The sequence below is a fragment of the Odocoileus virginianus genome, unplaced genomic scaffold (assembly GCF_023699985.2).
Source record: "Odocoileus virginianus isolate 20LAN1187 ecotype Illinois unplaced genomic scaffold, Ovbor_1.2 Unplaced_Scaffold_5, whole genome shotgun sequence".
Lineage (NCBI taxonomy): Eukaryota > Metazoa > Chordata > Mammalia > Artiodactyla > Cervidae > Odocoileus > Odocoileus virginianus.
In genome coordinates, this window is record NW_027224267.1 from 1,974,808 (window position 1) to 2,184,972 (window position 210,165).

The following is a 210,165-nucleotide window of genomic DNA, read 5'->3' on the forward strand; positions in this document are numbered from 1 at the left end:
ACGTGTCCCCAGAAGATACAGGCAGGAGCAGGGAGCTGGGTTCTCAACCATCACGAGAACCTGACCCGGCCCCTCCTCTCTGGCCCCGGCTCACCGGCAGGCCAGGGGCCCGGGAGCTGGACAAGGTCATTTCCTGCCGCCAGTCAGAACCCACTCCAACAGTCACCCTCCCCCCAGCCACCACTGCAGCTCAACCCACCCTCTTTCCCCTTGAAAACCTGCGTCCAGCCTCAGAAATACCTGTGGTCACCCCACCTGGCTGCAGGCCGTCGGCCGCCAGGAGGACAGTGAGCGGAGGGCGGAGGAGACGCCAGCCGCTTCGCTCACCCACGCTGACCTCCGAGGAACCGGCTCTATGGCTCCTCGCTCTGGCCTCGCCGGGCGGTTCCCTCCGGTCCGGAACGCACCGGCCCCCACCCCTGCCCCTGCCCCTTCCTGCCTGGCAGCTCCTCCTCACCTCCTGCACCCACAGACCGTCCCTACCACACTCACGCATCTGCCTCATCACCAAGCTGCTTGTCAGCCAGGCCGGCGGGTCTGGAGGCCAGCGCGGTATCGGGGTGCTGACTCACCTCGTTATTCCCGGGCTCAGATGTGGTTACAGAGCGGGCATGCCTCTCTTGGCCCATGGGGCCCCTCACCTCGGCATAGCCCTGTAAACCACGCTCACAACAGATCCTTCCAGTCCCTGCACTCGAGCAGGGTTAAATGGGGGCCCCAGAAAGATACGCTCACATCCTAACCCCCAGAACCTGCCATTATGAGCTTATTTGAGAACAGATGGGATTTGCCTACAGGTGTAATTCAGGTCTTGAGATGAGTTCATCTTGATTTTGGTGGGCCCTTACCCACTCCAGTATTCTTGTCTGGAGAATCCCATGGATGGAGGGGCCTGGTAGGCAACAGTCCACCAGGTCTCAAAGAGTCGGACACAACTGAGCGACTTCACTTTCACTTTAATCCAACAACAGGGGTCCTAACATGAGAAAGGTGGGCCTAGGGGCTTCCCTGGTGGCTCAGATGGTAAAGAATCTCCCCACAATGCAGGAGACCCGGGTTCGATCCCTGGATCAGGAAGATCCCCTGGATAAAGAATGGCTACCCACTCTAGTATTCTTGCCGGAAGAATCCTATGGCAGAGGAGCCTGGCAGGCTGCAGTCTGCTGCTGCTGCTGCTAAGTTGCTTCAGTCGTGTCCGACTCTGTGTGACCCCATAGACGGCAGCCCACCAGGCTCCCCCGTCCCTGGGATTCTCCAGGCAAGAACGCTGGAGTGGGTTGCCATTTCCTTCTCCAGTGCATGAAAGTGAAAGTGAAAGTGAAGTTGCTCAGTCGTGTCCGACTCTTCGCAACCCCATGGACTGCAGCCCACCAGGCTCCTCCATCCATGGGATTTTCCAGGCAAGAGTACTGGAGTGGGGTGCCACTGCCTTCTCCGGGGCTGCAGTCTAGAGGGTCACAAAGAGTGAACACAACTGAACGACTTCACTTCAAAGACACAGAAACACGGAGGAGACCGTGGGAGGGTGGAAGCCCAACCACATGGCTCTGAGAACACCGCCGGGAGCTGCAGGGGGGCCTGGGATGGACCCTCTTCCCAACCTCCAGAGGAGCCGCCTGGGATAAGCTTGGTGTCAAGCTCCTGGCCTCCTGAACCGGGAAGGCACATCTCTGTGGTCTTAAGGCCCTCACTTCGTGGCAACTTGTTCTGCCAGCCCTAGGATGCTGACACGCCCTCTGGGGCCCTGGTGATGGAAGAGGGGCTGCACCCCTCTGCTCTGGCCCAGAGAAATCACAGCAGCCTCCAGCACCCAGCATGCCACGGGTCTCACTTTCCGAAGCTGCTGCTGCTGCTGGTGACAAACATCAGAACCGGAGGCTCAGGAGACCCTCTCTCCAGGAGACCTGAAAATCCATCTCAGAGGGGTACCCACTCTGCCTGGCATGTGACAAGCCCACCTCATCTGCCAATAGCCCTGCTCCAGCCCCCTTGGGGAGAGGGGGGTCATGGGTGGCCACAGGGAGGCCGGCCCCCCCAGCCCCCCCGGCTCCCTCAGCTCCTCCCTGCAGCTCTGGGGGGCCCGCGGGCAGACTGGGGCCTCATGCCAGGACATTTGTCTTGGCGTCTGCAGCCTCCCCTTCTCCTTTAGCCGCTCAGAGCCGCGTGAAGCCACATCTGGAGACCAACACTGTCATCTAGCAAAAGCAAGTGTTCTGCTGGGTCTTTCTCATCAGGAGAAAACACAGCTGAAGCCTCTGGGTTTGGCCAATTTCGAATTCTTTCTCCTTCCTGCCTGTCAGTCTGTCATTAGTCACTGTCTGCGTCTCAGCCCAGCCTGTCATGTAATAAAATACCGCAAACAGATCAAGGGGTTTCAATATCAGAAATGTATTTTCTCACCAGACGTCTGAGATCAAGGTGTCATCGGGGTCAGTTTCTGGTGAGGTTTCTGGTCGGTTTCTCCTTCCACTGTGTCCTCGCAAGGCCAAGAGAGAGTCAGCTCGGGTGTCCATTCCTACAAGGGCACTAACCCCTTGGATCTGGGCCCCAACCTTATGGCCTCATTTCACCTCAATCACCTCCTGAAAGCCTCTGTCTCCAAACACAGTCTCGGGAGGTTGAAAAGGCTTTAAGTTCTTAAAGTGCACCAAGAGAGATCATTGGTAAGCCTCACTTCTCTTGATGAAAATGTCTCATTTCTGGCTGTGGCTTCCCTGGTGGCTCAGATGGCAAAGAATCTGCCTGAAATGCAGGAGACCCAGGTTTGATCCTGGGTTGGAGAAGATCCCCTGGAGAAGGAGCTGGCAACCCACTCCAGTATTCTTGCCTGGAGAATCTCATGGACAGAGGAGCCTGTCAGGCTGCAGTCCATGGGGTCACAAGGAGTTGGACACGAGTGACCAACTGACACTTGACCTTAACTTTTCTGAAAAGAACGAGCACTGGGTTAGGAGTACAGGGCTGCTCCTAGGGAGCAGAGAGATGGTTCAGAAACCAAATACAGTCCCGCTGGGGCAGTGGCTTCAACATGTGACTCTGGGGACACAATTCAGCCCATAGCAGGCATCTTTACCCTCTTGGGTCTTCCCTGGTCACTCAGACAGTAAAGAATCTGCCTGCAACATGGGAGACCAGGGTTCAATCCCTGGGTTGGGAAGATCTCCTGGAGAAGGGAATGTCTGCCCACTCCAGTATTCTTGCCTGGAGAATTCCGTGGACAGAGGAGCCTGGCAGGCTACAGTCCATGGGATCACAAAGAGTCGGACACGACTGAGCGACTAACACTTTCAGTTGTTTTTACAAACCTCTTGGGATCTCATCTGTTCCCACGCACAGCAGTCTCTGTGGATGGGGGACAAAATAGAGGCTCTGAAGGCCCCTCTTCCATGGACGCTCACCCCAATGAGAATCCCAAACCCCCACCTGGCTGGTAACAAAGATTCCCTCCTGGGCCCGGCTAGAGGCAGCCTCCCGGGAGCGCTTTCTTAGGCCTCAACCTCGGCAGGCAAGGACGTGGCCAAATACCATCATCGTTTCTAAGGGCTCAAGGCCACCTCCTGAGCAGGATCTCAGGCCCGCCTTGAAGAGCCTTCCCCGGGGAGCTGAAGGCAGGCCAGAACTGGCTGATCCCACACCAGAGGTGGGCCCATGTCCTGGCTTGCGTGGGAGGGGAGGGCCTGAATCCAGAAGCACTGTCAGCAAACCCAGAAGGCCATCACATGGACCCACTTCTGTCCCACTTGCTATAATTTTCACACACCCCTGACCCCACCTCCCCCTCCCTGTAAGATGCCCAATCACCTCTGCACACGCGCAAGTGAAGGTCGGGACACGCTGGACTCTTTCCACTGCTACAGTTATCATGGCTGAAATATGTCCTTGACACTGTGGCCGGTGGCCGGCTTTGTTATCTCTGACACCAGCCACTCACCCAGTGCCTCCCAGGTGGCGCTAATGGTGAAGAACCCACCTGCCAATGCAGGAGACCATAAGAAACGTGATTTTGATCCCTGGGTTGGGAAGATCCCCTTGAGCAGGGCATGTCCACCCACTCCAGTATTCTTGCTTGGAGAATCCCATGGACAGAGAATCCTGGCAGATTAGGGTCCATAGGGTTGCAAAGAGTCAGGGTGCAAAGTGACTTAGCACGCATGCACACCCACCCAGCACACATGCGGCCTCCGTGGTTAAGCCGAATTCTCATGCAAAACAGGTCAGAACAGGAGGAATCAGCCTTTTAACAACCTTGCGTCCTACTGTGTGCTGGCATTCACAATGAACACACTTGGACTTGAACTGTCTACACCAGGAGCCCAGGGCAGTAGGTACTGTCAGAGGGGACCAGTGGGTGTAGAGAGCCAGGCTGATCACGACTCGGGGGGGTGGAACGCGGTGCGTGGAGGCCCCCACGCACACATACACCACTCCCACCTGCTCGCCGGCCTGTCCCCTGAAGGGCTGACTGAGTTCCAAGGTTCTTCCCTCACCAGGGAAGCCTCACCATAGTCAGGAATCTCGACTGGCTCCAGAAAGGTCCAGAATGCCTACCCAGGCAGCAGGCCACTCCGGAGAGCAGGCGGTGACCGTGGACGTGATGTGAGCCTTTGCAAAGGGGACATGCCATGTCCACCGCCACGCCCCGTGTGAGGCTCCCAGGATCTGGACAACAGCATGGGCCATGAGTGCCCGCTTCCCCAGGAGCCCAGCCGGGGCACACGTGTTAGGAGCTGGGGAGGGGGCGGGTGCATCCCGGCCCAGCATGTCTGGGGCTCTGCCGTGTGCCCTGGGGCCGCTCGCTCAGCCTCTCTGAGCCACTCCACACAGAGGAGCGCCCACCTGCCCTATGGGCCAGTGTGGACACGCGCTGAGTGAGAATCAGCGTACCTGGGCCCCAGGTGGAAACGGTGTTCACGTTTCAAGGGGTGCGGCTTCTTCTCCCGAAGCCAGAGGCCCTGCTGTGGCTCACGCGGAAGGGATGGCCCCAGGGGTGAGGCAAGAGTTGCCGCTCTCTCCTCACAGGCCGAATATATTAACCCACTGAGGCCACTGTCGCTATCGCCACTATTGCGTTATGAGCAGAAACCTGAGCCGGGAAAGGAAGCGCCATGTGCGGAGGTGCAGAGGCATGAGAGACCAGCTTCACCCTAAGCAGCACGGGGCCAGGACCCACCCGAGCAAGGGTGCCCCGGTGAGTGTGGCCTCCAGAGGCCGGTCAGACCAGGGCCTCCCAACCGCAGTGGGGTCAGAACAGACTAGCCAACTCAGATTTGCCTGCAAGCAGACTTGCTCTTATTAAAGTGAGAAGGGCAACCTGGGGTGGGTGAGGCTGATGAGAAAAGAGAAAGCTCTGAGGCTTCAGATGTGAGATGACGGGGCCTGGGCCTGGGCAGGGCTGGGGGATGGGGGAGGATGCCACAGAGTCCAGAGCTTTCCAGGAGCAGAAAACAGTCAGGCGTGCATGCGAGCTAAGTCGCTTCAGTCGTGTCCAACTCTGAGACTCTATGGACTGTGGCCCTGCCAGGCTTCTCTGTCCATGGGATTCTGCAGACAGGAATACTGGAGTGGGCAGCCATGCCCTCCTCCAGGAGATCTTCCCAACCCAGGGATCAAACTCACATCTCTTATGTCTCCTGCATTGGCAGGCAGGTTCTTCACCACTAGCACCACCTGGGAAGCCCAAACAGCAAGGCAGGCATGTGTTAAGGTGGGTGCGGCATGGCAGAGGGGACTGGAAGCACAGGTAGCGTCTTTCATCATCCTTGAACCTGGGGGTACAGCCTTGGCTGGCTAGGGCACTCAGCTCCCAGTGCCAAGGACGCTGGGCGAGGGTGTTGGGAGACAGACTGGGGCTCTCCCGATGCCCGCGTGCGCCCAAGGCCAGCGATCCTTATCTCTGCGCAAGCGAAGGGAGATAATCAATCTCTATTTGGGGCAGGAAAGGCGGACAAGCACCGTTACCGCAGGAGAGAAGACGCGGAGAGACAAGCATGTCTCCCAGGGACAAGCATGATTAATAGCCGGGGTGTTGATTTAAGGGGGGAGATTAGAGGAACGCAGCCCGGATCTCTGCAGGGGTGAGGTGGGCCGGTGCTGAGAGCTGAGGAGGGAGGCGTGGTAGCCTGAGAAATCCCATTTCGGGGCTGATGGGCAGGGGCAAGACCGGGAGGACAGACAACAGATGAACACGCCGTCTGAAGGTAGGAAAACGACTTTCCAAGACGGAGAGGGGATTTCCCCGCCAGGAGTGGGGAATCCGGCCACAAGCAGCAGAGACCCGTGGTCCCCCACTCTGGACATGCAGACCCCGCATGCAGCTATGCTGTGGAAGCCCGGCCCTCAGGGTTCAGAAGTCCAGGAATAGGCAGGACTCAGGTCCTAACAGAGGTGATGGGAGGTTCTCTGACCTGGCCTTCTAAGGGGCCTCTAGCCTCAGGGTCGTCCAGAGACACAGAACCAACAGACTGCGTGTGTGTGCACACACACAAAGGGGCTTGTTTTAAGGAACTGGCTCGTGAGATGGTGAGGGCTGGCAAATCCAAAATCTGCAGGGCAGGCCAGCGAGCTGGACACCCAGGCCAGAGCGGAAGGCCATCTGCTGGCAGAGCCCCCTCTTCCTTGGGGACCTCCGTCTTTTTTCACTAATGCCTTCGCCTGACTGGGCAAGGCCTACCCACACCACAGCCGGTTATCCGCCTTACTGCAAGTCTACTGATTTAAATGCTCTGTTCAGTCACTCAGTCATGTCTGACTCTTTGCAACCCCTTGGACTGCAGCACGCCAGGCCTCCCTGTCCATCACCAATTCCCAGAGCTTGCTCAAAATCATGTCCATTGAGTCAGTGATGCCATCCAACCATCTCATCCTCTGTCATCCCCTTCTCCTCCCACCTTCAATCTTTCCCAGCATCAGGGTCTTTTCCAATGAGTCAGCTCTTCACATCAGGTGGCCAAAGGATTGGAGCTTCAGCTTCAGCATCAGTCCTTCCAATGAATATTCAGGGTTGATTTCCTTTAGGATTGACTGGTTTGATCTCCTTGCAGTCCAAGGGACTCTCAAGAGTCTTCTCCAGCACCACAGTTCGAAAGCATCAATTCTTTCAGCACTCAGCCTTCTTTATGGTCCAACTCTCACATCTGTACATATGATGACTACTGGAAAAACCATAGCTTTGACTATATGGACCTTTGTCAGCAAAGTGATGTCTCTGCTTTTTAATACATTATCTAGGTTTGTCATAGTTTTTCTTCCAAGGAGCAAGTGTCTTTTAATTTCATGCTGCAGTCATCGTCAGCAGTGATTTTGGAACCCAAAAAAATAAAGTTTCTCACTGTTTCCATTCTTTCCCCATCTGTTTGCCATGAAGTGATGGGACCGGATGCCATGATCTTAGTTTTTTGAATGTTTAAGCCAGCTTTTTCACTCTCCTAGATGCCACCATTTAAAAGAATTTTTTCATCATCCCTATTTTTATTAAAACAATACAAAATCTAATAGCACGTAAACATATAGCTTATCTATTACCATTTATGACTGAATACACACACACATTGTTTTCAAATTTTTACTGTAGTAAACAATTTTCATAAACATCTTCTCACCTCTTTACTTCTTTGTCTAAATTCCTTTTCTTCCCTTAATTCCCCAAAGTGAAATTCCTAAAGCAAGTAAGAAGAAAGTGAAAGTCACTCAGTCACATCCAACTCTTTGCAACCCCATGGACTATACAGTCCATGGAATTCTCCAGGCCAGAATACTGGAGTGGGTAGCCTTTCCCTTCTCCAGGGGATCTTCCCAACCCAGGGATCAAACCCAGGTCTCCCACATTGCAGGCGGATTCTTTACCAGCTGAACCACCAGGGAAGCCCCAAACTGTTGAATCCACCCTTTTCAGTGTATGGTTCTGAGTCTTCACATATATTTACAGTCATGTAACCATCATGATCGGGATGAACAACATTTCCATCACCCCGAAAAGCTCCCTTGTGCCCCTGAAGCTGTCCTATCGGGCCAGAGTCCTGAGTACCCCGTGGAATGTGCATGGTACTTAGGACAGAACTCAGGCCCTCAGCCCCATCCTATACCAAGGGGACTGAGTTTAGACAGGGTCAGTGGTAACAGACAACAGGAGAGACGAGAGATGTTCTATTAATGTGACCCTGCTGCATAAACACGAATGAGCTTTTGGGCACAAATCAGTTGGATGTTTTTGTACAGTGGGACAACAGCCTTCCCCACACCCTTGGATTTCGCCAACTTCTAGTCCTGAAGCCCAGAGAGGTTAAGACACTTACTCAGAGTCACATAGCAACTGGGGGGACAGAAGTCCCAAACTCTGCCCGCCCCTCCGAGGCTGCAGACCTCTCGTTGTTCCCTCCATCATCACTTCCTCCCCATCATGAACTCTCCTTGCCGTCTCTCCACCCCAGAGGCCCGGAGCATACAGAGGACAAAGAGGACAGGCCAATGCAAAAATCACATGAGCACTTCATGGTGGCTTTGAAATGTTTTGGTGAAACCCAGGCCTCCAATGGCAGATCTAAATTGCATCACATGAGGTCTGGAGGGTAGTGATCTCATGGAGGCAGAGACAACAGGAGGAGGTGCCAAGCGCGAGGGAGGTCAGAGACTCAGCTGCCTCTGGGCCTCCACCACCAAAGCGCTTACATCCCCAGCAAAAGGGGTACCTGGCTCCCTGACCCAACCCCTGAAGACCCGGTGGGCCTCAGATGAGTAGAGGACGCGTGCCCAGGGCTCCTTTAGGGCTCAGCGCCAGATCATTGGGCCTGTCCTTCCCATTGCCCTGGTCCCGGAAGAGCCCCTAGAGGGTAGGGGCCAAGCCCGTTCAGGCCGTTGAACCCTGCAGTCATTGCTGTAACTGCAGGGCACGTCTGCTATCTACAGAACAGACAGAGACTCACAGACATAGAGAATGGACCTGTGGCTGCCAACAGCAGGAGGATGGCGTGGGAGGCTGAGATTTGCAGGTGCAAACTACCACACACGGAATGGAAAAGCACCAAGGTCCTGCTGATCAGCACAGGGAACCGTGTCCCACATCCTGGGATAAACCGATTGGAAAAGAAAACATAACAATAATCACACCTAACTTGCATGGGTTTTACTTTAGCAAATTAAAGAAGGGAATATATTAGTTCAGTTCAGTCTCTCAGTCGTGTCTGACTCTTTGCGACCCCGTGGACTGCAGCACACCAGGCCTCCCTGTCCATCACCAACTCCCAGAGTTTACTCAAACTCATGTCCATCAAGTTGGTGATGCCATCCAACCATCTCATCCTCTGTCGTTCCCTTCTCCTCCTGCCTTCAATCTTTCCCAGCATCAGGGTCTTTTCCAATGAGTCAGTTCTTTGCATCAGGTGGCCAAAGTATTGGAGTTTCAGCTTCAGCATCAGTCCTTCCAATGAATATTCAGGACTGATCTCCTTTAGGATGGACTGGTTGGATCCCCCTGCAGTCCAGGGGACTCTCAGAGTCTCCTCCAACACCACAGCTCAAAAGCATCAGTTCTTCAGCACTCAGCTTTGACTCCTACCATCTGTGTCCCCCAGTGCCCAGGTCTCAGAAACACTTGTTGACTGACTGACCGGTCACTCCCCCCGCCCCAGTCACCTAGCCATGGCCTCTGACTGGTCATAACACTGCAGTTGATGAGCTAAAGAGTATAGACTCTGGAGCCGGGTTGCCAGGTTCTGGCCCCAGCCCCACCAACTCCTTGCTGTGTGGCTCCAGGTGGCCCCTCAACCTCTCTGTTTCTCTGCTGGAAATGGAAGTGGTTGAGTGTGTGCCCTGTAGAACGGCCAGGGAATGGCACAGAGGATGTGTAAAAGGAGCAAGGTGAGCCCTCAAGAAGTCACTGTTTGTACAACCACTGATGAACATAACTTTCATGCTCTCTGCCCGCCTTCCTCCCAGGAAGGCCTGGGACAGGAAGGTGGGGGGTCCCAGACGGGAGAGCGATGAGGCTGTGATCAGCCACGTCGGAGGGGCTGGTAAATAGGGGTGAGTCCATAGAGGGCTTAGCCAGCCTCTCCAGTCGGCTGTAAATAAAGTGCTGGAGCCCAGGGAGGGGCTGCCTCGGCCAACACGGATGCGGTAGGGTTGTCATCCATCGCCCCACATGCAGCTGCAGGCGGCCCCACCAGGGCCCCCAGGCTGGAGTGTCAGCGGGCATCTGGAGGCTCAGAAACAACCACCCCCACCCCCAGAAGGGACACTGGCCGGGGCAAGGGTCCTGGTCCCATCCGGAGAGTGAGGAGGCTGGGGACGCAGACAGGCCCGGGTCCTGCAGCACCACCCTAGGGCCTCACACATTCGCTGCCCTGACCCTACCTCACTCTTAACCCCACGTACAGCTGAGGAGACCGAGGCACAGAGGAGCTGAGAAACTTGCCCAAGGCCACTTGGCTAATACATTGACTGAGCCAGGATTTGACCCCCGCACCCAAAGCCAGGGCTTTAATGTCCCTCGGGCCATAGGGAGCCACAGAAGGTTACTGAGGGAGAGAGGGACCTGGTCGCTCTGCATGGAGTTGGGTGGAGGATGAGGCTGGAGGGGGAGGTCTGGCCACAATCCCGGCCATGTCTGTGATGGACAGCAGCCCTGGGACAGCAGAGTCCGGGCCCTCCGTGGGGATCAGCAGTGATGGCCCTGAGTGGGGAGTGGGGTGGGGGTTCTGAGAGCCTCGTCTGATTGGCGTTTCCCACTCTTCATCATGAGGTCAGGAACAAGTGGCCCACAAGTCCGCTCCCAGTGCCACCGCCAGGCCCGGCTGCTATCCATTTCCTCCCTCTTAGCTGAGCCCACCTCCCAGGTCCAAGGCCAGGCCTGCAGGCCGCTCCGAAACAGGGTGACATTGACGGTGTGGCTTCTCGGGACACCCCACCCCCAGACGTCCTCACTGTACCTTGGCCGGAGGAGGTCGGCCCCAGTCCTTGCGGTTCTGACTTGTTCAGCTGCGGCTGAATTATCCAGAGAGAGAAGCCGGCTCCCCTCCCAGGGGTGTGGGAGAGCCGGCTGGTGGGCATCACGCCCCCTCTCCCCCGTCGCAGAGCAGCCTCCGTGCCTCCGCCCTGCCTGGCACACACACTTGGCTGGGTCTGCAAAAATAACAAAATATGAAATTCAGATTAATGTTCTGTTTAGTCGGGATCTGAATTTCAAATCAGGATGAGCTGACTCAGATTGACTACAGTCCGTCTCCCTGAGCCCGTCAGCCCGCACCTGGGCCCCGAGCGAGGGGTTCTACCCGGGGAGCCCAGCATATCCGGACGGGTGGGCAGGCGCTGTGTGCCAAAACAGGTAGGTTGACAGGCCCCAGGCTCTGCCTTCAGAGGTCAGCAGGGTCCAGACCCCCAGCCAGGCTTCCACGCCAGCCTTCCCACCGAAAATCAACAATCTCCAGTTGGCGTGGGGTTTTTCCAGCTTCACTGAGGTACGTACAGCTGACAGATCTGTAAGATACTTACAGTGTGTGTCATGGTGATTTGATACATAGATACCCTGTGAAAATATTCCTCCCATCTAGTTAATTAACACATCAGTCACATCACATATTTATCTCTTTTCCTTTTTTTCCCTTTGGTGAGAATATTTAAGTTCTACTGTCTTAGCAAGGGCTTCCCTGGTGGCTCAGATGGCAAAGAATCTGTCTGCGATGCGGGAAACCTGGGTTTGATCCCTGGGTAGAGAAGATCCCCTGGAGAAGGAAATGGCAACCCACTCCAGTATCCTTGCCTGGAGAATCCCATGGACAGAGGAGCCTGGAGGGCTATAGTCCATGGGGTCACAAAAAGCTGGACAGGACTGAGCGACTAACACACACTCTTAGCAAAGTTCAATTATACGTACAATGTATCAACCATAGATATCAACCAATGTACCAAACCAAGACAGCCTATTAAAAAGCAGACACATCACTTTGCCAACAAAGGTCCATCTAGTCAAAGCTATGGTTTTTCCAGTGGTCATGTATGGATGTGAGAGTTGGACTATAAAGAAGGCTGAGTGCCAAAGAACTGATGCTTTTGAACTGTGGTGCTGGAGAAGACTCTTGAGAGACCCTTGGATTGCAAGGAGATCCAGCCAGTCCATCCTAAAGGAGATCAGTCCTGAATATTCACTGGAAGGACTGATGCTGAAGCTGAGTCTCCAATACTTTGGCCACCTGATGCAAGAGCCAACTCATTGGAAAAGCCCCTGATGCTGGGAAAGACTGAGGGCAAAAGGAGAAAGAGGCAGCACAGGACGAGATGGTTGGATGGCATCACCGACTCAACAGACATGAGTTTGAGCAAGCTCTGGGAGACGGTGAAGGACAGGGAAGCCTGGTGTGCTGCAGTCCTGGGGGCACAGAGTCGGACACGACTTAGTGACTGAATGACACGCAGCATCAACCGCAGTCACCATGTTTATGTTAGACCCTCACCTCCTATTCGTCTTACGGCTAAAGTCTGCACCCTTCCCTCGTCCCCTGTTGCTCCTCCCCCACTCCCAGCTGCCCCCGGCAACTACTTTCCTACTCTGTTTCTATGAACTTGACTGTTTAAAAATATTCCACACACACAAAAAAATATTCCACATAGAGGTGACACCATGCAGTCCTTATCTTTCTCTCCCTGACTTATCTCACTTAACATAATACTCTCAAGTTCCACCCATCCTTCTTTCTCGTGGCTGGATGATATTTTGATTGCTTTTTTCCCCATTAATTTTGCTGCACAGACTACCGTCGGTCCACACCAGAGCTAAGAGAAGACGCACCCCCTGGCCCCTTCACACATTCCCCTCTCGCGTGGCCCCTCTGGGCCTGGCACCGACCAGCTGAAAGCCATCCCTGCCCTGGGACACCGAAGACGTCGGGACCCGACGGTGTGCCCCCGTCCTGGAGCCTCCGTCTCCCGCTCGGGTGCTGACCCTCCTGAGCCTCATTTCCCCACCTGGGAAAAGGGGACCACACCTCCTCCTGCAGGGGGCTGGCTGGGCCCGCGTGCACCCCACTCAGCAGCACACAGCAGGATCTTGTTCAGGAGGCCCACATCCCAGGCCCCGTCCCCAGCAGGTGGGGGGTCGGGGCTGGACACCGGAGTGAACACACAGGCCGAACTTCCCGTCCTCATGCAGCTGATGCTCCGGGCTGTAGTTCTCAATGCAGGGGCGTTCGGTCTCCCAGAGGCCACCAGGCCGGGTGGACATGTGTCTGGTTTTCACAAAGCTGGGGGCAGGCCTGCTCCCGGCCTCAACTGGGTGAAGGACACGGCCACTGCTAACACATAGGACAGGCGCCCACAGGGAGTGACCCAGCCCCAAACGTCCAGAGAGCCAAGGCGGAGGAGCACTGCTCTAGCGAGGGACGGTAGAGCAGACGAACGAGGAAAATCGACAATTGCCAGAAGGTGCTGAGAGCTACGGAGTCAGCCCCACGCACGCAAGCAGGCAGACGAGATTCATCTTTCCCAGCACAGCAAGCATGAGGCTTCAAGGGGGGGACATGCTCCTGGGCCTGAGACCCAGAGGCACGCTGCCCACCTGGTGTTAAACCAGGCCACAGACGGTCCACGGCCACTGTGGGTAGACGTGCCAAGTCCCCCAGAGTCCCTGCGACAGCCTTCATGGGCGGCCCCAGGGCCCCAGACGTAACGGGCCAGACCCCTGTCCCCAAGACCCCCAGGCCAGCAGAGGAAACACTCTTGGTGTCTGGCACCCTGGCCACCTGCAGACTGTGTGTTCTTCAGCCGGTGGCCTGACCCGCTCTCCCAGATGTAACATGGGGACCCTGGTGGGACTCTGGGGTCAGATGGGACCTGGTCATATGAGGGGCTCAGTCAGGGTCACTGGTGTTATGGTACAGAGTGGCGGGGGGGGGGCATGGAAGGTTCTGGAACATAGAAAGGAGGGAACGGTGAGTATGCCAGGACACAGAGGAGCTTAAAGAGGCTTCCCTGAGGATGGGGCACCCCCCTGGGATCTCACACCAGGTTAGCAGATCAGGAAGGAAGGTAAGACAAAAGGACTCACGGCATGGGTGTCTCTGGTGTGTACGTGTGTGTTTGTGAAGACAAAGCGGGGGACAGGGTAGGACACAACACTGGGGTTCAGCACCTAAGAGGCAGTGATCGCCACACCTAGGACACTACCTCATCCTCACCTCCTAACTGCCCCGACGGTCTCTTCCCAGCTCAGCAGCCAGAGGTTCCCTTGAAACCTAAAGTCAGACCTTTCCCTCTCATCACAGGCAGTGTACAAGCCAGGTCCTTACCAAACCCCACATCTGCCCCATACAGACCTCATCCCGTGAGCCCCGCTCTCCTGTGCCCCCCACCCCTGCTGCTCCAGCCACACAGGCCTCCTCGCCCGTTCCAGGAACACTAGCGCCTCAGGGCCTTTGCACCTGCTGTGCCCTCAACCAGGAGCTCATTCCCATCAGTACTCCAGGGTTCGCTCCACCCTCCTTCAGGGCTTTGTGCAGGCAGTGATGATGTCACAGAGAACATGACCTTTGAGCTGGGCCTTGAGGGGTGAGTAGGAGTTTGCCAAATGGAGGAGGGGTGACCTCTTCTGGAAGAGGGGTCCTGCATGGACGGAGGGTGCTGTGTGGGAGAGCAGGGCAGACCTGGGTCCAGGGCCCAGCAGGGAGACCTGCAGGAGCTGACCAAGAGGAGAGACCCAAGGAGGAGGAGCCACGTCTCAAATTCTGGAGACTGGGAGCCATCAAGGAGGGGACTCTGAGGGTCAGGCCTCACCCAGAAATGGCTGCTTCGTTCCCCTGCTTTCCTTCACAGGTAAGTTGGCATCATTGTAAGTTATTGCACTGATCCACTCTATAACATTTTCTTTTATTATTGGAGTATAATTACTTCTGAAGTATATATGCAAGCCAAGAAGCAACAGTTAGAACTGGTCTTGGAATAACAAACTGGTTCAAAACTGGAAGAGGAGTCCGTCAAGGCTGTATATTGTCACCCTGCTTATTTAACTTGTATGCAGAGTACATCATGTGAAATACTGGGCTGGATGAAGCAAAACCTGGAATCAAGACTGCTGGGAGAAACAGCAACAATCTCAGATATGCAGATGACACCAATGTAATGGCAGAAAGCAAAGAGGAACTAAGAGCCTCTTGATGAAAGTGAAATTTCAGTTCAGCTCAGTCATGTTCAACACTTTGTGACCCATGGACTATAGCACGCCAGGCTTCCCTGTCCATTACCAACTCCTGGAGCTTGCTCAAACTCATATCCATCAAGTTGGTGATGCCATCCAACCATCTCATCCTCTGTCATCCCCTTCTCCTCCTGCCTTCAATCTTTCCCAGCATCAGGGTCTTTTCAAATGAGTTAGCTCTTCCCATCAGGTAGCCAAAGCATTGGAGTTTCAGTTTCAACATCCGTCCTTCCAATGAACATTCAGGACTGATTTCCTTTAGGATGGGCTGGTTGGATCTCCTTGCAGTCCAAGGGACTGTCAAGAGTCTTCTCCAACACCACAGTTCAAAAGCATCAATTCTTCGGTGCTCAGCTTTCTTTATAGTCCAACTCTCACATCCATACATGACTACTGGAAAAACCATAGCCTTGACTAGAAGACCCTGCCAAGCCTGTTTCCAAAAGGGTGGCACCAATCTGCACTCCCGTCTGCTATAGACAAGCCTCCTGATTGGTTCACCTCCCTGCTAATGACTGGCCTGTGCACAGGCATGTGATGTCCATCTGGCCAATGAGGTTTGAGGAGAGGGCTGCCCAAGGGACGCTGGGAGATTCCCTTAATTCCCAATGACTCACAGGAAGAGACCAGCTCTCCTCTTCCTAGGGATATCCTTGTGTCTGAATGAGATGCTCCAACCACCTTGTGACCATCAGGAGGGCCCATCAGAGCAGAAAGATGGAAAGACCTGGGTCCTAGAGTCCAACACAGAGCCGCTGAACGAACCCCTCTGAGCTGCCCCGCCTTTGGACTTCTGCTTGTTACCAGGAACCGTGAACCTTCCTTGTTGTTTCAATCATTCTGAGCTGAGTTTACTGTTGCTTTTTCAAGTAGCAGCTGCCTTCCCACCTCATTGTCCAGTAAATAGGCGGTGACTCACTCCCCTCTAAAGCAAATTCTTTCTGCTTAAATCAGCCAGAGTGGGTTTTGGTTACTTGCAGCTTAGAACTCTGATGATTCAGAGGAGAGTCTGAATGCAGGTCTGTTTGCCAACGAGCAGCGCATTGAGACAGGGATGAGGGAGCGTGCCTGAGGTGGAGATGGGAGGTGGAGCTCCAAGGGTTAACCACCACCTCTCAGATGGAACCTGGAAGGTCACAGGGCAGGAACACAGCAGGGGGCAGATACTGGAGGGACTTGAACACTCAGCAGAAGAATGTTGACTTTGTTCTTTAAGTCATGTGATTTTGACCGAAAGGGTCATCTACTAGAATTTACGTTTTACGGAATTTACCTGGATGAGGTACTTAGGGGCCTTGGGGAGAGGGTCTGGCATCTTCTGAGCTTCTACCGTGTGGGTGATCAGGTCCCCACACCATCTCAGCAAATCCACACAAATCCCCTCTGAGGGAGAGATTAATCTCTTTTCCAGATGAGAGACTGGGGGTGCAAATCCAGGAAGTGACCAGGCCACACTGGCCAGCTGGTTGGGGCACATGGAAAATCGACAAACACCAGACTTAGGCTTTTTCAATCCCATCCTGCTGCATTCCCACGCATCGGAAGAGGGTTTGCACTCCCGGTCTGATTCTCCAAAAATCATCTGTGCTGCTCCAGGGAGGGTGAAACGTTTATCCCAATCAGCATCATGTTTCTGTCATTCTTAAAAGCCAGTGACCAGGTCAGGAGTTTTACATCTGTCTCGTCTAGCAGCTGCCGAGGCCGATAAGTGATTTTCCATCTTCTCATGCAACACTGATTTAAACAAAGCCTTTGCCAGGTGATGATGCTTGTCTGCGTGTCGTAAAGGAAGCTGAAGACATTTTGGAGCAATGCGGGAGCAGTGAAGGAGAAAGATCCTTCCTTGTCAGGACCTCAGGGCAACCAGGGGGTTGATCTCAGCCCCCAGCCTGGGAGGCAGAGTCCAGAACCTGTGCTGCTTCTGCAGAAGGTACAGAGAGGGGAGTCTGCCAGAAAACCCCAAGCTGAGCTCGCTGCCAGCCTCTTCCCAGCCTGAGCAGGTGCATGGGTCATGGGCACTGTGAGGATTTAGCAGAAACCCAGGGACCGGCAGAGTGGTAAAGAATCCACCTGCCGGTGCGGGAGACTCCATTGCAGGTTTGATCTCTGGGTTGGGAAAATTCCCTGGAGTAGGAATTGGCAACCCACTCCAGTATTCTTGCCTGGAGAACCCCATGGGCAGAGGAGCCTGGAGGGCCACAGTCCACGGGGCCACCGAGAGTCGGACAGGGCTGAACACACACACATGCACGTGCAGGGACAGTTATGAAGAAGCAGCAATTCCAAACACCTGTAGGGGCCGGGCACTCTGGGGACAGATGCTGTCTGACTGTTTGATTCCCCTGACCAGCCCCTAAGGTAAGGGCTGCCCTTGCCATCCCCATTGTACAGGTGGGGAACTGAGGCCCAGGGTCACTGCGGGACTTGCTCACATAGCTGGCAGGACCTGGACCCAAGCCCAGGGCTGTCTGATTCTGAATCCAGTCCACTTACCCGGCCACTCACCATGTGAGCACCGAGTGATCAGGGAGGCTTCATGAAGGAGGAAGCATTTGTGCGGAGCCCTGAAGGGTAAGTAAGAGCCAGAGGTGTTAAGGGCAGAGAAAGGCTTTTCCCAGAAAGGGGAGAAGTGTGAGCTGAGGCGCAGAGGTAAACAGCCAGGAAGACAAAGCTGCAGGTCAACACAGTCCCTTCAACCCTCCACGAACCTCTCCTTTAAACTCATCTCAAGACGGAAAGCTGGGAGAAGCTACATCCCAAAGGAAGATTGGAGACTCAATTTCTCCCTGGAACAAAACTCTCAGGCCAAGATTTTAAAATTCTTTTCCTCTTGGAAAAAACATATCTGGTTTCAAGTCTACGTTTTTGGCAACCTCACTGCCAGAGTCTCTTTCCATTCAGGAGAAACGATGTATCCCCAGCATCCGATGGGGAATGAGGCCTGGGAGGCAGTGAACAGACAGGGTGGGTGCAGAGAAGGAAAAGGCAGAAAGGAGGCCTGTGAGGGGCTCTGATCCCGGGGGGGGGGGGGGTGCTGGGGCACAGCAGAGGGAAGGAAAGGAACACCCACTGAGCACCCACTACACACAAACACCCCTGAGGGTACCGCTGCTCAGGCCTGCCTGGCAGCCTGCTTGACCTGATGACACCCCAAATCCCAGTCTGCCTTCTGGCTGGCCAACATTCAGAAAGCACCTACTGGGTGCATGATGCTCCCCTGTATCAGAGGAAAGAGCTCAACCTCTGTGACTCCTTCCCCATCAGGAGTACAAATGGACGTCCTTGATCAGAAGGAACTCACAGGGCAGTAAGATGAGACATTAATTAATTGAAGACATCCCCAACAGAAGGAGCGCTTGCGTGACCAGGCCCAGCAGCCAGTGAGGGGCAACAAGAGGCCAGCAGGTGGCCTCAGGGGCAAGGTCAGTTCTTCAAAGACTCTGGGCACCTGCTCTTGACGGGGGCTGGGACCACAGGAGATTCAGACGCAGGCAGTGAGAAGCTCACAGTATATACCGAGGCAGCGTGTGTGGAGGGCACCCCTCTGCCTCACCAGCTCTGGTTTGAGGCTGCAGCATGTTAGAGGATGTGGTGCAAACAGAGGCTTTCAACGCACCTGTCTTATGAGACTTGGCCTTCCTGTGCTCTGGAGCTCCGCCATGAGCCTGGTGCCAGGAATGACACCTGGAAGAAACCTGAAGCCAGCCCAAGGCTGGGAACCAAGCCCTGCTGACCCAGAGCCTTGGCCAGACGTGCAGCCATTCTGCAGACCCATGAGTGAGAAAACAAGCACTTCCTGTAATAAGCCACTAATTGGGGGGTAATTTGTTACGCAGCGTTACTGGGGCAATAACTGACTGATACATGATGACACGGTACCATCAATGCTTATTTGGAAGGCTCCTCAGTCCATGGAATTCTCCAGGCAAGAATACTGGAGTGGGTAGCCATGCCTCTTTCTCCAGGGGATCTTCCCGACCCAGGGATCGAACCCAGGTCTCTCGCATTGCAGGCAGATTCTTTACCATCTGAGACACCAGGGGAAGCTCCTTTTGGAAGTACACGCAGGCGAGCTCAAAGGAAGCCCTGAGCAGTTAGAGAAGGCTTCTGGGAGGAGGTGACCTGTGGACTCAGCCTTGAAGGGTAAGTAGGAAAACTGGAAGTCTCTCTCGGCTGAGGGAGTAACCAGAGACAAGGAGCAAAGGTGGGGAAGAAACGGACTCTGTAGGGAAGCTGCACACAGGACGGTGTAGTCAGGGCACGCGGGCCGCGCCCAGCCCGATTACAGCCCGGCTGGACCGCTGCAGAACAGGAAACCCGCACGCTCCCTGGCAACCGTCAGGCCTGAGCTGTGATTGTTCCTTAGGGCCACCCCCGTTCTGCTCCGGGAGACGTTATGTTGCCCACTGTCCCCCACGGCCCTGGCTCAGTGCTCCTTGGAGACGAGTCTGCTGGGCCACGGGTCTCCATGGCCACCTGAGGTGAGCACTGGAGAGAAGGCCATCTTTCGCGGGGCAGACCCCTCCACGGCCTGCCTCTTTCTGATGCCACTTGGGGAGCCCAGGGACAGTCCAAGGGGTTCAACAGCCATGAACCCAGACAGGTCCAGGCTGCTTTAGTTACCTAGTTCCCTCAAAACCTAGACAGTTTCCGGCCCTCTCCACGTGCGCACATCCACAGCCACGCCTGGACTCAAAGCCTGAACATCTGAGCGTGTCCACCCTGTGCTGGGCCCATAGCCCCGGACTCCGCCCAGCCGTGTTTGTCTCGAGGTCATTAGGACACCGAGCTCTGGAGAGAAAGACCACCTTCTGCCGGATTATTACCGGGAGATTCGTTCAAGGGTTCCTGCCAGCAGGAGGAGTTGGGCATCCAGCCCGTTTCCTGCTACGCCTGTGCCCGCCCCACATCAAGCTACCCACCTTCAGTTCGGGGTAGAAAAGCACTGGCCCTTCACCTCTGGAGGCCTGCGCTGGTCAAGGTAGACGGCAGGCACGGCCTGTGTGCACCGTGTCCTCCTCCACCCCTGCTTATAGATGGGCCGGCTCTAGTATCAGCTCACACGTGTCTCGAGGGACCAGCACACGCCCACATTCTGAGCCTTGCCCTCCACCCCCTCACTCTGCGACCCGGAGAGCACAGCACAGCACAGCTGAGGGCCGTCAGATCAAACCTCCTCCGCCGCATCGCATGGGTCTCCAGCCTTCCCACCGTGATGGGTCTGCCTGAACAGCCCCTCATTCCTTCCCCATTCATCCAAGCCCACAGTTTCCATTCTGTTACTCATCGCGTCCACCTCTGGCCACCAAAGTCTCCTCCGGCCAGGATTCCATTCAGCGGCTCCTAACAGCAGCCCTCTTTGCACAGTCAGAACCCCGAGCAGGGCTGGGGCTGCACTGGACACTGACCATCCCCACTGGTGCCCACAGGCCCTGGGGACCCTCCCGGGGAGGACGACGGGCCTTGGAAGGGCACCGGCAGGGGGTCAGGGGCTGTGGACTTTCCAATTTCATCAGAGGGTGAGGTCTCAAAAACTACATCGGGGGGACTGACCCCCTAGACTCCCCTTCAAGGGTGGAGGTGGCCGGCCTTCAATCCCCACCCCGCTCAGGACAGGCCTCTGCACCCGAGGCCACGACCCTGCGGGACAGCCCACCTTCAAGGACGGTCCAGGCTACAGCAGAAGGACCTGACGCTTCTCAGCTCGGAAGGGCCTTCGAGCTCCAGAGCCCTCTGCCGGGCTGGATGGGGCTGCCCGGGGCCTGGGCTCCACTGAACAACTTCTGCTGAATCCTGATTCTCTCCTCTCCCTTTCCTGGGGCTTGCCTCCCAAGGGCACCCCAGATACAGCCTCAGCACATTAGTGCCACCTCGGGTCAGCTTCCTGGGGACCCAGCCTGGGACTCCAAGATGTAGCGCGTGCATCCCCGGAGGGTCCTGGATGCCCTCAGGGACGACGCCGGAGGAACAGCCAAGACCCGACGGCAGACTCCAGAGGAATCATGAGGGCCGCCCCGGGGTCCAGAACGCCGAAGACCCCCCCACAGCGTCCAGGAAGGACGGGTCCTGGAGCCCAGGGTGCAGCCAGGGGAGAGGACGCAGTGGGCGGGTGAGCCCAGCCTTGTCGGCGGAACACTCACGTGTGCACACACACCCGTGGCCGCTGGGGCGGCCCTCCAAACCTGGAGAATCGGGACAATCCCGTCCACATGTGGGAAGGAGACACACAGGCCGGCTGCACAGAGGCAGTGCTGGGCACGGCTTTTTGGTCATCAGGTGTCTGAACAGCCATGCCGTCTGGAGAGATATGCAAACCATCACCCCCACCTACTTGGACCCCAGTCCCTGGGCTGTAGGAGCCCCTTGGCCGCCTGGGGTGCTAGGAGCCTGTGAACGCGGCCATCACATTACAGATGCCCAACCCCCGTCTCTGCGTAGCTGCCGTGTCCTGAATCCCGGAGCCGCTGCCTGGGGATGGGGAGCCCAGCATGCTCAGGCAGGAGCAGGGGTGGCAAAGGCTCGGCCCCTCCAGCTGGGTCAGAAGACGGGCATCAGAGAGGGGCTTCGGGGCCACCGTGGAGGCGAGGGGGCCCTCAAGGGCTCACAGGAGCTGAACTTGGAGGTGGAGGCCGGGAACAGGGGGATGGGGGAGGCTAGTCTCTCCTGAGTTCATCCTGGGATGCTCCATCAGGGACAGCTGGGCCAGAGGAACAGAGCAGAATGCCTCTGGCCAAGAGCCAGGGAGACGTGGGGATGGGAACCATGCCCTGGCCTCTCCACTGTGTTCTTATCTCCATTCCTTGGAACAAGCTGTGTCCCCCACTGTGAGGCTTTGGAAGGCTCTCTCTCCCACCACCCTTTCTTAGACAATAAGCAGGCTGGATAAGCACCAATCCAGGGCTCTGCGGGAAGTTCCAGAACTGGTTCAGGGACCCAGACTCTTTCTGTCTCTAGGATCCTGGGGATACGTTCTCTCCTGATGGTCACAGGATGGCTGCCAGGACACCAGGCATCATGTCACCATTCCAGGCAGGAGGGAAGAGAACAGACTAGGTACAAAAGATGTTCCCGAAGCCCCACCCAGGAATTCTGCTCACATTCTCATGGCCAGCACTGAGTCATATGCCCACCCACATGGCAACCGAGCCTGAGGAGTCTCGTTTTATCCAGACGTGATGCAGCCCCCCAACACAAAACCAGGGTTCTGTCTGATGTAAAGAGAGAAGGGAATATTGGGTAGGGACTCAGCCTCTTCCAACTGTGGAGGGTGGGCGGGACGGTTCGGAATGGAGCCAGGAGTCCAGGGAGGGGGCCGGGCAATGGCCCAGATGACAGCTGGGAAGACTTTGGGGATGCAGCAGGAGGAGCGAACAGTACGCCCCGCAGCAGGGCCATCCCCCGCTGGTCCACGGGAGGAACCAGCTGGAGAGGCCGAGCCTGCGGGCGGGTTCCCCCACAGCCTGTGACCTTGTGAAGCTGGGTGTCTGGGGCCATCCGCACACCCCCGCGCCCTGTCCCTGGCCACCCCGATGCATTCCCCAGCCTGCTTCTCCATCCTCCCACCCCAGGGGGCCTCCTGGCATCTCCCCGGTGTCCTGTCCTGGGTGCCTAGCCCAGGCCCGGCCTAGGCCCAGAGGCAGTGGGGCAGGGGGAGCCTGGGCAGGATGGGCCCAGGGAGGCGGTGTGGGCCTGCAGCTGAGGCTGGATCCGTCCTTTTATAAAGACTCCCAAGTCCACTCCCTCCCCTGTGCGGGCGGCGCGCACACATTAAAGCCACCTCGGACTGGAGAACTGTGGGCGTGGGTGGGTTGGGTGGTTTTCTTAGTATCCTCCCAGGTTTAATCCTTTGGTTCAGTCGCTCAGTTGTGTCCAACTCTTTGCGACCCCACGGACTGCAGCATGCCAGGCCTCCCTGTCCTTCACCAACTCCCGGAGTTTACTCAAACTCATGTCCATCGAGTTGGTGATGCCATCCAACCATCTCATCCTCTGTCGTCCCCTTCTCCTCCCGCCTTTAATCCTTTGGCGTTGGCCAAAACCTCTGCCCCGGAAGCCACCGGCCTGGGAGATGTCCAGCAGCCTTGTGGCAGAAGGCGGCTCTGCCTTCTCCCCTGGCCGGGGTGGGACTGCGGGTGAGCGCCGGCGGAGGGAGCAGAGCCCCGGGCCGGGATGAGCCGGACTTTCTCCCTGCAGTGCCCCCCGCCCCCCGCAGTCAACCCTGATGGGGCATTTGTTTGCCGGAAGCTGCGTCGGTTTCCCTCTGCTGCGTCCCTCCCCTGCAGCCTTACTTGCAGTGCCTCCACCTCCGCCACCTCCACGGCCCCAGCCCTGAAAGGACACACGGTCACATGCAACTTGCACACACATGCCTGTGTACATATACACCACACTTACATACGCACGTGCACACACATGCACAGGTGCACACACCACACACACATGCCTGGATGTATGTGCACACACATTTCACACATGTGTACGTGCACACACGTATGCACAGGTACACACACCATATACGCATGCTCAGGTGTGTGTGTGTATGTACACAATATACACATATGTACGTGCACACACGCAAATGCCAAGGTACACACAACACACGCACACGCGGGTGCGCACACTATACACACATGCGCATGTGCACACACATTGCATTCACATGTGTATACATCACACATATGCATGTGTGCACACGAGCCCATGTACACATGTTCACATGCACGTGTGCATATGTTCACATGTACACACCATTACACGTGTGCATGCTCACCTATTCACATACATCCTCTTCTCCACACACTCCCATGCCCACCCACACCCGCCCTGTCAGGATGGCTCTGGCCCAGTGGCCCTGCTGCGACCATAGCACATGGCTGGTCTCCTCTCCCTCCTCATCACGCAGGGCAGGGCTGGCCCACCGCATGCCTTCTTCCACTGGGCCATCTCCCCCAGGCTCCTTCCATGCAGGCTCCACGGTCCCGGCCCCAGCTCCAGCAGATTCCCCAGGCAATGTCTCTGCTCAAGCCGTCCCAGCACAGCCAAGACCTTCCGCAGCTGGCGGGCCAGCATCTTCTCCCGGCCGCTCAGGAGAAGTCTGGCTGCCTCTGCCTCTGTCAGAAAGTTCTGGCTGTGTTTGGGGGTCCCAGCACCGCCCCCACCTCCCACCCCTAGGGTCCTTCTCGGGTCGGAGTCAGAACTCCACCATCATTCCCTCCCTGCTCAGGGCCCCGGGTTCAGCCTCCCATCCTTCCTCTGTAGGTGCCACAGCCTCTCCGTTTCCGGTCCAGCTGTGTGTCCTAAGGCAGGTCACTTAACCTCTCTGAGTCTCAGTAGCCACACCTTAGGACAGGGATGCTGGACTCTGCGTCAGTCATGCACTCAGCTTGGCCGAATCATTGCATGCTGGCACACAGGGTGCTCTGGCCTGCCTGCTGGGGACTTTTGCCCAGCTTGTGGCAGGGAGGTCACAGCCCCTCTCTGAAAACCCCACTGGGGGTGGAAGCATGGAGGAGTTCCCAAAACTCGGGGACACTGGGCAGACAAATAGGGGTTGATGATCCTGTCTCCCCAACATGGGGGTCATGAGGATCATGCCCATATGGTATTTTTACCTCCAAAGGGAGTTATAGCAAGACTACTTTTCTGAGAGATTAACAGCCACCTCTTTCAAACAAAATCCCTCCGCAGGCTGCAGGCTGAATGCCGGCTAGAAACCTCTTGGTTTTAGCTTAGTCTCCAGAAGGGCTGGTTTCTGGACCTGGGTGTGGATGGAGGCGTGGGCCAGATGGAAGGAAGTGGGTCTGGACAGAAACTCGCTGTCTGCAGAAGGTGCAGATGGGACCCCAAAGCAGGAGACGCCCTGTAAAAACCCCATTCAGCTGCATTACTGCCAAATTCTCATTCCCCTAAACAGCTCCTCCCAGGTGTGTGCGCGCATACACACACACGTATACACACGTGCACATGCACATGTGTGAGCACAGGTGTGCACGTAAGTACACGTGCACTCACACATATCCATGTGTGCACACCACTGTGACATGTGTGTGCACACGGGACATGCACACGTGTCTGCATGTGCATACACATGTGTTCACACACAGACTTCGAGGTGACTTGTGCATGGCCATGTTCCAGCTGGAAGCACTCCGGGTGACCAGGGTGCTCAGGGCATGGGGTGGCATCCTTGCCACAGAGAATCAGGCAGTCTCGTGTTGGCCTCATGCGCTGGGACAGGGCGGGGGCCGTGGTCCCTGTTATCTTGTTCAGGGCACACAGGGCCCACCACACACATGGGGAGGCAGCGAACACCTGCATCTTCCAAAGTCACATGCTATGCACGCGCAGCAGAAGGTCACTCTGGCCCCTCCTCCCCGCCTCGCCCCTCCTCCTGTCCACACACCTCGCAAAGTGGAGGTGACAGCCTGGCTTCCAGCTCCCGACACACAATTCGATGGCGGAGGCCACATGGAGACTGAGAAACCCGGGGAGGGAAGGAAAGGCAGGGAGAACCCAGGAGGTATAAGGCTTACCTGGGGACTGCGGAATCCCCAGCAATGTTCACTGACACAATGATGGGGAAAATTGAGCTGTTGTCCTGGGCAGTAAGTGAAAGATGCAATCCAGCAGGAACCCATCATCCTGCAAATTATTTCTGATGAAATTACCCCAGAAAGGGCGCTTCAAACTTAGTGACCTGCCCCCATCGCCACGCTGAGTTTCACATGGTGGTTAATGCTCAGTGCCCATGTTCAGAGGCCTTCACTTAACACATACTCACTGAAAGCTCTGCTCAGTCCTAGGGCCTGCTCTGGGCACTGGTGCTTCAGCCATGACCAAGACACACAGGACCGACCCCAGCCTCACGGGGCTAAGGTTTTAGAGGGAAACAGTGAAAGGCGTGCCGGGGAGGCTGCTGCTATGTCATCTGTTCTCTTAGCAGCTTGGGGAGAGCAGCCATGGCGCCCAGCCTCTGCCTTTACCGTGGCCCACACACAGTAGGCGTCTTGGGTTGAACAAATGAATAAACAAACGGAAACTAAAATGAGACCTGCAGAACCTATTTGCCAGATAGGAAGAAGGTAACCCAAACACAAATCATCAAGAACACAGTGGCAGCCCAGAAGCAGTTAAGCCCCGTTTTATTCTCCAGCCGAATCTCTCTCTCATGGGCTGCTTTCTCTCTTTGGCAGCGTTGCAGTTTTAGCAAAAAAAAACAAAAAACAAAAAAAACCACAAGAGCTCAGCGCTCAGTCACTTCAGTTCTGTCTGACTCTTGGCGACCCCATGGACGGCCAGCCTCCTCTGTCTGTGAGATAGTCCTGGCAAGGATACAGGAGTGGGTTGCCATTTCCTTCTCCAGGGGATCTCCCCGGCCCAGGAATCGAACCCACATCTCCTGCAGCTCCTGCATTGCAGGTGGGTTCCTTACCACTGAGCCACCAGGGAAGCCCGCCCCCCTGCCGCGCCAAAAAAAAAAAATACAAGGTCTTCAGCAAAATGTGAATTTCAGATTAAGTAACAAATGATTTTTAGTAACGAATATGTCCCATACATTATTTGGGATATACTTATACTAAAAATGATTCACTGTTTATCTGTAATTCACGTTTAACTGGGCACCCTGTGTTTTACCTGGCCACCCTCTCCCCAGGTGAGGGCAGGTGGGCCTGGGTGGGTCAGCAGAGGATGGGCTGGCGGCTGAGAAGGAGATGGATCTCTCAGGACACACCTTGTGTTTTGCACTTGAGCTACTTAACTCTTTAAATAGTTATTCTCATCGTGAGACTCACAGTTAGCATTAGGGGAAGCTGATATTTGGCTGTTCTGAAACCATCCAGAGGTTAATCATAAAGAGACAGAGGGATGCTCAGTGGGATCAGGAGCACCTAAGTCCACACTTCACGCAAGTGCTGGGCCTGATGGGGAGATCCTGCACCCACATGGGGCCACCTGGGTTCCATCTTTCCATCTGGGGCCGACACTCTATTTCTGCTTCCCCAGAGTGACGAAAATATGAACTTGCACAAGAACTTCTGATGTGAGCTGGAGCGTGACTCTCCTCCACACAAAACGCTGCCACCAGTGACAACGTGTCCATACGGTCATGTGTACACAGGCGTTCACAGCAGCACCAGCCCCAGAGGTCAAACGGTGGGAACCACACTCACACACGGGATGAACGGGTGAACCGAACGTGGTCCATCCATATGCTGGAATACTATTCAACCAGGAAAAAGAGCGGCGTGGATGTAGGCTGCAACACGGATGAAACTCCAGGACAAGATGCTCAGCCGGACACGAAAGGCCACACCCCGTGGGATTTCATTCCTGTGAAATGTCCAGAACAGGGAAACCTGCTGAGACAGACAGCAGATGAGAGCTTTTGCTCAGGGCTCAGGCGGGAGGATGGGAGTGATCCTGGCTAAACGGTGTGGGATTTCTTTTCAAGATGATGAAATTGGTCTATAATCGACTGTGGTTGCATAACCATCGAATATATTAAACCTGTTTAATTGTCTGTTTAATGGGTGGATTAAATGGTACGAGAATTATGCCTCAATAAAATTGTTAAATTTTCTTTATTAATTTTTACTGGAGCATAGTTGCGTTACAATGTCATGTTTAAAATTTTTTTCAAAAAGATGCCATGGCCTGTGTGTGCCTGGCTTCCTCCCACCCTCCTCCCACCAGCCAGGCTCTTCCTGCCTTCGTGCCCCCGCCTCTTCCCGGAATTTTCTCCCCCCAGGTTCAGCGCCCTCACCCTGTCCCTGGGGGCTGCCCGTGCTCCCCACCTCACTCCGCATCCTCTAACACACACGGTAGGCAGATGATTGGCTTTGTTTCTTGCTTGCCATCACATTCCCCCCCCCCCGGATCGTAAGCCCCACTCAGGGAAGAGGGGAGGTCTGTGTTGCTCCCAGCTGTATCCCCAGCTCCAGAGACAGGGCCAGGTACCCAGCAAGAACTTAACAACATATTTGGGAAACAGAGAAGATCAGGGTGGGCCGGAGGGAACAGAAGTGAGGATCCTGAGTCCCCCCAAAAGAAACAATGACCGGGAATGTCCTCCAGAAATTAAGTGGAGGGGCTTGTAGATATGATGGTCCCCGGGCTTCCCACCAGCGTCCACGTGCAGGTCAGAAGGGCAGGTTCCACCTCACTCCCCTCTCTGAGCCACGGCACCCCCATCATGGGACCTCCCTCCATCCACTCCCCCAATCACGCTGCCACCACCCCAGGCCAGGCCACCAAGCACCGTCTCTCCGATGAGTAGGTGTTAAAGATGCCAAGGGAAGCCCCCTGACAGTCAGCATCTCTTTCAAAGTCCCAGCATCTGCAGGTGGGCGGCAGGGGAGGATCACAGCGGGGGCTGCCTCCCTGCAGGCAGAGTGGGCATAGAAAACCGCAAGGTGGTTTGATTTCTCCTCACTCCCTCCGTCTTCCAGGTTATAAAGCCTCCTCGCCCACATTGTTTTTATTTAAACCTTACCCTGGGAATTGTGCCTAAGGACCTCCGTGTTAGAAGCGAGCGTGGACATGGAGATGGGACCTGGCGTCTGGCCCTGGGGTCTCGCACGCTCCACCCCCAGGAGGCAGGCGGTCAGCATGAACATGGCTAGCCCAGCCTGTGGGCAACACCCAGGAGAGGACTCGCAAGAGCACCTCTGCTTGGGGGGAAGAGTTGGCATAGGTCTACATCTGCACGCTGAAGGACCAAAGTTAAAATATTGTATCAAAAAACAAGAAAGGTTTTCATACACGAATCCCTGCAGATGATAAACTTTCATGAGGTGCCGGGAAAGGCAGTTATTTTTACTTCAGCCGTCTTCGGAGTGGGCTCGCACATAGGAGATGAAAACCACGTGGGGCCTCTGACGCTCACGGTCGGTTTATCATTTCCACTCTTGTTTGGGCTCCGCCGTCAGAGAGCTCCCTGCGAGGACTCCGTGACTTTCCTGCCAGCCTGCTTCTCCCTCTTGCCTGTGAGGTCTGCTGGACCTGCAAGTCCAAAATCTGTCCTCCTGGCCCATGACTCGCTCAAGCCCAGGCTCGGAAACCAAGCTAGGTCCCAGAAGGCCTCCAACGATTGGCCCCCTGGACCAGGGGTGGGGTGGGGGGCTCTGGGATCTGATCCTGAGGACCACGGAAGCCTGGACTTCGGGGGGTCAGCTTCCCCAGCTGCCCCGAAGAACTGCTAAATAAAGACCCAGAGGAAGGCAGCCCCCCGGGGTGGAGAGAGCAGCAGAGGCAGCCCCCACCCCCAAGGTTGGCAGAGCCGGAGCCAGACAACACCTGGCCTTGCTAATTACACGAGCCATCAACTCCCTCCCTGGAGCCAGAGTGAGCTGGGTTTCTGTCACCTGCAAATGCAGCCAAAAATGTCTCACACTAGCTGCATGGGGCATTTCTTTTTAAAGAACAGCTTGGTGAACTGGGCTCTCTGGGCCTGAATTCTGGCGCTCGATCTCATGACTAACCAGGTGATCTCAGCCCAGGCATTGCATCCTCCCATGACTCAGTTTCTCACCTATAAAATGGAGCTGATATTCAAGGCTGCTTCTCGGCGCCCATGAGGAAGTGATGAAATAACAGATGAGACAGCACGCCAGAAAGTCAAAGTGGTTCAGGGGAACAGTTGGCGTCTCCCACCCAGCGTCACTACCTGCCCATTTCCACCTCCCGCTCCGGACTCCAGCTCCCTGAGAACAGAAGCCTCCCCCTCCTCATCTCTTCGCCCCCGACACCTAGCACCAGGCCTGTCGTTGTTGTTCAGTCACTCAGTCGTGTCCGACTCTTTGCGACCCCATGGACTGCAGCACACCAGGCTTCCCTGTCCTTCACCATCTCCCGGAGCTTGCTCAAACTCATGTCCATTGAGTCGGTGATGCCATCCAACCATCTCATCCTCTGTCGTCCCCTTCTCCTCCTGCCCTCAATCTTTCCCAGCATCAGGATCTTTTCCAATGAGTCAGTTCTTCGCATCAGGTGGCCAAAGTATTGGAGCTTCAGCTTCAGCATCAGTCCTTCCAATGAGGCTCCAGGCCTGGAAGGTGCTAAAAACTGGGTGGGTTTACACCCGAAAGAACCGAAAGCAGGGACTAGAACAAATGTGTGCACATACATGCCCACAGCAGCATTATTGACAAGAGTCAAGAGGTGGAAGCAACTCTCGTGTCCCTGGATGGATGAATGGATCAGCAAAATGTGGTCCAACCACACAGCAGAACAGCATTCAGTCTCACAAAGGAAGGGAGCTCTGACACAGGCTGCAACAGGGATGAACCTTGAGGGCATTCTAATCAGTGAAGGAAGTCACTCACAAAAAGACAAAGCCACTCGTATAAGCACGGTTCCTTTATATAAGTCCTCAGAGCCGTCAAATTCCTGGCGACAGGGAGTAGAATGACGGGCACCAGGGCCTGGCGCTGGAGGAGCTGGGGGTGTTGTTTGATGGGGACAGAGGTTCAGTTCGAGAAGATGGAAAAACTCTGCAGGAGGCTGGCAAAGATGGTTGTGCCACCACGTGAATGCACGTAACGAACGGCACACCTCATGGGTGAGGGGGTTTTAGGTTCTGGACATTTTATCACAATTTTTTAAAACCTGGAAAGCAGGGCTTGAAGCACACTGAATGGAAGGCATTAAGCAACTTCAGCGAACAAAACAGGGGAGCCCAAAGCAACCTGTCTGCCATTAAAATCACTCTTGGAATCGGAACAGGAGTCCTGCTGTGTTTGGCCTTTGCAAATCTGCAAATCGCTAGTTGGGAATCAAGCCTGCTCCATAAACGCATCCGGGTTTTGGAGCCACAGTGGTGGAACTGCTTGCAATGAGGCCATGCCAGGTGAGGGTCATTTAATCCCCGCACAAAAGGCAGAGGCGACGCTCGTCCCCAGCGTAAACTTGGCAAAGCCGAGGCTCGCGGGGCGGGGCGCGTGGTGCGGGGATGCAGGGATGCGGGGCGTGTCTGTAGCACAAACACCGTGCAGCAGAGAGCCCAGCCTCCACACTTTCTGGATGTTTCTGCATCTACCCGGTAAACAATACTAACAGCGGAGAATCTTTGGATTCAGAGAGAAACCGTCCACGTTTTGTTTACCAGCTTGCGCGGGGCTCAGCTTTTTTCAGCGCACATGTTTTAGTTTAGCCATTTTAAAAATACATATTTAAACAAGAAAATTTCATTCACATGGGAAGGTAGAACTCCATGAATCAAACATGTGTAGCGCCTTTGGTTATTTACAGAGACCTTGTAGAGTCCCTGGTTTATTTGGTCTTCAAAACCACCTGGGAGGCAGGATTCGCCCCCTGTCAGAAGTGGGGGAGGGATGGGGGTAAGATCTGTCTCCCTCCCTCTGGACAGGGGTGGCTCCGGCAGAGCCAGGACCAGCTTGGTACGTGCACCTCCCAATCCCAGGAGCCAGACCTTTCCTTGTCTCCTGGCTGCCTCTCTCCTCGACCTCTGACTTCTGTACTCCTTTCACACCTGTGTCATCACCCCACCTTCGGTGCCTACCTTGGGGAGAACTGGAAGGACCCATAAAACCGTAACATAAGGGCGGGCTCATTCAGCCTGGCCTCCTGAGCAAGCCGGGCTAAGTCGCTTCAGTCGTGTCCGACTCTGCCACCCCGTTGACAGGCTCCTCTGTCTATGGGCTTCTCCAGACAAAAATACTGGAGTGGGTTGGCATGCCCTTCTCTGCCCTTCTCCAGGGGATTTTCCCAACCCAAGGATCCAGCCGACAGAGCCCACCAACCGGCCAGAACCCTCCTCTCTCCTGTCTCCTGCACTGGCCGGCAGGTTCTTTGCCACCAGCGCCCCCTGGGAAGCCTCTGAGCACCGAACCGAAAACCAGGGACTTTATAAACGGGGGAAGGATGGGAGGCAGAGGGAGGAGGGATGAAGGGGGGGGCGGGGCGGGAGGAAGATTAGGGGCACAAGGCCAGCCTAGTATTGACCCAGCAGGGGCTTTGCACGTAAATCTCTAATTACTGGCTGCTCAGGCAAAGTAAAGCAGTATCAAATCTCCATCGCAGGAGCGCCGAAAGGAACACACAAGAATCCCCAAGGGCAGCAGCCGGGGCCCAGGCAAGTGACCGGTACACAGGGCCCGGGTCCTGGCTCCGGCAGCACCGTGGGTGGACGAATCCCAGCCTGGCCTGCGGGGGGCCCGTGTGTGGACAATCTGAGCGCGGACGGCGTGCTGGCGGATCGCGAGCTTCCCCGACGACCCCCGGGCCTCCCTGCTCACAGGGCAGACAATCAGAGAGCCCCGGTGGCACACGCGCCCAGCTCTGCGTGTGCATCCGCGAATCACTCCATCCTCCCACTCTCCCCGCCAGCGGGGGCCAGAAGGTAGCAGAAGCGTTGGGGGGCGGGGGGGGGGGGGGGGTAACCTGCCCGGATGGGGGGAACCCAGGCAGCCCCGCTCCGGAGCCCTGCCCCCGGCCCCCGGCACTGACCTGCCTCTCCCTGGTGGGAGGGGTTAGGGAAGCTGCGGGGCTGGGATGGGGCCGGAGGCGGAGCCAAGAGACAAGACACTCCCCCCCACACACACCCTGTAACCCCCAGCGGAGTGCAGGGCAGGGCATGGGGCCGGAGCCAAAACCCATTCCAGCGGCCTGGTGTTTAGGCAGTCAAGCAGGGAAGAGATGACCTCACAGGAAACTGAGGACCAGACCCTGGGTCCCGAAACTGGGACGCAGAGGTGCGTGCGAGCGCGTGCTTAGTCGCTTCAGTCCTGTCTGACTCCTCTTTGAGACCACGGACTGTAGCCTGCCAGGCTCCTCTGTCCGTGGGGCTCTCCAGGCAAGAGCACTGGGTTGCCCTACCTTCCTCCCAGGGGGATCTTCCTGACCCAGGGATGGAACCTGTGTTTCTTCCCTGGCCTGCATGGCAGGCGCATTCTTTACCCCTCGTGCCACCTGGCAAGCCCTTGAAGCAGGGGTAATTGACTGTCAATGCGATAAGAGGCATGGCAGGGTGAGGCAGCTGGTTGCCAAACGGAGATGTGCCTTTTAGAAAGATGCTCTGTACCACATAAAAGGTAGGTTAGAGGAGAGGTGACCCGGTAGCAGCCATCTTAGACTTAGACCACTAGGGCGGTGACTGTGGGGCTGGACAGAACTGGACACACTCAGGTGGACTCTTCTGGAGACTTCCTTCCTGGTGATCATTGAAACTGCATTGCTCAGAGAAGGCGCCACTCTGCCCTGTAACCCATCACCAATAAAGAAGAGATGACCCATTGCTTCACAGCAGCAGGGGAGACAAAGATAGCAAGCGATCCAGGTAAACCTGGAGGAGGAAACGGCACCCCGCCCCAGCATTCTCACTTGGGAAAGCCCATGGGCAGAGGAGCCGGGTGGGCTACAGTCCACGGGGCCGCAGACAGTCAGACATGACTGAGCATCTGAGCAGAGACGCCGGTAAACCAACAGAAGCTGCCGCAAGAGAGGGCACACAGCACTCCAGCGCTTGGTCCTGTGCCCATAAAGGAGAGGGGTCTCCCGTGAACTGAAATTTTTCCCCTCAAAATTCACATGTTGAGGCCCTAACACCTCACCCTCACTCCCTTGCATGAGGTGGTATTTGGAGGTGGGCCTTTGGATGATTAGGTCATGAGGGTGGGGTCCCTGATGGGATTCATGCCCTCCTCAGAGGAGGAGACACACAGGGAGAAGGCAGCCATCCCCAGGTTAGGAAGAGAAATCCCCTAGGAGCCCAATCACGCTGGCCCCCTGGCCTTGGACTGGGGGTATCCAGAGCTGTGAGAAGTAAGCCCGGGCGGTCTGAGCCCCGAGTGTGTGGCATTTTGTTGAGCCAAGACAGGCATGACCACTGCAGCCTGGGATGTCAGCAGAAGGCCTTCTGGTCCAGGATCACCTGCTCATTCTGAGATGCACAGCCCAGGGGACTGTCCCCATCTACAGATGAGGAACTCAGAGCGGGAGAGTGACCAGTGCAAAGTCACACCGTCACTGAGGAGCAGACACACCCCTCTAGAAGATACTTGGCATAGACTGCGAGGCCCAGGCTCAAATCCTGGATCACCCTCTAGCCACGTCACCCCAGGAAACTGACTTAACTGTGAGCCTCAGTTTCACTCATCTGTAAAATAGGGACACTAATATTTACCACAAAGAGTCGTTTTGACATGTGAATGAAGTTACATGTAAGAAATATTGTAAACTGCCAGGTTGCAGGCATCCATGAGTTGTCATGACAGCACTTTACTTCATGAGAAAAGCTACCTTTTTTTTTACTGAGACCCTCTGGAAGAGTTCCCAGCAATCCTTCAAAGCCCCACCCCAACATCCCCCCTCTGGGAGGATTATCATGACTCCTCCATGCAGGATTCCAGGATGCAGACTCCAGGCACAGCTTCCCCACAACATTGCAATGATGTGCCAACATGGCTGGCCCCTCTGGCCCGCACTCACGGACGGCAGGGGCTGGAACCAGCTCTATGCCTGGTTCCCACAAAGGGGCTCAGAAATGTTTGCTGAATTAATGCAAAAAAAAAAAAAAAGAAAATCACATTTACTTAGCTCCTACTTGGCATCAGACCCTTAAGCTGACTTAAACCCAGGAGCCCTCAGGGCAGGTCCCAGTCTCTGGCCAATAATTCTGAATGCAGTAGCCCCTGTCACTTCCAGCAGAAGCTTCAGAACCAGAGCAGGACACCTTGTCCCCTTGTCCTTCCGCAGAATCTCCGGCAGCACCCTGGCTCCCGGGTGGCCAGGGTTCTGGAGCCAAGCGGACAGCTGGATGCCCATGCTCAGAGTCACTGATGCTTGGGCTTGCTTGCAGAAGCCCTGCTCTGTCTCCGGGTGTTTGGCCTGGGTTTCTTCGCAGGCAGATGAAAAGGCTGGGCAACCCATCTCCAGGACCCACAGCTTCCTCGCCCTGGACTAGATAACCTTGCCCTCGAGTGGGGCGGTTCTACACCTTCTCCCAGCGCCCTGTGGGAGTGATCCTGTTTTCCACAGGGTCGTCAGCCCCAAAGAAAGCAACCTCGTGTGCCTCCTTCCCTCCCTCTCTCTTCCCCTGCTGGCCACCATCTCCCAGGTAAACTGCCTGCCCTGCAAAGCTTTATCTTGAGGACCGCTTTTGAGGACCCCAACCTCAGACGAGGGATGAGAAGAACTTCTTGCAGGGCCCCCATATGGCCCACAAGAGGCATGGGATTTGAGCAGGAAATAAGCCTTTGCTCCAAGCCCCTGGGGCTGGAGAGCTGTTTGTTACAGCAGCAAAACTTAGTTGGCCTGGGAACCGTGATCCCCTTTGGAGATGCAGACGAAAGGCTCAGAGAGCCAGTGGCCGAGGAGGCTCGGCTGGCAGAGCTGCCCCACTGTAGGGTGGACGCTCTTAACCACCTACTGGTGCCGGAGGGGGTGTGGGGAGAAGGTGAGTCCCCCAGTCTGCAGGCCCCCCGGCGGCACTGGGAGCGGCCGAGGCTCTCTAGAAGGTGTTCGGTCTCCTCCCCTCGGGGACCGCTTCTGCTCTGGAGCCAGCACACAGACGCCGGCCCAGGGTCTGGAAGAGACACAGTCCCCCCCCAACAGAGAGTATCCCCTTTCTCTGCCACCTGGGGGTCACCCATCAGACTCTGCCCCTGGGACCCCTTGAGATCAGCCTCGGTGCCCCCACTTTGGAGCCTCCTGAGGACGGGGTTCTGTCTTTGGTGGGGCGTTTGGAGGGAGGTTCAGGGTAGATCTCTCCTCAGACCCTCCTCGGTCAGCCGAAGGACCACTGCCAGCTGTTTGTTTTCCAGAGTTTGCAGTTTTCTTGGCAGCTCTGTCCAGGCCTTGAACATTCTCAAGGTGTTTTTTGTTAAGTACTCTTTGAGCTTTAATGAGAGAGGAGACAGAAGCGGGGTGAGACAGAGAGGAGACACCTGAAGCCCCCCTTGGAGCTGATATATCCTTCACAGCCTTGGGGCCTGAGGATGGGTGGAGGGCTGTAGAGATTTTCATAACCATTTGAAAGCCAAGGGCTGGACGAGTCCACCCGTGACCCCTGGGCCTGGCTCAAAGGCTGCATTTTTCAAGGCTCTTTCTCTAGACACCCTGGCCAGAGCACAAATGGTGTATAAAATTTTCCTGGCTGGATTCCCATTGTCTGTTCATTTTCCGGCCTCCCCAGGAACTGAGAGGTTCTTCTTGTAGCCACAGTGCCTGACCAGAGCTGTCAGTCCTGGGCAGGTGGAGAGCTCCCTGTCATGGAAGGCATGCAAGCTAGGGATGCCTCTAATGGCTCCCAGGACCTCTGACACCCAGCTGGATGTTACATCATTTAAGTAATGTCTCACCGGAGACCCCTCTGCCAGAGTCTCAGCTCCAGCATCTGCCAGGGGAACGTGATCAGGCATGGACAGTGGTGGCCTGGGGCCAGTCCCCATCAGGTGTGACCTTGCACATAGGACCAGGTCACCCATCCTCTTTTCTCTGTCTTTACAAGTCACAAGGGCATCTCCTGCCTAGGTAAGGCTACGCATGCCTGGACTTTGCACTACCTCCCAGCCCCTGGCCACCAGGCTGTCCTGACCCGCACATCGAAAGGTGCCAGACAGCACCTGGAGCTTTCAGCATCTCAGAGGTAGGGCCACTCCTGAAAGGGATGAGCTGTGATTGGTCCACACCAGTCCTGGCACCGCATTCCTCTGGCCTGTGATTGGTTAAAGGGTGGGCATATGACCCAGTGGTGACCAATGAGAGGCAAGGGGACTCTGTCAGAGGAGCTTCCCTTCTTGATCTCAAGGTCTTCCTGTCCTCCGCCTTTCTGCCTGGGATGTGGATGTGATGTCCGGAGGCACAGCAGCCTCACTCCTGGCAGTTTCATGCAGCAGCTTGAAATCACACCAGGGGCCTCTCCCCCCATGCACCCTCCTCTTCATAACCTCAAGACCACACCAGCGTACAGATGAGGAAACTGAGGCTCAGAGTGGTTAAGCAACGTGTCCGAGGCCACACAGTCAGGAAGGGACAGAGCCTGTTTCAAGGAAACTAACAAACCAGCCTTCTCTCCCTCTACAGACACCCCAGAGAGGCTAGCTGCAGGGTCCGGGTCAGGGGCCAGTTCCTGGGCTTCTCAGGGGGTGCACACTTCTGGAACATGTGGCTGCATCTTCACCCCAGTACACTGCCTTCAGGGTCAAGACCAGTAAGAGTGAGCACAGGGCTTCCCTGGTGGCTCCGCGGTTCCTGATCTGGGACCGTCCCACACGCCACGGAGCAGCTAAGCCCGTGGACTACAGCTGCTGAGCCAGTGCCCTAGAGCCGGGGAGCCGCAACAAGAGAAACCACTGCAATGGGAAGCCCACGCGCTGTAACTACAGCATAGCCCAGCCCCCACAACCAAAGAAAACACCGGCGCAGTCAGGGGCGGGACACGGCCGGCTGCCTGCTCTGGCCAGCAGCCTTCTTTGGGCTGCGTGCGCCCCATGGAGGTGCTGAACGGTCTCGAGGGAAAAGCAGGGAGGGGAGCTGAAGCCAGGGGCCACCCCGCTCCGCCCCTCTGCACACCTGGTGGCCTAGATGGGATTCTGCCCCTCACTGGTGCAGCCCAGGCTCCGTTACCTGCAGGAACTCCTCCAGGGGGGTCTCTGGGGCAGGGCGAGGGCATGAGTGTTGGAGTCCGATGGACCCAAGTTTTAGCCCACCTCCACCCCTCCCCGGCTAGCGACACCCCCTGCCCCTCATCTGACACTGGCTTCCTCCCCTAAAGACCCTGGGAAAACAGCACCAGCCCACAGGAGGCTGTTGCAGGTTCAGGGAAGAGGCAGGTTTCAGCAGCCAGGGGCTCAGAGCAAGTGCTCTGTACACAGCCGCAGTCACGCTTATTATTATTTTCATTTTTTGGCTGTGCTGGGTCTTTGTCGCTGCATGGAGGTCCTAGAGAGAGGGCCCGATATATACGCCACTTCTCTGACTGTCCCACCCGCAGCACTCCGAAGGCAGGGCAGGGTGTCTTACCACCTCCTCCAACACCGGAATCCACAGCAGAGCCGGCACTGGCCAACACCTGTAGTGTGTTGAATAGGCATCTGCACTGGGATCCACGGGTACCCAGAACTTGTGCATGTGGACAGTTGGGCCTGGAAACCCAAAGAAGACTGGGCAAAAATGCGCATTCCAGGAGCTGTGAGTCAGGCCAGCACATAGGCCATTGCCAGGCCCAAGGCTCCCAGATGGAGCCTTCTGCTCCACACCCCGAACAGCTCCCCAAACGTGGACCGTCCACGGCATCCCACCATTGCCTACAAGACAGAACTCTGCCACACTGTCATTGTTTAGTCACTTGTTTCTGACTCTTTGTGGCCCCACAGACTGTACCCGCCAGGCTCCTGTGTCCATGGGATTCTCCAGGCGAGAATACTGGAGTGGGTTGCCATCTCCTTTTCCAGAAGATTTTCCCAACCCAGGGATCAAACCTGCATCTACTGCACTGGCAGGCGGATTTTTCACCACTGAGCCGCCTGGAAAGCCCACATCAACTACCTTGTATGTTCTTTTTGAAAAATCATAGCCTGCATTGTGACCAAATACAGAATATTTCTTCTCAGAGCTTCAGCGGCTATTCAGCTGCTTTTCTGCGCCTGACGACCAGGTGTTTCATTTCGTCTGCTTTGTTCCTGCCACACGGGCGCCCCTGCTGAGATGGCTCCGTGACCCAGGGGCACGTCCTCTGCCTGGGGTCCTGCAGGGGGGCTCATTCTGAGGGCATATTGTCACATTGTTCACTGAACACCTTCATGAGCTCAGAGATACATATTTTCCAGGCTGCACAAGGCAGCTGGGGTGCCTGCCCCTCCCCGGCTCTCTGAAAACAAACCCCAAGCACCTGAGGTCATCCTTGGGGTCGGCGTCCATCAGCCTGCATGCCTTCCCTGCTGGCAGGAATAGAAATGCCCAGGCAGAAAGGAGTCCATCTTTCCCAGCTAAGGAGTATATTGAGTGTAAGTTGTTACATGGATTTTTTCAAAATATAGCATGTGCGAGACATTTCCAGGAACAAAGAAGAATTGGAGGCAGGTTATTTAAATCATCTCTCTTGGCGCTTTCCTGGTGGATCAGTGGTAGGGAATCCACCCGCTGGTGTAGGAGACACGGGTCCGATCCCTGATTCGGGAGGATCCCACGTGCTGCAGAGCCACTAAGCCCGGGAACCACAGCCAGGGAGCCTGTGCTCTGAGCCCAGGAACCACGGTTGCTGAAGCCCACGTGCCCTGGAGCCCGTCTTCTGCGCCAACAAAAGCCATCACAGTGAGAAACCCGTGCACCGCAGAGTAGCCCGTGCCCTCTGCAACTAGAGAAAAGCCCACGCAGCTGTGAAGACCCAGCACAGCCGAAAAATTAATAAATACAAGTATTTTTTAAATAAGTAAATAAATCGTCTCTCTTGGCTAAACTCTTTGCAGAGGTGGGGAGTGGGAGGTCCACAAGATGTCTGGGGACTGACCTGGGAGCCACGGCTGGATTGAGCTCCGTTGAGCCACATTTATCACCTCGAAGCTAACTGCTTGCTTCAGGACAGGACCAGACACCTGGCAAACAGCCCGGCCCGTGCAGTAAATCAAGGCTGGCGTGGAACTGAAGGCGGGGGCAGCTGGGAGAGAAGGCTGGACTCTGAGAGGGGGTGTCAGCAGCTTGGGAGGAGGCCCCTTGCAGCTCTGTTGTTATCCTGGCATGTGAGGGAATCAGCAGATTGGAGGAGGACCAGGTGAAGTTGAGGAGGAAGGAAGAGAAACTGGAGGGGGCAGTGATGGCGGAAGGATGGGAGGAAAAACAGTTCCTTCTGTTCTGCTCAGCACACAGAGGAGACAAGCTGAGCCCACAGCCTCAGCCAAGATAAGAGCAAAGACCTTCCCCCTCTCACTCCTGGTGTGATCAAGACCTTAACGAAGGAAGGCACAGAGGAGAAACCTAAAACAGCAATGGCAATCCAGGAGTGCTTCCTGGAGGAGGTGACAGCCAGACTGGAACCTGCATCAAAAGATAGCTACCAGCCAGATTGATTCAAAATTGGGAAAGGAGTATGTCAAGGCTGTATACTGTCACGCTGCTTATTTAACTTCTATGCTGAGTACACCAAGTGAAATGCCAGGCTGGACAAATCACAGGCTGGAATCAAGATGGCTGGGAGAAATAGCAACAACCTCAAGATATGCAGCTGATACCACTTTAATGGCAGAAAGCAAAGAGGAACTAATCAGCCTCTGATGAAAAAGCTGGCTTAAAGCTCAGCATTCAAAAAATTAAGATCATGGCATCCAGTCCCATCACTTCATGGCAAATAGAGGGGGAAAAAATGGAAACAGTGACAGATTTTCTTTTCTTAGACTCCAAAATCACTGTGGACAGTAACTGCAGCCACGAAATTAAAAGATACTTGGTCCTTGGAAGGAAAACTATGACAAACCTAGATGGCTTATTGAAAAGCAAAGACGTTACTTTGCTGACAAAGGTCCACATAGTCAAAACTATGGCATTTCTAGTACTCATGTACGGATGTGAGAGCTGGCCCATAAAGAAGGCTGAGAGCCAAAGAATAGACGCTTTTGAATTGTCGTACTGGAGAAGACTCCTGAGAGTCCCTTGGACAGCAAGGAGATCAAACCAGTCAGTCATAAAGGAAATCAACCCTGGATATTCATTGGAAGGACTGATGCTGAAGCTGAAGCTCCAATCCTTTGGCCATCTGATGCGAAGAACTGACTCATTTGAAAAGACCCTGATGCTGGGAAAGATTGAAGGAGGGAGGAGAAGGGGACGACAGAGGATGAGATGGTTGGATGGCATCACCAACTCAATGGACATGAGTCTGAGCAAGCTCCAGGAGATAGTGAAGGACAGGGAAGCCTGGAGTGCTGCAGTCCACGGGGTGGCAAAGAGTCAGACACTCCTTAGCGGCTAAACAACAAAACGACAATCAGGCAGACAAAGGCCGCTTGGGGTCAGAGGTTCAGGAGGAGAGGAAGAGATGCTCCAGGCTGGGACTTTAGAGAACAGAGGGCCTGCAAGATGTCAGTTCAGCATGCTGCTCAGGCCTGGAGGGCAAGGAGTTGAGGCTGGCCATCCTAGGAATGCGAGCTTTAGCCTGGAGCCAGCAGGGAACCACATGTGGGTGACAGAAAGGAACCATGCGATCAGATGTACCCAGGGGCCCAGCCAGTGGTTCCTCACCTATGTTCTCAGCCAGAGATGATGTCAGGGAAATGACTGGGTGGATGGGAAACCAAAATGTTCCCTCTATGGCCGGACGAGTTGATTTTGGAGACTGTGGCTTCTATCTGTGGGCCAGCGGGTCTCCCGACACCGGGCCCAGGCCTCCTTCGTGGGGCCCAGAGAAGTGTGCTCGGACTCTGCTGGCCGACCTCACGTACCAGGACCGCCGCCTGTCAGTGGCTCAGAGCCCAGAAGCAGAAGTCTGAGTTAGTGCTTGCAGTGCCCTGCAAAGACACAGCACCAGGGACAGATTTGTACAAAGGCAGATTTATTAGAGGACTCAGCTCGCGGGGTTGTGGAGGCTGAGAAGACCCACAGTCACACAATTTGCAAGCTGGAGACCCAGGAAAGCCAATCGTGTAATTCAGTCCAAGTGAAAAGGCCTGAGAATCCTCACCCCGCCCCCACCCCATGCCTGTCAATATGACTTTACTTGGAAATGAGGTCTTTGTAGATGTAATCCGTGATGATGGAGAATGGTGTGCCCTAATCCTATTTGACTGGTGCCCCTTGAGAAGAGGAAAATTTGAACACGGTCACAGAGGGAAGAAAAGAAGGTCTGTTGTTTTAAGCCCCGTGTATGAGTTTTCCAAGGCTGCCATAACAGAACACTACAGACTGCTTAGCTTAATCAGTGGAAATCCATAGATTCACAGTTCTGGAGGACAGAGCCCCAAGATCGAGGTGTCACTAGGATGACTCCTTCTGAGCCTGAGGGAGAATCTGTCCTTTGCGTCTCTCCTGGCTTCTGGGGGCTTGCTGGAGATCTTTGGGGCTCCTTGGCTTGAAGAAGCATCACCCCAACCTCTGCCTTCATCTTCACGTGACATCTCCCTATGTGTCCATGTCCAAATGTTCCCCTTTTATAAGAACATCAATCGTATCGGATCAGGGCCCAGCCTTATGAACTCACTTTTTTATTTATTTTCAATTGAAAGATAACTGCTTTACAATGCTGTGTTGGTTTCTGCCACACAACATGAATCAGCCATAGGTACACATATGCCCCCTTCCTCTTGAAACTCCCTCCCACCTCCCACCCCATCCCAGCCCTCTAGGTTGTCACAGAGCACCGGGTTGAGCTCCCTGAGTCATAGAGCAAATTCCCACTGGCTGTCTATTTTACACTTGGTAATGTACGTGTTTCCACGCTACTCTCCTTTCACCCCACCCTCTCCTTCCTCTCCCCCCATGTCGACAAGTCTTTTCTCTATATCTGCATCTCCACAAATGCTGCCCTGCAAATATTTGATGATCTCATTTAACTTGATTAATCTATAAAGACCTTATTTCCAAATAAGGTCATATCCTGAAGCCCTGGGGTTAAGACTTCAACATGTAAATTTTGAGGGAACACAATTTAATCCATGACATCTACTCAGAGTTCCAGAACGGGTTTATTTCTTGTCTTAATTGAAGATTTACAATGGTTGAGTGGGCCATAAAACTTATGTTTTTGTGAGAAGCATTTAAGTTGTTGGTCTTGTATGCTTTTCTACTTAGAAGAAATTGAGATTGACTAAGCCATGGGTCACAGAGAAGTTTCATTCACTTCCCTTCCTCCTGATGCTCTGCCAGGATTTTCCTCAGCATGTGCATGCCCACATCTAGTGAAACTTTTCCAAGCCTATCCTAGGTTTTTTCGTACATTGTCTTTAACTGTGGTAAAATATAGATAACATGGGCTTCCAGGTGGCACCAGTGGTGAAGAGCTCGCACCCCAACGCAGGAGACGTAAGAGATGACACGTCTGCGCAGCGTGGCTTGGCTGTGTCTGTGATTCTTCAGGGAGGTGGGGATGAAGGGGTACCCACCTGGTGACTCGAAACTTGTTTGGGGTGGACTTGAGGATTCCCGCGCAGTTTGCAGTCTGTTAGACCAATGTTAGGACTCGCTCACATCTCCTGAGTTCTGGCTGAATTCAGTTGGGATAAATGCCCAGCAGGAGCACTGTCAGGAGGTGAAAAACGGGCAGTAAACATCACAGGGGAAGTCAGACGGCTATTACATTTGAAAAGTAAGATGACGCCAGGGTTGAGGCTCCCAGAGCCAGGACACAGGCACACACACACACAGACAAGACATACACACAGGCACACACATACACACAGAGGAACACACACACGGATAACACACACAGGCACACACATACACACAGACGTATACACACACACACAAGATACACCAACACGCACACACACACAGAGGTACACACACAGACAAGACACAGAGAGAGAAAAGACACACACACACACTCAGCGGGGGGTGCCTCTGTGTGCTGCCCCCGTGTGAAGTGAGCAACAGAGCCATCCAGACAGGCGTGAGAGAAGCCAGAGGCCCCTCTGCGGCCGGAAGGGCCCGGGAGGGTGGTGATAGAAGCGACCGCAGAGACAGGGAGAGGCCCGCAGGAGCCCACAGAGCCGCTTACACCAGGGGCCCCAGCTGGAGGGTGGAGAAGCCGGCTGAGAGGGGACCAGCTCTCCCTGGGGTCCTGGCCCAGGCGGGCTCCAACTGGCTTTTCTGCCACCTCCAGACACTGGCTCTGTTCCTGTTGACGGGAGAACCTTCGGCTGTGAAAACTCCCCTTGGAGAAAGTGCTCTCCAGCGTGCCACCTGAGGGAAAAGCAATCAAATCCGTGAAGCTGCTTTAACTTGAGTCCCAGCAGGAACAGGGGCTTCCCAGGTGGTGCCAGGGGTAAAGAACATGCCTGCCAATGCAGGAGATGTAAGGACACAGCCGCATCCCTGGGGCGGGAAGATGCCCTGGAAGAGGAAATGGCAACTCAGTCCAGTATCCTCGCGTGGGGAATCCCAAAAAACAGGGGAGCCTGGCGGGCTACAGTCAATGGTATCATAGAAAGTCAGACACGACTGAAGCAACTTAGCATGCATGCACTCACGGACAGGGAAACGGTGTGGTTGCGAAAGGGGCTGTTTCTCCCAGGATATAAAAGGCCTTCCCTCATTCATCCACTCACCTCCAGGGGCTGGCACTTGGCACCAGGGGCAGTCGTGAGCTGCTGAAATCCACAGCAGATAAAACAGACCCGCTCTGCCCTCACAAACTCACGTGCTGGTCAGGAGAGGCCCACGAGAGGCGAGACAAGTAAGCACGACAGACGTGCAGCGGGGTGGACTGGCGGCAGGGAGCAGAGTCTGGAAGCAGCACGCTGGCTGTCTGGGACAGAAGTGGGCTCGAACCCTGGTTCCAGCGTGCATTGGCTGTGGACCTCTCTCGGCTTGTCAGCCACTGGGGTGGGGAGAACAGGCAGAGCCTAGAATTCAGCAGTGCTGAATGAGTGGATGGAAAACCCAGCCTCACACACTCGTGAGAGCACAGCGCTGGCTCACGGGTGTCTCATCAAATTCCTGCGATGTTGAGGAGAGGGGTTTCCCATACCCAGAGAAGATGGAGGGTCACAGAAGACCCCAGATAAAGCTGTTGCTGGTATCCTCTTCAGGACTAGAATGTTAAGCTGGGAAGGGATTATGAGAATGAAGACCTTATTTCTCAGCCTCCCTTGCAGCTAGGCGTGACCACGTGACTCAGGCCAATAGGGTGTGAGCTGATATGGCACCTGGCATCCTGGCCACCTCCTCAGAAGACTCTTGCAGTGTGGTCTTTCCCTTCCCCCACTTCTGCCAGCCTGCTTCTTGGGATGTTACTGTGAGAACCCCGGTGAAGGCAAGAGCCACACCCTGCGAAGGCAGAGCTGTGAGCAGGAAGGAGTTGGGACCCCTGAACACCTGGGGCCACAGAGCCACCCAGACTTTGGCAGATGGGGAATTAAACTTCTCTGGCTTAAGTTACTGTTGCTTTGGATCCTAGTCCAGGAGGGCATAAGGAGGAGGGCAGAGGCAGGTGTGCCCACTGCTTCCATGGGCCCTGCATCCATGTCCATGTTTTCTGACAGTCAGGCCACCAGTGATGGGTAAGGAGGTTCTGAGGCACTCTGGGTTCAGCCACAGCTCCAGAGAGCCCCTCTGCCCTTGTGCCCTGCGCGTGGGAAGTCCAGGCTTTTCACAATAACATGAGTGTTTTTGGCCTTGTGAAACAGGCAAGAGGTACAGCTCACCTCTGCTCATCACAGGGTCCCAGCTGTTACCTCAAGATGCCTATGGCTCCAGCTTTGGATTTGTGATCAATCCAAGGTCAGGGTCAAGGGTTCAAGGGAAGACCAAGAGTGCAGGTGCCCAAGGTCCTAACAGCGACAAGAGAAAAAGGAACTTGGGAGGAGAAGATGTTACTATTCCTATTATCCCACCATTTCACTGACAAAGGGCCATACAGTCAAAGCTATGGTTTTCCCAGTAGTCATGTGTGGATGTGAGAGTCTGGACCATAAAGAAGACTGAGCGCTGAAGAGTTGATGCTTTCAAACTGTGGTATTGTAGAAGACTCTTGAGAGTCCCTTGGACTGCAAGGAGATCAAACAAGTCAATCGTAAAATCCTGAATATTCATTGGAAGGACTGATGCTGAAGCTCCAATACTTTGGCCACCTGATGCAAAGAGCTGACTCATTGGAAAAGACCCTGATGCTGGGAAAGATTGAAGGTGGAGGAGAAGGGGATGACAGAGGATGAGATGGTTGGATGGCATCACTGACTCAACGGACATGAGTTTGAGCAAACTGCAGGAGATGGTGAAGGACAGAGGACCCTGGCATGTATAGCCCATGGGGTTGCAGAGCTGGACACAACTTAGCGACTCAATAACAACAACATCCTACCATTTACATTTTCTAATGGTTCCATAAAGAGCACCCACTATTTTCATAATGAGAAGCTGTCCCTCCTGCTAACCATCATGCTTCACACAGCTCTCACTTTTCTTCTCACTAACGGCTGATTCTGTTGATGCCCAGGAGTATTCCAATTGCAGTGCAGTTCAGTGATGAACAATTTAATCAGCCTCAGATTCAAATCCTCTCCCATGTCCACGGGCTTTGTAAGACACTTCTCTCGGGGCTCAGGAGTTTGCCACCACCCCCTCCTTTCCTGTCCTTCAGGTGTCTCTGCAGGAGGAGGCGACGGTGCCCACCCTGCACCCAAGCCACACCTGGAGACCACTGGTTCCGGGGGGCTGCCGCCGGCCCTCAGATGCTCTTGACTGTCAGTTCACGTGTTTCTTCGTTCCTCATGCAACTGATCTGGCTCTTTTTGCAGAAAGTTATTTCAGCCTGAACATCTGTGGCCCCTTCCGGTGGCATTTTCTCACCAAGAACATACACTTCAGTTTGGAGCCCGTGTGCTCCAGAGGAATGGCAGTGCAACTTGCTGCTGGTTGTCAGACCCCTCTGACAGGAAAATCTCTTAACCAGGGCCCCCGTCTCCCCCAGCTGCAGGGTTTTTTCTTTGGTGGTGGCGGGGGGGGGGCTCTCCTGTAGCACTGAAACAAGTGAACAAAAGTGGGCCAAGAATGAGACACCCCAATAGGAATTGGAACAAGGTGTATGGTTAATCCATTCTGAGTACTGGGAGCCCAGATAAAGTGGAGAGGGTGGACATAATGCCCACCTCCTAGGATGGAGACATGGCTTAGTGAGCCAGGTGGGGTTTCCATTGTGCCGCATCACACAGGGCTGGGCTGGGCTCTGGTCTGGGGGGCCTGCTCAGATGGTCCATGGAGTCCAGCTCCTTGAGACAGCAGATCTGAGGGCCTCGTGTCCTTGCTGGTGGCCAGATGGGGGCTGCTGTCTGCTCTGAGGCCACCTTCTCAGTGGACCCCCCAGCTTCACACCAGCTGCAGAGATCTGAGTCCTTCTCATGCCGTGAAGCATTCTGACTTTGCCTGAAGGAGGAAACTTTCTGCTTTTAAACAGCTCACCAAGATTGAGCCCACCAGATACTCTCTACAAAAGGTCACTGGCTTAGGACTCCAGCTACATCTACAAAGTCCTTTCACAGCAGCACCTAGCGTTTGATTGAAAAACCAGGGGCGGGTAGCTTTAGTCCGTTTTTAGAATTCTGTCCGCTGTACCCATCATACCCATATATTTTTTTGTGTATTTCGGAGTTGGATAAAAGATGAAAATCCATGCCCCTGCTGAGGGATAGTAATAATAAAGAGGATAACGCAGCTTGTGGCAGCAGCCAACACTCTGATGACAGTTCTGGCTTCAACTGTGATGGTTATGTGGGCTGGGATTGGTTGGGAAAAACAGGCAAAAGTTCTGCCTTTTTCCAAGTGTGTGATGAATCTGGCCCATCTCCCAGCCCCGCATCACTGCAGGGTGGGCTGGTCCAGGAGGAGACACCTGCACAAAGCCTGGCACTTGCAGGCGCTCAGCTGTCACAAACACCACACCCATGGCCCACATGCTGTCGTGTCTTCCGCATGACCTTCTCCTGAGGACATTTTTTCACACGTGACTCCATCCTTGTTGCGCTTCCCTGATAGCTCAGTTGGTAAAGAATCTGCCTGCAATGCAGGAGACTCCGGTTCGATTCCTGGGTCAGGAAGATCCACTGGAGAAGGGATAGGCTACCCACTCCAGTATTCTTGGGCTTCCCTTGTGGCTCAGCTAGTAAAGAATCTGCCTGCAATGCGAGAGACCTGGGCTTCACCCCTAGGTTGGGAAGATCCCCTGGAGAAGGGAAAGGCTACCCACTCCAGTATTCTGGCCTGGAGAATTCCAAGGACTGTATAGTCCATGGGGTCGCAAAGAGTCGGACACGACTGAGCGACTTTCACTCCTTTCCATCCTTGTTGAGGGCACCGTGGGCTGTTCAGCTTGCTCTTCCTGCACCCCCTGCATGGGCCACCCACTTGATTTGCTGGAAATGAGTTCCAAGGGCTGACGCAGGAGTCTTCCCATGCTGGCAGCTTCACGTCCACGTGCTGATGACTTGCACTGGGGTGAACTTCCAGACCTCAGCAGGCTGTCAAGGATGCCGTTCCCAATATGGCCACAAAGTGGCAGCACAGACAGGCCTCCACTCAGGAAAGTTGACCGTTCTGGATGTAGATCTAGGGCATGGCCTCTTGGCTGTCCTGGACCAGTGTTCAGTGACAGCAGAAACATCACGACGGCCACAGCCATCCATTGTCTGTTTCAAGACACAGAAGCCATCACTGTTGATAGTCCCCATGCTGTATTGTGAGCTCTTTACAGCAGGCTTCCTATTTGATTCCCTTGAGTCCTAAGAAGAGATAGGAAATGAGGATTTGCACCTCTTTTATTCCTCAAAATAAATGATATAGTCCGAGTTTTATGGGTGAGCGGATCAATGCTGAGAGCAATTAGATGATGCTGCCCAAGGTCACAGCCAATGAGAAACATGTTTTAAATTTTATTAGCGTATAGCTTTTTGTTTTCTGTTGGAGTATAATTGCTTCATAATGCTGTTAGTTCACAAAGTGAATCAGCAGAGTGTACAGATTTACAATGCTGTGTTAGTTTCAGGTAAACAGCAAAGTGATTCAGTTATACATACACATATATTCATTCTTTTTCAGATTGCTTCTCCCATATAGGTGGTAACGGAATATTGAGTAGAGACCCTGTGCTATACGGTAGGTCCTTGCTGGTTCTCTATTTTACATACGGCAGTGTATGTTACTTCCAAGCTCTTCATTTATCCCTTCCCCATGACGTGTATTTAATTTTACTATAGAAAAGTTCACACAGAGAAGAAAATGATCCTAACTCCCACACTATTTATCATCCTGCTACCACCATTATCAACATTTTGCCTCTTGTGTTTCTTCCATCCTCATTTTTTTTTCCAGCCTGCATAATCATAAAGCAAATTCCAAATTCTGTGGCAATTTAAATACTCCCATTGGCATCTCCGAACAATTACAGTATTTTTATCTGAACTCTAGGCTACCTCACTTTAACAAAAATATCAGTAACTCCTGTCATCTAGCAGTTTATATTTTGACTTTCCCCTTTATCTTACAGATGTCTCTTTTCATAGTTGGTTTGTTCAATCATGATTCAAATAAGGTCCACACATTCCATCTTTTATGCGCTCTAATTCTTACTTCCTTTTTTCCTCTAGACCACTAACTAATAAACTGGGTCACTTGCCCAACAGAACGTCTTACATTCTGGATCTGACTTTTTGCCTCCTTCTGCGAGTGGCGCAGGGCCTGACATTCAACGTGATGAATGCTCTTAATGGGAGCAAAGCAGGAGAACATAGGTTTGGTCCTCACAGATGGGACACGCAGGCAGCACTCTGTTGGGGACACCACGGGCTCTGCGACTCTGGCAGAGGGGACAGCAGCTGCGAGACACAAGTACAAACAGCACCTGGGCTCCTTCGTGGCCCGAGACAAGAGGAGCACTGTCATTGCTAAGAGTAAGGAAAACACTTGGATTTTATGAGCTTTGGTTGTGTCCCCAGAAGCTGTCCTCGATGCTGTTTTGGTAGGCTTTGTGTCTTACTCGGAGAAAACTGGGCTTTCCTTGTAGCTCAGTGGGTAAAGAATCTGCCTGCCGTGCCGGAGACCCCGGTTTGATCCCTGGGTAGGGAAGATCCCTTGGAGAAGGAAATGGGAACCCACTCCAGTATCCTTGCCTGGAGAATCTCATGGACACAGGAGCCTGGTGGGCTGCAGTCCATGGGGTCGAAAAGAGTCGGGCACGACTGAGCGACTAACACACTGGAAAAAGGAAGGTGGAAGAACAGTGCAACCATCACCCGTCTCCTCACCCAGCCCCGACGCCTCCGCGCTGGGCCACACACGCTTCCCGGTTTTGGCGTTAATAAAACCCACAGTACCGACGGAGGGCCCCTCCGGCCACCAGTCCACCCTCTTGCGCCGCGAAGTCGCCGGCAGGACGGGCGATGACCGCCTAACGCTGTTTTAACCGACTTTCCTGGAGCCCTGCGGTCGCCCGTACACGAGTTTTCGTCCTTGACCTATTTGCCTTTAGCCTACACTGAGCACCCAGAGTCTGGCTCGGTTCCAGGAGCTCGGGCTGTGAGGGAGCAAAGGACAAAAGCCCTGGCGCCTCGCCACCTCCCAGAGCAAGAAGCGCCCCGAAACACGAGGCACACGTACAGAACGGGGAGGCCTAAGTGGAAACCGCGCTCGAGAGTCTCCTCGCCCGCTCAGTCCGCACTTCCGGCGCCCTCCCCCATGCTCTCTCTCTATTGGTTCTTTCCTTGACCACGCCCCTCCACGGAGGAGTCTGTTTCCTTCACCTTTCACCTCAGCTTCACTTTCTGGGACCTCTCAAGGCCTCAAACCCCGCCCATCGCCCAGACCGGCAATTATTGGTGAACACGGCCTGTCCATCAAAGGAAGAACGGTGGGGCATTGGCTGAGGGGAAGCAATTGGGCGGGATAAGCACGAAAAGGGCCTCGCGCATGCCTGGTGCGCGCGCGCAGTGCCGGCAGCAGTCATGGCGGCTCGGTGCGTGCGGCTGGCGCGGCGCAGCCTCCCGGCTTTCGTGTTGTCTCTCAGGTAAGGGGCGCCGATTGCCAGGCTTAGGAGGGGCGCGGTGCCCCCGCTGGCTCGGACGCGAACCTTGCCCGGATCCGGCCCGGGCGTCGTGGCTGGGCTTCCAGACGCGGGGCGCGGGCTCCGGTGGGCCCTCCGGGGGGGCCTGCCCGGCCACCCCTCTGTCGGTGCTGCCCGCGGGGCGGACGGGACGGCGCCCCGCGCGAGGCGGCGGTGGCGAGCGGCCTCATTCCGCCCGGCCCGAACCTCCTCCACCTCCGCGTGCTGCGGAGTCGGAGCACAGAAGGGCCGCAGCCCCTACCTAACCCGCCGTGGGGAGAGCCGCTGATTTAGAGCAGTGACGCTGCGGCAGAGGTCACGAGGCCCTGCCCTCTCCTTGGCTTTTCTTTTGCCTTTTTTTTTTTTTTTTTAAACCTGCGGTTTCTGCCGTTTCAAAGTCCGGTCTCCTAACTTAGTTTAGCCCGTGCGTAGCGGACTCATCCTGAAGCTGAAACTCCTAATACTTTGGCCACCTGATGCGAAGAACTGACTCATTGGAAAAGACCCTGATGCTGGGAAAGATTGAAGGCGGGAGAAGGGGAGGACAAAGGATGAGATGGTTGGATGGCATCACCGACTCAGTGGACATGAGTTTGAGTAAACTCCTGGAGTTGGTGATGGACAGGGAGGCCTGGCTTGCTGCAGTCCATGGGGTCTTAAAGAGTAGGACATGACTGAGCGACTGATCTGAATTAGCACCTTCCACGTTGGGGGTAGCTTTGGAGAACCAGGCTATCTGTTAAGAGAAGCTGCTCTGGGCCGAACACGGGGTAGAAGCTGCGCGGAGCAGGACCTGGACTTTGCCCTCAAGGAGCTTTATTTAGTGATGGTGAGACTGTAAACGGGTCAGTAAACGGAGACGAGGACAGGGCGCGGGGTTGAAGCTACGATTCTAGCCTGATCCATTGTGTAGACAGCGTGGAAACAAACCTACCTGGGGAGTCATGAGTGAGGAGAGGCTGTTGGCTCAATTTGTGATTCTTGTAACTGGCATTGATTGTCTGGACGTGTGTGCGGGCTCAGTCCCTTCAGTCGGGTCCGACGCTTTGCGGTCATTTGGATTGTAGCCAGTCAAGCTCCTTTGTCCATGGGGATTTTCCAGACAGGAATACTGGAGTGGGTTGCTATGCCCTCCTTCAGGGGATCTTCCTGATCCAGGGATTGAACCGGCTTCTCTTATGTCTCCTGAATTGGCAACTGGGTTATTTATCACCAGCGCCACCTGGGAAATCCAGTTGATTGCCAGGAGTGCGTGCATTTCTGCCTTTTGTGTAAGGAGGCTCAAGTAGGGGAGAGAGTAAATTGAACTGTGTGCAGAGCTCTGGGAGTGACTGAGTTCTGGGAGCCTCCCTGCAAACCCAGACGGGCTGCTGCAGGGGGAGGTCTGCTGAGTGGAGTGGACCCAGAAGGCCGTGACTGTTACACCCAGAGGCCAGGGCGGCTAGAAGCTAAGGCAGGTCACAGCAGCACACTCCGTTTTTAGATGATTAGTTTTTTAACCCCAGAAGTAAAAATAGCAGTATAAAGCTTATTGGTCTTCACCCCCATGTTGTTCAGCTCAGTTGTGTCCAGCTCTTTGCCACTGCGTGCACTGGAGCCTGCCAGGCTTCCTTGCCTTCACTGACTCCCAGAGTTTGCTCACACTCACGTCCATTGAGTTGGTGATGCCATCCAGCCTTCTTTTCGTCTGTCCTCCCCTTCTCCTCCTGCCCTCCATCCTTCCCAACATCGGGGTCTTTTCCAGTGAGTCAACTCTTCACATAAGTATTGATGACAGACTAGTGTATCCTTTTATTCTCCTCAAAATAGGACTTCTGGTTTGTGTTTACAAAACTGGAGTCGTGTTTTGTGTATCTCTCTAAGTTGCGTGTCTTCCTGCACAGTAGCCCCATGGTGCAGCCAAAAGATGGCAGGTTAACACTGCCCTCTGTCTGGTGGCTGCTCAGTGTTCCAGACCACGGAAGCAACAGTTTGTTCAGCCGTGTCCTTCTGAGCAGTCTTCTGTTTCCAGCTTTTCATCCTGGAAAACATCTGTACCTGCTGCCTTAAACACCCTTGTACACATATTCTGTGTGCCCTTAGCTTTCCTGTTCATTGAGGCAGCTTTCTTTAATCTGGGACGGAAATGAATGTGATTTATTTTCAGATTGGTCTGTGGCATACTTTAGAGCGCCACTGGACCTGTTGAACAGATCCGTATTATTCATTAATGGCGCTGTGGCCTTGAGCTTATTACTTAACCTTTTCCACATGGGAATCAGATTGGGTAATATCCCAAGTCACTTCCAGCATTAGTTCTAGAGCTTTTTGTGTTTTCCCCTGTACATACCACCCCATGCTTTCCTGCCTCCACACCTTTGTTACACCCTTCCTGAAGTGGGTCTGTCTTGTCTCCTTGTGGCTTTGTATGTGAACTCTTGCCTGTTCTTCAGAGTCCCTCTGCCCAAATCCTTTCCCAGACTTCCATTTCTCGAAAGCTAGAAATATTTACTCTGAGCCTCCCAAAGCACTTGGTTCCTCTTTTATCACTTTCAAACCCAAGTTACAGTTCTATGTATATAGATACCTTTTTGCATGACCATAAGTACCCTGTGGGCAAGATGTCTGCCCACGAGGCTTTGTAATGGACAGCAGCACTGGACCTCACCTCCAGTAGTAGCTCTTTCTTCAGCATGTGGTGGGGTCTGCATGATCAGGAGTTCTGAGAGTGAGGAGAAGGGGAGATTAGTACTGTAGCCTTGGTGCACTGACGTTTTAGTTTAGGCGTGTATTGCAGAAGACTTACATAAGCAGATAGCTTCCATACATCATATGCAGTTTGCCTTTATTGTATCTAAGACAAATCCTTTCTCCCCCGTGTAGCAAGTAGTTTTAAATTACCTTTGATTTCCAAAGTCGTCCATCTGACTTTAACAAGCAGAAAAATCATGATCTTAATTTCTGTCATGTGGACTTGCCTTCAGGTCTTCTCCTCGGCTGCTGTGCACAGCTGCAAAGCAGAAAAACAATGGCCAGAACCTGGAAGAGGACGCAGGTCAGAATGAACAGAAGACAGATCTTCCCTCCACGGAGAAGACGCTCATAGAAGAGAAGGTCAAGCTGGAAGAGCAGCTGAAGGAGACCATGGTAAGGCTGTGGGCTCTCGTGAGGAATGTGGTCTGTGGAAATCCAGGTCCGTCTTCTGGGGATGTCAAGATGGCCTACTTAACAACAGAGGTGGAAGCCAGACGAATTCCGTCCCGTCGGGTTCTACAGCAAGTTACTGCTGAAGAAGGGCTAGAACTCAAATCCGCTGTGACTCTGGTTGTCGTGAGACTTATCTTCATGTGCTACATAGATTATATTGAATTAAGACTGAAAATGGTCTTTACAAGTGATGAATATTCAGTAGGGCCCTTAAGGCTGGGTCTTTGGGGGGACGAAAGTGGGAGCCAAAGGTAAAGTCACATGATGCTCTCCTCGGGATGTTGGAGTTTTATGAACTAATTAGTAATACAGATTATGACCTCGTGTGGAAAAGCGTTGTTCAGTTGCTCAGTCATGTCCGGCTCCTTGCGACCCCATGGACTGCAGCACTCCAGGCCTCCTTGTCCCTCACCATCTCCTGGAGTCTGCCCAAATTCATGTCCCCCAAGTCGGTGATGCCATCCGGCCATCTCTTCCTCTGTCTTCACCACCACCTCCTGCCTTCAATCCTTCCAGCATCAGGGTCTTTTCCAGTGAGTCAGTTCTTCGCATCAGGTGGTCAAAGTATTGGAGCTTCAGCATCAGTCCTTCCAATGAATATTCAGGTTTGATTTCCTTTAGGATGGACTGGTTTGATCACTCTGCAGTCCAAGGAACTCTCAAGAGTTTTCCAGCACCGCAGGTCGATAGTATCAGTTCTTTGGCATTCAGCCGTTTTTATTGTCCAGCTCTCACATCTCTGTGACTGCTGGAAAAACCATAGCTTTGAATAGACGGACCTTTGTTAGCAAAGTAGTGTCTCTGCTTTTCAATAAGCTGTTTAGATTTGTCGTAGCTTTATTTCCAAGGAGCAAGCATCTTTCAACTTCATGGCTGCAGTCACCATCCACAGTGGAGCACCGTCCATTTTGGAGCACAAGAAAATAGTCTGTCACTGTTTCCATCATATCCCCATCTATTTGCCGTGAAGCACTGTGCTAGGGCTTTGCTAACCCCTTTGTTTGTGTGAATCCTCACAGCAGCCCTGTGAGTCAGCCGTTAATACCCCTGTTTACAGATGAGGAAACTGAGGCCCAGGACTGTTTGGTAAAACTTCCCAAGGTCACCTTGCTGCCCAGGGGCAGGCCCACTGTCTGAGCCTCTGAGACCTTGCTCTTAACCGCAGCACTGGAGCCCCCAGAAAGCTGAAGGCAGTAACCTAGTGCCCAGAGGAAAAAGAGAAATGCCAGGAGATGGATACAATTACAGGAAGAGTTGGTGCAAAATGAGGAAGATACCAGAATTCTGATGATTATTACACAATAAGTGTTCCAACTGAACTGTAGTGGGGCAGTGTTAAAAATACCACAGGTTCATTCCTGAGGTTTTTCCTCTTCTGTGGGGTAGAGGCCAAAGCTGTCTGCTCAGGGTTGTTCTCCTGACCCTCTCCTCGGTATGAGATCCAAGCCAGGTCAGCCCATACCCTGGGTTCTAGGCTTCCCTTGAGCTGGAAATTCTGCAGAGGAATGAATGGTCCTTCCTTGAGAGGAACCATCAGAAGCAGGAGAAACTAGCAGCTTTTCTTGTGCTTTCCCCAGCTGTACACAGTGAGAATGACCGTGGGGGGTTATGAATATGTGATGCCTCGCCATCTTATTCCCCACGTGGTGGGAATAGTGGCACTGGTTAATTTACTTCTGTTTATTATGCAGCAGCTGTTTGTAATCCAGTCTCCAAAGTACTGATCGCTGCTGTTTGTATTTTGACTTGCAGTTTGTTATATCAGATGTGTTTACCTATGAATTTGTTCCAGATATATTTCATGTGAATTTTTCTTCCTTTTTTTTCTTTTTTTTTAAAGGAAAAATATAAGCGAGCTCTAGCAGATACTGAGAACTTGCGGCAGAGGAGCCAAAAATTGGTGGAGGAGGCAAAACTATATGGTAACTTTAATCACTGTATGATATTGATCCTGGGAGATACGGACAAGGAAGGGGGGGGGGGTGTGGTCTCAGACAACGTGATTGATCAGGTGGGGAGGGCGGGTGGCTGCTGGTTGCATTCCCTCCAGTTGTTGAGATGAGTCAGCTGTTGCCTAGCAGGAGCAGAGCTGGCTTGTGACGCACACTCATAGTGGTGAGCGTAATTCCTTCAATAGGAGAGGATCCTTCTCTCTCCCACACAAGGACCTCAGTGTGAGCCTGCAGGCACTCGCAGAGGTGCCCTGTGAGGCTGGGGTCCTCAGCCGGAGCAGCCCTGACGCTGGTCTCACTTAAGACCTCGTCAGTCGCTATCTGCATTGACACCGTTGGATCCTTCTGTCATCATGCTTCCCACCTTACAGTTGAGGTCAGTGAGACTGAAATGATTTGCCACTAAAATGGCCATGGCACCAAGGCCCGTCTCCCTACCCCATATGTGTTGTGCTGATCACACAGAAGACCACCTGAGTACTTAGGGGACACAGCTTTCAGGCTCCCCGTTCTGGATGCAGAACCAACAAGAGGTTAAACCCTCTGCTCAAGGACAGAGCTTGAGTGCTTGCACGTTCAGCACAGAGAACAGCCTCTCTGCACTTTTGTTGAATGTACAGTTGATGTGTAATGTGTTGATTCCTGCTCTACAGCAAGGTGACTCAGTTACACATCTTTTTACTTCCTTTTCCATTATTCCCTGTCACAGGGTATTAACCGTAGTTCCCCATGCTACACAGTGGTGACCTGTGCATTCTGTATATAATAGTTTGCACATGCTCATCTTCTGTAGAAGATGTCACGGGTAATTTGATAGTGTGCATGCTCAGTCACTCAGTCGTGTCCAACTCTGTGACCCCATGGACCGTAGCCCACCAGGCTCCTCTGTCCATGGGAGCATCTTGGAAAGAATACTGGAGTAGGTTGCCATTTCCTCCAGAGAATCTTGCCAACTGATGGATCGCACCCAAGATTCCTCTGTCTCCTGCATTGGCAGGCAGGTTCTTTACCACCAAGCCACCTGGGAAACCCTGTCAATTTGATCGTGACCATATTAGATCTGTAGATTGTTTTGGGCATTGTGGCCATTTTAACAATATTAATTCTTCCAATCCAAGAGCATGGAATATCTTTCCATTTCTTTGAATCATTTTCAATTTCCTTCACTCATGTTTTATAGTTCTCAGCATATAAGTCTTTCACCTCCTTGTCAGGTTTATTCCTAAGTATTTTATTACTTGATGTGATTTTAAAGGATATTGCTCTTTACATTCTCTTTCTGATATTTCATTGTTAGTGTAAAAAAAATTTGGCCAATTTCTGTATATTAATCTTATATCCTGATATCTTGCTGAATTCATTTATTCTAGTAGTTTTTGTGTGGAGTCTCAGGGCTTTCAATATGTATTGTATCATGTCATCTGTATATACTGACAATTTTACCTCTTCTTGTGGCTGAGACTTCCAGTACTATGTTGACTAAAGTGGTAAGAGTGAGCATCCTTGTGAATGGATGTTGGATCATACGGTTTTTCTTCATTTGTTGAGATGATTGTGTGGTTTTTGTCTTTTTTTTGTTGACGTGGTATATCTCATTGATTGATTTGGATATGTTGAACTATCATTATGATCCTGGGATGAATCCATCTTGGTCACGGTGTATGATCTTTTTTATGCGTTGCTAATTTCCATTTGCTAATATTTTGTTGAGAATTTTTGCATCTATATTCATCAAAGATATTGGCCTGTAATTTACTATTTTTTTCAGTAGTGTCTTTTCTTTGATTTTTGTAACAGGGTAATGGTGGCTTCATAGAATGTCTTTGGGAGTGTTCCTTCCTCTTCATTCTTTTCAGAGAGTTTGAGAAGAGTTGGTAGAAGTTCTTTCTATGTTTGATAGAATTCACCTGTGAAGCCATCTGGTCCTGGACTTTCGTTTGTAGGAAATTTCTTTTAATTACAGAATCTATTGCATGTCTAGTTATCAGTTTGTTCAGATTATCTGTATCTTCTTGATTCAGTTTTGGTGGGCTGCATCTTTGTAGGAACTTGTTTGTGTCTTCTAGGTTGTCAGGTTTGTTGGCATATAATTAATTGTTCATAATATTCTCTTAATGATTTTTATTTCTGTGGTATCTGTTGTGATTTCTCTTTCATTTCTTATTTTCTTTATTTGGATCCTCTCCCTTTTCTTGCTGAACCAATTTTTGTTTTTGTTTTTTAATCTCTAGTTTCTCTCTGATCTTTATTTCCTCGCTTCTGTTGACTTCAGGTTTTGTTTGTTCTTATTTTTCTAATTCTTTTAGGTAGTAGGTTGGGTTGTTTTGAGATCTTTCTTGTTTCTTAAAGAACTCCTGTATCACTGTGAACTTCCCTCTAAAAACTGCTTTTGCTGCATCCTGTAGACTTTGTATGGTTGTGTTTCATTGTCATTTGTCCCTAGGTAATTTTTAATTTCATTGTTGACCCATTGATATTTTAGTAGCATGTTGTTTAATTCCATGTAGTTGGGTTTTTTGGTTTTGTTTTTTCCATTTCTTTTTCTGGGGGTTGATATCTAGGTTCATACAGTTGTGGTCAGAAGAGATGCTGGAAATAATTTCTGTTCTGTTAAATTTGTTGAGGCTTGTTTTTGTGCCCCAGCATGTGGTCAGTCCTAGAAAAGGCTCTGGGTGCACTTGAACGTGTATTCTGGTTTTTTTGGATGGAATATCTTGAGCATATCAGTTAAGTCTGACTGTTCTATCATTTTGGATTTCTGTTGCCTTATTGACTTTCTGTCTAGCTCTGTCCATTGATGTGAGTGGGGCAGTAAAGTCCTACTGTTGTATTTCTATAAAGTTTCTCACTTTACATCTGTTAGCATTTGTTTTATGTACTTTGGGTGCTCTTGTGTTGAGTACATATATGTTGAGGAATATAATATCTTCTTGTATTGATTTTTTAATATCATGTAGTGTTTTTCTTTATCTGTGTTTATAGCTTCTGTTTTGATGTCTGTTTTGTCTGATGAATATTGTGACCGACCCCCCCCCCCCCCACTTTCTTATTTCCCTTTGCATGAAATATCTTTTTCTCTGTCCCCTCAACTTCCAACCTGTGTGCGTCCTTTGGTTACAGTAGGTCTCTGGTAGACGGTGTGTTGTAGTTTGATGTGTGTTTGTTTTTTGTATTGTGCTTGTTGTCTTTTTGGCTTTTGTAAATCTGGGCATTGTTGATTTGTGGTTACCCTGTTTTTCAAGTATGTTAACCCCTTCCTATATCTGTTTGCTTTAGACTGGTAGTCATGTAGGCTCAAACATATTCTAGGAAAAACAAGTCAACATTTTTTTTACTCCTTCCCTGTACTTTATGATTTTGATGTTGTCTTTTACATTTTTAGTGTTTACCCTTCAGCTATTCATTGTGGTTGTCATTGATTTCACAGAATTTTTTTTTTTTTTTTTCAATCTCTGTACCGACTTTTAAGTGATTCACTTTACAGTTGGGTTTTCTCTTGCTTATAGCTTCTTCTTTTCTACTTAGAGAAGACTTTTCAATGTTTCTTTTAGCATAGGTTTAGTATTGCTGTATTCAAAGTATAAAAAGTTTTTGCTTGTCTAAGACGTTCTTTGTCTCCTTCTAAATGGTAGTCTTGCTGGGTAGAGTATCAGGTCGCAGACTTTCCCCTTCCAGGACTTTGAATACTTGCCGCTCCCTTCTGGCCGCAGTGTTTCTGTGGAGAAATCGGCTGATATCCGTATGGGAATTCCCTTATAGTAACTCTCTTTTTTTTGCTCTTTAGAATCCTCTCTTTAACTGTTGCCATTTTAATTGATTTTTTTTAATGTGGACCATTTTTAAAGTCTTCATTGAATTTGTTACAGTATTGTTTCTATGTTTTTTCACTTCAAGAGGTGGGATTTTAGCTCCCTGATCAGGGGTTGAACCTGCACCTGCTTCATTGTAAGGTATAGTCTTAACTCGCTGGACCACCAGGAAGGTGCCCAGCCATGATGTATTCAAATACATTTTCATTCCCCCCGCCCCGGTTTTTCTTTTCTACTAGAATCCCTATATGTTGGCAAACTTTAAATTATCCCGCACTTATGTTGCTTTCATATTTTTTCATTTGGCTTTCTGTCTGCTGTTCTGATTGGGTGATTTCCATTATTCTGTCTTCCAGATTTCTTAGTTGTTAGGAGAAGCAGTTACCTACTGTGGTCTTGGAGGGCTTGTGTGTGTGTGTGTGCAGGAGCCTCCCTGTGTAGTAGCCTGAGTGGGTCTACCATTTTTGGAGAAAGACCTGCTTTTATAGTATAGGTGCTGCTGGGTGTCCTGGCCACTGTCCCACTGATGGGGGGGTGTGACTGGTTGAGCAGGGCCTCCCCTCTGTTCCATGGTTGTCACAGCCCTGTCAGGGGAAGGGTCTGCTCCCTCCTGGTCGGAGTGGACACCCCCAGGTCTGTTTCTGAGCTGCAGAGTGAGGTGGGTGGGAGTGAGCGCTCCCCCAGGAGGGGAGCCACTGAACACCCCTCCACTGCAGCTGTCCACCGGGGAGCGTGCTGCGTGCTGCCACCTGTTGTGCGTGCTGCCACCTGTTGTGCATGCTGTCGTGTCCGACTCCGCGGCCCCGTGGACTGACTGCAGCCCACCAGGCTCCTCTGTCCACGGGATTCCCCAGGCAAGAATACTGGAGTGGGTTGCCATGCTCTCCTCCAGGGGATCCTCCTGACCCAGGGATCGAACCTGCGTCTCCTGCCTTGACAGATGGGTTCTTCACTGCTGAGCCACCAGGGAAGCCCTCCTGTTGGCCGGGCTCACAGAGTATGCTGTTGTCACGTTGCCCTCAGCCCCACCTCCACCGTGGGAACGCAGGCAATCAGCCCTGGCGTGCCCCACTGCCGTGTTCCCAAAGCTCCCAATGCAGACCTCCTGGAGCCCAGACCCAGCCTTGCCTTCTTGGGCACACCCACCAGGCGCACAGATTCAGGCCTTAGTAGGCCGGGACCGTCCCAGCCACGAGTAGCAGGCCCCTCGGATGTCCCACAGATGCCGCTGAGCTTGCAGAGCTGGGGGCAGTGGCCTGGGTTTAGAGCTGCGCCTGCGTGGGGGTGATCGGCCGGCGCTGGTGGGCTCCCAGGGCTCCGAGAGGCCGTGCTCCGCAGGAGGCTGCCGGGGCGGGCCCGCCCTCCCTCCCTCCCTCCACGGGCCCTCTGACCAATGCGCCTTCTGCAGACACGCTTTGCTCTAGGTGCCGTCAGCTCCGCTCCTGTTTTCCTTCCTCTCTTTGGTCATCCCCTGCCCTGGCTGCGTGCCTGCTGCTCTCTAAATGTCCACGTTCTTCAAGACCTCCCCTCCTTTCATCACCTCCCCCACTGACTTGCCCTCCGACAGGGCTGAGTGGTGTTCACATACAGGTGAGCTGCCAGTTCAGACGTTTCTTCTCCATTCTAGTCCTGGCTGTCTTTACCTGGATGTCTCAGAGGTATTTTAAACTGAATTCTCCCCTCTGTGCTTTTCTTCCTCGTTTGAGTAAATGATACCGTTGCCCGCACAGGTGTTCAGGTCAGTCATCTGAGACTACGCTCTCCCCCCACGCCCGCTCCTCTCTTACCCCGGGGGTGGGGATGGCTGGCCTGCGCGCACCCGCCTCTGCCGCCTGTTGCACTCTGCCCAGGCCAGCTTCAGCTCCCGCATTGGCTCCACACCCTTGGCAGAGTGGCGTCAGCTCCCCTCCGCCCAGTCCACCACCCCCTGAAGCCGTCAACTCCTCTGGGTTTACATTGTCTTGGTGGACGGGCGCCCTGGGCTCCCAGGATGCGTGGCTCACTGCCGACTCTCAGTCCGCACCGCAGGCTCAAGAAGCCATGTCCCTGCGGTTAATGGTCCTCAGCACTCAGGAGGGCTCCTTCCTGGAAGTATAATTGGTAATTGTGTCTCGCTGTGGCGATCGTGCCCTGCGTGTCTCAGACCAACACTCCACGTGGGCAGATGTTTCCCCAGCAGCTCGAACGAGGGGTTAGTCCTTAATAGATGCTCACGTTTTTATTGGATGGGTAGACTTTTTTATTTCACTTTACAGCAACTGGGTGAAAATACTGTGTAAAAAAAAAGAGAAGCTGTAAACAAGCATTGCCTCCTTCAAAGCGTAGAACCTTTGACACTTGAGAAGACTTGAGCCGGTTGTGCTGGAGACTCGAGGTTACTGCGCTGCGGGGGAGGGGGTGCCTCTCCTCAGCCCCAGCTTCCTGCATTCAGCATCTGAAGGGTTGTCTTGAAACCACAGTTGTTTGCATTTATATAAAATTTTTCTAACTGTTATTTCTTCTGTTAGATTAAGGCTTGGGGTGTGTCCTGCTAACTTTGACCTCATGGTGCCAAGTAATGGCTAATGTTTATCGAGCACTTACAGTGTTCTAGGCGCTGTGATGTGAGTGACTTCCTGTCCTCATAAGCTTGCTGTGTGTCAGGTACTGTTGTCCCTGTTCTATCACCAGAGCAGCTTCAACCCAGAGGGGTTCAGCACGGTCACAGGGCTGTCTGGTGACAGCCGGGGGCGTGGCTGAGGTGGCGGGCTGGCCCCGTCCTGCTGGCCCCGTCTGTGGCAGGGAGGTGCTCGGGAGTCTGTGTGTCCTTTCGGTCTGGAGCAGGACTGGGGGTTTTCAGTCTGGCTCTGCAGGTTTTCAGGTGCCTGTCTTTACACCTCATTGGCTTTTGTCTAAACCTCGGAAAAGTTTTTTTGTTTAATCCAGCCCATTGAAATTCTAGGACCTGGTTTGAAAACAGGTGTGTGACAGAAGGACTCCCCAGGTGGCTCAGTGGTAGGGAATCGACCTGCCACTGCAGGAGACGCTGGTTGAGTCTCTGGGTCGGGAAGATCCCGGGGAGAAGGGAGTGGCAGTCCCCTCCAGGCCTCTTGTCTGGAGACTCCCTCGGACAGAGGCGCCTGGTGGGCTGCAGTCCCTGGGGTCACAAGAGTAGGACACGACTCTGAGCACGCACACGTCACAAAAGGAGGGCTTGTGGTTTTGAGCGGCCCGTGCAGTTGATGGAAAATGCAGTGACGGTCTCCCTTAACCTGGTGCAGGCATCCAGGGCTTCTGCAAGGACTTGCTGGAGGTGGCGGACATCTTGGAGAAGGCCACACAGTGCGTCCCGAAGGAGGAGATTCGAGACGACAACCCCCACCTGAAGAACCTCTACGAGGGGCTCGTGATGACCGAAGTCCAGATCCAGAAGGTGTTCACCAAGCACGGCCTGCTCCGGCTGAACCCCCTGGGCGCCAGGTTCGACCCGTACGAGCACGAGGCGCTGTTCCACACGCCGGTCGAGGGGAAGGAGCCGGGCACGGTGGCGCTGGTTAACAAAGTGGGCTACAAGCTGCACGGGCGCACCCTGAGACCTGCCCTGGTGGGGGTGGTGAAGGAGGCCTAGCGGCCCGCGGGTCCCAGCGCTCTGTCTCACCCGCTGACTCTTCCAGGGCGGGTTTGTCTTTTCTCACCTATGAATACTCTTGACCTTTTCCTAAACCTTGCTGCAAGGCTTTGGTAACCGGCGGCTCCACAGAAAAGGCAGGCACTTGCCCAGCTGCGTTAACAAACTGGAATATGGGAGTCTGTCTGTCCGTTGATTTTTAACACACGTTCCACGTGCTTACGGAACAGGCTGAAGGGACACTACTGGACTCTGGGGTATCACAAAAAACACTGTGTCTGCTCAGACTCTGGCGACGTCAGAGTGTTCCAAGTAAATAAAAGGCCTTCAGGAACCGCGTCTGCTGGCTGGCCGAGCCAGCTGCTGTGCGTCCCACGCGTCTCACTGGCCTGTGCGCTCCCGGCATGCTTGGTTTGACTCAGGCAGTGGAAGGGATTGCTGGGGGAGGTGTGTGCGGCCCTTGGTGACAAACGTGATTTGAGTTCCTTTATCATCAGTAACTACTTGCCTGCCGAAACAGTCACACCTCTGTATTTTGCCCCATTTCGGAAGGTGACGGAATCAGTTACCATTGTCCTGTTTCGTTTGCCTCTGGAAATGTTTAAATCTATACCCAGCTAGTGACCAGTGACCTAAAGGTGTTTCCCCTAGTAAGATGGACTTTCCTAGAGAAACCTGAAGACTGTGTGCTTGGTATATTTTAAATGTTACATTTTATTTAAGAGGATTAAAGCCCTGATGTTATTTTCCTACGTTCTGGAAGCTGTTCTGTGTGCTTTGATGGCGGAGATCCTCACGGAAGGACAGTGTGACGTAGCTCTCCGGGTCTCTGCTCAGACCCTGCAGCTGTGTGCCTGATGCCCAGACGTGTTGGCTCATGTTCCGGAAGGGCGAGTGGCTTCCTCCTGGGCTCCCCCTGGCTGGTGCTGGCGGTCGGTGCTCGGGGCAGGCCTGGGTCTGCCCCCGACCATGAGGACCACGGACGCTCAGGAGCAGCACCATCAGGGACATGTGACCGGCAACCGCTGACCCTGTGACGCTCGCCTTAGGACCCTCCTTCCCTCACGTTACGGGAAAAACTGAATGACTGAGGTTCTGTTAAAAGTACCAGAGAAAAAGTAACCATCCGCTCTCTTTGCTTCTGAGGGGTACCTCAGGGCCTGAAGATCAGCACAGTTACATCTATTTACTGCATAAAGATGGGGGCACTCAAGTTTCAAAGGTATAGGTAATAATCCCATCATTAAAATTGCAAAGAAATTTCCCCTTTTTAAGTTGCTCTAAATTATTTGGTCAAAAGCATAGCCCAGGGATTTCCCTGGTGGTCCAGTGGTTAAGAATCCACCTCCCAATGCAGGGGACTCGGGTTGATCCCTAGTTGGGGAACTGAGATCCCACATGCCACAGGGCAACTAAGCCACAACTAGAGAATCCGTGCTCTGCAAGGAAACATCCGGCGTGCTGCAGCTACAGCCTGAGGCAGCCAAATAAATGTTAAAATACATACATATATATACATATAAAAAGGCCTAGTCCAGAACTAAAGGCGGTAGGGTGCCCTGAGGAAACCACGCCAGGAGTCACACTTGCTTTTACACTGCGGCTGTGGGCACATGGTTTTGCTTCTCTGGATGCATCTGTATGCTGAGTGTGAGTAATTCTCACACTAGTTTCTGTGAGTGTCCCCTCTCATCCCTTCTCAGCTGTTGCTGCTAAAAGGTGCTAAACCCAGAGATGGTCTGGCCTAAATGGGAACTGTTTCCTGTTTCACTCACCCACAGTCACCACTAACAGGGAAATATGAACTGTGTCCATGCTGATGCCGCAGTTAGAGGCCCGTGGGCTGCACTTGAGTTGGGTTCCTGGCTTTTCCCTAACTGTGGCCTGGATTCGTTGCTCCATGTAGGTTACGGAGCTGGCACTGTACACTCACCGTAGACTTCCGCAGCCTGGCTCCACGGAAGCTCTGGGTGTTTCGTTCCTTTCTGGGAAGGAGCGCTGGCCTGAAGGGCTCTTCTGCTGAACAGTCTGGAGGGAGAACAGGCGCGATGACCAAAAGCCACAGTAAGACGTATCAGGCTGGTCCCCATCCTGATTCTGAGGACTGGCTCACACCAGCTACCAGACTGAAAGGCTGTGGGTCCAGGGGCGGGCAGTAAAGAGCAAGCGGCGACACTGTTTGCTTCTCAACCTGTTTAATGTGTAAAAGGGGAAAAGGTGGTAGGCAGAGTTTCGGTCTGAATACATTCTCGGAATGCTGGCCATCCAGAGCATCGTTCTGAACAGCTGATTATCTTCTGACTCGAGAGTTTTCGTTTTGAAAAGACCTAATTCCATGGGATCATGGTGACTCATTTATCATAAGAATTAAATACAGAAATTTAAAGGCTCCGAGCAAACAGCAGGGGCGGGACTAATGCAACAGTAATAGCTGGAGTTGATGGGACAAGAGGCAACCAATCATAAAATTACTTTTCCCTTGTAACAAAGGGTTCACACTTTTAACATAAATTATACATTCATTATGGTGTTTTAAAACAGTCAAGCCTAAATAAATTCTTCATACCGTCGAGAAAAGACACACACACTGAAAACCTGCTTAAGCACAGAACTTCTCATTTGACAGCTCTGGGCCGGGGCCACGCACATTTTACAGGGAGCTTTTGCTTCTCAAGCTTAGTGAAAGTCTGGCAATCATTTTGTATAAAAATAAGACTTAAATTTAAAACCTCACCAAACTAGGAATCTGATGTAGAAAATCAGTCACACTGAAGTGGCTAAAGCCCACAGTTCTCAGACTTCAGCCCGTGTCCCACTGACCTGCGAGGCCCCGCCCCGCGTGTCCGAGGCCTGGGGGGGCCCAAGTCCCTGAAGCACTAGCGGATTCCCCGGGGGGCGCCACGCTGTTGCTCCAGGAACCCTGGCTGAGAACCCCTGGAGGGACGTAGCACCATCTCCGCCTCTGCTCAGCACAGACCGTGTCCACACGCTCATCAGCGGTGGTTACCCTGCGGGTGACAGCACTCAAGAGTGACGCCACTGCCCGCTGCTTTAATGGTCAGAGAGGTCCCGGGTTTGTGGTCAGGTCTCGGGGAGTGCTGCCCTGCCAGCATGCGACGCGGTTTACCCCTATAGCCACGGACGACACGTTTGAGCATCAGGCACTCAGTCGCGCCCGACTCTGCAACTCCGTGGACGGTGGCCCGCCAAGGCTCCACTGTCCGTGGGGGTTCTCCAAGGCAAGAATACTGGAATGGGTTGCCATTCCCTTCTCCAGACCTTCCCGACCCAGGGACTGAACCCAGGTCTCCTGCATTGCAGCTGGTTCTTTACCATCGGAGTCGCCAGGGAAGCCCCCAGTATACTTGGAGTGTGTACTTAATGCTGGACGTTCACCCTAGGGGACAGACAGAAGGACGTGAAAGGAAAAGGCACCAGAATTAAGCCGTCCTTGGAAATGATGAGTTTTTTTTTTTTTTCTTTCCCAAATCCCTTCACTTCAGTGTAACTTCAAGCCCAAGCATTCTGGGAGGTAAACAGTCTGGCAGCTTCGAGGGGTTAGAGGCGGGATGCGCCGCAGGATGACCGGAGCAGCACTGGGGTCTGGCCACTCCCCTGACCCTACAGCAGGGCCTTGGACACGAGCGCCCCGGGCAACTGGAGGACACGCGACTCCTCCGGTTCCCGCAGAAGGCGCCGTGCCTGTCACGGAAGGGCACCCCTGAGAGCCTCTCTGAACCCGGCTGGGCAGAGCCACGCCAGAGTCTGGCTCCAGGCGGCGGCCCCGGGAAGCAGTACCCAGGCCTCCAGGCCACCGGGGTCCCTCTCGCCTAGCCCAGCGCCTGACACCACACAAGACAAGGCACAGGGGCAGTCTCAGAGAAAGAGGCGCTTGCCACTGGGGTGAGAACCCTGGAAGGAGCCAAAACCCAGAACTCCCAACTCTCAGTGAGCTTCACTTAAAATGAGTTCTTCCAAGTAAAACACACGGCCAAGTTCTAAGCGCAGCAAGCAGCACCTCCAGGGGAGGAGGCCCCGCATCCCCCCCAGACACCGTGGTGAGCTCCCTCAAAGTGCCACCACCAGCCGTCGTGAGGAAGCTCAGTTTGGCCAAACCGTTCACCACCAGATTCCTCCAGGCCAGTCCCTAGGGATGCCCGTCCCGCCCTTCCCCAGCGTCTTCTGCCCGGCCCGCACCCTCCGCCTAAAGTGCCACCTGCCCGCCACCGAGGGCAGCCGCGCAGAGCTCAGGTCACGGGGGTGAACCAGCGGCCAGCAGGGAAGGGCTCCCCTCCGCCCATCTCACAGTCCTGTACCACTGGGAAGCAACAAAAAAAGTAAATTTCCCAATCTCATCATCATGTATCCACACTGAACACTCAAAGGCAAATCCTCATCTTAAAGTACTACATTTAGGGATTCAGGTAAAATATACACGGATTTTGTCTTCCCCTTGATCCAACTGTTGCTATTGCTTCTTCAGAAGACAGTAAAAAGAATTGATACCCTAAAAAAAGAACTGGATTTGTTTTTTAAAAAAGAGCAACAATGCGGGGTGGGGGGTGGGACGGAAAAGCGTTTCCTCTCCCCCTCCTGCCCACCCTGTTTCGTTTTGGCTCACAAAGATTTTATTTTTCCCCCTCTTCGCTGTCGGTGTGGCTCTCGCAGCAACCGTCCTCCATCCGTCCGTCCATCCCGGGCACTCCGGGCGGCGGGCTTCAGGAGGCGTCCCTGGATATCCACCCGCTCTCGGTGAGGAAGTTCAGGATCCTCTTCTTGAGGACTTTGTCCAGGTAGCTGGGCAGGCGGCTCTTGGAGGGGATGCCCTGGCGCTTCTGCAGGTGGTCCTTGATGATGATGGTCTTCACGGTCACGTAGCGCGCGGGGCTCAGGTTGAGCGAGCTGCACAGCACCTTCTCGCGGTCCGACAGGAGCTCAAAGCCCGGCAGGTGCTCGATGGCCGCGAACTCGCCGTCCCGGGCCTCCTCCTTGCCGCGCTTGGCGCCCCCCGCCGCCGCGGCCGCCGCGGCCGCCGCCTTGTTCTCCTTGCGCTTCTCGCGCTTGTGCCGGGCCGCCTCGTACTCGGCCGACTCCTCCATCTTGGTGATGCCGTTGCGGCGGTAGCGCTGCAGCTCGCGGATCTTGGCGCGCAGCATCTTCTCCTTGTGCATGTTCTCGAAGAGGTCGTCGAACTCCTTGCACGACATGAACTGGTAGAGCGGCCGCAGCTTCAGCCGCAGCTCCTTCTCTTCCTTGGTGACCTTGCGCCGCGCCGCCCGCTCCTTCTCCTTCTTGTCCTTGCCCAGGAAGGCGGGCACCAGGTTGTAGTCACGCGCGATGTTCTTGCGCCGCTGCCGCTCGCGGAGCTTGCGCACGTACATGTCCACGTGCGCGCGCTTCAGCTCGATCTCCACGTCGTCGTCGTCGTAGTTGACCGAGAGCCCGCTGATGAGGGTCTCGGCGTCCTGGTCGTACTCGATCTCGTAGTCGTCCCGCAGTGGCATGTAGCCCAGCTGCTGCTGCTCGGCCACCGAGATGTCTAGGGGAGGCAAGGGGGTGGTGAGGCTGGGAGAGAGGGGGCCCCCACTGGGGCAGGTGTGGTCGGTCACCCGGTTGGGGATGGTGTCGGGGATGCAGGCCTTCCCCAGGTTTCCGTGGATGTACATGCTTACGTAATGCTCCATCACTTCCTGGGGGGTCCGGGAAGCGCCAACGTGAGCTGCCATGTCCTCCTGCAGAGACAAGCGATCAGAGGGTCAGGCACAGGCTGGGCGCAGGGCTCCCTAGGCACCTCCACCCCGCAGCCTGCGGGCACCGTGATGTCTGTCCCCCACAGCCACTCTGGCTGGGCTGATCCCCTGGATGGAGGGATAACCTTTGGAGAATCCACCCCCGGAGAAAGTCAGGAACCCAGAAAGGCGCCGATCTGCTCGGAGGGCAGAGCTGAAACCCACATCCCAGACCCCACCTTTTCTCCTGGTTCTCTTAAGAGGACAAGCAGAGGTCACCCGGCCTGGGGCCGCCCTGCCTCCAAGCAGTCTGGCTGCGAGGCTGACAGGCCTGGGTGGGCAGCCATAGCCCGGGGGTGGGGTGGGGGGCGGCCCTGCTGGCCCCAGTGACCACTCCACTCCGAACTAGGAGAATAGATGCGGCCCGGGGCCTCCCGACTAGGGAGGGAGGCTGGCTCACTGTGCCACCTGCGTCCCAACGCAAAGCGCCAGGCTCCGTCTCTGACGCCCCGGCCCCGGGCCAGTGTGTCCCTTCCCCAGCTGGCGGTCAGGTGACCCGGGAATCGGGCCACCGCTTCTGTGGGCCGCTGGGGTCCAGCAAGCAGTGGAGACCGGCCCGGGCTGCAGGCAGGGGTCACGCCTCCAGAAGGGACCCGCCCTGCGCGCACAGGGTTATTAATGGGAGGAAATTGTACAAGTCCCTCAATCTTTTCCTTCTGCCAAGAGGCTTCTTCCTTAAAGGGAACCACTAAAGCCACTTGAGAAAGCAGCCGCCTGCAGTGTGCACTCGCTCCCAGCAGCCACTCCGCGCCCCGCCGGCCTCACTCCCCTGGCTCTGCCCAGAGACACTCAGCGCGCGCCCCCCCCTGCCCCCCACGATTGGGATGGTCCCTGCACCCCCACAGGCAGAACGGGAGCCCAGGAAACCAGCCGGTCCCCTGGGGGGCTGACCCTGCCGACCAACCGGGCACAGAGGGGAGGAAGGTGTCAGGAAGCCCCTGGGTCAGTAACACTCTCTCGCAGCTCAGCCCACCCCAGCTGGTTCCAAGGAGCCTCCGGGACACACGTCCTTCCAGCAGGAAAGGCTGTGCTCGCCAGGGAGCCGGGGCCGGGGCGCCACCGGCCTGAGCTGTGCTGCCCGTGCCAGGCGGGCGGCCGGGGGTGTGGGAGCCGCATCTGACCCTCGCCAGGGGCCCCCCCCGCGCGGCGTGGCTCAGCGCGGGGGCCCCAGGCCTCGTCCAGTGCGGCCCTGCGGGAAAGCTCTGCCCTCGGAGAGGCCACTGCCCCCTGGCGCCCCAGCAGCCTGCCCCCGGTGCCCCTCGGGTGCTCGGCGAGGGGGAGACTCAGCCCGAGGGCGCGGCGAGAGGTTGAGCAGAGATCCGGCGTCTGAGCGAAACAAGGTGTCCCTGTGACCTGTCCGGGGGCCTCTCTGTCAGCTCCTGCCATGAGGATGGAGCAGGCAAGGGCTGTGCGGCCATTCTCCGGCAAGGCTGCCGGGCCCTGAGGCCCCGCACGTGAGGAGCCAGGAGGTGCGGGCGGCGCGGCCCGCCTGCGCTGTCAGACACTAAGGGCCCGGGACCGCAGCCCGGTGCCCAGGGCCCGGAGCAAGGTGGCTGGGGGTGCTGGGAGGGAAGCCCTCCGCCGTCTGCCTTCCGAGGACCGGGCGCTTTCCGCTGGACGCAGGTACTGCCGTTCTGAAAATGAAGGGCAGTCCTGAGCATGAGAGAAGCAGGAGGGGGCACCCGGGCCGCTGGGGACCACTGGGGGGCCAGGACGCGGGACCGACCTCGCCAGGGACGCAGCAGCTGGCCCCCACCACAGGCGCCCCGCATACCCGCGCCAGCACTCCAGCGTGCCCCAGAGACAGGAGAGGTGTGCGCCCGGGGCAGCTGCCTCACAGCGGTCCACTCGGGGGTTAGTTTCTGGGCCAACACTGAACTTCCTGCCCCAGGAGATGCAAGCCGCTCATGTTGGGGAAGGGAGGTGGAGGTTCTGTGCACTAGTTTTTATCAGTGAAACTAAAAGGAACCTTTTTAAAGTTAAATTTTGCCTCAATTCTCTGTTTAAAAGGTCTAAGATTTTCATAAAAAATTAGTTCAGTTGCTCAGCCGTGTCCGACTCTGTGACCCCATGCACTGCAGCACGCCAGGCTTCCCTGTCCATCATCTCCTGGAGCTTGCTCAAACTCATGTCCATTGAGTCAGTGATGCCATCCAAACATCTCATCCTCTGTCGTCCCCTTCTTCTGCCTTCAGTCTTTCCCAGCATCAGGGTCTTTCCCAGTGAGTCAGTTCTTCACATCAGGTGGCCAAAATATTGGAGCTTCAGCTTCAGCATCAGTCCTTCCAATGAATATTCAGGACTGATTTCTTTTAGGATTGACTGGCTGGATCTCCTTGTATCAAATATATATATACACACACAAACACACACACACACACACACATACACACACATATATGTATACATATACCTATAAAATACAGCATCCTTAAAAGAGAGGACCTCTGTTCCGGGAGGCAGTCCCCGCCCCCCAGGCAGCACACAGGGCGGTTACTCAGGGCTCACAGGCAGGTTGCCCACCACTCTGCATCTTGCTCCATGAACATCCGCACTCCTGGGGCCTCCACCCCAGTGGAGGCGGACGGCCTGGGATAAGAAGCCAGGCTGTCTCCAGACACACAGGCTGGGTTTCTCCAGCCCTGCCAGGCAAGGGGCTGTATGGCCGTGGGCCCTGCACCGACACCTTGGTGAGCCAGCTCTTCTTCCGTTAACACAAGGGGTTTCTGGCTCCAGAGAGACCTGGGTGGTGGCCATTCATGAAGCCACATCAGTGGGGCTGGTGTCCTGTACCCAGGTCCCCAGGACCCCACACTGCCGACCACCTTAGCCAATGCCTAGGGGGAGGCCGCTACTCGGGGAGGCGCCGGGCAGTGACTGCTGAGAATCGACCCCGGGGACTGCCACGTCAGCTTGGCGCCGGTGAGAAAGGCCTGGGAAAGCCCCAGGAGCCTGACTTCATGGGCTCTGAGACTGCGGGCCGTGACAGAAGGGGACGGCCCAGCTCTGACCCTAAGAGTCCAGGGAGGACACACAGGTTCCAGGAAGCGGTGACGGACACAGCCCGACAAGGACGGTTCATGCCGGCCGCTGGCCTGGCACCCCACTCCTCTCATCTCACGCGTCTCCGGTCCCCATGGGTCAGCGGGTCACACCAGGGGGGACGGTCCCGTCCACGCCCCACAGCGTCCCGTGACGGCAGGGGGTGGGCATGGGCAGTGGGGAGGTCCTGTCCCTTGTGTGTTCGAGGTCCAAGTTTTTTTGCTTCATCCAGATGGGTGGATGGACAGATAGACGGGACTGCTGGGCGGGCAATGAGCAGCTAAGTTTCGGGGAAAGAGACTTGAAGGGAAAGTTCAAGTACGAGTGAAACGAGCAAGGCACACAGCTGTAGCCGAAGGGGCCCTCCCACCGCAGCGCGCGGTAACAGCCCCGGAAGCAGCCCAAAGTCTGGAGGCTTGTTTTCCTATACACGAACTTAAAAGAAAAGACTCCCATCTTCAGAACAAGGTGAGGAGAGTTCGGTATGCTGATTCCTGGAGTCATTTGAAAAAGAAAGAAAACGCATCTCTGAGACGCTGCACTGGGCCCTTGAGGTCACCAAAGGGAAAAGATGTAGGACAGTCCCATGGCGGGCTGGCCAGCTCCCGGGGGCTGCCTCAGGGGCTCTCCCTTCCGGCTGAGGCCGCCCCCACCCTGTGACCCGGCCTCTGCCCACAAATGCCAGCTGCCCTCTCTGCGCAGAGCCTGGGGCCAGGCCTCGGGCCCGGCTCCAGGCCCCAGCCCTTCACTGCTGAGAGACCTGGACGCGTCACTGACTTCTCCGCACCTCCTGGTCGGGATTACGGGGGTGCTGCTACCTACCACCTTCACAGGGCGGTCGGAGATTAAATGAGGTAATGCACGTTCTTGGTCCGGTGCTGGGCACGGCTTGGCCCATGGACGCTGGCTTTATTATTCCTACTATGAAGCTGTTAGTGTCGCTTCCACGGCCTGTGTTCACCAAGGTCACCTCCTCCAGGAAGGCTTCCGTGATGCCCAGAGTGAGGCTCACATCCTGGCTCCATTACTCACTGCCATGAGACGTGTTTTTATCATCTCAGCTCCTGCTTACAATCTGTAATTGCTCCTCTTAAGTGTTTTGTCAGGATAAAACACACCATCATGAACAGCCACAGTTAACGTGTACGGACATTTACGAGTTTCACCTCATCTCATCCTCCGAGCAGCGTCCCCCGCCTCCCAGATCGCGAGGACTACCTCGGGCGCGGCCACCCCCGGGGACACAGGCCAGCTCTCGCCCAGCCCGGCGCAGGGGGCGCAGCCCACCCACAGACAGAGCCGTGCCAGCACGGACGGACCAGCTCGTCGGCGCGCAGCCTCGGTGCCCTCTCTGACCCCCGGGCCGTGTGAGGGGCACCGCAGGACCCACTTCTTGCTGGTGCAGAGCATCCAGTCCCGTCTCTGTGAGAACCAGCGCCTTTACCAGGACGACTCTTTCATGTCACAGAGCACCCTTCCCGTGCGGGTCGGTCGGCGGGGCTGCTCGGGAGCACGTCCTTTCCTGACCAGCCTCGTATCTGCCCGGGGGGTGGAGGCCGGGAGGCTGGCTTCATTCCCGAGGCTCCAGGGCCAGGCCTGGGAGGGGCACGCATGCTACATCCCCCCAGGGAGACATGGCTCCCGCTTTCTCATTCTTTAAAGGAAGAAGCCTCAAGAGGACAGAAGCAACCAGAGGGCCCACTGTGTGGGCAGCTGGGGTAGAGACCCCGGGGGGCAGCCAGGACGCTGCAGGGCCTCGGGGCTGGGGGGGGGGGGGTGGCGCAGAAAGAGCCGCCTGCCGGGCCAGGAGAGCGCGGGGTGCAAGGCCGAGGAGGGGGCGGTGGGCCCGCAGGACCGGGTGGGGTCAGAGCCATGGGCCCAGGAGGGTGTTTCAGGCTGGCTGCCCCCGAGGACCCAACCTGGGCTCTGGACTCAGACCCGGGCCTGCAGCCCCACCGGCCGCCCGCGTGCTCCCCTGTGCATGCACCTCCCCGCGGCTAGGGCTCCGGCCCAGCACACCCACACAGGGCCCTGGATGCGGCTGCTTCCCTCTCCAGCCCAGCCGGTCACCTTTTACAGTGAAGAGAATGCCCGCCGGCCTCTCGAGCGCTGGGAGGACGCCCTGGGCCAGCCACCTGCACCTCCAGACCCTCCCCCTGCCCTCCAGCCCAACCTGCCCCGCTCCACGCTGGCGGGTGAAGGCCAGCTGCCACGATAACCGGTCTCCGGCGCAGCCTTCCAGGCCAGCGGCCACGCCAGGTGCCCTGTGTCCCTGGGCCACCGGGTCTCATTTTTTTTAAAGCTAGAAAGCTCCATAAGCCTCTGCTCTGTCCCAGGGTCCCCGTCTTCTTACCTGAACTCAGGATTCACCCGCTCAGACCTGTGACCGCCCTCAGGGGGACTAGCCTCTCAGGTCAAATCAGGCTACACTTGTGAGACAGCTTTACGAAGCCAGGGGCCCCTGTGCAAAAACCGCATGACGGGTCCTCCAGGAACACACAGGATTACCTCACCATCCAGCAATTCCACCTCCTGGTGTTTACCCGAACTAACAAGGACTCCAGCGCTATCTGGACACCTGTGTTCACCGCAGAAGCATCCCCGAGAGCCAGGGCCCATCCAGAAACCAGATAAACCAAGTGTGATCTGTCCACACCGCGGACTGTTACTCAGCCTTAAACACGAAGGAGATTCTGACACCCACTACAACACTGGCCAAGCCAGGGACGTTATCCTGAGAAACAAGGCAGTCAAAGAGTTCAGAGAGTATGTGAACCCACGTAGGTGAGGTCCCTAGAACAGGCAAACCCGCAGCGACACCAAGGAGAACAGTGGCTAAGAGGGGCTGCGGGAGATGGAAGCGGGGGCTCAGTGTCTAAGGAGGACTGACTCTGTTAGTGAAGACAAGAGGGTTCTGGCCAGTGGTGACGGCTTCCCAGCAGCACTACTGTACTTCATGCCACTGAACTGGACACTCACAAGTAGTTAAGATGGCAAACTTTACATCATGTATCAGTTCGGTCACTCAGTCATGTTCGACTCCTTGCGACCCCGTGGACGGCAGCACACCAGGCCTCCCTGTCCATCACCAACTGCCGGGGCTTGCTCAGACTCAGTTCCATCGAGTCGGTGATGCCATCCAACCATCTCATCCTCTGTCGTCCCCTTCTCCTCTTGCCTTCAATCTTTCCCAGCATCAGGGTCTTTTCCAATGAGTCAGCTCTTCACATCAGGTGGCCAAAGTATTGGAGATTCAGCATCAGTCCTTCCAATGAATATTCAAGGTTGATTTCCTTTAGGATTGACTGGTTTGATCTCCTTGCAGTCCACTGTATGTCTAATGTATACATAAAGTGTATACTATGTATACATAAAGTATATGTATAGATGGATACATGTATCTAATATATACATAAAGTACACACTGGATACATGCATCCATGTAAATATATATTTTATGTATATATAAAATATATAAAAATGTATAAAAATATATACATTTTTTCAAATAGTAAAAGTTTTACAAGTCACATGCCTTACTCTAGCTGCACCGGTGCTTCTTAAAGTAAAGGGTCCCCGGGACAGCAGCAGCATCACCTGGGAACCTGTTGGAACTGCAGACTCTCACACCGCCCCCTGACCTACTGACTTCAGAAGGGTGGGGTGGCAGGGGAGAAGGACAGGATTGTGCTTAAGGAGCCTCCCAGGGTTTTCTCAATCACTCTGAGAGTTTAAGAACCACTTTCTCAGGGACTGGCTTTCCCTGGAGCTCCGGTGACTCCATGCTCCCTCTGCAGGGCTGCGGGTTCAACCCCGAGCCAGGGAACTAGGGCCCACAGAACCAGCCCCCCAAACAACAAAGGCCCCACTCTGCATAACTCTCTGAACTCTAGCTGGCTTCTCCACCCAAGCTCTTCCCTGCCCCTCCTTGATGGCGATTAAGACCCCTGCTCTCAGGAAGCTGACCCGTTTCCCACCAACATACAGAAGGCCTCCGCCTCGCCGAGGAGAAGAAGCGTGCTGAGAACTCACTGCATCAGAGCCCTGGACTCTCTGTAACTGCTGCATCCAGGCCTCACCTGCGGACACTCTGCGTGTAGCATGGGGTCCAGCACAACGTGGGTCCTGAGCGAGTGCCGGACGATGAAAGCACACAGCGCGTCTGCATCACCCAGCCTGCCAGGCCCCACTGTCATCCATGCAAGGAGAGCCCTTCTTCATGACGTCCCGCCTGCCTCCGGTAATCAGCCTGAACGTACGTTCACAGCACAAGGCCTCGCAGAGTCCACAGACTAGTCCACGTCCTTTTTCAACTTGAAATCGAGCTTCAGGGCCAGCGTGAACCCCACCTGCCCCTGGAGTCCTCCTGACCACCGGAGATGGGGGGCCCAGGCCTCCCTGAAACTGGTCGATGCTTCAGCAACCAACCAACGAATGTGCGGCACCGTGGGAAAGTGCAGCCTGGCGTTCACGTCCGTGCTTGCGTCCCCCAGGGTCCGTGTCTGCCAACCTTGAACCTGCACAGCGCCCAGCACGCAACCAGCGGCCCGGGATGAGTCAGCTCAGAACCCACGGTGCTGGGCCGCGGTGGGCCCAGTGAAGTCTGGGCTCTTTCCTGGTCTACCATCACAGGTGTCAGCCGCTCACCCCTGTCCTCTCTGCTGCTCGTCCCAAACCCTCCTGGCCTTGCAGCTGGCACCCCTCAGCCAGGCCCAGACCCTGGGACACGCTGTGAGCAAACGGCCCAGACTTCAGCAGGGTCTGTCCCCACGGAGTCCCCACGACCCCGCGCCCACGTGTACCACCAGAGAAATCACAACGGTCTCACCTGCCTCTGCATCACTGTCCCCACACGCACACCCGCCTGTGAGACCGGTCCCTGTCCCTCGGCCCCGGCCCTCTTATTCACCCCTCACCCAGTCGGGTCTAGACCCGGCCCCAGCCAGGAGCACACAGCCCCCCGGCCACAGCAGGCGCTGCTACCGCAGCAGGAGGTTAAGCCCTGGCTCTGGCCTCACCACGTGGAAGCCGGGGTCTGCACCAGGGCCTTCCACAGGATCGCTGGTCTTCAACCAAGAACCAGCCCACAGCCTGCTGAGAGGAGCACGCAGGCACGCGTGCAAAGCGCCCCACCCAGAGCCCACACCTGCTGACAGCGGCCTGCGTGGGACACGCGGCTCGGGGCTCACGCCTGGAAACAGCCCGCATCTCAGCACTGCAGAGGAACCTCTGAGGAAGCACAGCGAAGCTCAGGGCAAAGGCGCCCCAGAGAGCAGAGGGAGAGATGGGAGAGCCACGCCTCGGCCTGGCCCGTGGACCTCCAAGCGAGACCCCAACGCCTGCTGAGCAGGGAGAAGCCCCCGGCTTTGTCTCTTGGAGCAGCTGAGCCAGCTGCCGGCCCCGAGTCGGAACCTGCCTTTCAGCATGCTCTCCAGATGGTTCGCATGCAAGTTAAAGTAGTACTGCTCTCAGAGCACCCTCCCGGCCTCCCTCAGCATCTACAATGCATCTTTTAGTCCCGGGCTCACTTTTCAAGTATTTTCCGCAGAGCTGCAGGGGAGGCAGTGCTGACAGGACGGCTCGGAGCACAGACTCGGACACCAAACGATTCGGTCCAAAGCCTGCAGCACAGACCTGAGCTGGGAGGCTCTCACAAGGAACCACGCAAGCTCAGCACAGTGCCCGGCACCCAGCGAGCCTCTCGGTCCATGCCAGCTATTTTTAGCAGCAACTGCAGAGAAAAGAGCTGCAAAAATGAAGCAGGGAAGGGAAGTCTCTCTGAAGCACTGATATGGGAGCAGAAAGCCCAGTCACAAACCATGATTGGGGGTGTCGGGGAGTGGGGAGCATTCTCAACAGAACAAATAACAAATGATCAAAAGGATCCCGGGATAGGTAGACGCTGAAAGGCCCTGCAGGCCCTCAAGTTTCATCTCCGGAGAACTGGAAGCCGCTGCAGGCTGATGGGAGGTGACCCGTCCTCAGAGATGGCTCCGATCCTGCTGCCTGGAACGGGCTGCAGGGCCCGGGGACCAAGCAGAAAGGCCAGTCCGGAGGCTCCAGGAGCCGTCAGGCAAGAGATGGACAACAGCCTGCGCTGAGGCTGTGAGAAGAGGCTAGCTTCTGGAAGATTCTGAAGACAGGGCTGCCGCTGAACTGGACCTGGAAGAAGGCCCTGAGGATGGTACTTCATTTGCAGCCCAAGGAGCCGACCAATCAAGGTGTGAGATTTGGGTCAAGGGAAGTGGAGGAGTCCAGGGAATACGCACCGGGACGGCAGGGATGGGTTTGCAACCGGAGGCTGGACCTCAGGACCAGCCCGCCACAACCCTGTAATGCCCACGAAGGCCAGGCTGACACCATTCCTTCCAGACTCCTTCACCGTCACAGGACGCGCGTGGAGCAGAGGCTCCACACGCGTCCATGGACAGCGCTTCAGGACCAAGTGAGGGGGGTCCGGAGGGTGGCCTCCGTGATGCTGGCACTCAGCTGAGAACCGGGAGCAGTGTCTCTAAGGAGCTGGGAGAGGCTCAAGATTCCAGGGCTGCGGAATGGGCACGGGCCCCCGAAGACAGGCTCGCTTGACCGACAGAGAAAAGCTAACCTAAATACAGGCAGGGCAGGTTTGGGGACGCGGGGAGAAGCATGGAACGTCTCCAACGGCAAGCCCAGGAGAAGGGGCCAGCGGTCAGGCCCCAGCATCTGTGGGCTCAACCCTGCTCTGACATTTTAGACAAGGGACAGAGTATGGGATGGTTCTGGTGGCCGGGGAGGATTCTGGAACAATCCACCCGCCCCGCCCTCGCAGATAGCGAGGGACGGCTATGCTGCTGGAGAAGTGGTTCGGGGAGCTGGGGGACCACCACGTGGAAGGGTCTGGAAAGAGGAGGGAGTGGGCTCCCGTCTCTCCCCCCACACTTCTCACAACGCCTGGAGGTGACCACACATCCTTGGTGGTTATGGGCCAAAGCCAGCCAGGCCTTCTCCTAACACGGACGAAAGCCTCCTTTTGCAGAGTGCAAAGAACATTCAGAGACCACCTAGGGAAGAGCCACCACGTGCCTCTCTCTCCAGAGCCCGATGTGGACGAGTGCAGTCCAGCTGTGTTCTCCCTCGGATAAACGTCCCCAAAGAAACCTTCTGAGAGAACGTGAAGTCGTTCACTCGTGCCCGACTCTGCGACCCCGTGGATGGTAGCCCACCGGGCTCCCCTGTCCATGGGGATCCTCCAGGCAAGAATACTGGAGTGGGTTGCCATTTCCCTTCGCCAGGGGATCTTCCCCACCCAGGGGTCAAACCCCGGGGTATCCTGCACTGCTGGGGCACTCTTTACCTACTGGGCCAAATGCAAAAGGTCAGACATGGCCCGGTCCATGCGCTCTGCGTCAGAACCCACTCAGCCCAGGTCACACGAAGCCCGGGGTGTCGCGGGGGCCAAGGGTCAACAAGTGCCTGGCAGGGGCCACAAGGCCACAAAGTGAGTGCCGGCCGCGGCGGTGAGGGTGACCGGGAGGACCAGGAGCGCCTGCCTGCAGGGCAGAAGGCGTGGAGAGGAGCTGCTCTGGCCTTCAGCACACTGTCCTCCAGGCAAAACCCACTCCTTCCTGGGCCGCCCTACTGCTGTCAAGGCTCAGAGCCGCCCGTGTCCCCCCGACTCCTTTCTGGGGAGTCCCCGGCGAGTCGCCGGGCTTCGCCCAAGGGGTGCACTAGGCAGACACCCGCAGAGGTCACCCCAAAAGGCTGGGAAAACGGCCCGGGGGTGGGAGGTGGGGGGCAGTCAGCCCAATTCGCCCCCCCCCCCCGCCCCGCTACTTCCTGCTGTGTGACCTTGGGCGGCTGGCGCACCCTCTCTGTGCTCCTGGCCCTGCCCCGGGAGGCGGGCGGGGGCCCCTACCCCCCGCCCATGGCCACCCCCCGCGGCCTCGCGGCGCCCGCACCCCCGCAGGTGCGCCCGGGGCCCCGCCGCTCACCCAGTTCCCGAAGCCGAACTGCTCGATGGCATCCAGCAGCAGCTGCTCCTCGCGGCTGGTCCAGCCGCCCTCGGCTTCGGGCCCCCAGAGCGTGAAGCGCCCGCCGTCCACCAGCTGGTAGCCGTGGTAGCGGCGGTGGTGGCCGATCTCGGCGCCGGCGGAGAAGCACTCGGGGCACAGCTCAATGTCCTGGCACTCGGTGCAGCGGAAGCGCAGCGGGCTCACCTCGGCCAGGCAGTACACGCAGTACTTCTTGCCGAGCTCCGCCATCTTCCGCCGCCGGGGCCCCGCCGCCCCGCGCTCCAGCGAAACCGCCGCGGCCGCCGCCGCCGCGGCCGCCCCGCCCCAGGCGCCCGCTGCAGCCGGCCTGCCGGGCCGCGCGTCCTGCCTCAGCGCGCAGGCGCCCTCGGGCCGACTCGGCCGCGCACCGCGCAGGCGCCGCCGCGCGGGGGGGTGGGGGTGGGGGAACCCGGCCTGCTGCTCTGCGCCTGCGCGTCCCCCCACCCCCAACCCCAGTGCCGGCCGCCCCGCCCCAGAGGCAGCGACGCTCCGGCAAGCGGGCGGAAAAGGAAGCCGCGGCGGGACGCGCCCCGCCCCCTTTCGGTGCGAGCCTACGCCCTCCGCCAATCAAAGCCGCCCCCCGTCGTCCGTGAGCAGCCTCCCATTGGTCTGCTCTGGCCTGGAGGCGGGGAGAACGGGGCAGGGCCCCAGGCCCTGGAAAGCGGGCGGAAAAGGAAGTACGGCGGGATGCGCCCCGCCCCTTCTAGGTACGAGCCTACGCTCTCCGCCAATCAAAGCCGCCTCCCCGTCGTACGGGCGCGGCCTCCCATTGGTCTGCTCTGGCCGGGAAGGCGGGGAGAAGAAGGGGCGGGGCGAGGGGGCAGAGGTCCAGCCAATCGCCGGGCCCCTCCGCGCGCGCCCCTGGTTGCCCCTGGAAACCGAACAGCCAGCAGCTCCCCGCGGGAGGGTCTACGGCGCTGACCCGAAGGGAGGGAGATGGACGACCACCCTGGGGACCCCGAGACGGAAGATGGAGAGGTGGAGAGTCTGGCCTCGCGTCTGTCCGGGGTCAAGGCCAGCTCCGTCCCCCACTCCCCGGTGGAACCCGCGAAGCCGGAGCCAGAGACGAAGACCGTAGAGGCTTCGGAGGAAGGCGCCGCCGCGCCGAAGCCGGCCAAATCCAAGGAAGGGCTGGCGGTCACCGAAGCTGCTGACGAGGAGGGGCCCGGAGAGCTTGAGAGCCCGGCCGAGGCCCAGGAGGAAGCCGAGCCAGGGGAGCCTCGGGAGGCCGGGCCTGGGGAGCCAGCCGAGCCGGAGCCCGAGGAACCCGAGGAGGACGGGGAGGAGGAGGAGGGCGAAGAGGAGGCGGCGGCGGCGGCGGTGGCGGAGCCCGGGAGGAAGGGAGTCCCGTCGCAGGTCGCTCTGCAGCAGGCCACGGCCGGCAAGGAAGAGGCCGCGGCAGCCCAGGGCACTGCGCGGGAAGACCAGGTAGAGGAGGACGAAGAGAGCGAGGCGAGCGAGGAGGGGTTGGAGTCCCGGGTCCCCCGGAAAGACGAGGACGAGCTGAGAAACCTGGACGAGGGGCTCGCTGTCGAGCCTCACGACTGGAGCGAGGAGGAGCAGAAGCAGCAGGAGCAACAGCTGCGCGCCGAGCTCCTGGAGCAGTACCGCGCCCTGGTGGTGGAGCGCGGCCGCTACCAACGCTACAACAACTACCTGCAGCACAGGATCTTCGAGGCGCTGCGCAAGAAAAAGGGTGTGGAGGCCGCCGCCGAGGCGCCCGGAGGCGACAGGGGCGCGGAGCCCGAGGCCCCCGAGAAAGAGCAGGCCTACCTCCGCCATCTGGCCGTCCTGGAGGACCTGCGGAAGCAGGAGGCCGACGACCTGCGCTGGTATCACCACGAGCTGAACCAGCTGAAGCTGCAGTGCCAAGAGAAGGTCTCCCGGGTGGACAAGGAGTGGCGGCGCTTCCAGGCGCTCAAGAAGCAGGTGGTGATGCAGGCCATGGGCAGCTGCCGGATGAGGGGCGGCCGCCAGGTCGCTCTGCGAGAGGTGGAGCAGATCCAGGCTCTGGAGGATAAGAAGGAGAAGGAGATGAGCGCCGTGAGGCTAGAGAACGTGCAGCTGAAGCAGAGCCTGGTGCATTTTGAAACCAGGATGAGGACCCAGGAGGACCTGACTGAGGGCCTGCTCCTGATAGACTTTGAACAGCTCAAGATCGAGAACCAGACCTTCAATGAAAAGGTCGAGGAGCGGGACGAGGAGCTCCTGAAACTGCGCCACAAGGTGACCAACAACGTGCAGATAATAACTCACGTGAAGGAAAAGTTACACTTTGTGGACATAGAAAACATGTGTAAAAAGGCAGAGCTCATGGAGATTGAGGCTCAGGTGGCCCAGAAGAGGGACATCTTGACCAAGACTAAGCAAGCCCGAGATGGCCTGCGGCTTGACAACATCAGGCTGAATCAGAAGTGTGGGCTTCTAGGCAAGGAATCCCTCCTCCGGGACATGGAAGAGAAGGTGGACAGGACAGAGGTGCTCAACCAGCGCCTGGCGAGCCTGAAGCACCACCACGCCGGGCTTGTTCTGTCCTGCAGAGGCGTGAAGCAGAAGATCAGGGAGGCCAAGGCCTTTCTGCCCTCCTGACTCAACTGATGGGCAACTTCAGTCTCAGCTCACTCCATCCTTCACTAACTGCTGTTCTCTCTTTGTCGCCACTCTCAAAAAGGCCCCTGATGACTAGGATGAAGTTGTGTTTTATATTCTTAATTGATCAGCTTCCAAATTAATGCTGAGCACAGAATTGAGTTAAATATAGAGAAAATAGTAAAACAGGTGCAGGGAAACAAACAGGGATGGCTTAATGTACCCGACTTCTCATAAAAAGCTGTCACAGACCTTTTTCTCTCTGAGCAATTCCATAATTTCAGTGTCCTGACACTGAGGAGAACTGATCCTCCTCTATGTTCAAGAGTGTTCAACAAACGGGCAGAGTGCCCAACAAATTCCTGTGCACCAAGCACATGAGTAAATCCTCTTTGAATGGATTGAACTGTGTGGTCCTGAATCGCTTGTTTCAGTTCAAACCTCACTAATTCCCTTAAAACTGTTTTGCATGTAAACAGCGCTAGCTTCTGGGGTAATCAACACCCAGGAAAAGAGGGATGAGAAACAGGGAGAAGAGCCTTGTCCAATGAAAGGAGGCTCAGTCAGTCTAACTGTGAATGTCTGTTTCTGGCTCAAGGACAGTCTTCAATGCTAGTGACACATTTTCTTGGGCCCACTAAAGAAATGCATTGATCTGTACCAAAAATGAAATTTTGTTTTCCAGTGAAGACAAAATGGTGACTGTATTGTTTGGCAGGTGCAAAATATACAGAGTGGTGTGACTGCTGAGTGTCCACAAGCCTTTCCTTTTCACCAAGATATTTTCAGATCTTAGACCATCACTAAGCACATGATTTTTTACTGTGTCAAATATTAACATGAAGAAACCCCTGACAGGTCTATCCCCTTAACCTGAAATCAGCGATGGCTGTTTTAAGGTCTCTTTGATGCTTTGGGAGTCAGGGGCTTTATTTCTTCATAGTCTTAGCTTGAATTTTGAGATGTGTGCAGATTTGGGATTAAGAGTATTCTTCCACCCCTAAATTTAAGAAGGATCATAAGAAGGGTGATCTCTTCTTCGGTGCTAAATACCTTTAGAAAACCCCACTGTAGGCAGATGGCTCGGTTGTGAGACTATCACGATAACTTTTGTCTTTTGATGACATTTTGTTTTTTAAAGCCAATAAAGACTGATTAAAATTCCCTAACTTCCACAGCAGGAATACTCCTTTACAATACCGTGCTTAGTCAAAGCACATAAATGTAACAGTGAGGAGAGTAAAAAGCGTTGCCTTCCTGCCTCCCTTCTCTTTTTCCTCTACAATTTTTTTTGTCTTCTCTGTATCCTATTCATCAAGACCAAAGTAAAATAGTGACTCCCTGGCAGATAGAACTTGGTTTTTCCTGTGCCTCAGACTGGGAACAGCAGTGGCCCACTCTTTTGTGGCTGGGGAGGCTTCAAAGACAAACTGGCAACAGACTCGGTGCCTAGAGCTTTTATGATGAGTCTTCTGGCCTTTGGTTCACTAGAGAGAGAACAAGTATTTTCAGCGGACTTTGAACCACCGGCAATTACCCAGGTGGATTTCCTCATCAGCCTTCAACCTGGTGACCAGTAGGTCTCTGAGATGTAGGGGTGTGGGGGTGTGGGTGTATTCAGTCATGTTTAAGCTGCAAAGTTACCGATGTCCTCTCCAATTATGTTACCTGTGCTGAAGATGTTCCAGTTGACTAGAAGGTAATAATCTTCTGTTAACTATTTCATAACAAAGTTCCAATAACTCACAAGCTGTTTCAGACAGACCACGTCCGAGGAAGAACGCCAGGAACCCAAAAATCATCATCCCCCTCCCTCAGCGCCTGACAGCTGCCTGCAGGCACAGCGCCACCCCAGCCTGTGACCCCCCCCCACCCCGTGACTGTACCCCCAGGAGACAGAGGCCCCGGAAGGCAGACAGTCGGTTTATCATCCTCCCTGGTGACCAGAACAATGTGCAGGAGAGTCAGGCGCAATAAATTTGTTGGGTTAATAACATTCACGTCTGTCTCATTTGCTGAATATATTTGTTACTTGAATTCCTATTACGTGTCAGGCAACAAGTCCCATGCCGGATTCAAAAATGATGACAGGTAGTAGCGAGGATGTCTCAACGAAGTAGAGCCAGTGAGGACAAGGCAGGCTCGCTGCTTTGGAAGGAGGACCCCGAGACAGCTGTCCATTCCAGCAGATCCGCCCCCTTCCTCGAGGGGACAGTTACAGAGCAGTGCCCCAGTCCGGACTAGAAACCCCTAAAATTAAGATGATTCTTATGAACACCAAAAGGCTATAAAGGTTTTTTGTTTTTTTTTTTTCATCTCTTTGTCAAAAAGTACAGGGCCTGAAAAATGGAAGCACGAGACAATCTAAATGATATGTCCATGAAACTAGCCTCTTGGTTTTCTGCTTTCAACATTTTATCCTAATTTAGAAAATAAAACGCACAACCACTTGCTAATCTTCGGGGAGATGGCCAAGGCCTTTCCTTAAGGGTAGAATCTTTGATTCTCGAATGACCGCACCCATTTTGAATTGTCTATAGCATCTCTTAAATTTCTTGCAAAATAACCTCAGTGCAGACTCCAGTCTCATCCTCTTTCAAATCCTGGCCACACCACCTGCTCCATCAGGCAGGTGGCTCGGCCTCTGTGTGCCTCGGTCTCCTCAGTAGTCACTTCAGAGTTGTGCTGAGGATCAAACATACTTTAAGTAAAGGCTTAATGTAGTGCCTGGCACATATTAACATGTAACATCCAACATACTAAGTATTCTCTAGCTGTCTCGGGGAACCCCACCCAACTCAACAGCATTTGAAAGAGATTTGCCTTTACTGAGACATTTCAAAGCTTTTAGTGTTCTTAGAAGCAACAGTTTCTTTTCGCAACACTGGTTTAACATAGCATTTAATTGAATTATGTAAATACAATAACTACTACCATTGGCATAAAAAACTTGAGAACAATAATCAGTGACTTAGGCTCAACTCATGGAAGTAGCTGTGTACGTGCCAGACAGCAGCCTACCAGGCAAGGGAGATTTAGGGTGAACTAGCCTTTCTCTCTCTTTTTTTTAAATGATCTGAACTGGATGTGGCTGTTGTTACAGAGGGTTTTTTGTTTCTTGTCCGCATCGGTGGCATAAGGGATGCAGGCATTACCTGGATAAAGCCCAAGGCATCGGAAAAGGAAACACTTCTTCACCACTAAATGAAAACCATTTTTAGGTGATAGCACATGTGAAATTTTTTAGTTCCTCAGTGGAAATACATGCTTTTCTTTTTGTGTAAGTTCATCTGCAGTCATAATTTAGATTTTTACCACTAGTCAGGCGTGCATGCTTGCTCAGTCGCTTCAATCGTCTCCAACTCTTTGTGACCCCACAGACTATAGCCTGCCAGGCTCCTCTGTCCACAGGATTCTCCAGGCAAGAATACTGGAGAAGGTTGCCGCTTCCTTCTCCAGAAGATCTTCCTGACCCAGGGATCGAATCTGTGCCTCCTGCATTTCCAGCAGATTCTTTACCCACTGAGCCACCTGGGAAGCGTGTCTTTTATAAAAAGAAAGTTCATCCACCCCCAATACTAGTTTGTTTTAAACTTTGAGATGGTCTTAGGGTGATGAAGCATGCAGATGCTATGGATGAAAGGGACCCCAGGAGACAACTTCTACTGTGTCCCGTCTGAGGACCTGGCCCTAAGGCTTCCCTCTGCCGGCCACACCCCTCCTGTGCTCCTCCTGGTGACCCACAGCTCACCCCAAGGCCCGGCTTGGGGGCACCCGCCTCCCGGCCCTGCTGGAGCAGCACCTCCTTCCCTCTCTTGCCTTCTTGGCAGGCTGCACACTTCAGGGGGTGGCTGTCTTTGAACTGTCAGGCCCCTAGTTTCTCTTGGGAAAACACTCCCCAACTTCCACCCTTGCCACAGTTGGCCGGGGGTCACCCCTCAGGGCCAGCCGTCAGGCACGGCTCTGCCTCCTCAGAGCAGAGGTCAGGAGCCCCAGAGCAACACGTTCTCAGGGTCTGAGTCCCCACACTCTGCCACCACGCGGCTGGAGGCGCGCAAGCAGATCGCTTCTGAGCCACGCCTCCGACACGTCGCGACAGAGCTGCTGCGGAGATAACTGAGGTCATCCTGGAGACTGAGCCCCAGGCCTGGTGCGGGTGGAGCAGTGAGCACACCCCCAGCTGTCAACCCTCGATAAGCCTCCACCAGCCTCAGCCTGCAGAGGGCGGAGACTGCAGAACAGTGGCCCGGAGCCCTGGGGCAAGCCGCCGTGGAGAGGGAGGGCGCTGTTTCTGAGCACTGTGCGGGGCGCAGAGACTTCAGAGCAAACGGCCCAGAAGCCGGGCGCCTGAGAACGGAAGGACGGGCATGCACACCAGCAACGTGAGCGTCCATCTCTCTGCCCGGCTCCGGGACCTGGTGGACCACTTCACGTTCACCGCCACCGCGGTGGGGCAGCACCGCTGGTCTCCGCCCCAGAGACAGGGAGGGACCACGGGTACCCGCGGACACCTAAGGGCACCTGGCAGGCTCGGGGTCAGGGAAAGAGCCTAGTAACTGGCTGATGCCCTGCTGGGATGGGTGGCAGGCGCAGGGGGTGGGGAGTGTGAGCATGTGAGCGGAGCAGGCGCGTGGGCCAGGGGACCAGGGGCTAAAGCTGCAGGCGATCAGGCTCGAGGGGCAGCAAGCCTGGGGCTCCCCTCAGCCTCGAAGGGGGGCAACACTAACCTTCCGATCCCTGAAACAAATCACGGTAACCAAACCACCTCTTTTATTTAACTGAGACTAGTAAGTAAGTGCATTTGAAAATATTCAAATAGCACGATGCTCAAAGTCAAATTTTACCATACTTTGGGGTGAGAACTCTAACTTGAAACCAAACGGCAGTGAACATAAGCAACAATTTTACATGACTTTTATTTAATAAAACCACGTATTTACAATTCAAAAAGCCCTAGTTTGATACACTTTCCTAAATAAAATTAAAGTTTAACTGTACAAGCAATTAAAACATGTTATGTAGCAAGTGTTATCAGGAGTTTTCTATCAGCAAACTATTTAAAATAGTCAAAAACAGAGCAGTTAAAAAGTACCCTTTAAAGTGAACGTTGTTCTAGATGGGATTTCAGTGACTGGTGAGGACACGGCAACCGACTCTGAGGTGCCAGCCGCAGAGGCCCCAACCCTGACATCTCACTTTCTGATCATCAGTGGCACCGGAAGTGGAGAGGGCCGACTTCCCAAGAGGCAGCTGCGTTTCAACTCTGCTTCTGGTTTTCCGAAACCAGAATGGCAAGCAGAGAAGAGCAGCCCTGCGCTGTCCGGCAGCCCTCTGCCCTCTGTGGCAAGTGGCTGAGCGACCCTGGGCTGGGACCTCGACCTTCCCAGACTCCGAGGTGGACACATCAGCCAGCAGAGAGCCTGCGTGGTCCCTGAACAGGTCACGAAAACTTTCTCTAAACTACAGATTTGGAAGTGTTGCAGAATGGCCTGAAATCCTGCTTAAAAACTCAATGCATATACGGTGCTATCCGAAGAAACTTACGTCGAACCATCTGACAGCCGCGTCGAGGGCTGGGGGCACTGATGGCACGTGGAGGCGCACAAACGCATTCGCAGCAACTGCCCGCAGCCCTGGCTGCATCGCTTTCTGTCACCACTTCGGGAACGTCTTTATGTACAGTAAGAAAATATATACATCTTTCATGAACAGAAAGCTCACGTCATGGGATGAGACCACATACTACGTCTGCGAGGAAGGGCGTGAAGGGGCCGGTGGCCCGTTTCCAGGCCTGCCCCGGCCCGGTTACGCTCAGCCCCTCACGGAGTCCGGGAACGGCTGCCCCAGAGCTCGGTGGAGACAGAAGGCCTCCTCCAAGGGGTCAGGCAGGTCGGCGATTCAAGGCCGAGCAGGAGGTGGTGGGGGATGCTCTGCAAGCTCCCCGGGAGGTCAGCCAGGAACATGATGGGGGAAAGGACATGTGGCACAGAGCCAGGGCGGAGGGCACGAGGACCGGCCACCCGCTCGGCAACTTGCTTTGTACCCGAAGTCATCAGCAGGCACGGCAGGTGGAGAAAGACCTATAAAAGTAACGCTGTGGTTAGGCTCCCCCCCCGAGGGCGGATGTATGGCTGAGAAGGGCGGCTGGGCAGCAAGTGGCGTGGCCTCCCGAGCACTCTGGAGACCAGTGCTCCTGGGCGCGCACGTGGGAGCCGTGTCCATGGGGACGGGGCTGTCCTCTGGACTTCTCCGTGCCGACAGTCTTCACGTCTCTGAATTCGCATAACCAAAGCTCTTAAAGCCAAGTTCGCCAAATGAGTCAAAGAAAAGCTGGGACAAAAAGGTGGCGAATTGCAGGGAGGGGGGGAGCCGAGGCTGCCAGCAGGGACGCTGAGAATTCCTGACAAGGTAATTGGGCCGCTGGACACGTGCTGCTCGAGCCCCGCTCCTCACGGCCGGGCCGGCCTGTCAGTGAGTCGACAGTGTGAGGCAGGGTCAAGCGCGGCCCCGCCCCAAGCGTGCTGGCCCGGCCTCCTCCGAAACCAGCGGGTAGGCAGGGGCCGGGCTCCAAGAGACCGGCTGTGCGCTAAAGCCCACCACTACTGCCGCAGGGCCTGTGTGAACCACCGCTGCCGGACAAACGGGGGTGCAGTCTCTGGGGCAGCGAGTCGCCCCCGGAACCTGAGCGCGCGCTGTCGGCTCCGGTGCTGGGATTTTGTCAAGGCAATGTGGTAAAAGGTCAGCCTGAAGGTCAGATCATGAGTGCTCCGGGGAGCCCACCGCAGCAGTCAGCGGCTGTCCTCCGAGAGCCATGTCTTCCTGTCGTGCGTCCTTGGTAGGCGGGCTTTACAAACATGCCCTGCAGCTCTGGATGGATTACCTCGGCCACTGAAACCAGCAGTCCCTTTTCGACTAAAGTATGTAGATATGAGCCAATGACATCTCTGAGGTCTCCCAAATAACATTTCTCATGCACCTTGGCTAATGAAAAATTGTAATGTACTTTCTGGTAGTTGACATAAAAGCATTACAATTTAATTAACTTTTGCTGAAATGAGGGGAGGGAATTTGCCACTGCCCTATTTTTAAACCATGCAGAATACGCAGTGGTTAGCCATGGTCATCATTCCACTGAGCTTCTTAAGGCTTAGCCTTGGTTTAATTCTTTAAAAGTGTTTTTTGTTTGTTGTGTTGTGTTTAAGGCCAACTCCAGCATTAGGGATCAAAGGTGGAAACAGCCCCTGTCCTCTGGAGCTGCCAGGGCATCCGCCTGAGGCCACACAGGTGCCGCGTGGAGCCTGCTTCCCAGCCGAGCGCGAGTCCACCTGCCTTGTCAATGCCGCAGAGACGGGCTTCCTTTCTCCATCTCCCTGCTGTCCTTCTGCAAGGCGGTCAGCACCTGGCAATCACAGGGAGACACCAGTAGCGACGGGCAACACACACGGACACAGGTCCTCACGGCCCCCCGGCGGCCACTCCGGTCCGCCTTCCACACTCCTCCAGACTCACCTTCCTACCACGGATCCTGGGTCACACACTCTCTGGGCTAGGACATTAGCCCAGGGGCTTCCCTCCGGGCACCAGCCGCCAATGTCAAGGCAGGGCTACTGGGCTCTGCCCCTTCCAGTCTGGCTCCAGCCCCCGCGTGCCCCACCAGCGAAGCCAGGCTTCCCGCTCCAGAAGGCTCACGTGCCCTCTGCCCCGTCCCTCTCTCCTCACCAGGGAACGAGCAATCCTTCTAAGGCCCAGGAGATACCAGCTCCCCGCCAGGCCTCCCTGAGTGTCAGTGTCCCCAGGGCGAGCTCCTCCTCACTGCTCTGAGCTCTAAGTTAACACCTTTATTTTTAAAAAACATGGCATTCCACTCTGCTTAACATTCCACATTGCTTAACAACAGCAGGGATAAGACGGGCCCATTTACTGCAGCCACGCAGAGCACTGCTAGGCACCGCCCACAAAGCAGCGTGTAACCTGCACAACATGAAAGGCAGGGCGTGGCAGACACGAGCAACCCGCTAAAAGCCACACCGCTCACATGGATCCACACTTACATGGTCTCACTTCGGAACCAAGGGGATCTCCAGACCACCAGTTCCTGAAGCTCCTTGGGCCCAGCACTGGACCACTTCAGGCAAAGTACAGATCACAGGGGGGTAGAGCAGGAACACCGCCGGAGGGCTTCAAATAAAAGGCACAGAAGGGCTAACGGCAGGTCAGAGTCCCCCTTGTCTTCCTCTGAGCGGGTGAGATGGCCAGCCAAACACAACCGCTTAACTGTTTGGTAAAGCTCAGCAGGATCTTAACCTTAAGCACCTTATTTAAGAAAAACGGGCACAAACCACAATTCCCGTGGGACCTGTAACTAAACAAACTCACTGAGAAGCGCACGGTCAGGCTAACTCCTATTACCGCCCCACGATTAGAGGATGTCCTACTATCTAACAACCTCTGACTTGGTCTTAACCGGTAATTTTCACCTAAAATGCAAGAAGCAGAATGCCAGATCTGGATTCAACCCGTCTGTCTGTGCGTGTCTCTGCGGGTGTGGGGCGGGGGCGGGGGAGGTCAGCAGACCACAGCTGTGCGTGATGAGAAGCCGAGGCAGCACTGGCTGAGTGAAGGGCATGCTCGTCAGGAAGGGCCCTGGCTCTCTGAAGCTACTTCAGAGCATCGCTGCAAGTGGCCGAGTCCCAGGAGACTCCAGAGCACGCCCACGCGAGGCAGGCAGGCACCTGCGCGGTCTGGCGGGGGCCGGGGCCCCACTCAGAGGCCCTGCCCAGCCCCGAGCTCTGCACTCGCCCGCCTCAAACCCCGGACACTAATTCTGAACGCGAGGCCCCATACCTTCGTTCTGTGTTGCCCATTTATTTCTTAATCAGAGGAAGGCTCTTCTTCCCTCTCACCAGATCCCTGATAATTACATAGCCAGTCCTCCTCACACAGGAGCTCAGGTTCCTGGTTTTTTTAACAGCTTACTGAGACATAACTCACAAACCATACATAAAATTCACCCACTTCATGTGTCCAATGGCTTTTAATACACTCACAGATGACGTGCGGCCCTCGGCACAGCCAATTTCGGGACATCTTCATCGGGGCAAGAGTAAGCCCTGCCCTCCGGCTGTCACAGCCCTGCCCCCACTCACCACGTCTGGTCTCTGCAGCTCCCCTTCTGAAACTGCACAGGAATAATGGGGCCACTCAGTGTGTGGTCTTCAGGGTCTGGCTTTCTCACCTAACGTGGTGTTCTGAAGGGGCACCCATACTGTCGATGAGTCAGTACCTCACTCCTTTCTATAAACTGAATGCATTCACTTCAGGAATGTAATTCACAGCACACTAAGCACAGAGCAGCGCTCCCTGCCCCCCGGCCGGCGAGACCAGGGGAGCACGTCACGGCATCACCCCAGGGCCCGCTGGCAGCTGCGCTCTCCCTAAAGACCCAGACAGGAAGGAAGTCCACCAGCCAGAGAGCATCACAGGAGGTGAGACAGGAGCAGCTTGGGGTGGGGGGACGGGGAGAGAGACTGAAGGGCCCAGGATAGAGGGGACCCTATCTGGGTAACAAATAAATAAGCACTGAATTGTTTACTCTAAAAAGGGTGAAGTTTATGGTAAATTATTAAAGCTGTTACAGAAATAAATAGGCCACTCACTAAGATCAGAGAAAGAGAGTCAGATCACCTGGGAAGTAATCTGGCCAAACGTAAAAACTGGGACCCTCCTCGAGGCCCCAGGTCTGTCAATTCACAGGAAAGAGAGAAGGACCACGACGAACACCACCACAGGGACAGAAGGAGCAAAACCCAGACGGTGAGAACTGCCACTGGACCTGACCTCGTCTCTTCAATAAATAAAGGGGGAAGGGAGAAGTGGAAAGGAGAAGTAACCCTATACATTAAAAGAAGGTGTAAATGACTTTTCATCCAATTACAACGTGTAGGCCTTACCTAGATCTTGATTTAGGCAAAAGAGAAAGTTACTGCTGATGTCTGCAAACAGAAATCTGAAAGCTGACTGGATACTTGACAGGCACATGGGGTTGGTTATTCTCTTTTCTTCTATTTTGAATGTACTGTAAATCTTCCACTAATAAAAAAAACCCCATAAATCAGGAACAAGTACTGTATGGCATACTTCGGCAAGGACAAGCCTCCCCCCAGGACCTGACGCTCAGGCAAACTGGGCGACACAGTGCCCAGAGTCGGGGTGTTCGGTTTTCTCTTTTATGTGATAAAGACTAGGAACAGACAACACTGGACCAACGCCACAGGGTCAAACACCTGGAGGGAAGTCCGGAGGGGAGGCGGGGAGCCTGGGAGAGGTGGTCCCAGGAGGACGCGCTCCCGAGCGCTCGGCTGGACAGCCCTGAGAGCAGCTGCCGGAGCCCCAGCAGCTCCAGCAACATGTCCGGGGAAGCCCTCCCCTCCCCCTCCCCCTCCCCCCTCCCCCCTACAACTGCTGAGGACACGCGGCCCCTCTCTGGGCCTCCTCTGTCGGTGAGATGGTGACAGGTCAGCCCCCTTGGCTCTCTGTCTCTGGGATTTAAGAAGGGGGGAAGCTCGCTTTACAGAAGCCTGTCAGGCAGAGGGCCTTGTGCTCCTGGCAAACCAGAGGGTCTGACTCCGATGTCAATGCAGGCGGGTGCTGCCACTGCTGCTTACTCGCCCAGTCGTGTCTGCCTCTCTGCGACCCCGCAGACTGCACCCGCCAGACTCCTCTGTCCATGGGGTTCTCCAGGCAAGAAGACTGGAGCAGCTTGCCCTTTCCTTCTTCAGAGGACGCCCCCCCAGAGGCAGGTTCTCCATCTGAGCCACTGGGCAGCCCCTGGGGGGGGGGGGGGGGCGGCTCTCCTTCTCCAGCTCCTTCCCTCAACGGAGACCCAAGGAGGGAACAACTGCCCAAGACCGCCCGTGGCGGAGCCAGGCCCCAAACCCAGGGCGCCTCCGAGACAGCTGGTTCCTCACGGGGGCTCCACCGAAGCCACTTCCTCAACCAGACAGGGGTAGGGAACAAAAGCCCACTCACCTGAGCCCACTTCTTGTTTCGACTCTGCATCTGAATGCTGGCGATGGAAGCAAAGAACTCCTCGGCGGGCAGGTCCTCGGGCAGCCGCGTGAGGAACTGCGCCACGTGAATGAAGTCCATCCTGGTCAGGACATCCTGGAATAGCCTGAGGAGGCCCAGGGCCGTGCGGAACAGGAACTCCTCCCCGTCGCGGCAGAACACATCCCAGACCCGGCAGGCCAGGTCGAGGGGCAGGGACTTACTGTAGAGAGTAAAGATCCTGGGGGAGAGAGGGGGCGTCAGATCCCAGAGGGACCATGGCGGAGCCCTGGCTCAGGGCCAATTCTCTCCGGTGCACCTGAGTTTAGGCCCTTTCACACTTAATGTCCTGGGGGTGGGGGGGTGGGGGTGGCGGTGAGGTGTGGAGCTCCAAGCCTGCATTCACACTGAAGGTCAATTTAAACATTTTCTAAAACAGCATGATCAGCTTTCGCAAAGAATCTCAAACAACAGAAAGTTTCTGAATTAGACAGCAGGTACTTCTGCATGCAACATGTTTATCTCGAACCTGCTATGTGCTTATTATTACTCTGAGGCAGGCGCTAGACGTTAATAAGGCAGGCAGAGCTTAGTTTGGTGGGAAATAAAAACAGCAAACGGAAATGCAGAACTGAATCGACACGCGCGTACCCGACGTCTGAGGAGCACTGTACACTTCCCTCCCAGCAGGGGTCACAAAAGGAAGAGAGGAACATTTCCCAGGTAAGTCTGACAGCGCACTACAAGAAACTGATCTTAGTTTAAAACCACCAGGTGAAAACAGTAAGCAAAACACAGATATGCATTCCCTTAAAAAACTGACAATCACAATCCAAACCACCACAGTCTTGGGTGACCAGAGCACGTCAACAGGTAGGTGAGTCCAGGCTGACTGTGTGGAGCAGTCCTCCCGCCACCTGGGGCCGCATCCGGGGCGTCTCCTGACCCCACACCCAGAGAGACACGCCCACCCACCTGGGCTCCCCTCCACTCCGAGGCTCTGAGGACGTGCTGTCTGCCCCCACCCTCCCCACGGATGCCGCCCCCAGGCAGGGAGCCCCGCATCTCCACCCTACATTGGACACAGCATCTGGCATCTCCATGCACACCAGTGTCGGCAAGCTCCCAGGCCACTCCAGGATGTCACAGGTGTTAGGGAGCAGGTCTCGCTGCCTTCCCACCAGACAACCCTCACTGCTCCTGAGAAATCACTTTCCCACAGGCTGCAGCATTCCCTTAGTGCCCACGCTGACCCTAACAGACACGCAAGGGCTGAAGGCACCTGAACGCAGGGGCTGCGCTCAGGCTGCAGGCCGCTATGGTCAGGAGGGCCTGTCACCCAGCCTTTAAGGCAGGACTCTCTCCTGCAGCGGGGTCCACACCACGCTGGCAAGTCTGCTCACAAGTTGCAAGGCTCTCTGCCTGAAGAGACCTCCAGGGTGTGAACTCCACCCTCGTCCCTGGACGGGTGCTCTGCCCCAGGAACAGCCTTTCCTCCAGGACCTGGGGGAACGGGCATGCAGTGAAGGCAGAGCATTCAACACACCAAGACCCCATAACACTCAGTACTTTGCTGACAAAGGTCCATCTAGTCAAAGCTATGGCTTTTCCAGTAGTCATGTATGGATGTGAGAGCTGGACCATAAAGAAGGCTGAGTGCCAAAGAATTGATGCTTTTGAACTGTGGTGCTGAAGAAGACTCTTGAGAGTCCCTTGGACTGCAAGGAAATCAAACCAATCAATCCTAAAGGAAATCAAACCTGAATATTCATCAGAGGGACTGATGCTGAAGTTCCAATACTTTGGCCACCTGATGGGAAGAACTGACTCATTGGAAAAGACCCTGATGCTGGGAAAGATTGAAGGCAGGAGGAGAAGGAGATGACAGGATGAGATGGTTGGATGGCATCACCGACTCAATGGACATGAGTTTGAGCAAACTCCGGGAGTTGTGATGGACAGGGAAGCCTGGTGTGCTGTAGTCCATGGGGTTGCAAAGAGTCAGACACGACTGAGCAACAAAACTTCAGGGCCATCCCTTGTCAGTGCTTTAAAACTCAGAGAGTCAAGAAAGGTATAAAAAATTAGATTTCAAGTCAGATGCCAGAACAGGGACAGAGAGGTCTGAGAAAAATCACTGCAGCTCCTGCCACCAATAGTAAAAGAACCAGACCCTGAACATGGGCCCTGGAAGTCCAGAGGGGGCCATGTGCCCTCAGGCAAAGGCAAGGAGGACCCCTTACCTTTAAAGCCGTAACAAACCTTCTGCCTGAGCATCTTACTGTCTCAAAAAAACAGAAAACCACCTCATCACTTGGTCTAGAAAACAGTTTGAGAGAGAGCTAAGAGATCTTTATTTCAAATCCCAACCTGAACACTCTCAACCCTAGAGGACATTTTATTTTTAAAAAATGAAAAGCAAGTGACCTAATCTGCAATACTACTTACCTGCCGATTCGCAGATGAAAATCACACCTTTACATCTTAAAAGCATAGTAGACTTAAGCAAGAAAAAATAAAGCCTGGTAAAATTGAGTGGCTACAGGTAGAGAGAGAGAGAGAAACAACAGAACAAATTTCTCTAACACAATATTCTTCAGTTCAAATTTGTGTGTGGTCTTTGTAAATTGCTTCAGATACATTGTGAAGCTGATGTTTTAACAATCAAGAATGCCACACTCACCTGGCAAGCAGTAGTAGTTCTAGTGCTATTTATTGTTACAATTTTTTAAAATGTATACAAAAAAGATACATTTTAAACACATTAGAAATATTGTCTACTGAAGGAAAAAGGATGGGATAAAAAGAGCAACTACAAACAAACAAGAGAAGACTCATGTGAAATAGTGACTAGTTTTCCATGAACTCAGAAGTACAATCAACCTAATCCTCTTCAACTAGCATTTTTTAATAGATACTTTTTTTTTAACTTTATTTTTTGGCCACATGGCGTGGGAGCTTAGCTCCCCAACCAGGGATCAAACCTGAGCCCTCTGCATTGGGACTGCAAAGCCTTAACCACTGGACCACCAGGGAGGTCCCTCAATTTACATTTTTTTAAAAATTCACAAGAATTCACCAGTCAAGCTGTTAGCAACCATCTGCCTTACTGAGTTGGCAAATAAAGATTATTTGCAGGTAGCATTTGTGGTGCAGAAACTGTTCAAAGTGAAAAAACTCACACTGAACTTAGGATGAACTTAAAATAAATACAGCCAAGCCCAGCCCTCCCCCGCCACCCCTGCAAAGCAACGCCACCCTGAAGGCTTGTGATGCCCACCTGCTCGATCCTGCTGACCATCCCCCATCGCTCCACGAAGAGCTCCTGAGAGCTGAGCCCTGCTGATTCTAAGCCGCACATCAGAAACTGCTTTTAAAGCCTGCTCTATGCTGGTCACTGTTCTTTGTGGTGAGAACACGCAGAATCCAACAGAACAGACAGCTTTTCCTGCTTTAGTGGGTGGAAAGGCTGAATGAAGCGCACAGAACGTCAGATATGGATTCAGATAAAAAGCAGGGTGGGAGGCAGGGACTGCCAGTCTGGGTGTGTGAACAGGATGGTCAGGGTGAACACGTGCCTGAAAAGCGCCACTTCCGCAAAGCCGAGAGGAGGAAGCAGAGGCGGGAGAAGGGGTCAGGGAAGCCCCAGACAGCACAGAGAGCTCTCAGCTCGGAGGCAGAGATAACCCAGCACATCTGCTGACGGGCCCGGAGGCCACTGGGCTTGAAGCCGTAACAGCCAAAGGGAGAACCCATGAGGATGCCTGCGGGGACCGGGGCCCAGCGCACAGGGCCTTACAGGCCGCTGCAGGGCCTGCAGGTTTCCTTCTACGTGAGACGGAAACTAGTGAAGGGGCTGAGCAGCGGAGGGGCCCGGCCACTGTGCTGAGATGCTCTTGCAGGGGAACGCAGGCCTCGCCGGAGCGGCCACTAAACCCTCCAGGCAGCTCGGCACAGGACTGCAGCAGAGGGGGTGGCCAGAGCAGAGGGGGCGCCTGCGGCAGAGGGGGCGGAGGGGTGGCCGGAGCAGAGGGGGCGGCCGGAGCAGAGGGGGTGGCCGGAGCAGAGCGAACATGGATGCGTCTCATGGGAAATGCGACAGAGGGGTCTGCTGTGCCAACTCCACGGGTGAGCTGTGGGCCTTCTGGTTTGGACCTGAGCTCAAGTCACTGGACATCCAGCTGGATACGTCAATCAACCTGAAGTTCAGAAGAGGGCTCTGGGGCTGGCGACACTTTGTATATAGATGGTACCAGATAAAAGAAACATTCTGGAATCAGAGTGAAGAATGTCAAATGCTGCTGAAAACTCAAAACAGGACAGAGACCTGATCACCAAGCTCGTAGTTAATGTGGAAAGCTATAAATTGTGTCATACACGGTGTCATTTACTATCTACAGGTACGGAAATGGAATCATTAAGGCCTTGAGTCTTACTGTATCTTAAATAAAATGTGCCTTTTAAAGAAAAACATGTGAAAGTTTCCCCCTGACAACGTGTCCCCTCACCACAACTCAGCCTAGACGGCCCTCCCAGGAAGGCTGCTTCCTGCCCCTGGGCTGGGCCCGGCCTCTCCTGTCAGCCGCTCACACAGCGCCTTACACGTCTGCCTCACAACAGCCATCGAATGGAGATGGAACCCAAGTCGCTGTCCCTACTCTGGGCCTCGAGACCCAGGAGGCCTTCCAGCAGCCAGCTCCCTGCCCCTGGGCTCCTGCCCGGCGCCAACCTGTGAAGAGTCCAGGGTACCTGCCTGCTGGTCTCTTGCTTCCGAGACGGTGCTCCCCTTCCACCCTCCCCTAGAGCGCGGCGCTCAGATGGCTCCAGGGTCCCCAGACTCCCTGCCTCCCCTCCCACCTCCCCTTTCACTGGAAGACCGTTCCTCACCAGTAGCTGTCAAACGCTTCCCTGTATCTTCAGCCGCACTCAGAGTCAAAACCAGCGTGTGAACAGGACCTGGACACAACGCTCTCCCATTTACTCTCAGAAGAGCGGATGTTTAATCAGGGGCGGGTGGAGACCTGCTCGGCTCCCAGGGGGCCGAGGTGAGCCCGGCGCCGCCCGCAGCCCAGGACCCGCCGCCAGAGCACAGGGATGAGGGGTCTCCTGCGTGCACGCAGCCCCCTTGCCTCGAGGCTTCCCACCTGCTCCCCATGGGGCGCCCTGCACGTCATCCTTCTCCAGGCAGGATGAGCGTGAGGAGGTCCGGCCGGACAGGGAAGGCTCCCCGGTCCCCCAGGACCGCTGGTGCGCTTCCCACGCAGGAAGCAGGAACCCAGGACTTCTCACCCGCCGGACAGGTGTGCTGTGTCATCAAAAGATGACAGCTTCAGGGCTGCCCTGGGGGCGCGGCGGCCAAGGCAGGAGACACAGGTGCGATCCCTGGTATGTGATGACCACGCGTCGAAGTAACTGAGCAGCTAAGCAGCTAAGAGCTAAGTAAAAGAGTGATATTTCTGACAGTTCATCAGAACTACTGAGCCTGGACCGAAGAGCCCGGAAACCACCACAACTGAGCCCAGTAGCCACAACGACTGAAGCCCTTGGGGCCTGGGGCCTGGAGCCTGCAGTCTGAAACGACGCCACCATGAGAAGCCCCACGCCGCAGCCAGGGAGCATCCCCACCCACCGCAACTGGACGAAAGCCCGTGCGGCAAGGAAGACCCAGCACCGGCAACTAAATCAAATTATTTTTAAAATGATGGCTTCAGGTACCAATTCAACTAATTAAAAAAAAAAGGTCTTTCTATATTGCTAAACTAATAAAGTGGCTAAAGGCGCATAAAAGACAACAAAGACAAATTGTGTGTCTCTATTTCCCCCATAATATATGTAAGAGGAACAGAACAATTTCGTTTTTTTTTTCCTTTTTCCTGTCAAGGCTTCACATTTCCAATGGCCATGCCTAGCCTAACTGCTGGCCTGCAAACAGGGAGCAGGCCAGGGCAGGGAGACAGGGAAGCCAGGCCAGGAGGCAGAAGCTGCCTCTCAGAAGTCGATGCTGGGAGAACTGCCACCGCCCTGTGCAGGCCGGGCGCTGTTCAACACGCCTCCTTGCCGCCGCCGCCCCCCCCCCCCCCCCCCGCCCCGGTCAGCCACAGCGACCCCCGAGGAAGCGCCGTTTCCATCTCCACTTCACAGGTGCTGGTGATGTTCACTCACTCGAGTCCGACTCTCTGCGGCCCCATGGACTGCAGCACGCCAGGCTCCCCTGTCCTTCACCAACTTCCGGAGCTTGCTCAAACTCATGTCCATTGAGTCAGTGACGCCATCCAACCATCTCATCTTCTGTTGTCCCCTTCTCCTCCCACCTTCAATCTTTCCCAGCATCAAGGTCTTTTTCAATGAGTTGGCTCTTTGCATCAGGTGGCCAAAGTGTTGGAGCTTCAGCATCAACCCTCCCAATGAATATTCGGGACTGATTTCCTTTAGAATTGACTGCTTGGATCTCCTTGCAGTTCAAGGGACTCTCGAGTCTTTTCCAACACCAAAAGCATCAATTCTTCAGCGCTCGGCCTTCTTTGTGGTCCAACTCTCACATCCATCATGACCACTGGAAAAACCACAGGTGAGGAAATCACAAAAAAAGGAGGATGCAGAAACACAGGTTTTAGCCTGAGGTAAAAGATGAAAAGGATCAAACCAGTCTCCTAAAGGAAATCAATCCTGAATATTCATTGGAAGGACTGATGCTGAAGCTGAAACTCCAATACTTTGGCCACCTGATGTGAAGAGCTGACTTATTGGAAAAGACCCTGATCCTGGGAAAGACTGAAAGCAGGAGGAAAAGGGGATGACAGAGGACAAAATGGTTGAATGGCATCATTGCCTGAATGGATGTGAGCCTGAGCAAACTCGGGATACAGTAAAGGACAGGGGAGCCTGGTGTGCTGCAGTCCATGGGGTCACAGAGTCAGACACGACTTGGTGACTGAACACCACCACGAAGGGAAGAAGTCACCGTGTGGTATCCTCACCGAGAAGACACCACTGGAGACCTGGACCTTCAAGGGCCTGATGCCATCAACGTCCAGCTGTGCCCAGAGCGTTCCTCCCTGACTGGCTCCTACAAAGGAGGCTCCGTCCCCAGCGCTGGCTCGGGAAGTGGCCCTGAACCCCAGCCCAGCCCACCACGGCGCTCCCAGTGCCCTAAAAATTCAGACAAGCAGCGCAGACACTGCTGGGCAACTGCTCAGCCTCCTTAGATTCTATGCGATTAAATAGAACAACATGAAACACCCAACAGAGAACCACATTCATTTAAAAATTGAAGGTACTTATATAAGTCTCCACTCAAACGTAATTAACAAGCCCAACTCTTCCCCCCAACAATCCTGGAAGCAAGCAGAGAGAACCACCTCTGAGCCCCCAGAGCACCCTCCAACTTGAGCCCACAGGTGTTTCCATCTTCGGCGCCAGCCCCAAGCAGGGGCTGCAGACCACAGGTAAGCAATGTGAACCCTGCCTCAGCACCCAGGCTCCGTCATCCGCCAGGTGGGGGTGGGTGGGCCAGTGAGCACAGGCTATGTGGGTCCTTCCGCCTGAAGGTCCCCCACACTCAGGCTCTGAACCTCCTTCCCGCTCTCCACACACACACTGAGGGGACCCCTCCACGGGGTGCCAGATGGGACTCAGACCCCTGGAGCTCAGCAAGACAACCCTGTTCTGGAGGAGTTTTTAGGCAGACCCCAAACAGGAAAGTAGAAGCTATGAGTGAAAGGGATGCTAGATGCCATGGAAACGAAACTCTTCCATCAGTAATTTCACCCCGACCTGCCTTTAAGGTAGAGACTCAGCATGACGACAGGATCTCCAAGTACCACCAAACGTTCAAGAAACATTAATCAGGATACAGAATGTTCTGCTTAATTATCTCATTAATTTGGGGTTATTTATTACAAAACTTACCCACGCCTCCTAATAACTAACGTTTGACAGCGTTGGGAAATATTTTGACAAGTTAACTGACCTTTCTCCAACAAAACACGGACATCTGATGGTCTGGACACTCAAAACTCTGTACGAAGCCAGGCATGGAGGGCGAGACCCTGTGTCTGTGTGAGCAGAGAGGAGACACGAGCACGCAGGCTAAGATCTCTGCCAGGAGGACGGCCTCAGCAAGCGAATCTGAGTCTCCACCATGAAGTCTCTGCAGCGCTGGGCAGACGGCAGCCCCGAACACGGGGGAAGGCGGGCACCCGCGTGAGCCTCGGGCTGGACTCCATGCATCTCAGACCTGAGGAAAGGGCCCCTCGGGATTGGGTGTATCACTGGGTCCAGGACTCCGAGCCCAGCACGGGGCCGGGCACTGGGGTCACTGAGGAGACTGACCACGCTGGGTACTGTGAGGGCAGCAAGAAGCAGGGGTGTTCTCATGAAGGGAAGCCCCAACTGCTGCAGGGAGCGGAGAGAGAGGGGGTTCTGGAAGAGGGGCTCTCAGACTGGGCAAGACGACGTCTTATAAAACTAATACTATAATTCAGGGGGTGGAGAGAGTGCCCCGGGAAGGAAGAAGCAAGTCCTAGACAGCTCCTGGCGGGCAGACAGGTCTCCCGTGAGCACCCACACGGCTCACTCAGGGCACTCAGCAGCCAGACTGCAGGGGCCCACAGCCATGAGGTGGGACAGGGGTGGGGGTGAAGGTGGGGTAGCGACCCGCACCCTCTGCAGACACAGGCGTGCACAGGCGTGTGTGCCCCAGGGAGCACAGTGGCCTGGGAAGGGGCTGGGACACAGAAGCAGCAGAACAAGCAGCGGAGTGACGCCACCTAGACCGCCCGCTGTGGGAGGGGCCTCGCTGGCTCCCTCTGTGCTAAAAGGGCCCTGCTCCAGGCGCTGTGGAGATGCCACAGAGCAGCGCTGTCTCCGAACACCAGCCTCCGGGGCGGGTCCTGAGCGGCGCCCGCCCTTTCCCTGGGCTTCCTGCCCACTCTGCTCCTGCTCTGAGCTTCCAGCTAACGGTGAGCACCGAACCGAGAGCCTGGGCCCTGTGGACGGCGCACAGATGTGCACTGCGTGGTTTTCCTGGGCTTAGATCAAGTTAAATACCTACTAACGACTTCCTGTGCACCCAGCCCTGCGCTGGCACTACAAACACAGATAGGGATCCCCGTGGTCCTTATTCTAGGAAGCAGCCAAGCGCCAGCACCAAGAGAGGCCTCATCCAGGCACCACGAGCATCCACAGGGCCTCAGGCTCCAAGCACATTGCGTCACAAAGGTCTAAGGGGAGGAGTCCTCGGAGCGGTCCTGCACCCAGACACCCAGAGCTCCGCTCCACATTCACCACCCATGAGTCCGACCCTCGCTGCCCACGCTCATCAGCGCATCGACTGCAGCTCTGGGGCCCTCTGCACGGGGTACGCTGCCTTGCTAAGAAATTCCTCAGGCTCAACCCACTCTGAGGGGAAGCACGCAGGCTCTGGAGCTGGCCCTGAGCTCGAACACCAGCGCTGCCGTCCAGGGAGCCAACGACCTCAGGCAGGTCACTCTGCCTCGCCAAGTCTCCATTTCCTCACATGTCAAACAGAGGTCTTAGAATTCGCTCCCAGGGCCTGTTCTAAGGGTTGGATGAATGAGATCCCGTGAGAAGAGCTGGAGCCAACAGACGCAAGCCCCCGTGGCCTGGGCCCCTCTCCCCCGTCAGCCCGGAACGAAGCAGAGACGCTCCCTGCATGACAGCGCTCCTCACGCTGCCCATCGTGACCGTCACTGACCACTGCTCTGAGATGCCATCAGCCTGGAGCAGCACCAGCACAGTAAAGGCTGGTAAGAATTGTTTCTTAAGACTGTTTCTGTCACATACATTATCTTGTATTGCTCCAAACACATGGCCACACACTGCGTCACAATACACGACTGATTTACTTTTGCAAGTCAGGGTAAAAATAAGCTTGAGAGAGACTATTCCAGGACAGTGTCACCATGCCCCAGGGGTCACAGGCCCCAGGTCTGGGAATCTGCAAGGTCAGGGTTCACAGTCAAATCTCACAGCACAGGTGCACAAACAGGCATGCAGCAGGACAGCCTGTCCAAGAGTTGAGTGTTCACAGATAGGAGAAATCATTTGTTGGTTAAACGGAGGTGACCTTTAACCCTGGCCCCAAACACTCCCAGACAGGGCAGCTCAGCCCCCCAGCAGCAGCGGCTTTGTGGCCTCACGTCTAGACTGATCCCCAGTGACACCAGCCGCGACCTCCATACCCTCGTCCCCAGCATGAATTCAGCAGAGTTGGAACAGTCTCGGGGTCAGGACAGAAGCAACGAACGCTAAGCATCCCATAGGCTTGCTCCCATGGAAGCAGACAAATCAGCTTTACTTAAACAGCAGGGCCTCGTTTGGAAGACACTTGGCCTTTAACTTCTAGAGGTGAGCCTTTGCCTCCTGAAACAAGTGAGCACAGAGGAAAGCCAAGCCCACTATGTGTTCCCAGCAGTTGTGGACTCACCACGCACGTCAGTGCAGGAACCCAAACAGCCTCTCAGCCCACAGACCCCTCCTTCTGCAGAGGCACCTTCGCAAGGCTGGTGCCCCCGTACAGGGCCCTCAGAGGCCAGTCGTCTGGGTGGACAGACGAGACTGCAGGCTCAGGGAGGCTCCCCAGCCGTGCTCAGGCCACAGGGACGTAACGGGAGCGGCTGGGGCTCAGGTGGGATTCCAGGACCCGAGACATGGCTCCCAGATCCCTGGGTGCCCTGGCCTCCTCACCTGGCACCTGGTGGGGGACACCCCAGCCTTTCCAGCCTCTCCTCAGGCAACCAATCCACCCTGCACAAAGACCTCCTGGTCTAGGCTCCAGCAGGAGCTCTCTGGAATCTTGTATACGTCCACTTCGATGTCCAACAGTTGCCCTAAAACCAAAGTGTCCAACACCAGCTCCGCTCTCCATCATGCCAAACCCGGCACCCCTCACAGCCACAGGACGCCCCGGGGCCACAGCCTCCGGCCAGCGCCTCCCCCTCCCAGCCTTCCACCCACTTCTGCGGCCTCAGCTCAAGCCCCATTCTTTCCCCTTCACTGTCTCTGCCTCCAGGTTCCCCTGCTGCCCCGGGAACCAGAAACTCACTTCTGGGCGGAACCCGGAGCCATTCTCGCCCCAAGTGGAAGCCGCCAGCCGCTCCCTCTGGCCCCTGGACTCCTGTCTGAGCCCCTCAGCTTGGCATCCACGACCCGACTTGGCCGCTGGAGCTCGCGCCTGCTGCTCTCGGCCCTTTGCGGGAAGCTCCCACATCCCCACTCCACCGGAGCTCGTGCCTGCCATCTGGCCCTTTGCAGGAGGCTCCCACGTCCCCACCCCACCAGCCACAGCCTGCTGATCCCGGAGCACGCACGCTCTTGGCAGGCCTTGGCTCCAGCTCTGGGTCACCCCCAGGGGCCCTGACGCCCCCACAGGCTGCATGGCCCAGGGTCCAGGCGCGGGCGCTCCTCCAGGCGGGAGCTCCGGGCGTAAAGTGCCGAGCCTGCCCCCGATCCCAGCAGAGAGCCTGCACGGGCCGGGGGCTGAGCGACGTCTCGGGGAGGAATGGATAAAGGGCATGTTGAAAACACAGAGGCCCAAGGCACCTTCCTCCCCTGGAGGGAGTTCAAAAGGAGCGGTGAGAGTCACGTGGAATCAAGAGAGGATCAGAGCCTAGCCGATGACCGGCAGCCCAGGCTGCGAACACAGGGCGTCTCGGGCTCAGGACGGAAGGGAGACTATAAAGCAGGAGGTAGGGGCCAGCTGGGCCCCGAAAGAAGCCAGCAGTGAGGAATGAAAGATGGGAGCACAGACATGAGAAAACACTCTCAAAATACACAAAAATGTAGTCTTACCAATCAATTAGGTAGATGTCTGGAGTTAAGTTGTTTTTCTTGAAATGAGCAAATAATTTCGGCAAGTTTTCTTCAAAGAATACCTCAAATGCAGCAAAGTATGTCAACATCTGGGGAGAAAACGTGAAATATACTAATAAATACGTTATCAGCACACGTTTCCAATCTACAGAGAAAGTCAGTACACTTAGCGCCCCTAGAATCCAACAATCATCTTCGTATGTAAACTGCTCACGTATCTTTCCTAAACCCTAAACCAGGCACTGAACAGGTGATTTCTAAACAGCACCATCTCTAACCTCCTGTAATGTCACTGTGACTGACTACACCTTATCCTTTCTTCAACTTGTAGAAAACAGAACTGAAGCCCAGAGTGTTAGAGAAAGCCTCAGTCACTCAGTCAAGTCCGACTCTTTGTGACCCCACGGACTAAAGCCCACCAGGCTCCTCTGTCCGTGGGATTCTCCAGGCAAGAACATTGGAGCGGTTGCCCTTTCCTTCTGCAGAGCAGGTACATAACTTGCCTAACGAGGGCGCCTCGTGTGCATTCAAAGTGTGGCCTCGAACTCGCGCCCTGACCCACAGCAAAGGCTGACTCCTGACGGCTCCTTCTTCTCTAAGAACCAGGAAGGAATGAACCGTCTAAGAACAATCTGAGGAAACACGCGGCCTCTGTGCCGACCCCCAGCCTTTCCAGAGGCAGTCTGATACTGACCCTTGGGCAATGGCGACCGCGGGGCAACCGTGGGCCTCCTCACATGCAGCCGGTGAGCACAGTGTGGGAGAAAACACTGAAGGGACAGGGAGCCGCCCCAGCCCGCGTCTCAGCGCACAGCTCCTCAACTTCCTATGGGGTCTGCAGGAAAACCCAACGCACCAACCAGGGCATGGCGCCGAAACAGCTGCGGGCACCGGCCTCCCCGTGGGCCTCCAGGTGGGGGACCGAGCCGAGCGCCGGCGCTGACACAGAGCGAGGACGTCCGTGCGGGGCACCCCTCCTCTCTCACTCCAAGGGTTTATTTTCAAACACTTGCTGGAAGAATGTATTTTGAAATTCACACATACGGCTATTAACCACCCGTTTTTCAGGGTCAACACAATGCCCCGGTAATCCTCCACATTGTACAGTGCTACTTGCTCCAAGTAACCCCGAGGAGGGAGAAATGGAAACTTCCGGCCGAACAGAAGGACCAGGCCGCTCTTGCTCTGTGAAGACACGGCACCCGGGGCACCACACACCCAAGGGGATACTTACAAGGCCATGGTCCACTCGGAAAAACGCCATCTGACAGGGTTTATTCAAAAGATTAGAAAAAGCAATGAAGGCATCTGCAGTATCTAAGTTCAAGATCAACACGGCCGCTATGAAGGACATGCCCTGAACCTGAGGGGAGGAGAGAGGGTGGGTTAAACCACCAGCAGCCACCATGGTCAGAGCAGCCCCTGCATCTTACTGAAGGAGGAACCTACATGCCCCCGCACTGGAAGGGCCCACGCTGCCCCCGCCCGCTGCCACCCCCTGAAGGCTAGACCCACGGCCTCGAGGAACCTGCCCATCCTGAGGCAGAATCGCTGCCCTGCCACGCTCGCTGCCTGTCTGCACTCCTTCATTCCCAAACCCTCCTCTGCACCTGACCGACTCACTGCCTTCTAGAAGGTACAACGTAGGGGCACCATGGAAACGTACATCTAAGGGAACATGTCACTCTAAAGCCATGCAGGCACATGCCCGCTAAGCCACAGAAATGTCAGCAGCATAGTTTTAAAAAGTTACAGCTAAAAAGCTTTTTTGATTTAATGCTGGGGGGGGGAAATCACATGCAAAAAAATGAAAATCAAACGCAATTAAAATGTGATCACTGGAGAAGGAAATGGCAACCCGCCCCAGTACTCTTGCCTGGGAAATCTCACGGACCTAGAGGACCCTGGAGGGCTAGAGTCCACGGGGTCGCAACAAGAGTCGGACACGACTGAGCGACTAGGCTCGTATGTCAGGCTTTGAAAAAAAAAAACGATCGACGCCACAGAGCAGCCAGGGCAGCTCCATTTCCCTACAAAAAAACTGAGGCAAGTCATTGACCATGAGCCTTTCATAGCCCACAAAAACGGGGGCCCGTGACCCGCCATCTGCAGCTACGGTGAGATGGTGGAGAGCGTGACTTTCTTTCTAGAGGAGAACGTCAGAAAATCTCTGAAAGGTTCACTTACATAACCCACATCCGGTCGGTAACAAGTGTACGCGCCCAAGATGCTGTGCAGTGTGTCGTGGTACGGGCCACCCTACAAGGACCAACACCAGAGACGCGCGTCAGCCAGGCCAGCGCGTGCACCGGGGCCGCCGCCGCCTGGAGTGCGGCGGTGCCCGGGGAGGACTCGCTGCCAAGTGTCACGCGGCTGCTCGGCACATGTCACGGGGCTGGATGAGTCAACCGTCGGCCACAGTGGACGAGCTCCACCTGCAAGCCGCTCTGAAACAAGCTGGCGGGCCGGGTGTGAGCACCACCCTGGAACAACACCCTTAATTCAGCTGCTGCTGGATGACTGTACTGCCCCTTCAAGTTCAAGGTGACCGGGTACCCAGGCTCTTCAGGGCAGGTACGTGCCCATGGTCAGTCCGCCTCTGCCTCCCACCACACCCCCATCCTGATGATTCTTTCTGCCCCCTTGCCCCCCACTGCCTGTCACTGTCTGTGTTTACGACGTTTCAGCACAGCAGGTGCAGGTCGCTAACTCATCTGCTGTTGTTTACTCCACTATCCTTCACTGGTTACCTAGTGTGTTCAAAGCATGATGCTAGAAACACGGGCACGATAGAATCAGACTGGATATTTAGAAGTCATATTAACTATCTGTCGGAAACGATTTAGTTCAGTTCACTTCAGTCGCTCAGTCGTGTCCGACTCTTTGTAACCCCATGGACTGCAGCATGCCAGGCTTCCCTGTCCATCATTAGTTACCCTTATTTTTAACAGCCTGAAAGTATTAACAAAAGACCCGTCCTCCCAATAAAAATCCCCAGTACTTTTCAAACCTGATCACAAATACATGCAATTTGGCATTTTAGACAAAACATATTTAAAGCAACAGATCACCACCACTTACTTGCTGGAAAATGCAGAGACTGGGGAACGTTCTGGAGATGTCCAGTTTAATCAGCTCCAGACTGGCTTCTCTGTCTGCTGCTGAAAAACCAGCATCTGTCAAAAGACCAGGAGTCGTCACACCTCTCAGAGGCAAGTCTGTGCAGTAACCGCAAGGCTTCAAACTCTTAGGAGAATCAAACAAGGAAGGGACGTTCTTCAGGAGCACGTGGGCCTAATTACAACCTGAATCTACAGCAACAACAGTTTGCAGAGTTCTTTAAGAGCAAAAATCTCACAGTACCATCTAAGGCTAGATCATCATCAGATATTTTCTAGGGTCTGAAATCAAGATCTAATTTGATATTACCTTTTATCAACAACTGTCAGTGGAATTAAGGACAAGTAAGGGAATAAACACAAATGAATTCCACACACAGACAACATCAGAAAAATCATTTGATCTAGAACATCGCTGGTATAAACGTAGACTATGTGGGAGTTACCACAGCATAACATTACTGTGTGTTATTGGTAACAAATAACTATGGATAATTTGCTTTATATTTTTAAAATTCCAATACCACATGGTATAAAAAAAGATCAGCAAAAAAGATACTACTTAACCAACAGAAGCAACCACAATCATTTGTGTGTCATGGAAAACTCTGAAAGCATAACCTAGGGAACAGGCAATGTTCCCATCCCTTTGGAAGGCACTCCAACTCTCCTCTATAAACTGGCACGTCAGCCCTCCTGGGGGCCAGACTACTGTCCATCAGTGAACAAGGAAGCCATACATGATGACCAGCCCTCCAGCACGTCTGGACACAGACAACTCTCAGGAACTTGTATCATCTTTCTTATAAAAGCTTTTTTTCTTTAACTCATTTGATCTAAAAAAATTAATAAATAAATAAATCCCCTTTCTGGAATGTCCTGGTGGTCTCCTGGTTAGGACTCGGGCGCTTTAGCCCAGGTTCAAGCCCTGGTCAAGGAACTAAGATCTCATGTGCCATACTACATAGCCAAAAAAAATTTTTTTTTAATCCCTTTTCCCAAGAAGAGTTCAGAAATTTGCACCAACCACTATTTCAGGTAAGGAAGTTCTCTTTGTTATGTAATAAATAATGACGTGCATAATATTTACAACTTATATAGCTGACCAAAAGAGCACGCTGGTGTTGCCGTCACACACACCTTCGGTCTCTGCTTCGGAGCCTCCTGTGCTCAAGGACCGCCACCGCTCCTTTGCTCGGGCGAGGCAGATGTCGAAGAGCTCTGCAAGAAAAGCCTTCGGTAAGTATCACACGCATATGCATGTCCCCCAGCACACCAGAGAATTCACTACCGCCTCGTTCAAATAATTAAAGTTCAGCCACAGACTCCACACTTACTACAGCTACTTCCTCCCTTCTGGCCGGAAGGCACTTCTGTCTTCTACAGACATCACCATATAGAAAGAAATACACAAAATGCCACTATGCCTGGTGTTTATTACACCACCCACCCATAAAGCTATTCTCTTTTGATGTGCTTGATGAGGCTATGGCCTCACTAACTCTGAGCTCCTGGGGGTAAGACTGTAAGGGTCTCTGGTCATATCTGAATCCAGAACAAACAGCACTGGGACTGACACAGATCAGGACCATCAGTGAGCACGTGACTGATGAGCAAGGTGGGTAACAAGCAGAAAGCCCAGTCTGGTTTCAAAGAAAGACCAGACGGACCCACTACCCCCAGCCCAGTCTTCCTGAACTTGTTGCCTGAAAGTGCAGGAAGGGTAAAATCAACACAGGCAGAAGTTTCAAAAATAAATGTTCTCAGCAGCAGCAAAGTAGCAAGACAGTCTCTCATAAGACAACCATCAAATCTCCATATCTGGAACTTATTTGTTCACTCTTCTCTTTGGGTAGTCTGGCACTAGTGAAATAACTTGAGCTCACAAACCTCTCTGCCATGCACAGACCTCTACGCCCCACCCTTCCTCAAAGACTGAACCCAGAGACACCTCCGAGCCTCTGATGGCCCATCCAGCCCCGGGTCCTCCCGGTTCCTCTGCCTCCAACACTGCCCAGCCACTGGCTGCCCTGGATCACGAACAGTCACTGAGACTTCCGCTGCTGCTACCCGGAGAATCCCTACCACTTTCTTCTTTCCTTCAGTACTTCTGGGAAATAAAGCAGAGCACAACTGCCTTCCAGACAGTAAATGATATTTTTAAAAATACAAGTAAATTTTGGCAACACTATTGTGTTGTATTGTAACAAGCTAAATTGTGATTACAACCTTCCTCTAACCTTGTGAAGGAAGGAGCTGACTACGCTCGTCTGCAAGGACAGAACAACTATGAAACGAAACATCACATTAACTTCACATTAACCTGGAAGGCAGCATGCATCTGAGCTCAGCAGCTTATGGGACAAACCTGGGGATGTGCTAAGCGGGAGCCACAGGGTCTGGGGCGCCCCTGCCTGCTCTGCTTCCAGGAGGCGGGCGGAGCTTTGCTCACTTTGGCAGGAGGTGGACGAAACCACCACGTGGCCCCTGACCACTGGGAATCGCTTCCCGGCGAGGGATCTGATAGTTAAAGCACAGAGGCGGGCAGCCCTGGGGTAGCATAGGTCAGAGGGCAGTTTTCACAATACCGCCATGGTTTAACTGGCATGCGTTTGTGGGGACAGAGGGAGTTCAGTGACTCTACCTTCTTCCCAGAGCAGCTTCCAAGTGCAAGGCTGACTCCCCCCAGAGTGAAGGTAACGGTACTACCAGGTTGATGTTCAGCGACTTTCCAACTGCACAGCCACAGAAACAGCAAAACCTTGGGGCTTCCCAAATCGCAGCATGGGCTTCAGGGTTAGCTGACTAACCCGTCACGGTGGCTGACTTCCTCAGTAGGCAAACAAGGTCAACAGTTCCTGCCCCTCAGACTGCTGTCAACATTCCCCAAGACGTAAGAAAGCACCTATCTGATGCCTGGCCTCAAGAGGGGGCTTCAAGCTCATCAGTGTAGTCACGGTGGCTTCAGGACACAGCCAATTTTGAGATTTAGGAGGACCCAATAAGGTGGCAGTCACACTCATTCCTTCGCTCCTTCATTCACCCAGCAAACACCTCCTGAGGGCCTGACTGTGCAGAGAGGTTGTAGAGGGCTTCAGGTGACGGAAGGGACATGAAGGCATGAGGCCCCAGCCTGCTGAGCACCGAGTGAGGCGGGCAGCTGACTCCAGGCAGCTAGTCACACAAGGAAGACACAACTTAAATAAAACTGGCTGATATCAAGATTTGCGTGGACTGTCGAGGCATGTGCCTGATTAATTACGCCATTTAGCCTGATACACTGTGATATAGACTACGGGGGATTTTAATTTAAATGAAATCAGTGCAGCTAATGGTGAGAATGAAAAATTAAATAGAATCCACACACACAGAGAATGCTGCATTGCGCCCAGCGGGCTTAGAGCTGTTGACACGTTTAGAACAGTCCCTGTTCTTGAGACAAATGGTCGTCCATTCTTCAAACACTGACTTCTGGCGAAGCTTTTGTGAAACCATTTCCACAAGTAAATGTTACACATCTTTTCACCTATAGAGGTTAAGTTTTGGGCAGGTATGGGCTAACCAAAAAAAAAAAGAAAAAATGGAAGTCTGAGGAAATGACAAAGAAAAGAACCAGTAACCATCCACCCAACCAGCTGTCACTACTCAAGAGGAAGAACACTGCTGACCGGGGCTGAAATCGCAGCGTAAGATCAATATCTTACAAAAATAAAATTTACAACAACAGTATGAACTCCAGCCACAGAGAAGATACAAACCAATCTATTTTACACTCAGGGGCCTTCAACAGGGTCAAAAACCAGCCACCACCAACTCTACAAGCTGGGCACTAATACAGAGAAGACAAGGAAAGAGTCCTTGGCCTGGGCAGTGTAGACTGCAGACAGAGAGGAAATTTGATATTACTTTTATGAACAGTGGAATTATGAACAAGTAAGAGAGTAAACACAAATGAATTCCAGACACGGAAAACACCAAAAAAAATCATTTTATATAGAACACTGCAAGTCTAAATGTAGAATATGTTTATTCTAGACTGCAGACAGACAGGAGGGGAGGGAAGTAAAGATTCCTGCTTACCGGGCACTTCATTGTGGGCCTGAGCTAATAGGGTGGGTTTCACTCCGGGTCACAGCCTGCAGAGCGCTGGACAGGGAGGGAGTGAAGTAGTGGACAAGCTCGTGGAAGAAAAGCTCGGCCAAACTGTACGAGGGCATGCAGCAGGACAAACAGCCCTGAGAAAGCAGGGTCTAGGAGCTCTCTCGTGGTCAGTGGCTAGGACTCGGGGCTTTCACTACTGTGGACCGGGGTTCAATCCCTGGACTGGGAACTAAGATCCCACAAGCTGCGCAGCATGGCACCTCCAAAAATGAGGGTACAGAGCTCCCCTCCCTCTGGACTGAAGCTACTAGACCCTTAGGGGCCAGGCTGTAGCACAGTGTGCTGTCCCCGCTATGCGGCTCATATATAAGACGCCGGGGCTGGGCGGGATCACAAAAACCCCAAACACAGCACCTCCACAGACAGAAACACCCCCCAAACACCGTTTTCCTGTCCCCATTAAGGCTTGCTTTCCACAGGACTTGAGGAGAGATCCCGGCGTGACTCAGCCCACCAATGCCCCACCCTGTGTGTCAGGGAAGGAGGTGGGCTCAGGAGGGAGGCGGGCGTCGGCTCTGAATCACCACCAGATGACTGAGGCACCCAGGGTGAAACCCCAGTCCCCACTCCACCGCTTCCCAGAGGGCACACTGGCCTCTCAAAGGCCACGGCTTCGTGGCAACGGCTGCCTTTCTTCCTGACCAGACACACGGGATGAGAGACGCCTCAGGACCGAGGGTGGGCTCCCCAGGCTGAGGACGACGCGAGCCACTCACCGTGGGTGATGTTTAACTCGTTGCCAATGGCTAAGCTCCAGACCTTGCCTCTCACGCTGGGAGGGATTCCCTGCCACCACAAATCTCGAACTTTTCTAGAGCACCACCTGGACGAAAACGGAAGCATGAGCTTATGAGTTTGTTCTCAGTGAAGAAACACTTGTCTGCCCATATATATGCTTAACCCCAAGCCAAAGAAGTGTATATCACAGCCCTGGCCTCAGGGGGCTCACAGCTCAGCAATCTGTACAGACCAGGAGGCCAACGGCTGCCTTCCACTGGGCAGTGAACATGCCAGGCACACTGCAGGCACTGCTCACACACAGATGGGCACCAGCAACCAGAGGGGCCCAGAGCCCTGTTCCGAAGCAGAGTCTGCCTGACAGAGCATTCTGAGCAGACGAAGAGCTGGAAGGGCTTTCTGAGCGGAAAGCACAGCAACAAGAGACGACCTGGCCTGCTCCGGGAACCGCACACAGCTGGGCAAGTGTCAGGGTGGGGGGCCAGGAGGCACCGCCGCAGAGCGGCGGGGGGAGGGGGCAGACCCCAGGGCCTCGGGACGGGAGCCGGAGGGCACAGCCGCCCACCTCCGCACTGCTGCATGCGGGCGAAGCGCTCAGGCAACGAGCTGCTGGACTCTAACGGCCGGAGCCCGCGGACTCACACTGCTCCGAGCTGCAGAGAGGGGCTGCATCTGCTGCACACAGTGAACACACACTGCTAACAGACGGGGACAAGCGTGAAGGTGCGGAAGACTCAACATGTGCTTCTCAGCACGGGGTGAGGGGCGGAGGGGAGCATGGGCTGATGGTGCAGGACCCACGGCTGCAGCCCCGTCCCACCCTCACCTGGGAACCCGGAGGAAGCCCCTTCTCCTCTCTCACTCAGCGCCCTCCTCCCTAAGACCAAGATGATGAAACCGCCCCCCATACAGAGGGCCCGAGAGGATGAAGTGGGGAGGCCACAAAGAGGGCCAGCACAGAGCCTGGCACCCGGCGCGGGTCACTGAGCGGTGGTTCTGGCGTGCATGCGCGCCTCTGGATGCCATCATCAGGCGGTGCGGATGGGCTGGACTGGGTCCTGCCACCACACGGGGAGACAGTCCAGGCTTCTGAAGACCTCAACTCTTGTTACTGGGCCCCATTTGGGAAGAAGTGCTTTCAGACCATGTGTAGCCTATTAAAGACACTGCCTAGAAAAACAGGCCCTGGGCACAGCGTGTCATCCCAGTGGAAAGCCTCAACAGTGATCTCCCCCCAACTCCACTCCCAGTGATGAAAGTGAATGACAGCCAGGGTAAGTGCCAGAGCAAGTCCCCAACTTCCTGACCCACGGTTCAGGTTGAAAGGAAGAAAAATAGGAACTAGCATCCAAGCCTCTCCACAGCTCCCGCTGATGGGGCAAAGCCCAAAAGGAGCCACCAGCCTCTGTGAGTGGGCCTGGGACTGCTGCCCATCCACACAGCAGCCCCCAGCCATCCACATACCAGTCCCGGACTGCCGTCTGCACACTGGCCCCCAGCCATCCTGAACACACAGGAGAAAAAGATCCATAGCGCCTCTTCAGACAGAAAGAAGACAGCAGCTGCAGGACTCGAGTGGGTCCTGCCTCCCGGAAGCTGTCATCAGAGCAGCTCCCGCACCCCGGCTCACTCAGAGGACAGAGACACTTGCGCAGATGGCGCAGTGTACCCAGGGGGTCCTCTGTTGGCACCTGGAGCCAGGGCCAGGGCAGAAAAAGCTTCCCCAAGGAAGACTGAGCTTTCAAGAACAAAGCATTAACTGGACAAGGAGATACGGGGCAAGAGCACGTGAGACAGCCAGAAGAGAACAGGCGAAGTCCCTGAGGCTCCCCAAGGGAAGAACTCGTCCAAGCAAAGGAGTGGTGAAAGGCGAGGCCACAGAGAACGGGGCCAGCTCCGTCACGGGAGGCCCACCAGCTGAGCCACGAAACTCCCGCCTCACTCGGGAGTCACAGGAAGCTGCTGCCACGCGAAGTGTGGAAGTGACACAGGACCGTGCCGCAGACAATCCTCTGACTGCTGAGGACAAGACGAGGTGGAAGGGGCGGGAGAGGAGGGCTGCCACAGCGCCCAGGGAGGAACAAGGCTGAACCAAGGCAGGGGAAGGAGACCGTGTGGCTCAAGCTTATCAGGGAACTTCATCAAAGTCTGTGACGCAAGCTACACTTAATACAGCTGCTTCCCATAAATTCTGCCAGGAAACGACATGCCATCCAGGGTGTCTGTGAGGTCAGAGCTTACATTGTTTCCCAGTTGGGCAAAATCTCGTTGTTCCAAGTGAGGACCGCATTTCCAATACTTTCTTCTAGTCTGCATCTTTCCTCCAACTGCTTCTTCCTCCTCTGGGCTTCTTTCAGCTCTAGACATCACAATTAAAAAGAAGAAGAAAACATCTGTTAGCTGATATCCACTGATTCCCAGCTGGGCGACTTTACTCAAAGAGTCAGGCTGCAAAAACCCCAGGAAGACAGCACTGATGTGGAGCAGTGTTTAAGACCTGACCTGGTTCATCACACAGCTTAGAAGTCTAGAAACTTTAGCTGCTATTTATCATTCAGTCAGCTTTTTGTAACACACATATCATATAACATGTATACAGAAAAGTACTCAGACAAGAACATGACAAAACTATCACATAATAGACAAACCCATGAAATCACCACCCCGACCAGGCGGCCGGACAGGAGCAGACACCAGAAGCTCTGTGCTCGTCACCCAGTCCCCTTCCCAGTGGGACCTGCACCCTCACCTCTCACAGCATAAGAGTAACTCTTAGTATGTAGCAGCAACTTAGAGAAATACCACACCTTTTCACTTCTATATACCTTTTTGGGGGGCAAAATACACAAAACATAAAATGTCCCACTTCATCCCCGTTAAGCGTGAAGTTCAGTGGCATGAAGTACATTCACACTGTTATGAAACCATCACGGCCACCTTCCAAACTGGAACTCTGTCTCCATGAAACACCCACTTCCTACGCCACCCCTTCCCACTTCCCAGCCCTTGGCAACCTCCAGTCTAATTTCTGTGTCTGTGAATCTGACTATTCTATTGGGTTGGCCAAAGAAGTTCATTTGGGGTTTTTTGTTGGAACTTTGGCCAATCCAATAGATACCTCATATAGGTGGAATCATACAGAATTTATCCTTTTGTGTCTGGTTTATTTCACTTAGAACACTGTCTTCAAGCTTCATGTTGTAGCATGTATTAGAACTTCATTCCTTTTTAAGGCTGAACGATATTCCATTGCATGGGCAGACCATGTCATTTTATTATATACACTTTTTAAACACCTAAGAATCATAGGGTTTTTAGGTGTCATGAGGCACTTTAACAAATCCCAACACATCTCCTTCTAAGTAAGGGGAGCTGAGCCCACAGAGGGCAGAGAGCCACCTCCCCATCCCTACGAGCTAAGGCTTTGCCCAGCCTTGCGCTTTCATCCTACACAGACTCTTTCCTCACGTAAATTCAAAGTATTACCTTGAATAAAGTTACCAGGAATGAATAGTTAGCAGAAATGTACATTTTTGATGAAAAATTATAAATTTCAAAATATTAAAGGCATTCACCAAAGTTCAGGTTCTAAAGCTTCAGTAACGAGAAAATACCTAGGAAGGCACAAAATCTTGTGCTGCCTTACATAACCAAAGATGTGTGAATTCCATTACCTCGTTTTTTGGCCTGAACCACCATCTCTTCATACTGTTGCCTGTGTTTCTGAGCTTCTTCAGCTGGCTTCGCTGGGAGATTTCTTGATAGGAAAAAAAAAAAAGATTTTTCACCATTTTAAATATTAAAGAGCAACTTGAAGCATCGTTTACTTAAAAAAGGAGAAGCTCAAAGACCAAAACCACCTTTGTTAGATGATAAAGACAAAGCCTAAAAAAATTTTTTTTACAAAAGTAAAATAAAGCTCATTTTTAAAAAACTTGAAATCTGAAGGTTAGCAGAAAGAAGAAAATAGCAATTACCCACAATTCCAACAGAGATAAACACTTAAATCTTTTAGTGTCTTTTTTCATCCCAGGTCTCCAAAGAAACTTTGATTTGACCACATGCACTAATCACTGTCAGCAGTCACTGGTGAAGTATTCTAATGGCATATATTATATATGCATGAATCTACTCCCTGGCCTGTTTTTTAAGCGTGCAAGTCTCATACTAGCTATGTGGTTCATCTGTCTGATATCTATATCTATATACATACACACACACACATAGATTCATACAGCAATTCTAAACATCTAAATGTGGTGGACAACTTCGAATTCTGGTTAAAAAAATAAAAGGCACGTTCTCTTTCTGAAACGTGCTGGGTGAGTTTGCTGGCTCTGGAGAACTGGGAGGGTGGCCACGTCTGGCTGGCACTCCCCGCGCTGAGCTGAATGACGGTCTCTACTGCACGGCACAGCTCACGTCTCAGGGAGCATCACAAGGGCTGAGCTCCAAGGGCGGCAGCTGTTACCCACAGTCCCTAAGTCCCTACCTGCCTCCGAGCCTGCCATGTCAGTTTCTCTTCCCACCTACCCATACATCCACAACGTCCAACGACCAGAAGTTAACATCAGAAGACACATATTGCTTTTTCAGACTTCATCAATTTTAAATGTCAGGGTTGACAGGGACCTTAGAAATTCTAGCTCAGTGTTTTACAATCTCTCTTCAAGAAGAAGAAAAAAAAAGTTGTGGAATCTTTCTGTTCAAAAATAGGGTTCTATGGAAACCTGATGCTTAACTAGTGATAAGCTCTGGCCTGGTACGATGGAGCAATCCCTTTATCTAACTAAGGTCTCCAAACACGATCCGCAGGCCAGTCACCGAAACCGATCTCATCAGTTCCAGGCAAACCAGAGGCTGGAGGGGAGGGAACTCGCTAGGCTCACCCAGCCTGTTTACCACAGCACATCCTGAAGAACCAGCAGGCTAGTGCAGGCACTGTTCTGCCGTTTTCTGGGGTACCTACGAAACACCCTCTTCAGAATATTCGCTCTGCTGTTTCTTACAGTTACAAGCCAGTCTATAATTAATAACAGCTCTGCAAGTATTTAGAATGCTAAATTAAAAAGTCACTTGAACGGAAAATCCGGGTTGAAACTTGTAGGTTAGGGCTTCCCTGGTGGCTCGGTGATAGAGAATCTGCCTGCCAACACAGGAGACTCGGGTTCATCCCCTGATCCGGGGAAGATGGCACATGCCACGGAGCAGCTACCCCTCTGTGCCGCAGCTACTGAGTCTGTGTGCTAGGGCCCAGGGCTGCGACTGGAGAAGGCACTGCAGTGAGAGGCTGGCCTCCCAGACTAGAGAGGAGCCTCTGCTCTCCACATCGAGGGGGAAAAGCCTGAGCAGCAACCAAGACCCAACAGAGCCAAAAATAAAAATTAGTTAGTTAAAAAAACCCACTTCTATGTTACATGGAACTTTTCCCAATCAGTCATACTGTCACACAGGATACACATTAGCACAGGGGACAGATGGAACCTGTGTTTTCAATAAGTGACGTGCCAACTTGTTCTTCCCCTCATGACCCGGTCCTTTGCTAGTGAAACGGTGACCAGCAAATGGACTTATCCCCCAAAAGAAACTCTCTACAAACTCTTGTTCAGACTCACGCTGGTCTGTCTTCCAGGATGAGTGCTGTGGTGGAAAGAGGCTCAAAATCAAGATTCTTCCTCACATTCTGCTTCGGAGAGGGAGGCTTGCTAGGTCGTCCAGCCTTGTCTTCATATTCCTAGGACAAAGAAACCAGGGATAAGTCCAGGCCCAGGAAATCTGAGGTTACAGAGTAAGAAAGCGGTTTTGTTATGAATTATGAAGCCCTTTAAGTCGACTGTGAGGACAACACACAGACAATGCGTCTTGCTCTGAGAAGGAAGAACGGCCGGTAAGAGGCTTCCTGCAGCTCTGCCAGCTCAGGCCATCACTTCACAGGGACTGCAGGCTTTCCACACCGGCAGGGAAGTCACTGAAGATCTTGTCATTCCAGTGGCCCCTCTGAGGGACCACAAACCTCGACTCAGGCCTCCCATGCGTCTTCTGTGTAAGAGGCGTGTATTCTGTCTTCTGGACACGGTAAATCTGAAATGATTCTTGCAGTGGCCACCAGGAAGCTCAGAGTCAGAGTGACAGCCAATTCTGGCACTCCTCTGAACCCCTGGCTTCATCTCCCACTCCCATCCTAAATTTCTAAAGCATATTCATTTATCCCACTGCATTTTTATCGATTTTTGTTAACTTTTCAAATCTTTTCCAAAATGAGGAAGAAGATAAAAAGTTTTCACTTGCAGGTGCTTAAAGCTGTTTCATTTTCTCAAAGCAGAAACATCAAAAAAAGAAATTCTTTAACACCTTTGTATGAAGCCATTGTTGCCAGTTGGTACATAAATAATTGTGCCATGCCCTGGAAATCTTGGAGCAGTGTCCACACCTCCAGGTCACTAATCTGTCCTGTGAACTGCAACCACAAAACCTCAGTCACACCTGGTGACCCACATTCCAAACACCCAACCAGCAGAGTTCAGGAGAGCCAAGTCCCTTGGGCCAAAGAGTCCAGTTTCTAAAATTATGTTTGTATCCTTGTGTGCATGGGCACATGCTAAGTCACTTTGTCACACTGACTCTCTGCAACCCTACGGACTGTAGCCTGCTGGGCTCCTCTGTCCGTGGGACTCTCCAGGCAAGAACACTGCAGTGGGTTGCCATGCCCTCCTCCTCTGTACCCTTAGCCTTCTGCAAAAATAAAAACAAGCATTTTCTTGTTGTCTGTTACAGACAAGGCTCTCAGGACTCTCCCCTAAGTCAAGGCAGCCTAGCTGGGAAGGTTAGGACAAACAACAGAGCAGCTGGCCTGAGATTTAAGTGAGCACTCCAGATGCAACAGAAGCAGTAACAGGAGTGGAAAGTGATGAATTGCTAAGTGAATTTTATTAACTCTAGTTGTTAATGAGGTGTTACTGGTAAAATTATCTGGCTAGCAATTATTCTCTCAGACAGAAAAGCCTACTGAGGTTTCTAAAAAGCTTAAAGGAAAAACTGCTTCCTCAGAACCCACAGACTGTGAGAAGGGTGTGCCCCAAGACGCAGGTGGGAGGGGCAGTTTCTGAACCTCTGGATGTACAGGGTTAGATGGCTCAGCATTGTTCGTTGCTGTTGTTCAGCTGCTACGCCGTGTCTGGCCCTTTGCGACCTCACGGACTGCAGCACACAGGTTTCCCTGTCCTTCACCGTCTCCCAGAGCTTGCTCAAACCCATGTCCATTGAGTCGGTGATGCCATCCAACCATCTCATCCTCTGTCGCCCCCTTCTCCTGCTCTCAATCTTTCCCAGCATCAAGGTCTTTTCCAGTGAGTCACCCTGATGTAAAATGGTTCCATTAAAATCTAAAATGACCTCCGCTTACCCAAAGCTGAGAAAAGGGACTCGTGTGTTCAGCCATTCAAACACTTGAGCACCTCCATGTGCCAGGCACTCAGCTGCAACTTAACACGGTGATAAACAACTATGAGGAAGTGTCATATGTAGCACCCGATGCAGAACCTTGAACTTTACAGGAAAACTACCTAGAGCTGTGCTCAGAAAGGTTCTGAGATACGTTGCAATTTAACAAGCATTGTTAATGAACACCCTGTAAAGTGCTACTCATGTGCTGACCCTGGTCTGATGAACTACATGCCAAGGCCAAAGAAGCTGAGCCCCAAGTTAGATGTCCCAGAATATGGATGCCCACTGCCACTTGCTTCTGGGCGCTTTATCTCCATAACAATCTCTACAGCAGGTGTCACTGTGTTTTACAAGTAGGACCCCTGAGGTTCAAAGTGACTTGCCCACAGCCAGCAAGGTGCTGAACCTGTAGGACTCTCCTCTCCGACCCTCTGCGCAGGCCTGACCTCCCCTGTGGATACACTCAAAACAGGTGTGCAGCCGTGGAGAGAAGGGCCCAGGGCCCATTCAAGTCAAGTGTGGTCTCTGGGGCCAGACAGGCCTGGCAGCAAATTCAGATCCACCAAGAACCAGCCTCGACCTCCGGCGAAGCACAACTAAGCCTGCCGGTGCCTCACTTTCACATCTGCAAAAAGGATAACAGCACCTGGCAGAGGGGGCTGTCTCAGAAGTGGGGAGAGGCGTGTGAGGCAGCCAGCACAGCCCCTGGGGCACAGGGATGCTCCAGGAAGGCTGGCCCCTGCTGCTGTCTGCCATGACCCTTTTTCCCTGGGGCCTGAAACTATGTAAGGCAGGGGGAAAAAATGCTCTATGGCCAAACAACAATCAAGGAGCCCTGCAAAGTCTGCAAAGAGCACAGACTTGAAAAGGAGTTGTAACGTTAATTAAATGCCTTGATTTGTGATCTTTAAAAGATCAGTCTCTTCAGTGGGAGCTCAGAGGCTCCATCACAGATGATAAAACACAGCACTGCTGTAACGAGCCAAGCGCTTCCCAAGGGCTTAACACAGGCGGAACTGGCTCAACTCCCCCCTCACACCACCCCCGGCCGGCCGGAGAGAGAGGACCTGCAGGTGGTGGCCGGAGGGGCTGCAGGAGACTAACAGAGCACCCAAGCTCCGCAGCCACACAGCCCACTGCAGGCTGCGCGGGCCAGGAGGAATTCAGTCATTCACATTCAGTCTATATAAAGCTTTCATCTATGACACAAACCTGTGATAGCCGATGAAGTACAGACGCAAGGCAAATACTTATTATTTAATCACATACTGCACTGCATGATTAAAAAAAAACAGGCCTGTCCCGTCCACACTTGCAATCCCAGGGAAGGCCTCTTCAACATTTTAAACGGCATTTCAGAACACGAACAGCTCTGGAGATTGTTAACAGGTCCTACTCCAAACCTAGTGCTCACACTGTTACCTACAGAAGTCAACAGTAAGCTCATCTTCCAAATCGGACAAGCCAACACCAGGAACGAGAGAGAGAACGCGTCATTCTCAGGAAGAAAACAACTTTCAGCTGTGAGTTTATCAACATTGAGGTCAGCATGTGATGTGGCAAGAGCTGGGGATTTGGAAGCACAAAGACTCAGTTCTAAGTCCTGGCTCTGATCTGAGGCAAATCATCTTCTTCTCTCTCAGCCATGAAAAGGAGCAACTGTGAAGACTCCCTGATGGTGAGATGACGGACATGCGCTCGATGGCTGCCCATAAAGTATGAGCCCTTTCCCTGTGCCAGCCAAATGGAGGATCATCCCTGCCTCGGTCCAAGTCACCCTTCCTCCTCCTGGGGCCCTGACGGGATCAAGTTTCAAAGTTTTCTGGTTTAAACCAAGTAACAATGCCATTCGTTGCTGTGCTCACCGGAAGTCCTGCAGACTAATAAAGATAAAACATCCATTCAAGGAACAGCTACAGATTCCAACACCCTGTATAACCTGAGGGAATTTAGAATGGGGTTCTTCAAAGTTCTAGGGGCAAATCAGTTTAACTGGTCATGACAGCATTTTTTAAATCAAACAAACAACAACAACAACAAAAACAGGGTGCACACAGTAAGGAGACTGTGTTTCAGTTCTATACCTACTTATAGCTGTGTCTTTTGAGAGCACTGAGTCTCAAACCAAACTGCCTAACCCAGGGATTGGAGTAGGGGGGTGTGCCAAACAAGGTTTGCAGGCCACTCATTTAGAACAGGTCATAGTCCCTGCTGGGAGTGGTTTACCTCGTATGCTGCTGGGAAGGTAAGACCAACAGCAGAGAGAGAGCAGCAAACAAAACCTACTGTAGCCCACTCCAAGAAAACCTACTGTACTAACCAGGGGCTAGCTGTGGGGCATGTCTGATAACCCAGCAAGGGGTCAGGAAAAAAAGCAGCAAGCAGGCAGCGAGCCAAGACAGCTGAGGCTGCGAGGCCAGGGCAGATAATAAACCCCGCCGTGAAAGGGCAAGCCAGAGCTGCGGGAGCCCCAAGGACAGGACACCGATGGCTGGAGAGAGGCAGAGAAAGCGTTTCCTAAAGGCTGCCATCTCAGCGCGCAGAGGACGGAGGAGCTGGGCTAGAAGCCACGAGAGCCAGGCATCCTGACAGCACGACAGCAGCCAAGAGACAGCGCTCAGCAGGCCTGTCTGCGGGCGGCACGAGCACTTTAAACTGGGAACGATGCTGAGTCAAAGTTCTGTTCCAGATTTCACGGGCTCAATGACGAGCTACCTGGAAGTGATGAGACAAGCTGAGAGCAAAGCAGAGGGAGAAAAGGAAGAGCCAGCCCGGGTGCAGAGCCAGGCAGTGAGCAGCCCAGGGCGCGACGAGCCCGGTCAACACAGCCAGCGGCAAGGTCTTCCTCCTGTGCACGATCCGAACAGCGCATCAGACTCCAAAACTAAGTGTGTCTATTCTGCTGGTTAAAGAAATGACGAAAAGTCTACCTCAACAGACACTTGCCTAAGAGGAAACGATCAAGATTCCCAAAGGGTGAAAAGGAGGAATTCCTGGGAGGATGACCAGAGGGGTGTCACTGCTACTCACAGCACTGGAAGAGCGTGGTGAAAGGCAGCCGTTTATGCCCCAGTGTGGCAACAGAAACCCCTCAGCTTCCTGAAATCTACCCCAGCTACAAGGAGAAAGGCTCATCAGTCAAAACCCGTGCTTACGCCTTGGACTCAACTGGTTACAGTACCAAGATGAGCTTTTTAAAACAAACAGAAGGCTTTAGAGGTATGTCTAGAATAAAAGCACAGCAGGTCACAACACCTGGCACCTATTAGAAGACTGCCCCAAGCCACCCAAGAGTGACACCACGGCCACCACCTGGGCACAGGCGAGGGCCCTGCCAGAGAGGCACTGGGTGGGAGTGGACGGCAGGCCTGGGTCTGAACCAGCACTTCCCGACCATCACCACCAGCAGCGCGACCTTGAGCGTGTTTCTTCAGGCCTCCAAGCCTGTTTCCCCATCTATTCAATAGGAATGAACCAACATAACACACAGCCATAGCAGGGGTCCAAAAAAGGCCAAGGGGTGTTACTACAAAATTATTTCTCACAGTATTTCCCCACTAAGAAAGGCACTTAATGAGGCTGCGGTGAAGACCAGATGAAGGTGAAGCATCCAGAACACTGCAGCGGGCTTTGCCCTTTGTAACGAGCAACTTTTGGGGAGGGGCGAGCATGGTTGTGGAATGTGGGACACGAGACGGGTTATGTTTTGCCATTTACAGCGAGTAGGAGTAGCCTGAACAGGTCTTACAGACACTGGGACTTCCGAAACGACAGTCCTCTGTGACCAATGAGGCTGACTTCACAGTAAGAGGGACCCCCGGGATCCTCTGAAGGGCTCCTCCTACTTCACCTCTTTCACCCACTTACTAGTCTTTTTCCCCAGAAAGCATCCTCTAGGTTACCGGAAATGTTGGCATTTGGGAAACAACTCTCAGGAGGCCTGTCATAGTCCTTCCAAAACATGTAGAACACAGACGTTCATCTGTGGACTGGTGGGTGAAAGAAATGGAATAAATCTGAACTATGGGTTTTAACAAGCCTGCCTACTGTTGCCATCTGACCACCTTTATTCGCACGTGGAGCGAAGGGGGTGGGGGGGAGTAGGGTCCTGCTCCCCGTACAAAGGCTTCCCCACTCAGGCCTCTAAGAGGGGTGCCTGGTCTGTCCTCAATCTGAACACCAGCTTGCAATCCCCTTGTGGGCGATGAGAAACAGGACGCGCCGGTGCTCCCTCTTACGGTCTCCCACGGTACCTGTTAAAACTCAACCCTTTCCAGGGCACCGCAGACAAAGCACGGCAGCGGAGGAGGAAGGCGCAGCGCCGCGGCCGCATGCAAGCTGCAGCTCGCTGGAGCAGAGAAGGTGCGTGGAGCGCCCACACATGCACACGGCGCACCCACGCCGGGGCCTCCGGCCGGGGCCGAGCACACGGGCCCCCGGAGAGGCGTGCTTGGGCCCGGCTCCACTCACCATGAACGCCGCGGGGCTCAGAGGCGCGCGGCCGGCGGCTCCATGCCCGAGCGGGGCTCCGCGGCGGGACCTCGGGCGGCGGCTCCAGCGGCGGGCGGGCGGGCGGGGGCGGCAGGCCGCTCAATCGCGCGCAGAAGCCGCGCAGCCAATCCGCGGCTCGGGTTCGGCGCGTCAGGCCTGGCTCGCTGGGGACCCGGGCGCCGGGGCGGGACTGGGGCCGGGCTGCCGAGGCCCTCTGGGGTCCCTGCACCGCGAGCCAGGCAGGGGGATCGCGCGGCGCCCTCAGGACCCCTGAGGGCGTGCCCACGCGGGCGGGGGGTGGGGGGGAGGGCGGGCCGGGTCAAGACGCGGGATGCCCGCCCCGAAACAACCCGGCCTGAGTGCTGCCAGCACCAAGCGAGTGACTGCGCGCTGAGCATAGACACCACGCTGCAAAACGCTCCCCCGAAGGCCAGTGGCGCAGCGCCGGGCAGCATGCGCCAGACCTCTGCTTTGTGAGACCTCTGAAAATGAGACGCGTATGCTACCAGAAGGAACTGCATAAAAATAGTAACACTGGTAACCTCCGGGGAGTGGGGTGATAGCTATTTTCTTATCCTCTTTGTACTGTTCAGTTCAGTCTCTCAGTTGTGTCCGACTCTTTGCGACCCCGTGGACTGCAGCACGCCAGGCCTCCCTGTCCATCACCAACTCCCGGAGTTTACTCAAACTCATGTCCATCGAGTCGGTGATGCCATCCAACCATCTCATCCTCTGTCGTCCCCTTCTCCTCCCACCTTCAGTCTTTCCCAGCATCAGGGTCTTGTACTGTACTACAGTTCAAATGTTTTCCACAATAAGATCAGTTCAATTAAAACGTTAGGCTGCACACAGAAGCCTAATAGTAGAAATCTGACGAGTGATAGCTTCTGGGGGACTGACTGGGAAGGGGCAGAATGTATCACTGGGGGTGACAGAATTACTATCTTGATAAGCATTCCTCAAAACTAATTGAATAGTATGCTTCAGAGGAGAGCATTCCACTGTTTGCAGATCATACCTCAATGCTTTAAGTCTTAAAATCTGCTGTGAGGTCAAAATGATTGCTGGTCAGCCCATGGGTCCAGTGTTCAAGGGCTGAGCTCTGGGTCTGAGACAGCACAGACCCTTCTTCCCTGATGGAAACGCACAACTCCTCAGACCATGGAAGGAGGCTTTCCCCAGCTGATTTTTCTGAATAATAGCATTACCAAGTTACCACTAGAAACTTCACTCAGAAACCTACAGTGTCCATCAAGCTGCAGTTGAGGAGTCAGACAACAATAAGACATTTTCATAAGTCGCTGGCAGTTGCAGCCATTTTAGAAAGAATCTGGCAGTGTCTTATATATACAGTTCAATACACATCGACACAACTGAGTGGCTAAACCACTACCTCCACACTTGTAGGAATCTACCCAAAAGAAATAAAAGCTACATCCACAAAAAGTCTTGCCAGCAAATATGCACAGCAGCATTATTCATTATAGCCCAACACCAAAAAAACTCCACTGTGTGAGGAATGGATAAACAGCAGCTACAGTGATGAACAGGGGCAAAGATACATGCTGCACATGGACAGCACACAGGCGAGCCTCAGGGCGCTGTGGAGTGAAAGGCAGACGAAAGATAATATGCATTCCATGTATATGAAATGTCTTTGATAAGCAAATCTCTCAACAGAAAGCAAATCGATCTTTGCCTGGAGCTGGAGGTGGAAGTGGAGATTCACTGCAAATAGGCATGAGGGAACACTCCTGACTGATGGAAATATTTCACATCTGGGTTACAGTGACTGTTGTGTAACTGTGTAAGTTTATTAAGAAATCATGAACATGTACACTGAGTGAATCTGATGGTAAATAATCATACCACAATAAAGCCATTTGTTAAAAGTAATAGGATAAAAGGGGAGAGGCTGATTCTGGCCGGAAGGATTAAGGAAAGCCTTGTTTACAAAACTCACTCAAAATCTGGAAGTGAGACAAATGCACGGGGGAGAGGTGTCTCTTCAGTTTATACCTGGGTGTTTTTAACAAGCCTCCCTGAAGTTTTCAATCCTCTAGGAGATAAGCCTTTGCTACCTACCACTCGAGTAGAACCCAGAAACTGTGAAGTGATACATTAACTGGCACATTTATGTCTAACTGAAAACTTAACTCCAAAGGTGATGTTTTCTTACCCTATTTGTTTATTTAAATCTAACCTAGCAATCTTATTCTAATTCTTTTTTTGGTTTTATAACTATCTACTTCCTCAAATGTCTTTGGAATAAATTTTTCCGTCTTACTGCTTCATTTCACACATCTCCTCAATCTTTACCCCATGATCATTTTTTTTAAAAAAAAGGTAAATGTCATCAAAGAATGGTAGAGTAACTGTTTTCCATTAAGAGAATAAAGTGACAACCAACCAAGGTCAAAACACAATTCTGACTGGCTGCTGGTTCATAAAGAACAGTTAGGCGCAACTAGAGAAGGCAGAGATGATCTGGTCATGAATGTCTGAACATGGCCACGGTCAGGTGCGGTTGCAGAAATTACTGATGATTTTTTAAAGCCTGATAACACCTTCATGGTTGTGTACAGGCTGAACGGTGATGTATTTATGGGTAAGATGTCATGATACCTGCAAGTTACTTTCAAGTGATTCCATTTTTTAAAACTAGAAAGGTATGATAAAATGAATATGGCAAAATGTCAACAACTGTTCAATCTAAGCGGAGCATATATAGCTGTTCATCATGAAATTACTCCTTGAACCCTTCTCTAGGTTTGAGGTTTTTCTTCACAAGGGGACTAGACCAGTGTGAAGGCTGACCTCATCTTCAGATCTCATCTTAAATACCTTCCCTGCAGAAACTCTCTTCCCTACCATGTAAGCTACAGCAAGGCCCTGTTCGTCTCCCTCCTAGCATCAGGTTCTGTTTTCTCACAGCACTTAATCAAACCTTGTCATTATAAGACTCTCTGGTTAGTACTTATTTCCCTCAAGAGACTCAGAAACCTCTGAGGGTGGGGACTGGCTGTTGCCTCTCCACCACTGAAGACGAGCAAAGCCCCCAGCACAGAGGAGACAGGCAGCCCGTGTGAACTCCGTCATTCTCCCATCCGTCTTTTCATCTCTCCCCAAGCACTAGTGCTTGGCCCTAGGACTAAAGATGAACAAGGCTCCTGTCCTCAAGTCCCTCACAGACCAGTAAGCAGATGATTACCACACTCTGTGGGTGCTTGGTCTGTGACGGAGAGGAATCGGAGGCCTCCAAGAGCCCCAGGAGAGGCAGCTGACCCAGCCTGAGGAGTTACTGTGTCCTTCCAGAAATAAGTCCTGAAACAGGAAGAAAGCTCATTCTGCTCTCAAAGAGAGGCGTTCTCAGCCTCTCCTACCAACATCTAGTCCACCCGGACTTTAGAGGTCAGCCAGCTGGAGCCCGCAGGCTCACTCGATTTAAATATGAGACACGTGTTAGCATGGGCTAAATACATATTAAGATAATGCTTACCAAAAACACACTGCTTATCTCCTCTGGCAGGTCATAACCTGCAAGTTACTTTAACAATAATTTCTATCACATATTTTAGATCTGAGTACCATTTATAAAGTTTTAACTATATACCATGTGAGGACAGGTTGAATTTACTAAAATTTGAAACTTAAAAATAAGAAGTCAACAGAGCCTCTTCTCTATCTCAGTATGGCATTAGATGTGACTTTTATCTTAATTCACCTGTAAAGAATTCTGCCTCCTAAAGTTTCTGAGTTAGCCAGAGCTCACTCCCAGGCTACCAGCACACTTGATTTATTTCCTTATTGATTCATCTACAACATGGTTGTCTCTACCCTTTGAGGTCAAGGAGGTGAGACTGGGTGATGTGTTCCATGCAGCACCCTAACACAGAGCTAACAAAACCCAGCCTTGCTTCAGGCCACTGGGTTTCAAAGGAAAGGACTGGCTCCAGTGCCCAATTGAGGAAACTGGTTAAATAAACCAAAATATGGCTACACAAAGGCCATAACTTGGTGCGTAAAAATGAGATCATGGGAGAAATACTTAATGATATGGGGAAATGTCTGTGTTGTCACAGAGATAAGAAAAAAGTCTACAAAGTGGCGTGCTTTGAAATTCTGACATTCACCCATTTACCGGGATCCCCTCGTGGCTCAGACAGTAAAGCATCCTCCTGCAATGTGGGAGACCTGGGTTCAATCCCTGGGTTGGGAAGATCCCCTGGAGAAGGGAATGGCTGCCCACTCCAGTATTCTGGCCTGGAGAATTCCATGGACTGTACAGTCCATGGGGTCGCAAAGAGTTGGACATAACTGAGCGACTTTCACTTTCATCCATTTAACAAATTTGTATTAACCATCCAGTAACGCTAGGTACTGTTCTAGGCCCTGGAGAGAAAGTGACTGAAAAGCAAACAAGCCCTGCTCCTAGGCTTCGTGAGTTCATATTCTGGGAGGGGTCAGGAGGCAGGCAATAAAGAGGCAGCAAGCAAGTGGGCAAGAGTTTATGACGGAGAAAAGTGCTGTGCAGAAAATACCCGACAGCCCTCTGGCAGAGGACGGTCATTCAGACTGGTGGTCAGGGAAAACTGCTTAGAAGACGCCACCTAGGAGGGCACATCTGAGCTAAGACGGACGAGTCCCATTCGGCACTCTCAACCCTGTGAGCTGAGTCAGCCTTGTGCTAGGCTGAGGGTCGGCCCCCAGACACGCCCATGGCCTAATCCCGGGGCCTGTGGCTGTCAGTTTACATGGTGGAAAGGACTCTGCAGGCGGGATTAACGTTATGGGCCCTGAGATGGGGAGATTATCCTTCATTATCTGGGTGGGCCCAAAATAGCCACAAGTGTCCTCAGAAGATGGAAGCAGAGGAGGGCGTGACTATAGCAGGGGAAGGCAATGCGCTGATGGCAACAGAAACTGCAGTGATGCAGCCACAGCCGAGGAAGGCCAGCAGCTTACAGAACCTGGGACAGGAGGCACCGGTTCTCTCCCGGGTCTCTAAGGAGACCAGCCCTGCCGACACTTTGATTTTAAGCCTGGAAGATTCATTTCAGATTTCTGACCTCCTCACTACAGGAGGATCCATCTATTGTTTTAAGCCACCAAGTTCGGTGGTGATTTATTGAGGAGCAGCAGGAAATGAGTATAGGCACCATCAGCATCCTCTCCCCACCCCCTCTTTTCCCAGACGCAGCAGCTGAGGCTCTGAGTAACTTCCCCGGTTAAGTGACAGCTGGTCAGGGACAGGGCGGGATTTCAACCCGGGCATTCTGGCTCCAGAGCCTCTTCCTATTAACTCCCCTGGTGCACAGTCTTCAAACTACGACATCAGTTTACCACAGTCGGGTCCCCTCCATGGCCCTAAGGCCACACTAACTATCAGACACGGGCACAGGATCAAGGAAGAGAAGAAGGCAACAACAGAGGATGAGATGGTTGGATGGCATCACTGACTCAATGGACATGAGTTTGAGCAAGCTCCAGGAGATGGTGAAGGACAGGGAAGCCTGGCGTGCTGCAGTCCATGGGGTCGCAAAGAGTCAGACATGACTGAGCGACTGAACAACACAATGGAGCTTCCAGTGGCAAAGAGAAAACTCCAGCTGAAGTGCTTCCACACACTGACAAGATGCAAAGTGACATTCTGAGTTCAACTTAGACTAGTAACTTAAAGGACAGTTTAGAGGAAACTTAAAGGAAAGTTCAGCCTTACCGCTCTCAAATCTGAGGTTTCTTCAAGTCCCACGTGGGCGCTTGCTGCCTATGCCTCCTGGGAAGGGTCAGCTATGCTCCATGCATCACAGCCCAAGACAAGCCAGCCAGGCCTATGCCCAATCCCCTGGGAAAGGCCCAAGACGTCCTCCCTGCTGATCCAACAGTGTTCAGAGATTATAAAATACTTTAAAAATCTCAATCTTCCATTGGGAATTAGATTGATGTGGGAAGAAAAGCAGTCTTCTCTGGCTGTCAATATTTGTGTATCAACACATTAAATTGTCCAGGGAAGCACAGGAGCGTCTGAAAGCTCAAGGGCCACCTCCCCACATCTTCCTCCGAAGCGGCCCCGGTTCAGCGACTTGCCTGGAACACGCCTTGCTGGTTCAGGTTATTCAGCAGCTACTCAGCTGCAGGCATGATCAGCGGAGCCCAGTCAGTCCCAGACCCGGTTCAGAAGACGGACAGGGCGTCTTCAGGGTCAGACTGGGCAAGTCTCCTGAGAACCGATCGTGGACACGCCAGAGAGAAGCTGCACAGCTCGGTCACAAACGTGTGCCCGCGAGCGAAGCGTACACCGTCCCCTGGCTCAGAGGAAGGCTGGGGAGGGTAGGCAGGCAGGGCACAGAGCCTCAGGCGAAGGAGGCTTTCCTGTTTGGCTCTGCGTGCCTGTCATTTGGGGATTCTACAGGTGTCTTTTTCATGAACTATTTTTTATAACTTGAAAAAAAAAAAACAATTCTTAAGCTATTTCAGATGGAATTCAAGACTGATTTTGCCAACTACAAATTTCCAAGACACACTGAACACTCCTGACAGAGGCAAAGTTGTTTCATTTTTTTAAGACTTTTATCCACTGCAAGAGTAAAGGTATAGCCCTGAGGTGAGACCAGAACATGAGAAGCCACTGACACACACTGAGCTTTCACTGGACACCAGCCACTGCTCTAGGAGCACCCACACTTAAAAACAAGATGACTGCAGTAGGTTTTATGTATTTATTTTGGCTGCACCACGCAGCACACAGGGTCTTCGCCTATCGGGTCGAACCCGTGGAAGCAGAGAGGCTTTTAACCAAGGAACTAGGAACTACTGCGACTACCACCACCCACTACCACCACTGGGGCCACTACCGCCCAGATTTCCTCCCACTGAACCTTCACAGGCACAGGCAAGATGGGCATTATCTTTGCAGAGAAGGAGACCACAGGTGAGAGAGGCCAAGTCAAGTCAGCGACCTGAAGCCACGCAGCTGACTGTGAGGGACAGAATCAGGACGCAGACTAGGGGCTCTCTGCTCCAGACTCAGAGCCCCTCCCAAGCCTGAGACCCTCTGACACCAGCAGGGTCTGTGGCCCTAGTAAAGACCGGCCCGTTCGTTTCCCGGTCTCGAGCTCCTACATCCCCCGGGGAGCCCCAGTGGAAAGACTGAAAGAGCGCCCTGAATTCTGCCCTCTCAGACTGACAGGCAAAGGCATCACTTCCACACCTGGAAAAAGAACCAAACCTCCCGTGAGAAGCACCGTGCACCGGAATCCAGTTTACAGGATCACGGCTCTGAGGTAAGAGACTTAAACTGCTCAGATGAATTAACTGTCACCACGACAATAGTAGGAGACAGTCCCTGCACAGAATAAAAACTGTTCAGATTGAATGACCACAGCGCCCTTCCCCTTTCTCCTCGCTTCCCCCTTTCTTTCTCTTCCACAAACGCCTCATAGGAAAATCTGATATGTAACCTGCTGCCTCTCTAAAATCCAACATTAATGAGAATTAGACATTTTATATTCACAGTTCAGTCGGTAAGGAATCTGCCTGCAATGTAGCAGTCCTGGGTTTGATTCCTGGGTCGGAAGATCCCCTGGAGAAGGAAATGGCAAGCCACTCCAGTATTCTTGCCTGGAGAATCCCACGGACAGAGGAGCCTGGCAGGCTACAGTTCATGGGGTCACAAGAGTCGGACATGACTTAGCAACTAAACCACCACCACAGACATTTTATGAGATAATCTCCTGCTAAGACTGAGAGAGCCAATTCTTGGGTGGGTTGCTAAGAAGTCCCCAAGGAGAAGAAAGGGGTCTGGGGCTCTCAAGGAGGAGAAAAGGACAAACTTTTTTTTCTACATTGCTTTGTCTTAGTCAATATAACAATGTATCTTGCTTGAGGACATGTTTCTCCTTAACAAGAACCTTCTGACTAATCTTGTTATCCTAAGATGTATATTGTGGAAGTGGGTCTGGTTTGGTTCAGAACAGTCGCTCAGTCATGTCTGACTCTTTGCGACCCCATGGACTGCAGCACTCCAGGCTTCCCTGTCCATCACCAACTCCCGGAGCTTGCTCAAACTCATGTCCATCAAGTTGGTGATGCCATCCAACCATCTCATCCTCTGTTGTCCCCTTCTCCTCCTGCCTTCAATCTTTCCCAGCATCAGGGTCTTTTCCAGTGAGTTCTTTGCATCAAATGACCAAAATACTGGAGCTTCAGCTTTAGTATCAGTCCTTCCAATGAATATTCACAGTTGATTTCTTTTAGGATTAACTGGTTTGATCTCCTTGCTCTACAAGGGACTTCCAAGCGTCTTCTCCAATACCACAGTTCAAAAGCATCAATTTTTTGGCACTCAGCTTTCTTTGATGGTCCAACTCTCACATCCATACATGACTACTGGAAAAACCATAGCTTTGACTAGACAGATTTTGTTGGCAAAGTAATGTCTCTGCTTTTTAATATGCTGTCTAGGTTTGTCATAGCTTTTCTTCTAAGGAGCAAGCATCTTTTAATTTCATGGCTGCAGTCACCAATCACCACAGTGATTTTGGAGCCCAAGAAAATGAAGTCTGTCACTGTTTCCACTGTTTCCCCATCTATTTGCCATGAAGTGACGGGACCAGATGCCATGATCTTAGTTTTTTGAATGTTGAGTTTTAAGCCAGCTTTTTCACTCTCCTCTTTCACTTTCATCAAGAGGCTCTTTAGTTCTTCACTTTCTGCCATAAGGGTGGTATACACATATCTGGGGATATTGATATTTCTACTGGCAATCTTGATTCCAGCTGTGCTTCATCCAGTTTAGCATTTCTCATGATGTACTCTGCATATAAGTTAAATAAGCAGGGTATCAAGATACAGCCTTGACATATTCCTTTCCCGATTTGCAACCAGTCTGTTGTTCCATGTACAATTCTAACTGTTGCTTCTTGACCTGCATACAGATTTCTCAGGAGGCAGGTAAGGTGGTCTGGTAGTCCCATCTCTTCAAGAATTTTCCACAGTTTGCTATGATCCACACAGTCAAAGGCTTTGGTGTAGTCAATAAAGCAGAAGTAGATATTTTTCTGGAACTCTCTTGCTTTTTTGATGATCCAACAGATGTTGGCAATTTGGTCTCTGGTTCCTCTGCCTTTTCTAAATCCAGCTTGTACATCTAGAAGTTCTCAGTTCACATACTGTTAAAGCCTGGTTTAGAGAATTTTGAGCATCCCTTTGCTAGCATGTGAGATGAATGCAATTGTGCAGTAGTTTGAACATTCTTCAGCATTGCCTTTCTTTGGGATTAGAATGAAAACTGATCTTTTCCAGTCCTGTGGTCACTGCTGAGTTTTCCAAATTTGCTGGCATATTGAGTGCAGCACTTTCAAAGCATCATCTTTTAGGACTTGAAAAAGCTCAACTGAAATTCCATCACCTCCACTAGCTTTGTTCGTAGCGATGCTTCTAAGACCCACTTGACTTCGGACTCCAGAATGTCTGGCTTTAGGTGAGTGATCACACCAACATGGTTATCTGGGTCATTAAGATCTTTTCTGTATAGTTCTTCTGTATATTCTTGCCACCTTTTCTTAATATCTTCTGCTTCTGTTAGGTCCATACTGTTTCTGTCCTTTATTGTGCCCATCTTTGCATGAAATGTTCCTTTGGTATCTCTAATTTTCTTGAAGAGATCTCTAATCTTTCCCATTCAATTGTTTTCCTCATTTCTTTGCACTGATCACTTAGGAAGGCGCTCTTATCTCTCCTTGCCATTTTTTGGAACTCTGCATTCAGATGGGTATCTTTCCTTTTCTCCTTTGCCTTTAGCTTCTCTTGTTTTCTCAGCTATTTGTAAGGCCTCCTCAGACAACCATTTTGCCTTTTTGCATTTATTTTTCTTGGGGATGATCTTGATCACTGCCTCTTGTACAATGTCATGAACCTCCATCCATAGTTCTTCAGGCACTCTATCAGATCTAATCCCTTGAATCTATTTGTCACTTCCACTGTATAATCATCAGGGATTTGATTTAGGTCATACCTGAATGGTCTAGTAGTTTTCCTTATTTTCTTCAATTTAAGTCTGAATTTGGCTATAAGGAGTTCATGATCTGAGCCACAGTCACCTCCCAGTCTTTCTTTAAATATTTGGAAGAGCTCATCAATGAAACCCCCTCTAGGCTTGGAGATTTCTTTTATGGAAGGTTTTTAACTACAATTTCCATTTCATTAATAATTACAGCACAATTTGTTATCTATTGCATCCTGAATGAGCTTTGGTGATTTGTGACTTTCAAGAAGTGGATCATTTCATCTAAGTTATCAAACTTATGTTTGGAGAGTTATTTATTACATTCTCTTACCCTTTTAATTTCTGCAGCGTCTGCAGTAGTATTTCCTCTTTTAATTTCTCTTACTGATAATTTGGTTCTCCTTTCTTTTTGTCAGTTTTGTTCGTGTTTGATTTTGTTGATCATTTCAGAGAACCAGGTTGTGGTTTCTTTGATTATTAATTTTTGTTTTCAATTTCAGTGTCTTCTGTTCTTACATGTGTTATTTTCTTCCTTTCACTTGTTTTGGGTTCATTTGCTCCTTTTACAATTTCTTAAGGTAGAAAATTAGATTAGAGAACTTTTCTCTTTTCTAATCGGACTGGCTTACTGTTATAAATTCCCTTCTTGGGGAGTTCCCCAACAGTCCAGGGGTAAAGACACTGTGCTTTCACTGCCAAGGGCCCAGGTTTGATCCTTGGTTGGGGAACTAAGATCCCACAAGTCACGCAGTGTGGCCAAAAAAATAAAAACATCCTTCTAAGCAGTGCATCCCACAAATTTTGATAGACTGTATTTTTGTTCAGTTGAAAATATTTTCTCATTTTCCTTGTGACTTTCTTATTGTCTCAAAACTTATCTAGAAGCATATGCTCAGTCGCTCAGTCATGATCAGCTCTTCTGTGACTCCATGGACTGCAGCCCACCAGGCTCCTCTGTCCATGGGATTTTCCAGACCGACAGTAATGGATTAGATTAGTGTTTCCTTCTCCAGGGGTTTAGAAGCATGTTACTTGTTTAATTTCCAAGTGTGGGGAGATGTTCTTCTTACCTTTCTGATCCTGTAACTCCACTGTGGTGAGGGAAGATAGTGTGTATAAACTGAATCCTTTCCAATTTAGTTTATGTCACAGGTCACGGTCTATCTTGGTGACCAGCCACGTGAGCTTGAGAAGGTGTGTCGTGCTTGTGCTGGGGCGTGGAGTCCTCTCCAAACGCCCAGCAGCCTGGCTCGGTGACGGGAGGCGCTCCTGTGGTGCTGGCTCATTCCGTCAGTAGTCCCGTCAGTTATTGAGAGGGGCACTGACATTTCAGTTATGACCGTGGACGCGCCTACTTGTTTCGGATCCGTCAGGTTCTGTTCTGGGCACTGTGCAGCTCTGCTGTTAGATGTACACTCAACGTGACTATGTCTTCATTGGTAACATCCCACCTCATCCCTGGTGATTTTCTTTGCTCTGAAGCCTCCTTTTCCTGATGTTACTGTATCTGCTCCATCTGCATTTTGACTAGTGTCTTCATGGCAGTGTTAACTTTTTGCATCCTTTAATTATAACTACATGTTTTATATTTGAAGTGAATTTCTTTTACACAGTATATAGTTGGGTCATTGCTTCTGAACCCATTCTGGCAATGTCAGACACAACTGGTATGCTCAGACCATTTATATTAAATTATTGATATGTCTCAATTTGGGCCATCCAGCTTATGTTTTCTGTTTTTCCTTCCTACATTTCCTCTTGCCTATCTTGATTTCACTTCCTGGAACTTTCTTTAGAATTCCATTTTAAAATATTTTGTTTTTCACTCTCTTTGTGAAGTTTAGTAGTTGATCTGAGATTTATAATATATATCTCTCACAATCTAATTAGAATCAATATTTTAGCACTTCAAGTGGAATGTGTAAACATTACCATCATATCCCCTCCCGCTTCTTACTTTATCTGTAATACATACTACATCGACATATGCTGAAAATCCCATACAACAACATAGTTTTTGCTTTCAACAAAACATATTTTAAAGACCTCATTAAGAGAACAATGGTCTATTGTATTCATCTGGACTTTTACCATTTCTGTTCCTCTTCCTTATAATGTTTCAGGTTTCTTCTACTATAATGTCCCTACTGTCTGGAAAACTTCCTTCAGTAATTTTTTTAGATCTGCTGGCAGCAAATTCCCTCAGTATTCCTTTATCTGAAAAGATCTTTATTTTACTTCCACTGCGCTGAAGGGTATTTTTGCTGGATATAGAATTTGGGGTTGATAGTTCTTTTCTTGAGTTAAGTAAGGCTGGCATTATTCAATAAAGCCATAAGTCATGTCACGTAGGGCCACCCAAGATGGACGGGTCACATTAGAAAGTTCTGACAAAACATGGTCCACTGGAGCAGGGAATGGCAAACCACTCCAGTATTCTTGCCGTGAGAACCCCATGAACAGTATAAAAAGGCAAAAAGATATGACACTGGAAAATGAAGCGCCCCCCACAGGTCAGAAGGTGTCCAATATGCTACTGGGGAAGAGTGGAGGGCAATTACTAATAGCTCCAGAAAGAATGAGCAGCTGGGCCAGTGAATCGACACTCAGTTGTGGATGTGTCTGGTGGTGAAAGTAAAATCCGATGCTGTAAAGAACAATTCTGCATAGGAACCTGAAATGTTAGGTTCATGAATCAAGGTAAATTGGATGTGGTCAAGCAGGAGATGGCAAAAATGAACACTGACATGATAATTTAGGAATCAATGAACTAAAGTAGGCAGGAATGGGCAAATTTAATTCTGATGACCATTATGTCTACCACTGTGGGCAAGAGTCCCTTAGAAGAAATGAAGTAGCCTCATAGTCAACAAGAGTCCGAAATGCAGTACTTGGGCACTATCTTAAAAATGACAGAATGATCTTGATGTGTTTCCAAGAAAAACCATTCAACATCACAGTTATCCAAGTCATTGCCCCAACCACGAATGCCGTAGAAGCTGAACAGTTCTATGAAGACCTACAAGACCTTCTAGAACTAACACCAAGAAAAGATGTCCTTTTCATCAGAGGGGACCAGAATGCAAGAAACACCTGGAGTAACGACAAGTTTGGCCTCGAGCATAAAATGAAGCAGGGCAGAGGCTAACGGAGTCTTGTCAAGAGGACACACTGGCCATAGCAAACACCCTCTGCCAACAACACAAGGACATCACCAGATGATCAATATCAAAATCAGATTGATTATATTCTTTGCAGTCAAAGATGGAGGAGGTCTATATAGTTGGCAAAAACAAGACATGGAGCTGTGGCTCAGATCATCAGCTCCTTGTTGCAAAATCCAGGCTTAAATTTAAGAAAGTAGGGAAACCACTAGGCCATTCAGATATGATCTAAATCAAATCCCTTATGATTATACAGTGGAAGTGACAAATAGATTCAAGGGATTAGATCTGGTAGACAGAGTGCCTGAAGAACTATGGACAGAGGTTCATAACATTGTACAGGAGGCAGTGACCAAAACCATCCAAAGAAAAAGAAATGCAAGAAGGCAAAGTGGTTATCTGAGAGGCCTTACAAATAGCTGAGGAAAGAAGAAAAGTAAAAAGCAAGGGAGAAAGGGAAAGATACACCCAACTGAATGCAGAGTTCCAGAGAACAGCAAGGAGAGATAAGAAGGCCTTCTCAAATGAACAATGCAGAGAAATAGAGGGAAAAGTAGAATGAAGAAAGAATAGAAATCTCTTCAAGGAAATCGAGGATATCAAGGGAACATTTCAAGCTAGGATGGGCACAATAAAGGAAAGAAATGCTAAGGACCTAAAAGGTAGAAGAGATTAATACAAGGAGGTGGCAAAAATACACAGAACTGTACAAAAATGGTCTTAATGACCAGGATAACAGTGATGGTGTGGTCACTCACCTAGACTCAGACATCCTAGTGTGAAGTCACGTGGGCCTTAGGAAGCATTACCACAAACAAAGCTATCAGAGGTGATGGAATTCCAGCTGAGCTATTTCAAATCCTAAAAGATGATGCTGTGAAAGTGCTGCACTCAGTATGCCAGCAAATTTGGAAAACTCAGCAATGGCCACAGGACTGAAAAAGGTCAGTTTTCATTTCAATCCCAAAGAAAGGCAATGCCGAAGAATGTTCAAACTACCACACAACTGCACTCATCTCACACACTAACAAAGTAGTGCTCAAAATTCTCCAAGCTAGGCTTTAACAGTACATAAACCAAGAACTTTCAGGTGTTCAAGTTGGATTTAGAAGAGGCAGAAGAACAGAGTCAAATTGCCAACATCCATTGGATCACAGAGAAAGCAAGGGAATTCCAGAAAAGACACATCTACTTCTGCTTCACTGACTATGCTAAAGCCTTTGACTGTGTGGATCACAACAAACTGGAAAATTCTTAAAGAGATGGGAATACCAGACCACCTTACCTGTCTCCTGAGAAACCTGTATGTGGGTCAAGAAGCAACAGTTAGAACCTTACATGGAACAACTGACTGGTTCAAAATTGGGAAAGGAGTACAACAAGGCTGTATATTGTCACCCTGCTTATTTAACTTATATGCAGAGTACATCATGCAAAATGCCAGGCTGGATGACTCACAAGCTGGAATTAAGATTGCCAGGAGAGAAAAAAAAAAAAGATTGCTAGGAGAAATATCAACAACCTCAGATACGCAGATGATACCACATTAATGGCAGAAAGAGAAGAGTATCTAAAGAGCCTCCTGATAAGGGTAAAAGAAGAGAGTGAAAAAGCTGGCTTAAAACCCAACATTCAAAAAACTAAGATCATGGCATCTGGTCCCATCACTTCATGGCAAATAGAATGGGAGGGAAAAAGTGGAAGCAGTGACAGATTTTATTTTCCTGGGCTCCAAAATCACTGTGGACAGTGACTGCAGCCATGAAATTAAAAAGCACGCTTGCTCATTGGAAGGAAAGTTATGACAAGCCTAGACATTAAAAAGAGTTAAAGTATTAAAAAGCAGAGACATCACTTTGCCGACAAAGATCCATATAGTCAAAGCTATGATTTTTCCAGTAGTCATGTATGGATGTGAGAGTTGGACCATAAAGAAAGCTGAGCGCCAAAGAATTGATGCTTTTGAACTGTGGTGTTGGAGAAGACTCTTGAGAGTCCCTTGGACTGCAAAGAGATCCAACCAGTCCATCCTAAAGGAAATCAGTTCTGAATATTCATTGGAAGGACTGATGCTGAAGCTGAAGCTCCAGTACTTTGGCTACCTGATGCGAAGAGCCAACTCACTGGAAAAGACCCTGATGCTGGGAAAGACTGGACGCAAAACCACAAGAGGCCGTCAGAGGATGAGACGGTTGGATGGCATCACTGACTCAATGGACATGAGTTTGAGCAAACTCTGGGAGATGGTGAAGGACAAGGGAACCTGACATGCTGTAAGCCATGGAGTTGCAAAGAGTCAGATGCAATTCAGGGACTGAACAATGAGAAGTTCTTTCCTTTCAGCGCTTTAAAACATGCTGTTTCACTTCCTGCTGGCCTCCATGGTTTCTGATGGGAAAAGCAAGTCATCCAAACTGCCCTTCCCCAGTAAGTGATATACTTTCTCTGGCTGCTTCTGAGATTTTTTTCTTTGGCTTTTTTCAGCACCGTGGTTATGACATGTCTGGGCACTGACTTTGTGAGTTCATCCTGTCTGGAGTTCACTGACCCTCCTGGTCCCCCAAATCTGTAGGTTTATATCCTTTGCAAGATTTGCAACACAATCAGCCCTTATTTATACTACCCTGTGTCAAGCTGGGGATACCAGAGGATGCAAAGAGTGGTTAAGTGTGACCCATTCAGCGGAGCTTCCGGTCTTCCTCTCCAAACCACCTGCTACTACTTCCTTTCCAGAATCTCACACTGCTGCTCCAGGTACTGTGTTTATGTTCAAGTGGTACGGCTACTTTCACTGGGAGAGACATGTTAGAGTATGCTTCGTCCTTCTTATCTGTAACTGAGATCTGATCTTTTTTGTAAACTGGTTCAAACTCATTTTCCAAATGCATAAGGGATTATAAGAAAGAATGAAGAAAGGTTTTGTTTTTAAATGAAATTAAATTGTTTTAGAATATACTTGTAGGCCAGCTACCAGTTACCTGCAGTGAGCACTCAAGTCTTTTCCTTCCTGCAATTTATGATGCCTCACAATTTTCTGAGAACCCAGAGGTGAGAATGAATGTCACTTTTAAGTTGTCCTGGTTTTGCCTTATTCTGGGATTCTCTCTTAAACATCTAAGACCTGACTTGAAATTCTAGAAGGCCACTGAAGACATCCCATGTTATATGAACCCAAACACATGTACTCGCGTTCGCTCCCCTGACAGAGTTCTGTCCAGGATGATGAAGCCTGCAAACTTGTCCCCGCTGCTGCTATCCTTGCCACAAGCAGCAACTGCCTCAGAGCCTACCCGGGACTGAAACCTGCTGTTCAACCTCACTTCCTGACAACACTGCCAGTCCCCCACATCTGTATACACAGTGTGAGGCCTAAAAGAGTCACAGACTCTGTTCTGAAGCATCATCCCAGGTGTTCTCACTCTGGAGACCCTCTGATGTGTACTCAAATTACAAAGACTTGATATCACTTTTCAAACGGTCTTTTCTTTAAAAAAAAAAATGAAAAGCACATGGAAAAATTACTGAAAGGAAAAACACCAAAATGCAAACAGTGATCATTTGGGGCACAGTAAGATTCCAAGTGTTATTTTATTTCCTAATATTCTTATACATCTTTTACACATTACTATAACCAAGTCAACGTGTTAGTCACTATGTCCAACTCTTTGTGAACCCATGGACTGTAGCCCACCAGGGTCCTCTGTCCATGAAATTTTCTAGGCAAGAATACTGGAGTGGGGTGCCATTCCCTTCTTCAGGGGATCTTCCCGACCCAGGGATTGAACCTGGGTCTCCCACACGGCAGGCAGATTCTTTACCGTCTGAGCCACCAAGGAAGCCCATAACCAAGGGAGTATGGTTAACTTACCTAAAGGAGTCTACTCCCCATTTCCCAAAAACACAAGCAACTGGGAGACTACTCAGCCGCAACCACCTCTGTTGGCTATGCCAGGAACACCTCTTTAATAAGACTTTGTTCATATGACTTCACTAGAGCAGGGGTTCAGGATTTTCCAGCAAGTCACTACTTCTCAAACCTGACTGCACATAGGATTTGCCCCACCTACTGTGCATAAACACAAACAAAACACCTGTCAGGCTGGAAGGGCGGTGTCAGGAAGAGAAGTCCAATGGTTCTAAAGCTTCAGACCAGAAAGAGAAGGCCAAGGCTGTCATCTACCAAAACGGGGAAAGCTGCAAAGGGAACAGGTCTGACAGATCAGAAAAAAAGAAAATTAGAGTTTAGCTTTGGTGCCTGTTTACCAGGGAAGGCCTACCAGACGTCCAGAGGGAGCTGTTGGGCAGGCAGCCGGAGGCCCATGTGTGAGGCAGAGCTGGGATTCAAACCTAGCAAGTCTGACTCCAAAGTCCATGTTTTTAAATCACCACAGGATGCCACTTCTACTCAAGTACAAAATATTTCCAAAGAGAAAGGGGAAAGGAATTAAGAGTCTGCTAAATATCTTAATTATGCTTTAGCCCTAACTAGAGCTACTGCCACCATCTGGGATCACCAGTCTGGACACTCAGGCCCCAGGGATGGGCCCTCTGAAGCGGGGAGGGGAGGCTGGGAGAACTGATGCCTTTGAGAGCAGCCAGCTCCAGCCTGCGCCCAGGAGCTTCCTCCCAGCGCGGGAGAGGGCCTAGAGTGAGGGATGAGCGGCTCCAGCACACAGGACAGAGGCAGGGTTGTGTGAGGCACGCGGGTGCCGTTACATCCTTTATTATTGATGCTCAGAGCCAGGTGGCCCTCTTGTTTGCAGTATCGTGTTACTACAGAATTAACTGACCTATCACTCAGCTCAAAGGAACCCTCTAAGAACATAATCCACGTTCACCTTTAAAAAAGGGGGTTTGAAGAAGATAGCAAAGAAATTCAAGCATGATGCAAGTGGCATTAAGAGCCATGGGAAAATCTACACAGCATAATGTATATAAAAAGTATAACTTTTTAGAAAAGTGTAGATTTCTTTAAAAATTTTGTAACAGCTTAGCTACTGAGTTTCCTAAGAAACGCAGAGCTGAGCTCTGCGTGTGAACACACATTTTAATTGTGTTATTTTAACAACCTACACAATAAGTGATCCAAATTCAAAATATAACAGTCTCTAAAAGTGAATTCCAACACTGATTTATTTTGCAAGTCTCCTGGGTCCCGACAACTGCTGTAAGGAACATTAGACAACGTTTCAAACACCATGAATTTGCCGAAACATAAACAATGAAATCTGTACAAAGCCAGTCTGTGGTCTGAACCAGAGCCCCACACAGTGCACCCCTGGACCTAACACGTCTATACTTGGACGGGCCACAAGGCTTAGCAGTCCCACAACTTCCACGGGCACTGAGCCAGACCCTCTTCTCTCACCCGGCCAAGTCCAGGAGCCGCACACTTGCCAGGGGGCCTCCTCATTCCCTGCACGAGTGAAGCCCTCAGGGGCTCCCCACAGCCTCCAGGTCAGGGGCAGGCTCCAAGCCCCTCACATCGCACCCACAGGATGGCCTGCCCCCTGCGCCCCCACTGCACGAAGCCCGGAGCTCGGGCCGCCTGGCACCTGGCACCTGCCCCCTCCACTACCTGCAGAGGAGGAGCCACGGTGAGGGCCTTGGCACCGGAAGGCCTGGGGTTGAACTCCAGCTCCTCTGCTTCCCAGCTGCACGCTCGCTCGGCCTGGTCCCAGGGCGCCTTTGGTAAAATGAAGACAGTAACTAACTTCTTCTGGAGGTTGTGGTGAGTTTTAAATGAACTAGAAACCCTAGTGATGACTCATTTAACCCCAGTGCGTGTTCCCCATGGCGGCCCTGCCTCCCTCTCGGTAACCCTGCCCTGGAATCATTTCCGCACCGGAGGGGTGCTCTGGAGCGTGGGAGCAGTGCCATTTCTCTAACTCCAGGGCGATGCTCGAGGCTGGCTCTTAGAGAATGTCTACTGAACAAGTGTCAGTGGATAAAAAACCGAGGTTCGGTGCCCGGGGGCCAGCTACTGGCGGTGTCACAGCACTGGGCAAACGCACCACTGTCAGGACGGCTGGGACCCAGGGCCAAGCAGAAGGTGCGGGTGGTCACAGTCAGGGCGGCTGAGGCCACAAACACGCCCTGGCCTTGCTGAGTCTGTGCTTGAGCCTGCTCCCGGGAAGGAGGAGCGCCTGCGTCCAGGGCTGGCCCCTCCCCACAGGAGGCAAAGGAGCCCAAGATGGTGAGACACCACAGGCCTGGTCTGTGAACCCCACCCTCCCCCAGGGCAGGTGGGCAGCTTCTGCCAGCGACCGGAAGGGGGTCACACGGCAGCCTGGGGAATGAAGGCCCTAGCCGCCCTGCTCCTAGGCGGCACGGGAATGGGTAAGTCCCAAACAGAGAATTCTTTAATATCAAACACAATTAATAAAAACTTGATCACATTTGTAACTCGTATTGGAAAAAAACTGATTAAATTTAATCAAGTTTTAAACAGCTAAAACCCTTGGGATCAGGAAGGGAGAATTCTTTAATATCAAACACAATTAATAAAAATTTGATCACATTTGTAATTCTTATTGGGAAAAAACTGATTAAATTTAATCAATTTCTAAAGCCCAGCCCTCTCAACTTTCTCATGTGCGCATACAAGCTGGAAGAAGAAGGTTGAAGTCACCCAGGTTCTGAAGACAGACTTAAATAGCAGGTACATGGCATGCAAGTTAAAACAAAGTTTCCAAGTTCAAAGCCTCAATAATGGTCATTTATGCAAGGCTCATAAATGGATGCTGTACCCCATATTTCTGTGTCTTTGTATCCTGTATACCTTTTGTAACTTCTTTGAATCTTTCTGAGCATTCTCTCGAAGTGGTACTTTTCCAAATAACTTCCATCCCAAGTCATTTTGTTTTTCAAGTCTTGCATTCTGTTTTCTAGCAAGCAAATTCCTGTAAGAAGAAAATAAAAGAGTTAGGGAACTGTTGGATACTTACAGAAACACGAGGACAGCTGAATCACTCTAGTGAAAACAAGCAGACTTTCCTTTGAGAGATCAATATGCTGAATCACAGACTTTAATTCTGCAGACTTGATTTTCATGTAGACACAGAATTATGAAGCAGGTGAAAAGCTCTTGAACCACAAGTAAGCTTTTTGTAATTCAATGAAAATATGTACAAGTTCTGTCACTGAGAGTAAGGATATGTATTACAGCATAATAAAAGTATATCCGGAAAAAGTGAGCTTTGAAGTCAGACCAAACTGAACTGAAACCCTGGCTCAATCATTCGCTAGCTGTGTGACTCTGATCTGCACATTAACTTCTCTGAGACTCACTTTCCTCATGTTTAACAAGGGTCACTATATGAATTAAAGCTACAGGGACATGATCACTGCTCAGAGGGTAACAGCTGCTTTAGTACTAACCTGTAACTTAGTTTAAATTCTCTATAAGGTAAATCTATATTATCTATTTATAAAGTCTCCATGTATCATAAAAAGAAAGCCACTCATGAAACAGTCACATGATCTTCCCTCCCGACAACATATAAACAAACCCGAATAACACAAATAAATCCTAAATGGTGCTACAAAATAAACTGTTTTGGAACGCACCACATTGGCTCATTCATTGAAAATGAATGGTTTCTAGGGCCCACTGGAAAGTTTAAGATAAGCATGAAGCGTCTTGCGTGCTAGAAAGAAGGTGCTCAAAGAAATATGGCGACAGGTTTAACAAAAACAGTACCCAGCTTGAAAGGGCTCTCGCTGACTAAATATGGAAGGTGATCATCAAAATACATAATGACAACAAGGGATTATAACCCACCAAATAAAAAAAGAAATCCATGAGCCCAAATGGATATGGATACAAATAGGAAAATGAATACACGAGTGAAGGTGGAAGGAAAATTCTTAGAATGCCCCAAATAAGTATTCTTTCCTGAGAAATCCAATGAACAGAGGAGCCTGGCAGGCTACAGTCCATGGGGTCACAGTCGCACATGACTTAGCAACTAAACAACAACAGTGAGCAGAGAAAGACTGATGGACTTCTGGATTAGTCAATGGGTGCTAAAACCAGTAGGTGAAAGCTGGATGAAGAAAAGGATTTTTACGTAGTTTAAAAGTATCTCCCACAAATTACTTGTTGATTACAAAGACAAAATTAATTATTTTCACAGTGGAGACACCTCCCTAGCCAAATGATCACAGTGGGCATCCCCAGCGTCAGGATGGACAGCGCAGGGCACCTCCTCTGATGCTGAGAACACCACACCAGGTTGATGGCAGTTACCAAAAAATGCATCACCTGAATATCACCATGAGGAAACAGGAACACACCAAAACAGGGACAGCCTATGAAAAAATGACTCTGACTCTAAACATGTCAGTGTCCCATGTGGACAAAAAACACTGCCTATCATTTTGGTAAACAAAGAATGTTGCCTCCCACCAAGCCATCAGCCACTGTAGCCATCTCTAACGGTACACCCTGAGGGGGGTCAAGATGCAGAAAACCAGGATACTGGCCCCATATAGCAATGATGTATTCCAAAGGAATGATTTCAGTCAACGCAGACTTCTCCATCTTCCCATACACAGAAAGGCTCTAAAGTCATTAACATGAGGTGGCTGTTTTTCGTGATCAGCAGTGATGTTTTGATGTTTTACTACATGGTTTTTTGTTTTTGTTTTCTTCAGCAAAAACTCCTCTATACCCTGGTTCCGTCAAAGCTATCAGAGAGGCTGCCTTCCCAGGCTATAGTCCTCAGTAAGGCCACCTGATAAAACAAAATCCTCAGCTTTTAGGTGGCGTGTTTCTCTCAGCTGACGAAGACTGAGGAACTGTCCAGATTAAAAGGGGGCTAAAGACCCAGGGGCTCCCCGGTGGCTCAGGTGGTGAAGAACCCCAGCCAATGCAGGAAACGCAGGAGACGTGGGCGCTGTCCCGGGGTCGGAAAGATCCCCTGGAGGAGGGCGTGGCAACCCATGCCACTACTCTTGCCTGGATATCCCACGGACAGAGGAGCCTGGTGGGCTAGTCTACAGGGCTGCAAAGAATCTGACGGGACGTGAAGTGACTCAGCACAGCACACACAGAAAGACCTGACAGTTAAAGGCAGGAGAAGCGACTCAGCACAGCACACACAGAAAGACCTGACAGTTAAAGGCAGGAGGAGGGGGTGACAGAGGATGAGATGGCTGGATGGCATCACTGACTCAATGAACATGAGTTTGAGCAAGCTCCAGGAGACAGTGAAAGACAGGGAAGCCTGGAGTGCTGCAGTCCATAGGGTCGCAAAGAATCAGACACAACTCAGCAACTGAACAACAACAGGTGGATCCTGTTCCACACCCTGGACCATGGGCCGAAACAGGCGTAAAGAAGACTACCGGGCCAGCTGGCGCCATGTGAACACAGGCCACAGAGCAGAACAGCCCTGGGTAACATTACGTTTCCTGGTCTTGCTGACTGTGCTGTGGTCACAGAAGAGAGTGCCCTTCTGGTATACTTTCCGTTGGATCATAGGCAAAGCAAGATAATTTGAGAGAAACATCTACTGCTTCATTGACTACGCTAAAGCCTTTGACTCTGTGGATCACAGCAAACTATGGAAAATTCTTAAAGAGATGGAATACTAGACCACCTTACCTGCCTCCTGAGAAACCTGTATGCAGGTCAAGAACCAATAGTTAGAATCTTACATGGAACAACAAACTGGTTCAAAATTGGGAAAGGAATACAACAAGGCTGTATGTTGTCACCCTGCTTATTTTAACTTGTATGCAGAGTACATCATGCGAAATGCTGGGCTGCAGGAAGCACAAGCTGGAATCAAGATTGCTGGGAAAAATCTCAATAACCTCAGATATGCAGATGACACCACCCTTATGGCACAAAGCGAAGAGGAAACTAAAGAGCCTCTTGATGAACATGAAAGGAGAGTGAAAAAGTTGGCTTAAAACTCAACATTCAAAAAAATGAGATCATGGCATCCGGTCCCATCACTTCATGGCAAATAGATGGGAAACAGTGACAGACTTTATTTTCTTGGGCTCCAAAATCACTGCAGACGGTGACTGCAGCCATGAAATTAAAAAGACGCTTGCTCCTTAGAAGAGAAGCTATGACAAACCTAAATGGTATATTAAAAAGATATTACTTTGCCAGCAAAGGTCCATCCAGTTAAAGCACTGGTTTTTCCAGTAGTCATGTATGGATGTGAGAGTTGGATCATAAAGAAGGCTGAGCGCTGAAGAATTGATGTTTTTGAACTGTGGTGCTGGAGAAGACTCTTGAGTCCCTTGGACTGCAAGGAGATCAAACCAGTCAATCCTAAAGGAAATCAACCCTGAATATTCATTGGAAGGACTGATGCTGAAGCTGAAGCTCCAATGCTTTGGCCACCTGATACAAAGAGCTGACTCACTGGAAAAGACCCTGATGCTGAAAAAGACTGAAGGCAGGAGGAGAAGGGGACAACAAAGGATGAGATGGCTGGATGGCATCCCTGACTTGATGGACATGAGTTTGAGCAAGCTCCGGGAGGTGGTGAAGGACAGGGAGGCCTGGCGTGCTGCGGTCCACGGGGTCGCAGAGAGTCGGACGCGGCTGAGCGAGTGAGCGACAGCAAAGGGGTGCACCCCGCCCGCCGCCCGTGCTCCCCACAGCCCTCATGCGCGCACGCGGGACCCCTGGCTCACAGAGTGGGCGAGACAAAAGGAGCGAAACGCAAACAGCTAGCGAATTTGGGTAAAGGAAATATGGAAGTTCCTTATATTTTTCTTGCAAAGTCTCTATAAATTTAAATTTATATCTCCCAAATGTTACAAAAACTTTCAAAAAAAGGTTCTTTGTGTTCTTCCTTGCTTTTCTCTTGTGGTTTATAATGGAACCTATTCACAAGTCGGTTTCATATCCCCAAGGCAATGTCTATTTACATTTGTAAGAAATGATGTTTGAGGTGTCTCCAGGCCCAACCTGTTTAACATCTAGGATTCAGCCAGTGGTGAAAGAGACGTACTACACATTTTAAACCACACCGAATCCTTTGACACCCAGAAGGGGTCTAAGAATTTGGGCATCCAGAGCTTGGGTTGTAAGGGCTTATTACATTTTGGTAAATAGAGGAGGTGCCTCTGGGGAAGAGAACTGGGTGCCAAGGGGCAAAGGCGAGGAAATCAAAGGCACCTGGAAAGGAAAGGGACAGGGACGAGAGGCCCACCTTCCCGAGGACCCTGACCTGACTGCAGGGGCGGGAGTTGCTAAGGGTGTGGAGGGGTAACAGTAGGGAACCACTCAGAGGCGAATGGGCACCGGGAAACGCAAAAGAACTCTGGGCTTTGTGATCTGGGAGGCTGAGTGTAAATCTCGGTCCTTCTCACTGTAGACGACTGGCAGGAAGTGAACCAGGAGCAACAGAAACCTTGGTTTTTCTGTCCACTGCTAAGGCTACATAACGTCACACAGAGAGACTGCAGATAAAGTTTTTTTTCTTTTTTTTTTTTTTTTCAGATAAAGTTTATGAAAACTCAAAGTGGTGGGACACTTCCCTGGCAGTCTAGAGGTTACAACTCTGCAGTTTCAATGTTGGGGCATGGGTTCCATCCCTGGTTGGGGAACAAAGATCCCACATGCCACCTGGCGAGGCCAAAAAAAAAAACAAAAAAATCAAAGTTGCATAATTATTTTTAGCATAAGAACTTAAGCTATACATTACAAGCCATGATTTTTGAAAGGTCTGTAAATGGTATCCTTGGATATATTATTTTTTGTGTCTTGCTAAGGTCACCACAAGTACCCAGGAGCCCCGAGCAGAAAGGACTGCCTCCGAGCTTCAGCTGCATGTCACCTGCAGCTCCAGCACTGGCACAGGGAGCAGGGAGCCCAGCCAGCAAAGGCTCCCTGCCACCTGCTCCCCTTACCGGTCACGGGCACGGGGAGGCTGCCGGGCCCAGGAGCCAGGCGGAGCCCAGGGCGCACCTCTGCCCATCACAGGACCCACTCTGGGGGCCAGGCCGACCTGTGCCTTCAGCCCCTGTGCTGTGGTCCAGGCATGGGGCTCAGAGATGCCCTCGGGGACCCCACACATGCGGCTGCTCCCGCCAGTCCAACAGGGCCCGGAGGGAGGAGGTGTCTGGGTCCCTGGGGGTGTCCCCACGCGAGCTTTGTGACCACACTGTAGCCCAGCCTGGGTCCCAGAGGCTGAGCGCCCTCGGGCCGCTGGAGAAGGCAGTGGTCCTTCCACCGCGCGTGTCCTCAGGGGGACAAGTGCGAGAGGAGGGGGCAGGCTGGGACCCACCCCAGGCCAGGGGGAGCCAGCCCCCTCCAAGGGTGGGGCCCACAGACCGGCATCCAGGCAGGCTCAAGGCGACAGAGTCAATCTGGACAAGTCGGAGCTCGGGACTGAGGATGAGACAGCGGAAACCTCTGAGCAGGGGAGGGGTCCCCAGGGGCTCCTGGCAGGTGGGGGGGCTGGTAGACAGGGGAGGGGTGGCCCAAGGGCGGCAGCCAGCAGGGGTGACGATGGCTCAAGGCAGCAATGAGGACCAAGAACCGGCGCCCCAGGGAAGGGCGCTGGGGGGAGGGCGAAAACCCCGCTACAGGGAACGAGCGCCTTCTCCACCGGCTGCATCAGGGACCGCCGCCGGCCTCCCCTCAGTCTCTGACTGAAGGGCGGAGAAGACGGAAACGGAGGGGACGCGTCCTCGCACTGAAGGCAGTGCAGGCTGACAAGGAGCCAGGGCTGAGCCCGACCCCCCCAGGGCGCGGCAGTCCCCTCAACAGGCCCCCACCGCCTCCCAGCACTCTGCACGAGTCCCGCGCCGCCCCCCCCCCCCCCCCCCCGCACACAGCAGCACACACACTAGACACTCACGTAGCAGGCACAACCTACAACCTAACTCCCGAGGAGCCCTCCTCAAGGCTGGCGGGGAGGGCGGTGGGCGTGGTGGCCGCGGGGACGCCCCTGAAGACCCCGGGGGACAGAGCACTCGCCGCCCCGAGGCCGGCTGCAGCGCGGGGGCCTCAGCAGCGCGGCCCCAGAAGCCCCCCGGAGGTGGGGGGGCGGCCGGGGTGGAGGTGCCACTCTGCAGCCCCCAGCCTCACTCCAGCGGCCGGGGCCGCTGTGTGCGCCCACCGCACTGCACGGCAGCAACAGGCAGTCCTCGGTGCTCAGAGACACCCAGGCTCTCCTCAACTCCGCTCTCGCCCACTGCCCTCCGCCCTGGGGCCTCCAGGGCTGGCCCCCACCTTGGCCTCAGCGGCCCCTCAGGCGCAGCTCCGAGACCCGCGAGCCCTGGGCCCCCCGCCGAACTCCCACAGCATCCCTCCCAGAGCCCAGGGCCCTCTCTGGAAAGCGCAGGTGGACTGGACTGCAGCACTCTCACACTCGCCCTTCCCTCCACCCGTTGAGATGGTATAGAGCCCGCCTGCAAGGCAGGGGACCCAGGTTCGATCCCTGGGTCGGGAAGATCCCCCAGAGAAGGAAATGGCAACCCACTCCAGTATGCTTGTCTGGGAAATCCCATGGACAGAGGAGCCTGGCATGGGGTCGCAAGGGTCGGACACGACTTGGCGACTAAGCCCCCCACCCTCAAAGAGCTCCTGACGGGGAGCCAGGAGGGGCGGCCTCACGGGGAGGCACAGGGTGAACGCAGGTGCCGGCTCATGGGCGGCACACAGACACCTGCACACGCACGGGCCCCCAGGAAGTTACCGAGGGGCCAAGCAGGGAGCCCCTGTCCTCTGGCTCAAGCAGCCTCTCCGAGCCAGCGCTCTGCACCCGAAGGCAGGCGTCAAGGTCGGCGGGCTGAAGGAAGGTGACCCAGGAGGCGCGGGCCCCACCAGAGGTCTATGGTTAACGCACATCAGATCCATTTTACAATAAAGCTGAAGAGCCTCAGGAAACACACGTTAGAGTCTGTCAACAGGTCAGCCACATCTGGCTACAAGGGAAGAGCGTCATCCTCAAAGCCTGAGGGGGCAAGAAAGCCGAAGGTAAGAAAAAGGAGCCGGGGTCACCCCCAGCATTTATCCACAGCTGGCAAAATACTTATTCCTGTCTCAACAGGCACAACTCAGAGGACAAGATATGGGACACCAATGACCAAGTCACGTTTAAAATATTGGTGTGTCCAGACTCAGGGAACGAGCTTATGGTTGCCGGGGAGGAGGGGACGGTTAGGGAGTTTGGGATGGACATGTACACTCCGCTGTATTTAAAATGGATAACCAACAAGGACCTACTGTATGGCACAGGGAACTCTGCTCAATGTTATGTGGCAGCCTGGCTGGGAGGGGAGTTTGGGGGAGAATGGATACCTGCTTGTGTATGGCTGCCCCTTAGCTGTTCATGTGAAGCTGTCACGCACGGCTAACTGGCTATCCCCAATACAAAATAAGACGTTTTAAAAAACATAAACCGCAGTGTGTCCAGTCTGCCAGGTCCCCCGTGAGGCTGGACGCACAGGCCTGGCGCATGCCAGGCTGCGGGAGACCAGCGCCATCAGATGCAGCAACGAGGCTACTCACTGACATTTACCTGGGACAGGATGGGCCTGTGGGACCCCAGTCCTCACCAGGAGCAGTCAGGCCAGAGCCCACAGAGATTCAGGCACAGCTTTCCCTTTCTCAGCCTCCTCCATGCTCTGAGTCACCGGGGTCCTCACCGTCGAAGGCTCGTCCAGTGCGCCCCGTCGGCAGGAGGCACAGGGGAGGCCAACATCCAAAGCGGGGAAAGGCAGCCGCGTGTGCGTGGGGAAACGACACCGCGAGGCCTGACGGCCCTCACCTTCTGACGAAGGCGTGGCCCTGCACTGGGGCCGCCCGCCACACACACGGCCACTGAGTCCTAGGAGCGTGCAGAGGGCCACGCTGAGACGGCGCTCTGGCCAAGTGAGACTTTCACTCAGGTGTTCCAGGAAGACTGAAGGGGCCCAAGGGCGCGTGATCCATGCGTACGCAGCCTTACAGGGTCAGGGGGCACTTTCTAAAAGACGGTGAAGTGCCCATTTTTAAAGGAAAAAAAGCAAGGTACACCACAGATCATCGTAGGGCATGCCGCGTTAACACCTGCGTCTGCACCTGCCTGACACGCACAGCCCAGCTCGAGAAGACACAGATGGACCACCGTCGCCACTGCTCCCGGGACGGGCTGCTGGGGGCGAAGGCACAGGGCAGAAAGGGGAGTTTTCATCACGTACTCTCCTGGGCTCTTTGCATTCTGAGCCGTGCAAATGCATCACCTTTTGAAAAAAGCTAAAAAGAAATAAAAAATTTGCTGTTAAATGAGGAATTCCTGCCAATAAAAAAATGAACTGCTTCTGCACCATTCTCACCCCATCCTTCAAATTAGAAAGGCCTCATCCAACCCCAGAGGGTAGCCGGTTTCTCTCCATGCAGCTAGCAGCATCACGCACTGAGTTCATGGACTGCCTTTTGTGTTAAGGCCGAAGTGTCTGAAGCAAAAGAGCTGAAGAGAAAACGAAAATGTCCCATGACCGCGTGACTGATACACAAACAAAAAGCCTCTTGGAAGAGAGGACTGAAAATAGATGTTTGTTCAGCTACTTAAGTAGATCACTGTGCCTTCTGCACCTTCAGAGCGGGTCCTGTGAGGACCCTTGAGCAGGGCAGGCTGGAGGGCTGTGCCTGGGAGGGCCTGGGTCCCAGCCCACGCGGGTCCCTGGGCTTCAGAGGCCGAGCAAGCGAGCCAGAAACGGTGACAGTGTCCAAGGAAAACGACCTCAGAGCAAGGTAAGTCCCCAAGGCCGCCCAGCAGGGGCTCAAAACCAGGCCAGAGGCGGCAGACAGACGGAGGCTGCCCCACGACATGGCCCAGCTGCCCTGCGATAGGAAGGAAGACTGGCTATCTGCCGCCCTGCAGAGGCACACAGAGCCAGCAAGCAGCCACCACGGCGCTGCAGGCATGGTCCAGTCCCACCCCCACGCGTTTCCCATCGGAAAGCCAAGGAGCTGCAAGGGCATGGGGTGGGGAGGGACATGAAAGATGAAAAGGCAGACACAGAAAGACCAAGGACCAGGCCGCCTGAGCGTGAGCCCGAGCTGAGCAGGGCCTCCGGCTGGGCCACGTGCGGGGCGCCTCCAGTGCCCCACCCCCACCCCTCCTCCCGCTGGCCGTCTGCTAGGGCAAAGCTACGTCTGGGGAGCCTCGAAGGTCATACAATTTGGGGAATGCCCTTCAAGGAAAAAAAAAAACTAACTAGGTACACAAAGTCGTACCTAATTGGGTACCAGTGAGAGGTCCTGACTCACTGGAAAAGACCCTGATGATGGGAAAGATTGAGGGCAGGAGGAGAAGGGGACAACAGAGGATGAGATGGTTGGATGGCATCACCGACTCAATGGACATGGGTTTGGGTAGACTCCAGGAGTTGGTGATGGACAGGGAGGCCTGGCGTGCTGCAGTCCATGGGGTCACAAAGAGTCAGACATGACTGAGCGACTGAACTGGAACTGGAGAGGTCCTGACAGTCAGGCATCCCTAATACTGTCATAAACCCAGTTTTAATTGCTTCTGAACCCTGGGACGAGTGACGCAGCAGCCACTGCGTCACAGGTCACCAAACTCCGGCACAGTCCAACATCCCACATCTCTGCATTTAGGTGAGTGATTACAGAGCCAAGGGCCGATACAAAGGCTGCGAGGCTGTCTTCACAGGTGGTGAGGCTGAGGCTGTTACCTTCACCTCCACCCCCTGAGCTAACTTTCCCGAGTTACTGAAACCAAAAGAAGGCAATTCGAGGAGCAAGTGAGAATGCTCGCTGACAAGAGGCCCGCGAGGAGCTCGACCTGGGTCTGCCGTCGCGGGGTCAACGCGCTGTGTGTGAGCTGAGCACAGCGCCACCGCGGGCATGTGGATACACTCCTCGGTGCCGTCACCGTGGCTGTGCTTGTCTTTGTCACTGGAAAGGCAGAGTCCATGAGCACGAACACCGTCTCTTCCACCTACTGTGGGCCTCCAGTGTCTAGAACCGTTCCCGGCCTCCAGGAAAAGACTCAAACTCATCAAACGTGTGCTTTTACAGGGAATTTTCATAAAGATTATCAGAGAGTTACTCCCGTCCACTTAAAACTGAAGCAGCCAGGACTGGGAGAGGGCGAGGAGTCCTGCCCAGGGAGAGGCTGTCCTAGAGGGCGGAGGAGGGCTGGGACGGGAGGACAGTCCTCGCCAACCTGGTGGAGCAGGTTCCACAAGCCACCCACACTCCCCAGGCTTTCTCAGAACTTCTCAGAGACTTGAGAAATAGACCTCGGATGTCTTCCTCCTTCAAGAGGCCGTACATTCGAACTCCTGGCTGTGATTCAGTAATTACTTGGGGCTTCCCACTCTCTCGCACCTGTCTCGGTGACAAACTGCTGGCGACTTCTGATCCCACAGCATTCGGAAACCAAAAGAAATAGGCAGTGTTCGGTTCCCCGGAGGACTGCCTAGCCCAGCTGAGTATCTCCTCCAGCATCTCCTGAGTCACAGATCACCTGTCAGGCTCCGGCAGCAGGCACTTCTTGGGTACTTTATGTGTGAAACAATGCTACAGGAAAGGTGCTATAGTTACTATGATACAGACAGCATAACCTCACACAGGCTCAGTGAGGTCAAAAAATTCACTCCTCGAAAGAGAGCTAAATCCTGACACTCATGTGCAGCAGAGAAGGGGAGAAGCTCCACGGACTCCTCGGAGGTCCGCCTCCCATGTGTTTCTTCCAGATTCCCACCCCTCCACAACTGACATGCTCCGTGGCCGCACAGACGCACACCAGGCCTCGGCTCTGCTCTGAAAGCATGAGGGGAAGAGGCTGGCCCACTTCGACCACCAGAGAGACACCAAGGAAAAGGCGCATTCTGCAGAGCAAACCTCCTGTGTGATCAGATTCTACCTACCTTGTGGGAAAAAGGAAGTAAGGAAGACACCGAGGTCTTATGACCACAAGCACTGTGCCCTAAATTCCTAGTTCCACACACAGTTAAAAGTCCCCAGGGGTCTCTCTCCTTTTTCAAAAATGTTACCCAAGCATCAGCTGATGCTAAACATTTAATCTACTAAAAGCAGTGCCAACACTCGGGGTGAGGGGCGGGGGACGGTGAGGACGAATGTAAACTCGCGCTCCTGGCACACACAGCAGACCCCTGCTGATCACCCCCACGTTAACCTGCAGAACAGCCGAGGAAACAAGTCTGCCCCATGCGGGCTTGGAGGTGGGGAGCTAAACCACATTAAAACCTATCTAACATGGGAGGGACCATGCTCCAGTTAAGTCTGCAATTACAGAAGCAAGAAAGGCAAGACCAAAACCACCAACCTGTCCGTCAACAGCAACGCAGGGGAGATGGCCATCACGTCTCCCGGCAGCGCCTGGCTCTGAGGGGCCAGCCACAGGAGTGCGTGCCTCCCCTGGGAACATTCCTGCCCGGCAGAGCCGCAGTCCTGGGCAGCACCACGGGCGCCCTTCTGAGCCCGCTCCACACAGTCTGGAAGGCTAAGGAAGGCTGGGTGGAGCGGACCAGCTGGAAAGGCGAGGTGGTAGGGGTGTGCGGGGCTCTGACTCCTAGCCAGTCCCTGGGAGGCTGGGTGTGGGCAGTCTGGGAGGAAGGCTGATCGACCAGGTTTCCAGGGCCTCACACAGACCCACTTGTGCAACTCAGCACCCTGCAGAGACCCAGAGCCACAGCGCAGCAGGACAGGCTCACCTGACCCCAAAACCCAAGGGCGCTGCGGACTGAGAAGGCAGGCGAAGAGCACCTCCTCTGGGCCAGACACTGCGCTTTGTGCAGAAGCAACCAGGTTTTCTGGTGAGTCACAAACATGGTCACTAAATCTCTGTCCAAACACTTGCCTTAGAACCATCAGTAGGGGATTATCCCTCCATGACTTCAAATAGTGTTACAGCTTTTTTAAGGGACAAGATCTAATTAGCAACTTCAAGGTCTATAGAACGGATCTATTCTAAAGCCACAAGATATCATGGGTATCATGGCCCTTGGGCCAGGCATCATTCAATCATTTGTCAACAGTCAGCCCACGGTAAGACAATCCTCCAGGCGCCCAGCTGGGGTTCTCTTGCTACTAATCAGCCCCATCGTCCAGGCCTATTTGGCACATGTCTGTGTGTCTGAAATTACACAAAAGACATCTGACTGGAGACAGCAGGCAGACATCTCTGGCAAGAGGAGCTGGTGAGGAACAGAGAGAAAATTTACTTTATGTTACAAAGTACTATACTGCTGCTTTATTTAAAAAAATATCAAACCTTTGCAACCAAAAAGAAAAGACAGACAAGCATGGCGCTAAGAGGGCCCTCAGCACACATCTGTCCCCGGCCCTGGGACCAGGGAACAAGATGGACACGACTCCCACCCCAGTGCAGTGGACGCTAACGGACACACTCTGCAAAGCCGGGGACCCCCGAGTGGGAGTCTGGACCAGAGGCAGCGTCACCTACCTGGCAGCTGGCTAGAAATACACATCTTGACCCCACCCAGACCTACTGGGTCAGAAAGCCTGTGGCGCGGCCCAGCAAGCAGTTTAACAGGCCCTCCAGGTGGCTCGGATGCAGCTAAGGTTTGAGAAGCACTGTTCTGACTACACATACACACTTCAAACAATTCCTGCTCGCCTACTTAGCACTTCTGGTCAAACTCCTCACTACTGGAGGGGTCAGACTGACAGGCTTCCAGCTGTACCTCAGGGTGAGACCAGGACAGCCATTCACAAAGTGGGCACAGGAGACTCACTCTGAGGACCCACGAAGCCACTGCAGCAGGCTCACAGAGAGGCCACTGCCGGGGCTCCTCGCAAAGCCCTGGGAGACCAGCGGCCAGAGCCCCCAACAGCCCGCTTTCCCGGCCTCATCTGCAGTCTCCTCCTCGGGAGGCGCCAAACATGCTCCTACAGTCCTTCCGAGTTCTTCCTCAACCTGCAGTGTTCACGTTTTATAATTATACCCCAGCAAAAAAATGTTTCCAGGAATAGCCGTAATTTTAAAACTCACAGAGAAAACTCAGGTCCAGATGGTCTCACTGGTGAATTCTTCTGAACATTTCAGGAAGAAACCTGCACAAACTCTTTCAGAAAACAAACCTTTTACTACCCCCCCACCACAGCAAATTTATTATGTCACTCAACTGATGCATTTATAGGTCTGATTCATCAAGAAAAATAGGACTTTCTGACGACCCTGGGAGGGTTACCTGACATGGGTTAGTATGTACATGCATACATGTTAAATTCCCATAAAGGCTTTTTATTATTTTTAAAAATTCATATACAATAGAACTGACTTTTTGGTGTGCAGGTCTCTGAGTTTTAACACACTGGTCGGTTCATTTAACCACCAGAGAAAAATCTTACAGAAAATCTTTAAGAAAACAGAAACAAGAACATTCCCCAACCTATTTTATAAGGTAAACATAATCTTCACACCAAAACTGGACAGAGAACATTGTAAAAAAGGAAAAATTACAGGCTATACTCTTATGAATAGAGGCAGAAAAATTTTTAATTATATTTATATTAGCAGATCAAATCCAACAAGGATGATCTATCAAGAACATCTGAGATTATTCTAAGGAAGCAAAGTTAGTTTACTTAACATTAGAAAAATATTATTCACCACATAAAGAAAATAAAGGAGAAAATGGATCATCAGTAGATGCGGAGGAAAAAAAGCATTTGATAAATGCAACACACTCATGATTTTTTAAATTGCAAAACTATGAATAAAAGCAAACAATTTTTATCAGATTCCTTAATATGATTTTTAAAAAAATACTTATTACTATAAAGTAAGGCATCTAATAAAACACATCTTATTGCAAAAGTCACACTTAGTGGGGAAATGGTGAAAGCTTTCCCAGAGACCAGCACCATACAAGGCTCTCTGCCAGCATTACTTCAATTTAACCTGTATGGGAGATGCCGGCCCACACAATAACTTAAGAAAAGTAAATAAAAAGTGTAAGAATTGGAAAGAAACAAACCCATCCACAGACAGCATGATATTCTACAGAGAAAAATCACAAGAAACCACAGATAAACTGTAAGAACTGAATTGAGCAAGATTCTGGGAGTCAAGGTCTACACACAAAAATTAACTCCATTTCCAACTAACGCTTATAAAACGGTACTGTAAAAACCATCAAAAATAACACATATCTTGGAATAAATTTAATGAAACACAAAACCTCTACATAAAAAAACTATAAAATAGTGTGGAAAAAAATTTTGAAAACTAAATAAATGAAAGGATATACCATATTCAGAGATTAGAAGTCTTCTACTATAGATTAGAAGTCTTCTACTATACAATTCTTCTGTAGTAAAAAATAACCAACAGATTCAATGTAATCCCAAACAAAATCAGAGCAGATTTTTTGTAGTAATTGCCAAACTGACTTTTAAAATTTATAGGGAAATGAAAATGACCTAGAATAACCAAAACAACGTTAAAGAAGAACAAAGTAGGACAGCTACTCTACAGATATCAAGACCTATGATACAGTAATAGTAATTAAGAGAATATAAGTGAGCGAGCAAATAGATGATGGAACATACACAGCCACCTGACTTACTTCAAAGGCTCAGTGGGATGGATGATCTTTACAATAAGTAAGGATTAACTGCTCACTACCTCACACTGTAACAGAAAACTAATTCTGATGGACTACGGATCTAGTTGGTAAAGAAAAAACAAAGCTTGTAGAAGGTAACGTGCCTGCATGCTAAGTCACTTCAGTCGTGTTCAACCCAAGGGTCGAGCCTGTCTCACAGGTCTCCTGCATTGACAAGCAGGCTCTCTGCCACCAGCACCACCTGGGAAGCCCAGATGATAACTCAGACTTTCTTAAACAGGACACAAAAGGCACTAACGATAAAAAGAAAAATTCTATAAAGCAGAATTCATCACCATGAAGAACTTTTGTTAGTTAATAAAGTAAACTTTTAAAATATTAAGAGAATAAATAAATAAGCCATAGTGTAGAAGATATGGGCTTCCCTCGTGGCTCAGTCGGTAAAGAATCTGCCTGCAATGCAGGAGACCCAGGTTCAAATCCTGCACCAGGAAGATACCCTGGAGAAGGAAATGGCAATCCACTCCAGTATTCTTGCCTGGAGAATCCCATGGACAGAGGAGCCGGGCAGGCTACAGTCCATGGGGTCGCAAGAGTTGGACATGACTTAGTGACCAAACCACCACCACCAGAAGATATTGCAATACCTACCTCTCACAAAGGACTCTTGTTCTGAATACAGACAGTAAGGCTACAAACCAGTTAAGACAAACCTTGACAGGCAAGCCACAAAGGGAGATTCTCAAACAATCAGCAAGATACGAAACAGTGAGTATCGAATCATGAGTCATCAGAGAAATGTAAATAAAAGCTAAATACCCCAACCCTATCACCAGAATGACAAAAAGGAAAAAAAGCCAGGAAACCGACACCACCAAGGTTGGGAGAGGAGGGAGCCGTGTGCACTGTGTCTGAGCACGTTCTGGGACAGCCGCCCCGGAAGACCACCCAGCCGCGTCCACGAAAGCAGACCCAGCAAGTCCACCTGAGGTTTACGTGCACAGAGAGACACTACGCCCAGCGTTCTTCCCAGTGGTCAGGAGCGGAACAAACGAAACATCCATCCACAGGAGAACGCAAAGGGATGGGTCTATCTGTACGACTGAAAACTGTGCAGAAGGAGGGAGAATGAACACTGCTGGCACACGGGAACCACCGGGGCGAGCTGCGGACAAAACTGAGCAAAGATGGCCAGACACCAAAGTACACGCAGTGTGACGCCATACAGCCGAAGTTCACAACAAGCGGAACGAGCCTCTGGTGACACAAGTCAGAACAGCGGTGGCCCCCAGGGAGTGGGGACCTGACCGGGAAGGGGCGTGACTCTCCAGGGGCACGCGCGGGCGCTCACTCTGCCCACTTTCGGCGAGCACCAGTCTGCTCCAGGCACTCTCCTCTGGAGCCTCTGGGCTGATGGAGCCCGTTTCTGCCAAGCCCCCCTCTGTGCCCCCAGGGCACTCACCCTGGCTGTGACGGAGAGCTGGGGGCTGCGTGTCAGTTATCTATGAGCCACTGCCCACCACACACAGGGGAAGCTTACTTGGGCTTTGTGCCCCCAAGGCCTGGCATAAGACCCGCTGGATTTGCTGCATCAACAGGTAATTCATTAACTAACCCTGAAACTGCACCACCGCCTCGAGCCTCCCACTGATAAGTCAGAGAGCAAAACAAAACCCCGTGTTATCCTGGGCCACAACCTCCTTGAAATCGCCTTCAAACACTCCCAACATTTAAATACAGGAAGGAAAGATTAAACAGAGATGCCTTCTCTAAGATCAGCTTAGGTTTTTAAGTGGAGAGAAAGAGAAGACGTGGCGAAAAAATGCCTACATAATGTAGTACAGAACACTGCTAAGGGGAAAAAAAAACACAAATGTATTCTTAATCTCTGTCTGGATACCAAAAAAAAGAGGGGAATGGAGTTGCTAGTTAGTAACAGGCTGCAAGCATCATGAATCATGAGCAGTCTGAGGACCACAATGGCAGTTGAGAAAAGGGACAAAATGGCCACACTCTTGCCATTTTAGGGATCATGACGGCTAAGATCTGACCTCAGGTGGAAAAAGCATACACAGGATTCAGCGCCAGGCAGAGCTGGGCTCCAAGCCCACCTTGGTAACAAGCTGCTGCCTCGGGGAAGAAAAGAACTCCTGGTGTTGAGGCCCCAGCACTCAGGCACCCGGCGGGGGACTGCTAAGTGCTCTCACCAGTAACACTGAGAGCAGCAGTCTGTGCATTATGTAGGGCCGAGCACCGCACCTGCCTTCACCCTGACCCTAGTCACACGGGGCTTCCCCGGTGGCTCAGCAGCTGCAAATCCACTTTTAATGCAGGAGACTGCCTGCAGTGCAGGAGACACAGATTTGACCCCTGGGTCGGGAAGATCCCCTGGAGAAGGAAATGGCTACCCATTCCAGTGCTCCTGCCTGAGAAATCCCATGGACAGAGGGTCCTGGCAGGCTACAGTCCATGGGGTTGCAGGAGTTGGACACGACTTAGCAACTAACCACCACCACCTAGTCAGTCATACATGTTATTTCTTTCACTCAACAAATACATTGTGAGCACTGATCATCTCCGAGGGAGGGCCAAGTTCAAGAAATACAATCAATGATGACCAGAGACATAGGTGTCCATCCTCGACAGGCTTATGTATAATCTTCCTCAAAATGAGGAAATTCAGAGACATAACCTTGCCTAAGGTCATGCAGTAAACCGGAAGGCTTGGATCTGAACTTAAGTCCGTATTTTCCAAGGGTGGTTCTTAATCCTGGCTGCAAACTACAATCACCTCGGCAGCTTTTTCAGAACTCCTAATGCCCCGCTCTCACCCTAAACCGATTAAAATGTCTCCGAGGGCAGGGCTTGGACAATTTTTTTTTCCAAGCTTTCTGAATAATTCTATTGTGTTGCAAAGGCTGAGAACTTCGCTCCTTCGCTAATAAATGTTCCCTTCCCCTGTTATCTGTTTAACTGATGCTTTAATCTACGCATATGAATTTAAGATTAACTCCTTTCCAGAAGTTTCCATGAACAGTGAATCACTTTTAGAGTTTGCTTCAAACGGCCCAACAATTCTACTTGCTAAAGCAAAACCGAACTGTGAACACCTGCTTTGTGATGAAAAGCAGGTCCGTTCTCCTGTTTCCACCCATCAGGCTAGTGCAGGTCCCTAACCCAGGGGCGCGTAGAGCCGGCCTGCCTCCACAGCAGCAAGTCCAGGCCCTGCCCCAGGATTCGCTGGAGCCCCGCGGATCCTTGTCTCCTCTCGTACGGAAAACACTCAGCCCGGAGTGTGCACACCGCAGGCCTTGCCCGTGAGGATTCAAACAGACCAGTCTCTTACGTGCGGCTCCAGAACAAGAGCTCATGCTGGGCAAGTGAACAGAACCGAGTCACATTCTAACGCTCCAGGGCCAGGCAAGGACACCAGCTGGCCATCAGAGATGACTAAGCCCCAGGCCCTGTCTTCGAGGGGCCCACAGTAAGAGCGAGACAGAACACCACTGAACTAAACTAAGAGAGGCTGCGGGAAGAGAGGGCAGCACGCCTGGAGGAGGCTGCCTCTGCCCTGGCCACAGCTGGGAAGGCTTCACAGAAGAGGTGTCAGCTGGGCTGGGCCGTGAAGCTGTGCAGAAATTGGCCCGGGGGACCAGAGCAGAGGGAAAGACAGCGTGTCAGGTAAAGGTCGGGCAGCGTGAACCAGCAGTGCTGGGCTCAGAGCATTCAGTCCCGTGAGCCAGAGCAAGTGCCGGGGGGAAGGAGAAAAGTGAAAAGTGGACATGTCAGTTGCTCAGTCATGTCCAACTCTTTGGGACCCCATGGACTGTAGCTCACCAGGCTCCTCTGTCCATGGGATCCTCCAGGCAAGAATACTGGAGTGGGTTGCCATGCCCTCCTCCAGGGGATCTTCTCGATCCAGGGATCGAACCTGGGTCTCCTGCATTGCAAGCAGATTCTTTACCATCTGAGCCAAAGGGGAGCCCAAGGAAAGGAAGGGAGGAAGCCAAAGGCATCCCTGCATTCTGCAGACCGCAGGGTGTGGGAGGACAAACCCTCCCAAACTTCAACTCAGTAACCGAGGCCAGAGCTATGAACAATTCTAACAGTCCACTGGCCCTCACTGAGTCTCCTCATTCATACAGCAGGGGCTGGACCTTCACTGCCATAAACCTGCACCCAGGACAGAGGGCTCCCAGAGGTTCTCCACCATCAGCTGGGGAGACAGCAGATCAGAGCCGACCCGGGGTCAGGGCCACGGTCAGGATGCAAGAAGCACTTCTGGGATTGTGTCCCAGGAAATCATCTGAAATGCACACAGTGCACACTGAGGTGCACATGGCCAATTTTATCATCAAAAAGTAGGAACAAAAGCCATTTCCTTATTGTGGGATCAGTAAATGATTCACAGGATGCAACACCACCACAAAGACATCAGTATGTATGAACAATTAATTTTCAATCATGTGAGAAAATGTTTTCAATAAGTAAAAAAAAAGCAGGATATCAAGCTGTAGTGATAACACACATTTTTATGGACAAAATTCAGAGAAAGTCTATAAGGAAATACAGTAAAGAGGAAAATCAGTAGCAGGTGTAAAAGTGGAAAAGACAAAAATAAAATGATGAACATAAAAAGTCAAAATTTTCCTACATATTTCTTAACAAAGAGAAGCTTTAGGAAAACATGTAAAAGAAGGTTTACCATTAAAAACAAAAGGCAAAAACCTCCCATAAGAACACGCCAGTTTCACAGACACCACTGGTGTGGACGCCACACATGCAATCTGAAACCTACACCACAGGGTGACCTGACGGGGAGCTCAAACTGTTGGGGGGAGTGGGGGCTTCTCTCATATTCTAGAACAATAATAAAGCTGAAAAGGAAAATATTTAGATTTTAAGAGCTAAGGGTTCCGGATCTCTTTACTACTGTTTTAGGTGCAGTCTATCCCTCATTTAAAGGATTTACTGAACACCTATTAAGCGCCTGCACTGGCCAGGAAAACAGAACCAGAACAAATAAGTTACGTAAGACGCAGCCCCTGCCGTCAACCTGCAGGAAACTCCTGATGAGGGGGTGCAGAGGGTGTGAGTGCTGTCGCAAAACAAGAGCACGGGCTGTGGATCCAAATGAGGGGGTCTGGGGGGACAGCTGCTCAGGGACGGCTCTTCAGAGGGACAGCGGGAGTTTACCAGCAGAGCAGGCGGAGGCGCGGGGTAACCACGGCTGGCTCAGAGGGCTCGCTTCGGTTTTTTCGGGCTGAGCTGCACGGCGCGCAGGATCTTAGCTCCCCGATCCAGGGATGGAATGTGTGTGCCCTGCTTTAGAAGCACAGAGGCTTAACCACTGGACCACCAGGGAAGTCCCCAGAAAACTCAAGCCATGTTCCGTCAGGTTTTGTCTCTGTTACTGTAAGTCAGGTTTTGGTCGGGTTTTGTGGCTGTGGCACAGGATGGGGGCTGAATGCAGAATGCTCCCTGGGTCACGTCAAGCACTTAGGTGTTGATGCTGCAGATGGTGAGAACTACCACATAAGCAAGAGGGTGACAGAGCATTCAACGTATCGACCCCAGGCATTACTTCTTATGAAGAAAGTGGATCCAGAAAAATGATGCAGCAAAATGGCTGGCCAAGGCTCCTCACTCTTTACAAGGCTCCTCACTCTTTACCAAACCCACTCCCTCCTGATCCAGGCACTGGCCCCGTTTCCCAGCCCTCCTCACAGGCGGGTGCGGCCACGGGGCAAGAAAAATGGCCGGCCAAAGCTCCGCGGTCACACTGCCAACATCCACGGGATCATCGAAAAAGCAAGAGAGTTCCAGAAAAACAGCTACTTCTGCTTTATTTGACTAAGCCAAAGCCTCTGACTGTGCGGATCACAACAAACTGTGGAAAATTCTTAGAGAGATGGGAATACCAGACCACCTGACCTTCATCCTCAGAAGTCTGTATCCAGGCACTGGCCCCATTTCCCAGCTCCCCTCACAGTTGTGTGTGGCCACGGGTTGGAGCGTCAGCCAACAAGCTGTGAGTGGGGTGATGTGCCCCCCTCAAGTGTGCGCTCCCCAGGAACCACACCCAGCGTATTCAGGCTCTGTCGCCTCTCTGGCTTGACCCAGAGGAGCCTGGAATCCTCAGGTTGAAATCGACAGAGCCCCGAGATGGAGAGACATGGAAGAGTGTGGAAATAAACCTCCACTGTGTCTGAGCCATCAAATGTATTTCAAGTTTGTTACAGCAGCTAGCATTCACCTAAGCAAATACGTAGTTATGTCTTCTCCCCACAAACTCTTAAAGTGAAAAGTGAAAGTGAAGTCGCTCAGTCATGTCCGACTCTTTGCGACCCCATGGACTGTAGCCTACCAGGCTCCTCCGTCCACGGGATTTTCCAGGCAAGAGTACTGGAGTGGGTTGCCATTTCCTTCTCCACAATCTCTCACCACCACTCAATTTCTTCTGCCTTAAAAACAACTGCTGCCAAAGGAACTTCTAGAAAGAATGAAACCTATTCATTCCAGGGTAAAGACTCAGAGTAAACAGTCAGGTGCAAGGGTGGGGCTAACCGGGAAACATTCTTCCTCGTCCAACTGGCCTCCTGCCCCCTTCTTCCTCCTCACACTAGGCTCCCTTCCCCCTGTGAACAACAAAAAAAAAAATGCCACCCACCATTCCAGGAAACATGAATGCTGCCTACCATCCAGCCAGCAGCTACGACAGGAGGCCGTCTGGTGCACCCCGAGGAGGTTCAAGGTGGAGAAAACCAGACCACTGGCCCTAGACAGTTAAGGTACATACCAAAGGGATGGTTTCAATTAGCAGAGACTCTTGCATCTTGCCATACGTAGAAAAGCTCTAAAACCATTAACTTGAGATATCTGCTTTCTGTGATTAGCAATAATCTTTTGTGTTTGACTACAAGTTGTTTCTTTCCCCCATCAAAAAACTCCCGACCCCGGCTCCTTGTTTACCTCGCTGGAACAGTCCATCAGAGCTATCAGAGAGGCTGCCTTCCCGGGCTATGGTCCTCAGGGATGCCACCGAGTGAAACAGAACTCTCAGGTTTGGGTGGTGCACTTCTTTAGTCAACACAGCTCTGCAGGGTGTGAACTGGGAGGCAGAGCTCATGCCCTCCTGGCCTTTTCCCCAGACCTCCCCTCCCAGGCTTCCCTGCTGGCTCCGACGGTCAAGAATCCACCTGCAGTGCAGGAGACTCGGGTTGGATCCCTGGGTTGGAAAGATCCCCTGGAGAAGAGAATGGCAACCCACTACAGTATTCTTGCCTGGAGAACTAGGAGCCTGGTGGGCTACAGTCCATGGGGTCACGAAGAGTCGGACAGGACTGAGCAACTAGCACTTTCACTTCTTTCCCCTCCTGCTAGGAAATACATTAACCACTCAATCCTGAAACCTAAAGGAAATGAGGACTTAATTCTAAACCCTAGTTTTCAGACCCCTACAAACATTCACTCTTCCCTGTAACACTGTACACAGAGATTGAATTCTAAAAGCCTCTGACTGGAAGCAAAGAGGAATGAACAGGAAAGTGGACTGTGGGGGGAGGGGGGTTCACCACGGCCATTAGGCAAATCTGGATGACTCATCACTCCTCCATATATAGAGCCTTACAGGAATCCCGAGACAAACCACAACCACTCACAACAGAGAATCAGCAGAAGTGGAATTGAAACAACTCTCCCTTACAGACCCAGCTCAGTTCACATAAACAGGAACTAGCTGATCTGATGTGGCAATCCAGTAAGACGTGCACATGAAAAATGCAGAAGGCACAGCAGAGTTTAAATGTCAGCTACATCGAGTATCCAGGACTCTACAAACAAACACGCAGTTGTTTTAAAATAAGCACTACTCAAGGTGGAAAACCAAGCAAGACAGTGTTAACTGCTCTATCATCCCACTAACATTTTTTAAGTAGAAGAGATCTTATACTCAACTGGGCAGAGGGAAATTTATTTCTGGGTAGTGAGTAGCTGACAGCTGAAGACGTGTGTTGCAGGAGTGGGTCTGCCTATGGGTGTGTCCATACCCTTGTACCCCCCAGAGTGTCCTGAACTGCACACTGAGTCACCCTCCCAGGCTGACCATAACTTCAGTTTCCATAAAGATGCAGCATGTGACTTCCCGATAGTGCCAGGACACTGGGGGTGTGGCATCAAGTCAGGAAGCCAAACGAATCTTGCAAAGAACAAAGACGTTCTCTTCATGCCCCACTCCCTAAAACTACCTTGCTTGTGGCTGTGGAACTGCTAAGGACATGAACACCTTGTATGATGCAGAGAAATCAGGGTAGCCTATGAGGTTTCCCAGGAACATGGTCCGGTTACTGAACAGGACACATACAGAGACGTGCAGGCTGAAGACATTCTTTCTTGGTTCAGTTCAGGCTGCTCCTGGTTACTGATCCAGCACTCTGGAACAAAACGTCCCTGCCCGCCCCCACCTGAGGCCAACGAGCATGTCCATGTCAGCACCCAACAGCAAGCAGCTGAACATAAACGCTTTCTTTCCTCAGGTACAGACAAGCTCCCTAATCTTCAAACGGGAAGGAAGCAGATCATCAGACCCAGCTGGGATTTCCCAAAACACCTTCCTGATCCCTTGAGTTCCTCCACACCTAACAGAGAACTGATGAGACCATAGAAAACCAGCCGGTGGCCTGATTTTAAATACGTCATCAGTAACGTGAAAGAGATCCATCAGGTTCACCCTCCAGGACCGAATGAATCCTTTGTTTCTCTTTTTTCAGCTGCTCATTTCTTGGGCAAGCTGGCACTTCTGAGCATTCCTTCGCTCATTCATTTACTCAAGCAAGAAGCAGGGAAGAGATTCCTGATAAATTCTAGAGAGGGCGCAGCACTGACCACTGTGCCAAGCACTGTGCGTGGCCTGGTTATCGCCACACCAGAGACAAGGGAACCAGGCTTCAGGAAAGCGAAGTCAAGGGTCCGCCCCCAGCCCGGAGGGCAGATGGGACAGTCACGCCCCTGGCTCCACGACTGCTGTCTCTGAGCTGCCCCCTCCTCAAGTTGCTGGAGGGACGACAGACACCTCAAACACCCCTCAGAGGGGCAGGCTCCCCGCCCCACCCCTTCAGCATCGGGGATTCTGAACCTCATCCCTGAGCTCACAGGCGTGTCAGACCGGCCTCAGGTGAGACCCTCAATACTCAGCAGGTGGCTCTCACCCCACCCCTCCTTCCAGAGGAGGAGGCAGGCCCCCGGCCTGCCCACTCCCTCTGCACAGGGTCCTGGGACGGCTCCTTCCACAGGCTGCCCCGGGCTTCAGACACCTCCCTCCTGACTCGCTTGTTTCAAAACCCCCATGTGCTTCTTTCACACATGATAACAAAGGCTTCAAGTCGAGTCAGAGACGTCATCTGGACCACTTAGACCAGCGCTGGACAACAGAACGTCACACAATGATGGAAACATGTCAAGCTGTTTCACGTGGCAGACACCAGCCATGTGTGGCTACTGAGCACTGGAATGTGGCCAGTGGGACTGAAGAACCAAAGTTCCCATCTTAATTCAATTTAAATAGCTACACGTGGCCGGTGGCCAACATGCTGGACAGCACAGGTCTGGAGTCTAGCATTAAGCGCCAACTGGGCCCCAACATGAGGCCCCAGACAACCGCGCAGAGCGCCTCAGGCGAAGGCTGCACAGGCTGCCGTGGACCAGGGATGGGGAGCCCACCGCACCAGCTGCCTCTAGCGTAAAGGGGGAAAGGCCAGCGGAGCCCTCACACTCAGGACCCAGCAAGTCCCCGCCAGCCTCAGAGCCTCTGGACCTGCCGTGGCCTTCCTCATCTCGCTCAGACCTCTGCTCACCTGTCCCTGCTCAGCGAGGCCCTCCCTGACTCCCCTATTCCAAACGGGCCCCCAGCCTGGCCTTCCAACACCCCCATCCCTCTCCCCAGACTGTGCTTCTGATCTCCCGCCAGCAGCTCAAGCCTGACACTGAGCATCTCTCACAACCTGTGGTCACAAGAGCCCACAAGGGCCCTGTGGTACTTTCACGGGGGGAAGGGGCTTGGCGGCGGCCGCACCCCAGCACTGGGCCCCCACAGGTATCCACGGAGGAAACGGAGGACGTGTGAACTCAGCGACCCAACAAGTCTCCTGGGTTCTAACCAGGTGTGAGCACCGGACGAGGGAGATGGAGTCCCTCCGGGGCACCCATCACTGATACCGCACAATGGCGCTGCCGCCGCAAGGGCAGGGAGCCGTGGGACCACAGCAAGGGGACCTCACCGTTCCCTGGGGGCCTCGGCGATTCTCCTCGTTCACAGCGTGCACAGCACGAGGGGCAGACGCGGGACGTCCTCCAGGAGGGGTCGGCAGCCGCGTGGGAGGACAGAGGGGCGACCCGCAGATGAGAAGGCTCCTCTCGCTGGATCCACTGCTGCACACACTGGACACGGCCCCTGCAGAGCGCCCTGCCGGCGGCGCGGGCTGGGGGCGTAGAGCGCAGAGCTGCCGAGGAAGAGGGCGCCCCTGACGCCTGTGAGGGCTGCAGGCAGGTTTCTCCAGCCGAGCCCGCCGCAGCCCTGGAACCACAGCTGCCGGCGCCTCCCTGCATGTCTGGGCCCCTACTGGTGCAGGCCCCACGCTGCCCTCACGTGGGCTCCAGCCCCTCCCGCGTTCTGGGGACTGCTGCTGCAGGGCCCCCTGGACCTGGAACAACTGGGCGACGGGCCCCCAGGAGGAGGGCAGCCGAAGTCCCAATACCGGGCAGCTGCGGTGACACACACAAGCTCCCCCCAGGGTCTCCCGTGAGCCCCCCGTGTGAACACGGGCTCCTCGGGACACACGGAAGGTCACAGAAGCCTGTGAGGCTGGTCCCCGTGGAGGCTGGACCGGCCCTCCCAAGGGTGGGTAAGCAGTGCAGAAACGCTCCAGGGTGCACACACAGAGAAGCCCTGGTCCTCGAGCGACCAGGCCTGGACCTGGGCTGCCAGGGCCAAAGGGCCGTCTCGGGCAGCAGTCGGAGGGGGGCGGCTCCCCCGGAGACCAGGGATGCAGACGAGAAGGGACACCTCACACCCGGCCTGTGACGGTCTCGCTCCCTCGGACGTCTCTTGTGGCATCTCCCAGGCCGTGAGCATCACTCAGCACCAAGAGGAGAGGAACCGGCCAGGCACTGAGGACCACAGAGACGCCTTAAAGGCGTACAAGTCAGTGAGAGAAGCCAGTCTGCAAAGGCTGTACACCATATGCTCACCATGAAGACCGGAAAGAGGGCAGCCGTCCTGGGGCCGAGCGGGGACAGAGGACAACGGAGGGCGGGCAGAGGGCCTGTCCGGGCCGGAAGCGACTGCTTGGCACCATGACGTGGGCCTGTCATTACACGTTTGTGCAAACCCACGGAATCTGCTGCATTGGAAAGTGAACCCTCGTGCAAGCGAAAGACTCAGTGCTGCTAACGGAGGGTGGGGCGGGGGAGATGCTGATGGTGCGGGAGGCTGTGCACGTTGGTGGGGAGAGGTACATGGGATCGCTGCTTAATTGTGCAGTGAACCTACAACTCTCTGAAAGATAAAGTCGACCTTTGAAAAAGTAAATATGTTGATTAAAACCTACATTCGCACACAGAAAAACAATCCAGCAGCCCTGGATTGGACAACAGAGTCGTCCCTGCGCGCGGAACACAAGAGGCCTCCGGACGCCGGTGGCCCGTCCAGCCTCCACAGCTGTGCCCACGCCCGCTCCCCCACCAGCCCACCGGGCAGCCCTGCCGGCCAAAGTCACCACCTCCATCCGAGCACCAGAGCTGCCCCTGCAGAGCCACGCCAGGCCCGCGCTCCGGAGTTCGCTCCTCTCTCTGCCAGGGCCAGCCTCTATTCTCTAAGAGTGAACAGAAACGGTAACAAAGCAAAATTAAGGTTTCCCGAGTCTTAAAAAAGAAACCACCCCACAATGCTTCTCCCTCCGGCTGTCACCGAGCTCTTTGCCCTGATGCAGAAAACCCACCAGAAGACGAGCCCATGCCCGCCGTTTCCAGCCTGCCTCCTCCCGTCCCCATAGCTTCACCCCAGTGATGCTTTGCCCAGCACCGCTCCGCGGGGGCAGCTCTGGGCTTCTCGCTGAGTTACCGGTCAGCCCGCATCTCCCCGACACCAGCACTCTGGGCCCAGTCGATCACGCCACCCGCCCCGCCGCCCCCTCTCCCCAGGCCTCTCAGCCCTCACGTGCCCTCAGGCTCACTCCTTGATGAGCGGTGACCTCAGCTGTTCCAAACGTCCCACAACGCCAACAACTCCAAACTTGAATCTCAGAATCCTGCTCAGACCCAACTCCCCAAGCCCGGGCGTCCCTGCCATCACCGACCGCAGGCTCCAGGCCCACACAGGACGGGGCCCCACCAACCTCACTCACGCCCCTCCTCACGGCTCACGCGGTCCATCACACAGGCTCTGCGCTGCTCCTCTGATGCACCAGGCCTGCCCACGCCCTTCCTCAACCTGAGTCGCTCCGCTCCCAGGCATCTGCTCTCATGGCCTTCCTGACTCGCTACACATCTCTGCTAGAATCTCCCCTCCTCGTCCCCCTGAGAAGCACAGCTCCGCTGGGCTCCCGGGCCATTCCGCAACCTGCCTGCCCCAGGCCCCCGTCCCTCCCACCGCCTGTACTCTCTCATTTTCTTCACAGCGTTTGTCACGGCTTCATTCATTTATTCACTGTGACTATTATCTGCCTCCCCCACTAGAATACTGTCTAAGCTCTCTGAGGACAAAGGTCCTGTTCCATCCACAAATGAATCCCAAGCACCTAGAACGGTGTCTTGGCGAACAGCAGATGCTCACTAAGCATCACTGGGAAGGACAGACAATGAGAAACACAGGGCCTAGTACGGGCTTGGGTCCACTGCAGGCACTCGATAAAGAAATTATCATGCCTGTGATTGGCTGGCAAAGCAAACCAACAAAGCCTAGCAGAGCGCTAGGAGGCAACACCCTCAGCAGACCCAGCCGTCCCTTCCGAGCCCAGCTGTGTCCCGACAGAGGGCCCGCCAGATGCTCCCGTCCCGCGTCTGCAAGCGACCCTATCCGCTGCACCCTCGCCACACCTGAAGGGCAACCTCAGACCGAAGCGCAGATGCAGTGAGAGAAACGCCTCTGGTCAAGGCCACAGATGACCTCCCAGGTGTCGCGAGCATGGCTGAGCTGTGTAACCGGGGTTGGAAAAGCAAAGCGCAGGCATTCCACAATCGAGGGGGCTGAGCTACCGCAAATCCAGCCGGTGGAGGAATTCACACCGGAAGACAGGATACCCCGAGGCCAGGGTTTCAAAACAGGTTCAGAGGAGCCAGGGTCAACGTGTGCCTGGGCAAGCACTGACACAGAGCAGGAAGGACAGGACTCGGAGACCCCGGCAGATCTTTCACTGCTGACAGTGGAGACCACCTACTGGGTGCCCTGCCTGCTGGAACCTTCCCTGCTTCTCTCAGGCTCAAGACCCAGGCAGCGCCTGCTCTAACCTCTCTCTGCTGAGGTCTCCCCCGCCCGGAGCTGCGAGTCTCGGGACTCAGCTGAACCTGGCCCCGCTCCGCGCTCTGGAACAGCCAGTCTGGATGAGTCCAACACCCGAGGGGAAAGGGGTGCTCCATCCGCCTGCCCCCAGCACCCTGTCCTGCTCAGGGGCGCCTGTGCCCTGAGGAAGCCCCCCCCCCCCCCCCATGCTGAGTCCTGCACTGGTCAGAGGCTCCGCCCGCCTGCCCGCAGGGTCTCCAGGGCCCCTCTCCCCTTTCTCTCCCTGCCCCAGCCCCACATGTGACCCAGGGCAGTGCAGGCTCCTGTGGAGTCACGGGTGGATGCTCACAGTCTCGACCTGAGGGCTGGGAAAGGCCCGAGGGAGTGAAGTGCCGGCGCGCGCTCAGCATGCTTGGAACGGGGCACCCCTCCTCTCCCCAGGTCCCACCCTCCCTCCTGGAGGCAGCTCAGCAGCCCCGGGCACACCTGTGTGTTCCCCTCTGAGGCACTTACATGCTTCAGATCTGGGGTCTCCACGTGCCGTGGTCCCCAGAAGCCCCACCCACTCTGGGCTCCCACCGCCTTCCCATCCCCTCTCCCAGCCCTGCGCTCCGTCCTGAGCACCTCTTGCCAAGGTGCTTTCCCAGAAATGCTTTTTCCAGAAATGCGGCACTTCTCCCCGCTCCCTTGACTTTGCCAGAGAGCACCCAGGAGGCACTTCCAGAGGCCTGCTGGCACGCCAGCCCAAGTCTCTCCCGAGGGATCTGCTGCTGCGCGCCTGCCTCTTTCCAAGCCCACATCACACTGCACAGTGTGGGGATTCACACGGCCACCTGCAGTGTGTCTGCCCATCTCTGTGCCTTCCAGCCTGGCACTGGGGCTCAACACCTTGACCAGAGCCCTGCTTTCACTTTCAGAAGAACTCTGAAAGGTGGATACCCTCAGCTCCTTTTGCAAGGACACTAGGCCCCAGAGAGGTTCAGAGCCTGGCTTACCCAAGACCCCAGCCCAGTAGACAGGAAGGTCAAGAGAACACCAATCACTGTTCCCTCCAAGTATCACAGCAGTACATGTGCATACATGCACACACACACAAGTACACAGACCCCAGCAGCTCAGATATACAGGATTTTCTGTGTATCATTAATGCCAGATCGAAGTCATCAGGAATACAGGCAAAGTATTAAACAGATCGCTCCTTATTATTAAACAGTGATTGATATTATCGATATGAATATTGATATTATTATAATCACTGCGTAGTATTAAACAGTGGGAAGCTGCTGAATAGACAGGGAGCTCGGCTTGGAGCTCTGAGATGACCTGAGAGGTGGGATGGGGGGTGGCGGGGGAGGGAGGCTCATACACAGATAGACATGTAGCTGATTCACTCGGCTGTATAGCAGAACCTAACACAACACTGTAAGGCAATTATCCTTCAGTTAAAAAGAATACTGGCAAGCAGACGTTACAGAAAAGTCCTAGTTACAATGTTACACTTCAATTTACTGACACTAATTCTAACATGGTCAAAGCGGTAGTCAGGCAATAAGTAAATAAACAGACACTGACAGGCCTGCCATGGGCCAGGCGCTTCACAGGCATGTACATTTCCTCCCCTTCAACTCCAGCAACCTTCTGAAGCATGAACTTCTGTTTCCCGGAAAAGAAGCCTAAGCTCAGAGTCCAAACCCCGGACTATCTCTGTACCCCGTGAAGCTACGCAACCACCTCTTGCTGCAGTCTCCTCCCCTAGGGGAGAGAATTATCACAGTACTCACCTGAATCCACTGGTTTTCAGCACAGGATACAGAAACCACTCTAGGAATTTTAAGCAGAAAGGGATTTAACTCAAGGAATTAGACGATTTCCAATCGCTGTTAAGGGCTGAAGCGGCTGGCTCTGAACTGGACCCCCAGGAACAACTCCCTGAGCAAGACAGGACTGACGCCCCGGGGCAGCAGTCACATCCGAGCTGCCACGGGAAGGACCGAGTTCGAGGGAGCGACAGGGTCACCGCGACGGGACGCAGGACACAGCCCCCACCCCCCGCAGCTGCTGCCACACGGTCAGGAAGTGGACACCAGGTGATGCTGCAGGCAAGGCTCACATCTCTGTGACATCACGAGACAGCAAGAAACAGCCCAAGGGGGAAGAAAAACGGTCTCCACCTAAATTCTGTCTCACATCTTTCATAAATGGGACCTAATTCCTGCCGGGAGCCCTAGCTGCAAGCGACTAGGGAAATATACATTTTTAACTCTTGGGCTTCCCCAGGGCAGGAAAGTCCCCTAGGAGGATGAACAAGCCAGCCCACAGCATCTAACACCCACCCTTTACCCTGCAGTAGTTGAAGATCAAACTAAGTGGCCACACGGAGGGGCTGGGAAGGGCGCCCAGCGGGCCCTGCACTCTGCCTGCCCGCCCTGCGCCAGGGCTCTGGCCGCCACGTGTCTCTGGTTCCCGCTCACCTCCCTAACCAGAAAGCCAGGAGCAAACGTGTTCCTTAGCACTGCCCAGGTTGCCTTTCAAATGAGTAAATCCTCAAAGCCTAGACCAGTACAGGAACTAAAATTTCAGTTGCGCACACTCATGCTGAGTTAAAGTGCCCACAGAAAGATTTAATTCTCAGTCCAGTGCTTGCGAGCTTTTTCAGACGGCAGGCCCTCTTTAAAAAGAACAACCTTAGGTGAAACCCAACAAAAGCAAGAGAGCGGGCCCAGGAGCCCACACCCTCACACTGGGCGTGCGCTCTGCCCAGAGCTGCCCTGCGTGACCCCGTCTCACCCCCGCACCCACTCTTCACAAGAGGTGCAGTCAACCCCCGTCAGCCAGCACGCCCTGGGATCACAGAGGTTAATGAAGTTTCTGGAGATCACACTGATCAAAAACGGCCGAGCAGAGGTTCAAACTGGCGTCAGAGCAGCTCTGGCTCTCACCCACCAACGTCTTCTGTCTCCAGCTCCGAGTCACAACTCGGCGCCGGGGCAAACCACACACAGAGCGCAGCCCTGAGGAGCTCTCGGCCAGGTCAGGAAGCAGAGCAGAAAAACGCATCATCACAGTCCTTTAGGCCCAGCCAGGTGCCCCACGCCTCCCGGCTGCCCACAGGTGATTCCCTCTGCTCCACGTGGGCACTTGGCACGCTCCTCTCACCCTTTGAATGCGGTGCCAGCATCTCTTCTAGGCAGGGCACACTGCGATCACCTCTCCTGAGAGCTCTATGAAGGGCTGCGTGAAAGATGGATGTGGTCAGAGCTAATCCCCGCCTCCCAGGCCGGAGCAGAGACGGCAGCCCCGGGCCTCACAGACACCCCGACCCTGTCTCCCGCTCAAGGCAAGCGTGTGCCCAGCCCTCTCGTGCTGCTGCCAGCTCTCTGGAGGAAGGCTCCGGTGCAGTCTGGGCTCAAAGGATCCCTCAGCACCGTCCCTCTCGTCTACACAAGATCAGAGTCCTGCTCAGCACACAGCTCCGCAGTGGAAGGCCACCAACACTTGATCATAACTTTAAACGGAGTGACAGAAGTGAAAACCTTTCAGTCATGTCCAACTCTTTGCGACCCCATAGACTATATAGGCCATGGAATTCTCCAGCCCAGAATGCTGGAGTGGGTAGCCTTTCCCTTCTCCAGGGGATCTTCCCAACCCAGCAATCAAACCGAGGTCTCCTGCATTGCAGGTGGATTTTTTCCCAGCTGAGCCACAAGGGAAGGCCAAGAATACTGGAGAGCGTAGCCTATCCCTTCTCCAGCGTGTCGTCCTGACCCAGGAATTGAACCAGGGTCTCCTGCACTGTAGGAGGACTCTTTACCAACTAAGCCACAAGGGGAGCCTTTAAATGAAGTAAATCTATTAAAATACTGAATCAATGAAAGTAATATCGTAAATCAACTATACTTTAAAAAATACACACAAAACATCAATAAATTTCCTTCAAAGAAGCAATAAAATACCAACATTTGCAACATGCTAGCTCAGTCGTTCTCAATGGCTGAGTGATTTTTGCTCACCTCTCCTACCCCACCAGCCTGGCCCTCTGGGGACACTCGCAGTGGCTGAGGTTATTTCTGGTTGTCACACTGGAAAGGTGCTACTGACAACTAGCAAGCAGAGGCCAACAGCTTTCAATGAACAGGGCGGCGAATTTCACCACAAAGATTCACCTTCCCAGAGCATCAGCAGAGCCAAAGTGGAAAAATCCCAATTCTTTCCACTAACGGACTGATAAAAGTAAAGCATGATATAGGGATGAGAACCAGAGAACCCATTACAAACCATTTATTAGAAATGACCAAAAAAGAAAAAGAAATGACCATATTTATGTTAGCATCATTGATAGCTTCTACTTACAGAGTGATAGGAAGTGTCCTAGCCACTTTATCTATTTGAGCTCTAAACCTGCATGGTCATTTTATGCCCCACTGAAGGCTCAGAGAGGTGAAGTAACTTGGCATGGTCATATAGCTATGAAGTAAGATAGCTCACACTGAACCCAGCCAGCCCGACTCCTTTACCAGCACTCCTGACTTCAGCACCCCCGCCAACATGCATGCACGCATGCGTGCGTGCACACACAGACACACACACGTGTCAAGACCCGTGCCCCCGCCCTGCTGTGTGTCGGTCTCCCCCGGGGGCAGGGGCTATCTCTGAGCTCAGGGTGGAGCCAGCAGCAGAGGTGCTCACTGCAGCCTGTGTGAAGAAAGGGGCAAAGGCACGGACGGGAGCCGGGCCCTGGCTTTGGGGGGCAGTGGTCAGCCGGTGCTCCCAGCAGTGCTCCACCCTCATGAGGCGGTCGGGGCACCCACAGGTCAGCCCCCTGAGCACCCGGCTCCCTGAGCGCCTCCACGGCCGCCTCCGAGCCCCAGTCTCCTGACTGGCCTTCCACCACAGCGCCCACGGTGCTGTCCACAATAATGTGGAGAGTAGACTTGGTGAGGACAAGGAGAACAGGCGGCCCAACGGTCCAGAGAGGCGCTGGGTCAAGGGTGGGAGAGAGTGAAGCAGGATGACTCAAGGGCCTGGGCTGGGAACCACAAAGGTCAGCTCCAGCCCCAGCCCTGCCAGTGACAAAATCGCACACAGTCCACTGTCCTCTGAGTGCCCGCTGCGCACCAGCCCTCTCCACAATTCACCTATAAAATGTTGAGTGGGTCCTGAACGTTTTTGGCACACAACTGCCCACCCTTTCTCCCCTCTGGGATTACAGGCTGAAACTCTTCTCTAACACTTAGGAGTCTAGCACAAAAAATTCACTACATTTGGCCTGTAAGATCACAATCTTGACTCATCTGTCACTAATATTCCAAAGGTACTTAATAACGGCTCCTAATAACAATATCACAGTCCTCAAAAAACAAGGGTAAGGAGACAAGAAGTCAGAAATAAAATGAAGAGGAGATGTCTGATTTCTGCGGCGCAAAGCTGAGAAAGATTTTCAAGAAACGATCTGCAGTAATGGACGGCGTCTCCTCTCAAAGGAGAAGGGGCTCCAACACACACAGTGAGAAAAAGGCAGCGGACTAAGCGGTCAGTCAGGATGCTCACAAAAAGCAACAGGCTCTTCCAAGTCTGCTCTGTCTGGGTCTACACCAAGCCTCACACACGGGAGCCCACCGAGTCCCCCAGACCACCGGACGAGGAGGTCCCACCGTGCCCACTGTGGAGACCAAGAGGCTGACGTGGAAAGCAAATGATGACAACGCAGGCAAGAGGACATAAGCCGGACATCAACGGCCTAACAGGCAGCTGTGCCAGGCACCTACCGCCGCTGTTTCAGAGACGAGGAAACTCGAGAGAGGGGAAGAAACTTGCTCAAGGTCACACAGCAAGAACACGGGTGTGGGTCTGCTAAACTCCAAAGCTAAGCTCTTTCCTCCACGCTGTTTCCCAGCCACCTCTATTTTCGAACCAGGCTTCCCAAATCTGCCAACAACCCCAGGGGACTTCAAAAACCTGTCTCCAGGACATTTCCCCTGAGACTCTGACCCTGGAGCTCTGGGTCCGGCCCCCAGATGGTATTTGCGCTCCCCTGGTGGCTCAGGTGGTAGAGACTCTGCCCGCAACGTGGGAGATCGGGGTTCCATCCCTGGGTAGGGAAGATCCCCTGGGGAAGGGAAAGGCTGCCCACTGCAGTGTTCTGACCTGGAGAATTCCATGGACTGTATATTCCATGGAGTTGCAATGAGTCAGACACGACTGAGCCACTTTCAGAGATTGTATTCACAAACAGGGAAAGTTAAAAACTCTGATCTGAGCAAAGGGGACGGTGTGGCCACCCAAACCTGAGCTGCAGGGCACCATGTGAGGGGCCGTGGGTGTCCCCGACAGTTCCTGGGCTCCACCACTCAAGGCGACCGTGGAGTCACCGAGGTCTGGAGCCAGGAATTCTCCTAGGCGTAGAGCAATGCCCGTCGACGGGTGCATCATGGAGAAGAGGTGCCCCATGAAACCAGAGCTCACGTCGGGGAGCCTTCTCACTCAGGACTGGAGTCAGGCTCATCCAAGACGACCCCCCACTTTGGCTGATGACACAACTGAGGCAGCCATAGGTGGACGAGCGTGCCCAAGGCCACAGAGGTCTCCAGCTGACTCCAGCCAGCACATCACACCATCTCAAAGGGACACCACCAAGTGCCCAACGTGCGCTCAGCAACAAGCACGCACCGGGCAGCCGGGCCAACCCCAGAAGCCCAGCCGCCCAGCCCTCGCTCCTGCCCTCCAGGGAGCCGCTGGGTAGCTGACGGCTGCTCCGGGCCCGCTCTCCAGATCCCCCGGCACCTCCTCGCGGCACTCCACAGTTTTGGAGTTTGTGCCTGCCTGTGTGACTGACTGACGCGTCCCCTGCCCACCACCCTCAGTCTGCAAGCTCCCCAGAGTCACTACCATGTTACTCCTGCGTTCCCGGTCAAGAGCAGAGCCCAGGACACACACACAAGACCCGTGCTGAACATAAATGTGAGGCACAAGAGTTGGGCAGATGCTGCAGGAGCTGGAGGGGAGCCACGGGGAGCCCGGCATCCCCGGCTCAGCGCCCAGCTGGCGGGGACTGTGGGGCAGGGGGGTGGGTGCGCGGCCCACTCCTAGCACAGGCGGGAATGTGTGTGCTGCAGGGTGGTGATCCCGCAAACCTCAGCAAGAGGGCCCGGAGCAGATGCGAACGAAAGAACACTGCCACGCAGGAGTGCAGTGGACACACTCAAGGGCGTCCCGACATACCAGCCCTGGGTCACACCAGCGGGGCCTGGGCTTACTAACTTGATTATTACCCTCACCAGCACCCTCCACTTGGCCCAGGAAACTCCAGTTATCAGCATAAAGGGCCCCTCAGAGGATAAGGGTGCCAAAGGGTGCTGACTTAGTAACAGTGGCCACTTACAGGCCACCCTCAGCCACAGTACGTCAGAGGCCGCTGGCCAGGAAGCGATAAGAGACTGTGCTCGTGAGCCAGGGCCCCAGGAGTGACAGCAGTGAGGGACCAAACCGCAGAATCGCCAGCACGCCAGGCCTCCGCCGAGTCCCCAGGATGCCGGGCTGCTGGGACGGACGGCCTGATTATCTGTGCGACAGCATGTGCCCAGAGTGCAGGAGACACGTGACAGGTTTCAGACGGAAGCAGGCAGCGGGTCTGAACGGACAGCCGGGCCCTGCGGGAGACGGAGAGCGCGTTACCTGGTGAAGAAGTGGCCGAGCGGGGCCAGCAGCCTCAGCGTGGCCCCCGCCTCTGCTGCGCCGGCACAGCCCCGCTGGTGGTCCCGGCCCTCCTCACTGGAGCTCAAGGTGACGTCGGCAAACTGCGGGCCCTCGTCGTTCTCCAGGGCCACGATGGCGCTGGAGCTGCTCGTGACCACCAGGTCCAAGATGTCCTCGGTGCTGACGGACAGCGTGGTGGACAGCTCTGTGCCGAGGCTGGACACGCTGCACACCGAGGCATTGTCGCTGCGCTGCGGGGCCTGCGAGGCGGGGCTGTAGAGTTTCACCGAGTCATAGCCCGTCCGGGGAAATGTGGAGGACTTGCGCACGCTCTGCTCCCGCTCGGCGCCGGCGGGAGCCGCGGGCGTGCAGGAGGGCAGCGGGCAGGCGCTCTGGCAGGCTCGCTCAGGGACGATCTCCGGCTCGGATGGCTTCCTCCTCACGTGGACCACACTGCAGGGGACAGGCTCCGGGTTGCCGATCTCGAGGGTAGGAATGCCCGAGTCCACCGATTTAAGGCTGTGCCGATCTTCTAAAGCACTGAGTTTCAGCTTGGGCCCATACTCAGGCAACGAGAGGGACCTGGGTGCCTTGAAAGTCAAGTGTTGCAGGTTCTGAATGTGGTTTCCTGGTCGACTGTCCAGAATGCCCATCAAGGCTATGCCATTTGTAGAGGTGGAAAGGTTTCCATCAGTCATCTTGGTCCAAGGAAAAACTAGAAAAAAAAAACCCACAAAAATGGAAATTAAGACAGTGGCTATAAAAGCCAAAGATGCAACTCCTCCGGAGTTCAAATGTTCTGACGCCCCCTTTTAAAAGAGAAATCCTTGAAAAATAAAATTTAAAAAAGCCCCACATACCAAAGTATTAATTCAGGACCAGAAGTGAGAGTTTTAACATACTACTATCACAATATTATAAAGTATCCAACCAATCACAACTGTGGTCCTCAGGACAGCACTGGGAGCAGGAAGGCCGTGCCAGGCGGAGAAAAGGGGTTTTGTTTTCCATGCTTTTTAAAATGATGAACACGTGATACCTCTGTCAAAAGTATGTGAGTTCATAACCCACACACAAGTCAAGGTGCAACACCTGTGGACAGCATAAAAATTAAGACGTCTCCATCAAGACAGAAAAGATGAAGCGTGTCCACCAGGTGCGCTGAGATGACCCGGGCCAAAGTGAGCGGTGGTTCCACAGTGTTGGTCCCCTCACTCGGGTCTCCAAGGCAGGGAGTGTTACCTGCGTCCCCATGCAAGGAAACGAGGCTCGGGTTCAGAAAAGTGTCCGGGGTCATGCTGTCACTTGGCGGCACAGCTGGGATCTACATGGCTGGCCCCAAAACCAGCCACACCCAGGGGATGAATGGCTCAGTCTGGGGCTATAAAACCCAGGTCAGAAGGCTGGTTCGGTGAAGAAGGATAATCGATAAAGGAAAAAACTAAAGGCCATGAGCCTGGAGGAGACACCTCCAGGATGAGGAGAGTCCGAGCTGCTGGTGACACAGAGGCCCTGCCTACGGTTCTCAGTCTCAGGCGGGGATGAGGGGGTGAGAGGCGCAGTCCTCACAGACTGAGAACCAGGCGAGTTCCGCTATGTTCCTTTCCACTGTCCTTTAAAATATCGAAAACTAAAGAAACCTGCTAGCGCATTTAAATCTGATCCACAGAACAGAACAACATACAGAAGGGATCTCCCGACTCAGACATTCCTGGGTTCTAACCCCAACTCCACTAGATGGCTTGGGAGAATGAAAGTGCCACGAGAAAGGCTTCAGCAGGCACCAACCACCCTCTACCCCGAACTCCCACAAGCACTCTGTGGGCGGCTGCCATCATCAAATGGCGTTTTGAAGCCTGGTAGTGACACCGATAACCACTCCCTTTCGGGTGTTATTTTAGCTTCTGCAGTGAGCGTCCTGCTCCCCTTCAGGAAGCCTGGCCAGGCCTCTCAATGTCAACTCGGCAAAAGCACATTCATTAAAAGCAGAAAACAGGGGAGGGGTGATACCCCTCCTTCCCAGAAACTGAAGGAACCCGTCACACAGCGCAGCACTGGAGCAAAAATAGAAATAAGGGACGAATTCAAAATGCACAATTCAGGAATAGACTAAACTATATATAAAACGTGGAAACGTGACCCAGTAGTAAGAAAGGAGTATCTAACTGTGTGTCGTACTAATTATCAATTTTCCTTGGCAAGATGGAACCACACTGCACTACACCAAAGCAAGACGGCAAACAAAAAGAGAGCTTAACAAAAATGAGATTATAAAGGTGATCACACTAAGTAAAGGGTTTCCCTAACCTCCAGAGCTTGCCTCGTGGCTCAGGCGGTAAGGAATCTGCCTGCGATGTGGGAGATTCAGGTTCAGTCCCTGGGTCGGGAAGATCTTCTAGAGAAAGAAATGTAAACCCACTTCAGTATTCCTGCCTGGAGAATTTCATGGACAGAGGAGCCTTGTGGGCTACAAGTCCATGGGATTGCAAAGAGTCAGACAGTACTGAGCAACTAACACTTTCAACCTACAGAGCAAAAAGAACCAAAAGGACCTGGGCATCAGCTCACCACATGGAACACATTTTAAACGCTCTGCAGTTCACGCTGCCCTGAATTCCCAGGGCTGCACCTCCTACCCTGAATCCCCAGCCACGAGTTCCTCCCAGGCAAGGCCATGGCAAACTGTCCCTGGAACCCCGACTTGGCAAAACTCCCAAACTGAACTACGTTGTCAAACCACAGCATTCACAACAGGAAGACAAACCTGTGTACAAACTTTAAAGTTCTAACAAAAAATTCTAATTAAAAGGAAAATACAGCAAGAAACATTTTTAGCACATAGTTAAGAGCTAATCTTTAGCAGTGGCAAAGGTGATGAGGATCATTCAGACACCATCAACATTCCAACAAGTCAAACCAACAAAAAAAAAAAACAAACCCCCAAACACAGAAGGGCACACAGTAAGTAGAGCTGAGACCCTCTGGTAGGCCCAGCGGAAACTCTCCCGACTTGCTAGTGCGGGAGACACCTAACCTTTCTGAGCCTCAACTCCCTTCCTGCCCAGGAGTGAAATGGGGCAACACCATGAGGCTCACGGGCAGGCCTCTGGACAAGGGAAGGGAGGGGCCTTGGTGAAACACAGCATACCTGCATCTGACACCCAGTAGGTGCCCCCTACTTCAGCCCATAGACAGCAGACACACACTGGGGGGGTGGGGTGGGGGGGGGGGGTGGGGTGGTGGAGTGACTTTAAACTGGCATTTTGACATGAGGACAGGAACAGCGACCAAGGGTGCTAAGGGAACCCAAGGCCCCTGCTCCTCCATTGCCAAGACGGAAGCCCAGGGAAGGGAAGACCAGGTGGAACGGAGCCCAAAGCCGCCTGGCAGCGGCCCGTCCCACAGCCTCTCTGCTCTGTCTCGGGGCCACCGGAGCAGCCCCAGGGCCTCTCCTAGGGAGAAGCTGAGGGGCCTCTGAGGCTCCAAGAGTTCCAGGTCCAGTTTAAGTTCCTGAAACCTGCAAAACAGTCTCAGAGAACAGACTCTGGAAAAAGAAACTTAAAAGGGGAAAAAGTCCTTCCGCTTGCGACACCCTCTAAGACCGAACTCTGTGAAGGCCAAGCCACCTGCCCTGAAGCCCTTCCACCTGGGGCCAGCCAAGCACAAAGCGAAGCCACACTCTGAGCACCTGCCTTCTGATGGGGCCCGCGGGGGAGGCTGCACAAAGAAAGGGCATGCTTCCGAGAGAGGCAGCGGGGTGGACGCTGGAAGGCGGCCAGCAGGCAGCTGCCCATGGCCGGCCTCCAAGTCACACATTTTCTTAAGACAGAGGAAGCCTCAACTCCATGGGCCGGCGCTGGGCCCCCAGGACCCGTTCCCCGCCAGCCCCGCCAGTCTCGGGCTGTCAGCTCGCCTCTCTCAACACCCACGGCCCCGGCGACTCTGTCCCCTGCTCGGCCACCAACGCCCTGGGTGTACATGTCCCCGGAGGCCGAGCATGCCCCTAAGGCTGCTCCTCTGAGAAGCCTTCCCCACCCCCCCAGCCCCCAGGAAGCTGCAGGCCCTCCTCTCTCTGGGGCTCCTTGTGGCTGCACCCCACCTTCAGCAGTTCCGGGGTCCCCTCCCCGGGCTCCCGAGCTGCAGGCAAGGCACCTGGATGTTGATGCCTGGGCAAACGCCTCCAATGGTGAAGGATGAGAAAACCTATCTGCTGAATTAAGTATTCCCGACGACTAGATTCTAGCTGTGGGCAGGCATCAGGGGCTGGCCATCCAAGAAACCTCTCTTGGGAGCTGGGTTGTGTTTCCACAAGATGGGCAGGGGAGCTCACGCAAGAGAAGCAAATGCAACCACACTCTCCCAGCAAAATGTGTGGATGGCAGACCCAGCACATGAGCGATGACCGTCCTGCGCGCCGTGTCGCCTGCTAGACGGCAAGGGTTGACACGCTCGACCTTTGACGGCTCAGGACAGCAAAACAAAACTTCCCCCCGCGGCCCTTTCCCAAAGTCACACATGACCCCTCGTGCTGCGGGCGCCACGGCATGCGCCCGAGGCTCTCAGCATCCCCAGGCACAGCCCGGCACCAGAGGCCAGCCTGACCACGAGCAGCCATCACCGCCCACAGGACAGAAACACACAAGCCTTCAAGCACAGGTAAGAGCAAGGCTTTTTACTCCAGGTGGCAAGGCCGCCAGAATTTTCTTTACCTGCCAGAAACTGAGTTCTGAAGGAAACAAAGAGGCAAAGGCCCTCCCCGAGAGGCTGGAACGACCTCACTCCACCAGGGGCCCATCTTTAGTTTAACACAAGTCAAGAGAGTGGACAGTAGCTCTACCAGTGACTCAGAACAAGGCGTTGGGAAACAAGTCTGTCTAGAAGCAACAATTTAATTTTCTTCTCCTTACAAAGTAACAGGACTAAAACCAACTCTTCATAAATACCAAAAAAAAAAAAAAAAAAACCAGTTCATGAAACCACAGCTATATAACTATAAACTAGTTATATCCCCAGGGGGAAAAAAAACCCACCCCCCGGGTGTCCTCCGGGAGAAGCCGTTCTGCCCATCCATGCACACATCCTCTGAGCTCGTCCCCCAAGGCTCCTTCCCGTCCACAGGGCGTGTGCCACACACGGCCTCCCGTCCAGCCTCCTCTCCGGATACCACAGGGAAGAGCGGCCCCCTCGCACTCCCATCCCACGGGGACGGCTCTGCGCCCCCCGACTCGCCAGGGAAGGTGCACTCCAATTCACTGCCAAGCCTCCCACCAACCCATGCACAGAGCTCCTTTCTGTCAGCCACGGTCTAAGGGCAAATCTGTCACAGATCCGAAGTTTCAGGAGGGCAGGCTCTAGGCCTGCAAGTCTGGACAACACCAGCTGTTGCTATTTAGTCGCTCAGTCATGTCTGACTCTCTGTGACCCCATGGTCTGGAGCCCGCCAGGCTCCTCTGTCCATGCGATTCTGCAGGCAGGAATACTGCAGTGGGTTTCCATGCCCTCCTCCAGGGGATGGATCTTCCCGACTCAGATCATCACCATAAAACTACAATCTCACGAGCACCAGGCACTGTTGGACGCTCTTAACACACCAGTCTGTTCTAGGGCCCTCAACAGTCCTCTGTGCCAGGTACTAAGCCCACTGCACAGAGGGGGAAATTGAGGCACAGAGACTACCCAGGTCTCCACTTGGATGCGGCAGCACCTGGGGCTTGAGCCCAAGGCTGCGACCCCGCAGCCCTCAGTAAGCTCTGCTCCTTGCAGCCCTAATGCAGACATCGAGCACCTCCTCAAATCCTCACCCCTCCGGTGAAAGAGCAGGATTTCACAGACGGGAATGATGACACTGAGCTTGCTGAGTCAGATGCGGCTGCCTGCCCAAGGTTTCACACGCAGGACCCCCCAACACTTCTCTCTCCAACACCCACGTCACCCTCCTGAAGGCGTCTCCGGGGTCCTTCATGTCTCCCGGGGAGGATTCTGGTGGGACCGCCAGGCTCCCCACAGGAGTGGCTCCCCCAGGCCTTCCCCTCGAGCCTGGACATAACATCAGGGAGAACCCACTGACACCTCCCATGAGAATCAGGCTGTTCAGGACTTCCTTGGTGGTCCAGTGGTTAAGAATCCACCTGCCAATGCAGGGGATAGGAGTCTGATCCATAGCCTGGGAGCTAAAATCCAACGCTGCAGGGCAACTAAGCCCATGCAACTGCTGAACCCACACACCCTAGAGCCTGTGTCCCACAAGAAAATCCACTGTGATGAGAAGCCCGTGCCCCACAACTAGAGAGAAGCCTCCACTCTCCACAACTAGAGAAAGCCCACGCGTAGCAACGAAAACCCAGAACAGCCATAAATAAATAAAAATTTTAAAAATACGTATTTTAAAATAAAAAAAAGAACCAGATTGTTCTGTAAAGGGTTCCCAAGCACCAACCGCTGTGAGTCCCTTTCTCTTTTTAATTCAAGCCCTGGCTAAGCCAGAAAGGAGCCTGAAAAGAAAGGCACAGGCCGTTCGGGACCTCAAGGGCCTCCGCACCAACAACTAACCCGAGCAGCCACCTCGGCGCACCAGTGCACGCCGCGTGTCGGGCACCAAGACCAGTGCCTACGCCCGCCGTCTGTGGTCTCTGCTGCCCCCGCAGCAGCCCCCGGGGCTGAGAACACCGACCTCACCACCTCACAGCCAGATGGAGGCCCCGACGGAACACAGGCGGAGTGGTCCTGCGCCGGCTCACCTGGATCTGCCTCTAAGGTGCTTATTACTGTCGCCACTGCTGCACAAGCAAGCCAAAAACAACGCAGCCATGTGCGTTACACAGGATGGGCAAGTTGGGACTTCCCTGGCGGTCCAGTGGTTAAGACTCCGTGCTTCTACTACGGGAATCGTGGGTTCAATCCCTGGTCAGGGAACTAAAATCCCGCATGCCAAGAGGTGAAGCCAAAACACACACACACACACACACATAGACCATGAAAGGCAACTAGAAAAGCAGTTAGTCAGTCAAATAAGTTACTCTTCAGGATAAAAACAACCCTCAAAAAGAATTTTCTAGAAGCCCAATGTATTTCTCTGAAGGGTGAATGGCAACTCTGAGGCACCTGGAACTCAACACAATGTAGGTTAGTAAGTTTCCGTCCAGCAGCAAACAAGGTGGGAACTGGTGTTAAACTGTTGAGGCTCCTCAAAGGCTCCTTCCCAACCCTAAGAAGCAGATATTTCACTTAAACCTTTAAACCCAAAGGTAGTTGGGTTTAAAAGGCACAGGTGGGACATTTTAGATTCAGGATGCTCAATGCACAAGGCAGTTGACCCACTAGCCCAAAATGTTTCAGTTTCATACAGTGATTTACCAAAACTAATCCTCATAAGGACCTGAAAAGTGACTGAGGGACAACTGACGGCTTAGGAAGACAGACCACTCAGCAAGGCCAACACAGTTTATAACCTTAATTATTGATATGGTAAACAATTTACTGAACATTTGCCATAGACCAAACATATTAGGGGGCTTCCTTTGTGGCTCAGCTGGTAAAGAATCTGCCTGCAATGCAGGAGACCTGGGTTAGATCCCTGGGTTGGGAAGATCCCTGGAGAAGGGAAAGGCTACCCACTCCAGTATTCTGGCCTGGAGAAATCCATGGACTGTACAGTCCATGGGGTCGCAAAGAGTTGAAAACGACTGAGCAACTTTCACACACATATACATACGTATATTAGGAGCTATCGCATTCTCTAACCATCACAAGCCTGCCAAGGACACCAAAGAAGTGGAGATTCAGAGAGGCTGAGTGACTCACCCAAGGTCACACAGCAAGAGAAAGGGGATGCAAACCAGGTTCTGACATCAAAGTCCATACCTGGCTTGCTGGAGTGCTTAAGAACACTGATCCTGAACACTGTGATGATCTAAGATAAAACCAACAATATTTAGACTTTTCCGTGTACTTCAACAGAAAGTTTTAAAAAGAAAATACGCAAGGGGTAAAGATAATGCAGGTTCTGGAGGCAGACTGCCTAGGTTCAAGTCCTGGCTCCTCCACTTACCAGCTGTGTGACCCTGGATTAGTTTAACTTCTCTGTGCCTTAATTTCCACCTAGTGGGAGGGGGACGACAACAGACCCTATCTCATTAGGCAGTTGACAAGATGGGGGCAAGAAATCCACGTAAAGCCTTTAGAATCAAGCCTTAGAAGATGCCTGCTGGTGTTACTCTTCCTTGGGCACCCAGCTCAGGCCCACTATTTTAGCAACTCGTTTGCATAAACAAGTCCAGGCACAGCCAGTCTGCATGGCCTCACTCTATGCCTTCCGCCTGCCTCCAACATCCTCCTCACACCTTTGCTGCGGGCACTGACTGAGCCTAGCTCTCAGCTTCCCCACCTGTCCAATGAGGCGATCAGCCCAGCCCGTCTACCTGAGGTCCTTCCAACCTGACAGTCTAGAAGTCTAAACCCAGGCCCTAGAAACTTTATACCCTCCCTGAAACAAACATGAACAGACAACACATACCCACGTGTCTAAAATCCCCTCTCCAGTATTATGTATAAATGTCTGTTAGGATGACAAATCTTCTCCGAGGTCTCAAAGCTCCACGGGCACCCATGACATGCAGGGCATGCATCCTCGGTGCTGAGGGTGGGGACAAGACAGTCAGAAGCTCTGACCAAGGGAGGACAGATTCCAAAACAAGCTGTTGCTCTGACAAGCTAAGTCCACGCTATAGAGGTCTTCAGCAGAGCACATGCAAGGGCAAGTGGAGGGAAGACGGACAGGAATTCAACCGCTGGACAGAGGGGAGAAGGGCAGTGGGAGGTAGCGATGGAGAAGTGGAGGGTGGAGAGGCAGAGAGAAGGTGCCTGAGGGGAAGGGCAGGGAGGCCAGGTGAGGCGGTGCTGATGCAGAACCTGAGAGGAGCACTGGGGGCAGATTGCAAAAACTCAGCTTCCCGTGCCCAGAGTAAGCCCAGCCCAGCAGCGCTGAGCAGGGACCTGCCAGGGCTTGCCAGGATCACGAAGGACACTAAGATGAGCAGCGTCTGGCCCTGAGACCTAACTATCTGAATCTCACCCGTGCCTCTCTCCAGCTGTCCAGCTGCATGACCACGAAACCGTCAGGGTGCCTCTTTGATGTTTCCCAAACGGTGTATTCACTCAATAACCCTGAGTCCCAAGGACACGGGCAGGGTCTCACTAGGGCTGGAAATCAGGGGCTCGGAGTCCACAGTCTCAAGAGGTCAAACATACCACAACCAAAACAGGGGTAAGACAGAATTGGTCGGGGGGAGGGGGGTAGGAGCACCCCAGTTAAAGAGGGGAGGTGTGAAGTTGGGAAGAAGTCATAGCCAAACATGAGACCTGGCTGGTCCTGGCCAGGTAAACCAGGCAGGAGGAAGCCACGGCTGTAGTCCATACCGGGGACCTCACCGTGGCCAGCAGCAACCACCCCCTACAAAGGCAGCCACGACAACGGGGTGAGGTGCCCATATCGCCCAGTCAAGGGCCCAAGACAACAACCCCCCTCCTCCGCCAGTCTGCGGCCGCACAGGGAGCCTGCCGCACAGAGAACTTTCCAAAGCTTCCACGTCCACGCTGGAGCACACGGTGCCAAAGCTGTCTGGAAACAGACGTGGTCTCCCGGGGCCAGGCAAAGAGCCGGCCGCCCAACTGCCCAGCCCGCCGCTTCCTGGAGAAGCCGCCCGCACCCTCTCCTCGCCCCCCACCCTCAGGACGACGGCAGTCGCGATGGGATGCAGCCCTGGCCCGGGTCTGAAGCTAGGGGACTGCAGCCCAAGGGCGCGGGTCTCCGAAGAAAAAGAGAGTCCCTGGCCTGGGCAACGGGGTCCCAAGAGAAAGGGTGGAGAACAAGGACACGAGAAGCAAGGGGGCAGAAGCTCCGGGGTGGAGGGGGTTCCGGGGGGCTCAGGACTCTGAGGTGGCGGGATCCCGAGGCTCAGGGACTTTGAGGTGGAAGGGGTCCCGGGGCTCAGGGACTCTGACGTGGAGGGGGTTCCGGGGGGAGCCGAGAGAGGGAGTCCCGGGGCTCAGGGACTCTGAGGTGGAAGAGGTTCCGGGGGGCTCCGAAGTAGACGGGGTCCCGGGGGGCTCCGAGGTGGAAGGAGTTCCGGGGGGCTCAGGGACTCTGAGGTGGCGGGATCCCGAGGCTCAGGGACTCTGAGGTGGAAGGGGTCCCCAGGCTCAGGGACCCTGAAGTGGAGGGGGTCCCGGGGCTCTCGCGGGTCGGGGGAGCGGTTCCGCGCGCCGAACCGGCTCCTCTCCCGCCCTGGAGCCCCGCGCGTCTGAGGGGGAAAACTTTCCGTCAAGTTCCGGAAACGGAGCGGGTCGGAGCGCGCGTCTCACCGAGGAGGGGTGCTTCCAGCGCCCCCACGGGCTCCCCCGGGCGCGGGAAGGAGCGGCGGCCGCGCGGCGGCGAGGGGAGAGGCCAGGCTGGACGCGCCCCGCCGCGCCTTAGGGCCGCCGCCTCCCTGCTCCGGCCGACGCGGCAGCAGGTGGCAGCGGCCCCGCGCGCGCCCCGGCCCCTTCCCTCCCTCGCGGCCCGGCTCCCGCCGCAGGCCCTCAGTACCGGAGTCAGCGTGGCTCCGACGCCATCCCCCGGGCTCGCGGGCCCGCAGCCCAGGCCCCGCGGGACCCGCAATGTGCGCGGCGAAGACGCTGGGCACTGCAGGCAGCGGGCCGACCAGGCAGGTGCCGGCAAGGAGCCCGCGGCCAACGGCGACGCGCGCCCTCGCCCCGCCCCGCGCGCCCTCGCCCCGCCCCGCCCCGCCCCCTGCCGGCACAGTCGCTCTTCCGCCCGGGCTGCCGCCCCACCCCCGCCGCGCTGCCGCCGCTCCTCGAGCTCGACGCTCGTCCCTCTGCCCCTTCTCCGGCCCGCTCGCCCGCTCTCCACAGGCCCCGGGACGGCATTGCCCGCCCGTTTCTCTCCCGAAGGCCAAGAGGAGCCGCGAGGGGAGGCCTGAGAGGATCTTCATGCCCACAGAGCCCCCGTGGACACCCACCAGGGGGCCTCCTTACCTGGTCGGCTCCACCCGCGGCCATCTTGGAAGTGGGAAGCGGCTGGGAGGGGGAAGGGGCACGAGCGGGCAGCGGCCAGGCGTGGGGAGCCGAGCGGCGGAGCGCATCGATGGGTGGCCCTGCCCACCTCCGGGCAGGTGTATGGGAGAGGAAGGTCCCGCCCCCCACCTGGCCGCAAGCTGGAGGCCAGGTGGGCAAGATCGGAGCTCGGGCCCGGGACGTGGAGCCTTGAGCATATCGCTTTGAGGCCTTCCCAGCTGGGCCTTGTCTCTTCATCCGTAAAACGGGCTTTTCTGGTAGTTTCCTTATTGAGCCGGTAGACAGGGCACAGCGCCGCGCCTCCCCAAACTTGCCTGCACTTCTCTATCACCTGCAGATCTTTGAAAATTTTAAAGGCTAGGCCACTCCTCAGACTAAATCACAGTCTCTGGAGGTAAGATACGGTTTTGGAAGCTGCGTAATGTGCAGACAAGTTTAGGAACTGCTGGCCTAGTGTTCATTGCATTATTTCCGTCAGTATTGCAGAATCTAGAGACACGGTCTGTGATCAAAACCGTCACGCAGGACTTCCCTGGCGGTGCGGTGCTTAAGACTTGCCGCTTTCACTGCAGTGGCGCAGGTTGGATCCCTGGTGGGGCTTCCACATGCAGGCTCCCCCCACCCTCATAAAAACAGGTGGTAGAGAGTGGACAAACCTAGACATCGTATTAAAAAAAAGAGACATTACTTTGCCGACAAAGGTCCATCTAGTCAAAGCTATGGTATTTCCAGTAGTCATATATGGATGTGAGAGTTGGACAAGAAGACTGAGCACTGAATTGATGCTTTCTAACTGTGGTGCTGGAGAAGACTCTTGAGAGTCCCTTGGACTGCAAGGAGATCAAACCAGTCCATCCTAAAGGAAATCAATTCTGAATATGTCATTGGAAGGACTGATGCTGAAGCTGAAGCTCCAATACTTTGGCCACCTGATGTGAAGAGCTGACTCATTAGAAAAGACCCTGATTTGGGGAAAGATTGAAGGCAGGAGGAGATGGGGGTGACAGAGGAGGAGATGGTTGGATGGCATCACCAACTCAGTGGACATGAGTTTGAGCAAGCTCTGGGAGATGGTGAAGGACAGGGGAGCCTGGTGTGCTGCAGTCCAAGGGGTTGCAAAGAGTCAGACACAACTGAGCAACTGAACAACGAAGAGTTGAAGATGAAGTCGCCTGGCCAAGGTCCAGGGCTGGTCAGTAGCTGAGAGGAGTCAGAGGCCAGCTGCCCCGCCTCTAGGATCATGCGAAGCCCCAGAATAAGAGAGCTCTTGTTCACTAGTTATTGACCCATTCCTCAACGTCCTCCAAGAATGTGGGCTGCCTGAGCCAAACCGGGCTTATCTTGTTTACTGGTATGTTCCCTGAGCCTACAAGACTCCAGAGATTGGGAGCTGGAAAGCCTGGATTCCAAGCTGGGCTTGGCGCCTGCCTGCCAGCAGCACTGAGGGCTGCCCCAGGCAGAACTACCAGGGAAGAAACCTCAGAGGGACAGGAAGGGTGATCTGTCCATCAGAACATCTGGAAGCGCACAGTGAAGATTAATGTTGGCTGCAGTCATTAGTGTTGGTCCTGAGAACCCTGGGCTTGTTTCTCCTGCCTGGGTCATAGCTCTAAAAACTCTCTGCACCTGCAGTCATGATGGCAGGAGGAGTGAGAGCTTTAAAAAGGAAACCTGTTAATAGAATACATGAACACCCTTCACAGTGCTTCGGGCATAATAGAAGCTTTATAAATGGTTGCATTTCTGGATGTTTTAAGGAAAGCTAATACCAAGGCTCCTCCAAAGCCCAGTGTCCACTCCTGAGCTGATTTTAAGAAAACACTACCAGAGAAGTACCGACTTGCTTTGGGCCTGACTTAATTCCCATTTTAATACCTCAGATTAATAAATCTGCTTTTACAGTGTTCTTTGCAACCCTCCAAATCCCTTCCTGCCCTCATTCTCAGTCTTAGGGTTTTGAAAGCCCGCAACGACAGAAACCATTGTTCCAAATCCAGAGCCAAGAAAGTTTTTGCGGTCCCCGACTTTTGTGGGCGCCCTCTGTGGCCTGTTCCTCCCTCTCTCGCCATCCTGCGGCCACCCACCCCAGCCCAGAGCTCCTCCCCAGAGCCCATGTGTCACTCACACCCTCTGTGATTTGACCCCCGTCTCACCCCTTGTCACCAGCACCCACAGGTGCTCTAGACAAATCCTCATTACAGTTTCAGTCTGACGATTAAAAATATAATGCACAAGATTAGCCACGTAGCGGCAGGCACTGTCGTCACCTCTCAGAACCTCACACTTCCCAGGCCCCCATCTCCAGTGTGGAGACAACTGGATCAGGGTGGTCAGCACCCTGTCCCACTCTGCGGGCTCACTGCTGCCCATCGGGAGGGTGGGTAGCCATCCCAGTTACCTGGTGCAGACCTAAGCCCAGAGTCCCAGACTGGTCCTCACCTGGGCCCACCTCCGAGGGCTGTGGAGCCACGGCTCGATGTAGAGAAGCACCCGGCCTGCAGTGCCCTCGCCTCCTTTCCGGGCCCAGGCCTTGTGGGTGGCGGCCTGGCCTTGCTAAGCCCTGAAACCTCCCCTCCCCAACTCTCCCCATCTCCACGAGGCTCAAAGCATCTCCACCTCCCGAACTGTGTGGTGGTTAAATGTAAAACAGCTGTCTGGCTTTGTGGGTTTCTGGCATGTTTGGGGAGTTCTTGGCGCCTTCCTAGCAGTATAGTGTATATAGAAAGTGTGTTGGTCAAACTGCCAAGGTGAGGAGAGACAGAGACCACTCCCCCGAGGGGCCCCATGGAGGAACTTCTCCAAGCCCGACCTCTGAACCTCCCCAGACTTGCTAAGCAGGAGTGGGAAGCCCTTCCCAGGGTGTCTGATTCCCACGGAAACCAGCCCTGAGCCTACTCTGTGCCAGCCTTCCAGGCTCCGGGAGCACCAGAGGAGTCCACAGCCCACAATTCCTGCCCCACAGAGCCCCAGGGCCAGACCGACGTGGCAACTTATAAATGCAGCCACGTCCCCTTGCCAGGAAAATGGTAACTGACCAGGTGCAGACTCCAAAAAGGTCACAAGGAGGGTGTCGGAGCTGGCGGGACCCCTATGAGTCCTCAAGCCCACCCCTCTCGTTATTCAGGAGGGAATCCGAGGCCCAGAGAGAGACGTGCAGAGGGGCCCAAGTTCAGGTGGGGAAGCAGGTGGGCACTGGACCCAGGCCAGCAGCCCTGCCCTGCCAAACTGCCCTGGCATCGCTTCTCAGAAGGTGTAGGGATCTCATCACCCAAATGCATATTTTACCCCTGACTTCCCCCCTCCCCAAAGGTGAGCTCCTTAGATACTTGTTGAATGGATGAATAAACTTTTCTCACACTTGCACTCAGGTGAGCCCTCCAGGTAGCCTGTGCCATGCCTGCTGTTTGACCCTATCACCACACCTGCCAGATGAGCCCCACACCTGCCAAGCTGGCATATGGACTCCTATTTCACAGGTGAGGAAACACACTGGGAGGTAAGGCCTCTCAGCTCGGGTCTCACCACTCGCCCCGTCCCCCACTGTCCAGAAGCTCCTGCCCACTCGTTATCCCCCTCCCACCCTCCTTGCCCCCACACAGCCCCCGTTCAGGGTCACTGTTTGGGGGGGTGCAGGGTGCAAATGAAAGCATCTGTGACAGTCACTCTTCCCTCGGGCTGGCAGCGGGCCCGTCTCCACCGGGCAGAAGCGGGTTGTGCAACCATCGTTTATTTCAGAAGAGCTATCCTCTGGCCCAAGGGCTTGCAGAAATCCAGGAAGACCTATCCTTTCTGTCTTTATAACTTGGCACACGGGAAATCACCATCAAGTTGGAAGTTCTCATTTTTAGGACACAATGCCTGGAACTTGGGTTTCTCTTACTGTTTCTGAAAACTGAGCAAGATGAGAAAAAAAAGAAAAAGTCAGGAGTAGCCCAAGTAGCTGGAGGTAAGCCTTCCGGCAACCTCAGGCCCAGAGAAGACAGAGACAGAGATATAGTGATGGAAGAGTCGTAACAACCAGGGTAGCCACTACGAGCCTCTGTGCTTGGCTCCTGGAAGCATCATCTGACCCTCACCCCAGGCCATCAGCTCTCGTTTACTCAGCTTTAACAAGTGCCGTTACCTGTTTCTTACCATCAGAGATTAAAATCAGAGGCTTCAGAGAGGCGGAACTCCCAGAAGTAGCACATTTATAAGAGGGAGAAGGCATGGCTGCAGGAGAAGAGGAGATTATAAGACACTGAATACTTTTTGTCTAATGGTGCATTTGTAGGGAAACTGTCCTTATAAAATTACCCCCAATTTCAGGCCAAAACTGTTGTAAAAAGATGCTCCCTGCAGTGTTACTTACAACAGGGAAACGGATGTGATGTGGATGTCCAACCATGGGGGAAAAGGTTAAGTAAACAGAGAAACTTCTATGCAGCTATTTTAAAGCCCTCCAAATAGTTAAGTATACAACTTCTCTGGTGGCCCAGTGGTTAAGAATCTGCCTGCCAATGTGGGGGACACAGGTTTGACCCCTGATCCGGGAAGATCCCATGTGCCGTGGGGCAGCTAAGCCCGTGTTACGTAACTCCTGAGCCTGTGCTCTAGAGCGCCCGAGCCGAAAGCACTGACAACCTCGCACCCTGGAGCTTGTGATCCGCAACAAGAGAAGCCACCACGATGAGGACGCCGTGCACCGCAACTAACGCGTAGCTCCCGTTCCCCACCCCTAGAGAAAGCCCATGAGAAGACCCAGCACAGCCAAAAATCAGTAAACAGCTTTTGAAAACTCTGTTTAAAAAAAGTTTATCATAGCAAACAGGAAATGCTTGTTATAAGAGTGATACTGAATTTTAAATAAGACATAAGAGAAGACTATGAAATATCATCCACCAAAAGAAATGGGAAGACACCCTGAAATGATGTCAGAACATACATGATTTCTTCTGATGACGTATTTCGAAACTTTTAGATCTCCCACAACAAATGCGTGCTCTGTGATGAGATGTGTTCAGCTGCCAACTGATGGGTAACCGACAGTATTCAAGAGACACAGGCCCCCAGGCCATCGCATGAGGGCTCCGCCCCCGACCCTTCTCCCCAGACCACAAGTCCTGTTAGCACTTGGCGAGAGGGAACACTCGTGCTCCAAGGGGTTAGGTAATCAGTGCTCAGCCAGACACACTTGCTGTGACGGATGGCCGACAACAGAGCCCTGCGACTGTGGTGTGTAGCCCAGGGTCTGTAACAGCATCTCTAGCAACCCAGGGATGCTGTATTACCCTGTTAACTGGGGACACTTGACTCCTGGTGGGTCTGGATTCAAAGCTCACTGAATCTCAGGGCATCCCCTGTAATTGCTTGGAAGAAAGAAGTTATAATGAATCCAACAGACTCTGCAAAAAGCTTGGAACCCCTGGCCTGGCAATGGGACTTGGTGGCGGGGAGTGGCGCAGGGGACCCCCTGTGGCCTGCGGCCCCCTGATGCTTAAGAGGTGCCCAGGGCTGGAGGCCTTAAGACTCCGGGTGCTGAGAAACCACAGAAAGCCCGTGGGGGTGGGGCTCCACGCTGCAGCACACCACAGTGGAATTTTCCAAATAGCCTTGTTTTTTTAAAGGCATTGCCCAGTCGCCTGCTGCTGCCTCCACCATCGGGAAGCTAAACCCAATTTAGAAGCTGCGGGATTGGGTCTCCCGTGGGAGCCACATGAGGTGGGGGCAGGGGAGGCAAACACTTCCAGGCCTGATGATCTGCCGTGGGAGGCCCTCCCAGCCTTTGGCACACGCGATGCTCTCCCTCAGGCCCAGGGGCTCCCCAGCAGCATCTAGAACTCTCCAACATCCTCACCTTTGCACCTGCCCTGCCCTCCACCTCGGGCCTGGACCTCCTGGGATTCCCCACTCATACTTCCTGGTTCCCTCGGGGGGTTGTGGCTCAGAACGGTGCTCCAGGTGCTCCCACCCTCAGAACAGCATCCCCAACTCTAACCCACCCCCACCCGCAGGCCGTACCGGGCTCCAGCACCGCCTGCCCCCCACCACCTTCCATGTGCCTTATCGCCTTGCCGGGTCTCTGGGCGATCCCCAGGTCCCCAGTGGCATTCAGGGCCCACACGGAGGCCCACCCTTCATCCTCACGGCCGCCGAGGGTGCATAGAGGACCTGAGGCTCCCGGGGTGGGGGGGAAACCTTCCTGCCCAGGCCCCACAGCTGTCGAGGATACAGGCAGGATTTGCACCCAGGCCCTCTGGCTCCAGGTAACATCAGCCGGGGTGCTTGTTTGGGGGTGACTGACGGGGCCCCTGGGGTGAGGCCCTGCCCCCTCCACACCCTCCCCACCCTTCCTTCCCCACTGTTCCTCCACCTGAGACCCCACTTTTTCCAGCCCCTGAGAAGAAGGCGATGATAGGAGAGGACGTGAGCCTTCAGATCAGGCAGGTCTATGCTGCAGTCGCAGCTCTTGATGTTTTTACTGTGTGACTTTGGCAAGTTTCTTAACCTCTCTGAGCCTCGGTTTCCTCTTTCAGAAGAAGGGGTGCTCCACGTACTTGAGGTGGGGGAGTGGTTTGGATGTCACACAGAGGAGGTGTTTGATGTGTGTTGTCTCTCTTCCTGATGTATCCACTCGCCCTGACTTACTGAATTCAACCTCTTCCCTTGCTCCACCATCCTAAGACAGCCCGAGGTCTCACCTACCTTAGAGGAACCTTCTTTGAAGCACCCCACATTCCTCTTCTTCTCCTCAGCCCCTGTTTTCTCCTAATCCATCCACTCACCAATAACAGCTACACACACACAGACGCACATAGTTGGCCCCAGCCCCATCCTATCTATAGAAATCAGCTTCCTAAGTATCCCAGCACGGAGTCCACCTCCCATCCTTCCTCTGTCCTACACCTGGAGCGGCAGGTGTCCCCAGACCTCACGAAAACTCCTGGAGGCTCCTTGTCTCTCTCTCTCCAGAGCAGCCCACCCACCTATTTAGGGAGGGAGCAGGTCTGTGACAAACCTAGACAGTGCATTAAAAAGCAGAGACATCACTTTGCTGACAAAGGTCCATATAGTCAAAGCTGTGGTTTTTCCAGTAGTCATGTATGGATGTGAGAGTTGGATCATAAAGAAGGCTGAATGCTGAAGAATTGATGCTTTTGAACTGTGGTGTTGGAGAAGACTCTTGAGAGTCCCTTGGACTGCAAGGAGATCAAACCAGTCCATCCTAAAGGAAATCAACCCTGAATATTCATTGGAAGGACTGATGCTGAAGCTGAAGTTTCAATACTTTGGCCACCTGATGGGAAGAGCCAACTCATTGGAAAAGACCCTGATGCTGGGAAAGATTGTAGGTGGGAGGAGAAGGGGATGATAGAGGATGAGATGGTTGGATTGGCATCACCAGCTCAATGGACATGAATCTGAGCAAATTCTGGGAGATGGTGAAGGACTGGGGAGACTGGCATGCTGTAGTCCTCGGGGTTGCGGAGAGTTGGACAGGACTTAGCAACAGAACAACAACAAGACCTCAGCCTCCTCAGGCTGGGTCTCTGCCCTGAGGGGCCCCAAGCCTGCTGACCCCCTTCCTGGCAGTTATCACCCATCAGGAGACCTGTCCCTCCCACTACCAGTCCACCCTCAAGCCCCAGACCTTATAGGCACCCTCTCTGCACCAGGCCTTGTGCGAGGCTCCAATGTCCAGCTGACACCCAGGTGAACGCATAAACCAGGACCACCTTGTGGACTCAGAAGCCTCCAAGGAAGACCTTGAGACTCTGCTAATCACGGCGATCTGAGCACGGGCCTCCCACCGCCTGTGGAGGGCGAGCTCGTGGCTGGGAGAGAGTTGGCTGCTAGCCTTCTGTTCTTGCTTGAATCTGGGCAAGGGGGCTTCCCAGGAACAGGCCTGGAGAGGTGAGGGTGAGCGCGGGTGGGCTCGAGAGGAGCAAGGTGGAGCCCGGCGCAGTGTCCCAGGAGGCCAGCCGGGGCGACTCTGTAGACAGATGGGCAAACCCACCTCCAGAGCACGGCTCCTTTAAGTCCGGCCTCCGGCAGCCATCAGAGTATCCCCCCTGGCCAGCAGCCTGACTTTCCAGCCCCTCCCTTCCCAATCTGGTTCCAGCCTGACCTCGCAGCCCCCCACCTCCCCTCTCCCACCCAGACTGGCCATTTTCCAGATGGGTCACAATCGTGGCTGCACAGCCCCCACCTTTGCTTGTCCTGTTCCTTCTGCCTGGCCCCCCTTCCTGCCTCCTCCAGCCGTCATGACCCAGGTCCCCCTTGGCCATGTGCCAACCCCACGCCCCCCCATTGCCCACGCCCGGCGGAGCTGGTCCTGCCCTCCTGAGAGGCTGGGGAGCCCCTTGCTTATCCCCTGTGACCCTCCACAGTGGAACATGGCAGGTGAACCAGATCCTCCGGAGGAGCATGGCCCCCAAATAAATTAAGGGTCTCCCAACCCCACGCAGATTGGCCTGGGAAGTACTGGGCCGTAAACACCTGCCAACCGGTCCAGTCCTCCTCCCATCTCTGGGGGTAAGGGGGTGGGTTTGGGGGTGGAGAGGACCACTTCTCAAATCTAAAATGGGCCGAGATCCGCCAAAAAACACAGCTAGTGAAGGGTGCTGTCTGGAGCCGCCAGGGTGACAGGTTGAGCACCCCGGAGACCCCTCCCTGCACCCTCAGAACCGGTCAGTGGCCTCTAGACCTGTGTGTCCATCTGCCTCCCCGTTAGGCTGTGTGTCTGACCCTGGCACATAGGCAGAGCTCAGGATGGTTGGAGGGCGGCTCTTCCAGAGGTCGGGAGCCCACCCCCAGGCCTCCTAATCCCAGGGGACCCAGTCCTCCAGGGAGATTCAGGCTTCACCTAACAAGCGCAGCCACTGCCCCAGGGGAGACCCCGCCTGGAGCTGCCCCGGGGAGCTGAGCAGAGCTGGGTCTGGGCTTCAGGGGCAGGAAAGGGAAAGCTGGTCACCTGGCCTCCCCCGGGGTCCACCAGGCCCCTTCCCTGTGGGCCCCCTTGCCCCCAGGTCCGCCCCCGCCCAGCCCGTGTGTGGCTCAGAGGTTCCCGCCCCAGGAGACAAACCTCTTCTGTGGCTCATTTCCAGCTGCCACCAAACCGGCCTGACCGAGCTTCCAGAAAGAGCTGTCCACACGCTGCTTCCCACACTGCCTCCCGCCCTCTCGTGGCTCGTGAAAGGCAAGGCCGCGCTTCCTCGCCGCTGCGCCCCCAGCACGAGGCGGGGCTTGGAGACACCTGTCTGGCACTGTTGCCCCTCTCTGAGCCTCAGTTTCCTCATCTGTAAAATGGGGGTGACCGTCATCCCCTCCCTGGCTCTTGGGAGCCCTCGGGTAGCTGTGTCTCTAGGGAGAGGCCGGGGCTGAGTGCAGAAGGGGCAGGTGCAGTGCCACCCAGAGGAGGTGAGGGGGTGGGTTTCGGGGGGCCCTGACCCGGGCCCACACTGAACACAGAGCCTCCCTCAGCTCCCCGTCAAGGCTCCCAGCAGACATCTATGCCAAAGTTGTAGGAAGGTGCCAAGAAGCCTCCCTGAGCCTCTCCAGAGTCTTGTTCGGGGAGACCATGTTGGGTCAGAAAGAGGTCTGGGCTTACAGCCAGGAGACCAGGGTCCCCATCCTGGGTGTGGCGCCCAGTGTACCCCATGATGATGGTGTTGGTGAGTTTAATGTGCCCCAATTTAGTCTGCTCATCTGTGAAATGGGCACATCTTCCCTGGTGGTCCAGTGGTTATGAATCACCCCACAACGCAGGGGTTGTGGGTTTGATTCTTGGCCAGCGAACCAAGATTCCACATGTCACCCAGCAACTAAGCTGGCATGCTATGATGAAGACCCAGCACAATCCAAAAAAAAAAAAAAAAAGGCATGGATTTACCTGTGGCGTGGAGCATGTGGCACAGACCAAACTCTGACATGTGCGTGTGGAGTGAGATGAGCTAGACTCTCACAAGGATGACTTTAGAGGTACAGGGAGAGCACTTACATTCTTGTGCATTTTATATCGTAAATGGAAATCAGTGGGAAAGGCTGGCCTTCCGTTTGCAGAAGCTATTAATATAAAGCATCTTCATGGAGACCTTGAGTGCTCCTCGATGTGTCCAGGGCCCAGGCAGTCTGGGCCCCTGCTCATTAACCAGCTGGTGGTGTGATTTTTGCCTACCTTCTATGGGTTAGGAAACTTGGTCTCTTACCATGACTTTTAAAATTTACCAAATTCTCTCCTGTATGCCAGGTCATGTGCTCAAAGCTAAGGACCCAGGAATGATTCAGGAGCAATCCTTTTTCAATTTACGGGGGAGACAAGTGTGTAAAAGGATATTACATTTTTTCAAAGTTTTACTTTCCCTCCATGTGAGAGAGCAATACCTGTTGTGGAAAGTCGGGCAAATGCAGACGTGTCCACAGAAGAGAATACAGGGGCTGCAATGCTGCCTTCCCGGGGAGAGCCACTGGAAAGCGCGCCGCTCAAACCTCCTGTGCCCTCCTGGGGGGGGGGGGGGTGGGGGCTCTGGGAGCCGGGGGCCGGGGCTGCACTGGGGCCTAGGAGAGAACCACCGTCCCCGGACTGAACCAGCAGAGCTCCCTTCTCTGAGGGAGCAAGGTGGAGGCCCAGACGTCACGGCTCCTTCTCCTTCGGGTCCAGGCAGGCTCCAGAATTAGGCTCCCCCACTGACCGAAAGGGCTTCCCCAGTGCCTCAGATGGTAAAGAATCTGCCTGCAATGCAGAAGCCACAGGAGATGCAGGTTCGATCCTTGGACGGGAAGATCCCAGGAGGAGGAAATGGCAACTCACTCCAGTGTTCTTGCCTAGAGAATCCCATGGACAGAGGAGCCTGGCAGGCTGTGGTCCATGGGGTTGCAGAGTCAGACACGACTGAAGCGACTTAGCACGCATGCTGACCGAAAACCTCTCTTTCCACTTCCAAGTTATTATTCTTTACCTCTTAAGAGTGTTTTTACTGTGAAAGTTTCACCCACATCCAGAGTAGAGTGAGTGGTACAGAGGTCCCCTGCGAGCCCATCTCAACACAGATCCGTACTCTGCTCCTCCTGTTCCCTCTCCCCATTCTTGTTGTTTTTATTTTTCCTGGATTCATTTAGCGTGTACCTCAGATATATCAGAGCCCATGAAAATACTTCAGCTTTTAGTGGTAAGTGGCTTTTTTGGGGGTTTTTTTTGAGGCATAATCACAATACCATCAGATACCTAATAAAATTAATAATTCCTCAATGTTTTATAACCCCCCAAACATCTCTAAAAATGTCTTTTTATAGAGTGTCCAAATCAAGTTCCAAAGGTGTCACACTGCCCTTGGCAAACAGGTGTATATATATATATATATATATTCATTTTTATTTATTTATTATTTGGCTGTGCCAAGTCTTAGCTGCAGCACGCAGGATCCAGTTCCCTGACCAGGGGTGGAACCTGGGCCCCCTGCATTGGAGTGTGGAGTCTTAGCCACTGGACCACCAGGGAAGTCTTTGGTAGCAGAGTCCTTTTGTTTCTTTTACTCTGAAAGGTCTCTCCCTTGGTTTTTCCTGCCCCATGTATTTGTTGATGACATTGCATTATCTGTGTTGCAGAATTTTCTGAGGTATGGACTAGTGGATTGTGTGCGTGTGGTGGTGTTCAACAGGCTCCTCCTCCAGCCCCAGGATTCCCTTTCATCTCAAGCAGCGGTTCTCAATTTTGCCCCCAGGGGAACATTTTGCAGTGTCCTCTGAAGAGGGTCCCTTAGGAGGCACAGAGCCAGAGACGGGAGCAGGCCCAGGGGAGGGGTCACTTCAAAGGGGTCACTCCCGGCATCCACACCTGGGCACTGGCCACATATCCGTCAGGAGTGGACGGCTTGTCCCCTCTCTTAGTGATGATGTCACCTTGGACCAGTCGGTCCCCGTGCTGACAGCACATGAGCTGATGAATCTGCAGCCACCGGTGATCATGGTCTTGATCAGCCATGAGGGTTGCAGAATGGTGAGACCTGTTGTGTGTGTGTGTGTGTGTTTAAGGTGAAAGGAGAAGGGGATGACAGAGGATGAGGTGGTTAGATGGCATCACTGACTCAGTGGACATGAATTTAAGCAAACTCAGGGAGACAGTGAAGGACAGGAAAGCCTGGCGTGCTGCATCCCTGGGGTCGCAAAGAGTCGGACACGGCTGAGCGATTCGGCAGCAAACATTATGACTTTAACACTTTCTCACGTACAGTCTGCAAAGGGCCTTCCCATCCAGGGTGGAATAACCAGGCTCTCTCACTGCTCTGCCGGAGGCAGGTCCGATAATCCTCTAACGACTTTCTGCAGACAAGGAGGCTGAGCTCAGAGGAAGGAAGTGACATTGGACCCCGCGGCTCAGTAAGAGCAGCAGGGAGCCTGAGCGGGACCACCCAGAGGGCTGCCTGCAGACGGTACTGAGCTCGCCCGGCTGCAAGGAACAGAGGAAGTGGTCTCTGATCGTCTTTTTTTTAAAAAATTTTTTTGCCAAGCCTCATGGCATACAGGATCTCCTGTGTGATTTTCTTTTTAAAACCTACAAAAGTTCTAAGAGATTCTCTAAAATCCCTCTCCAACCTGGGAGACCACCGCTCACCCAGGACACAGCGGTGCCCGGCTCACCCGCCTTCGGGCTCCCTGCTGCCTCCAGGCTGAGATCCAAACCCTCTCAAGGGGCGTTCAGGGCCCTCTCCCCACCGTCTCCCGCCTCACTGCGCCCGCCCCAGCCAAACCCACTGGGACAGGGAGCTTGGGTTCTGGCTCTGACCCTGTGGGCCCTAAGGAGGGGATTAGCCCCTGGCCAGCACCCACAGGTGCAGGCGCGTTATTCCTTTTAATTCTGAGAAGTGGATTTCACCTTTCCACTTTTCTCAGATGAGAAAACAGGCTTGGAGAGAGTGAGTGTCACTTCAAAGGCCACAGGGCAGAGGCCGGGGCTCCTGGGGAGACTGGTGGGCTGGCCCCACCCTGGACTCCCCCCACGGCCCCCAGCCAGCTGTCCTGCCCAGGGCTGGAAGGGAGGTGGAGACCCCCCCCCACGCCGCACTCTTATCGGACCTCCCAGGGAGGCGCCTCTGTTTTCTGTGATCTGCAGCGGCCCTGAAGAGCGGATCATGGCCAAGCAGGAAACCACGTTGTTAACGGCCAGTCTGCAGAGTACCGGGGTGGAAACGGAGCCCCATATGTTTCTTCTAGATGAAACGGGTAACTCGTTCCATGGGAAGGCCCTTTGAGGGTGTCAAGTTGAGGACTGTACCTCCTTCCTCCCCCGCCTGCCGTGCTCAGGGACACCACGTGGCCTTGCCAAGGCCATCAGACCATTCAGGGCAGAGCTGGGTCCTGATGCTTCACCCCACACCCCCAGCCCACCAACTTCCGAGACCGCTGAGTGGGGTGTTGCTTGGGGGCTGCCAAGCAGGGAAATTGGGGGGCAAGATGAAGAAGAACCAGTCTTCTAATGGCATGGCTGCCTGGGCTTGGGGTCTTCCCCACTTTTCCTTCAAACTGCTGAAAAATTCTAGATGTCTGGAGCTCGCGCAAGCTGGAGAGACACTCAGTTTATCTCGGAGAGATGAAAGAGGAAACCGTGGTCTCCTAATCATTGCACAAGTAGGGCCAAGGGAGGCTGACTGGCTTAGAAAAATGAAATTTATTTCTAGCATCAGGCTCAGGGTCTGGCACATCGTAAGCTCTAAACTGGAGAAGGAAATAGCAACCCACTCCAGTATTCTTGCCTGGAGAATCCCTTGGACATAGGAGCCTGGAGGGCTATAGTCCATGGGGGTCTCAAGAATTGGACATGACTTAGCGACTAAACCACCACCTCCACCAGGCTCTAAATGTGTTTGTCAAATGAACAAATCCAAGTTTCCAAACTTGAGTTTTGCAACCAAGGCCCAGAGATGTCTCTTTCTTCCTAACTGGTAGCTTAATGCCAAAATGAAATGACACTGGCCCCCAGAAGGCTCCAGACTGTCCCTCCTTCCACGTGACGACTCAGGAAGGTCCAGGCTCCTCTGCTCACTGGGCTTCTCCAGGTAACAAAAGGCCCTCCCAGCACGATGCCACCAGGCCTGGGAAAAGCGTTTTCGAGTGAGGACCAGAGTTCAGCGTGAGGACAAGACTCAGAGGCTCAGGTCTCCCCACTTTCTCCCCAGCTCGGGAAGGAGAGGTCTGAGTGAAGGATGAGCCTGGGGAAGTGAGGCGCCCAGAAGGATCCCTGAGATGCCACAAATACCTGCATCCTGGGAGAGAGGCCAGACTCAGCCAGCACCCTGGTAGGGCCTCAATGGGCAGGGGAGGTAGCCAGCTGGACGGAGTGCCCGGCAGTCTTAGGCTCCCGAGGCTGGGCATGGAGACAGTCACAGATGTGTGTGTGTGTGTGTGTGTAGTGACCGGCGCAGTGCTGGGAGCCAGGGTCTGCCACTACGAGGGTGTCTCCCCAGGGTCCCCAATCCCTCTGAGCCAGCCACCCTGGGGCCTGGATGGCTGTGGCAGGGGGGAGGCCGAGGGCCAAGGCAAGCCTTGGCTGAGCAGGGCTGCCCGCGATTGCAGGGGAGCAGCTCTCGGGGTGCGGGAGCACGCCTCGGTCACGTCTGACGTGTGTGACGGCAGGAGCTGGGTCCCAAGTGGGGCCGTGGGAGGGGCCCCAGGCCTGAGCGAAGAGCTGGGAGGCAGGCTCGGAGGGGCCGGATATGCTTGACCCTCGGTTAGCCCGGGGGTCTCAGCACACAGCCAGGGCTCCTCTTGGGCAGAGGGAGGACTTACCCCGAAGTTGGCCACCCGGCTTGGACCTGTGCTGCGGCCCTCGGTCTCATGGCCTGTGGGCCCCAGGCCTCCCTAGCCCAAAGCTCTGTAGTCAGTTCAGCTCCCCCTCTGGGGGGGTGGGATGGGAGGGGGGCAGTGCGGAGGCTGCTCGGGGTGGGGGGGACCCCACCCACCCCACCCAGGGGTGACCTCACAGGTCTGCTCACTCGGGCGGGCGGGTGATGCTCTGGACCAGGCCCCTGGACTTCCCGAGCCTTCCTGAGGCTGGAGGGGGCGGCTCAGAACCGGAGCCCCACCTGCAGGCACAGAGAGGAGCGGAGGGGAGGAGCAGGTGTGGGGAAGGCCCAGGTGGGCTCGGGGCCTGTCCCCCAACACCGGGGGGTGGTGGGGAGGAGGCAGCGTTCCCTGCCCGTCACCAGGGTGGCCCAGCCTGGCCCTGGGAGCCTGAGGAGGGGGGCGTCCTCGATCCACGGCCAGGTTGAGGGTGCCCAGCCCAGGGTCACAGGCTGGCCAGGCGCCTTCTTGGGTGGGCAAACAGAAGGGAGGTCCGTGGGCCCTCACACAGCCCCCTCTGGGACGAGGCTGGGGGCCCAGGGCAGCCAGGGTGGGGCCTCCTTGGTTCCCCCTGAAACAGACCCCCCCCCCCACTCAGGGGCCCCCGCATGACCCCTGGACTGTGGCCGGAAGTGGCCGGCCCTGGGTCTGAGCAGCAGTGGGCCGTGTGCCTGGTGGCCCTGAACCAACAGGCACACTCGGTCCTGCTGCTACCGCGGCCGCCCCCACCAGGAGGGGCACGGTGATCTCGTGACGGGTGAGAGGAGGGCTAAGGCGCCGCCTGAAGGCCGCGTGACCGTGCTGAGCACCCAGGCCCCCCCCCGCCCCCCCCCCCCGCCCCCGTGATCTGCAAGGCCTGACCCCGAGGCAGGGCTGGGCAGCCACTGGGTGGAGGGAGGGGAGAAGGGGAGGAGGGGTACCTGGCCGTCCCAGGCTGGGCGTGCCAGCTTCCACTGACAGCCAGGGCAGCGAGGCATGCACACTCACCCAGGAGTGGGTGGCCAGCAGAGGGGGCGGGCGGGGGAGTTGGCTGGGCTGGGACTTGGCCCCTGACGGCCTCACTGCACGGCTCACAGGATCAGAAAGAGACCGTTTGGCGGAAGCGGCTGGCCCCACACGCTTTGTAGAGTGGGGTTTTGGTGAGACGAGAGAGGCTTTCTTTGGGATGGGTTCTGTGGTCAGCGTCCACTTCGAATCCTGGCTCCACCTCCCACCAGGCGTAAAGTGGGAAAAGAAAATGTTAAGTCACTCGGTTGCGTTCGACTCTTTGTGACCCCATGGGCTGTGGCCCACCAGGCTCCTCCATCCATGGAATTCTCCAGGCCAAGAATACTGGAAGCCATTCCCTTCTCCAGGGGAGCTTCCCGTCCCAGGGATTGAATCCGGAGTCTCCTGCAGTGCAGGCAGATTCTTTACCATCTGAGCCGTGCCACAAGCTGTGAGACCTTAGCAAGTGATTTAACTTCCCGCTGCGTCTGTTTTCTCATCTGTAAAATGGGGCCACTGTACCTACCCCACAGGGTTGTGAGTAAACCCTGCTTAGACGGGTGCCCAGTGCGTGGCGAGGCCCCCGCACGGGCTGGCAGTGTTCCCGGCCCAGACAGGGTGATCCCCACCGCCCACCGCGTGGCAGGCCAGCTGCAGTCTCTAAAAGCAGCGGCTCCCGTCCTGGTCTCTGTGCGCCGCCCACCAGCGGCTCTCAGGGGAAGCCGCGCCCCCCCTTCTGCCGCTGTGCAGACAAGCTGGCCTCCAGGCCCCCGTCTCAGCCACTCAGCCCACGTGCCGGGCCACTGGGGTGGCACGCGCAGTGGTACCGACTGAACCCCAGCACTACGGCAGACACCCACACAGGGGCCGTCACACCTGCGCCATCCACTTAGCTGCGACGCCTGGGAACAGAAACAGTCTCCAGGTGACTAGCTACCGTGCGCAGGGCGCCCCCCTCCCCAACCCTGCTTCGGCCGGTGGGTGCCCTTGTGACGCTCACGGTACTTTGCAGAACCACAGCGAACGGGTGGTTAGGCCACAGTGAAAGGCCTAAGGCGCACGCCTGTGCCGGGAGGTGACCGACGAGAGAAGCCCTGGACACCGCGGAGGGCGCACTCCCGGGACACCAACCGTCTCGGCGGACACACGCCCCCTGCTGCGCTGCCGGCCTCTGGTCCTGCCTCCGTGTGGCGGCCCCTCACCACCATACTGACCACCCAGCCGGTGCCGGGCCCAAACGGAGGAAGAGGTACGGTCGAGCCGGCGGAGATGATGGGGGCATGCCCAAACAATGCCGCCCGATGGCTTGGTCTGCAAGTCAGCGCTCTGGGGCTCACCTGGTACCAGGAGCTGCTCTAAGAGCTGGGCCCTGGGCCTCCCCTTACGGATGTCCTCTCAAACTGGGCTGCCTGCGGACTTCACAGAAAGCGGGGCTGAGGAGGGCTGGGAAAAGTGAGGCTGACCCCTTTCGCTTGTCTGCAAGATGCATGCTTCAGAGCTCTCCATAAACGTGGGAGAGCAGCTCTACTCTCTTCAGAGGGAGATGTATGTATGTGTGCTAAGTCGCTCAGTTGTGTCCGACTCTTTGCGACCCCATGGACTGTAGCCCTCCAGGCTCCTCTGTCCGTGGGATTCTCCAGGCAAGAATACTGGAGTGGGTTGCCATTTCTAACTCCAGGGGATCTTC

General features: G+C 53.5%; 4 protein-coding genes and 2 long non-coding RNA genes across 12 annotated transcripts; 2 read left to right on the forward strand and 4 right to left on the reverse strand.

Moving 5' to 3' along the window:
* Positions 1–7,595: 7,595 nt before the first annotated feature.
* LOC110129162 (uncharacterized) lies at positions 7,596–11,102 on the reverse strand. The gene is made up of 3 exons (XR_002311396.2): positions 10,923–11,102; positions 8,936–9,058; positions 7,596–7,655 (listed from the first exon to the last, which is right to left on the reverse strand). It is a non-coding gene; the product is annotated as an uncharacterized lncRNA (long non-coding RNA).
* Positions 11,103–42,788: 31,686 nt separating this feature from the next.
* On the reverse strand, positions 42,789–50,747 carry LOC139033411 (uncharacterized). Its single transcript, XR_011485972.1, has 2 exons — positions 43,839–50,747; positions 42,789–43,360 (listed from the first exon to the last, which is right to left on the reverse strand). It is a non-coding gene; the product is annotated as an uncharacterized lncRNA (long non-coding RNA).
* Positions 50,728–64,176, forward strand: GRPEL1 (GrpE like 1, mitochondrial). Its single transcript, XM_020880328.2, has 4 exons — positions 50,728–50,834; positions 53,834–53,996; positions 55,897–55,978; positions 63,078–64,176. Exons 1-4 carry the CDS (start codon positions 50,773–50,775, stop codon positions 63,422–63,424), a joined length of 654 nt encoding a protein of 217 aa, XP_020735987.1. The 5' UTR covers positions 50,728–50,772; the 3' UTR covers positions 63,425–64,176.
* A 3,641-nt stretch (positions 64,177–67,817) lies between these two features.
* Positions 67,818–80,879, reverse strand: TADA2B (transcriptional adaptor 2B). The gene is made up of 2 exons (XM_020880327.2): positions 80,226–80,879; positions 67,818–69,156 (listed from the first exon to the last, which is right to left on the reverse strand). Exons 1-2 carry the CDS (start codon positions 80,493–80,495, stop codon positions 68,143–68,145), a joined length of 1,284 nt encoding a protein of 427 aa, XP_020735986.1. The 5' UTR covers positions 80,496–80,879; the 3' UTR covers positions 67,818–68,142.
* A 251-nt stretch (positions 80,880–81,130) lies between these two features.
* CFAP184 (cilia and flagella associated protein 184) lies at positions 81,131–84,043 on the forward strand. The gene has a single exon (XM_020880331.2). The coding sequence runs from the start codon at positions 81,222–81,224 to the stop codon at positions 82,872–82,874; it is 1,653 nt and encodes a 550-aa protein (XP_020735990.1). The 5' UTR covers positions 81,131–81,221; the 3' UTR covers positions 82,875–84,043.
* A 3,728-nt stretch (positions 84,044–87,771) lies between these two features.
* Positions 87,772–192,698, reverse strand: TBC1D14 (TBC1 domain family member 14). Of its 7 annotated transcripts, none has more exons than XR_011485974.1 (16): positions 192,639–192,698; positions 181,587–182,322; positions 145,656–145,776; positions 119,386–119,504; positions 117,445–117,527; positions 116,012–116,129; positions 113,749–113,855; positions 110,012–110,092; positions 108,834–108,928; positions 107,940–108,011; positions 106,987–107,115; positions 105,732–105,841; positions 93,903–94,161; positions 92,825–92,963; positions 90,926–92,052; positions 87,772–90,273 (listed from the first exon to the last, which is right to left on the reverse strand). XR_011485974.1 is itself a non-coding variant. In XM_020880330.2 (14 exons), the coding sequence occupies exons 2-14, from the start codon at positions 182,303–182,305 to the stop codon at positions 90,208–90,210; spliced, it is 2,079 nt and encodes a 692-aa protein (XP_020735989.1). In that variant the 5' UTR covers positions 182,306–182,322; positions 192,639–192,698; the 3' UTR covers positions 87,772–90,207. The 7 variants fall into 7 exon arrangements, 2 of the variants coding, with proteins under 2 accessions (XP_020735989.1, XP_070318541.1); XR_011485975.1 differs by lacking the exon at positions 192,639–192,698 and adding an exon at positions 192,190–192,332; XR_011485976.1 differs by lacking the exon at positions 107,940–108,011.
* Positions 192,699–210,165: the final 17,467 nt, after the last annotated feature.

Coding starts and splice junctions, on each gene's coding strand:
- TADA2B (XM_020880327.2), bottom strand. CDS start 80,495: ATGGCGGAGCTCGGCAAGAAGTACTGCGTGTACTGCCTGGCCGAGGTG. Junction 69,157..80,225: donor AGTTCGGCTTCGGGAACTGG/GTGAGCGGCGGG, acceptor TTGTCTCTGCAG/GAGGACATGGCAGCTCACGT.
- TBC1D14 (XM_070462440.1), bottom strand. CDS start 182,305: ATGACTGATGGAAACCTTTCCACCTCTACAAATGGCATAGCCTTGATG. Junction 116,130..117,444: donor GGTTCAGGCCAAAAAACGAG/GTAATGGAATTC, acceptor TGTGATGTCTAG/AGCTGAAAGAAGCCCAGAGG. Junction 110,093..113,748: donor CGAGTTAAACATCACCCACG/GTGAGTGGCTCG, acceptor CTTTTCTTGCAG/AGCTCTTCGACATCTGCCTC.
- CFAP184 (XM_020880331.2), top strand. CDS start 81,222: ATGGACGACCACCCTGGGGACCCCGAGACGGAAGATGGAGAGGTGGAG.
- GRPEL1 (XM_020880328.2), top strand. CDS start 50,773: ATGGCGGCTCGGTGCGTGCGGCTGGCGCGGCGCAGCCTCCCGGCTTTC. Junction 53,997..55,896: donor AGCAGCTGAAGGAGACCATG/GTAAGGCTGTGG, acceptor TTTTTTTTAAAG/GAAAAATATAAGCGAGCTCT. Junction 55,979..63,077: donor GGAGGAGGCAAAACTATATG/GTAACTTTAATC, acceptor AACCTGGTGCAG/GCATCCAGGGCTTCTGCAAG.